General features: G+C 39.8%; 1 protein-coding gene and 1 long non-coding RNA gene across 2 annotated transcripts; one reads left to right on the top strand and one right to left on the bottom strand.

The window, feature by feature from the left end:
• The first annotated feature begins 90873 nt into the window (after positions 1-90873).
• On the top strand, positions 90874-257747 carry LOC127620401 (thrombospondin type-1 domain-containing protein 7A). Its single transcript, XM_052093629.1, has 27 exons — positions 90874-91232; positions 154106-155042; positions 164285-164533; positions 176671-176852; positions 184803-184958; positions 189420-189623; positions 205269-205463; positions 216402-216654; positions 220250-220365; positions 221401-221533; positions 221719-221822; positions 223623-223817; positions 225732-225998; positions 227947-228125; positions 231077-231210; positions 231322-231475; positions 232940-233081; positions 233530-233645; positions 233738-233855; positions 240725-240870; positions 242487-242661; positions 245580-245753; positions 246286-246381; positions 250270-250352; positions 252804-253017; positions 254374-254461; positions 255765-257747. The coding sequence occupies exons 1-27, from the start codon at positions 91082-91084 to the stop codon at positions 255850-255852; spliced, it is 5049 nt and encodes a 1682-aa protein (XP_051949589.1). The 5' UTR covers positions 90874-91081; the 3' UTR covers positions 255853-257747.
• On the bottom strand, positions 208661-211900 carry LOC127620402 (uncharacterized). Its single transcript, XR_007967701.1, has 7 exons — positions 211805-211900; positions 210945-210989; positions 210697-210738; positions 210258-210418; positions 209380-209477; positions 209168-209282; positions 208661-209040 (listed from the first exon to the last, which is right to left on the bottom strand). It is a non-coding gene; the product is annotated as an uncharacterized LOC127620402 (long non-coding RNA).
• Positions 257748-261221: the final 3474 nt, after the last annotated feature.

Raw genomic sequence — 261221 nt, 5'->3', positions numbered from 1 at the left:
TTATGAGATGTTCATGTTATCTAAATACAAGATCACTAGTTAAAAAAACAAAAAAAACTTTTAGATGCTATTCTTCTCACCACAATTGTACAGAGCGGTTATCTGAGTTACCATAGACTTGTCAGTTCAAACCAGTCATCCTTCAATCAGTAAAAATGGTGAACAGGGGATCAGTGGATTTTTATTGCTGGTGCTGAAGAAGTGCTAAATCATTGACAAGGGGAGCTGAGCTTTGGTCAGTAAATATGTGCAAAACCCGGCATGGCCAAGCGATTTGATTAACATCAGTTTGCACGTGGTGACAGCAGAAGTGAAATCTCTACGCTGCAGCATCAATATAACAGGCAACACACTTTCCAGGGTGCTTTCAGCTTATTACAGGACTATCTGAAGCACAGGTATAGCAAAAAGGTATACCCTTATTGGGGGTCTGGGGACATTCTCCCCTGGGTGAAATCTTTTGCAAAAACAGCACTAAAGCATTGAATTCTGGCGACTTTAGGGACAGCATTTTTACCTTTGCACAAATATCTTGTGTAGTAATTAATACAGCTACGGGCTACAAAGTGTTGATAAAACACGCAGCACATCCAACACTAGTTAAAGTTTCTCAAAATCAACTACATTTAAAAAAAAAAAAAAAAAAGACATAACTGCTGTGGCAGGACCATGGTAATGTGATGTATCAGATGGTAATATTGATGTACACCGTGGTGTTTACATAGTACTCCAATGTACATGTAAAATAACATGCAATGATACTTTTTGATACCCGTTTGGTTGGTAAAATGGCTTTACCTTGAATTGTTCAAAAGCTGCACATATAAGTGTTGAGCTTAATAGACTTTGTTCATTGCTGTCAAACAAAGGATGCACTTGCAGGTTTTGATTCAAAATAGCAGCATCACCGTATGAACGGGGAGAGCCTTAAACTGACACCTCTTAAAAAAACAGGCCAAATTTTTCGTAGTATACTCCACACATTGTTCACTCCAACAGGATTGTTGAAGATTAGCGGATAGCAATTCGTCAGCCGTTTTTTGCCGTTTCCTCTCAAAAGCAATTTATTATTCTTGTCTCGTCTCCTCGCCAGTGAACTGCCATAAGAATGTCAATGGGACTGCTGCGTTAAATGCTTTATTTTTGCTAACTTTGCAGGCTGACATGGGTAGAAAGGCTCTGGTTGTTATAAAGCAGGGTCCGGGATTGTGTGGTTATGGGGGCTGCTCCACCATTACTGAGAGAGAGTTATAGTGAGACATGTGTGCTTCATACAATTTGAAAAGTTAAGTTTACCACCTCATTTTCTCTGTGTATCATGACAGTAAATATTACACTTGATTGTTTTCTATTTTGTTTATTTAATTTCTGTTTTTACAGAGTGAGAATTGCTCCAAATGATACAGCGTGTGAGCTGTCTGAATTACTCAGACCATTGCTAAACCTTTTGACTTATTCTTTGAAGCAATCTACTCAAATTATTTTTTCTTTCGTAAATCGGACATTACTAGTTCTGATTCTAAACAGGCAAATGAAATACAGGACACACTGGGTTTTTGCTACAGGGGTGCAATGGACTTTCTTGGGGAGGCTGAAGCACATGCTAGACCCCCTACCCATTGTGCCACCTCTGTACAGAGCGGTTTTCCGAGTGTTACCGTACACTGACCTCTCTCATCAACAAGGCATTTCCATCCCCCAAACTGCCGCTCACTGGATGTTTTGTTTTTGGCACCATTCTGAGTAAATTCTAGACTGTTGCATGTGAAAATTCCTGGGAGATCAGCAGTTACAGAAATTCTCAAACCAGCCCATCTGGCACTAACAATCATCCATGCGATTATCTAATCAGCCAATCATGTGGCAGCAGTGCAGTGCATAAAATAAGGCAGAACAGGTCAGGAGCTTTAGTTAAAGTTCACATCAACCATCAGAATGGGGAAAAATGTGACCTCAATGATTTGGACCATGGCATGATTGTTGGTGCCAGACGGGCTGGTCGGAGTATTTCTGTAACCGCTGATCTCCTGGTATTTTCATGCACAGCAGACTCTAGAATTTACTCATAATGGTGCCAAAAACAAACCAAAATAACATGGCCATGGCAGAATTCAGAGACTACAGTAAAGTGTGCAGCAATGCATCATTTAAATAAAGTTAATTTTTTGTAATGTGCCACGCATAGTTTATAAATGCACTTCTACATAACAGTCGGAGACTTCTTGAAGGAATTAAAGTAGCAGATCATAGCGAATGCAACATGAGTCAGTGACATTGCAGAGGCTGTTATCGCTCAAAGCCTAATCCATGAAGGGCCAGCTCAACAAGTGCAGGCCGCTCTAACCCAGCAGGATGCAATGCGGCTTCTGTTTGAGGCTTTAGAAGAGAGCCACCCTGACTGTGTCTTTCCAAATAATCTTGAGAATGACAGAGCCTGAGCTGATTCAAGAACAAATCTCTCCAATTACATTTTTGGTGAAAAGCAATTTGACATCAAATGGGACCATTAAGCACTCTTCTTGTTACTTTTAATCAACCTAAAACAAACAGTAAAACCGCCCCAAATACGTATTTGGACAATTAAGATTTATATAGAGAGGTATTTTTATTATATAAACACGATGTCAAATAAAGTGGCATCCTTAAAAAATATATATTTTTTTTAAATCATGCAAACATTTTAAATAAAGATGTTTAGGTTAAGATTTTATGTTTAAGGGATAGTTCGCTCAAAAAGTAAAAATTCTCTCATTTACTCATCCTCATGTCATCACAGATGTATATGCATTTCTTCACAAATTAAGATTTTTTTAGAAGAATATCTCAGCTCTATAGGTACTTACAATGCAAGTGAATGGTGAGCAGACATTTTTAGCTCCAAAAAAAAAAATCACATAAAAAGGAAACATAAGTAAGCCATATGACTACAGTGGTTAAATCCAGATCTTCAGAAGCAATATGATAGGAGTCGGTGAGAAACAGATAAAAAAATGTTTACTCTAAAATCTTCCACTTTAAGATGTGAAAGTGAACCTACGTTAACTGGTACCACATGGGACTTTCAGATATAAAAGTGAAAAGTTAAGCTCAAATCAACAGCATAATATCGATTACTACAAATTATTTTGACTTGTCTGGCTCAATGAAGGCAGGCGGAGCTTGGAGAGGCTCAACGAGTGCGGGCAGTGACTGGGGAACGACCTCTGCAGTTGCGAGAAAAGGGCAGCGACTGGGGAGATGGGGTCCTTTTCCGGAGAGCTGGGAGCATAGTTACAGGGATGGACGAGGCCACAGGCAGGGGCTCGTTGGCCGTGGAAGGCTTGGAGCCGTGGATGCAGGTTTTGGCCCAGGGTTCCTCCACAATCCACTGTGAAAGGGGAACTGCAAAGTTCCAGAGCATTCTCAACATATTCACAGAGCGTCCAGTAAGGATCAGCCAGAGGCATCAGTTCCTTCAGAACACTATTCAGACTGGTCCGAAAGAAAACCACCAGAGAGCAGTCTGGATAGTGCACTAAATTCACTAGTTCTAAGAACTCATGGGCATGATCTTCAACTGTATAGTCCCCTTGCTTGAGAAGCAGGATACGGACAGCCACTAGATCCATGTTGGGTCAGTTCTTCTGTAATGAATGGTTACTGAGATGAGACAGGAGATGTATGCTCTATCTGCATGCTTTAATAAAATGATGACAGTCAAACAACAACCACAAACAAGAACTGACAAAGGAATACAAAAACCAAAGGGTATTTATACAAACAAGAGCTAATGAGGGAATGGAAAACAGGTGAGAACAATGAGGAACCAACACATTCTCACACCCCAACTCGTCACATATGGACGCTTGGGCAGGACCCCTTGGCGTCACTTATTGACGCGCTGGGTGTACCTTTGGCGTCATTTTACGACGCGTCCGGGTTTTTAAACATAAAAAAACAGTTGGAGGGCCATTGTAGCCTATTCCTTTTTATTTATTGCGGTCTCGACTCTCGACTCATTCGCGGCGTGAGCTTACCCAAGACGTGAAATTTCAACACTACATGCTCCGGTTCAGAGATATATAGAATGGCGTCATTTTACAACGTGTCCGGGTTTTTAAACATCAAAAAACAGTTGGAGGGCCATTGTAGCCTATTCCTTTTTATTTTTATTTATTGCAGTCTCGACTCTCGACCCATTCACGGCGTGAGCTTACCCAAGACGTGAAATTTCAACGCTACACGCTCCGGTTCAGAGATATATAGAAGTCTATCGGACTACCCTGCGTGTTGAAAAATGACGCCAAAGGTATACCCGGCGCGTCAATATGTGACGAAACTGCCCAAGCGTCCGTATGTGACGAGTTGGGGTGAGAATGTGTTGGAGGAACAGATGATAGTGATGAGGGCAGTGCATACTGGGAAATGTAGTCTGGGAAAACACTTCAAAATAAGAGTCCTAGGAAACATGAGGAAGGATTTCATATACAGAAGATGGTGGATAAGTGTAAGAAAATTCTAAATGTAATGAGATGCTTGTGTGGGGTTGAGTGGGGTGCATCTGGGTCAGCATTGAGAACAATTTACACTGGGCTAATGAGATCAGTGTTTGATTATGGGTGTGTAGCATATGGGTCAGCCTCCAAGTCATTATTATATAAACTTGATGTAATGCAAAACCAAGCCTTGAGAATATGTAGTGGAGCAGTCAAAACCTCTCCAGTGGCAGCCATCCAAGTGGAGGTGGGGAGATGCCATTGTATTTGAGAAGAGATCAGCTTGCTCTAGTGTACTGGGCTAATCTTATGGGACATAATGATGATCACATTGCACAGCCAGTATTAAGAAACTGTCAAGAGCGACTGAATGAGGGAGTTAAAAGCTTTGGGTGGTCTATCAAAAAAAAAGTTGAGAATATGGGGTTAAGTGAACTTAATATCTGTACTACAGTACCATACTCTACAGTTCCCCCTTGGACTTTTGAGGAACTAAAAGTGGATCTAGGGCTACTTGAAGAAAAGCAGGAGAAGGAAGTGTACAAATGGAGAGTTAGTAGATATATAGCAGAACATTACAGGCAGGATATGATCATATTTACAGATGCTTCGAAAAGAACTGATAAGAGGGTGGGAGTGGCGCATGTGGTGCCTGAATTGGGGTTGGCTGTATATATAGGTAAAAGGCTAAATGATGATTTGCTGGTATATACGGCAGAGCTTGTAGCTATATGGTTTGCCCTGTTATGGGTAGAAAGTAATGGGGGTAATAGAAAAGTAGTTATAGCATCTGACTCTAGTCCTGCTCTTTTAAGTTTCCAGAATTCCCACTCAGGGTCTAGGAAAGACATTCTTCTGGATATTTTACAGTTAGAGAGTGGATTGCAAAAGCGGGATTAAAATGTTCCTTCTTATGGGTTCCAGCCCACATAGGGGTGGAGGGGAATGAGCTGGCTGATATATATGCCAAGAAAGCAGCAGGAAAAGACAACATTGATGTGGACATAAAATACAGCAAAGCAGAGGTTAAGAGCATTATTAAAACAAGATCTTATGAAAAATGGCAAATCTATTGGGATAATGAACCCGGTGGGAGACATCTTTTTAGTATACAGCCTAAAGTTAAAAAGTTTGCAGATTCGATTAGAACTAGACATGAGGAAGTGGTATTGTCCAGGCTGAGAATTGGGCATACCAGACTTAATAGTACTTTATTTCTAATGAAAAAGCATGTTGATGGAAACTGTGGGTATTGTATCAGGTGTAGCCCTGAAACAGAAAAGCATGTTTTAATTCATTGTCAAAAATATTATCAAGATAGGCAGAGGCTTATTGCTCAAGTAGAAGCCAGTGAAAGTGTATTTGAATATAGGAATATTTTACAAAGAAAGGCTGGGAAGATTTTGCATTTTTTGTTTTTGTTTTTAAAGAATACAGGCCTTTTGAAAATAATGTAATTTTATAGAAAATATGTAACTCCTGTTATACACTCCAGTCCAGCGGTGGCGGTAATGCAACAAATAGTTGTCAACCGCCATTTAAAAAATTGAAGAAGAAGAAGACATGAGGAAGGCAGGCTGTGCCAAGTGGGCATTCACTAAAGTACAGGGGTTTCAGTACAGCGACGCACAAGGGGCGTGGCCATGACATAAAACAAATGCGCATTATAGTGCCTTCTTTCCGCGGGCGTTTCATATTTTCATCGCGGGCTTTTCATAACAGCGACAGCAAACTGATGGAACAGCCATGGAGAATCTAAGACAAAATAGGGAAATCGGTAAATGTTTTTGTTGATGCAAATTTTGAATTAGGAGAACGCCTACACTACCACGTCACATTTTTACGCTGTACTGAAACCCCTGGAAATAAGTGACTGCCGTGACAAGTGCCATACAGGTTAGGATTAATGAGATAGAGATGAAGATTGAGGAAACAAAGCAGGAAAGGGGTCATATGGAGCAGATGAAAGCTGAAATAGAGGAGAGTATGTTAGAGAGAAAAAAAATTATGACATCAAGAGGCAAAGAGAGCAATTTGAGTAGATTAAACTTGACATATCTGAAAACTAAGTTAATTGAACTGAAATTCTCAAGTTTTGGGAGACCCAATTACTCAAAGGAATCGAGGGAATGAGTTTACTCAATCAAATGAGTGCAATTAACTTATTAGGGTTTTCAGTGTGAAACTACCAATTCTGTTTAGGTTTATGGTTTAGGGTAGGGTTATAGCTTTTGTTGATTTAATACTTGATACAGCATTAACCTTAAAAACCTAATTTGTTTGGGAGAAAAATTATATTGATGTGCAAAAAATGTTGTCACAACATGTTTTATCTCATAAAGGGCTTTATAAATCGATTTTAAATAGAAAAATATGCATTATGTTGAAATTGGATTTCTAGTGTTGGATTGTTTGTATATGAATTGTATTGAGACAAAGAGATGCAAACAGGATAATTTATTTCAGGTTCAACTAACCATCAGTGCAATCAAGAGCCAAGAGGTTGCAAAAACAGACAAACCCAGCTTATCTGATATTCAGATGGAAAGAATGGAATTGGAATATATTATCCAAAAAAGATGGATAATATAGGAGTGGTGGTGGTGTAGTGGGCTAAAGCACATAACTGTTAATCAGAAGGTTGCTGGTTTGATCCCCACAGTCACCAAGCAAGGCACTTAACTCCAGGTTGCTCCGGGGGGATTGTCCCTTTTGTAAGTGCACTGTAATTCGGTTTGGATAAAAGCGTCTGCCAAATGCGTAAATGTAAATAATATAATGCATTTAAAAGGTACATTTTAACTGTAGATCAGATGAGAACAGAGTTGCTAAATGAGAAGCAACTTGCTGAGGACTGAAGAACCACATAGAGGATCTGGAGCAAAAGAAAATCCATTTAGAAAGAGAGACAGATGAGATTAAACTGCAGAGTCAATGTACCAAAGACGAGATTGACAAATTGGAGCAGATTAATGCTGTCCTGCAAAGAGTTGCAGAAGATACTGAGATGATAAAATGAGATACACTGGCTGAAAGAGAAACTTTAAGAGAATGCAGTACAACTTCAAAAAGAGAGGGTTGTCTTGCAGAGGAGACAAAGAGAAAGAGAGATGAACAAGACAAGATGCAAGCTGATATAGAGAAGCAGAAATGAACATTTGACACGCTAAAGGAAATGAAGGCTAACCTGCAAAACGATGCAGGTGACACTGAAAATCTATGAAAAGCTGTTTAAACGGATATAAAGAAAGTAATCCGCATGGAAGCCCAGCTTCAAAGTGAAAGACTGATCATCTCATTGAAGAGATTAAAATGAGGTCAAAAGCTCTGGATGAGATACAAGTGGAGGTTGAAAAAGAAAGGCGAGCAAATGAGTCTGAGAGAGACGTGCTAGAACAGGAAAAATCTGAGCTGGAGAAAAATAAGGCAGAGATGGCCAGACTCAGAGATCTTGAAGACCAACTTACTAAGCAAAAAGCGAGCAACACTATATTGGCAGAGATAAAGAAATAAATATGATCTTGAGCAGATGACAGAAACCATCTCAAAACAAAGATATAGTCTTGAAAGTGAGAAAGAAAAGTTAAGACTCAGAAAATGGTCTAAAACAAAGAGAATCAGAGATTGAAAAACAAAAAGAAATGGATGACTTGAAGAACAGCTTGAGGCAAGAAAAGAATCAAGTTCAGCAGACACATGCTGAAATAGATCAACAGGGGAAAGCTGCATATGAAACAATGGAATACATAAAGATGGAAAGTGACAGAAAAGGTGCAGAATTGGAGGTAGAGAGACAGGAAATGGAGAAGAATTTCAGAGGCAATATTTTGAGAATGAGATGCAGAAGGAGCAAGCTGAGCTCCAAAGAGAAGCAAATAATATAGGCCTAGAGAGAAAAAAAATTGTTGATGAATGAAAAGGACAGTATGAAAGAAAAGGGAAGAAAATTCACAATAAGGAAAATGACAGGAAAAATGCCCTTGAGATGATGTGCTTTGAGCTAGAAAAACAAAAAAGCAATTGAGATGGAAAAACATATGCTAGAACCGCAGAAGTATGAACTGGAAAAAGTAAAACAGAGATAGCAAAACCAAAATAAGATATAGAAAAGGAAATGGCTGAAATAGAGAAGGAAAGAAATGCTCGAGCAAATGAAGATAAATATCGCACAAGAGGATTATGTTAAAATAGAGACGGACAATTAAGACTAAAAGAGAATGAACCGAATATACGTACCTCACAAGTTAATACTAAACAAAAAGAAATATTATGGATATTATCCTGAAAGAGAAGTCAGCTTCATGAGAGACAGAATTAGTGATTAGCATGAGAGACAGAGAGTAAAAGAAAGAGTTAGATGATCTGATAGAAGTGTCAAAGGAGAGAAATAGACTTGAGAAAGAAAGGGCTGATATAATCCAGGAAATATAAATAGTAAATTACATGCATTTGGGACTAAAAAGGTAAAGTGAAATAGTGGAGCTGATAAAACAAGAAGTTTCAAGAGAAAAGGAATCTGTTGAAAGCAACATGAAAAATTTGGACCGAGATCTAGATGACAAGAAACAAAAGAGAAGCATCTTAGCTGAGGAGTTGGAAAGATGAAAGCTGAGCTCTTAAGAGAAGCTGAAAACATTAAGGCAAGAATTGGAGAATGGGAAGTAGAATGTCGAGAAAATGAAAAAAAGTCTGGAAAAAGAAATTCAGAAACAACAAACAGAGATAGATGATAAAAAGAAGACGACTGCCAGGGAGAAAAGTGTGCTTGAAAAAATACAGGCTAAAATTTATCAACAGAAAAAAAGAGGCGAATGACACTGAAGTGAAATTAAAGAAGGAGAGAGATGATATTGAGAAGGAAAGGGCAGAACTAATTAATCAAAGACAACAAATAAAGATCAGTTTGAGGAATGAACTGAAAAAGGAGAGTGAAAGGTTAGTTATACTAAGAAAATAACTGTATGATGAAAATGAAGTAATTAATAATAGCAAGAGGATGAAAACTGAAAACAAGCTTGATGTAATTAAAGTGTATGAGGACATTAAACTTAAATTAAAAAACAAAAGATTGAGGATGAGAAGGTCAAGTTTGAGTAGATGAAAGCCAAGCTACAAAAAGAAGCTGAAGATTATGAGAAGATAAACTAGAGACAGAGAATGACAGAAATGAGCTTGAGGAAACAGCAAACTAACTTAAGAGACAGAGAGACACTGTTGACAGTCTAGCAGAGGGAATTGAAAAGAAAACAAAGTGGCTCTTGAAAACAAGTATCAGAAAATAGAAATAGAAAAGGAAAGCAAATTAGTCTATTAAACATATGCAAGAGAGAGCACTGCTTGAGCTGATGACAGGAATAACAAGAGCTAAGGAGGATCTTGAAAACCAACTTGCTGAAGAAAGGGAAAAGAACAAGGTGACACTGGCTGAAATGCAGAAAGAGAGAACACTTTACCTTCTAAGAGACAGTATATCAGAGTGACATTGCAAAATATTGAACATTAACAGCTCCAATCATTAATTTATATGCAGTAAGAGGAAATGGAAACCAGAAAGAAAGAGTTAACATTTGAGAAGAATAGACTTCTACAAAGGCAAACTGAAATATTTGCATTTATGCATTTTGGCAGACGCTTTTATCCAAAGCGACTTGCAGTGCCCAGTGGGGATCAAACCGACAACCTTCAGCTTACCAGTCCAGTGCTTTAGCCCACTACACCACCACCACTCCAAAATGATATCACAAAAATGTCAAATGGACATTGAAAGGACCCAAATGTTAAACACAGATGAGGGTGATGTGGAAGAAAAAGAGCAGATTTGGAGAAAATATTTTAAATATCTCTATTATCACAAACAAGCAATTCAAAATTAGAAAGAAATTTTAGAGCAGGAGAAAACTGCTAAAAGAAGGTGATGAAACACTGTAACAATTTGCTGTAGTTTCTACAGCAAAATTCTACAGAAACTTACCGTTTTAATATTTTACAAGTTGTTGCTGTAGTTTGCAATGCATTATGGGTAAAACAAAGTATTACAGTTGTTAACAGTATATTTCCATGTCAACTGTAAGTGAATTTGCAGGTAGGTGATGTTGTCAATGTAGCTCATGCATTTCCACATTCATTTATTGTGATGTGGCATTATGGGATTGCGCGGGTTGCATTTAGGTTTGAAATCTGGTGGACTGGAGCAGAAGAGGAATTACTCAAAATTTTCACTTAAATTATATCTATAAATATTAAATTAGACTACTCTATTATACTTATTTCATTTAATGTGGTATAAGCAATTGATATTTAGAAGAGAAACAATTCATACCATTAGCCCATATAATGTCTGATGTAATTAATTTTATCGAATTGTAGTTCACAAAAGCGTGTCATCACGACATTTATTGGGATGCAAAAGTCTTTGATTCCAATGTTTTTCGAAACGTTACGTTTGGTTAGTTAGGAATGTGTCATTAACTTTAAGGTTCTTGTTTCAGGCGCGAGGCAGCTTGTGAGCGACAGGACATAAAGGCAGAACTGCAGGTGGTGAGACGACCCTGAACTAAAAGGTGAAAACATAGACAAAAAACATAGTAGATGTAATTTTAACATGGATGAATTCTGCAATTCGCCTTTGCTGCAGAGAAAGTATTTTAGAGTTGTTTGATGAACACAACATTTCGACTGAAGTGCTTGTGAGACAAAACTACATGGTAAATACGAACGACGTACTATGAAAAAATTTGAAAATAAGATGTTAACATGGTTGGATGCTGCGATTTTCTCGTTTATTTTGCCAGTTTAAATTTCTTACTGAGAGCATGTAAAAGTGGTGTTTAACAGAGGCCTGGGTCATAACTAAGTTGGACAGGAAGCAAATTGATGCGATTGATGAATGTATCTTTCAAAACAACTGGCAAAAGATTTGCTATTTCAGGTTTTTTTACTGCTCAAAGTTCCCATATATTAATTATCGTTCTCTTAGAAATGTATCACTGTAAATTGTGTCAGCATGAGAACAATACCATTCTAGGTTTTACTCAGCATATGAAAGTACACAGTAATGTTCCAAACTGTTCCTTCACCTGTGGTGTACCTGACTGTTCCCGTGCTTTTACAAAATTTTCAGCATTCAAGTCTCATCTATATAGAGACCATAAGGGGTATTATAGGTCTCATAGAGGTGTCAGATTTGACCAAACATTGAGGAAGTCCAAGGAATTCATGATCTGGCCCAGTCATATGTCTTCTTAAAACTCATGGGCAGATTGTCTGAACTTGTTTTGTCTAGTGACACAATAATAAATATAATTGATAAACTCAAAAAGAACGATATACTTAAGGCAGGCAATTCTGTCTTGAGTACAGATCAGTGTTGCAAGACAGTCTTTAAAAACTGCTTTATGTCGAACCAGTGCCAATGTATTTAGGTTCTAATGACTCAGGGAAAGAATCCTTTGCAGAGTACGTGCCTATAAAGGAATCTCTTAATTAGAGGTCGACCGATTAATGGGCCGATTTTTAGCATTTTTTACATAATCGGCATCGGCCAATATCCAAGTATATCAAGCCGATTATTAGGCAGGCGCATCTGTGGGCAGCCTAGTGTTGTTGTGGAACACGTGTTCCACGCACGCTGCCCCTAGAGTCATTTTCCAGCAGAGTGAGCAGACCTCATCCAGTGCCTAAGGAAGGAGCTAAGTTCCTTGGAGAAAACAGTAAGGATTAAATTTGTATAACTTCTTTATATTTAATTAAAAACTTTTGATATTTTACTGCCAACTTCGAGAAAAAACGCGACATGACATTCGGCTACTTTGGATATTGATAGCGAGAATTTTGGAATTACAGTGAATCTGAGACTTTTATTTGTTCTGTTTGTGTGTCTTACATTTGAGAGGGTTGTCACTCAATGCAGAGAAATAAGTAATAAAAAATATACCAACGCACTATAGGCTAGTGAAGGACTGGCTTTGGTAAGCTCGGACGTTATCAGTTCTGCTGTCAGTACTGGAGAAATTAAGAAAATACATTTATTATTGCTATAAAGAGAAAGTTATTTTATCTCGCCAGCCATGTCTATGTATAATAATTCTATGAAACCATTTGTCTGTGATGCAGTTGAGCTATTTGCAGTCAGAGAGAGAGAGATCTCGCGCACAGCGAGCACAACACGAGGCCAGCTAAATGAGTGACAGAACGAAACATTCAAACGTAGCCTGCTTTAGATCTGTGATATTAGTCTGATTTTATTTTATATTTCGCCTTCCAAAGATTATAAAAAGAATATTTATACATAAGCCGCATTCTGTCTAGCACAACTTCCTTCCCTTCACAGCGGTGCACTGACATTTCTCCCTAAAACTCAAACTTAACGTCAGAATCAGCACTATCGGTCATTGTTGTCAAATGCAGTCTAGCTACTGTTGCTAAATTGCGGGACGAGTTTAATAATAAAAAGAGCGCAAGAGATACCGTTCCCAAGGCGGCGCGTGCTCCGAAACACACCGCAACGAGACAAGCAAAGTATAGGCTATTTTGGGTTTCATGTGCGCATCTAAACGATCAACTATACACAAAAATATGTCAAAGCGACCGGCTTGGATAATTCTCTTAAACACAGTTTATGTCTTAAATGGACGTAGTTATGGAAATAGTTGGGAGAAAATATGCTGCATCAGGAGTCTATTAGATCTGAACTCGGTCTTAAAGGGGAAGCTGTCTAATAATAAACATGCTGACGATTGAGCCATTACTGCGAATCAAACAACAAAAGGCAAAGAAAAAATCACTTACAGCTCTTGAATGAATAACTTCTGCATTAATAAGCATTAATCTATCTATGATAAACTATGCAGTGTTATTTTACAATTGTGTGGAGCGGAGGGGGGGCGGGGCCGGTCGGAATATCGCGCGCCCGGTCCCCAATTAGCCTGATGAGGCGCGCGAGGGATAAAGGCGGCCGGTGACGATTGTTCGAGAGGGAGAGAATTACGGACATGTCCGTCATGTGTGTTTGTTTATGTGTTTTTGAGTTTCTCATTAAAATATAATTTATGTTGACAAGCCGGTTCTCGCCTCCTCCTTGCCCATCCTTTAACTGTGTTACAAATTGATTACTAGATTATTAGATTTCTTTTTAGACCACACCTGAACAGTAATGTTAGTAGACCTTCCTGAAATTAAATCACTGTGCCTATGTAACGTTTATCTTTGTTTAATATATATATATTATAACAAAAAGAACCGTTAAGAATACAGTTGAAGTACCGGATCGATAAGCAGTATCGGTAAGATAGTAATACCATTAAAACCTTAACGATAGTTATGCCTGTGCTTCTCTTGGATGCTCTGAATATTGGATTACGTGTCTGGATTGCCCCTTAATTAAAGCTGCATTTGGATCTCAACCTTCGTGTCTCGGAGCAGTTCGTAACACCTGCTTTGTTTATTTAATATATTTGTTATACATTATTTATACAATATGTTTTTACATTATACATTTTTAATTTAAGTGTCAAGTGTTCAATAAATGTATTTGTTGAGAAATTTTGTCTATCTTAAGTAATTATTTGTGTTACATTTTATCTTTCAAATAAAAGGTTCAAATAAGAGGTTAAAAACAAGCACATATTGGCCAAAATAAATCAGCTGCATTAATCGGCCAGCGGCCGACCCGGATTTCAAAAGATCGGCATCGGCCTGAAAAAAAAAACAATATCGGTCAACCTCTACTCTTAATGCCCTTTTTGAATCAGAGGCTTTCAAAAAGCAATATGTGTTTGAGGACATTTGGGATGGACATAATATTGCTAATAGTGCCTTATTTAAAACAGACAATTCATCTATAGCCTTGATTCTCTATCAAGATGCATTTGAGGTTGTAAATCCTTTAGGATCTGGCTGAAAGAAACACAAGATTTTAGCAGTATATTTAACACTTGGTGATATTTTGCCATACAACAGGTCCAATATTGATCAGATGCAGCATGTTCTTCTCTGCAGCGAACAAGATTTTAAGCATTTTGGACCAGATGCAGCATGTTCTTCTCTGCAGCGAACAAAATTTTAAGCATTTTGGACAGGAAATAGTATTTAATCAATTGATTAATGACCTTAAAGACCAAGAGGAGTGTGGCATTGCACTGAAGGATGGTAAAGTTATTAAAGGGGCTCTGTGCACAATAGCAGGAGACGATCTGGGGTCACATTATTGGTGGCTTCCTGGAAAACTTCAGTAGGAGTGCTATTTTTTTGTGATTTTGTGACATTTGAGTCTAGTCCATTGTCAGCTGGATCGAAAAGAACACAGCTGTCATATCAGCAGCATCTTGAAAACCTCAGAGAAAGCAACACAGAATCAGTGTGTGGAATAATATCTGACTCGGTATTCAACCAGTGTTTGCCAATCTGGTCTCCCACCATGTCTAGGTCATGACCTTTTTGAGGGCATTGTTTCCTGTGACTTAACATTATGCATCAACCACTTGGTAAACACAGAGAAACATTTCACTTTTGAAGAACTGAATAAAAGCATAAGTCAGTTTTGAGGGTCCTCACTTTATTGGTTGGAGACAGGATAAAAAACCCAAGCGAAAGTAGTGTATGGAAGTTGATTTTGCTCCTGAGAGAAATAGTTGTGCATGTGTGTTCACCAGCTATTACTGTTGATCAGGTTGCTTATTTGGGTGTCCTCATTGAAGAATACCTCCAGTCTAGAGTGGAGCTATTCCCAGAGTTTTCCCTTATACCAAAACACCACTACCTCTGTCAATATCCAGAGAATATAATCCAATTTTGACCTCTGATCCGTCTTTGGACTCTACGATTTGAAAGTAAGCACACATACTTCAAACAGTGTGTAAGAAAATTGCACAACTTTAAAAACCTGTGTGCTACTTTAGCAGAGAGACATCAGCCCTTACAATCATACTTAAGTGCTGGAACTCTTTTTCCAGCTGTAGTTCAGTGAATTTTATATTGGTGACTACAATGAAAGCATTAAGGTAGCAACTGCAGCATTTAATTTCACTCATAACTCTACTGTAGCTGCAAATGAAGTCATATACAAGATTTGATAAGATTTTCTATTAAGTGGTTAAAATAAACAGTAAAAGTATTGCAATGCTTTCTGTCAGTTTTAATAAATATTTTTCTCACAACAGCTTTGACTATTTTATTTTATTAATTTGTAAATACATTTACATATTTTTCATTGTAATATGTTTAAATTAAGATATTGGTAAATAATAGATTACAGTTTACTGTAGAAATTCTTTACAGCATTTTCGATGTAAAAAAACTGTTACAACAAAATCTTGGCTTTTGGGGTATTTACAGGATTTTATTGGCAACTGTAGTTGCCAGCTAAATACTGTAATTTAGTGGAATTACAAACAATTACTGTAACATATAATAAAAGTTTAATTTTATATTACTGTAAAAAAACAACAAAGCACTGTATTCCACATACGACAGTTAACTGTAAATTGCTTTGCACTGTAATCCATTTTACAGCAATTAATAACATTTTTACCTGACATTATAGGCAACTTTTTTTTTACCAGCTAATTCCTGTAAAATGTACAGTACATTTTTTACAGTGTATCCAAAGGTTTAGTGAAGATACATAGAATGAGAGACTGAATCTGGAAAAGATGGCTGTTGAAACATGGTGTTCAAACCACTCTGGGTGGAGAATCTTTTGCTTTCTTTTCATTGTTTTTTTTGTTTGAATTACAGAAACACTCCCTGTGTCCTCCCTGGACCTTGAAAACAGGAAAGAACAGATTGACATAGAAAAGGAACAACTATCGCAAATGAGGGTTGTACTGGAAGAATGAAAAAGAAATAAATAACTAAAAAAACCTAAATGCCAAAAAATACCTTGAGAAGGCTAACATTAAGATGCAGAGATAAACTGATTCTAACCCATAGGAGAAAGACAATTTTAATACATGAAATCCAATCTCCAAAAAGAGAAAGAAATACAAATTTTCAAGGAAGAGACTGAAAGGAAAATGAGGGACACTGATACTATTATGAAGGAGATGAAGAGACAAAAGCAAGAATATGAGAAAATGGAAATCATGCACAAGAAGGAAAAGAGAAAACGAGATTGAGAGAAAAAGAGGAAGCGCATATTCAAATAATGAAGCAAAGAGAGCCTGATTTAGAAAGACAGAGTGAGATTCATAAATGAGATTATTGCCCTTGAGCAGATGAAAAATGAACTTGTTACAGAAAAGGAAGCAGCAGAGAAAGAAAGAAATAGCTTAATGACAATAAGCAACCAACTAGAACTTTTAAGGGCAGAGATAAAGAAAGAGCGAGATGAAAATGAGAATATAAAGAAAACATCTCGGGTTACTTGACTGTAACCCTTGTTCCCTGATAAAAGCAGAACGAGATGCTGCGCTGAGTTAGAGCTTTGGAAACAACTTTAGGTGTGACCAGCTGTGAATATGTGTGCAACAATCGAGCTGACGACCCTCCCATTTCCCTTGAGCTGGACGACCACTTAAGACCGCTACCCAGCCCGTCAGGGAGGCGTCTGTCTTTAGCAACCTTCGACGGCAAGACACACCTAGAGTGGGACACAAAGTGAGGAACCGGGGTCTGAACCACACAGAAAGGGTACATAGCATGCGGTGTGTAACCCTTATCAGCCTAGGGGATTGACCCTTGGATGAAATCCCCTGGCATTGAGCCACAACTGAAATGCCCCGGAGTCGCAAAGGAGCCAGTGCTGCATCCATGCATTCCGTGAATGTGCGGGGTGATAAGGCTAGACCGAATGGAAGAACCGATATTGGAAAGCTTCGCCTCCGAAAGCGAACCTCAGGAATTTTCTGTGTTGTGGCAGACTTTCTATATGAAAGTAAGCATCCATGAGATCGATCGTGACCAACCAATCGCAATGTTGGATTTGAGACACGACCGTCTTGACGGTTAGCATCTTGAACTTGAACGCACTCTGAGCGATACAAGCCTCGAAGGTCAAAGATTGGACGCAACCCCCCATCCTTCTTGGGAACCAGGAAGTATCTGCTGTAGTAACCTGACTCTCTCTCTGGAAGGGAACATGTTCTATGGCACCTTTAACAAAAAGAGATTTTGCAGTTCTTTCCATAGTAAACATGCTTGCTCCGGTTTCACGGTAGTGGGAACCATGCCGTTGAAACGTGGAGGATGGCGAACAATAAAAATTCTGTAGCCTTTTTCTACTGTTCTTAGGACCCACATAGAACCACCTGGCAGTAGTTTCGACGCTGCCAGGTTCTCTGAGATGGGTATCGATTCTGACACTACCTGTTGAGGGGATGTCAAGTGTCCCATGTCCTGGATTAAGGCAGGAAGCAATGGAAACACCCAACATTTCACTGGAAACCACTAACTCCCGAAACACCAGAGGCGGCAGGAATGGAGCCGTTTTGTGGTGGTATCGGGAGGGTACAGGTGGATGTTTCACGTGACCCATCCCAAGGGGGGGGGCTACCCCCACAAGGCTGGGTGCAAAACCTTGCTTTGGGGGCTGCTGAGGGCGACGAACTGGCCCCCAGTATTTACGAGGGGAGCACGATTTGCCAGGCTTTGTTTTTGAGCCTCTCATCTAGAAGGACCGGGTGGGGCTGGGTGGCCAACGGCCCCTCCCCCTGAGTGTGGCGAGGAAGGAATTGCATGAAGGCTTCCTCGTGACTTTTTGCCTCCTGGAACCTGGTGATAACTATATTCATAGCGTCACCAAATAAGCCAGAAGGCGAAACCGGGGCATCGAGAAGGAAAGTTTTGTACTTGTCTCTAATACCCGATAGGTTAAGCCATAAGTGTCTCTCCGTGCTGACTAAAGCAGACATAGACCGGCCAATAGTGTGGGCCGTCTGCTTGGTCGTGCAGAGAGACAGATCCGTGGCTCGACGAAGCTCAGAGAAAGCCTCTTCGTCGACTGTGGTGCCCGCACTTAGGTCCTTCAACAGATTAGCCTAGTGCGCCGGTAACACTGCCGTAGTGTGCTGGGCAGTACCAGCCTGACCTGCTGCCTGATAAGCCTTCCCCACAAGCGTGGATGTGGTCCTGCACAGCTTTGTGGGGAGAGTTGGTCTCTTTAGCGATGATGCCGAGCCAGGCGAGAGATAACCCGCAAGTGTCTCTTCTACCGGCGGCATCACCAAATACCCCCAGCCTCAGCACCCACGATAGTCAAATATGTCAACGTCGAGGGCACGAAGACACGGGAAGTATAAGGATTCCTCCATGAATGAGAATGCTCGTTATGGAGGTCATAGAAGAAAGGAAGGGACTGATATAGTGTTCCCTTCCCTTTTTAAAATTTATTTATTTCATTTTTTAAATTTATTTATATTTGGCCACCAGACAGAAATCTGTCTTCTAGTTTGGAGCGTTTGGGGTGGGGGTCTCTTGTTCACGTGGCCAGTCTAACTAAAGTCTGGTCACAGCCCGAGTAACCACCTCGAGTAATTCCTCAGCCGCTTTATTATTGTGTGTGGAATGTACAGAGGTTCAGTGTCCCCTTCGTGAACCGAAGAGGCGTGCTTCAGGCTTACAAGAAGGATCAGCTGGATCTGGGGAGAGAGCAAGCAATAGGGACGGACACGTCTCTCGCTCAGCCAGATCTATGCGAGAGCCCTACGACGAAAGAGTGGCCGCTGGCTCTTGGAAGTATACGAGGTGAGTGTTAAGCATGTCAAGGTTAAGGTGAACAGAGGGCACAGAGAGCATGGGGAAGGCTCTGTAAAAAAATGAAAGGGTAGAAAAAATGGTATCCCAACTTTACAAAGAACAAGAAGAGTTTAAAATATGATGAAATGCATGATTACAAGGACTTGCTGAAGAAAGAGAGATAGGGAATAGAAAAGATGACCTCATGAATAAGTAGAAATAAATTGAGAACATGAGGGAACTAATAACAAGAGAGAAGGATGAGCTGAAACAGAAAAAAGCTGATATGTAGCAAATGGCTGAAGAATTAAGGGACACAGACAGTAACACAGAAATGGCCATTCATTTTCAGGATGGAACACTGAAAATCAAAGCAATCTTTCATGAAACCAAGAGAAAGAAGGATGACTTGGAGCAGATGAATACAAATTTAATCAGGCAAAAAACAGTGCTGGAAAGCAAATGGCAATTTCTAGAAAGAGAAAAGACAGAAGTGGCGAATAAATTCCTTGCATTACAGGATGTGGTGAATGAGCTAAATATTAAGTTGAAGGAATCAAAAGATCTTGAATACAGAAAGCAATAAGAAAGAGAGAAGCAGAAGAACACTCTGAATAAAGTCTAGAATGACATATTTAATAAACAGGAGAAAATTAAAAAAGAAAATGAATATATAAAAATCAGAAGAGATGAGCTGCTGCACATGGAACAAGAAATTCAAGGTTCTTAGAAAAAAATATGAACAAAGTGACTATGGTGAGAGCTGAACAAGAACAAGAGAGGGCTGAAATATGCTAACAAAACAGCAACTGCAAGACATTGTTGAAGCCACAGAAATAAAGAGGGATGAAGCACTGATGGGCACTGAAAGGTCAAGAAAAGATGAAGAGGACCATAATAAGCAAATCTTGATAAATGAGAGAGAGAGAGCACATTATAAATCTGGATGATCAGTAACTAAAAATGAAAGAGGGTGTTGAAACCATGAAAGAGAGAATTAATAGAGAGATGGAACATATTAAAAAGATGCAATCCCAGTTAGTTGACTAAAAAGATGAGTTTGAAAAGCAAAAATTAGAAGAACAAAGTAATGACCAACGGAAAGATACTGAGATCCAAGAAAAGACAACTACCCTTAAGATAATAATGGAGGAAATACAAAATGAGAACGAAAACCTAAATGTTGTAACAATTCAAAAACAAAAGGAAAAATAAGAGATTGATATAATAGAAGATTTGGCAAAGAATAAGGATGAGATTGCTCAGATGAAATCAGAGACAGAGTATAAAAGTGAGAAACTAGAAAAACTAATCAGAAAACAGCTAAATGAGTTTAAAATCAAAGAGACAGACTTTCAAAGGGAAATAACAGCTTTGGAGCAGATGCATTTTGAGCTTATGAGGCAAAGCACTGAAATGGAAAATGAAAGAGAAATTATTAGACTCCAGATAGAGAAACTAACACTCTGGGAAGCAGATATACAGAAAGAGAAGGGTGTGACAGAAGAGCTACAGAACATCATAGCAAGACAGAAACGTGAATTTGAAAGCGTGATTTCTGAAATACAACAACAAAACTGGAGATGAAAAAACAAACAGAGTAATGGAGGAAAGAAATGGCAAATATTCAAGAAAGACTGACCACAGAAAAACATGAACATTATCGATTTAAAACTGAATTTCAGTAAGAAAAGCAGAGAGTGGAAGAGGTCAAGCAGATGTTGAAGCAGTCGATGAATTAAATGGAAAATAGAAGATGTCAATTGGATTTAGACATAGAGAAGCTTAACACTGACAAACAAAAGATTAAAGAACAAAATAACTCCCTGGAAGAGATCAAAGCAAAGAGAGGTTGAGATTTTTTGAAGACAAAGAGGACACTCAGAATAGTTTGGAAGACATGAGAATACAGGAAGAAGAGCTCTGTGCCATGCACACTGACAATGAAAAGTGGAAAATGGTTTTGGAATCTGATCAATTGCTACTTCAGATACAAAATAAGGACTTGGAAAAGGGCAAAGCAGAGAATAAGATGCTAAGAGACCATCTTGAAAAACAAAGAGAGAAAAATGACGACACTACAAGAACTGCAGGAGTGGCAGGCTTTGGAACATATGATTCTTGACTTAACGGAGGTGAGCTTCCCTCCCTCCAGGACATCTATAACAGACGGTGTGTGAAAAAAGCTTGGAGACTCCAGCCACCCGAGTCATGGGCTGCTCTCACTGCTTCCATCAGGCAGGTGGTATCGCAGCATCAGGACCCGCACCAGCCGGCTACATGACAGCTTCTTCCCCAAAGCAATCAGACTTTTGAACACTTGATCTCTCACGATCAATAATTAGCACTGCACTTTATTCATCTATAATCTCACACTGGACTGTCAAATATATTCTCCCCAATTCAACTTTTGTATATATATTTTATATACCCTCACCCTTATTTTTTATTTTTATTGTATGTGTATTCTACACTCACCTAAAGGATTATTAGGAACACCTGTTAAATTTCTCATTAATGCAATTATCTAATCAACCAATCACATGGCAGTTACTTCAATGCATTTAAGGGTTTTGTTCCTGGTCAAGACAATCTCCTGAACTCCAAACTGAATGTCAGAATGGGAAAGAAAGGTGATTTAAGCAATTTTGAGCGTGGCATGGTTGTTGGTGCCAGACGGGCCAGTCTAAGTATTTCACAATCTGCTCAGTTACTGGGATTTTCATGCACAACCATTTCTAGGGTTTACAAAGAATGGTGTGAAAAGGGAAAATCATCCAGTATGCGGCAGTCCTGTGGGCAAGCTGATAGAAGAGCAACTTTGCCTGAAATAACCACTCGTTACAACCGAGGTATGCAGCAAAGCATTTGTGGAGCCACAACACGCACAACCTTGAGGCGGATGGGCTACAACAGTAGAAGACCCCACCGGGTACCATTCATCTCCACTACAAATAGGAAAAAGAGGCTACGATTTGCAAGAGCTCACCAAAATTGGACAGTTGAAGACTGGAAAAATGTTGCCTGGTCTGATGAGTCTCGATTTCTGTTGAGACATTCAGATGGTAGAGTCAGAATTTGGCGTAAACAGAATGAGAACATGGATCCATCATGCCTTGTTACCACTGTGCAGGCTGGTGGTGGTGGTGGTGTAATGGTGTGGGGGATGTTTTCTTGGCATACTTTAGGCCCCTTAGTGCCAATTGGGCATCATTTAAATACCACGGCCTACCTGAGCATTGTTTCTGACCATGTCCATTCCTTTATGGCCACCATGTACCCATCCTCTGATGGCTACTTCCAGCAGGATAATGCACCATGTCACAAAGCTCGAATCATTTCAAATTGGTTTCTTGAACATGACAATGAGTTCACTGTACAAAAATGGCCCCCACAGTCACCAGATCTCAACCCAATAGAGCATCTTTGGGATGTGGTGGAACGGGAGCTTCGTGCCCTGGATGTGCATCCCACAAATCTCCATCAACTGCAAGATGCTATCCTATCAATATGGGCCAACATTTCTAAAGAATGCTTTCAGCACCTTGTTGAATCAAAGCCACGTAGAATTAAGGCAGTTCTGAAGGCGAAAGGGGGTCAAACACAGTATTAGTATGGTGTTCCTAATAATCCTTTAGGTTAGTGTATATTGTGTGTATTGTTTACTGTACATAGTATTCTGTGTTGTGTAAGTATGTGTACATTTGTTATGTAAATTGTGTTGTGTAAATATGTTGTTTATTGTAAATGGTACTGCTATGTTATTCGGAACTGCACACAAGACTTTCACCTACTGTTGCACTTGTGTACACAGTAGTGTGACAATAAAGTGATTTTATTTTATTGATTTGATTGATTAACACAGCATAGAGACTATGGAAAAATGTAAAGAAAGAAATAAGACTTAAAGAAAAGAAATTGCACAATACATTGGAATGGAAAAATTATAGCTTGAAGATTTAAATAAAGAAATCCAAAGAAAGAAGGAAGACCTGAATAGTTTAAATGTTTAGATAGAAAGGTTCGAAACTAGAAATGTCTCACAACAAAGATCAATTTGAAAAAGAGATGCAATATCTGAAGCAGAAAAGGACAGATTTACAGACACAGGTTGATGAACTGGAAGTCAAGATCAAAACAAAGTGTAAAGAGAAAGAACGAAGGATGGTGGAGAGCGAAAATCAAGCTACTTTACAAATGGTTAAAGATGGCACTAACTCTGAAAAGAAAGACATTAGCGTTAAGTTGAATTAGAATCACAGGCCAATCTGCAGAAACAGAGGGATGAATTAGAATAACTGAGAAACAAAATCGAGGTGATTCAGAGGTTCAAATATATACAAGAAGCAAAAACAGAAACTGACAACCATTCAAAGAAAGCAGCTGATGCCCTGAGAGAGGATGGACTAGTAAAGAAACAAAAAACAGATTTACCCCAGACATATAAAGACCACTTCAGTAGATGCTGAAACCCTAATATCTTTGGATGACATAAACAAAAGAGCAAGACAAAACAACCCACTGATGTTTCTACTGTGACAAAGTCAGAGGGCTCATCTGAAGTGCAGACAGAAAGGCAAGAAATTGGTATTCTGGTTGGGTATTTAAAGAAAGAAATGGAAGATGTCGAGAAAATTAAGGCAATAATAAGAGTTGAAAAATTAGAGAGATGAACTGGCAGGAGCAAAAACTGACATTCAAAGAAAGTCAGAGGATATTGAGGGGATTATGGAAGAAGCCTTTAAGGAGAGGTCAAGAGAGGAGAAAAGACTGCTCGAACTTACACAAGACAACAGTACCTGGATGAGAAAAATTAAGAAATAGAGAACATCAGGGAAAAATTCCAGAGGCTGAAAATTAATTGCTTCAACACAAGCTCAATGAATTACAACAGGAAAGATTAAAGATCCTTGAAAAGTAGACAAGGGTGCAGAAGATACCAAGGGAATCATATGAAAAACAGCCTTGGATAACAGATATAGACAGATAAAGAAAGCAGTCTGAAACTGACTGGCATACAAATGCCAAAAACAGATGGAGTAACCCAATCAAATGCAGAGACACAAAAATTTGAAACTGCCCAAGAAGACATTCTCCAACAGATGGATTCCATGACACTAGAGCGAGATGAACTACAAAGGAAGGATGAAATAGAGAATAAAATGAAAATCATACAAACAGGCTCGCTTGAGCATGACAAAGCAGACCTACAGAAAGTGAGAAATGAATGTAGAGTTGCTGAAGAAGGAGGAAAAGTCTAGAGAATGTTCATGCTGAGGTCCTGAGCCTGAGAGAGCAGATAAAGCATCTAACTCAAGAATGTAAAAACAAAAAGGCTTTAAAATGCTCATAGGCTTATTATAAATGTGTTCTCCTTTTACACTGAAATAGAAAATTTATCAAATTAAAATTGTGACATGTCCTAGTGTGATTAATTAAACCACTAAGGGCTGCAATCTTAGCGTGGATGAGCTGTGTATTTTGAATGTATAAATCCGACTGGTAAAACATCGGAAAACTCCAAAGACACTGAGAATCATTTGCATTGTATCAGATGACAGAGCAGACCAATACAACATATTTATATAATTAAATCACAGCATTTGTGCTTTAATCTCAACTCAAACTTTATTTATAAAGCATTTGAAACTACAGAGTTGACCAAAGTGCATTACATTAAAATTTAAACCGTAACATATGGTGTCATTTTTATATCACCAGAACTTGAATTTGAAAAAGCCTCCAAATTCATGATCTTGAAAAAAGACTGAGTGTAATTTGATGTTATCAATAAATGTTTATGTTAATTGCAATTGCTAATTAGTTGGCTGTGACATGACCTGGAGCTGACTTTGACTCAGTTTTGTTTATAATGAAAGTGTTTGTGACTTTGGGAGATACAATGGTTGGGAGCCCGTACTTGAAAAGAGGAAAATAAATGTATGTTTGGCCAACAAAATAGCAAGCCCTCTAGACAGAGAGGACTTGCGATGAGAGAGATGTCACATCTAGGTTGTAAAACCTAGAGAATGTGTTTTTGAGAAGACCATCCTGCTAAACATATGTCTTGTAAGGACACACTGTTCATCCATGACCATGAAGAGGCCATGCCTCTGAGGTTGCTTTAACACCAATTGGGCAATTTGCACCCTGCAACTCGTAAGCCAGGGTGATTGCATCAAAGATCCAGTACTAAAGTCTTTGCTTGGAGACGGACATTCCTTTCCTGTGTCCTCCATAGCTCATAAATAGCTGGTCAGACAGTCTAAATTGGTGAGTACACTCAATGTATGTGTGTGGCACTTGCACAGGGCATAACAAATGCAAGGACTATTCCTCATCCGCATATATAGTCACCACATAAACTTTGAGCATTGGCGGAGTGAGCCCTGCATCCAATTGCTTTTGAAGAAGTGTGAGAATTTCAGGTAAGTGGCAGTTCACTAGGTCTTTGCCATGTGAAAAGCATGAATTAGTGAACACATTCCATTTCAGTGCATAGAGGCATCTTGTAGACAACGCTCTAGCCTGTAAAATGGTGTTCAAAACCGACTAAGTCAGTTCTATTACGTTTAGTGCGCCCTGTTCAGGGGCCACACATGCAGGCTCCCCAGATTGTGTCCTGCGCTTGAAAGAGGAGATCCCTCCTCAGTGGTATTTCCCACGAAGGGCCGTCCAAAATCTCTAACATTTCTGGAATCCAGGACTGGTTGGACCACTTCAGCACAACCAATAGAATGGATTCCTTGTACTCACTGACTTTGCATATGACAGAGTGCAGGAGTACAAGGAATCACACAGAGACACACCAGGGGAAACACATATTTGCATTTAGCATGTGGGCGGTCTCCATGGGCAATTCGAAGGTCAGGACTTTGAATTGATACAAAGTTCCCTCGAACGCAAATCTCAAAAACATCCTGTGATTTTAACATGAAAGTATGCATCTTTCAGATCTATCGATGCAAACCAAATGTGTGGGTGAACGTGCGGTAAGAGTAACCCGAGTAATTTTGAATGGGTGCTTCATAAGTGCACAATTAAAATGTGAAAGATCTAAAATTGGCAGAAGCCCACCGTCTTTCTTCGGGACAAGAAAATAGTAAGACTCCTCGTAAAAGTTCTTTGCGAGAAGATTGTGTATTTTGGCTTGTAACACTGGCGCATCTTTGGACAGGACCGTGGAAGACAGAACACCATTGAAATGGTGCAGTCGACATGTAAATTGGTTCGTATAACCATGTTCGATCATTTTTAGCACCGTGTAACGGGACAGAGGGCGATTTCGTTTGTTCATTGTATGATGTAATGCACTGCTCACCACTGCAGTGGCAGCAGACGTGGGGTTTTTAGCCGGGCGCTGACCCGAGACTGTGTGAGCAGGTTGTGATGAAGTATTGCACCGTTTTGCACCTCCAGAATAAACGAGAGACAGCTGGAAACAAAGGCTTCTGCTTCACATTTAACATCCACTCACTAACTCCCTTAAGTACTTACCCTCAGGGGAATCCCTGCCACCATTTCAGAAGCCCAAACCACTTTGTTCAGTGAGCAAGAAGTTTCTACTGACAGATCCTCAACCCCTCAGTTTTGACAGAGGGAGCGAGTCACTCAATTGTGATGTGACAGCAGATTGCACTTCATAAACCCCATCCCCACACAACTCTATGTATGATGGAAGTGAAGTTAGGTCAATTAAGTAGTTTAGAAAAGTTATATTGAGATTTAACAGCATAATACTTGTGGCAACCTTAAACTGTTTAATCTGTTTGTCACACACTTATAGCCTGTGTTCATTGTTATGTTAAAATTCCCATTTGGATAAATCTTGATTAATTCTTTCTAACAATTAATTCTAATGAAAATAAAATTAAACACACAAGATTTATACATAAGCCTCTGAAATCAATCTCGGAAAACATTGTTTTCTCAGGTACAAAAATCACTAAATAATTACACAAATTGACCTCAACCTTCAACATGCTCCAAGTGATCAAGGGTTAAACACATTGCACGTTTTCCGCCAATAGCGGACACTCGTGCAACAGAAGCAGTGACGTACATCCGGGTCCCTGAAATGAATTGAAATTTGCGAGGGAAGGGGAGAGAAATTTGAAATGGAAGCAGCCAATGAGGGATGAGTTCAGGAACACAGACTTGACAAGGAAGACAAAAATACATTTCAAACTAAGAGTCACAGAATATTTCAATATAAGAGTCAATGGACACAGAAAGGCGACAAAATTGGTTCATACAGTCTGGTTTGTCTTAACATTAAACATAAAAAAAAATTAAATGTGTTTCCATTGAAAACATGTACCATGGATAATATACATGGAATACTGGTGAAGGAGGTGGTCGATTATTTAGGAATCAAGATCTGTAAAGACCAAAAGGAGAGGAATAATATGAACTTTGCTCCAATTATAGGAAGAATTAAGTGAAAATGTAATGCATGGTTAATGAGAGATCTAACATTGAAGGGTGGAGTATTGCTGCCCAAAACAGAAGGGTTATCATCATTGGTGTCTACAGCACTTGCATTAGACATTCAGCGATAAAAGTAGATACCCTATTAATTAACTTAATTTGGATATTTTATGCAATCCAATAGAAGAAGGTTGTTTAAACAAATTATTGTAATACTTCGAATTGTGTCTTTAAAAATAAAATTTTCTTTGGAAAGACAAAATATGGAATATCATCCCAATTTGATTTTTGATAAGATGGGTTTTCTTTCATAATTCAAGTAATTTTGATGTAGTTCAAAACTCTTGTTCTTACTTTATTTATACATATATAATAAGAACAAGAATTTTGAACTAAATTTTGTAATCAGTTTATTTTCCATAAATGGAAAATACCTTATTCACAAACAGAAATAGCACATAATTAACCTAACATCAACCAATATACAGTCAAACTTAGTTGTTGCAGCATATTGAGACTCTAAAAAATTTAAAAAAAGAAAAACGATTGTATAGATTATTTGAAGCTTTTTCTCTAAATAATTATTTTTGTATTAAATTTCCCCTGACAATGTTTATTTATATGTATTTTAATAGTATTTTATTTTTATGTTTTACTTTGGTACTGTTGTATCAGTGAGATCACATTGTAATCCTCTTTGTGTTTGTATGTAAATTTTTTTGTTCTGCAATAAAATAATAACTATTTGTAGAAATAGTGACATATTTCTAAGTCAAAAACTTTGTCATACATCTTTTTATGAAGCTTTCTTCATGGGCTCCTCAGTGTATGGAAAAAAAAAATAAAGCATAAGTTGACTTGTAAAAGCACTGAGGTTTTTTATTTTATGTTTTTATGTAGACTTCGATAATTTATCAGACGCTTTTTAAGGTGACTTGAAAACATTCAAACACACGTCAGGAATACCACAGACCACAAGAAGACTTATATTGCATATTACAATAATAACATAAATATAGGGATTATATGTAGGCCTATATCACATTACTAATAATATAAAGTGGCTATCAAATTACCTAATTAGTTGTGCACGTGGAGCTGTGGTTTCAGTCAGGTAAACACTATCATCGGACACGACACATTGGAAGAACAAGAAACAGTAAAGGAAATTGTAAAATGTACTTCCGTATCCAACGGAAACCCACGACGACCGCTAGATAGGTAATTTTCTAACATGGAAAATCTTGTAAAAACATCTCTTCCATGTGAAGTATATCTCTACTGCCAAATCGTGCTCCGAATATAAACTCGTCTAATCCATTTGACAAAAAGTTAAACAGTACAAATCAATATTCTAATATTTAAGCGCGATGTGTATTAATAGCTAACAACGAGGCGGGTCTAAGCTGAACAGAGAAACAAGCAGGAGATGCACAATGTTTTCCTATTTTTTTTCGTGCGTCATTCAGGAAAACCAGCGTCAAGGTTTTTTTTTTTTTTTTAGCATATTGCTTGTCAGTTTATTACTTTTCAACTTTATAACATAACATTCAGCTGAATGTTACGATCCAAACACAAGAGAGCAGCAGAGCATCACTTACTCCCGGAGAGCACATGTTGAAAGCCCTCTGAACTCAGCGGAAAATATTACGTAGGCCTACCACAAATATTAAATACTACAACTTACTGAAATCTTACATATTGTATTAGAAAATAACTGATTTGAATATGTTGTTTCTTAAGGGAACTATCTACATCGGGGAGGGTAATTCATAGGCCAGATTGACTTTAAAATGTTTTTGTGTGTAATGCACAATTAGAATCTGTGACTAGTAAGTAGAATCTGTGAAGGTAAGTAGGCTATAGCTATTGAAGTTATAGTTCACCCAAAAATGAACATTCTTTTATCATTTACTCAGCCTAAAGCCATACAAGACATGATGTTGTTCTCTTCTGCAGAACACAAATGGAGATTTTTAGAAGAATATCTCAGCTCTGTCGGTCCATGCAATGCAAGTGAATGGTGGCCAGAACTTTGAAATAAAGTCAGCACAAAAGTAACCCTTACTACTCCAATGGTTAAATCCATGTCCTCAGAAGTGATATTATAGTTGTGAGTGAGAAACAGGTCAATATTTAAGTCCTTTTTCCATACATTATCCTGCCTGCTCAATAGGTGCACAAAGCAATTCATAAAGAAAAGAAATTGCCAAACACAAAAGATGAAGAAAGTGAATGTATTTATTGTAAAAAAATAAAAATAAAACACTAAAATATTCATCTCTTTCTCACCCACACCTATCATATCACTTCTGAAGACATGGATTTAACCACCAGAGTTTTATGAATAACTTTTATGCTGCCTTTTATAGGCTTTTTGGACCTTCAAAATTCTGGCCACCATTCACTTTCATTGTGTGGACCTACAGAGATGAGATATTTTTCAAACAACAAAATAATACTCAGTGCAGGCTGTGTTATCTTGAAGAACTGGCTAAGATCATTAACAGATGTGTATCACTGCATTCACATAAACCATGACCTCAACTTGCTCTTTAAACATATTTTTCCTGTTTGACAAAATATTAATTGGTAACCTTTTAAAGCAAATCCCTGCTCAAAGGAATGTCTTTCTAATTGGCATTAAAGAATAAATCCCCCTTCCTGTTGTAATGCTGCAAATAATAAATAAATAAATGCATAAATAGTTTATGCATTTGTAATTGACTCCAAGCCAAAGATGTGAGAAGAACACAACCTTTGAAAGTCATACATATCAATGGACAAGAGGTGCTGTGTTAGTTTAATGACCCACACCGATTAAAATCTGAAGCTTAAGTAGTAAACAAGACAGTTCTCTTTTTGGTCTAGAACACTACCCTGTGAAATAAACTGAGAAGAGACCAAGACAAGGGAAGTGAGAGCAAATAATTGTATTATTTTATGTTAGCATCTCTAAAAGTGGAATAAAGCCAGTCATATTATTAGGAGAGGTGGGCACAGAAAGAGACACCGAGTGCAGTGGGAGTGCCAGTTTTGTCTTAATGAATGTACTGAATCAGTAGTGTAGAAGAGGCTCATTAGCAGACTTCAGTCCGGGTCTTGTGCCCCAAGGCATAGTCTTTCATGTACAGAACCACCCCCGTGCAACCAGAGAAGTTATATAGAGGAATATATATTGGCACTAAACCCAAGTGTGTGACTGTTATGGTCTTTTATACAGGTCAGTGAATAATGTAATTAAGTGTAGAAGTTTGTGTGGTGTGCACATGGCTGTTTGCATAAAAAAAAAAAAAACATCACATGCAGCATTTTATATAAATCTGAAATTGTTCCTCGACATTTGTTCCTGGTACATTTGAAACCTGTCATATTTCATACCAGCACATGTGACAAGATGTTTACTGCAAGCAGACCCAACAAAGGTCACATTCTTCTCCTCTGCTGTCGAGGGCTGTCACTGATCACACTCATACATAAACATCCTGCTCGGGAAAATAATGTGAGTTTTCAATTGCTGTCTGTGTAATCAGATAAATACAGACAATCTTTTTACCAATATGTTGCAGTAACCACTGCAATATTCTGAGCAACACCTCATTACATTTTAATCTGTTTTTATTGACTAAGCAACACCCCCCCAAACACCAGTCCTGATATGCAAATAAGTTAGGATGATAGTTGTATCCAATTAATTTTGGTTTAAGTCTACCAATAGTCCTTTATTTGCAGTGTTAGGTTAAAGCTAGTCTCTCACCTTTGACTAGATGACAAAAACTGTGGTCTGTATTGCTGCTTTTTCTGGCCAAGGACTGCCCATTTAGACAGGAAGAGCCTTCTGACTGGCATGTAAAGCGATCAATCAGTTTGTCTTTGCATGCTATTTAGGGGTGGGCACTAGGGGGAGTGTGAAATAAAATCACAATTTATATAGTGCTGTAGCATTCTCCATGTTAGTAAACAGTAGGGCTGCACAGTATATCGAATATATAGAAATATTCCAAATGTACATATATCGATATGCATGTCGCAAGGGCTTGCAATAACAGAATGATTTTAGTACAGTTACGTTCAAGGTGGCACAGATAGCAGAGAAAAGAGTGAACATGTGACTGTCACTTGGTGTATATGTGTGCGTGCAGCGTACATGGGCACTGATCCTGTGAGTGGTGCTCCTGGGCTTGAGATATTCCCTAAGTTGGAGAAAGAGAGCGTTGTGCACCACTCTGTTTGAATGGCCAGCTACCACAATCTGTCACATGCACCATTAAAGAGCATGATTACAACATGTATTGTTTCAATTTATAGATCAAATTGACATCATTGGAAAGCTGAGACTAAAATAGTGTTTCTCCAAATAATTATATCTGACTCAAATGATGGAGCATGTCACAATTTGTGCATATGTAGCTTTAACAGGCGCTGTTCTGTGTTCTGCATAATGTATGTGTGCAGATAATAATAAGAGAGATGCTGGCAAGTGATTCTGGATTTCATTTTTTTTTAAATAAAAATCCCACATTGAATGAACATATTTTGGACACAATTTTACATAAATTATTTTAGGACATCTGCAATATGGTCAAATTAACTTTATAACTGAAGATGAACTTTAAGATCTGCCGCTTAACTAATGGTACAACTGTATATTATATGCAGTCTACTGTATATGCAGTTTGGAAAAAAAGACAACTATGTTTGTAATATCTGGGAAAGATGGTCCTTTTTATTCCAATAAACTTTTATCATAGTTTATTTGGGCGGTGGGGGGTCCAATGTTCCGCATGCTCCGATGACATCATCATAGGTTTATCGTATTACATTTTTCCAACAACTTATTGAATATCAAATTTTTCCTCCATATGGTGCAGCCATAGTATACAGCATGGTTCAGAAAACACTTCTGCTCATGTATATCTAGTTTTCATTCTACTAAGTACCTCAATACAGAATATGTTTCAACGATTTGATGTCACTATCTTAATCTGAAGTGATTATTTCACCCACAAAACAGTGTGTTGAGTCAACTCGATAACTTGCAAATGCAACTTGTTTCCAGGCAGACTGATACTTACTCTTCCCTTAAAAAAAACTGAAGGTTCCAAAATGGGCTTTATAGCCTTGTAAACTTATTTAGGTTCCTATGTTGCCAAAGGAAATCCTTTTTATGTACTTGAAAATGAAAGAGCTATTTGCTGAATGCAAGGCACTGCAAATAACCATTAACAACAAAGAAGCTTTATTTGTAAGAGTGTTTAGCTTTCTTTATATCTCCTCACTGAGTGTTTCTTTGTGTTTGACTATGCAGATATATACAGTATGCTATAGAATGTTGGACAGCAGTATGTTTGAGTGTGTTTTATGACTGTGTCTATTCCGAAGTTCCAAGGTGGTTTTATTGTTTTACGCTTCTTCTCTTTCAGCAAGGTTTCCAGTTGCAGTGCAATTACTAGCTGTGAGAGGTTAATGAGAACCAGACTCTCTCTTTGTCTCTCTCCCTCTTTTTTCATCTCAGTGTCTTGCTCTTCATCCCTCTCAATGTGTTTTTATTGTGGTATTTCAGCATGGAGGGAGGAAATTCCTTGTCTGTTCTTCCCAGATGCACATGGCTGCTTTTTGGGTTTGCCTTGTTGCCGAGGAAACTCATTCAGACTGTGCCCCTGGTCAGGAAGGGCAGTTTGTAAAACATTGTGTACTGCTGTTGGTGTAAGTGAAGGAGTATGTGAAATGCCAATTCAGACCAGAGAACAACGGCTTTATCATTTTCTCCTTCTGTCCAGTGCCTCATGGGTACAGATCCTATTGTTTCTAGGAAGAGATGAGCGGACAAGGATAAATTATATGAGAGCACACACACACACTCACTTTCACCCAACCAGACATGTGGCAACTCTATATCTCTCTCACACACACTGACATTCAGACCCTTGAATCTTACGAAAAGGTGCTTTTTCTGTCAACCCATAAAACACCCGTCGTGAATCCTGTGTTCTGTTTGTGGTCAGTGCCTTTAGTTAGGTCTGCTCATGTGACTGTGCAGATAAGGGAAAGCCAACAAATGCCATGACGGTCTCCTCTTTTGATGTTACAGGCCAGTCCAGCAATTCAGCACCTTGGAGAGCAACAACGTGCATTCATTGAAGCACAGGAGGCGAGAGTGCCAATTCAGCATACTCACCTTCACAAGTGTGTGTCTGCGTTTATTCTCAGATATCCACTGTAGAGTCATCTATTGTTCTAGCCCATCCATGTGTTTTTCTTCAAAATGAACTGGGGTCACCGTGCCTGGGGTAATGTTTATGTCATATTACATTATATTGTATGAGTACAGTGAATATTTACAGCATTGATAAAACCCCAATTAAATATACATATGGAACACGTGGACACAGGAATGTGAAATTCATTTACATATTAAAGAAAAGACATACACAGTAATATCAAATATCTTTGACAACCACATTTTCTGTCACCAAATTCTAAATTTGACACATTTATCTTGTATATACTAACTTTGTCCACTAAAGGAAATAATAGTATATGGCTTTAGGGATTTAAATATGGCATAATTAACACTTTATTCAGCACTTAGGACCACATTTCTATTAACTATTTGTATGAAAGCAATATCACAATGATTTATAATCAGCAGAGTGTAATTCAAACATTGTGTGTTATCAGGCTCTTTCAGGCCCTACTAAATTACATACCTGCCCCATGTGATGAATGCAGAGTATGCTGATCTGATAAAGTCCTTTTTCATTTTCAACTGTGCACTCTCCCACTGAGGCCAAATAAGGGGAGCTAGAACCGTAAGTTTTAATCAGCCTAATTACGGCAATTGTCTTGTGAGAGAAAGAAAGTGGTTATGAGTGATAGCCTTGCTTGCTTGCTTTTTGCTCGCTAAAGGAATTGCACACAGCAATATCCCATGGCATGTAGTTCATATGTGTTTGCTTATTGTAAAGTAAACAAGATGTGGATGTCTGCTTTCTTAGCTATTCATTTTTGCCATGTTTTGACATTTATTCTATTCTATGTTGATTGTGACCTAGTAAGATAATATTTTTGTTGTTGTTATAAAGTCTAGTAAATGCACTGCATAGCTGAAAGTATACGGACACCCCCTAATTAACACATTTGGCTATTTAATATACACCCAGCCATGCAATCTTGCTAGACAAACATTTCATTAGAATGCATAATCCTTTTTCTGTTTCAGCATGGCAATTGCCCTTGGAACAAAGCAAGGTCTATAGAGGAATGGTTTACTGAGTTTGGTGTGGAAGAGCTTGACTGGCCAGCAAAAAGCTCCAACATGCACCCCATTGAACACATGTGGGATAAATTCAAATGGAGACTCTGAGCCAGACCCCATCACCCAATATCCATGCCTGACCTCTGATGTTCTTGTGCCTGAATGGGTGCAACATCTAGTGGAAAGCCTTTCCAGAAGAGTGGAACTGTTATGGCAGCAAAGGTAGGAAAGTAAATGTTCAGCAAGAACATTTGTGGTTGGCTTGGGTGTTCATATTATTTTGGCCTTGTAGTGCACCTGCAAATCACTGTTATTTATTTGTAACTGTTACGTTCCTGTGTTGTCTGCCCCGTGTTTTCTGTTTCACTCATCACTGATCACATTCCATGTCACATTTTCCTTGTTGTCCGCCCCGTGGTTCACTGTCCTTGTCTAAAAAACTACAATTCCCACAATTCCCGGCCCCCCTCACTGCCTGCACTCATCATTGTTCTCACCTGTGTCTCGTTCAGTCTTCATTGTGTCTGTGTATTTAAACCCTGGTTCTTTGTTTAGTGACTGTCGATCGTTGTATGTTGATGGATGTCAACATCCAATGTTGTGGGGCAGTGGTGGCTCAGTGGTTGAGGCTCAGGGTTATTGACCAGAAGGTCGGGGGTTCAAGCCCCAGCACCACCAAGATGCCACTGTTGGGCCCTTGAGCAAGGCCCTTAACTCCAGGTTGCTCCGGGGGGATTGTCCCTGTAATAAGTGCACTGTATGTCGCTTTGGATAAAAGCATCTGCCAAATGCATAAATGTAAAATGTTTTGTGGGCAGTGGTGGCTCAGTGGTTGAGGCTCAGGGTTACTGACCAGAAGGTCGGGGGTTCAAGCCCCAGCACCACCAAGATGCCACTGTTGGGCCCTTGAGCATGGCCCTTAACTCCAGGTTGCTCTGGGGGGATTGTCCCTGTAATAAGTGCACTGTAAGTCGCTTTGGATAAAAGCGTCTGCCAAATGCATAAATGTAAATGTAAATGGATGTTTTCCCAACCTGTGTTGCCCTTCAATGTTCTTCCGTGCTTTGTTTCTTTTCCCATCGTGGACCTTTTCATTTGTTCCTGTGTTTATTATTATTATTATTATTTTATAAATAAAGCTGCATTTGGATCCACACCTCCCGTCTGCCTTCTCCTGACTTCCCTGCCATAACAAAACACGGGGCAGACAACACAGGAACATAACAGTAACTAGTAGCACCGTGTAAACAAATTTCTAGTGCAAATAGTTTGACTAAAAATATATGGCAATGTTCCGGGAGTGTTAGTCATTCATGTTTTTGAGATGTTACAGTAATTACATCAGCAATTAACATAATTAAATATGATTTAAAGTAATTGCCAGCATCATCTAATCACTGCCAACCATATTAAAATAAAATTTTATATTATAAATTCTGAATCTGTGCTCTGATTATCAAAAATAGCATTTTAAGGAGTGAATGCATTTAGCTGCATAGAGAGCTTTATAGGATACTCACTTGCACCCTATTTCAGTGAATGACCACACTTCCAGTGTGCTGTCTGTCTGCACTGGTCTTAGAACAGTTCGAAATACAACTTATTTTCATCCTAACTGCATATAAAGCCTTTGAAAGCCTTTTTTTATGGAATAAATGCGCTATTAGTGTACATTGCGTTTAGCAGCTTGGCGTTTCACAATAAATCACTCAAATTTAAAAAATGGCATATTTGATGAACTCCAATGATGAGACTCTAACCTTTTGAGTCAAACAGATTTTAAAGTAAAACTTTATTAGATTTCCTACCAGATGTAGTTTTGTTGGCATTTGTCCCAAAGACAAACTTTGCTGTGATTCACACCATGTTGTTTTGTCACTTGGCTCTGTACGTTGAAAGTTTAAAACTTTACTGACAGCAAAGGGTCTTTTGAACTGATATCAGTAATTTTAAATGGATTTAAATTATGCATTGCGTATAGCGTAGCCAAAATACAATGTCCAAGCATGTTCTCGCAAGGTCACACGAGGTTAAAGAGGCAAAGCTGCCAGCATCACTCTTTCCATCTCTGTGATTGACGCATTGCAAAGGACATTTCTGAACTTCATAGTGGTTGCAGTAAACCACATTTATTGAAAGGGTTCTGAAGACACCGATGATAGATTGCTATAATTGCTCTGTGTGCAGACAGAGTTGTCTGATCAATTGAAATGCAAAAGCACACCCTTATGGTCATAGAAAACCATGGCATTAATTTGATTTACTTCATATTTGCTGGACTAGAGTGTTTTTTGATAGGCCACATTAATGGCTGCATTAGTGGCTGGAGTGCAGAATCAGGGCTAAAGAGCATTATAATTTCCTTTTTAGCTCTGACCTGTGATGTCACCCGGCACAATTGCCTATAAAGAGCTGTATCTCTCGTCTGACTTCAAAAGAGTTACAGTCTGTTAATGAGTTTTTATGGTTTAGGGATTAGGGTAAGATCTATGATCCAGGTTAGAAAAAGATAAAATACTGTCCTGCTTAAACTAGTGAGTAGCATTCAGATGTTAATGCACTTTCAGTTCTTTGTGCTTGCCGTTTTAGCATGCCAAGTTTGATAAAAGATAAACATTTTAGGCATGGATGGAATGAAACTCATAAATTGCAAACAAGCCCTCTTAACACTAAAGGTGTATTCAATAAATTACATTTATTTTCTTGGTTGATGTTTCTTAAATGGCTTAGATGGAAATGCATATATAGACCTTATTCAACATATATATTATTTTTAAATGGATAAAACCTTTCTCATAGACTGTGATGTGTTTCTGCCTTTAGCAGTGTAAATCTAGCAAATATTTTATATATATTTTTTTTAAATTAAGTGTAAATTCAAAACATTATTTCTTGTGTTATATTACTCTGGCATTAATTAAAATGCTGCAAAGACGTTTAAATAAAAGCTGCTAAAGGAGTGACAGTAAATTTGGCATCTTTCTCTCTTCTTTCTGTCGTGATCCACCGTTCTCTCTCTTTGTTTTTTTTGTTTTTGTTTGTACAGTCGTAAAAACCTAATGGTGGATTTCTTTCTTCTTTTGGAGCAAATGGGAATGCAAAAATAAAATGTTTGATGTGGTCTCCCATTTACCACTATAGAACTTTACTCCACTATAGTTTATAGTTTACAGTTTATAGTGTTTTGCTTCTATCACTCAAAGACTAATTTTCATTCACATCAAATTAAATACGCTGTCTACCCAGACTACAGTCCGTCATGCTTATGGTGATTTTGTCTACATCAACAATGAGAATGAAAGAGACAAAACATGTTTAAATGTTAAAATATGTTCATCATACTGTATGTAGGCTACTCTAATATACCATTCCCCACCATGTTAACAGCATTAGAAGGCATGAAGACGAATGAGCCCTGTGTTAATCCTTGTCTCAACATTCACACGAGCAAAAATTGGTCTTTACAGCCTAGATGTAGAGTCACTTCTTAATGTTTTCCCAAATAATTATCTTTCCATCAGGAAGACTTGCAGACTTGAGTGAGATTTAAGATTACATTTATTTGATGAATATAGAACAGAAAAGTAATGTCTGTCTTTGGTGTAGGCCCCGTCTGGCGGTCCGAAGAAGTTGTACTCTGAACCGTCATATCCTGCCAGAGATAGGAGGCAGGGGCGAGGAGCCTACCCCCGTGCAGGATGGAACTCAACTGGTGGTGGTGGGGTGGTGGAGTTTCCCCTGTTAGCACACTGAAACAGCAATGTGATAGATTGTGAGCAGACTTACAAAGCAACGGCTTACATGTGATTGGCTGGGAATTACCCAGCTAATGGTGCGATGATTTACAGCTGCTAGTCTTCTCGCTAGAACTACGCTGTGCTTACATTACTTAAAATGATCTGGTGATCAGTTGTTTAACAGTGAATTCTTAATAACTCAATTTGAGGCAAACAAGAGACCGCCCATATTAAAGAAGCTCTTTGCATCTGGGGTGAGAATATGCAAGCCAGCAGGTCTGTAGAAACATGATGAGTCATTAATTAATTATGAGCTGGATCATGTAATCTCAAACAACACACATGCAGTTGAGCCATTTGAAAAGATGCAAATTCAACAAGTCAACTGTATCACTAACATCATTCAACTGGCAGTAATGGAAGCAGTGTGACATCTTAAATACCACATGCCAGGTATTAATGCAGGATATTCAATGAATCAGCCAGAGTGCATAGAATTTGTTTCTTCTAAATGGTTAAATCACATTCTAAATGAATTTACATTTGAACCAACCTATCACAATGTTACAGAAATATAGCCTCTTAACTCACAGTATATCAGCGATTCCTCCTGTATCCCTCCTACTACACACCATACCTGTTAACTTTTTACTTGTACTTAAACATATGCATTACATGAATATGTAAACTAAGTTACATTTAGCTAAAACAACCTTGACAAACTATCCAGATAGTATTTCCTCTTATCAAAGCATTCTCAATTTATGTCCTTATAATCTGTATGCATATCCGTGCTTGTGCACGTGTGTGTTAGACAAGATCATTAAAATGGGTGGCTCTCTTTACCCGTAAACCATCTGTCACCATATGGACATAATTACTGTACATGTGTCCAGTATTAGTGACTTCACTACTGTTCCACACTAAAATTATTGAACTCTTGTGCAGGTAGTATATGCACATTCAAGTTATTTTGGATGCTGATAAATGTGTTTTGACCATGTATGTTTTTGTAGTAGGCACACTCCCTCATATTAGCGTAAAGCAGGCTAGTGTGTTTTTGTATGTGAGTTCACATGTGAGTGGATGCTGGTCCCTAACCGCTGTTGCTCATTGGTTGCTATGCAGAACATGGGAAGCTGCATGACCCACATTTTAGGAATGCCTTGCTTTGATGCAGATCATAAATGTTAAATCAACAAGAACCAGTATGCAGAGTATCATTACAGACAAACAATAACTTTTTGTGTGTAACTATAGTTTCTGGAGTTGCACATCATTATAAATTAACAAAGTACAAAGTCTTATGCCCTTTTAAATCCATCACTTGCATTACCAGTCTGTAGCTGTCTCCATTTGCCTCTTTCTCTCTCTCCATCACTCGCTGGTTCAATCCTACTCTGTGTCTGCCATTTAGAGTGCCGTTCTGAGCACATCAGTTACCAGTGTTCACCGTAAGGAGAAACAACTGGCTCCTATTAACCCCGATGGTCTCCAGCCTGCTGCTAGAGCCATTCTATTCGCTTCCTTATTAGAAATTGAGATGTAATTCATTCTCTTAAGCCAAATGCCTTGTCCATTCTGGCCAATCATCAAGAGAGGTCAAAGACTTCTGAGTTGATTTTGCTGTAGAGTGATGTTGGAAGATATTACTGCTTGTATTTGCCCTACTCAAGTCACTTTATGTCTGAATTGGAGGTTACATGTGCAGTTAAGAATGAGCTACATGCTAATCAAGTTTTTTGTGCAGTCAAGTTACAGTCTGTTTTGTCCAACTAGACATGACACAATACAAATATGAATATTTTTAGAAAGCACATCTGCTGGGCAAGTGTTAAAAACATGTCACGTCACCTGACTTTCAATGCATGTGCACAACGGCAAGGCCCGTTGTGGTCTGCTTAACCTGTATACATGCTGAATGAGGCCAAGCTACAAGTTGCATTATCTAGGTCTGCTAGTCCAACTTCACCAAAATCAGGACTAGCATGATTTCCAGTCTCATTAAAAATGTTAAATTGCTGGGCCTTTGTAGCTCAGTGAGTAAAGACTCTGACTACCACCCTGGAGTTCGTGAGGTTGAATCCCAGGGTGTGCTGAGTGACTCCATCCAGGTCTCCTAAGCAACCAAATTGACACGGTTGCCAGGGAGGGTAGAATCACATGGGGTAACCTCCTGGTGGTCGCTATAATGTGGTTCGCTCTCGTTGGGGCGCATGGTGAGCAGAGGGGTTACCAGGATATCATGTTTGGGGGGGCACTTGGCTTGTTTGGGGGGCAACATAAACAATTGAAAAAATTGGCGCAAAATTAAGCTATACTACACACAATCTGTTTTAGTGCATATCTTTGTCTAAGCCAGGAACCCAGAGATGGGCACAGGGCCCCTATTAGACTATAGGGCTTAAACTGGATTTTTGTTGTGTCAGACCTCACTCATCTTCTAGCGATGGAAAAATATGCACAAAACAATCCACTTTTAAATTGTAATTTATCACCAGATGCAGAGGCGTTTCCAGCATTGAAGGACATCCGGGGCTTAGCCCAGACAATTTTATTTTCACACTAGCAACCACTTCCCTGTAGTCCAATGCTGGTGAGAGGGTATTCTTTGAGTTTTGCTCTGGCTGGGCCTGTTTCTACAGTTCCTAAATCTTCCACTCTAGTACTATCCTCAACATCCTCTCTCCTCCCTGAATCATCTGTGATGCAAAAGAACAGATACAGCACATAACTTATTGCAAATCAGCTTCAAACAACTAATTCATCAAGTGCTACATATGTCAAATTGTAGACCAATATCATTGAAGAAAATGTATTGGGAAGAGCAGATCAGTGGGATTGCCCTAATATCTATCATGATTCTTGAATTTTCATGTACATTAACATAAAGTCATCACAAAAGAGTTATATTATAGTGAGTAAAGTGAGGTAAAAAAAATACTGAATATAAATAATTTATATTTTTTGACATAAATCGTCAAAATGATGTTTAAGATCCTAAGTTAAAGCAATACATGAATGACTTTAGTCTAAGTTCATTGACACACTATGGCATCAAACTGTATATAATTCTCATCATCTCTATGAGAATAATTCATCTGTCAAAATCCTTTCATTAGGATCATTGAGATAAACAATGTTTCACTTTTAACTTTCTCTAAATTAAAGTGACTTATTATTTGTTACCAGTTTCCATGCCTGATTCTGGCACAGCTGCTGCTGCTGCTCCTCAGTCTGTTGCTCATCTTTGCTACACTCTACAAAACCATTTAATCAAATCAAAGTGTATATTTCCTACAAACTAATATCACGAAACAAGTCACACATACATTTTATGTTAATGCTTATTGGTTATTCTTAGCGAAAACAACACCTGATAAACAAGAAATGTACGCTCTGAACGGGGCACAAACCACGGTCTCCGGCGTGAGAGGCGACTGCGTTAACTCGGAGCTACCAAGCTGCATCAATTTAAACAAGGATGTTAGAGGCTACAACTCTTGAGGTTTAGCCTACTGTGGGTGAAAGCCAGCTAGATGATGATCTTAAGACTTTATGGACAAAAACAATTGTGAATTCTTTCCCACTGACTTCTTTCAGAAAAATCCCCAAAGCCTCATTTGCTTAATTTTTGCTGCTAATTGCCGTTAACTCGCCACTAAGTAACGTTAGTTGATGTCAACGACTGTGCAAGCTCCTCCTCTACCTGCTGCATATTCAACAGAGAGGAAGAAATGGAGTCGCCCATAGGCTACCGACAGCAAAGGAACTTATTCTATAGGCTAGATTATGCCTATGTCTATTTTTACAGGCTGTATGCAGTATGTGCAAAGCCAAAGCACAATGAAATAAGGCAACTTATGATTTCGGGGTTTACATAGGCTTTTGTCCGGTTTCATATTTGTCAGTCAACTATTCAAAATACTTTCGGGGCTACACTCAAACCAACAGATGGACAGATTATTTCTCAAATTCTCAGGGGAGGCAGAGCTTATCCTAGGGGAGGCACTGCCTCCCCCAGCCTCCCCCTAGACACGCCCCTGATGGTGAGTTGTACGTGGATGCTGCGGTGGATGGCCACCACATGTGCTATGCCTCCTCGGTAATGCACTCAACAAGCCACATGATAAGATGCACGGATTGACAGTCTCAGACATGAAGACAACTGAGATTCATCCTCTGATAACCGGATAGAGGTGAGTCACTATGCCACCACGAGTGCATTGGGAATTGGGCATTCCAAATTGGGTAGACAAATATTTAAATTACCTGACAACATTTATGCAAAAAGACATGTAGTTCATTACACATATCATGGCGGTTCCAAGGTGAAATATCCACTGTGTGGTGATAAAAACGAGTTAAATGTTCTCCAAAACAGATTTGGTTTTTAAGGTTAATGCTCTATTGAATTTTAAATCAACAAAACCTACCTCCCTACCCTAAACATTAAACCTAAACCTTACCAATAGTGTCTTAAAAAGCAAACGGGTTCTACACACCCGGTCCCTTATCAGGCTAATCAAGCCTCCGAGAGGGATAAAGGCAGAATGCGGAGGGTTGTGCGGGAGAGAGACAGTTTACGGACATGTCCGTCAAATGTGTGTGTCTTCTGTTTAAGTTTATTATTAAAATATTATTTATACTGAAAAGTCGGTTCTCGCCGCCTCCTTTACATTGAACTCTGTTATAGTGAGATAAAAAATGCAATTACTGAAACAACCACGTCATTTTGCGATGTCCCTATGGCACATTCTACCTGCGTGGTCTTCGGTTCTCATACTGAAGTCTTTCTGTCAAAATTAACGCATTAATGCAATTCATTTAAAATGTTTAACACATGAATTATTCTTTAACTAATTAAATGCATTTACCAATGTTGACAGTAGATTCTGACATTTTATTGGAATAGGGCAGAACCTTTGCAGTATATGAAGGTACATAACAACAACTTACATTTATATAGCATAGGGGGAATCTCCTCGACCACCAGTGTGCAGCAGCCAGAACACACACACACACACACACACACACACACACACACACACACACACACACACACACACACACACACACACACACACACACACACACACACACACACACACACACGTTGTGTTTCCATGTTTTATGGGGACTTTCCATAGACATAATGGTTTTTATACTGTACAAACTTTATATTCTATCCCCTAAACCTAATCCTACCCCTAAACCTAAACCTCACAGAAAACTTTCTGCATTTTTACATTTTCAAAAAACATAATTTAGTATGATTTATAAGCTGTTTTCCTCATGGGGACCGACAAAATGTCCCCACAAGGTAAAAAATTTCGGGTTTTACTATCCTTATGGGGACATTTGGTCCCCACAAAGTGATAAATACACGCTCACACACACACACACACACACACACACACACACACACACACACACACACACACACACACACACACACACACACACACACTTTTTTTACAGTATAGTGTCCCCGTCACTATACTGGGGCATTAGGACCCACACAGACCGTAGGACTAATACCTCTTCCAGCAGCAACCTTGGTTTTCCCCAGGAGGTCTCCCATCCAGTTTGCCAGCCCTAAAAGAAAAACAATACATTCTCTGCAAGCTCTTTCCATGTGGAGTATAAAGTGGTGTGAATCATGTAAATATGGCTTCATGATTGCTGTAGCAAAGTGGAAAGCCACAATTAATATTGTGGATGATGATGCCTATTGCAACGAATAGGCAACCTATGGGGGGTAGTTCTTTCAAGTAGTCAACCTCCCACTCACACTTTGGGAAATATGTTACTTGAATTGATGCTATTTTAGTGCATTTTGTTATAATGTTTTTTTTATACTGTGGAATGCTTTGGTTGGAAAGTGTTTATAAAATATTATTGTCACATATTGTTTTCTTATCTTTTCAAAATAGGAACAAGATGCATTTTACAGGAAAAGAAGAATACAAAGATTTACATTTCAGCACTATACAAATCTATGATTTATTGCAATTAAATATAAAATATGTGATTAATCGTGATTAAAAAAGTTTTATCGACTTTTAGTGATGTGACCGGAAGGACTTATTTTAAAAAGACAAATTATTGTTTTAGTCTGACTGAAATTGAAGTTTTAGTACATGTAAACATACCGACTGATATAGAATCAAGAGTATCGCTTTTTCTTGAACTGCATGAGGTGGTAGCAGAGTTCAGGATGGATGAAAAGAGCAGCCACTGCAGCAGAACTGCATATTTAGCCTGTGTGCCCCACCTAGAAGTGAACATGTAACTATTAACATCCATATATCTCCGTGAGTAGCTCTCAATTAGATGCTTTTACAGCGTACAAATATTTAATGAGCAATGTTCATTATTTTCATTGCTTTTGAAATGAACCTTATTTATAATTTTAGTATTGTAAAATATTCATACGAATTTTGGTTTTAAGTCACTCATAATCAGTTTTGGGATGAGCTGGATTTTTGTTCTTAGGGAGAGATCACTGGTTGTCAGCGCAGGGGCGATTTTCATAATCCCGATCCATTTATATTCAGAGACGTCTCACACTATTAGTAACATGTGCTCTGTAATATAAGAGGACTTGGAGAGCTGTGCTATTGATTACATTTGTCCTTGAGCTCAGATGGTGACTTTCTGGTAGAAAACAATGCTCCTACCAGGATGTCAATATTAGATCATCATCCTAACACGTAAAGGTAATCAACCTAGGACTATTGTTTCATGATCAGTTTTGCCTGTTTACAGAGCCAGTCCTACTGTAGATCAGATCTCTTTTCAAAGACACATGCATAGAAGCAAAGATCCATACAATTGTGAAATTGTGATTTTTAAAAAATAACTTTGAATGTGTTGCACGTAGAATTTCTGCAATATACTCTCCCTGCAAAATGAAGCCACAAATCAGTTGTCACATAGATCTATCTATATTATAATTTACATCAATGTATGTTGAGTCAAAGCATTCATATCTAGCTAATACAAAGTCTGTTCTCCATGGGCAATAGCAAAGCCCACCACCACCACAACCCACCTAGAACAAATCTGTTTTAATGTGTGCGTGTCAGGGTGTAATCTCCATTGTCTTGAAGTATGCATGCCATCACTTGGCACCCCTCATGCCTGGAGGAAAACAAGCCTGAAAAACCCCATATTGAGCTTTGCAGAATGGGAAAGGATGTGATGCGGAATCATTTCGGCCTGGCGTCTGATTGGTGTTGAACTCTACGACTGAGCAGAGGAGGGGAGCCACCCCAGATATGGAGCACACTGTCTCTAGGAAAAAATGCTGCCAATGTGCTCTCATTGGCAGACTTGAGATAGATTCAGGGGCTTGCGGGGGGTAGCAGGATGGGGGCGAGAAAATGGGGAAGGGGAAGTAGCGTGTTTGCAGTGTGAAGAAGATGGGAACTAGTGCATTACTTGTGACCAAATTTACATCTAATATAGATTTTTTTATTTTGTTTTTCATTACAGAGGAGAAATATGGCAAGGGAGAAATGAAAGAAGGGGGTGTTTAAGTAGCCAGAACCCTTAGATTTTTCCAAAGATTAAATACAATTATTTGTTTTATTTTTTCAAATAGAAACCTGGATAACAAGTTCTTAAAAGGAGTAAAGCAAAATGGCTTAGCAAGAAAAGACTTAAAAGAAGTAAATCATTATTGCTGTATATTACACACATAGAGCACTTTTTTACGAACACTATGGCCCTAATTAAGTGCTCGACGTGGTCTTCTGCTGCTGTAGCCTATCTGCCTCAAGATTTGATGTGTTATGCAATCTGAGCTACTATTCTGCTCACTACAATTGTACAGAGGGGTTATCTGAGTAACCGTAGCCTTTATGTCAGCTCGAACCATTCTGGCTATTCTCTGTTGACCTCTTTCATCATCAAGGCATTTCAGTCCACAGAACTGCGGCTCACTGGATATTTTTTTTGTTTTTGACACCATTCTGAGTAAACTCTAGAGACTGTTGTGCGTGAAAATCACAGGAGATCATCAGTTACAGAAAAACACAAACCAGCTTGTCTGGCAGCAACAATCATGTCACGGACGTAATCTCTGAGATCAAATTCTTTTCCCCATTCTGATGATTGATTTGAACATTAACTGAAGCTCCTCACTCATATCTGCATGATTTTATGCATTGATCTGCTGCCACATGATTGGCTGATTAGATTATCACATGAACAAATAGGTGTACAGGTGTTCCTTATAAAGTAATAATTGAGTGTAAAAGCAGACTACACAAAACTAATACAAATGCATTTGGTTGAATAGGAATAAATGGATTGTGTAGGGAACCTTTTTTAATGTAATATGATTCTGAGCTTAGCTCTACTAATAGGCTACTTATATCCTTGAGCTACGTTTATTTGCATTCCTGTAAGCACCCTTTATGTAGCTGCATTTGATATCTTGAGCACAGACAAAATTTATAATGTGGATTTAATTTTTCTACTGGTTCCCTGCCTTGATATCAATAGACTGACATGCTGTACAGTGATCCACTTAGCCTGTTCCACATTTTTATTTTAACAAATCAGGACTTCATTAATGGCACATGAGGTCTTGCTCATGGCCCCTGTTTGATTTTATAATAGAACGTTCCTTGTAAAAATATAAGAAAGGAGACCAAAAAAAAAAAAAACTTGGAGAACACTCAGAGAGCAGAGTTTACAATGTGAAGTCAGGCCATCTGTCAGAGGCCACACAGTCTTGCAGTTGAGAGAGTCGGGTGAGCCAAGAATCTGTTGCTAGGAAACAGCACTTCAAGAGTTAGAACCCTCACACACTAATAAGTAAAATTTGTGAATTGAAATGCACATAGTGCAGAATATATACGGAAGAAACACTCAAGTATAGCCAAGACTTGAAATACCACAACACATCTTAGGTTCTTTCTTTTTTGAGCCACTATCAACATCCAGGCACACCTTATAGAGGAGTGAATTCAAAGTGCAAAAACCTGTATCTTACTTGCTGAGCACCTGCAATCCAGTTTAACCAGGCACTAAATGCACTTGAAAAGTGCTTCCCACTGTATTTAAATTAATTATTTTTTAATATACTTTAAAAATCTTCCGAGTCCATGTGGGATGGCTTTTGGAAGGATCTGGTCCACATGTAAGTCTTTATGGGCTTGGAAATCTAGCAATGATTTAGCTGGAAATATAAAATAAAGCTATATTGTGATAATCGCAATAATTTTAATACTCTTGTTATTTGACCACATGATATCCTAAAGTGTAAATAATTAAACTAAAGTCATTAAACTAAACCTCTTCAGGGTTGCATAATTAATCAAAATGACACCAAAATCATGATATTGTCATATGTGTTTAAATGACAAAATGCTGTAATTAAATGATATTAATAGCCCACATGATCTATGTGTGATCCGGAGTGAACGATAAAGTGTTCTGTGTGCAAAGTAAATAACTAATAATAATAATAATAAATATAGCTGCAAGCAGCAAATACAGAGCCAAGCCCTGAAATGGCAAGGATTACACCATAGCAAGCACAACACACTGCATGAAAACAACAAACATAGCATCCCTACACAATTTCCCTAGTAATCAAAAACAGAAAAGTTTCACAGATGCTAAAGACACATACCAAGCTGAGAGTCAGCAGGTTCTGAATAATAAAAAGTATTCAAAATGGTGGAGAGCCAATATGGCTGATATCAAACAAAGCAGAAATTAAGAACAGACCGGTGTGATATAGTTTGCAAACACTCAACATTTGTGAAGATTGCCCAAGTTGGACTCAAACCGGTAACATTTCAGTCTCCACAGGCATGGCAAGCTGAACACTGTACAACATATCCACAGGTTTTACGTGTTTGTCAAATGTTTCTCTGCCATTTTCTGAAGACTTAGAATAAGGAAGCAATGATACATAAAAAGTTTTGCACAGTGTCTGATTTTGCATCAACAAGAAACATCTTCACCTCTATACGCAATTCGAAGAGGCGATGTACTACCCAACCTCTAGAGATCCACGCACCTCAGTTTGAAATAGGAGCTGGTCTTGTTTGGCTCCCATATGCTGACACAGCAACGAAAACAGGCATGCAGTTAATGTCTGTGTTTTAATGAAATTTACCATTTGCATTGCCAGCTTTCAACTGACTCCAGAGACTCAGGCATTTTCTTTGATGAGAGAGTGTGATGAGGAGGAGGTCGGGGCCAGGCCATGACTATGCATCAGCCGAGGAGAGGGATAAAGGCAGCCGGATGCGGTAGTTCCCTCTCCTCGGCTGATTATTGCGATTGGGGGCCAGGCGTGCATAGTCACAGCCCGTCCCTACCCTCCTCCTCGCCACAGAGATATTCACAATGAATCATACACTTATCTAAAGGGGCTAACTGCTGTATATGAGTGACCAGATCGCTAATGCTTCCAGTCATTGAACGAACCCCGTCCGTGCATATCCCATCACATCTGTCCCACGACATTCCTGCATCCCATATATATCCATCCAGAACTACAAACAATGCCTTGCTAGTTGTGTGCACTGGAAGACACCAACAGAAAATACTTTCCTCCTCAATGTTACCATCTTTGACATATCTTACATAATTAAGCAACTGTGCTAGCTCTGCAACATAAGTTGTCTCATCAAGCTGTAGGGTGTAGTACTGGCTTTGTAAGATGTTAGCTACCAATTGCTCGTTAATGTCACTTGCCATGTCAGATATGCGGCGACTAACTGTGTCATTAGAAAGGGTGATATCACCAATCTGTTGTGCGAAATTGTCTCCAAACATGAATTGACAGATGTCTTTAGCAGCAGGTAAGATTAGTATCTTGGCTATTGAGTGCAGTTCTCCTAATTTAGCAACTTGTTGCGAGGCATAGAATGATGCTTCTAGACACTTGTTAGACAGCGATGTGTGTTTGCTTATGTTGCGTTTCTGCTGTGCAAGACAAGATAACTTTCAGACCAAATCTAAGGTCTTGTCTATAAGTGTCGGGTGTTTGGTTTCCAAATGGCGCTTTAAATTGCATGCTTCATGCTATCATTTGCCAGCATATCTGCGCATATAACACACTGGGGCAGCAGTTCAGCATCTGTCCCAGCCACCGTAAAACCAAACTGAAGATAGCTACCATCCTACTTTCATGTTTTCAACTTTTTAGGGGTAGAAGACAATGCTGAAAAGGCATCATTGCTACAACTCCTTTTTGCACATGTGATAAACTTATCCATAGCCTACTTACAACCATGCTTTTGTTTGGCTAGTAGTCACTGTCAATCAGACCTATGGTTGCACTGACAGCTAGTTAAAAAGGATGGCAAAAAGTGTAAGCAGAGGGAGAGGGAATGCATTTTTTTTTCCATTTATGAAGAGGTTAACAGCATGGAGACAAAGGCAATTGTGGACAACCTTTATTTATATTTTCTAAAGGAGATGAAGCATATTGAATTTACATGTTCTAATTATGTTTACAGTTCACATTAGGGTCATGTATATTTGCTCTGCACTTTAGCCTATTTGAAATAAATAAAAAAATCAACCTTGAAAAACTTTGTGCCCCCCCTTGTTGAGAACTACTGATGTAGAAGATCATTCCAGTTTTCTTTTAAATCGGACAATCATTTTAAAAGATATATCACTTTTTTAATTAAATATGGCAGAGAGACTGTGTAGTTGATATGGGAAAAGCTGATATTGTTGAAATCCACATGTCCTCAGAAATGTATATACACCAACACCATGATTTTAAGGACATACAGTTCAAAAGTTATGGGCAAAAACAATTTTTTTTCACAATTCTTGACCCATAGGTGGCACTGTTGCAAAATCTGCATGTGCCCTCAGACCATGGTCCTCATGAGGCAATCCAAGTTGCTCAAATCCATTTTCACATTAACCTTGTTAATTTTTTGATGCCATACCTTTCAAACAAAGAAGAAAATCTAATGTCTGTATCATCATTTCTGTGAGGCATGACATGGTGAATATTTCAAGACCTTGTTTGGACAAATGTGAAACTTTTAAACTGTAAACAACATAGTCCAAAATATCTTTTTTATTGATTCCACTGACAGATTAAATAAACATGACAGAAAATACGGAATCAAATTATATTAACTTAAACCCTACACTCTGACCAGCAGAAAGGGGACTTATTAATACATAATTTTGGGTTCATCCATATGCTCAAGGCAACATTAAATAAATGTCAGAGTTAAACACTCTGGACTCTTTTGTCCATACTGCGTGCAAATGCGAGATAACGGGACGTGACTTATCTTCTCTGGTTAGTTTAATAGAAAGGATTTGCAATGGCAAAATAGGGGCAATAACTTCCTGTTCAATAAAAAACCAGGGAGGGGCTCTCAGGTACCTTTTTATTCCATTCTTTAATGCTTTCATATACACTTCTAACAAAAGTTGAGTCAGTTCTGTAGCATAAGATCTAAAACAAAGCGACAAAGCCAACTGGCCCCGGAGACTTGCTTGTAGGCAAGGCCTTAATTACCTCGCCAAGTTTATCTTAGAATCAAGAGAATGTTTTTGCTCAGTCGTCAGTTTAGCGAGATCTAATGGTTCCACAAACTTTCTTGTAACTATAGAGATCAAGATATAATTCTTTAAAAGCATTATTATTATCAATGGCCGATGTAAATATTTCACCACCAGTAGATTTCACTGAGGGAAAGGTAGAAAAAGACTCTCTCTGCTTTTTATATCTATCCAAAAGCTTCCCTACCTTGTCCCCGACTCAAAGTACGACTGTCTTGCCCTGATTAGCCAAAACTCCACCTTCAGTGACTAAATAGTACTATATCTGTATTTCAATCGGGTCAATTCTCTAAAGCCATCTGACGACATTCGGCACTTCAGCTCTGCCTAGGCATCTTTAATATTCCCTTCCTGTTCCATGGGTTCTCGTGCTTTGGATATTTTGGTGAATGAGGCATACTGTATGATCTGACCCCTAAGAACTGACTTATTTGCCTCCCAAGCCATGCCCACAGAGTATACTCAGGACCAATTGGTTCCATATAAAAATTTATTTCAGCCTTTAACATTTGTTGGAATTCAGGATTTTACAAAAGGGATACAGTAAAATGGCAACTATATGATTTTTTATACACATATAAACACTTATAAACTCACCAGGATGTGATCTGAGACTAAGATGTTTCCAGTTAATCACAACAACAGATGAAATGAGGGACTTATATAAAAAATATATATTTTATAATAAATATTATGGACTGATAAAAAAATGTATAGTCTCTAACAGATGGGTTCAAAAGTCTCCAAATATCTGTAAGATCAATATTTTTTACATATCCCATAAAGTGTCAATGCTGCTCTAGGGGACTTTCACACTTTTTTCACTATGATCAAGGAATTAGTCCATCAAAAGATTAAAGTCTCCTCCCGATATAATATCATGAGGGGTGCCAGTGGCTTGCAACATCCCTTTAAGATCTATAAAGAAGCCCTGATCATCAGCATTAGGTGCATAACTATTAGCTAAAATCAACCTTTGCTCCTGAATTTATGTTAAAACAGTAATGGCTCTTCCTATTTTATCATTAATCTGTTTGAGACATTTGAATTGTAGATGCTTACTTATCAATGTAATGACTCCCCTGCTCTTACTTGAGCCAGCACTAAAGAAAACATGTCCACACCATATCTTCTCAATTATGTCAGCTTCCTTCAGGGAAAGATCAGTTTCTTGAAGAATCACAATATCATATTTCTTACATTTAAGAAAATAAATAACCGTCCTTCTTTTTATGGGATGCCCCAACTCATTCCACGTGGAGAGAGAGACAATCCACTTACACTCACCTAAAGGATTATTAGGAACACCATACTAATACTGTGTTTGACCCCCTTTCACCTTCAGAACTGCCTTAATTCTACGTGGCATTGATTCAACAAGGTGCTGAAAGCATTCTTTAGAAATGTTGGCCCATATTGATAGGATAGGATCTTGCAATTGATGGAGATTTGTGGGATGCACATCCAGGGCACGAAGCTCCCGTTCCACCACATCCCAAAGATGCTCTATTGGGTTGAGATCTGGTGACTGTGGGGGCCATTTTAGTACAGTGAACTCATTGTCATGTTCAAGAAACCAATTTGAAATGATTCGAGCTTTGTGACATGGTGCATTATCCTGCTGGAAGTAGCCATCAGAGGATGGGTACATGGTGGCCATAAAGGGATGGACATGGTCAGAAACAATGCTCAGGTAGGCCGTGGCATTTAAACGATGCCCAATTGGCACTAAGGGGCCTAAAGTGTGCCAAGAAAACATCCCCCACACCATTATACCACCACCACCAGCCTGCACAGTGGTAACAAGGCATGATGGATCCATGATCTCATTCTGTTTACGCCAAATTCTGTCTCTACCATCTGAATGTCTCAACAGAAATCGAGACTCATCAGACCAGGCAACATTTTTCCAGTCTTCAACTGTCCAATTTTGGTGAGCTCTTGCAAATTGTAGCCTCTTTTTCCTATTTGTAGTGGAGATGAGTGGTACCCGGTGGGGTCTTCTGCTGTTGTAGCCCATCCGCCTCAAGGTTGTGTGTGTTGTGGCTTCACAAATGCTTTGCTGCATACCTCGGTTGTAACGAGTGGTTATTTCAGGCAAAGTTGCTCTTCTATCAGCTTGAATCAGTTGGCCCATTCTCCTCTGACCTCTAGCATCAACAAGGCATTTTCGCCCACAGGACTGCCGCATACTGAATGTTTTTCCCTTTTCTTTGTAAACCCTAGAAATGGTTGTGTGTGAAAATCCCAGTAACTGAGCAGAATGTGAAATACTCAGACCGGCCCGTCTGGCACCAACAAACATGCCACGCTAAAAATTGCTTAAATCACCGTTCTTTCCCATTCTGACATTCAGTTTGGAGTTCAGGAGATTGTCTTGACCAGGACCACACCCCTAAATGCATTGAAGCATGTGATTGGTTGATTAGATAATTGCATTAATGAGAAATTGAACAGGTGTTCCTAATAAGCCTTTAGGTGAGTGTATATTAACATTTGACAGTTTGACATATTAGAAAAAATAGACTGTGTGCCAAAAATAAAATTATAAAAACAACCTTCCAAAATGAGTGCAACAATCAAACCCTGAACTTCCCCCTGAACCAAACAAACAGAAAAAAAACCTATGCATTAACCCCGCGCACGACAGTTCCAACTGCCGCCCATCCCTATATACTCAAACAGTCCATGTACTGTACACCTACGAGAGCCCCCATGACAACTTTGCTGTCTGCTCAAGAATTCTCAAGTCCGGTGCTTCAATACAAATTTTGAGAGACAGAATTACAAAACAGAAAATAATCTATAAAGCAAACTCCAGCCAATAGGCGGGATAAAGACAAAGACATGTAGATTCCTCCACATAACAGTTCTGAAGGTGTGTTCCCTTACAAAACAAACTCCAGCTGCTGAGGCACAAAAAGAAACAAAAAAGGCACACAGTTTCCTCGGACCGTCAAGTGAATGTTCAGTGAGTTAGGCCCAATCGGCTGCATAGACAGTATCATACTATAACTTACTCATTCCATTGAGTCATTCCATTCATTTCTTGCATTACTTGAATCGATCACGTTTCACTCTTGTTGAATTCGCAAAGTCTGGGAACATGAAAATGTTGTGGTTCTTCCAAGAAAGCCTTCCTTTACTCTTCATCTCGCATAACACAAGATCTTTATCAGATGATCTCAGAAACTTGGCCAGAATTGATTGGAGCTAGTCTCCCTCCGTGGATCTATGCCCTGTTTTGTCGAGCAGATTTGGGAAGAGCCTGCCTTGGAATTTCTTCTTCAAGAAGTCTTCTTCACGAAGTCTTCTTCGTCTTCAAGAATTCCAACAAGTTGGAGGTTATTTCGCTGGTTTCGATTCTCAAGGAATTTCAACTTTTCCCATATGCGCTCCAAGTCCGTCTTCGCCACTAGCGGATTAGAAGCTAATTCCCTCTCTGATGACTCCAGATGATCAATCCGCTTCTCAACATCCGACACTCTTGTAACCATTGCAGTGAATTTCATCTCCATGGCAGTGATCGATCAATGTATTACAGCAAGCTCCTCCAAGTCAGCAACAACCTTTGTCAGCATCAGCATCATGTTCAACAGTTGACACTGAATCTCTTTCACCACACAGTCCAAATTGAGTCCCGGACTTTCGGCCTGTTGTTCAGGGCTTCAGCTTTTAATGTGTCCAGAGTCCAAGGATTTTGAGTTCTTTGACATATTGATTTCCTAGAAAAGTTAAGAGTCAGAGTGTATCGTATTGCATCAGTTGATGACATAAAAAGTATTAAAACTAGCAAAGTGTGCAGAGCTCCCCGTTCACACGTCCGATCCCGAATGGCACCACATTACCTCATGGGCAGTGTTTTAATGTAAGGGATTTTTAAAATGTAAATTTTTTGGTGAATAGAGTGAATTTTTTATGCAAGTACATGTATACTTGCCATAAAATGTATGGACACATTGCAATTAAAAGTTGGGCAAATTCTTTGTTCGTTTTCCAGTGGACTTTTTTAATAACAGGATCAAATGGGCAGATTCAATTCATTCTAAGCTTTGTTGGCCAGATAAACTTAAGTGTACAGTTTATTGAAAATGCATTGTTACACTGATTCTTGAGATAAGAGACAAAATATGTTTTAAAATCAGATTTAGAATTTTTTTTATAATACATTAATTTTAAATGGATATATTTGTAAACAAATGTATCAGCTAACAAACCATGTAAAGGAACAGGTTTTTATAAAAAACGTATTTTTTCCCAGAAAATTGACATTTATTCACTTTATAACTTACATGTTACTGTCAAGTCAAGTCAATTTTATTTGTATAGCACCTTTCACAACACACATCGTTTCAAAGCAGCTTTACAGAATATCAGCATTAACAGATGATAAAACTGTAATGTCTATAAAGTCGATTAATTATCATTGTGTAATTTAGATAAAATATGATTTTTAATAGTGTTTAAAAATAATTAAATGATAATTGTATTAATAACCCCAGTGAGCAAGCTGTAGGCGACTGTGGCAAGGAACACAAAACTCCATAAGATGTTGATTAATGGAGAAAAATAACCTTGGGAGAAACCAGACTCACTGTGGGGGTCAGTTCACCTCTGGCTAACATCATGAATGTAATGTAAATATGAATTATGTATAGGTAAAATCATGGTTTAAAATTATTAAACTAAGTGTTAAGGGTCATTGATTAAACATCGATTGTGTTTGAACTGTAAGATTAATGACCAAAGTCTTTGAAGTCCATCTTGATTAATTGCAGAAGTTCACATAGATGTAATTGTCCTTGTTAATTGGCTGATGAAGGTTTTTGTTGGCAATAGTTAGTCTAAGCATTTCATTTCAAGATCGTAGTCCATAAATAGACCGAGGTGATGCAGGTTGGATTTGGCATCATTTCATCCTCTGAAGTCCGTCATAATAGATTGAAGTGATGTTTGGCTGGCACCGGCTGCATTTAGTCATCATCATTCTGCGACATGTAGCAGTGGAGTCCAACATGAAGCAGGAATGGTGCTGGATCCAGCCGATTCTGGTGACCTCAGGATAGGAGTCCCGAGGTTGAGACAGGGAAACAAATAAAAAGATGTAAGCGTAGATGCCATTGAATTTATTGCAGAGTTAGAGATCATGCTCAATGTTTCTGGTTTCTACTGTCATTTATGTCATCTCCATTAGACACTAAAAACATGCTATTTTAATTTGATCCATTCAACAAGAGTGTAAAGTTTTTAATGATCTAATTATGCTGTTAGAATAGAATTAAGTGAAAAAATACATTATATATAAAAAAAAAAAACAGAGTTGACAAAATGTTATATTTTTCCTTCTTAACCATGTGTTGTATACTGGAGTACAACAGCATACTCCTCTGTATTTTTTCTTAGTTGAAGCTTTCTCTGTAACCTAAACTAAAATGGCAAAATGATTCCACAAGCCTTAACAGAAATTATCACAATGGGATGATGGTATTGACGTGATGAAGCTGTGACCACAGAGGCTTAAACATTGTGTAACATATAGACAGGCAGGACAGGCTGTACACAGGAACGGACGAGGACAATGATGTTGTGATAATCCAAGTGCAGTTTCATTTACAAAGTGCTGGTATCCAAAAACATGAATCCAAAGTAAAAACATACATAAAAACTGACACAACACAATACTTGACAAAAGACAATGGCAAACCTGAGGGCATAAATACTTGTACATGGGTAACCACATGACATAGACAACCAATGATGAGACTAAATTAATGAACATGATAACAAGATACTTAAACATGAACCAATGACACAAGACTAATAACGATTTAACAAGTCAATAAACCAATGAGAACAAGACACATGAACATAGAGGGAAACAGGATATCACATGACAAGGACACATGACCAAAACATGAACATAAACATATATAAACGTGACATATCCCCCCACAAGGGGCGCTCCCGACGCCCAAACATAAAACTAACAATAGAGTTCAATAGGGAGCTAGGGTTGGGGGGGTTCTTGAGTCATGGCTAGGCGAGACAGGGCATGGAGCATGGCCTGGTGAGACAGGATGTGGAGCAGAAGTCCAGGGTAGAGCCAGTGGTGGGTTTGGTGGCGGCTCCAGGAAGGTAGCAGGGTCCAGCAGGGTAGGGACAGTATCAAGAGGCCTGGGACTCGGCCACTGGACAAGGACAGGGTCAGGAGGCCTGGGAGGTTGCCACGGGGCAGAGAGGATATGGAAGGCTTGAAAAAAAGAACTTCCTCTAGGTCTGGAGCTGGCTCTGGGACAGACGAGGCAACATTATCTCGTTGACCGTAGCAGGCATGGCCGCTGGCTCGTGGACCGTAGCTGGCATGGATGTTGGCTCATGGACCATGGCAGGCATGTGCACATGATAACAAGATACTAAAACATGTACCAATGACACAACAACACTGATAACGAGTAACAAGACAATAAACCAATGAGAACAAGACACATTAACATGGAATGAAACAGGATATCACATGACAAGGACACATGACCCGAAAGAGGAACAAGGAACTACATTTTCAAAATAAAAGACATGAAAACAAAACATGAACAAAAACACACAAACGTGACATTTTGTTTGAAATTTATATAAATATAAAAAAAGATAAAATATAAATAAAAAATATTTTGCAATATATAAAATTTATATATTGTTTGATATCTTACAGATCTTTACCTATCATTTGACTTTTAGATATATTCATGTGTCACATTTTTAAACACTTTGTTTGGAAGTATAACATTGTGACCTTTTGCTGAGGAAAGGTTAAGATGCACGTGCTTCCATTATGCATTAAAAAATATATTATATAAATTAATTAAAAATATAAGTAATAAATGCAAATTTCTTTTAGATTTATCTTTTTAAGTATTTTTATTATTATGAATTTCTTGTTTTTTTTTTTTTTTACATAAAGAGGACTATTGTATGTAAGACATAATTTCTTCCCCCTTATCTCAAGAATCGATGATTAGACAATATACATCAGGGATAGAGAGATGGAGCTGGGACCGTTATTACATATTGTATAAAATTGAGTGTTGTGTTTTATGCCTATAAAACGTTTTGGGTAGGCTACCATATTATTGTATGTACATGCTTTATAATGTGTATATTGCAAAGCTTTTGATATAATCATTAAATAATGCACAGCAGGTGTCTGCAACTTTTCTGATATGAAGTGATATTTTTCATGTTCCTTGTTAACCACTGTTCCATACCCCCTCCTTAATAAAAAGAAAAATACAGATAGATAGACAGACAGACAAGACAGATAGAGAGAAAGACAGACACACAAACAGACAGACCCGTATCCATGCAGAATTAAACTATTTTTATAAGGTTACTAAAATGGAGTCTTCATCTCATGTGAGTGATACATTTAACATAAATGTTAAAATTTAATTTAATTAGGACTAAAACTTTGCTATGAGGAAAACACTTTTGATGAACGCACTTTTAATTATGTTGATTTGAGAGTCACCGTCTTGTGTGTGTGTGTGTGTGTGTGTGTGTGTGTGGGCAAGTTTAAGTGGTTTACGAGGACCTTTTTTTAGGTTACAAACTGGTAATTACAAGGGTATTATGCTATAAATGTGGTTTATGAGGACATTTCTAGTGTCCCCATAATTGAAATCATTTAAACAAAAATTATATATATATATATATATATATATATATATATATACAAAATTATGTTTTATTGAAAATTTTAAAATGCTGAAAGTTTTTTGTGAGGGTTAGGGTTAGGGGGATAGAAACTATAGTTTGTACAGTATAAAAATCGTTATGTCTATGGAGAGTCCTCATATGTGTCCTCCTAATGTCTGTGGGTAACGTTAACCTTTTCGCATGTGAGTTTCTCCTGTAATGACTAATCCCCCAGCGTGAGTTCTATAATGTGGGCTGTAATTAATAAAACATTTATAAAAAAATTATCTTACCTTACACTTCACAGCAGATGCACTGCAGGTCATAATATATATTATCAAACATATAATGTGGTTTTTATATGATTATAATGATTGATTATGATAAATAAGATGCAATCTTATTCTGGCTTGTCCTGGCTATGCGCGCCGCCATATTGTTTACATGTAATGCAGTATGGGACTCAGAGTTTGTTATAGAAGGAAAATGTTTGAAATGCTAAAAATCTAGCCCTTCCACTTTACAAACACCGGCAGTGGTTAGAATGGAATGGAACTGACTAGTTTGTATATTCTTTGTTTGACGTCACAAAACATGTCCGCATCACTGCATCAAAACAATGAGCTCCGACGGTAACAGCTTTAAACTTTTATTTAGTGATTGTTTGTATGTTTGTAAAAAAAAGATACGGTGATGTTGAAAAGACAATTTGAGCAGCTGGTTCATTATGACAACTGCCTCAATCCATCTTTTACTGGTAAACAGCAGAATGAATGTAGATCACACTGGTTTGATCGTACGCATCTGAGCCCAACATAGTCTGATCACTCTAGTTTGATCGTACAAGCAAAAGGGTTAAGGACCATGTATGCCAGCTTGATAATCTCAGCGGTAACTATTTATTTACACCAGGCAAGTAGGCTATCTGAAAGCAAAATGCAACAAATAATAAAAGAAACTGTAGGCTGTCATCTGCTCATTGCACAACGCGACCAACAAAAAGCAGACGCATTTACTTAAATGAACCTTTCATCACAATTGTTTAACCTTCCAATCAGTTCATAACTACATACAACAGGATAAGTGAAAATGAGCAAGGATTAAAAAGAAAGAGGAAGTTATGGCATGCTGGTGCAAGGAAATTCAACATGTCGATGGATAAATACATTTATCTCTAGCTATCGCTCAAGTGTGAGTGATTATTACAAGTACTGATGGTGGATCAAACAATAATTTGCGGACCCCCTACGGTACCACCGCGGACCTTCTGAGGGCTGCAGACCCCCTGTTGAAGACATGGACCCCCTGTTGAAGACCCTTGCTATACATACAGATATAAAAAAATGTGATTTAAATTGTTTATCTTAAAGAACAATTTTTTTATATTTAAGTTTTAAATGTAAAAACGATTATTTTCTCTTGCTGGTGTTCAGTCTCTATCGTACGGTTTTGCTCACTCAAATGACAGTGAGTGAGCGTTTTCAGAAATATGGCAACTTGCCCTTATCTCTCCCACACTTGTCTCACCTCTTACGGTTTAATTCTACATTCTCCACAGTAAATCCTCTTCCATGTTTATTATGCCCTGGACATGCATCGTGCATAATGAATAAGCATGCACTGCTCTACACAGTCAGTTTCTGTACTAGAATATGCAGTCAAATTAGAAATAGAAATTAACACATTGAATTTCCCAGCCCTAAACTTAACTAATATATGTATAAGTATAATGAAACACAATGTGGTTAAACACACAATATATCCGAAGATTTGCTGAGATTATGACAGAATCCTCAGAACTAAGGTTAGAATAGAATGATCAGGACGTTTTCATGGCAAAAAGTCACAATGGTGACACCTGCTTCATGAGACTGCCCTGAGTCAAGCGAACTTTGTGCATTTTAAAGAGATGATTCAGGTGCCTGGATCATAGTGGTGGAGAAATGTGTGCTGTCTCAGAAAGGTATGCCAGATTGTGGTAGTCTGCTGCATCCTCCACAGTTTAGCACTCAGAACAGGCTGGGGAATTACGCAGTTATCTGATTGGCATAAATTCTTTTGGGTGCAAAAACTACAAAAAGCATGTGAAAATAAACAATCCTATCTGTGAGCGCAATGCATTATTAGTAAATGTCTTTTAGAGTTTCCTTGTGAGAAAATTATTGTCAGATTTATTAGCTTGCCTCAGCTGCACCACAAATAACATAAACCAAAAACAGAGTTAGTGGTCTTAAGATTAGTCTCTAAAAAGACATCTCTCACTGGTAGCTCAGAGCTCTTCTGTTCTCTTTACTCGATCCATATCAGTAATCAATAAGCTCTCCGTGATTGCTGTTGAAAGGGAAGATTTCATAGCTGTTGATTTGTGCCCCTGGTTCAGAGGGTTCGGTGTAAATCAACGTCCACTGAATTCCACAGGGGGATGATTGACTGTTTACTGACCGTTGTGCTTTGTGCTGAATTCACCTGCTAATCATATTAATTTGGTGGGAGGGAATTTAATTTGTAGAAAGCAGTTGGTGCTGGAGCACTGAGGTGTCCTGTGTGTCATTTATCTTGAGCAGTGAGTTCCACAAGGCCACTTTTTCATTTCACTGCTCATGAAATTAAAAATCAAACATCAGTTTGTGAAGAAATTAGATAAAGTAATTGAAGACCTCTTAGTGCATGTGTTCTAACAGCTGATATTATTGGGTTTTGAATGGTCATTCCTTGCAAGTACACATTTTATTGTTAACTTAGTGGTATTTGCAAATATTGATGTAAAATTCTGATTTTATTTACTGTCATCAAGGCTAAAACAAATCTTGTATAGATTATAGATTAGAGATGGATGTAGAGAGGCCACTGTGTAGATGTATGTATATAAGTAAAGGAGGATGGAAATAAGTAACCACGGACCCTTTAATTGTTGAAAAATTATGCACACCCAAGGTGGTAATGCGGTCATGATGTGCATCGGAGTATACCACAGTTTCCACACCTTAAGATATCATTCAGGGTAATCTCTCAAGACATTTTTAGTTTTTTATCCCTAAAACCCTCACTCTTGTGATTTGAACTACTTTCTTCCTCCACGGATTCAGCGTCCTGCTTTAATACAGTCTGAGTTCCCTGTCAAAAGCTACACTTTGATGCTGCGCTGATTTAGCGCTTTGGGAACAACTTTAGGTGTGACCAGCTGTGAATGTGTGTGCAACATGTCAATGAAATTGACCAGAATTTATAGCCTCTGCTGGTGACATCATTGGATGCACCTGTAGCACCTGTAGGTGACATCAACTGGACACACACCAGTTTTGTTTTGTGTGTTTGGGGGAAGAGCATGCTGCTCTTGCGTTGGGGCAGGGCAGGTGCAGGCATTGCGATCTGTTTACAGTCAAAATGCTTCACACTCGTCTCACTTATTCCAAGAGCCAGTGCCCACTATTTCATCATGGGACTCTCGCATAGATCTGGCTGAGGAGCGAGAGACGGGTCCGTCCCTATCGCTCGCTCTCTCCCCAGATCCAGCTGATCCTTCTCGTAAGCCTGAAGTGCGCTTCGGCACCTCTTCTGTTCACGAGGGGGACGGTGAACCTCTGAACATTCCACGCACAATAATAAAGTGGAATTACTCGAGGTGGTTACTAGGGCTGTGGCCAGACTACAATAAGACTGGCCACACGAACAAGAGACCCCCAAACGCTTCTGGCCAATAAAAAGTGAAGTGAAGTTAACGTTATATCAGTCCCTTCCTTTCTTTGATGACCTCCATGACGATCTCTCTCATTCATGGCGGAAACCTTAAACTTCCCATGTCATGGTGGCCTCGATGTCAACATATTCGACTATCGTGGGTGCCGAGGCATGAGGGTATTCAGTGATGCCGCCGGTTTAAGAGACACTTGTGGGTTATCTCACACCTGGCTCGGCATCATCATTAAAGAAACCCATCCTTGTGGGGAAGGCTTATCAGGCAGCAGGTCAGGCTGGTGCTGCCCTGCACATTATGGCAGTGTTACAGGCGTACCCGGCTGATCTGTTGAGTGCAGCCACCGCGGTCGACGAAGAGGCTTTCTCTGAGCTTTGTCGAGCCACGGATCTGTCTCTCCGCGTGACCAAGCAGACGGCCCGCGCCATTGGCCGGTCTATGTCGGCTTTAGTCAGCATGGAGAGACACTTATGACTCAACCTGTCGGGTATCAGAGACACAAGGACAAAGTTTTCCTTCTTGATGCCCCGATTACACCTTCTGGCTTATATGGTGACGCTATAAATGTAGTTATCACTAGGTTCCAGGAGGCAAAGAGTCACGAGGAAGCCTTTGGGCAATTCCTTCCTCGCTGCACTCAGGGGGAGGGGCCGTTGGCCGCCCAGCCCCGCCCTTCTATATGGGAGGCTCAGAAACAAAGCATGGCGAGTTGTGCTCTCCCTCGTAGAGACTGGGGACCGGCTCGTTGCCCTCAGCAGCCCCCAAAGCAAGACCTCAGAGCAGTCATTTCTAAGAGGAAAAAACCCTGACGGTCTTGCGCCCAGCCTTGTGGGGTTTGCCCCCTCGGGACGGGGCACGTGTATCATCCACGAAACCTCTCCATTCCCGCCGCCTCTGGTGTTTCGGAGTTAGAGGCATCCAGTGAAACGTTGGATTTACTGTTGCTTCCTGCCTTAGTCCAGGACACGGAACCTTCGACATCCCCTCAACAGGCAGTGTCAAAATGAATAAACATCTCAGAGAACCTGGCAGCGTGGCAACATTCTGCCAGGTATTTCTATGTGGGTCCTAAGAACAGTAGAAAAAGGCTACAGAATTAAATTCTTTCGCCGTCCTCCGCGTTTCAACGCCGTGGTTTCCACTACCGTGAAACCGGAGCAAGCATTTCTACTGTGGAAAGAACTGCAAAATATCTTGATCAAAGGGGCCATAGAAAATGTTACCCTTCCAGAGATAGAGTCAGGTTATTACAGCAGATACTATCTGGTTCCCAAGAAGGGTGGTGGGTTGCATCCGATCTTAGATCTTCGAGGCTTAAATCGCTCAGTCAGGGCATTCAAGTTAAAGATGCAAATGTACCAACCTCTGTATCAAGACGGTCGTGTCCCAAATCCAAAATCACAATTGTTTGGTCATGATCGATCTCATGGACGCATACTTTCATATAGAAATTCTGCCACAACAAAGGAAGTTCCTGAGGTTCGCTTTCGGGGGCGAAGCCTTCCAATATCAGGTTCTTCCATTCGGCCTAGCATTATCACACCGCACATTCACGAAATGAATGTATGCAGCACTGGCTCCTTTGCGACTCCAGGGCATCTGCATTCTGAATTACATAGATGACTGGCTGATGCTAGCACAGGGCGTTGTATGGAATTTGATCACGATGCGGGCACAATTGCCTCCTGCTCGAATCGTATCCATTCAGAACACCCTGATCAAAGTCAGGCTAGGCCAAGATTGCACTGTTAGTCAGTATCAACGAATACTAGGTATCATGGCAACTGTATCCTCAGTGATCCCTTTGGGCCTTCTGCACATAAGACCATTTCAGTTGTGGCTCAAAGCCAGGGGATTTCATCCAAGGGCCAGTCCCCTAAGGCTAATAAGGGTTACGTGCCACACACTTCGTACCCTTTCTATGTGGTTCAGACCCCGGTTCCTTACTTTGGGTCCCACTCTAGGTGCGTCTTGCCGTCGCAAGTTGCTAATGACAGACGACTCCCTGACGGGCTGGGGTGCAGTCTTAAGTGGTCGTCCAGCTCAAGTGGAATGGGAGGGTCATCAGCTCGATTGGCACATCAACTGCCTCAAGTTGATGGCTGTATTTCCGACCCTGAAATACTTTCTCCAGCATTTGAGAGGCTGCCATGTCCTGGTGCGGGTGGACAACTTAGCAGCAGTCTCTTACATAAATCATCAAGGAGGTCTACATTTACGCCAGCTGAACACTCTGGCATGTCAGATTCTCCTTTGGGCACAGGGCCAGCTTCTGTCAGTTAGGGCTGTTTATATCCCTGGATGCCTGAATGTGGGAGCAGATTGCTGTCCAGACAGAAATTACCGACGGAGGAGTGGAAACTCCACCCCGAGGTAGTGGAACAAATCTGGATGAGATTTTACAGGGCAGAAGTGGACCTCTTCGCCTCTCAACAGACAGCGCAATGTCCCCTCTACTTCTCTCTGAGTCACCCAGCCCCCCCTGGGGCCGGACGCGATGGCGCATACATGGCCCAGAATGCACCTGTATGCATTTCTCCCGGTTTCTCTGCTCCTGGGAGTCTTGGCCAGAGTTCGTCAACAAGGGTCTTGCCTCTTACTGATAGCGCCGCGCTGGCCGAATAGGGTATGGTTCTCGGAGATAATGTCTCTCCTCGCCTTGGGCTATTCCGGACAGGAGGGATATTCTGTCTCAGGCGCAGGGGACAATATTTAATCCCCGGCCTGAGCTGTGGAACCTTCATGTTTGGCCCCTGAAGGGTACCAACTGAAGGACAATGGGCTTTCACCTGAAGTTCTCGAGACCATTCTAAGTGCTAGGGCTCCCTCTACTAAAAGAAGTTAAGCCAATAAATGGGGTGTCTTTGAAAGATGGTGCAGTGCACATAATGCTGATCCAGTTAACTGCCAGATTGCTTCAGTTCTGTACTTTCTGCAAGAAAAATTGTCAGCAGGCACATGCCCCACCCTCAGGGTTTACGTGGCCGCTCTATCGGCTTGCCACGCCTTGATTGACGGGGTGCCATTGGGGAGACACCCTCTACTCTCTCACTTCGTTCATGGAGCCATGCGACTGAGACCTCCTGCTAGGACCAGGATCCCTTCATGGGACTTAGCAATAGTCCTTGAGGATCTGGTTGAGACCCCATTCGAACCTCTAGAGTCAGCGTCTGATAAACTTCTGACTCTCAAGATGGTTTTTCTAATTTCAATTACTTCTCTAAAATGAATTGGGGATCTACCGGCTCTGTCTGTCTTGCCAGCCTGCTTAGATTTTGCCCCAGGAATGGCTAAAGCAATTTTGCACCCTCATCCTGACTACCTGCTTAAGGTTCCTTTCTCTACTGTACATCCGGTCACTCTCGAAGCCTTCTTCTTTTTTACAACGCCGGAGCAGGAAAGACTTCACGGACCTTGTCCAGTCTGTGCCCTTCAGACTTATGTCCACCGCACTAGCCAGTGGCGTATGTAAGGGCAACTATTCGTTTGCCATGGGTGCCGCAACAGGGGGGCGGCCGCAACCAAGCAAACTTTGTTGCATTGGGTGAGAGACGCTATTGCCCTGGCCTATGAGGCAAGCTTCGCCAGTTGGTATCAGGGCTCACTCTACCAGAGGGGTCACCTCCTCTAAAGCCGTTGCTAGAGGTGTCCCTCTGCAGCATATTTGTGATGCGGCTGGCTGGTCCTCTCTGCACACATTCATAAGATTATATAGTTTGGATGTTCATGCCACTCCGGGCTCTTATGTCCTTGAGTCAACATCACAAGCTCATGTCTGAGACCTCTCGCGCTCTTGTGAGCACAACTACTCAACCTTAAGGGGTCCGGACATCCACAGTGCGGCGGCGTGGGTATTCTCGTTCCCAAAGCGCTAAGTCAGCGCAGCATCAAAGTGTAGCTTTTTGACAGGGAACGTCTCGGGTTACTTAACTGTAACCCCTGTTCCCTGATAAAAGTGGAACAAGATGCTGTGCTTCAGTGCCGCACTGGGATGCCCCAGGACTGCTCTTCAGGCAAAATACCTGACGATGCACCTGTGACGCATCTATTTATAGCCCTGTTACAGGTGGATCCAATGATGTCACCAGCAGAGGCTATAAATTCTGGTCATATTCAAAGCTGGTCACACCTAAAGTTGTTCCCAAAGCACTAAATCAGCGCAGCATCTCATTCCGCTTTTATCAGGGAACAGGGGTTACAGTTAAGTAGCCTGAGATGTTTTCGTTGCTAGTTTAAAAACGTTAAGTTAGAACTAGCAATGGAGGATGCACTGCTTTACTCAAGGACTTATTGGAGTAATAAGTCAGTGCGTTTGTGCATGTGTGTGTGAGTTTGTATTTGAGGGATCGAAAGAGAGAAACTCAGAAAATGAGAGACATTGCTTCTGGGATTACCTTTTTTGTTGCAGCTCTTGTCAGAAATAACGTAGTTTCAAAATCACCAAGATGTGTGTCCCATATTCCTGTTAAAAAACCTTAATAGATTTTTTTATCCCCACTGAGATGCAGGAGTGGGCCGACATGACGACTCTGTTTTTCTGTCACGAATATGTTTTTGCATTAAGTGTGTGCGTTACGTGTATAATGTGTGTCCAGGAGTGTGGGTGTGTGTGTGTGTGTGTGAGAGTGGGAGCATGAGGGGTTTTCCCAGAGAGATTTCAGATAATATAGAAAATGTTGTATTGATCAAGTGTATCTTGCTTTGATTCAGCTCAAGCCTTAATTCGAAAACATCACATTAGAACTAGTAACGAAGGATGTGCTGCTTTTCTCTCTCTCTCTTTCTCTCTGTGTGTGTGTGTGAGAAAGCAAAACGGGGGGAGGGGTAGCGCAGTGCTTTCCACTATACAGTAGCTATCTGAGGCTAATTAGGGTGAAATACATTGAAACATTAAAAGTTATTTCGGATAATAGAAATTGTTGTATTGATCAAGTCATGGGGGTGCCTCTCTATTTGTTGTTGGCGACTCCAGTGTCAGAGTGTGTGTGTGTGTGTGTGTGTGTGTGTGTGTGTATGTGTGTGTTTGTGTTCACGCATTTGTGTGTGCGTGTGTGCAAATGTGGGGGAGACGAGGGATCGCGAGGGCTCTTTTTAACAACAAAACTGTTCCATATCACTTTGCCAAATTATTAGTCCTCGCGCTACCTCGTCTCCCCTGCACTTACACTCCCTCTCTCTCTCTCTGACACATACACATATGCACGCTGATGTCATGGGGACCAAAATCTGGCCAAAAAGGTGGTTTTTTTTAGTTTGTTTTGGTAGTTTGTAACAGCTCGCCTGGACAAACTTTCAGGAAAACTTCTTACCAACTGCTAAACACCTACTTACTGCCATTGGTCTATGTCATCGGTAGGTGTAACCTGGAGCTCCACCTATTTTAAGATGGACAACTAATTCCCGTTCGGTCAGTTAAGTGAGCTAGTGCAAATGTTCCAACCTCTGTTTGATCATTCACCTAGGGACATTTTCAAAGAACATGTAATGGAGGAGGAGGTCATGGCCGGGCCATGAGAACACATACCCGGTGATGAATTGTCGGAATGAGCCGGAGGTGCCAGTTCGAGAGAGACACACGCAACTGCTGTGTGTGTGTGTTGGTGTGTTTATATTTGTTTAAGTTAATTTGCATCATTAAAGTTATGTTGACTGTTCTGCCGGTTCCCACCACCTCTTTGCCCATCCTGAACCCCATTACAGTTTGTTTGTTTAATTAGTCTACAAAAGGAATCAAATCTACTCTATACTCTAAGTGCCTTTTCACTCTATTTTTTATATGCTGCTTCACTCAAGTGCCATCTGCAGCCTAAAACCATTCACACATCTGTGTAAAGGAAGATATGCCAGTCATCATTCTTTTGTCTGTATTCTACCCATTAGCACTCTTTTATACACAGATCGTTGCAGTAGTATCAGTGTCATCATAAATTGCAGAATATGGCAGCGTATAGTGTGTTAGCGCATTAGCGCCATGAATGCAAAGGTAAACATTACAAATGCACATTATCTACTGTATATGTATTACTTTAAATCATCATCAAGTTGTTAATACAGCTCATTTTACAGATCACAAGTGAATTCTACTCATAAAATGAGGCGAAATCATTGATAACACATTTTAATGTCTTGAGCATCCTCATATTTAAATGTTCCTCTAAACAGCTACCCAGCAGTTTGACGGTGTCTGAATGTTTGCAAACAGCACAGTATGTCGTTGTTCAGCTGTTTCAAGCTTCTTTTTGGCTCTGAGCGATAAATTATGAAGCATTTCACCGTGAGTGTGCCTTAAAGTACAGGTATTGGGCTATATGTAGGCTAGGCTTTATTCAAGGTGTCAAACACAAAAGAGAAACGTGTTAATTTAACATTGCCTATAATCTACTTTAGCTTAGGCTAAAGTCAATAATGTATGTACGCCGAACAGCGGTGCCGGTGTGCATAATATATTGATAGAAAACAATGGCTTCAAATTTTATGACACTGTGTCAATTTAAAAGGAACTTTATCTTTTAAAAATGCATCCCGAGACAATTGCGTTCCATTCTATTTGATGTGCTGCATCTAGCTTGTTTAGCACAAGAACGTGTCTGAGGTCTGAACGGCCCTTTACTTCCTGTGTTGTCTAACAGAGGCTAAGCCTTGTGCAGTTTCACCAGCTGCTATGGCAGGGCCAACCCATTTGCCTGGAGCTCTCAAGCTTTCTATAGCCAGCAATCAGCTCTCAGTTACACACATATGCATGTCAGAGATGCCAGAGATTAATATGTGATTCCACCTGAATGACTCCTCTCATTCATTGAACACATACTGCATTATTAAAGCACTTCTTCAGAGCCAGTAAAATGGCCATTGTCACAGATGTCTTTACCTCTTTACGGAACATTTACTCCATGTCTGAATCACTGACCTTCCCAATAGGATGTGCAAAATATTACAAAGACATATTAAAACACAGCAGACATTTATATACACATATTTTTATTCAATCAACGCTTACTGTATAAGGCTTTAGCAATTTGAGGAGGTCGCTGACTTCAGCTGGACTGTCATAACGCACCTTTTTTCACACTCTGGGTTTTGAAATGCAGAAGTAAACGATTGCAACGTAAACTTTTACAGTGGTGAATAGGAGACCACAGCAAATATTATTTTCACTTACCCATTTGCTCCAAGAGCAAAATAAATTACCAAAATTACATTTGAATCCCAAAGAATGAAAAAAAAGAGAGCGGTGGATTAAGAAGATGCCAAATTTACTGTCACTCTCTCAGCAGCTGTAATAAAAACACCTTTGCAGCTGTGGTAATACATTTTTTTTAAAGTAATTCCAGGGTAATATAACACAAAGAATATTATTATAAACTTATAAAACTCAATATTTAAAAATATTATCATATAAAAAAGTTTGTTTGATTTACGCTGCTAAACGCATCATCATAGTCTGTAAAAAAGGTTGCTCCTGAATGAAACCTTAACTGCTTTCTCTGTTGCTGTTTCTCACATTTTAAACCCACAAAATTGTTTGCAATTATGCTCGTCATTATGATGCATTATTCATTATTGTTGGAACTATTGTGGAACATATTGTATTGATTACACCTCTGTAATTGGTTATATTAAGTGATAAATAATGCTCTACATGGGACATTTTGCTGGCATTAAGACACTCCCCTTTTATCGCAAGTCACCTTCATGTGAAATGCTCAGCATGTCTATAGCAGATCAGAGCAGGAAAAGCCACAACACATGTTCAGTCTCTTGTGATGGAACTCTTGTCCCATCCTGACAGTCCAGACCTCATACTTCCACCTTGGGGACGGTACCTGTGAACCCCCCCCCGCCCCACACACACACACTGCAGAGGCCCTCCATCCCAGCCATCAGTCCAGACACATGTCCCCCTCTCTAGTGGATGCAGACAGATAGTCATACTGCTGTACTACATCATGTAGACAAGGTCATTATAGAACAAATCAATTGAACATACACACTGATGCACACACACACAAATGTGGGTTTCAGCCTGGCTTGTTTAAAGGAATAGACAAGCCAAAGCTAAAAATTATTTCCTAATTTTCTCTCCCTCATGACATTCCAAATATGTATGACTTTCTTTCTAATGCAGAACACAATTTCCATTGTTTATTTAAATAAATAAACAATGGGTTTTTGATGAGAAACAACCTAAAAATTAAGTCATTTATCAGTGAAAATCACGTCTGTTGCAAATTAATGAGTGGGTGAGAGAAGCTCGTTTACAGTGGCTTGTCTGTTCATGGAGAAACTTGCGTGGTTTAGTGCTATAAAAACTAAGAAAAAACAAAGTTCTCGCGTGAAATTGTTTCTTTGTGAACAAACTTCTCTCATCACACTCACAATGAACATCAAGAGTTTCATTGAAAAATTATTTAAATGTCAGGTTGTATCTTACCAAAACCTATTTAATGGAATTAGAAAATGGCGCACAAGTCACATGAACTGCTTTTTATAATACTTTTGGTTCCTTTTCAACCTTTAAAGCAAGTGTATATCAACTGCCATTGTATTGAAAAGACAGACCGGAATAAGAAAAAAAAAGAAAAGTGTGGCAGGCGGAGGGCAGGGCCGGGTCATGATCATACAGACCTGGTCCCTTATCAGGCTAATCAAGCCTCCGTCGACTGCGGAGGATTGTGCGGGAGAGAGAGAGATAGTTTACGGACATGTCCGTCGTGTGTGTTTGTGTCTGTTTAAGTTATTCATTAAAATATTTTTTATATTGTAAAGCCGGTTCTCGCCTCCTCCTTTCCATTGACTTCTTTACACTGGTGCCGAAACCCGGGAAGGAGGAGGGATACGCCATAGTAGAGTTCTCACCACTACCGTCCACCCCAACGTCCACCCCAACGGCCATCTGCCGGGGGACGAGGAGCCCGGCCGCGTGGAAGAGGATGATGGCCGCCGACCACGAGGGGAGAAGGGGCTCCTAACCGACCACCTGGAGCAGTTAGGGCCACTGCCAGGGGCGGAGGAGTCGCCTACCAGCCACTGAAATGCGGCGGGGTCTGAGACTGCCGACCCCGAGCAGGGAGGGGCTCGCTGCCGACTGCCTGGAGCAGGAGAACCACTGCCAGGGGCGGGGGAGACCCCTTCTGTTCCCCAAGAAAGCGGCAGGGCGTTCCGTCCACCAGGGGCTGGAGGTCTGCCTCCGATCCGCCCGGAGAGGCGCGGCTGTCGTCCGTTAGAGGGTGGAGGAGTGGCCGAGGAACAAGCTACGGAGTATCGGAGAACTGGCGAGTAAGTGTTTTTTTTTTTATCTCTCTCTCCTCTCTCTCTCTCACTGCTGCTCCGCGTTGGCCTTTTCCCTCTCGTTTAAATTTTACAGTGTTTTTAGGGGGGTACTACACTGTTACAGGAATAACCCCCCTTATTTAATTATATCTGTTTCCCTCCCCTTGTCTCCTCCCTTGTCCAGGTAGACTGGGATGACCTTCCGTCAGACGGGGCAAAAAGGCACGCCCCTCCCCAGGGAAAGGGGGGGGGGGTGTACATCATGTCGGGGGCTCCCCTGTCTGAGAGATCAAGGGAGGAATGTGGCAGGGCGGAGGGCGGGGCCGGGTCGTGATCATACACATCCCTTATCAGGCTAATCAAGCCTCCGAGAGGGATAAAGGTCGACTGCGGAGGATTGTGCGGGAGAGAGAGATCGTTTACGGACATGTCCATCGTGTGTGTTTGTGTCTGTTTAAGTTTTATATTAAAAATATTATTAATATTGACAAGCCGGTTCTCGCGTCCTCCTTTCCATTGACTGCTTTACAAAAAGATTCTGCATAAGAAAGATAGCCATACAGGTTTTGGACAGCAAGTTGTAAGTAAATAATGACAGAAGTTTCATTTTTGGGGGAACTATCCCTTTAAGGATCCAAAGTACAAAACACTGGGTACAAAACATCACATTCACTTTCTCTTCTCTGTTTCTAAACTCCCAGGCTTGTCAATATCTGACCTCAGCTCCTGTCATTTACATATCCATCCAATTTGAGCTGCAAACTCATTTGAAATTAACCTGACTCATGGCAGATAATTATTTTAGTGCCTGACGATTTCCAAAAGCAAAAAAAAAAAAAAAAAATCTCCATGGAGATTGCTTTGTCTGTGGGATGTAAATATTTAATTAGGTGGGTGAGCAGTGGCTGACTGTGTGAAATGCACATCAGTGTTTTCAGGGGTGAACTGCTTAAAGCAGCCTCCCCTTTATTTGTTTTGTTTCACCTCCCTTGAGGACTAGCAGTATGCTCCTGGAAGATGAGCGGGTTGTAAACCCGTTTGACGGCTATGCCCCATCTCCCCCTCATTTCCATTGTGAGCGAAGTAGGACTTTTGTTTTTTTTGGGGGGTGGAGGATTCTAAAAGAAGGGAATAGGGTGGGCTTCCCTGATGCCTTTGTTCCCAGTCTGGTTATATGCTGGGACTCAGTGAGGCAGAAGACAATGGAAGCGTGGTGGGCTCAGCTCGACTCTGGTTCTAAGGTAACCAGGAGTGCGCCTGACTGAACTCATTTCAGGCTTGATATGCCTTGACAGATATGAGCTGCTTGGTTTAGCATCTATGGGTGATTTTTAGGTCTATTATCAGGGAAGTGCTCTGAACAATCTATTTAAAGCTTATGGATTGGGAAGCAATACTTCTGACATGACAGGTCTTGATGTTAACAACGGATGTTCTACTCACATTTGGATTTATGGATCACTGCTATAATAGTGTTAGGGACATAACAAAGGATATGCCCTCTTAATGTACTTGGCGAAATGATCATACACTTAAACCTGCACCAAAATAACATGTAAATGGTTTATGGTAAATAAATAGGTCAAGTTGGAACACACCAAAAGACCACTGCTATGACTTTTGAGCAGGTCAAATCACCTCAGGTACTTTAAGAGACAAATTGTAAAATTAATCAGAGTTTCCCACTTACATGTTGTAGCATGGCCACAGTCATCACACCTACTTTGAACCAAATAATTGCTTCATTAATTGGAGGCTAAACCATGCTAAACGTTTCATTGCATTAGCCATTGTCATTTTTTTGTTCTCACTTCTTGTTCTCTAGTTGTCTTCCCAATTACTCTTCCTACTCAGATTTCATTTACATATTTAAATTAGATCCGCTTAGCTAAGCATGCCCCTCCCACTTCCCTGGTTAGTCCCCCGCCCTCTGCACTCCTCCAGCTGTTGTGGGAGGTTTGAAATATGAGTAAGACATTGAGCTCTTTCTCGAAAACAAAAACACAGGATAAGGTTTGCAGTGTAGTCTACCAAACCTTTCTGCTCCACTTAGAAATGGATACGGCAGACTTGAAGCCAAATTACAGCATGTCTAGTGGCATAAATACATACAGTACACCTATGAATGGGTAGATATATTTACTTAATTGATCAATACACTCTCAGTGTGTCTCTACAAGCAGCATGAATACAAATCTCTTTTGGTGAATGTTTAAAGGTCTGTACTCAGCACATTGTGCTGAATGTTGTTTTGTGATCATGCTATTAACCAATAAACTGGTCCTTACTTGGTGGTTATTCAAATAACCATAAAAACCTTCAACAGCCAATGCATACGTCAGGAATGTGTCTGAATATAGAAGGGCTGAACATTTACTGTTATGTTTATTGCAGCAACCCTCTTCCATACAGTGCTCTCCTCTCTCATTGAGGAATATTGCTGTTGTCAGGCCCATTTATTGGTGATAGTGTAACGTATTACTCAATAGCGCAACCTCCTGACACCACCTTTAATGGTAACCTGCCCCATCTGCTCTGTGGCTAAAGAATTGATGCAGACAAAAGATCACTGTGAAATTACCAAGCAGGTGCGTTTATTGTAGGGATGTGCAAATGTACATGTCAGAATCAGATTTTTCAGTTTTACGCCAACTACCAAGAAACAGTTTTTCTATATGGTTTGTATGTCTATGATTTTGATTGCTCATGAAACTAACATTAGCAAGAGTCTGACTGTCATTCTTAAAGAGTTGATTTATTTAGCAATTCCTTATAGAATAAGTGGACATTAGCAAGCAAGGGGCTGTTCAAACCAAACACGTTCTTGGGCTAAAAAAGCTTGATGCCGAGCAACGACTTGAACAGATCGAGGCAAATTAAAATAGTTATGTTTTTTTTTTTACTTGATGCACTGTCTAAAAACACAGTCCTCATGCTTGAGACGCTGTGAGAAGGGGGCACAGCGGTCAAAAAAGTCCATCTGTTGCATGTTAACATATAAAAACAAGTGAAAAAAGGACAGACGGATGCAAAAGCTCATTTGGTGTGTATGGCCGCTAACAAAGTACGCGATTACTCGCATTTGCCGCTTGCTGAGTGTTGATTTTGGTGCTTGGGCAGGACAATGAAAAAAAAGGATGAGACGTAACACAACTTTTCTGAAATGGTTTAGCGTGCCTATTATCTGAGAGCTTTAGCGCGCACAATCAGCATGCTAATTAAAACACTGCTGCTAAAAACCTCAATACTAAAATATAGGAATAAATCAACCCTTGTTAAGATGACTAGTTGGCCCATCCCTAGTTTATTGTGTACAGTCATGATACACAATATGAAGTTGTCAAGGGTATTGGTTGGTGGGTAAGGTGTTCATCGAAGTGCTGCATTAATGCAGGTATGTGGTGTCTGTGAAGTTTCGGCAAGCGATGCAGTCACATCTGGCAGTCAAGTCTAATCGCTTTTTGAAGAAAAGACATGGCAATTAGAGTCTTATGGGAGACACTTCACACCTGACTAGTACGCCGTCACTCTTTTGTCCTGTCTCTTAATGAGGCTTCAATGCAGACTGGAGTTGTCGATATTCTACCCCACTCGTCCACATGACTTCACACTCACCTCTGCCCAGGGCCATGCTGGCAGGTGCACTGAGAGAGCTATTGCTCCATTGCTCTATTGCTTCAGGGAACTATCAACTGCAAATTGCTATTTAACATTTTTGAGTAGATTTTCAGATAATATGATATCAGCTATGATATGTGAGTTTTTGACCACTTGTATGTAAAGTGATTACAGTTTACAATTGACTGCTTTATTATTGCTTTATTAATTATTTATAGTGATTTTACCATGGGTAGAGGGTAGTATTAATCCGTTTTTTGATTTTGTTAATGATAATGAAGATGAAGATGAAGATGAGACCAAAATATACATCATTACAAGAATTTTTTTTTTTTTAGAATAACATACTGTTGATGAAATTATGACAAGAAATAAACAACACTGCAAGATATTATCAACAATGTTTTTAGAAGAAAACACTTTTTGAATCGCGTTTATTCAAATCATATTCATACTATTGTTGTCATCCTATTTTTCCCCGCTTGAGCTGCTTGAGCAGAAAGAGCTGAACACTAAACTAAAGTGCTTCTTAAATAACTGGTAATCACCTTACTCAAATGCTTTCTAGGCTACTTATGAGATTAGAAAGCTATATCCACAACATAGACATAATATTATAACTTGCATCTGCACACACAATCTAGAGGACACATAGGTAAACTTAAGTTCAGTTCAGTATGGCATACTACCATACTCTTACCATTTCTGCCTTAGATATACAGCAGAAATTGTAAGAGTAGTATGGTAGTGCACCAGTCTGAACTCAGCTGAAGTTATGTGCTAGTCAGAATGCATATTTTGGGTTGTGAACAAGCCATTGTCGTAACAATGCGCCATACACAGCACAAAATCTGAATAGTAACTTTAAAAATAATAAATAAATAATTTTAATAATAATTTTAAAAGTCTCTAAAAGCATGAAAAATACACAACGCACTAAACTTCAAGCAGCTAATAAAGTAGCTACAACTGCTAGTCATTAAATGCTATTATCGCAGGATTATGTGCCTATTTCGAGTAGTCAAAAGGTTTAATAGGCAATATGTAGATACATGATTAAATTAATAAATGTTGGTTTTAAAAATATATAATTTTTTTTATTTATGTTTTGACTATTACAGTTTGACACTTTTTTTTTGCTGCACATTATTAATTATTAGCCTACTATTACATTATATTTGTTGACAAAAATTATATTCCATTGTAGTCAAGAGTAAAAATGACTGTACTAAATATATGACTAAAACTTTGACAAAAACAAAAATCTGTGCAAAATGTATACTGATAAAGGGTGTTATGTGGGAAAGCACCCTTAACCATGATGGCAACAGCAATAAGATAAGTCAACAGTGTTTAAATATATATGTACTTCTATTCTAGGCAAAATCTTTGATGTTGGCTTGACAAAGCCTAGCCTGACACTTTAATAAATTTGGTGTTTGTTTGGTGATTTTTGAGGATTTGTATTTATTTATTTGCATGTTTTATTAATAACAACCAAGAATAAGTAATTCTTCTATTAAATATTATAGTTCAAAAGCTTAACTTGTGGCTAACCACGGTTGGCAAGCATCGTAGTAACTTGCCACATTAATAAAGATTATGCGTTAAAGTAGAACAAAGCTTTAAAAAATATTTCAATCAATCAAAATTGATTTGTAACTATCAATTTTATAATTATGTTTTGCTTTGCTGTTAATCACTTTATGTTCTCTGTTTCTATGTGGTGTGCAATTGCGCTGAGGTTTGCTAAATGGACCATGTAGTTCCCACACACCATACGCACTGTAAGCATGTTGCGTTAGTGAGAGCACAAGCACCTGTTTTATAATAACGTGTTTTGCCTTTGTTTGCTTAATTGCGCAGGGCTGTTATTGTTGCAGTGTGACAGCGCAATGAATGTGTGGTGCTGCCTTCATGTGAATTATCTTCTGCAAGATGCACACGCACCCACGTGTACACGTTCATGTACACATGCAGTAATCAGGTATGATCATAGGGAAGGATTGTGGCAGACTTTATGCCTGCACTGCCATTTATCACGCCCCATACCCCTCACATCTCTCCTCATTATAAAGCCCTGTCTCTACAAAAGCAAAAGCAAAAAAAAAAAAACACTGTCTCTCCTACACACTTGTTTCATTTTCAATTTCCTTCTGTTTTTTTTCCGACCATCTGTCTCCTTCCCTGGACTGTTTCCCTACTATCCCTGTTTCTGCTGCACTCTTTTGCCCTGAAAAGCTTTTGCTTTGTTCCTCTCAATCTGTTCCACCCCACCCCCCTTTTACCCCCACACTCTTTAACTGAGCTCTAGTATTAAGGTACATCAGTGGTGGATATCAGTGCCTCCCATGCTGTGCCTTAGATGCGTGTGTGTGTGAGGGCTTGTTTGCACGTGTATTTGTGTCCATGGTTGAGACTGCACAGCTTTATCGCAGAGCTAAGCACTGTCTGATTTGACTCTTTAAGGAGGGCAGCTGAATCTGTAATCCCACCCAGCTGATCAGGGTTGTCTTTCTCATTCTTTTTTACTCTGCATGTCATATAAAGCTAGCTTGCAATGATGGATGGATTTGACCATTTAGTTTATTGTAAGATAGTGATAGCATTAAGGCCAAAGATCTAGCCTGCAATAACAAAGTTTGCAGGTTAAAATCCAAGCAGAAATGTTTCACTATTAGTAGACTTACTTACTCAACAGTGTTTTCCGTTGTCACCATTGTGCCCTTAAGCAAGCCATTTAACTCCAGCTGATCCAGTGAGACTCTGTTTGCTATTTGAATAATTTAAAATGCTTTAAATGAAAAGTGTCTGCTAAATGAAAAATCTAACCACAGTGGTGTTATGTTGTCCCTACTATTTAACTGGATAAGTTCCAGGTACATCAGCCTTTACTTCTGGCCATCTTAAGACTGATTGCTAACCCTTACTGTCCACCTGAACTTCAGTGCCAAAGCTGACCGGACAAAGCTCATATTTCTATGTGGATCAGTTCTTGTTTTTTAATTTATTTAAATATTTTATTTTAAAGGTGACAAATTTTACATTCTAGGGCCTTAAACATACAGACACTTTCAGTATATACTTCAAGGAATATTCTGGGTTCATTACAAGTGTGACATAATATTGTTAACCACAAAAAAATATGTACTGCATATTCAATGCATTTGGAGGGCATGTGCTCCGGGGTTTAACTCACAGTTAGCGAAACCAGGGAGGGTGGCTCATCTCAGCTCGAATGACATGCAAGAGCCCCCTGGATGTGCAGTTGAACAGGCTGTTTGATGAAAAAATGCGGTCTGGAGGAGCGGTTTCTCCATGCCCTGGATGATGGTGACTGAAGCCGAGGAGGGTGGCTCCCCTCTAGTTGAATGGCATGCCTGAGCCCTCTGGATGTGCAGTTGAACAGGAGGTTTGAGTGAAAATGCAGTCGGGGGAGCGGTTCCTCCAGGCCCTCGGTGATGGTGACTGACAATGAGGAGACTGGCGCCTCTCAGCTTGAGGCAGAGGCTAAAGGCCCTGGGTGAACGGCAAAGCAAAAGCAGTGAAAAAAGTAAAATTCCTTCAGGCCCTCGGTGATGGTGACTGAAGCAGAGGAGGGTGTCTCATCTCAGCTTGAATGGCATGCCTGAGCCCACTGGATGCACAGTTGAACAAGGGGTTTAAATGAGAATGCATTCTGGAGTGTGTTCTCCAAAACCTCAGTTTTTTTGTCAACAGTACGGCATGCACACCATGTGTAAAACGTGTGCAAACACAATCCACGGTTTTCCACTACGAAACTTTGCGACTCGGCATCAGGGATATATACAACCCTTATATCATTGTTTTCATCTTTTCATTATCTACATGACCCATCAGTCAAAAATTATCTAGCTTTTAATTGGCCAGCTTTATTCAGAGACAAACACGGATGATGCAAATCTTTACGAAACACGTGTCGATTGTCCTGTTTGGCTATTTTGAATGACTATCCAATCAACTGCACAGAAAATTTTGAGGGCGGGCTCATTTTGTTCGTAAGTCCCTCCCAAATATCATGTTTGGGTGTTTTTCTACTGAAACACTACACAGAGTGCAAGATTTTGCAGAAAATTAACATGAATGATAACTTGTGTTGAATAAATAAAACCTGAACAAAGACAGATTGATCAATATTTCTTTATATTTGTAAATGTTTTGACTAAAATCTCTAATGGATTTTATTTATTGTACTCTTGAAATGAAAAGCATACCAAAGTTTGGAGGATTGAACTCTTCTGTGTTTGGCTGGAAGAGGTTAGAACTCCCAGTTTCATTTTCCGTGTTTTGATTTTCACTCTTGACACGTTTGATAAAATCTTATTGTTGTAACTTTGCAATCATCAAAATCTATTTAAAATATAAGATCTTGAGACCCAGAGCTTTCAAATGATATACTGAATGATATTTGTTTACAATTTCACAGTTTAAATATGCATTAAACATAAATGAAATGTAAATAAATATGCAAGTGGGTCAGTGGCGGAAAGACAGGAATTGTGATATGACCTAATGTTATAATCAAACTTCAAAAGAATACAAATTAAATTAAATAAATGCCTGCGCTGCATCCTTCAGAGTTAAAATATGTCACTGTTGTATTTTCTTCAAGCATGCCGGTGCTTGTGAGTGTTCCAGCTGTTGCAGAGCAGTCTGCAATCCTTAAGCCATATCTGAAATTATGACAAGCAGTTACCAGTGATCAACTGTTGATGATATAGTGTTGAGGAAATATGACAATATTTTATTGTAATTGTTTATATTGTAATACATTGTAAATTATTGTAGGAGTGCACATTTTATTTTCCTGAGCAGCTAGAAACAGGGAAGTACTTACATTTCAAAATAAGAGTCATCAGTGTATTTTAGCCTTTGAAGTTAAAAGTTCTGCGCTGTGTATCAAATATTTTTTTCCCCCACTGGTTATTTGTATTTTGGTTGCACCATAATCTGCTTTTGGAATTTAATTTAATTTGGACACTTGTAGCCTCTGTCTGGCCCTCCCCATCACAAGATGGAAAGACTAAGAACATTTAATGTAGGTTACCAATTTTAAAAACTATTGGCAGATTAATTGCCTTAATTTCAATGCAGCATATTGTTCAACCTCAAAATTTTATTTATTTATATAATGGTATGTAAACCAACCGATCCCACTGTTGTTTTTTTTGTATAATCAGTTTAGAATATATTTACATTATTGTGTGTAACTAATTGGGTATACTCTTTAATGTGTAATGAAACACAAACCTCTAACTACATATTATTTAAATAAAAATGTATTGCTTATTAAGAAAAACATTATTGTTAACTAGTATACTGGATAATGTAGCAGCCAAATTAACAGTAATTCCAGTATAAGTCATCAGTAGAAAAGAATCCGTTTTTTTTTTTTTTTTTGCAAACATTTTTCAACTTGTATCTGGACTTTAAAAGATTCAGATCACTTTTTGTTCAATTTAGTTGAAAGATATCAGCTCACTTGTTATAAAAACTTAGGACACTAAAGAGAGCTTTCTACTGACTCTGAAAAACACCAAAAGAAAGATAACTCAAGAAACTGCTCATCTGCGTGAACATGCCTTTGGCATGCTGCATGGAGGCATGATGACTGCAGATGTGGCCAGAGCAATAAATTCCAATGTCCATACTATGAGATGATTAAGACAGACAGGATGGACAACTGATTGTCCTCGCAGAGGCAGACAACTTGTAACAACATGATATATACGAATATCACACTTGCTGGACAGGTACAGGATTTCAACAACAACGGCCCAAGTTACACCAGGAATGCACAATGCCTCCATCAGTGCTCAGACTGTCCGTAATAGGCTGAGAGAGGCTGGACTGAGGGGCGGTCACTGAAGAGTCGTGGTTTTGTCTCACCAGGGGTGATGGTCAGACTCACGTTTATCGTTGAAGGAATGAGCGTTACACCGAGGCCTGTACTCTGATCGATTTGGAGGTGGAGGTCCATCATGGTCTGGGGCAGTGTGTCACAGTATCATCGGACTGTTTGTTTTCATTGAAGGCAAACTCAATGCTGTGCGTTACAGGGAAGACTCCCTCATGTGGTACCCTTCCTGCAGGCTCATCCTGACATGACCCTCCAGCCTGACAATGCCACCAGCCATACTGCTCATTCTGTGCATGATTTCCTGCAAGACAGAAATGCCAGTGTTCTGCCATGGCCAGCGAAGAGCCCTGATCTTAAGTTTGATGAAAATAAAAGCAGTTGAAGTGAGAGGACGTTCCTTTTTTTGCTGAGTTTATATAGTAATATTTCTCAATCGTGTACCTTTTGTCACGAATCCACCGGTCAGTTTCTCTTTCTTCCTCACTGCCATCTGCGCTCACTCTCCCCTGAGTTCTGATTACATGCACCTGCATATCATTAGTGGCTAATCAAGAACTGCATATATATATACCCTGCTTTCACACACACTCGCTGTGTCTCGTTTTTAAGGATGCGTCCTCCTGAGGTCGCATTTATCGGCCGCATATGTCATCGAGGCTGTCTCATTTCATTTTTTTTTTGTCTTTCTTTTTCTTATTTTTTATCTATTGTCATGCCTTTTATGTGTATGTTCTCACATTCTATATATTATTAAACAAAGCCTTTTTTGATTCACAGAGCTATCGTATGTCTTAAAGTGGCTTTGAATAAAATGCATGAAACACATACTTTGTGTTTTAATGGTTCTTTTATGTCATTTTGAACAAGACTAACACATAGTATTGGATTTGGATCGGGCTTGTCAGACCGATAACGATCCATTTAAAAACGTCAGTATCGGAACTGATACCGATCCAGGTATCGGATCGGTGCATCCCTACTTGTTCTGTTATAACTTGTGTATTATTTAAGCTAAAAAAAAATTTAATCAACGTTTTTACAATTGTTTTAAGGTTTTAGCATTTACAACGTTGCGTCATTATGGCAACATAGTTGTAAAATGTAATATAACTTTACACAGACAAGGTTAGTAAGTGATATATTTAAACAAAAATCATGTTAACATGCCTATTGTTTACATGTTGTGGCTATACTTTCGAATGGAAATTGTCCCCAAAAGCCAATATAGATTCATATATACTGGATAAAGTACGTAAAGGGCAAGGTATGCAACACTTAGTAAGTCATACATTTTTCTCTTTTGATGCATTGTGATGATGTATAAAGTTCAAGCCCACCTCTTTGAGATAGTTTTCTATTTTGGTCCCATGCCAGGTTATATGGATAGAAATGTACTCTTTGCTTGTGTATGTGTGTGTGTGTGTGTATGTGTGTGTTGGGCAGTGGCCAGAGGGTTTGCTGTCTCTTAATGCTACAGCTTGCCTAATTTGTTCCATGGTTAGCTCTCTGGGTTGTTGGTTAGCAGGGGGTGAGCGTTGTCCTTCATTATCATAATCACTGTGAAATGACTCCTATGGACATTATCCTGGCCTGAGCTCAGCAAATGAAATGGGGGGTGGGGGGATAGTGGAAGGTGTTGGGGTAATTATTTTTGTATGCATTTGTTTCCCTTCATTCATAAATCATAAATATTCATAAATATATCTTATATATAAATATAACATAGGGTCCACATTGAAAATCTGGTATATTGTGACGTAAAAATTGATACAAAACATTTATAATTCTGCACTATTTTTACATTTAGTCATTTAGCAGAGCCTTTTTTCTAAAGGGACTTGCAAATGAGGAGCATAGCAATAAATTTGTCATACAACATTCAACAATATATTCAGTATCACACTGCCAAGTTCTCAATGTGGCTGGAGTATAGGAGCTAGTGTAGAAGAAAGAGACAAAACAAGATTTTTATTTTATTTTAAGTAAGTGCATTTAGTGTGGATTGGTTAAATTCTTTCGGAACAGATGTGCTTTCATCTGATTCTTGAATTTTGAGATGGTTTCAGCAGATCGCGTGAAGGTTGGAAGCCTTGAGATGACCAGAGATTGGACCAGGAGCTGTGCAGCATACTTAGACAGGAAAAGTCTGTCATGATTTTCATGATGTTATAAAGTTGATTAAAGTTGATGAGATGTGGGCAGTGAAGTTAAGCTGGTCATCTACTACTACACTCAGGTTTTAAGTGGTCCTGGTTTGCGTTAGTGTAGTTGAACCAAGGCGGGTTGGCTGGGATCACAAGGAGTTCTGTCTTTGCAAGGTTGAGCTGTGGTGACAATCCTTCATCCAGGCCAAGATCTCAGAGTGGCAGGCAGAGATACGAGCTGAGATGGTTAAGTCGTTAGGGTGAAGCAGTGGTAGGAAAAGACATGTTCCTTAATTATCTGAGATATATATTTATCTCACAAATCAAAATATATACATTTGTGACATTGACTTTTTAAACTTCTTTGTAAAAAAAGGTCAGATTTCCTTGCTTCACTAGATGCTCTTTGGAACATTCTTAAGTCATGCCGGGAGAACATGGATCATCTGGTTTTGCCAAAAATGTGGGCTCTATGCCAGCTTGAGTACATGCTGTCATTAAAGCAAAATGGGCATACCGAAAACGTCTCGGGTTACATGTGTAACCCTTGTTCCCTGAAAAAGGTGGAACGAGATGTTGCGCTGCTAAGCGCTACGGGGAACAGCTTTCGCTGTGAGCCGAGCTGAATAGTGTGTGGAACATGTCAATGGACATTGACCAGAATTTATAGCCTCGGCTGATGTAATCATTAGATGCACCTGAGGCCAGGCTATAAATGGATACGTCACCAGGTGTCGTCAGATACTTCTTTTTGAAGAGCAGTCCTGGGACGTCCCAGTGCGGCAAAGCAGCGCAACATCTCGTTCAGCCTTTTTCAGGGAACAAGGGTTACACATGTAACCCGAGACGTTCCCTTTACAAAAGGCTTCACTACGATGTTGCGCTGCTAAGCGCTACGGGGAACGCAATACCCATGCCGCCGCACTTGGGGCTGTCCGGACCCCTACGGTTGTGCAGTGTACTCACAAAAACGCGAGAGGTCTCAGACATGAGCTTGAGATGTCGACTCAAGGGCATAAGAGCCCGGAGTAGCATAAACATCTAAACCATTAATTTTTTGATGAATGTGTGCGGAGAGGACCAGTCTGCCGCATCACAAACCTGTTCAGGCATGAGCTGAGATGTCGACTCAAGGGCATAAGAGCCCAGAGTAGCAAAGCATCTAACCCACAAAGTTCGATGAATGTGTGCAAAGAGAACCTTATCGCAACACAAACTTGTCATAAAAACTGATGAATGTGAGCGGAGAGGACCAGCCTGCCGCATCACAAACTTGTTCAGGCATGAGCTGAGATGTCGACTCAAGGGCATAAGAGCCCAGAGTAGCAAAGCATCTAACCCATAAAGTTCGATGAATGTGTGCGAAGAGAACCCCATCGCAACACAAACTTGTGATAAAAACTGATGAATGTGAGCGGAGAGGACCAGCCTGCCGCATCACAAACTTGTTCAGGCATGAGCTGAGATGTCGACTCAAGGGCGTAAGAGCCCGAGGTAGCATAAACATCTAAACCATTAAGTTTTTGATGAATGTGCGCGGAGAGGACCAGTCTGCCGCATCACAATCCTGTTCAGGCATGAGCTGAGATGTCGACTCAAGGGCATAAGAGCCCAGAGTAGCAAAGCATCTAACCCACAAAGTTCGATGAATGTGTGCGAAGAGAACCCTATCGCAACAAAAACTTGTCATAAAAACTGATGAATGTGAGCGGAGAGGACCAGCCTGCCGCATCACAAACTTGTTCAGGCATGAGCCGAGATGTCGACTCAAGGGCATAAGCGCCCAGAGTGGCAAAGCATCTAACCCATAAAGTTTGATGAATGTGTGCGAAGAGAACCCTATCGCAACACAAACTTGACATAAAAACTGATGAATGTGAGCGGAGAGGACCAGCCTGCCGCATCACAAACTTGTTTAGGCATGGGCTGAGATGTCGACTCAAGGACATAAGAGTCCGGAGTAGGAAAGCATCTAAACCATAAAATGCGATTAGTGTGTGCGGAGAGTGCCAACCTGCCGCACCACAAACTTGTTCGGTGTCAACTCAAGGGCGTAAGAGCCAAGAGTGGCAAGAACATCCAAACTATAAAAGTTTAATGAATGTGCGCGGAGAGGACCAACCTGCCGCACCACAAACTCGCTGCAGAGGGAGACCTCTAGCCAAGGCTTTAGAAGAGGAGAGCCCTCTGGAAGAGTGCGCCCTAAAACCTACTGGCGAAGCTTGAACGCGCCTCGTAGGCCCGGGCAGTAAGGTCCCTCACCCAAAGTGACAACCCGGTCCACGGCTTCAAAGTGAAGAACTGCTGCCCTGACTTTACGCCACTAGCAAATGCGGTGGACATAATTCTGAAGGGCACAGACTGGACAAAGTCTGAGTAGTCTTTAGCTGCTCCGGCATTACAAACGGCAGGGAGCAGAAGGCTTAGAGAATGACTGGCCAAGGGTCGAGAAAGGCACCTTGGGCAGGTAGTCAGGGTGAGGGTGCAAAGAATGCTCCTGGTCCTACCTGGGGCAACTCAAAACAGGCCGGCAAAAGAGACAGAGCCTGTAGGTACCCAAGTCTCCTTAGAGACGTAATTGCCATATGAAAAACCATTTTGAGAGGCAGAAGTCTACGAAACGCTGACTCTAGAGGTTTTACAAAGGGGGGTCTTACCCTATGAAGAGGTCCTAGCAAGGATGCCTCTTAGAGGGCACCCCGCCCACCAAGGCGTGGCAAGCCGAAGTGGAAGCCACATAGAACCTGGCAGTGGCGAGGCAAGTGCCTGCTGACAGTTCTTTCCACAGAAAATCCAGAACTGAAGCAAACTGGCAGTTAGCTGGTTCTGTAATTTGAACTTATTAGAAGGAAACGCATGCAGGTGCATTTGTGCCATGTATGCGCCACCACGATCAGCACCCCCGAGGGGAGGGGGGCTGGGTGACTCGGGGAGAAGTTTAGGAGACATTGCGCTATCAACAGAGGCGAAGAGGTCCTCTTCTGCCCTGTAAAATCTACCCATATCAGTTCCAAGGGAGGGAGCCCTAGCGCTTGCAATGGTCTCGATAACTTCAGGAGAAAGCCCTGTGAACCTCTGTTGGTACCCTACAGGGGCCAAGCATGAAAGGTTTCACAATTCGGGCCGGGGATGAATATGCCCCCTGAGCCTGAGAAAGAAGGCCCTACCTGTTCGGAATCGCCCAAGGCGAGCCGTCGAGGAGAGATATTAACTCCGAGAACCATATCCTGTTTAGCCAGCGCAGCGCCATTAATAGGAGGCAAGACCCTTGCTGGTGAACATTGCCAAGACTCCCGGGAGCAGAGAAACCGGGGAAAGAAACGCATACAGACGCATTCTGGGTCATGCATGTGTTTTAACGTCCAGACCCAAGGGGCTGGGTGATTTCAGGGAGAAGTAGAGGAGACATTGCGCTATTCATAGAGGCGAAGAGGTCCTCTTCTGCCCTAAGATCTCACCCAAACTTGTTCCAAGTGGAAAAAGCCCGGCATTTAAAAAGGTCTCGATAACCTCAGGAGAGAGCCCTGTGTCCCTCAGTTGGTACCCTTAGGGGCCAAACATGAAAGATTCCACAATTTGGGGCAGGGATGAAATATTGCCCTGTGCCTGAGACAGAAGATCCTTCCTGTTCGGCATCGCTAAAGGCGAGCCGTTGAGGGAAGAGATTAGCTCCGAGAACCAAGCCCTGTTCGGCCAGCGCGGTGCTATCAGTAAGAGGCAAAAACCCTTGCTGGTGAACTCTGGGCAACTACTACCTTAGGGTGGAGTTCTTAACTCCCCCGTTGGTATTTTCTGTCTGGACCGTAAATCTGCTCCCATATACGGGCATCCAGGGATATAACTGACCTGAGTGACAGGAGCTTGCCCTGGGCCCTAAGGAGAACCCAACGTGTCAGAAATACAGCTGACAAGAACGTGGGTCTCCTTGATGATTTATGTAAGAGGCTACCGCTGCATTGTCCACCCTCACTAAGACATGGCAGCCTCAGGAGGAGGTATTTCAGGGCCAGAAATACAGCCATCAACCCGAGACAGAGACTGTGACAACCGAGCTGATGACCCTCCTATCCCCTTAAGCTGGACGACCACTTAAGGCCACTACCCCGCCCATCAGGGAGGCGTCTGTCGTTAGCAGCCTGCGACAACAAGACGCACCTAGAGTGGGACCCAAGGCAGAAAACCGTGGTCTGAACCACATAGAAAGCGAACGAAGCCTGAGGCGCGTAACCCTATTTAGCCTAGGGGTTTTGGCCCTTGGAAGAAATCCCCTGGCTTTTGGCCACAACAAAAACGGTCTCATGAGCAGAAGGTCCAGAGGGATCACTGTGGACGCATTCGCCCTGAGACCTGGAAATCATTGATACTGATAACAGTGCAACCTTGACCTAGCCTGACTTTGCTCAGGGTGATCTAAATGGACTCAATCCTAGCGGGAGACAGTTGTGCCCGCATTGAGATTGAACTCCATATGATGCCCCGATAGACAGTGTTCTGAGTGGGAGAGAGGACGCTTTTCTTGCCGTTGAGCCTCAACCCCAGAAAACAGATGAGCTAAGACGATGTCCCTGTGCTGAACTGCCAGTTCCTGGAACTGCGCTAGGATCAGCCAGTCGTCTACATAATTCAGAATGCAGATGCCCCAGAGTCGCAAGGAGCCAGCGCTACATCATGCATTGTGAATGTGCGGGTAAAAAGGGCTAGGCTGAGTGAAAGAACCTGACCCTGGAAGACTTGGCCCCCGGAAGTGAACCTCAGGAACTTTCCATGTTGTGGCAGAGCTTCTAAATGAAGTATAGAAGTGCATCATAAGATCGATGGTGACCAACCAAACGAGTTGTAGGGCTTGAGACACGACCGTCTTGACAGGCATCATCTTGGACTTGAACACCCACGGGTAGTTCAAGCTTTAAGATCTAAGCCAGACGCCACCCCTCACCCTCCATGGGAAACGGGAAGTATTAAGTGTAATAACCTAACTCTCTCTCTGGAAGGGGAACACATACCATGGCCCCTTTAACCAGGAGATTGAGTTATATATATTTTTTTTTTACATAAAAAGAAATCCGGTTGACGGTAGTGAGAACATGCCGTTGAAACACGGAAAAGCGGCGGGTGAATTAAATCCTGACGCCCTTATAAGACCCACAGAAAATAATATATCCGGCAGAAGTTCCCACGCTGCCAAGATCTCTGAGATGGGTATTATATTTTAACACTTCCTGTTGAGGGGTTGTCGAGTGTTTCGAGTCCTGAATAAAATGCAGGAACAGCGAAAACACCCAACTGGGAGGAACAGCATAGTGTGCAGAGCAGCATAGTGTGCAGAGCAGCACCAGCCTGACCTGCTGCTTGATAAGCCCTTCCCACTAAAGTGGAGGTTGTCCTACAAGGCTTTGAGGGAGAGAGGGCTTCTAAGTGACGATGCCGAGCCCAGCGAGAGATAGCCCGCAAGCCTCTCTTCGACCGGCGGCATCACTGAATACCGCCGTGCCTCAGCACCCACGACAGTCGAATATAATGACGTCGAGGGTATGTGAACACGGGAAGAAAATATATATATATATATTTTTGATTTTGATTTATTTATTTATTTTTTTTATTTTTTTAGGGGTTCTCCATGAGCGAAAAAGCTCTTAATGGAGGTTTATCAAAGGAGGGAAGGAACCCATGAGGCGTTCCCTTTCTTAGACTGGAAGATTAAATCTATCCCCTAATTTGGAGCGTCTCTTTTTCGCGTGGCCAGACCAATCTGGCAACCGCACGAGTAACAACATCGAGCAATTCCTCCGTAGATTTTTTATCGCGGACGGAAAGCTCGGAGGCGGGAAGAGAATAGCGATCCACCTCATGATCCGAGAAGCGTCGAGATCATGTGAAGAAACAGCTGGGTTTGGGGAGAGAGTGAGAGAAAGGGATCAACCCGTCTCTTGCTCCTCAGCCAAAACCATGCAAGAGCCCCACGAACGATCTTCTTTTCGAGAGTGCTAACTCCCGGAGGCAAGCGAGGCGAGCACGACGCACTCTGCCTGTTAAAGCAAATCGCAGTGCTCGCACCCACCCTGCTGCAACGCGAGAGCAGCGTGCTCCCAAACAAACAGCAAAAACTGATGTGTGTCGTCTTCAGCTATAGAGCGTGAAGAGGGGAACACGCACCGTTTGCGGCTTTCAGTCATTCTCTCTTTTCTAAAAATATATATATATAATATTTTCTAAACAGAAGAGAAAAGAGAACAAAGAACAAAGTTCACTGCACACTGTCTAACTGATTCTAACTCCTAACAGAGGAAAGAAAGTTTTGACAGGGTGTGTGAAACACACAGAAACAGAATCGCTCTGAAAAAAGAGTTTCTGACGACACCTGGTGACGTATCCATTTATAGCCTGGCCTCAGGTGCATCTAATGATTACATCAGCCGAGGCTATAAATTCCGGTCAATGTCCATTGACGTGTTCCACACATTATTCAGCTCGGCTCACATCGAAAGCTGTTCCCCGTAGCGCTTAGCAGCGCGACATCGTAGTGAAGCCTTTTGTAAAGGGAACAATGAAATTCTGAAATGTATGTAAATATTTCAATTGCATTTTTCACCCAAATTGTTATGCAGATAATATAATTTGTAAGGGAAAAAAAATGCACCACTGTATAAGCTTATGTCTTATAAGTCTTTATATTTCTTTATCATGATCCTTCAAGAACAGTGATATATATTTTAGTAATTCATAAAATTTTCTTAAAACGTAAAAATTACGTCTGCGGAAAAGTGTGATTCCCCAGGCTGTTTCCATAATAACTGTGGAGACAGTCTCTCATAACACTCATAACACGGCACCCGTCTACGGTTTGAAAATCATACAAGGTCAGAGTAAGCTCAGGTTAATTATTCATAAGGGTTTTCACCACTCTCTTTTGGTTGTTTTTTGCTGTCCCCTCTCTCTTCCACATTAATTTGGATTCTGACCCCCTCACCTCACCTTACCTTTCCCCTCTCTCTCACTTCTCTTTCTCACTCACTGAGATATCTTTCCCCCTCATCTCTTTATAGCTTTTGGTCCCAGCTGGTGCAACTTCATCTCTGAACCAATTCCAAATGCACACACTTTTTGCTATGCCCGTTGACTTCCCCAATTCCCCTATTGCGTGAAGAATTGTACAGCCCTTGATAGCGGGGCATAGTGATAAAATAGAGTGATTGCAGGTGGATGCTAGATCAGTAAAGGAGAGAAGGGCTAAGTGAAAGCGAGTGAGAGAGATAGAGAGAGGAGGGGGGAGAATGGGAGGTGCTGGATCAGCCAAGCTGAGGCAGGACGCAGTAGCCGCGCAAGCCAGCGTACTGAGCTGAGGGGTCTATTGTTCCTCAGGCTTTTTTATTTTTTTCTTTCCGCTCAGACCTCATTCTTCTCCACTGACCCAGAGAACAGAGTGAGGAAGAAAATAAAAGAGAAAGATAAGGAGGAAAATAGTGGAGTGTAGGAGAGAGTAAAGAGACAAGTGGATTACCCTTTCCTGGAGAAACCGTGTGCTTAAGAGTGAGGGACAATAGCATCTTCTCCTGTATACGTCTTCAGCTGAGTGTGTGTGTGTATCGTGCAGTCTGTTTTGCCAGACTTGAGCCAGGTGGATCTCTCTGGCTGTGCTGAAGCCATGGGGCTGGCCAGCTGGGCTGCAGGGAGAGAGGGCAATTCAGCCGGGGCTCTTGCCTCCGTCTTCAGAGTCATTCTGCTCTCATTTGGGCTTTGGGATGTCCAGACGCAAACAGTCGCCAACACCAAACCCACCTACATCTGGCAAACAGGTATGGCTGTTTAATCTAAACAGAAGTGTTTACTGAAATCGCAGAAATTGGCAGTAAGGGATTATTTTTCTTGACTGTACTTTGATGTGTTGACAGTGACAGGTTCATGTTTGATTCAAGTGACAAGAAATGGAGGCTGAATACATAAAGACAAAATTAGATTTTCCAATTAAATGTCCATTTTGACATGTGACTATATTTGTCTGTGTGCTAAAAATTCTATGCAAATTAAAGACAGACTACAGAATAATATATGTGGTGGAACTTACAGACAAAAAGTTGTTGGAATTATTTTTCAGAGCTTTGAGAACATTTAAGCATATTCTGGCTGGTGAAGGGTGCTTGATATTTTCCGAACATGTGTGGGATGGTGCTTGAATGTGCTTCTCTCACTAGTAACCCTACACATTACTTTTACAAGATATTTAGATCCCATTGTACATCCATTATTTCTGTAAAGGAAAAGTTAACTTAAATCATTCTAATTTTAATAAAACATGTGAATAGTATTGGGGATGGATACAGATTTTCTAATTTGATTCACAAGCCTTCAATACAATTACGAAACAATTTGATTAGATTCTGATTCATTTGGGTATGTTTGAGTTATAATGTTCATTTTACTTACATATGAATGAAAATCTCTTTCAGCTAATGCTGTAAATTATACAGGGAACCTGCTTGCTTGGTACATTATTGAACATATTCTTTTTTTTTTTTAAAAAACATTATTTTTAAAAATCAGCAGGACCCAAACTATGCAGTTCAATTGCTATTTATTTAGCCTTAAAGAGAAAAAATCAGTAAACTGAAAGTAAACTTTCAGACCAATCTTGGGATTTTAAGAATCAATATTTGGATTGTTCAAATGAAGATTGCAAAAAAATCAATATTTTTACCTAGCTGCACATGTGAATATCCCAACATTAATAATGAATGAGCCTGCCAAAAGCAACATGGTGAAAACATCTCTGAAATTAGTATTATGCTGCTCCATAAACAGGAATAAAAGGCTTGGTTGCAGTAAATATTGTAAATGTTTGGAAATACGTGCAGTGTCATGCTTTAGTTTTGACAGGCAAGAACGTATATGATGGAATGTAAAGCACATGTCTTTTCCAAAAGTTGAGGAGATCTTGTCTGTTTTCTGTTTTGGATGGCATCTCTGCACCTATCAGGGGTGCAAATTTGTCATGCATGGGACAACACCCAGCAGTGGAAGTGGGGGATGGAGTGGCCTGAAGGGGGTGAGTCGTAATTGTGTGTATGCTGGTGTTGGGAGGGGTATGGTGGACTGGGACAGTGAAATGGTTCCTCTGGACCGGCCACAGATCGATGAGCCATTTGACCAGGGTCTCTGGCGAGAATGGATGGAGAAGATCTAGATCAATGAAATGGGTGCATTGGGGCCAGTGGTGTCCTGCTGGAGTTGATCAATGCACAGCTTCACGGCTGGAGAGGATTGAGATTCTGCAGGATCAATGGATAATTCTGAACTCTCTGGTCTCACTCAGATGGGGCCTGATCAATGCAAGGGATACACTGCAAATCTGCTAAACTAGGCGTTCAGTGGATCCGTGGGATTTGAGACACTATCAAACATTTACTGTTTATTTGACTACTCAAATGATGTGAGGGTTGACATGTTTGCAGCAAACATGTTGTGCTGTGAATATCACGGTACTCTGGGGCAACATGCCCCCTCCCCTGAGGTGAGATAGGATGAGCAGATTGGCTGAAGCAAGTTAACCTACATAAAAAGAAGCCTTGCTTTTGCTTTCCCCATAAATGTGTGCAAACTAAGTCATGCAAACATAGCTAAACAAATCTCAAGCTTACTTGGAAATGCACAAATTCATCACCTGCCATCCATCACATTTTTTGTTTTTTGTTTTTTTTCAGAAACTACAGTTTGCTTCCATGTGTGTTCCTATGACACACTCAGTAGTGTTTAAAGCTTTAAGGACAAGAGGAAAAGCAAAGAAGAACTATTACAAGAGCAGTAGCCTGCCTGCAGGCTCATTTGGGACCGAATCAGTTTTTTTGATGAATGCACAATACATTTTGTGACTTTGACAAATAACCCTGGTTTTGTGCATCAGTACAAAGGCAGTCAGCAGAGAGTTTATTGGAGAAAGAACATTTCCTGTGGTTCCCCTTAGATGGTCCTGGGTGGAGTAGGTGGGAGAAGCCTAAATTGTTCAGGGGCAGCACTTTTGACAGATTTAGCAGGACATAAAACTTAATTTCATACTTAGAGATGTGATTTTTTTTTTTTTAAATATTTTGTGGAACAGAAGATGTTAGGCAGAATGTAAGCCTCAGGGTTCAATGCAAAATTGATAGCATTTGTGGCATAATGTTGATTTCCACAAAATGGATTTAAACTCGTCCCTTGATTATTTATATATATATATATATATAAGAAGCAAAAATCTGGATTACAGTGAGACACTTACAATAGAAATGAATGTGACAGTTTCATAGTGTTAAAATGCACACTGTTTCAAAAGTATAGCCACAAAACATAAACATTGTTAGTGTTAACATGTTTTTAGTGTGACAAAATCAGATATATGCCATTGTTACAATGTTTATCATGAATTTACCAGCATAACATCATAATGGTGACAAAATTGTAATGTTGAATATATCTTTATACACAGATATGGTTAGTGAGCAATTTTATCCCACTTAAATCATTTTAACACATATAATGTTTACGTCTTGTGGGTATACTTTTGAAACAGTGAATATTTCAACAATTATGGACAGACCCCAAGTGCTTCACTGTAACTATTTTTGCAAATATGCTTTGTGGTAATCAACAATAGGCTACAAATGCTGTTACAACCTTAAAAAACTTGCTGTAAATCATATCAAATTTACTCCAATCCTCAAGGAATTGACAGTTTGTTTTCATAGTATGTCCCTGTTTTTAGTGTTGTATGGCTCAAGGGAAGTGATTGGCCTAGTTTATTACATTGTTACTCCCAACCTTACACTGTAAACAGCCCCCCTTCTTTATGTCATTGTATCTGTGAAGGGCATTTCAGGATCATGACTTCATTTTGTTAAGTTTATTGCAAACACTCTTGAGTTTCGAGGCTGTGGTGTACAGTTTTTTTCAAGGGTTTACCTCTGTATGACTGTAACTCTCCAAGGCCACTATGTGGGCCATTTCCAGCCCTTCAGCAGCCTGAAATAACACATAAACACTCCCACACACTGATCTTAATCGACAGGGCTGAACTCTCTGGTCAGCATTGTGCCTAGTAGTTGCGTGCACGTGCGAGGAAGCTATTGAGTCCGGCAAGACCCTACCCCCATTCACCCGCCCATCCAGTCCAGCAAATTAGATGCTCTTTTTTCCCTCTGAATATGTGAATCTGACTTTACTGCCGTATTCACTAATCTCCATCCTTCAAAAAGGACACTTTGATACTACTTTCATCCATTTGTCTCCTTCCTTCAGCACCATTGCATGTTGGTGCTGGAGAAGATGGGGGCATTTATCAGTAGCAGGAGGCCAAGTTTCAAGCTGTTAATTCAATCATTTGCTCTTTGTCAGACTTCAGTACCAGTCTTCAATACCACTTGAGGACTGGACAACAAGATTATATTTAGACACCTGCAAGCCAGGGAATTCATTGCCAGGTGCATCCTAGCTTCCTCTGTACTCTGATATGGATAATCATGGAGAAAAATAGAAGAGGGAAACATATGGAAGTGCACAAACATTCCCGAGGCGATCAAGCTGTAATTATGGTCAGCCATCAGCCTGAATTTTGCAGTGGAGCCAGTGTTTGACGAAGCCATTATGAGGAAGGATGAAATTGAGTTCTCTCTCGGATTCATCAAGTGCCAAATTGATGCTGCTTGTCTGGGTACTTGAGTACAGTCCAGCTGCTCAGAACAACCAGGCTGACAAGTACCGCTCTGCTTCACACAAGTGCCTAATTTTTTCTCTTGTTTTTTGTGCCCTTATTTTTTTTTACATATTTCTTCTTTAATTGACCATATATTAAGCTCCGACCCACTTGGTTACTGTTGCTCGCTCAAGGCTTGGTCAAGTTTGCCTTTGACAGGCGACATTCTGTATAGGCTAAGAAGGCATTGGCGGATGTTAAGAGCATGTGAAATCCACAAAAAACGAATTGCCAAGCAGTGCCTGTTTTTATGTTGCACTTTACCTCTTTGAGTAAAGTTATAAAGATACTTGCTGCTAAAATGATTTGGTTAGTAAAAGTTAACCAACCTTCAACCTGAAAGTTTATTCTCCAAAATTCTCTGCCACTAGAAGTCTTGTATTTTGCAGATTCCCATTGAGGTGACTGAATTTCGAGGTGCAAAGGTAAAAAAAAAAGGTCTCATAGAAATGAGGTGGAGATTTACGTAAATTCCGTAAAGCAGTGTAAATTGGTAAAAAATAAATGGATATTCTTATCTAGGATGAAATTAAGTGTGACATAGTGTACAGTCTCTTTTCATGCTGTTTTTTTCTTTCTTTCATTTTAAGAAACTTAAATTATTCAGGAATGTAATTTAATAACTCAACTCAGTCAACTGAAAAAAGAGGAGCCTTATTTGATAGCATTAACGTAATTGAGCGGGTTGCACACCAGATGACAAACTTTTTTTTTTCTTTTCTTTTTTTCAAATTTCAAATTGTAACATGTTCAGGTTTCAAATGTTAGGCACCCTTAAGGCACCGTGAGCTCTTTAGCTACTATTAACTTTGGTAATTGTTGTAAAATTCCTTTCAAAACCATCCATATTAGAAAAGAGCAAAAGCATGTTTGTTAATATGGAGGACGTCAACAGTTTTGAAGGTCAAATTGGTCCGTAGTGGTTTTAAGGCAGCGCTTAGCGAAGGGTAAATTGTGTGTATCAGTGTTCTCAACCCTCCTTGTTTTCGCTAGGTCACCTCCTCTTGCTGTCATTTGTTTCTCTCATGCTAGCATCTGCTTGCTCCCTCACTCTTTTCTTCCCTTTTTAACCTTAAGAGGGAGAGAGGAATCCTGATGAGTGCTCACCAAAACAGACAAAAAGAAGACAAAAGACAGACTGAGAGCGTGATTTGTTCCACTTGCCCCCTTCTCTCTTTCCCTTTTCTTTAGTGCACGCTTGCACTCGCGCAACTCATTAGTTTGCTAAGAATGGATTGCCGCCTGTGTGTGGGGGAGCCTTGTAATTACCTGGGTGTGTGGTGCAAAACCGTTTTTTCCCTTCCAAAGGCTTTACTCTGTCAGCTTTCTGACAGATGTTGCTGAGAAAGCAGCTTCTGCTCCTGAGAAATTTGTGTTCCTCAGAAATTACATTTATTATAACAGTCTGTGACAACTAGAAAACAGATGATGATTCCAGAAATGATCTCAAAAACTGCCCTTTGATTTCAGACTGCATTTAGAAGCTGGTAATCGATGGCACTACTAAACACATTAGTGGAATAGCACAATATGTGCTTGATCCCTTTCTGCCTCTATCTCGCACTCACTACAGCTCACGTTCCAGCACTAGGCTGCTTAGTTTTGCTGAAACGTGCAAAAGGATTGCACTAATTATGCTAAACCGCTTTAAATCAACACCTAAGTCATACACTTCCTCTCAATGACACCTCCAAGTCAACATTTCCATGAATATCACTTAAAATGAGCCGATTGGTGTCTTCATCCCGCACTACCCTAAACCTCAATTACACAGGCACAGTGAAAAATAATTTCAGGCTGATTGTGGGATTATGGAAGTTTACAGTGCAAATTCACACTACATGACTTGTTATTTCCTCTCTATTATTGTCTCTCTTTGTCTCTCTATATGTTTAAGGCACACACTCGCATGCCAAGCTTGTCTCTGAGTAGCTGAGCAGTGCCATACTTTATCGCTAAGCGATTTGTCTGCAGGAGATATAAATAGCAGGCAGGTTGAGCCACGTAGCAGCTGAGCTACTGTTCCCGAATCACGCTCAGACACTAATAGGAGAGAACCTGGTGGAGGTGAGAGTGAAAGATGGAGAATAAATAAGAACAAAAAGACTGTTTGTCATCTCTAAATTTCCACAGCGCTCTCTGATAAACGCATTAGCATGGCTGATCGCTGTCTCGTACACAATGAAACACCTGCAGCCTATGGTATAGGCGACACACAGTAGCAAAAGTTAAATAACACCTCTTTGATAGGTAACCTCGAGGTTTAGTCAGGATTTAATTTTACTGGCTGACAAAACATATCCTTATGGATGAATGAACATTACTCACACACCAATTAACAATATGAATCAACACATCCACTTCTCATTACCCAAGGACAGATTTGCACTACAAGTCAAAGATACCACCTACTCATTCTTGAAGTTTACTATTTTCAACATAATAGAAAAATAGCCTAATAGTGAAGTCATCAAAACTATGAAATAACCCAAGTTGAAGTGAGAATTACATAGTGACCAAACATTGTTAAAAAAATCATATCTCATATTTTAGCTTCTTCAAAGTAGTCACTCTTTTCAGAAGTTCCCATGTATGCTGGCCACTTGTTGTCTAATTCTTATAAAAAAAAAAAAAAAAATGTTTCATTTGTTTTTGTTTTGTTAGACAAAAATGTACACGGGCACAAATTATATTTCTCTACAAAACTAGTGTCAAGCCTTTAGGCATAAGCCTTTAGATCAAAAGGTTTTTAAGATCATCAGAAGCAAACATGTATCTTAATCTTTTGGCAAATGAGAAAAAAATATCTCCACGTTTGTAATGAGCAGTGGCAGACTTTAATAAGTATGTAATAAGAGTGAGTTAGGATGCGAGTGGGGATTTCCACTCTGACTAATCATCTAACTGTAATCTAACTTGACGTTTTTAAATCCATGATGCATTGCTGATCGAATGCCAAACTGAAAGAATTTCAGTATCTACCTTGCAATTTACATGGAAATTGTGGGTGTGTTAGAGAGCCATATCTGCAGCATCACAACATACTTCTCACTATGTGTGAGTATAAAATCTGAATGTGAACTGGACAAAATCCTACCTCAACTTCTTGATCATCCTGAGATTTTGGGACGTATTGTATTTAAAGGTGATGTATTTATATTTTTAGATGTTAAAATAGTTTATTGTATCCCAGCAAAGTTAGCCATTCCTTACTGGTTGAAGAAAAAAACATGGTTATCTTTCTATCTTTGAGCATCCCGGCCAGCCCAAGACAACAAAATTGAGTGTGTTTACATTCACACCAATACCCTGATAACTACCAAATATGCATGAAAACCACATTTACATGAGACTTGAATTCATCAGGTTATTCTTTGCTGTTGACATCGAAACATAAAGGGGCATGTGCACACTTACACACACCACAAATGTGAATCTTGGGTAATGACCAAAATCTCAAGTAGGTTTAGCTGGCCGGAGATCAACAAATGGGGGTGGAATCTCCAAAAGAGGATGGGGTTACTCCATAAGGGGCGGAGTTACTCCAAAAATGGTTGTGCCAACTACAAAAGGGAGCATCACTTCCACTCATGCTAAGGGTTAGATTAGGGGCTCCCTATATCTTGGCTGGTGGTTTGGAGCTCCCTCTGTCTGTAGCTACATCAATCTCATTGTACTTTTATTCACCAAAGTGGCATTCAACTGATCCCAATGTATAGTCAGGACATTAATAATGTTAAAAAGTACTATTAAAAAAATAAATAATTTCTTAAACTACTTCAAACAGTTCTCATCAAAAATCCTCCACGTGTAGCAATGACAGCTTTGCAGATTCTTGGCATTCTAGTCAGTTTGTCCAGATACTCAGGTGACATTTCACCCCACCCTTCCTGTAACACTTGCAATAGATATGTCTTGTTGGGCACTTCTCACACACCTTACAGTCTAGCTGAACCCACAAAATCTCAATGGGGTTAAGATCCATAACACTCTTTTCCAATTATTTGTTGTCCAATGTCTGTGTTTCTTTGCCCACTCTAACCTTTTCTTTTTGTTTTTTTTTGTTTCAAAAGTGTATTTTTCTTTGCAATTATTCCCATAAGACCTGCAACCCTGAGTCTTCTCTTTACTGTTGTACATGAAACTGGTTTTGAGAGGGTAGAATTAAATGAAGCTGTCAGCTGAGGACATGTGAGGCATCTATTTCTCAAACTAGAGACTCTGATGTACTTATCCTCTAGTTTAGTACATATAGCCTTCCACTTTCTGTCTCTTTCTGTCCTTGTTTGAGCCAGTTGTCATTTGTCTTTGAAGACTGTAGTGTACACCTTTGTCTGAAATCTTCAGTTTTTTTGGCAATTTCAAGCATTGTATGGCCTTTATTCCTCAAAACAATGATTGCTTGATGAGTTTCTAGAGAAAGCTGTTTCTTTTTTGCCAAATTTGAACTAATAGTGACCTTACAACATGCCTGTCTATTGTGTAATGTGGCAACTCAAAAACAAACACAAAGACAATGTTAAGCTTTCAACTTTGTTTGACATAATGGTAAGTGATTTTCTAGTACTAAATTAGCAGTTTAGCATTATTACTCAAGGATAAAGTGTTGGAGTAATGGCTGCTGGAAATGGGGCCTACATAGATTTGATCCAAAATGCCTTATTTTTTTAAATAGTGATGGTGCTGATTTTTATATCAGTAATGTCCTGACTCTACTTTGTGATCAGTTGAATTCCACATAGGTGAATTAAAGGACCAATTTCCTTCCAAAACAGTAAAATCTGAACATTATTCCAAATTTTTGGCCGCTAATGTATCTAGGTGTGTTGATTTGTTTATGACCTTCCCCTGATATAGGAAAGCCATTATTGGCTTATTAAGCATAATTGTTGTAAGATTGTGCACATAAACACACTCATTATCTCAAAAATGACATGATTTTGGGGCGGGATTGCATGTTTGTCAAACAATGGCAAACTGGGGAACGTTTGGGAAACACATTCAAAAACAGTCATTGGCATTTATAGAGATGGCAGAAATAGTAAGAGTAGCATGCAATTCTGAATTTAGCCATTATTTTTGCAAAATTGTTTGGTGATGCTAGTGGTTCAGAAATTACACACTTTTGAAGAAAGTGAAGGAGACAAGGCTAAGCAGAAAGAAATAAGACACATTAAAATGGATGGCTTAGGCAGTAATTAGTATTTTCTATATTATATGGAATGGTTTGAATCTTCCATTGAAATAGCAACTTGTCAAATAGCCACTTATCCTGCCACCATATTCCAAATCATATTCCACTTTTACACCAAACATATCCACACATTTTATTTTAATTTACACCTCCTTTATACTGAAAGAGTATTTTAATTTAGGAAATATTTAGAAGTGAATCTCTGCCTGGACTCTGTGGAATCTACTCAAAGGATTTCCTCTGCCTTCACAAGTTTAAAATATCCTGACAATCAATTCTTCATATAACTTTGAGCTGGGCTAGAGTTCCCTTCTAGGACCATAGATGTGTTAATACCCGATTGAAGGTTCTTCTGTTTGCTCTTCTATTGGGAGCTCCAAAATAGATCATTTTCTGGGAATGAAAGAGAGAAGACAAACATTGGTGGAGAGGGGGAGAACATTTTATCGACACCATTTTTCATGGCCATGTCTGCAGGGCTCACTTTAAGTGAGTTAGCAGGGACCCTGAATTCATCACAGTTATGCCAAGCACTCAGCCGTGGTCCCTGATGGAACTGTCCCCAGACTTCCGTCTTCCCACAATGCACCATTACAGTGTCCGCCTCGCCGGCTTCATCGTTTTTGTTTTTCATTAAGTGGTTAAAAGTCTCTTGAAAGTGAAGCTCTCTCATCGTTGCAAATTATGTAAAATTATGTAAAATGATTCACGTGACCGGTGTGTTATGCTTTAAACAGCACACTTGAGCACAACTTCAGCATCTTGAGCACCTCATCGACCATGTGACACTGAATTGAATGTCAGAATCCTGTTTCTTAGAGAATGATATTGCTTCACATTTATTATGCAAACTCCTTAAAATGATGCAATCAGCATGTGAGTGGTTTGACAAGTACATTTGGTGGAAAATTGAGGGGGAAATTGGCTGTTGTTGTTTTTTAAATGAATAATTTATGCGGATTTCACAGTAATCCAACCAACTCATTTTCTTTAAGCATGGCATGGCAGTGCCATCACACACATATGCAGTGTTCAATATCATGTTCAGACATTATACAAAGATTTCATATTTAAAGGACTAAGAGTGCAGAAAAGGTCTACGTGACAGTGGAGGAGGTTCTGTTTAAGTAATCTAAATGGCAAGGCTTAGACTAAATCCATCATTACTCATATGTGGATGCTAGATGGATTATAGATTATACTTTATTCAAAAAAACATTATTTATAGCATTTTAAGAAGATTTATATTTTATAGGCTATTGAACTACACCCTTAATGTATAATGTGTTTACATTGTGTGGCACTATATGCCTTTAATTATAACGGTCTAAAGCGGTCATGTTAATACAGATTAAACACATTAAAGGTGTATTTTAGTGTTACGTGGAGAGGGTATATTTGCTATAGGCATGCACAGTAGTTCCATAATGTCATTATAATCCAGTTATATAGCATTGTGTATGATGACATTGTGGATTGTTTACAACGTCCACAGCTGTGCCATCATAGAGAATTGTCCCTGGATTGTACCTGATTCACAGTTTTCCTGTTAAATATGCTTTAGTGGAGTGTTTTTTTGCACTCACATTTGTTGATTAGTAGTAGTTGTACATCAGATAATTTTTATAGTGCTTCTAAAGCATCTACCAGCATCCATACAAGCGGTTATGTTTTGGTTTCTACTTTTACAAAATCACACAGTCCAATTCACTCTCATAAGGAAATGTCAATCTGTGTACCAGCAAAAATTTTACTCCTCCCTAACGAAGATCTCAAAATATAATTTTCATTTTCATTCCCTTCTCCAATGGGCAACATATTGTGGTTGAAGCGGCTTCCAGCTCTTGTCATTTAAACACATAATGATATCTAATGAATGCAGAGGCTTGACCGAATCCCCGCAAAATCGGCTCTTCAGACACAAATGGCATTTTTGGTATTATATGTAAAACATTGCTACAGTTTCCCTTATTAGACGTCAAGCAGTCACTCTTTCCTCCTTGTTCTGTCTCATTCATCCGCAGACATCTGCCTTTCCAGCCAACCCCCCCCCACCCCCCCCCCCCCGAAAACTCAATTGTTTTTTATTTTAGTTTTACAAAAGCATTGGTCTTAATAAGTAAATGCTGGGCAAATTTAAAAATGCATGCCAGGCTGACTCAATCCAGCTGTCCATTCCTGGAAACAACCCTGTATTTAAAATGTTTCTGCCCAGTTCACAAGTTATAGCCAGCACTGTTAAATAAAAAGTCACAATGGGCTGTACACTGCCTCTATCCTCAATGTGCTGTCATTTATTCTCTACCTAAATGGCTAATGGTAGGTGAACATGACAGTGGGAATTGTTTTGCATTACTCTTTCTCATGCTTTGAGAAAAAAAGGGCAATCAGGTGTCTCTTCAGGATTGCATTTAGCAGTTGGTTTGCTTTATCATTCTACATTAAGGAAATGTCAAAGATTGTGATTCGCATTTGCTTTTAACTGCACTGGATGAATTTTGTGATCATGTTCTTTTTCGCTGAGAGGAGTGGCATGCTTTTTGTTTACATTATGTGTTTAATCAGTCATGCATGCTGCTAGTTTGCTTAGCTCCATTCAGTAGCTTGATTGCTCAGTGTTTTGGGCTATGGAGCTCTATTCCCTTCAAAATGAAGAGCCTGAAGAGCCACACTGTAGGGAATGCTAATGATCAGAATTAAAAAAGTGCTTGTGTTATTTGGGTGTGTGTGTGTGTGTGTGTGTTTGTGTGTGTGTGTGATAGATTTCTGCCATTGCCACATTTCTTGGTGCATCTTGCCAGCTGTTGCCTTGAAAGTTTGATTGTGAAAATAAACCAGAGAGTGACTTGAATGTTGGATGTAGGTGATTAAGACTTGTGCATTGATGAAGCGTCACAGAGTCTCTGATATAGAGTATTGTGAAACAGTCTGTTTATGGGTGAAGCAAAGACGATCTGCAATAAAATGTGCATTGTGATGAGAGATAATTGTTGTCGTTAAGAGCTATTCAGACAAAGAGCGTACTATTCAACTTTTCATTGAATAAGACTTAAAATAAGGACAAATTAATGACGGATTTAAAAAAATATTTTTTGCTATAGTACTCTTCCATGGTCTTTTAAATGATTAAATAATTTGGCAAAGTGATATAAAATGTATTTTTTCAACAAACTTGGAACTAGGCCTACTTCATAGACGAGCACCTTAGAATGTCTGTCAACCAATCAAAATCAAGAATTTGCCAGAAAAATTTAGCCGCTGAAGCTGGTCGACTAGTATGTTTTTCAGGTTATACTTGGTTTACCAAAGGGGTCTTGCTAGTTAAGCTAATCAAAAAGCCTTTTTAAAACGCACAACATAATTTGCTGACCAGCTAAGCCCTTCTTATGATGAGATTGGCTTCATTATTGATAGCTGTTATTGTTTCCCCATGAAATACACAGCATTTGAATTTGAAGAAACTGAGGAGGACTTCAATATAGAAACAGAACAGAGAGAGAGTGTGAGGCCAGCCAGTCATGCACACACTTATTGGAACATTGTGGCATAATACGGATTGTTGTATTTGCAGTGACCCATCACAACATTGGCAAAATAATGAAGAAGCTTTTTATGAACATTTTGTACATGGAGGGAGCAATCAGTAGAGAAAAGTGGAGCGACCTCACTAAACACCCTTCATCCAGTGCGGCGGACGAGTTTGAGCGTGATAAAGTCTTCATCGCTCTTATTACAGTGAGACACAATAACACAGTCCTTCTTTTCGCCTCGGGTTCTCATAATGCCAGTGACTGCAATTCCAGTCGTCCTTCATATTAATGGAACAGAATTTACAGCTGAAGAGAAATGAAGTCTACATACTCCAACAGATCTCTCATTGTCAGATCAGCTTATGGAGAAGGGTAGAGTCTAAAAGCAAATTGTATTGAAAAACTTGAACTGAAGTAAAATAATTAGACAACCACACCACATTCAGCCATACAGCGGAACTTTTTTCCCTCATTTGAAATACAACCTCATTATAAAAGGAGATAAGCATAAAGAGTAAAAGAAAACTGAATATCATCTGTAGAAGTCTGTGGGCGGAGACAAGGTGATCCCTGCTTATTCTCACCCCCAGTTCACCATGTCATAGTCTGACTGAAACCACAGGTGATCTGTTGAACAGGGACAATATAGATTTATTTTGGGATGTCTTTTAAAGGCGTGAGTGGGATCACACTGGCTCTTTAGATCTTTACCTGAGGAATGGTACAGTCAATTGAGCAAGACTCTAACAAGAGAAAGAGGTTATTCACAGGTTTTTGTGTTGAAATCAAGCTCTTTCTATTTTCTCCTTCTATACTTCACCATTTGTTGTCTTGGAAACAGGGGTCGATTGCAGCAGCTATACGTAAGATACAACTTAGCCTAGTTGTGGCGTACATAAATGGGCATTAAGTAACAATTCACGCAGTACTAAATATTTGAGCATCACATCATTAAACTTAGGTAGAACGTAACCCTACGTATAAACTAAATATTTATGGAACACTCCGACCAGGAGTAACAGTTGGAATAAAAAAGCAGACTGATATTTTATGACATCAGTGAGCTCATGTTTTTGCCTGACAGACGTCAATAGACATATATAATGATGTTGGTATTTACACTCATTTACATTTATGAGAGATGTCAGCATGAAACTGTTTTAATGGTAGCCCGGTGACAAATTTCAACACATACAAAATATAAATAGGATATTAAAATTAATATTTTTTTTTTCTAGCATGTTGAATTGACCGTTATTACTTTTAGATGCAGTTCCTGAATAATGTTAATTACATAGGCTATATTTAATATTAATATTTATTTTTATAAAATTATATTTTTTTTACATATCATATTTCAATGGGAATATAATTCATTACAGCAGACAGTTATGTGAGCAAACAAGGTTTGAGCATTAGCCGGAACAAGATAAAACTGAAATGCACAGCTTTTTAACACTTTAAAATTTGAAGGCTGTTATTGGATCAATACAGGTAAAAGTCATATTATGTGACTATGCATTACTTTACGGAGAGCTTACAACCTACTAGTTAAGTCTTGCCTTAAGAACAGGTGTTGTAACCAAATTAAGCACTGACTTATTTACAAACTAACTAATTGTTACTAAGCCCTTAGTGTGATCTTTATGTCCCAACTTAAGTGAAACCTTGCGCACAGCTGGTGCAACCCTGCCCAGGTCTCTTCAAATCAAAGCAATACAAAGATATTCCCTAATATGCTTACTTCCCTTCTTTATAGTATGCAAAATGCAGTATGTCACTGCATCTTCAAATTTACTATCCCACTACAGGAGCTAAGGAAACAATACATTCAAAACGCTAAAAAATAAAAAAATAAAACACTTCTGATAAGCTAGAGTTGGGTGACTCTTTTCAACTGTACAGTAAGTGCTATATATATATACCAAGAAAGTTGTACCTTGTGGTTGAAATGTATTTGCTTAACAAAATCAGATTTTATGGTTTTCGTAGTTGTTGCTAATACATCATATATTTAGGTTACAGGACAAAGCCCTCATTTCCATATGAAGTATGTCCGGCATTGTATTATACAACCTGCAGCCCTAAAGAAGTTCTTTCTTAATCAAATGCATTACATACTCAAATTCAGATAAAGTTTTGGTTTTTGTTGTGTTTTGTGAAGACATAAATATCAGTTCAAAAGCATTTTACTTTTGTGGGAAATTCCTTTCCTCCCCTTTCTACCTTAAATAACTGTTCATTGTTGTTGTTGCTGTTTGTCAATGTGGATGTGGTTTCATTTGATACACATCTTCCTGTCTTTGTGTTTTGAGTCTGACATACTGTATGTACTACTTTAAAAGATAGTTCAACCAAATGTGGGATTTCAGTCATCACTGATTCACCATCATCTTGTGTATCTCAACATCTAGCTAAGCAGCTGCATGCATGATAAGAAAAGGTATTATTCTGCTTGAGTCATAATTTATAACCTTATGCGGGTGTATTGTGCTGTTATTTGGTGTGCGGTTTCCTTTATTTGTCTCTTGTGCGCTTGTCATCCGCTGTATACCCACGTGGCTTTGCCTTGAGAGGTCAGAGGAAATGTCAGCTGTGGGAGAAAGCTGTGACTCTTTTCATTGTCTTGGAAATGGGCTAACTTGATTGTTAATGTTCATTTTAGGTCAGTAATCTTGTGCATTTGGATTTAGTACTTTTTATTATCCTGGATGCTTTTCGATATTACTCATAAACATAGTCATAAATACACATAAAACATATATATATATATATATATATATATATATATATATATATATATATATATATATATACTGTATATATTAGGGCTGTGAATCAATTAAAACATTTTTATCAAATTAATTACACAGTGTCCGATTAATTAATCACAATTAATGGCATATACAAATATATGCTGAGAAAGCCCTCATATAACAATAATTCAATATAATGATGAAATAATTATACATAGTTATCTTTAAATATTTATATATATATATATATATATATATATATATATATATATATATATATATATATATATATATATATATATATAAATATTTAAAGATAATTAAAATGCATTACATTCTTGTGGCAGAAGAGTTAATCACTGATAAGACAATATAAAAAGCAGCATTAGAATGCAATGTATTGTTTACTACCATATTATTGATTATAAGCCAATCATTGGCATACAGTTCACAGCAATCCATTTCACAAGTGAATTTGTCAATGAGTTCCAGATTTATTATGAGGGCTTGTTTAAGGACACGTCAATGTACACTTGCATCAGACATGCTTGTATAGCGTCTCGGGTGCGTTGCGTCATAAACATATATGTTTTATGTCACTGTGTCAAGTTAAATATAGTTTAATACTCAATCTTTAAACACATCTTGAGATCCCTTAGTTCGGATTTGTGCTCCTTCAAGTGTTTTGAATGCAAGAACGTAACACATGTTTGTGTTGTGCTGCTGCTGGATGGTTGTTTTCTTCACTATATAAACTGCGCATTACCACACAGCTGAAGTTTCAATTACTGCCCTCTGGAGTTAACAGGTGGTACTAAAAGCTTGCATTTCTCAGGAATCTTCCTTATTACGGTCCGGGGCATTGCGATTAATTGCGTTAATTGTTTTAGCATGTAATTTTTTATAAAATGAATCACACTGAATTAACATGTTAAATCGACAGCCCTAATATATATATATATATATATATATATATATATATATATATATATATATATATATATATATATATATATATTATTATATAATCTGATTGGATGAGAGACGTTCCATGAGCACTGATGATCTGACGCCATCAGCACTCCGACACTTCACTGTGTGTGTATCACTAAGCTTGTGATAGTGCCATTCTAAACTAAAGTGTAAGAGCAGTGCAGATGTGTTTAGATGAGCCAGTTAGGTGACATGAAGTGAATCCGTGTCAGCTGTTTACATACAGTAGCTCTTCGTGATTGCTTACTACTAAAGCTCATCACAGCAGAGAGACACAACAGACTGATTAATTACACAATGGGTGCAGTTTAAAATGACGGAGGACATTGCGGTTTTTATAGTGATCTACTCTTGCGCACCGGCTACCACGAAATAAGGAGAAATACCCCTGCTTGGATGCTATTTTTCCAATGAGAAAGCTGACCTTCAGAAAGCTGACAGCATCTCTGCTTGGGTGTGGCAACAGGTGATTGCACATGCTCCATCTATCTCTCTCTCTCTCTCTCTCTCACACACACACACACACACACACACACACACACACACACACACACACACACACACATCCATCATCCAATAACTTGTTAGAAACAGCACAAGCTGTGGTATTATTTCTGAAGTGACATTTTTGAATTACTAACGGAGACTTGGACACATTATTTGGTTTGAACCAGCAATCCGTCGTGTAAGAAAGTAATTTCATGCACAAATGCGTTTTTATGACCATACTCAGTTTTTTCTCATTTTAAAAAATGTACTTGTTCATTGAACTGTTCTATATAAACAATATCACACTTGCAATTGTGCTATATGGCCCTAAATCAGCACTGCAGTTATTCGGCCACGGGCCGAGTGCTGTAGAGAATCACAGCAGTGCTGATGTAGGGCCATATCACACTCTTGCTCATGTGATATTGCTTAAATATATATATATATATTTAATAATTTAGTATATGGAAGTGCAGCGTAGTTCTAGCGGGAAGACGAGCAGCTGTACATCATCACATCATTAGCTTGCTTTATAGGTCTGCTCACAATCTATCACATTGCTGTTTCAGTGTGCTAAACACAGGCAAATAGACACATTTCAACCTCTCCAGGGCACAGGAGAATCAGTGCAAAGAACATCTCTGGAAGCCCGCCTTTCCAACGACGTCGTCACTTCATCTCAACTTCTGCCAACATCAAACCCATGGGAAGTAAACATCCAGCAAACCCGGATATTCACCCATATCTCATTCTTTTAGGAGATCTCCCTCAATCGAACTGCACGACCCGGCGCGGAAGGAGCGCGCTCCATGCGAATTCGGCAAAATCATCGGCTCCGGCAGCAGCCGGCTTCAATCAGAAATAAGCTAAGTCATTATCATATCCATCAAATGCACTCAGATTTAGTCATGGGTCTAGGCCTTCCGTTGCCATGCTACCTATTCATTACAAAGTTGCAATGCTGCCTGTTCATCATAACGCATTCGCATCAATATCAAAAGCCAGTATTTCACGTCAACAGCGCATTAACTCTCATTGTAATGGCAGGCAATCGCGTAATTTAATGAGGGCAACTCGGTCAAGGTTCCTTCACTTGTCATTTACCGTCAGCATGCCCAAGCGTTCCCCATCGGGGAATTAAGATAATTATTCAGGCATATCATCGTGAACAGTCAATGCTTATCGGACGGGCTCTCATTACTTCATTCAGAAAGATCACGTAATGGGTGCTTTTAAATTCATCATCCCCATGCCCTACTCACTAGGAAGACCGAGTCCATGACGTGAGCATTCCGAGGGAGCATGACATCACAGCTTAACCTGTTGTTATGTACAAAAGTGCTACTGGACGTCATAGAATGAACTCTGTCACGGACAATTGACCCAAGCAGGCTGAACTGGATTCATCTGGTGATCGCAAGTTCATAATAAGGTATGAAGTCCCGTTTTGATATTGCATGTTTTCATTCGCACTTCCGGCACAAATAAACAAATTGCTGTTTTTGGAGGATTACTATCATGCAACAGAGATCGGATACCAACTTCGAACACTTAGACCTTCGAAAAGACGTGTAATCCGTTAACATTAATTACATATACATGCATGTATATATCAGAATGCAATTATATTAAACGTAAGCAGAGTGACGTCACTCCCGAGTGCGAACAAATACGTATCAACGGGTTAATATAGCCTTCACCAAAGCCTCGTGAAAGAATTTATTTCGTTCGGTACAACATTTTGAATGAGGTTCTCCAAGTGCGCATTAATGTGATCCGTAAAACGCAGCATTTTTTTACTCCAGACATACTTCCATGTTTTCATCGCTAGCACCACTGTTGCGGCGCGCCTTTGACACCTAGCGGTAGGCTCCGCACCGCTTCCCCTTATTCATCAGATTATCTATCACCAGCGTAAGGCATTTCGCTATGATCAGGTCATACAGCGAATAATTCCCATCTCATGGCATACTTACATTTTATTATCATTCAGGCATCATCAAAGTGCAGAAATTCTGGCATGTCTTCACAAATCATTCACTCATCGTGGTCAGACCACTACAGCAACAACTAATCAGAACCAATATGACTGACAGCATAAATGCCGAAATTCAGCCATACATGGAACATCTCTCATCCAATCAGATTATATAATAATATATATATTAAAAAATAAATAAATAATAAATATATATATATATATATATATATATATATATATATATATATATATATATATATTAGGGCTGTCGATTTAACATGTTAATTCAGTGTGATTAATTTGATAAAAAATTACATGCTAAAACAATTAACGCAATCTGGTCTCCGGAATACTGTCAGAGACAATGGTAACTTAGCACATCAGCAGTCGAATCAGCTATCAAGCACATTCGGAAGGAGATTTGCAAATATTCACAAAATATAAAGTGCGATACTGTATCTTCAGGTCATAAAGGTGGGACACGAACAGTTGGAAGTGATCCATTCTCGAGAATCATATTCTCGAAGATCCCGATTCAAATTAACACACATTCACAAAGCAGTCTTGTGCAAAATGATTTGCACAAACATACACACATGTTTTGGGGCACACTTCAAAAACTAAACTGTCCACTGCATCTTCAGGGCTCTATGCCGGGAGTACATGAAGACTCCTATGTTCCTTTTACAGCCAACAACAAAACTCTCATGAAGTTGAGACATTATTCTTCTCACCGTATTTGCTCCAGCTCGAGGAATAAGATGGAGGATAGAGAGAGAGAAAAAATAAACAAAAAAAAAACACAACGAGCACATCTCTAGAATTTCTAGACATCACACACTATTCTCTAACCATGCAAGCTTCCCCCCTAAAGAAACATGACAGGATCAGGTCTATTTGCATGTCGTTCTCTGGTCAGTTTGGGTCTCCTAACGCAATCTCCAGCCCTATCAGGCCACCTCAATTTTGCCATGCTTACCATTCCTCAAGGTCACTCCTTCGTTTACCGCCTCCTCACACTAGCTCATTCCAGACAGCCTCTCCTACCCACCAATCGACGATGGCTGCAGAGAATCTCCGGACAACACGCCCCTATTCTCGGACATGGCTCCCTCCATAGGATTCAGGGGTTGCCGTCTAGGACCATGGTTCACAGGGGAATGGCCAGAATTATACTTTCTTCAATATAGCTTCCTACGCTCCAGATGCTCTCATCGAAAGTAATCCCATCTTTAGATATTTCATAATTTAATGTATTTAATAAATGTTCTCGATCTACAATCCCCGTCTCAATGCGGCTAAGCGGAGGGAAGAAAGAAATGACACTGAGACCCAAGCTTCAAATCCTTCCACGCCATTCCATTCCAGCACTTCAGCATATGGTCCAGCAAACAACCTTCCCCTCTACACTCCAATGAAATAGTTCTTTACCCTATATGGGGTAAAATATATGTTTGAGTGCAGAAATAGGAAATACATTCCCAGAACCACTGCAGCCTCGTTTCGCGATGACACCGCAAGCTACATCTACAAGAGAAGTTTAAAAGAGGCCTTTCTTATTCCACTCTTATTCCATATGGGTTCCCTCCAGAAACGCAAACGCATCGTAGTCATGCGACAATTCCGCAGCCGTCACTACAATCAATAAAGGCTGGCCCTCCTCGAACCATCATGTTTTCCCTCGCCGGAGGGTTTTCATATCAAATGTCTTCCAACAAAGGGACTGCACGCAACGTCGCCATTATCGTATGGCTCTACACACGTTGTCCCCTTCGGCAAAGATACCTCAAACAACTTTCCCTCGCCGGAGGGTTTTCATATCAAACATCTTTCAATGAAGGGACTTCACACAACGTCGCCATTATCGTATGGCTCTACACACGTTGTCCCCTTCGGCAAAGATGCCTCAAACAACTTTTCTCTCGCCGGACGGTTTTCATATCAAATGTCGTTTATCTTTCAACAAAGACACTGAACAGCAATGCCGGCCTAAAGCAAACATTCTGCTCAACCAGGGGCTCTTGACGGAGTGCCCAAAATCACATTCGAGGACAAAGAGGAAATGCACAGGAACGAAATCAAACTCGAGGAGAAAAAAGGAGAAAAAACTGCTTTCCCATTGCAAAGGCTTCACACAACCATACCAGAGATATCACAAATTTCATGTCAATTTCGATGCTCACATCTCTATTTTTTCCTTCTCCAGAAAGAACGCCTAACACAAGACCTGGTTCGTACCAAACAGGATCATCTGTTTTGGGGGTAGTATACTACTTTCTCTCTTTTTGGGGGTAGGTTCCTCGCCCCTGTCTGCTATCTCCGGCAGGACATGACGGTTCCGGGCACAACTCCCTCGGACCGCCGGATGTGGCCTACGCCAAAGAGAGAGACATTGCTTTCTGTTTTACATTTATCAAATAAATGCATCTTAAACTTCACTCAAGCCTGCATGTCTTCCCGATATAACATGAATGTTTGTTGATGATTTGGAATGTGGTTCATAGGGACGATAAATTATACTAGTAACACATGTATTTGTTTTATGATTATAAATTTTTTCTGGCTTTACTGAGTTGTGAATAGAGATTTGAAAAGCGAGTATTGAATGTAATTTGAAGGTGTAATACTCTACAGTAGATGCGAGTGAGATGTGGGGGTGGGGTGTGTTTGTTGCTGAGGTTTTTTTTAGCCTTCATTCATCTCCTGCTGAAATTAAACCCACCTGCTCCCCCATTGAAATCCCAACCCCCTCTAACCGTGACCATCATCTCTGAGGAGCAGTTAATGTGTTGTGGGTAGTTCTGGTTCAGCAGGATAATTAAGTACTAACCTGAAAATAGCCAAAACAAAAGCATTTTGTGGTTTCAGGCTTAATAAAAAGATATCCTTCCAGTGAATGTACACTGAGATATACTCAGTTTGTTGTAGTTCTCCTCTCAGCATGATTTTGAAGGATTTTTTTTTGAGGGGTGGTTTTGCTAAAGTCACTCTCCATTCATGTTCTTAACGTTTCTGGGCAGCTATCTCTTTATTGGTTACAAATGGGATACAAGTACAGTTCTGATCTACTTGAATATGGAAAGACCAAAATCTCAAAATCAGTTGGTCAAGATTTCGATCACATAGCATAGTTTTACTCGACAATAAAATCTGACCACAATGATGTCATGAATTGTGCTTCTTTGACTCAGATCATGCTAAAATGATTAGCACAATTTTATATATATATATATATATATATATATATATATATATATATATATATATATTTTATTGTATTTTTTTCAGGCTGCCCTACAAAATGTGCTAGCCCGCTCGTGAGCAAACAGACAGCTGATGTCACTATCAAAAAGGTGATTGGCTATTTTCAACCTGTGACCCCTCTCATTCTATACTCTCTCTGGTTCTACCCAAAAAGAATAAATGCAAATGAGCTGGTGCTCCCCGCCCCATATCCAGAATAGGGCAGAGTTTTGACATCTCTGCTTCAGATAACTAGACATCATTAACAATATGACACACAGCGAAAATAGTGGTGTTCATCCCAATATGTTTGAACCAGAGTCAAACACTGATGAGGGAAAGACTCCATCAGAAGTAACAACTTTGAGAATGTACCAGGAATATTCTGAGTGGTTATTGATAAATCTATTTATTTGTTGTAGAGATTTTTTTCAGCAGTTTTGCAATGATGGATGAGCAAGACACACGCACAGATACTGTTAGAATGTTTGCTATGCGTTATAACGAAACAACACACCCAAACAAACATTTTGAACATGTTGCATAATGTTCACTTATTAATTGGTGTACAGTTGCGGCAGTGTCCGTCAACAGTCGTGGGCTGTGGGCCTGTACAAAGTGACGTCACTTTGTACAGAATCTGCAAACAGCTTGTTCTGAGACAGTGCTTATGATTAATGGGGATTAAAAAAGTTGTCACTGCCAACACACTGCCAACACACATTTATGTTCAAACACCATTGTAAAAGTGAATTTTGCATAATAGGTCCCCTTTAAGCTTTAAAAAAGACAATACAAAAAGTGGCTTTAGAATGCAGTATATTGTTTATTTCCATTGTATTGAACATAAGCCGATCATTGGCCTAGAGTTCACAGCAATCCATTTTGCAATTTAAGGATGTGTCAATGTACAACTGCATCAGACAGACGCTTTTGGAGTGTCTCATTTGTGTTGCGTCATAAACATACCATTCTTTAGTCGCTGTGTCAAGTTTAACAAAGTTTAAACTTAGAAAAAGACCTCTTGAGATCCCTGTCTTCAGATTTGCTCTCAATCAAGCTGCATTTGTACGAAAGAACATGTTGTCATCTTGTGATGTCTGCGCTCAGTAAGTACAGTTTGTTCTCTGTCTGTCTGAGCTGCCCGTTGTGTATACTGCGAGTTTCACGTACTGTCCCCTGAAGAAAACTGGTGGTATTTCATGCTTGAATTGCTTAGATGGAAGGAAAACTGTATTCCTTGTTATGGCCCAGGGACATGATTAATGGTGTAAATTTTTACATGTTATTTTTTTACATAATTAATCGCACTGAATTAATGCATTATAATGTGTGTGTGTGTGTGTGTGTGTGTGTATATATATACAGGTGAAACTCGAAAAATTAGAATATCCTGCAAAAGTTCATTAATTTCAGTAATTCAACTTAAAAGGTGAAACTAATATATTATATAGACTCATTACAAGCAACGCAAGATATTTCAAGCCTTTGTTTGATATATTTTTGATGATTATGGCTTACAGCTTATGAAAACTCCAAATTCAGAATCTCAGAAAATTAGAATATTGTGAAAAGGTTCAGTATTGTAGGCTCAAAGTGTCACACTCTAATCAGCTAAACACCTGCAAAGGGTTCCTGAGCCTTTAAATGGTCTCTCAGTTTGGTTCAGTGGAATTCACAATCATGGGGAAGACTGCTGACCTGACAGTTGTGCAGAAAACCATCATTGACACCCTCCACAAGGAGGGAAAGCCTCAAAAGGTAATTGCAAAAGAAGTTGGATGTTCTCAAAGTGCTGTATCAAAGCACATTAATAGAAAGTTAAGTGGAAGGGAAAAGTGTGGAAGAAAAAGGTGCACAAGCAGCAGGGATGACCGTAGCCTGGAGAGGATTGTCAGGAAAAGGCCATTCAAATGTGTGGGGAGCTTCACAAGGAGTGGACTGAGGCTGGAGTTACTGCATCAAGAGCCACCACACACAGACGGGTCCTGGACATGGGCTTCAAATGTCAAACGTCTTACCTGGGCTAAAGAAAAAAGAACTGGTCTGTTGCTCAGTGGTCCAAAGTCCTCTTTTCTGATGAGAGCAAATTTTGCATCTCATTTGGAAACCAAGGTCCCAGAGTCTGGAGGAAGAATGGAGAGGCACACAATCCAAGATGCTTGAAGTCCAGTGTGAAGTTTCCACAGTCTGTGTTGGTTTGGGGAGCCATGTCATTGGCTGGTGTTGGTCCACTGTGCTTTATTAAGTCCAGAGTCAACGCAGCCGTCTACCGGGACATTTTAGAGCACTTCATGCTTCCTTCAGCAGACAAGCTTTATGGAGATGCTGACTTCATTTTCCAGCAGGACTTGGCACCTGCCCACACTGCCAAAAGTACCAAAACCTGGTTCAGTGACCATGGTATTACTGTGCTTGATTGGCCAGCAAACTCACCTGACCTGAACCCCATAGAGAATCTATGGGGCATTGCCAAGAGAAAGATGAGAGACATGAGACCAAACAATGCAGAAGAGCTGAAGGCCGCTATTGAAGCATCTTGGTCTTCCATAACACCTCAGCAGTGCCACAGGCTGATAGCATCCATGCCACGCCGCATTGAGGCAGTAATTAATGCAAAGGGCCCAAACCAAGTACTGAGTACATATGCATGATTATACTTTTCAGAGGGCCGACATTTCTGTATTTAAAATCCTTTTTTTTTATTGATTTCATGTAATATTCTAATTTTCTGAGATTCTGAATTTGGGGTTTTCATAAGCTGTAAGCCATAATCATCAAAATTATATCAAACAAAGGCTTGAAATATCTTACTTTGCTTGTAATGAGTCTATATAATATATTAGTTTCACCTTTTAAGTTGAATTACTGAAATTAATGAACTTTTGCACGATATTCTAATTTTTCGAGTTTCACCTGTATATATATAGCTTATTATTTATTTTATTTAAACTGGAGAAATGTACTGTCCAATGTCATTTGAAACTGGCATATTTGCATTTTGCTCTGCTTGCATTAAGAAGTCCAATTTGAATATTTGGTTGTCCCCTAACAAATGTGCTCTCAGGAATAATCTAAGTGTGGACCTCGCAAGTTCCCACCAGCAATGAAAAATACATTACTAGAATTTAATTATCAGCCAGTTACCATCTTCTGACCACATGCACACAACTCACAACTCAAAGCGATTTTGAATCCTCAAAGGAAATCTGGAATCCAGTAATAAGACCCCCATCTCTCTCTCTCTCTCTCTCTCTCTCTCTCTCACTGTTCCCCTTCCTCTAGTTCTTTGATCTTGGAATACTGTACAGTTCACATCTCACTGAGGCTATTACCATAAACTGCATCCAGTCACAGCACTTCTGGCTTTACATTCATGAAAGTGCACCACCCTCCTCTCCATTTCACCAAATGTAGCTCATCATGACTGAAATATCCCTACGCTTTTTTTTTACACAAATGTCTGGAATTGCCAGATGATAACATTTTCTAAAGGTTAAGCACCTTTTCACTGGCCATCTCAAAAACATTTTTTTTTAAGTTTAAGGCCCTATTTGGTATCTTATTCATGGAAAGTGCCATGTACACTATGCATGCATTAATTTATTTGAGATACTGTATATGTTTCACCAGAGATGGTTCCCGTTAATACTTCAACAAAATCTTGACTTCTCATTTTCATATACTTTGTCTTATTAGCCTGTTTGCCACTTCCATTAGGGTCAGTGAACTGTTGTAACTTGAGGGCACCGAAGCTATTTCCCTCTACAGGACATGAAATGACACTCCAGCATTAAATATTAATATTGGTTATTTTCTGACTGCAGTGGACCCTTTAAGGCCAAGTTGTCAGAGCATGAGTTTGTCATTGAATCCTAATAATGCAAAAAACAAAATGTCTCATACGTTTCTCTCTTCCAGTAATGGAGATAATGTGTTGTGAGCAGAGATATAGTAATCAGAAGGAAATAAACAGTTGACTCATCATTCTTGTCAGTAGGGCTGGGTGATATTTTTTCGAAGAAAACAAAAGATCCTCTGTATCGTTTTTAAACTTTTTAGTAATGTTCGATAATTAGCCTATGTTCTACATCTAGACGATCAGGTACCTGTCGCTTAAAACTTTGCAGTTTGGCAACTGAAATGAGACTTTTAGGAAGTATTAGCTTGTTAGCAGCTAACTAGCCCTGCTGTCATGTAAACCAGTAATGATGATAGGTAGCTGCTATCTAACTAATATGAAATCAATCTGTACTGAACAAGAAAGCACTGACAATGCAATTCAGCTAACGACTAAATGCAACAACAACTCCGACATCAACACCATTGCTATTTATTTATGTAATATTTTGTTAAACATGTTTTCATGATCCATAGAGCTTTCACATCAGCACATTTTTTTTTATTTTTTAATGTATTTCAGTGGACGTAGTGGATTTTAGGCTACAGTAATTGTGTGATGTACAGGTTACTTAGCTGAAACACATCGGGCCAAAACCAGGAAGAAGAACATTGTAGGAAACTTAAAAATTAATGATTGTGAGGAGAGTCAAAAGACCGCTGAAGACGATGAATTTTGGAGATCACACACCTAAAGTAGAATTAAATACTAAACTGAGTGTAAGTTTACCTTGTGGATTTTACTTTAAACAAACACACAGAGACACACACACACACACACACACACGATAAATCGATCAATATCAAACAATATGAAAAAAAATATATATTCTCATAATATAAAATTTTCAATCATACATTTTTGGCCACATCGCCCAGCCCTACTCACCAGTCTTTACATTAATGCTATTTAAAGACTTCTTTAGTAAGATTAGTCTCATTCTGCCAATAGAAGGAGAGCAAATCATCGATTTTCTTGACTGCTGTTAGCAATTTGTTTTTTTTATTGATTGTTGTAATTCTAAATGTATTATACTCATTGGGCCTCGTTGTTGTTGCACATTTCTGTGTGATTAATTTGTAAATCAATGCTTATTGTCACATTTCTGGAATAGGTTTGCAAAATATTTATTGTAATATTTAAAATAATAACACATGAGCGGTAATAAGCATGATATGAAAGATGCAAAAATAAAAGTAAATTGAGGGAACATTTTAGAGATGTCCTCTAATGAATGAGGGTGTAGTCTATTAACTGATGGGATGTATCACATTTTCTTTAGTAAATTATTTGTATTTCCTTGTTGTGTTAGTTACTCTGGCCATAACTAATTTGCTGGACCTTGCCCTAGTACTTGTGTCTAACATAATCCATTTTTAAAAAAACATTGATAACTGGATTATAGTAACATCCATTTGACACCAATGGCTGTGTTTACTTCTTATCTGTGTTGCATCTGGCATAAACACTGTTCTATTTCTCATATTCATGTATTCACACTTGAGAAGCTCCAAACACACATTTTTATCGTCCAGATAAAGTGTGGAAAACAAGGCTGGCACAGTTTGGCTTCAGGCAATCAACATGCAATCAACCATCCACAATCACCACAGACACTAGAGACGCACACGCACACACTCCCCTTTCAACATTACAAATGCCATAACACACATACCCACCCTCATTTTCATCCTTTTTGCCCACTCTTTATTACCTATACAAATATATATATTTCCCCTTCTCACCTAGGTGCTACCATTCTCTCATCTACTATGTTCAGCCCTATTTATATGAATGGGGATAAGGCATGTGGATGCATCAAAAAGTCCCTTGTGACAATAGCTCTGTTTTTTGTTCCCTTACAGCACAGTAACATGTTCGAAATGGAATACTGTTTTACTACTTACTGAATACTGCATAGCAGGTCTGGACTGGCAATCTGGCATACCGGGCATTTTCCCGGTGGGCTGACACACTTTGGGGCTGATCAAGGGCGGACTGGCCATTGGGAGAACCGAGCGGGCCAGTGGGTCGGCCTCGAAACGTGCCGAATGAGCCGCGATAAGCAAAATGAGCCGCTGTTTTATGCAGAAAAGGACAGCGAACCCACCCCTGCTCAATAACTTTTGGTTCCAGTTGCTATGTAAAATCCTGGGCCGATTTCTCTTCCCAGTCCAGCCTTGCGTTATAGTATATACTTTATTAACTTATAAGTGAAAAGTAGGCATTTTTCAACAATAAACATTTCAAACAGTCGTACAGATGCACCTGGAAAGCTTTTATGTCTGATTTGGGCATTCATTATTATGACATGTCCCTGATTCAAGTCAAAGACAAAATACTGAAAAAGCCTAAATGAAATGCATACACAATGAATGATGTTAAAAGCTTTTTTTATTATTATTATAAAAGCTATATTATTTATTAATGTGTGGTATCTAGAAAATGATAAATACATTTGCATAACATAATCCTCAATGGGTGAGTGAATTACCTTGACATTGGTGGACTATATGATCTGCAATTTTAAGTAGTAAAATGTAGTAATGTAATATCCAATACAAGTCCAAAATATGCAAACCAATAACTCATTATACATATTCCAATGTCAATAGTTGAAGCAAACATGGTTCTATATGCACATCATGTACATAAAGCACACCCGGATCTACATTTAGCATTTATTTTGGAGTTGTGCAAGGTGTTCATTACAAGTGGTTGTTTACAGTGTAGAGACTCACAGTCTGTTTTGACACTTGCAAGGACTACTTAATCGTGATTGTCAAGGTGTCATGTGCATCTCTGAGAATGACAGACCTCCCTTCCCACATTTGGTGGTGTAAATGATTCATTGTGGGTTTGCCGAAGAATGGTGGCTGCTTAGGTGTGAAAAAAATGGCACCTTCTCACTGCACTGTTTGATAAATAAATAAAATAATAATAAAAAAAAATCAAAGTTGTAGTTCTTACATAAACAGAAAAATTACATAATACACATATTGCAGACAAAATATACACACATACACTAGAGTTGGGATTCTAGAACCGTTTCTTATTCAGACTTTGTGTGTGTGTGTGTGTGTCTCCCATTCCTACACAGTATGCACAGAAATACATGTACAATTCTCACTTTCCCCACATACTAATCAAAGGAAATGCAGAATATAATAGAAAATAAAAAATAGACAGAAAACGATTGCAGAAGCCCACTTAAAAAAATTTGAGTTTAAATGAATAGCATGTAATGTTTGACCTTGAAATTAACTGTCATTTATTATAGTAGTTCTTAGGTTTACATTATTTTCATGGCTTCTTAGCTCTCTTCATTTGGGAGCAGCATGGCTTGTGTTGAATTATTCAGCAGATGGACTCCCAGCCATTGATTGGAACGTGAGCTGATTACTGTGGGATTGCAGCCCTTTCCCCATCCTTTGTAAATTATACCATGTCATTTTATGACTCTATAGATCAAGGTGCCCTCCATGTGTACAAATCTATGAGGGAGAACATCATCATTGATGCATAATATCACAATCATGCTCACAAATTGTCACTATCCGTCCACCATAACCCTACTAGCTCTTTAAACTTGGGCTAACTTTATGATTTATTATTTAGAGAATAGATAATGGCATTGATGCTTCTTAGCCATCAGTAGATGTGGATAAATGGTTTTCTTGTTGACTAAGCATGCTATCCACTTGTGAAATAATAGGTCATTTCACCAGCATTTGATTAGTATAACCACATTTTTATATAACTCCAGTATTTGGAATGGTGTTTGCACAACTGAAAGACATTCTTGAGACTATTTGTTACCATGTTACTGTGCTAAATAGACAATTTTAATCAGCTGAAGCTTGTTTGCTGGTCTTGGCTGGTTTTAGAGGGGCTTTAGCTTCTCAGCTAAACTAGTTGAGCACCTGCTTGGCCAAGCTGCAGCTAAGACCAGCCTAAACTACCTAAGACAGACAAATCATCTTGTGTTATTTTTGTATTTGTGTTATTTTTTCTCGTGAGTAAAAGTCATTTTCTCTGACTAAGTGGCATGTTTCTGTAACATTCGGGCTTCCTGCAAACCCCTTTTTGTTGTTTCTTTGATGGTGTATTTTGCTCTGACAAATGGCTTATGCTCAAAATGCCCTCATAACCCTCTACATTGTTTGTTGAAAAAGACATAGTAGCATGGTGTATGCCCTTTAGAAAACAGACCTGGAGGCTGCTAAACAGGTAAAGCGTTAACGCTTTTAGCACAGGGCTGGCAGGATTGATTGCTGTAATGTTGTGTGTGCTTTTTCAGCACACCGCCTTGCTGACACACTGGCCCTGATATTGAGCACTGCACTAGCATTGCTGGAGGGCATATTTGAGCATGTGTATATATGTGCATTTGTGTAGAGGTGTGTGTGTGTGTGTTAGCAGGCATTTGCATAAAGGAGAGCTGTTATTGAGTGTGTCACTGTACTACACTGGAAACATTCTAATACCTTTGGGGCGTGAGTACAAGGGTACAAGAGGGAAGCCGGAATCTTGAATTGCTTTACAGTCATTAGTAGATGATTGAAACTTGCTATAAAGTGAGACTATTTAAAGATGCTGCCTACCTCCCCACATGCCTGTGTAGCTCATTTAGTGTTGAATTGTAAGGTGGGTTCTTATGGAAGATCCCTATACATCCTCTCACATTAATAACCAACTATGCCAAGGGGCACCTCTGAGAGACCTTGCATGGGTATTTCTTCAAAATAAGCTTTTAGAGAGAAATAATAAACTGATATTAATTATATTGATTTTAAAATGGCCATTAATTGACCACTGTAAGATTATTGGCTGATAACCATGCCCACTTCACTAATAAACTGTGGTGCAGTGGTGGCTCAGTGGTTGAGGCTCAGGGTTACTGACCAGAAGGTCGTGGGTTCAAGCCCCAGCACCACCAAGATGCCACTGTTGGGCCCTTGAGCAAGGCACTTAACTCCAGGTTGCTCCAGGGGGATTGTCCCTGTAATAAATGCACTGTAAGTTGCGTTGGATAAATGCGTAAATGTATCTAAGTTTAGGAGTGGTGGTGGTGGTGGTAGTGGTCTAAGCACATAACTGGTTATCTGGTAATCAGAAGGTTGCTGGTTCAAGCCCCACAGCCACCACCATTGTGTCCTTGAGTAAGGCACTTAACTCCAGGTTGCTCCAGGGTGATTGTAATATGTGCACTGTAAGTTGCTTTGGATAAAAAAATGTAAATGTATAAACAGAAACATCAATTTGCCTTTTTTGAGTAAATATTGCTTAAGATATGCATATTTTAGTATATGTTTCTCTCAATCTCTCTCAGTTAAATAACTATAATTAAATGAGCCTGATGTCATGAAAAACTGTGGTGACATTTTTGCAAAATGATATTGCATGGCTCGTTCCAGATCCCAGGTGAAATGTGCACTTTGTGGAGCTAATAGTGGGTTAAATGTTCTCCCAAACAGATTAGGTTTTTAAGGTTACTGCTCTATACCCACCTCCTTATCCTAAACCTTAAACCTAACCCGATAGTTTCATAAAAAGAAAATGTGAAATAAAAACCAGATGAGATTTTGGCATTTCGAGATTTAAATCAACAAAATCTACCTTCCTACCCTAAACCGAAACCAATAATGTCATACAAAGCAAATGTGAGATGAATAACAGATGAGGTTTTTAAGGTTAATGCTCTATCAAGTTTTAAATCAACAAATCCTACCCCTACACTAAAGCTTAAACCCAGACCTAACCGATGATGTTATGAAAAGCAAATGTGAGATGAAAAAAACAACGTGATTTTGTGGTTCGTCTCTGACATTATCGACTCACTTGTCGACCCCAGGATTAAAATACCTGTTCTGTGCATAAACTGAGCTACTGTGCAATTTTTTTACACATTAATAAGCTTATAAATGTAATTGGTTACGAAATGCAGACATTAAAATATCTTACCTTTCAAGTCATGTACTATAGTAAAAGTGTTTTGATGTCGTAAGATAGCATTGTGTGAGAAACAGGATGAAAATGCAGTGTGTGTGAACTAATAATCTGTAATAAAATATAAAATAAACATTTACAAATAATTGAGCAAAAATATAGAATAAAATATAGAATAAAGTGTTTCTTTAAGACAAGTAAGAATTAAATTATCAGTTAGTTTCGACCACTGACAAACCATATCGGTTGACCACTAGGAGAAGAGAGCACTATGCTCATATATAACTGTTTTTGTGACTTGTGTCATGTTTTCTGTGGTTCAGTGCACTACTGTTTTTACTAAGGGTGTTCCTGTAGCTCAAGTGGAAGAGCATGGTGCTAGCAATGCCAAGATCATGGGTTAGATTCCCAGGGAACACATAAACTGTTGCAATGTATACCTTGAATTCACTTTTAATACATACATGTAAATGTGAATGCACTCTTAGTTTAACACAAGATGAAAAAAATCTAACATTACATTGTAATCTTAAAATGTGACTCTACTGTTTTATCTCTTGGATCTTTATTGTGTTGACTGTGGTTGAGATCCTAATGGATTAAATGCTGCCAATGGTAATGCAAGAATGGGTCTTACAGCTCTCTAAAGGTCTCTACCTAACATGATTACTTTACGTAGGTGTTTCCAGTGATTAGGGTAAGCCTTTGATGTTTGTTATTCAGGTTAAAGATGGTGTTCTGGAGAAAGGCAGATATGTGTGATGGCCAATGTGCTTAAAGAGAATGGGGAATTGAAATGCATATGACAGTATCAAATATGTATCTACAAAACAAATAGCTCTGACTCTAAATTCTGAGTGGATGAGCCACATTCAAAGCCATTTTGAAATGACATTATAGTTCAATTCTATATTAATGTATCATGATGCTACATTGCTCCAGGTGGGCTGTATATACTGTAACTATACAATTTTAAAAAATAGTTTATTGTGATTCATAATGTTAATACATTGGGTTATTTATTGGATATTGGTGTCTTTTAACATATTGCTGTTGCCGGCTTTGTGCCTATACATTACCATGGTTTAATTACTGTAACACATAGCCTTTTGTGTCTAATTGCTTTATTTTACCATCAAGAACAACCCTTTTTTTGTGTTATGGCATCATACACCATTTAGGTTGATTAAGTTGGCTAATCTTGTAAATTTAGAATGTGCTAAGACCATTATAACAACTATAACGGTCAATTTCTTGACTCTGCCCCATGCCCTGTTTCCAATTAAATGCAATTACAAAATGCTGCACATAAAATCATAAAACACTTCTCTCTAATATGGCTGGTTTTAGGCTGGTTTGAGCCAGAATAGAGTGTTTCTGTGTGGCATAATGTTACCAAGAGAAAATGTGCTAAAGCCATGCCTAATGGTGACATACAGACCTACACTAAATGAATCGTGGTCATTCTGATCACTTCAAACCAAGCACACGGATGGAGCCCACTAGACTCCCACACTGATCTTTAAGAAACTGAGACTCAGCTACATCCCACACATTCTCTTCCCTAATCTTGAGCTTGCCTATATTTGTGAATAATAAAAAAATATATAATAATCTGACACATATCACTCCAATCAGCCTGTTTGTCTTAAAGTTTTAGTCAAATGCAGCTAAGAGCTGCTTTGTCATGGTAAGCCTCCTAGAACATTGCAATCCAGTCAAATCATCTTGAATCTGATTCCTATCTACTGCAGATGCAGCATAATCTTTGTTAAGCTTTCATGACTAAGGCAGTTTTAAAATCACCCACACACAAACAAACAAACATACACAGACTCCATGACTCTATTAGTGCGACCAAGGAAGGGGACGGTAGGTGTTTGCTTAGGCTGTAATAAATGTAGGTGTCATACTATATTAATACTTAGTCATTTTAGGTGCCACTATAGCCAATTTTAGCTGAATATTTTTCTCCACAATTTGGAATGCCCAATTCCAACTACTTAGTATGTCCTCATGGTGAAACGGTTACTCTTCTCAGTCCGGTTGGTGGAGGACAAGTCTCAGTTGCCTGCACTTCTGAGACAGTCAATCCACGCACCTTATCACGTGGCTCGCTGTGCATTTCACCGTGGAGACTCACAGCATGTGGAGACTCATGCTACTCTCCACGATCCACGCACAACTTACCACATGCCTCATTGAGAGTGAGAACCAATAATTGTAACCACGAGGAGGTTACCCCATGTGACTCTACACTCCCTAGCAACCAGGCCAATTTGGTTGTTTAAGAGAACTGGCTGGAGTCACTCAGCATGCCCTGGATTTGAACTTGTGACTCCAGGTGTGGTAGTCAGCATCAATACTCGCTGAGCTACCAAGGTCCCTATTGCCGATTGTGATTTTGTAATAGTAAACAAATGCCATGTACACATTAGTCTCTATGTGTCATCAATATCAAGCTGTTAAAAAGTACCTTGTTAAATTTCGCTGGTGTTTGACTTCCATTCTTGCTCTATTTATGGTCCCTGGTAGTTATAGATCCCTGCTTAACCAGATTCTTAAGAATGTCTTATAGGATCACCACTTGCCTTGTCATCTGTTTCTCACCCACACTGATCATATCACTTCTGAAGATATAGATTTAAACACTGGAGTATTATGTATTACTTTTATGTGGTTTTTATTTGATTTCTGGTTGTTCAAATGTCTGGTCACCATTCATTGCTTTGTTTAGACCAACAGAGCTGAGATATTCTTCTAAAAATCTTAATTTGTGTTCTGCAGAAGAAAGTCATAAACATCTGGGATGGCATGAAGGTGATTGAATGATAAAAAAATATATATTTTTGTGTGAACTATCCCTTCAATACTCCTTGCTGTTATTATTACCATGCTGACATCCTCCATTTTTGTTGGCACTCTGATGCTTCACAGTGGCATCAAGACTGTTTGCTAAACTGCAAGGTTGACTTCCAAGGTTAACATGTGCTGTCCTTTAGCACACTGTTTATCTATACTGCTTCCCTAATTTCACTAAATCCTCTCCAATATGTTCCAGCAATAATACGCTGGCAGCCCACACTCTCCACTCTTCCTAGTTCTTGCCTTCAGTCGACTCACAGTTGTTTCTTTCTCCGCTTGCTTGTCTATCTTGTGCTGAGCTGTTCAACTTTATCTAACCAACACATGCAAAGCGATACAGCTTCATATTTGTCATTTTCAGATTTATTAACATCACGCAACATTGATGTTTTTGTAAAATCAGTGATGGAAAGAAAAAATATTATCAACTTCATCATCATAACCATTTTCAAAGTAATTATCATAACTGCTTTTATTATCATTACCGTCAATGTCATAATTGTAATCAACATCATTACCATAATGAACAAAATCACCAACCTTTTCAATTAATTGTCACTATAATGTGTCATTATAATATGCATATAAATGTATATTTCGACACATTGCAGATCAAAACAGAAAAAAAACCATCTGCTTTTATTTTCTTTAATTTGTCTATAATTAATCATCTTCTAGAATCCTTGTGACAAGAATAGTGTGTCCGTGTATGAGTTTACGCTGAATTTTATTTGAGGTAGCAAACAGGATACAGAATTGCTATTTAAAATTAATTAAAAAAAGTATTAAAAAAAGTAGAACGTGTATTTGTTTTTTTTTTTGTTGTTGTTTTTTTTTATTCCTTGTGATTTAGATATCTTGTAGGCCTGGATAAAAATATTGGATCTTGATATAGATTCTTAAATCCCACGTTCTTTCACTCTATGTGGCAACCCTCTATTATGCAAGCAAACCACTTGCATGTGTGACCAAATCCCATGCAATGCGACTAAAAATGTCTATGATTAGCCACTGGCTAGTAAATGTTCAGATTTCACTCACCAGTGATTGAGTAGTATAGTGGAGAAGAAATTGAGACACTGTGGTCCTTTCACTGTGTGTTGAGAGAAAAAGTTTAGTTTAAATCATTCTGTGTGTCTAAATACAAGATCCACGGATCTATCTGTCATTGAATAATGTCTCTTTTTATTATCCTTTCTGTTTTTACAGTAAGTTGTTGACTAAAAACAACCAAAGAAAAAACTATTAAATCTCAACACATGGATGCGCTAAAGAAATTACTCACGTCCTCTTTCATTATACAGTATGTGTTTGCCAGCTGATGCCGCTAGACTTAAAGAGACAGTACCCATTAAGCATGTGTTCTACATATCAATGTAAATACTTGTAAATAGTACAAATTATGCAAGTAAACAATACAAATTTAACAAAAATACAGTTGAAGTCAGAAGTATACATTCACTTAGGTTGAAGTCATTAAAACAAATTGTTTAATCATTCCACAGATTTCATATTAGCGAACTATAGTTTGTGCACAACACAAGTATTTTTTTTTCCAACAATTGTTTACACACAGATTATTTCACATTTAATTTACTATATCACAATTCCAGTGGGTCAGAAGTTTACATACTGTACACTAAGTTAACTGTGCCTTTAAGGAGCTTGGAAAATTCCAGAAAATGATGTCAAGCATGTAGGCAATTAGCCAATTAGCTTCTGATAGGCTAATTGGAGTCAGTTGGAGGTATAACTGTGGATGTATTTTAAGGCCTACCTTCAAACTCAGTGCCTCTTTGCCATCATGAAAAAATCTAAAGAAATAAGCGGAGTCTGGTTCATCCTTGGGAGCAATTTCCATAAGCCTGAAGGTACCATGTTTATCTGTACAAACAATAGTACACAAGTATAAACACCATGGAACCATGCAGTCATCATAACGCTCAGGAAGTAGATGCATTCTGTATCCCAGAGATGAATGTAGTTTGGTGCAAAAAGTGCAAATCAATCCCAGAACAACAGCAAAGGACCTTGTGAAGATGCTGGAGGAAGTCCTGTATCGACATAACCTGAAAGGCTGCTCCAAAGCTGCCATAAAAAAGCCAGACTACAGTTTGCAAGTGCACATGGGGAAAAAGATCATATTTTTGGAGACATTTCTTCTGGTCTGCTGAAACAAAAATTTAACTTTTTGGTCATAATGACCATTATTATATTTGGAGGAAAAAGGGTGAGACTTGCAAGCAAAAGAACACCATCCCAACTGTAAAGCATGGGGGTGGAAGCATCATGTTGTGGGGGTGCTTTGCTGTAGGAGGGACTGGTGCACTTCACAAAATAGATGGCATCATGAGCAAGAAAATGTATGTGGATATATTGAAGCAACATCTCAAGACATCAGCCATGATGTTAAATCTTGGTTGCAAATGGGCCTTCCAAATGGACAATGACCCCAAGCAAACCTCCAAAGTTGTAGCAAAGGACAACAAGATATCAAGGTATTGGAGTGGCTATCACAAAGCCCTGACCTCAATCCGATAGGAAATATGTGGGCAGAACTGAAAAGCGTTTGTGAAAAAGGAGGCCTACCAACCTGACTCGGTTACAGCAGTTTTGTCTGGAGGAATGGTCCAAAATTCCATACTAATTGTGAGAAACTTGTGGAAGGCTACCCAAAACGTTTTACCCAAGTTAAATAATTTAAAAGCAATGCTACCAAATACCAGAGGTGGGGGACTCAAGTTACATGACTTGACTCGAGTCTGACTTTTACTTGAATTACTTGACTTGACTTTGACATGAGAACCAGTGACTCAAGACTTGACTTGACTTGAACTGCATGACTCGACAATGACAATTGGTTTCTTAGGAAGCCTGACTGGTGTCACTCAGCACGCCCTGGATTTGAACTTGTGACTCCGAGTGTGGTAGTCAGCCTCTTTACTTACTGAGCTACCCAGGCCCTGAAATTCCTTGTCCTGTCTCTCCAACTTCAATTCATTATACAAAAATTAGCCAATTTTAAAAATTACATTTTTGCCCAACCCTGCCTTGCATTTTGATCCATGTTTAAAGGTCTATTTGTAATGTCCTGTGAGACTCATTCAGAGTCAGATTGATAAAGCACTAATAGGTAGCTATTAGGTACACTAGGCACACTTAAGTTTTAGCCCATGCATTAAGCTAAATTTAGTTTAGGTACTGTATGTGCTGATCCCTCAGTGGTGAGATCTAAAGCTGAGACACCATGTATAGTCCCTAAGAGCTTCTCAGAACTGTGTTTGATATTGTCGTCTCTCACACAAGCCAGCTGAGATTTATTGTGGCCTCAGTAGCATTCCTCATACACACACACTTCAATATTACTATTGTAATATTAACATTTGTCTGGTCAAATTATTAACACAAATTCAACAAACAACAAATAATAAACCAACATAATCACACTTGAAGTCGGCATGGTGTTTCCGATAGTTTCGGTACCCTGGACATGCAGCATTTCTATCAGACTTATTTGCAATGGTTTCAATGTATTTACCCTTCCACCTGGCACGATTGGCAGCATGTTGCATCTGCTGCATAGGAGACTAGGGATCAAAGCCAGACAGTAACCATGTTTGAATAATAAATGTCTAGCATGATATGTCTTCACTTTTTTCACTTCACAACATAACTTTTTTACTCCACTAATGCTTAAGTTAAGGTTTGGGGTGGGGGATAGAATCTATAAATAAATGCTTTTATCTTCTCTACTAGCATTTGGCGATCTCTCCTGGACATAAATGGAGCTCACACGTGACCATATGCCCTACAAAACTTTGGCTTTGGCCACAGGAGGCAGTGTTTCGAAATTATGGTCAACGTATACCGATTTTGACGAAAGAGAAGTTGGTCTACTCTTTCCAATTTCTCTGTGAGATCAGGCTGCAATAAACACTAGACTAATGAATTTGCCACTGCCAAGGAAAACAAAGCTGGAAATTTAAAATGTAATCTTGAATTAGTTTATCTTAGAGGACGAATAAATAAACTGATTGCTTAATTTTGCAATTAATTTGATTAAACTAAATTTTCCCCTTTGTTTTCCTCATTCAGAGGATGCAGATGAAAAGGAGAGTTAGACATGGCTGTGGTTTTGCTGGAGTGCTATTTATTGTGGATTACAGCATGTGTTCAAGTGATGTGAGCATGATGTTAATTAAAGCAACAATGTGGTGTTGTACCCCCAGCTCTACCCCCTGTACAGGGCCACATGATGACAATTATGACCCCTGCATTGTGCATCTCTGTCTGTTTTCTCTCTCTACACCTCTCTTGCCAAATCCAATCATGTAAATCCCTCCGCCCCTGCTCCGTGCTCTGAGTAATGACATTAATCTAAAGGGCATATACATCCTGAAAGATTTCCTTCTCACTTCCTTCTCTTTCACTCTGAATCAATCTCTCTCTCTCTCTCTCTCTCTCTCTCTCTCTCTCTCTCTCTCTCTCTCTCTCTCTCTCTCTCTCTCTCTCTCTCTCTCTCTCTCTCTCTCTCTCTCTCTCTCACTTGCTTTTTCCTTCTGGCATCTCCTGTAGTATTTCCCAGTTTGCTCTGATAAGGCACAGTACTTGGACTGCTGTACTGTTCAAAGCTGAAGTATGTAACTTTGTCTGTTAAAATACTTGCTCTTACCCAAGCTTAATATTAGGAGACAACTATTTGTAATCCATTCATATATACTTTTTATAAACAATGTATTTCTGTGGCGCTATGAAAATTGCTCTCTTTTAAACGACTCTCTTAGAATGCCCAAACAGTATTACTCATCATTGTGTCAGTTGGGGGTGAAATTATCTCTTTGTTTTACTAACGGCAGATGGGGGGTATATTCAGAAAGCTTTTTGGAATTCCGTTTGGTGGCGATGGCAGTGCAGAAATGTCATACTTCAGCTTTAAATACCCCATAATATATAAATGTGAGGGTGTGAGGAATCACGTCCCGTCCCAGTCCTCCACACTGCCAGATTCCTCCCTCGTTATCTCAGGCCGGGGAGCCTCCAGCATGACGTACACCCCTCCACCCTTTCCCTGGGGAGGGATATGCCTTCTGCCCAGCCTGCCGGCAGGTCATCCCTGTCTACCCTGATGAGGGAGGGGACAAGGTTAGGGAAACAAAAAAAATGTGGCACCTACATGGATTAACAGTGATCATGCCATATTAAGAAAACATTAAAAAAAGAGAGGGAAAGGCCAACACAGAGTGGCAGTGGAAGAGAGAGAGAGGAGAGAGAGAGAAAAAAAAAACATGCTCACCGGTTCTCCGATACGCCATAGTTTGGTCCTCGGCCACTCCTCCACACTCTAATGGACGACAGCCGCGCCTTCCCGGGAGGATCGGAGGCCGTCCTCCGGCCCTTGGTGAACTGAATGCCCCACCACATTCCGGTGGATGGATGGGTGTGCCGAATCACGACCTGGCCCTGCCCTCCACCCTGCCACAGTATTGTCTTTCTATTCTTGTACTTGGGGACCTATCCAAATTTGTGTCCAATCAAATGCATCATTAGAATGAGAATGCCCCTCCCTCAAATTCCTCCTACCTCCAACTAGCAAAAGCATGTAGCAAATAATTTTTTATGGGTGAGACATAAAATAAAAATGGTTAGCTATTTTAGAAATAGAACAAGCCCTTCGGTATGCCCCAGCTTCCTGTTTAAGTAGGACATTCTAAAGACTGTTGTGTGTGAAAATCCCAGGTGATCAGCAGTTACAGAAATACTCAAACCAGCCCATATGGCACCAACAATCATGCCACGGTCTAAATCACTGAGATCATACTTTTCCCAATTCTGATGAGTTATGAGAATATTAACTGAAGCTCCTGACCCATATTTCCATGATCTTATGCATTGCACAACTGCCACATGATTGGCTATTTAGGTTATCACATGAATAAGTAGGTGTCCAGGTGTTCTTAATAAAGTGCTCAGTGAGTGTGTCAACACAAGAAATAAAACTGCTCGTCAATTCATTTTAAAGTCTTTAATAACTAGCTGTAATTACTGATGTTAGGCATGGAAATACTTTTTTCTATTTTGGATATTAAATGAATATTATTGATTCAAGAAAAAAGCTTAAGTGTGATTTGCAGCAATTCACTGTCACAGAACAGATGAGAACTTCTACACAGAACAGATGAGTGGATGAGTGGAACAGGATAAACGTGATCATCTCAAAATATCCTTGAAGTCAATCAACATTATAAATTTGATAATACATTATCAAAAAGTCTCAATTCTGCATAGAATTGTGTGTTTAATTGTTTTCACCTAATAGCCCCTGCAAGCCTCTGCTTAATTACCCTTCCTGCACAGTATTAAGATTTGATTATACTTATTTTACTATTAGATAACAGCAGCTGTTTATGAACTACACCATGTAGCTTGGAACTTTGTTTTAAATGGAGAGCATATAGCCTCATTTTGAACAGGGTATTAAGGAGAGAATGTCTTACTCCAGGGAGACAAAAAAAAACCCATCTTAAACCAGCTTAAGCTGGCGTAGTTGGTCCCAGCCTGGCCAAGCTTGTCTTCAGCTGGCCCAGCTAGTTTGCCTGCTGGTCTTGCATGACCAGCTGAAAACTCATTTAAAACCATCTAAGGCTGATTTAAGAATGTTTTTCTGCAAGGTTGTGCTTGTCTGTGTGTGTGTGTGTGTGTGTGTGTGTTTGTGAGTGTTTGGGTAGGAAGAGCCAAAAAGAATCATTTGTGTTCTGCAGCATTTCTGTGTGTGGCCAGTTCAAACTCTGACCATAACATCACACCCATCCAGATTTAGGTTCTTCTCTATTGTGCGAGTTCACAGTACAGAATGGCACTGTTCTCTCAGGAACAAAGGGAGGATTTGGCCAGCTCCGCCAGCGGGCACAGACTTCCACCCGGTCCAAACTGATTTAGTGTCAGTCACGAATCTCATCTCCCTCTCTGTGGCTGCATCTGTCTGACTCATGGACTGAAGGGTTGAAGAGTAAAGAGGAGAGCTTTTTTCATTGAATGCAAAGTTCAGTGTGTATGGGGGTGTGCTATTGTGGAATAAAACTAATGAAATCTTTGACATGGTGAATGGGTTTGTGTTAAGAGGTATTGAGAATGTTTCTTTGCATCTGTGCATGAATATGTGTTAGATGGAGGTTATAATTTAGATTTATTCCAAAGTGAGAGCATTGTTCTTTGTTGTCAATGTATGTGTCCTCTTTTTGTTTGTGGTTTCCTTTGTTGGTCATTCATCTGTTTTACTGTCCTCTCTTTTATATGTGTTTTGATACATTAACTGAGTAAGTTTTCTGATATACTCTACAGTGGCCAGTTTGGCAACTAGTTATATTAGTTATTGCATTAGATTATGGGTTTTTAAACTGGGGTCCAGGGAGCAAGGGGCTCACAAAATATCTCTGTATTTTTACTAAATACAGTAAATAAATACTAAACAGTTTTCTAAATTTTATATTATTACTGTTTTATTCTGCTTTCTTGTGACTGGTTGGAAATTATGTGATTAAATGTGTTTTTTTTCGTCTTTAAACAGTTTTTAACAGTAAGAAATAAAATGTATCTTCTTATTTATAATTTATTTCTAAGTGTTCTAAGAGTACATCTTTGGGGAGAAAAAAATATTCCATGTCACTCTTATACAAAATAAATATATTTATTTATTTATTTATTCTTGCAAACCATATATTGTCTTTAAAATGCCACGCTTACAGTTTTTCTTACACAGTAGAAATGGGTCTTCATGCATAAAAATATATTGCTACCTTTGTATTTAGTCAGGGGTCCCTCCTAAGAGGACTATCATATTTCTGAGTCCTTGGCATTAAATCCTTTTTAAAAAACCCTGTATTTGATAAAAAAAAATAAAACTAAGTGGGATTTATGTTAAACAAAGATAAGAAAAAACTAGAGGTTAGTAAAGTATTTGGACACTTTCTGGTCATCAACTTAGTAGAACTTCTAGGGTTACTTAACTGTAACCCCCGTTCCCTGATAAAAGCGGAACGAGATGCTATGCTGACTTAGCGCTTTGGGAACAACTTTAGGTGTGACCAGCTGTGAATATGTGTGCAACATGTCAATGAAATTGACCAGAATTTATAGCCTCTGCTGGTGACATCATTGGATGCACCTGTAGCAGGGCTATAAATAGATGTGTCACAGGTGCATCGTCGGGTATTTTGTCTGAAGAGCAGTCCTGGGGCATCCCAGTGCAGCAATGAAGCGCATCAGGGAACTGGGGTTACAGTTAAGTAACCTGAGACGTTCCCTGTCAAAAAGCTACACTTTGATGCTGCGCTGACTTAGCGCTTTGTGGATGTCCGGACCCTTTACGGTTGTGTAGTGTGCTCAAAAGAGCGTGAAAGGTCTCAGACATGAGCTTGTGATGTTGACTCAAGGACATAAGAGCCTGGAGTGGCATGAACATCCAAACTATAAAATCTTATGAATGTGTGCGGAGAGGACCAGCCTGCTGCATCACAAACATGCTGCAGAGGGACACCTCTAGCCACGGCTTTAGAGGAGGTGACCCCTCTGGTAGAGTGAGCCCTGATACCTACTGGCGAAGCTTGACCGTGCGCTTCATAGGCCAGGGCAATAGCGTCCCTTACCCAATGCGACATAGTCTGCTTGGTGGCGGCAACCCCCCTGTTGCGGCCCCCATGGCAAACGAATAGTTTCCCAGACTTACCCCACTGGCTAGTGTGGTGGACATAAGTCTGAAGGGCACGCGCTGGACAAAGTCTGTGAAGTCTTTCCTGCTCCAGCGTTGTAAATGGCGGAGAGCAGAAGGCTTCGAGAGTGACTGGATTTACAGTCGAGAAAGGAACCTTAGGCATGTAGTCAGGATGAGGGTGCAAAATTGCTTTAGCCATTCCTGGGGCAAAATCTAAGCAGGCTGGCAAGACAGACAGAGCAGTTTTTAGAGAAGTAATCGCCATAATAAAAACCATCTTGAGAGTCAGAAGTTTATCAGACGCTGACTCTAGAGGTTTGAAGGGGGTCTCAACCAGACCCTCAAGGACTATTGCTAAGTCCCATGAAGGGATCTTGGTCCTAGCAGGAGGTCTCAGTCGCATGGCTCCACGAACAAAGCAAGCGAGCAGAGGATGTCTCCCCAACGACACCCCGTCAATCAAGGTGTGGCAATCAAGGCAACCCTCCTGTCTGGAATCGCCCAAGGTGAGCCGTCGAGGAGATACATTATCTCCGAGAAACATACCCTGTTCGGCCAATGTGGCACTATCAGTAAGAGGCAAGACCCTTGGTGGCGAACTCTGGCCAAGACTCCCGGGAGCAGAGAAACCAGTGCAACTGATACAGGTGCATTCTGGACCATGTATGCGCCATCGCTCCCAGTCCCAGGGGGGCTGGGTGACTCAGAGAGAAGTAGAGGGAACATTGCGCTGTCTGTTGAGAGGCAAAGAGGTCCACTTCTGCCCTGTAAAATCTCACCCAGATTTGTTCCACTACCTCGGGGTGGAGTTTCCACTCCGCCGTCGGCATTTTCTGTCTGGACAGTAAATCTGCTCAGGCATCCAGGCATATACACTGCCCTGACTGACAGGAGCTTGCCCTGGGCCCAAAGGAGAAACTGACGTTCCAGAGTGTTCAGTTGGCGTGAACGTAGATCTCCTTGATGATTTATGTAAGAGACTGCTGCTGTATTGTACACCCGCACCAGGACATGGCAGCCTCTCAAATGCTGGAGGAAGTATTTCAGGGCCAGAAATACATCCATCAACTTGAGGCAGCTGATGTGCCAATCGAGCTGATGACCCTCCCATTCCCCTTGAGCTGGACGACCACTTAAGACCGTTCCCCAGCCCATCAGGGAGGCGTCCGTCATTAGCAACCTGCGATGGCAAGACGCACCTAGAGTTGGACCCAAAGTAAGGAACTGGGGTCTGAACCACATAGAAAGGGAACGAAGCATGTGGCACGTAACCCTTATTAGCCTTAGGGGACTGGCCCTTGGATGAAATCCCCTGGCTTTTAGCCACAACTGAAACTGGTCTCATGTGCAGAAGGCCCAAAGTGATCATCGAGGACGCAGATGCCATGAGACCTAGTATTCGTTGATACTGACGAACAGTGCAACCTTGGCCAAGCTTGACTTTGATCAGGGTGTTTTGAATGGACACGATTCGAGCGGGAGACAATTGTGCCTGCATTGTGATCGAATTCCATACAACGCCCAAAAAGGTAATTCCCTGGGTGGGAGAGAGAACACTCTTTTTGATGTTGAGTCTCAGACCCAGAGAAACCAGATGAGCTAAGACAATATCCCTGTGCTGAACTGCCAGTTCTTGAGAATGTGCTAGTCAGTTAGTTGTCTATGTAATTCATAATGCGGATGCCCTGGAGTCGCAAAGGAGCCAGTGCTGCATCCATGCATTTCGTGAATGTGAGGGGTGTTAGGGCTAGGGCGAATAGAAGAACCCGATATTGGAAGGCTTCGGCCCCGAAACCGAACTTCAGGAACTTCCTGTGCTGTGGCAGAATTTCTATATGAAAGTGTGCATCCATGAGATCGATCGTGACCAACCAATCGTGATGTTGGATTTGGGACGCAACCATCATGATTATTAGCATTTTGAACTTGAATGCCCTGACTGAACGATTCAAGCCTCGAAGATCTAAGATCGGACGCAACCCCCCACTCTTCTTGTGAACCAGGAAGTATCTGCTGTAATAACCTGACTCTTTCTCTGGAAGGAGAACATGTTCTATGGCCCCTTTGACCAAGATATTTTGCAGTTCTTTCCACAGTAGACATGCTTGCTCCGGTTTCACGGTAGTGGAAACCACATTGTTGAAACAGGGAGGGAGGCGAACAAATTGAATTCTGTTGCCTTTTTCTTCTGTTCTTAGGACCCACATAGAAATACCACATAGTTTCCACGCTGCCAAGTTCTCTGAGATGGGTATTAATTTTGCCAATTCCTGTTGAGGGTATGTCGAATGTTCAGTGTCCTGGACTAAGGCAGGAAGCAACGGTACACCCAACATTTCGCTGGAAGCCTCTAACTCCCGAAACACCAGAGGCGGTGGGAATGGAGAGGTTTCGTGGGGGTATCGGGAGGGTTGAAGTGAATGATACACACATCTCATCCCGTGGGGGGCTACCCCCACAAGGCTGGGCGCAAGTCCGTCAGGGTTTTTTCCTCTTAGAAATGAATTTCCTGAGGTCTTGCTTTGGGGGCTACTGAGGGCGACGAGGAAGGACTTGCCTGAAGGTTTCCTTGTGAATTTTTGCCTCCTGGAACCTGGTGATAACTACATTCATAGCGTCACCAAATAAGTCAGAAGGCGAAACCGGGGCATCGAGAAGGAAAACTTTGTCCTTGTCTCTGATGCCCGACAGGTTGAGCCATAAGTGTCTCTCCACACTGACTAAAGCAGACATAGACAGGCCAATGACACGGTCTATTTGCTTGGTCGTGCGAAGAGACAGATCCGACGCTTGGTCGAGCTCGGAGAAAGCCTCCTCGACGACCGTGGTGCCCACACTCAGTTCCTTCAGCAGATCAGCCTGGTACACCTGTAACACTGCCATAGTGTGCAGGGCAGCACCAGCCTGACCTGCTGCCTGATAAGCCTTCCCCATAAGCGTGAAGGTGGTCGTGCATGGCTTTGTGGGGAGAGTGGGTCTTTTTAACGATGATGCTGAGCCAGGCGAGAGATAACCCGCAAGTGTCTCTTCAACCGGCGGCATCACTGAATACCCCCGTGCCTCAGCACCAAGGATAGTCGAATATATTGACGTCGAGGGCACGAAGACACGGGAAGTATAAGGTTTCCTCCATGAACGAGAGAGCTCATTATGGATTTCATTAAATAAAGTAAGGGACTGATGAGGCGTTCCCTTCCCTTGGCCACCAGACAGAAATCTGTCCTCCAACTTGGTGCGTTTGGGGGTCTCATGTTCGCGTGGCCAGTCTAATTGAAGCCTGCCCACCGCACGAGTAATCACCTCGAGTAATTCCTCCGATGATTTATTATCATGCCCGGAATGCTTGGAGGTGTGTAACTCGAAGTGTGCAGACTCAAGAGATTCATGGTCCCCCTCATTAACCGAAGAGGTGCCGGAGCACGCTTCAGAATCACAGGAAGGACCAGCTGGATCTGTGGAGAGAGCGAGCGATATGGACGGACCTGTCTCTCGCTCCTCAGCCAGATCCATACGAGAGCCCCACGATGGAAGTGTGGGCGCTGACTCTCGGAAGTAAGCAAGACGAGTTCAAAGCATTTTGACTGAGAACAGATTGCAATGCTCGCACCCGCCATGCCCCAACGCAAGAGCAGCATGCTCTTCCCCCAAACATAAAAAACAAAAGGGATGGGTGTCCCTCTCAGCCATAGAGTGTAAACAAGATACACACACCACTTGCTCTGTCTTTCAGTCATTTTCTTTTTTTTTTAAGAGAGAAAGAGAAAGGTTTCTGCGCACTGCCTAACAAAATCTAACTCCTAACAGAGGAAAGTAGAAAGTTTCTGACAGGCTCATGAAGCACACACACACACAGAGTGATCTGAAGACAAAAGATCTTGAGAAGAATCACCTATTTATAGCCCTTCTACAGCTGCATACAATGATGTCACCAGCAGAGGCTATAAATTCTGATCAATTTCATTGAAGTGTTGCACACATATTCACAGCTGGTCACACCTAAAGTTGTTCCCAAAGCGCTAAGTCAGTGCAGCATCAAAGTGTGTCTTTTTGACAGGGAACATGTGAAATTACGTTGAGAAAAGATTGAGCATCATTTATTTGCATATGCCACTTGTTTTTGTATCTAATGCAATGCAGTTATACTCTGTAGTTTTTATACATGTATACTCTGACTTTTCTGTTGATTAGATTTCATGCTCAACAATTAGTCTTTCAGCTCATGTTAGATGAATTATTTTAGCAGATTTCCATTCAGGATTTACAATGCCTAAGAATTATAAAGGCCTCTGTCATCTGTATTGCTGAATGACAAAAGGCCACAGAACTCTTTTTTTACACACTTCCATTCTTCCTAAAACATGTCATTTGTAAAAAGTGGCAATTCGCTGACAGCTCAAGCAGGTGGCTGCACCCCCTCTCTGCATGAGGTAATAAGGACAGAATCCCTCCATGTCACATGCATACAAGTGCATGCACACACTCACACATATTCAGTGGCGTATGATAAATGTGTGGAGGCCCATGTATTTGATGTTTTTTTCAACAGGCGGTAGGAATCACATCATGCATCTTATTATCTAAGTAAAGTAAGCATATTTTTTCTCAGACAAACACAATTCAACTATTTTGCTTTAGGGGTAACCTTTTGTTTTGCTCTACCAATGATTAAACAAGATAACATTAATTTGCTGAAGAGTATTCAGCTGTTATATGAACAGAAATGTATAACTATTCTTAGTTGAGCAATGACAGAATATTGTCCTTCTGATGTTCTAGATCTGACATCTTCACTCTATAACCACCAATGGATAATGCATTTAGGATTTGTTATTTTGTTATTTGTTATATGGATGTGTATTTCATCCAGTCTCTAAAACCAAAACTTAAAGCTTAATCCCTAAAAAGCAATGACCTAAAAGTGATTGAACTTATGAGCTGCTTTTAAGTCATTTTCACTCTTCCCCATAGTGTGGTTGATGGTGCTGAAAAGAATGCCTTCAAAATCGTGCTGCATGATCTCTGGTGGATTTCACAGGCTATATGCAATGTAGCACGACATCCTAAATGAAGCGTACAATGTCTCATCTTAATAGCAAAGCACCTGCTGCTCAATGCGCTTTTTATACAACAAATATGAGTCATTTTATGTTCCTATTATTGCCTTTCCTGCTCTTAAACTGAACATATTGTGTCACAACTGTTTTGCAAGTCATTGTGACTCAAAAGCCAATATGTGTAAATCTCATGTTTTCTCACACTTTTTTCATGGAGAAAACAAGCTTTTTAATTCAGCATGTACTGCAGATTCATCCCCAGCTCATCTTTGTACCTTTATAATATTTTTCCTTTTGAAAAGAACGTGTTCACCAAACGTATTCTATATATGATGTTCACCAACATCATATATTGGCCACATATTTCATTTCATGGTTGAGCTTTTTGGAGTTGGTTGTTGAGCATTTTGTATTGCAGTAGGGGGACAAACTCTCTCTTCCTGTGCTGTCTAGCAGGAAGTCTACCAAGGATGACCTTCACCTAGCTTTGTTTGATTAATACCACCCTGTGCTTTTTGATCTTCCCAATTGCTGAAGAAAGTGTCTATGAAGGATTAGTGATAACCACATATGAGGGTGAAAAAAATCACAAATTAGATTGTGTTAATAACTTGTTTCTCGTAGACAACAATGATATTAAATGGGGAGCAAAAGGGGACTTTTGCTAAGCGGTGTTCTGAAACGTCATGTAAACAAAAACGCTGATTTCCTTATGCTGTTTAAGGGATAAAGAGAAAGCGGTTTAACACATCAAGGTTTCTCCCAAAAAACATAGCTTATGTGGTCATTGTAAAGGGGGTTAAGGGAAAGGAGGAGGCGAGAACCGGCTTGACAATATAAATAATATTTTAATAAAGAACTTAAACAAAAAGACAAACACACAAAGGTGTCGAAAATCTCTCTCTCTGTCCCACAGCAGTCTCCAGTCTACCTTTATTCCTCTCTGAGGCTTGATTAGCCTGATTAGGGGCCTGGTGTGTAGCATCACCAACTGGTCCCGCCCTCCAACCTATCACAGTCGTGTAAACACATAAGCTGCATTCAAACAGGTTTTTGAGGAGTGCGCATATGTGTGAACAGACTGTATATATATATACACTACCACCCCTACAACCCCTGGAGCCACGAATTAGAATGCAGGGCGTGCTGAGTGACTCCAGCCAGGTCTCCTAAGCAACCACATTGGCCCGGTTGCTAAGGAAGGTAGAGTCACATGGGGTAACCTCCTCATGGTCATGGTCTCGCTCTCAATGGGGTGCATGTTAAGTTGTGTGTGGATCTTGGAGAGTAGCATGAGACTCCCATGCTGCGAGTCTCCGCGGTGTACACATGCACAGCGAGCCACATCCCAGAGTTTTATGTAAGAGGGAAACACAAATATTGCAGTTCTGCTGCATGTTGCTATATAAAGTTAAGGAAACAAACAAAACAACAACAACTCTGGAATATCTAGAAATAAAGTGAAGCAACAGGGAATCAAATAGTGAAGTCTTCCTTGGATACCATGTTTGTTATTTACACTAGTGTTTTGGGGAAATTAGGTTGTTGTGAAGAAAGCTGCTCACTGACCGTGCCGCATGTATATGGGAGTAAAGTGTATGCAGCTTATATAGTGCATATAAACTGGGATGCTACTTTCTTGCAATACACCACTTTCTCGAAATAAACCGCTTTCTGGTGTCCATGTAAATGTAGTGACTTCCTCTATTATTGCGTACAGTAGTATATTTGATGTCACAAACTTTGGCAAATCCAGTGATAATTTCATCCTCAAAAGTGCTGGTTGTATTAACCTGGACTCTTGTGAACACGACTCGGTTTCCAGGCGGACTGATACAAAGTCATGTGTGCTTTTACTCACAGATGTTCCATTAGACCAGCCAATCGGATTAGGATTTACTAATTTGAGAGGGCGTTTTACCATTTGTGTGCAATATGCATCAGACAGTTAGTGCACGCACTGTGGGCTGTCCAGGGGCTGAGAAAACAATGTCTTACATAGTGCTCACATTTGCTCAGAATTCAAAATAGCCTAAACGTTTCACATCAAATTCTTCCAAGACCAAATTATCTGACCTTTGCTACCCATTCTATGCTTATGTATGCTATACACAGCCAAGTGTATACATTTGAGGTTATTGCCACTCAGATGTCTTTTTCTGGCATTATTTGTCTGTTAGCAACATTGCACAACCAGTAACTGTCATTGTAACTCAAAAAACCATTGAAAATGCTCTATAACCAACCATTACTTAACCTAGACAAGCAAAAAAGGTGTAGCATTTGTGTAAAGGATTTGGGACAAATAGACAATGCAGAAAGCTCTGAAAAGGGCTTAGTGTATCATCTGTGATCAAAGCAGAGATCAGACATGAATCAGAAAAAGGGATAAAAGATTCTACGACCACAATATGGTTTTCCCGGATAAAGCGGGTGTCTTGTTATTGGATGTGTAGTTTAGAGTCTGAGCTGTTCATGATATTATTAGTTATCAGTACAACTTCAATATTTCTCTGTTGGCAGTAGATACAACCAGCATGTCCTCATTTCAAGGCTGATATTGTGCCTGTTAAAAGACTACAGATAATTATGGTTTGTTTTTATTTTTCCTCTCTGACAGCAAATATTGTGCAATTTAATGGAATAACATTTTGGCTTTATAATCATGTAGATCTAAACAATAGTCAGTAACTGAAACGTGTGACCTTTTCCGGGCTTTTCCTGGTTTTGGGTGTGGGTGTCTGGAGCGTATGAAAGCAGAGCATCTGCCCAGCATGCTCCTGTTTTCCAAAGCCTCTGCATCCAGACAAGCTGGTGTGGAGCAGCATTTCATGCTGTTTTACATTTTCTCTGGTTAATGCCAGCTTAAGCTGGCCCACCTGGCACCACGTGAACTGCAAAATAGGAGATGGGCAAAATAGAAGAGAATGCACAGGATATTTTATTATTAAAGGAATATTCTAGGTTCAATACAAGTTAAGCTCAATCGACAGCATTTGTGGCATAATGTTGATTACCACAAAAAATGAATAAATAAATAAAATAAATAAAAAATTATAATTTCGACTTCCTTTTCTTAAAATACAGTAAAAAGCAATTACAGTGAGGCATTTACAATGGAAGTGAATGGAACCAATTTATTAGGGTTTAAAGGCAGAAATGTGAACTTATAACTTCATAAAAGCACTTAGATTAATTCTTCTGTTAAAACTCATGCAGTATTTGAGCTGTAAAGTTGTTAAAATCATTCTTGTTACAGTAATTTTAAGGTTTTAGAATTTGTGTCACTACTTCGTCTTTGCAGCAAAGCTGTAAATTTGGCAATAACTTTAGACAGAAAAGATTAGTCAGCGTTTTTATCACACTAAACGACTCGGTTACTAACGTAACCTCGGTTCCCTGAGAGGAGGGAACGAGTATTGCGTAAGTAGCTTACGCTATGGGAAAACTCAGTTTCTCAAGAAATATTGAAGTCTTTATGTAAAACACATTGCAGCTGCACAGCAGACAGCAATGAGCGAGGCAGCTCGGTCATTGGCTGTGCTGCGGCAACTTGCTCGAACCAATGACGGGGCGACTCTGAACGCGCGACCAATGAGCGCGCTTCACGCCCGCGCGCTCAGAGCCCACCAAGATTGGCGTGGCTAAGGCTATATATTAGGCGCCCCGTCATGAGAGTTCTTTAGGTTCAATCGACTGAAGCGACTGACCAAGCACAAGCACGGCAGCTTACGCAATACTCGCTCCCTCCTCTCAGGGAACCGAGGTTACGTTAGTAACCGAGTCGTTCCCTCTCGAGAGGTCTCTCCTATTGCGTAAGTAGCTTACGCTATGGGAACACCATGCAAAACGCCGTGCATGCTGACTTCGCTCTATAAAGCCAGAGGCAGATGCCTGAGCCTTAAAGCAAAGTGATTATTCAACGAGCCGGCCAACGGCGAGCTATATAATGGGATAATACAGAGCGCCTTTGCCCCAAGGTGGCCCATGGTGGGGGCGCTCATTGTAAAAACACACGCACATATCTTATGTACTGATTTTCTTTTTACTGATATGCATAAAAAACTCCCTAAGTCAGTCAGAGACGGACCTTATAAGGGAAGAGATAATGCTCAGCATATATGTACTCCAGTCCATACTACAGTCAGGCTGATAGAATGTTGGAATGCAATGAGGGGACCTGTAGGTTATAAAACCTGATAAATGTCGAAGGCGAGGCCCAGCCTGCCGCCGCACAAATATCCTCAATGGGTATCCCACTCGACCACGCCCACGAGGAGGCCATACTCCTCGTAGAGTGAGCTCTGACGCCTAAGGGGCATTGAAGGCCCTTGGCTTCATAAGCCAGCGCTATAGCATCTACTATCCAGCGCGATATTCTTTGCTTTGAAACTGCGAGACCTTTAGTACGGCCGCCAAAGCATACGAATAATTGTTCTGTCTGTCTGAACGGGGCAGAACGTTCCAAGTATACTCTGAGCACCCTGACCGGGCAGGATAAATTAGCGTTGCTTTCGTCTGCTGAAGACGATAGCGCTGTCAGAGATATCACCTGTACTCTGAAGGGTGTGGAGAGCACTTTAGGAATATACTCGTGCTTTGGCAGCACAAGTAAGCAGCGCTTGATGACAGCGCGTGCAAGTCGCCCACTCTCTTAACTGAGGCGAGTGCCAGCAAGAGCGCAGTTTTGAGCGAGAGCTGTTTAAGGTGCACGGTTCGGAGAGGTTCGAACGGGGCACTCTTGAGTGCATCCAGGACCATGGCCAGGTCCCAGATCGGTACCGAGGGGGGGCGAGGAGGGTGATTAGGTCGTTTTTCCCTAATGAGCGTCCTTTATCAGGATTGTGTGACGCCGCTATGGCAGCCACATAGACTTTGAGCGTGGAGGGTGTGCGGCCCGCCTCCAGCAGCTCTTGCAAAAAGGCGAGTACACTTGGTATCTCGCACGATTTGGGGTTCAAGCTCTTGGTATCACACCAGTCACTGAACACTTTCCACTTTTGGGCATATAAGCGCCTCGTAGAGGGCGCTCGCGCCTCAGTGATGGTTCTCAACACTCCGCTGGGGAGGTACTCTGGAACCCGTTGAGGGGCCATGCATGAAGGGCCCACAGATCGGGGCGGGGATGAAGAATCATCCCGTTGGCCTGCCTGAGGAGGTCCAGCCTCAACGGAATCGGCCATGTGGCAGATTGCATCATCTGCATCAGTTCTGGAAAACACGTCTGGTCCTTCCAGAGTGGGGCTACCAGGAGCACTGCACATTTCACCTCCCTGATCCGACTGATGACCTGAGGTAGCATCGCGATCGGGGGAAAAGCATACAAGGGGCGGCTCGGCCAGACTTGGGAGAGCGCGTCCGTGCTCTTTGAGAAGAAAAGAGGGCAGTGCGCATTTTCCCTGGAGGCGAAGAGGTCGACCTCTGCTTCGCCCAAGGTTTGCCATAACCACTGGACCGTCAGGGGGTGGAGAGACCATTCTCCTGGGAGAACCTTGTCTCTGGACAGCATGTCCGCTCCCTGGTTCAGGATGCCTGGCACATGCGCTGCTCTCAGCGAGCGCAGGTTGTGCTTTGACCATAAGATGAGCTCCCTGGCCATAGAGTGCAGGGAGCTCGACCTGAGTCCACCCTGACGATTTATATACGACACTACCGTCATGTTGTCCGTTCGGACCAGGACGTGTTCGTTTTTCAGGTACGGAAGCAGGGCTCTGAGAGCCAAGGCGACCGCTTTCATTTCCAGACAGTTTATATGTAGGCGCTTTTCCGGGTTTGACCAAAAACTGGAGACAGGCCTGCCCTCGTAAAGGGCCCCCCATCCTATTTTGGAGGCATCTGTCGTGATCATTTTTCTCCGCGTGTTCATGCCCAGACTCACGCTGGTTTGATACCAGTCGACGGCCTTCCAGGGCATCAGGGCTTTTATACAGCCGTGATTCGCTCTGATTAAAAAGTGGCCCGAGCGCCACGCGTGAGTGGGGACACGACTCTTGAGCCAGCGTTGGAGAGGACGCATGTGCAACAATCCTAGCTGGAGTACAGCTGATGCCGAGGCCATGAGACCGAGCATCCTTTGAAATCGTTTGACGGGGGTGTGCGCGCCCGCTCTGAATGATGTTGCAAGGCGCCGAATAGCGAGCGCGCGCTCTGATGAGAGGCGCCCGTCATCTGCACTGAGACTAGCACTATTCCCAGAAAAGAGATATTCTGGCTGGGGGATAGCACACTCTTTGCAAAATTGATTCTCAGACCCAGACATTCTAGATGACTGATAATCCAAGATCTGTGCGTCGTTAACTGACTCTCTGATTGTGCTAGGATTAGCCAATCGTCGAAGTAATTCAGTATTCGCACTCCCGATGTCTCAGGGGAAAGTGCTGCGTCCATACATTTCGTGAATGTACGGGGGCCAATGATAGGCCGAATGGTAGTACTGTGTACTGGTATGACTGTCCCTCGAAAGCGATTCTCAGAGATGGCCTGTGATGAGGCGCTATCGGAATGTGAAAGTAAGCGTCTTTCAAATCCACTGATAGATACCAATCCCCGGGGCGAACTTGCGCGAAGATATGTTTGGTCGTTAACATTCTGAATGAGCGAATCATTAAAGCTTTGTTCAGATGTCTGAGATCTAGGATGAGACCGTCCTTTTTCGGTACGAGAAAGTAGCGGCTGTAAAAACCCGCCTCGCTCATAGAGGGAGGAACAGTTTCTATAGCGCTCTTCTCTATCAGTTTGAGCACCTCGGTGCGTAGAACATGTGAAACATCTTTCCTCACTTTCGTCTCGACCACCGCTGAAAAATGGGGTGGTCTGCGAGCGAATTGAAGCGAGTAACCGTGTCTTATTATGTTCAAAACCCATTTCGGCATTTCGGGGATTTTTTCCCCGGCTTTTGCTCGCACAGATATGGGCTGAATGCTGGCTGGGGGCGTGTCGCAGTGACGTATGGACCCTGCCGGCGAATTGCCTTGTGCTAACACTGAGCTTACAGCTTTCAGAGGTGCGGGAGCGCGCTGAGCAGCTTTGTTGAGTGCCGAGTGCAGGGATGCGTGTGAGATTACAGGCACGCACGCTATGTCCGTAATGCTCGCAGCATGAGCTGGAGAAATGTTTGAAACTGTATAGACAGTGTTTACGGGTGGGGGTGCATACATTGTGATAGGCACGCGCGCCACTTTCATAAAGCTTCCCGTTCTTAGCGGGGAGTTTCTTAGCTCACGCGCCGCATCTGTGATGCTCGCGGCATGGGCCAGAGAACTGTTTGAAACTGTATGGGCAGTGCTTATGGGTGGGGGTGCATATACCGTTGTAGGCACGCGTGCCATTTTCATAAAGCCTCCCGCTTGCGGTGGGGGGTTTTTGGGCATGCATACAGTGTTTGTATGTAGGGGTGCATGCATGACAGCAGGCACGCGCATTACCTTTGTAGTATTTCCCGCTTTTACTGGGGAAGTGTTTATAACTGTGGGAACATTGCTTGTGTGTAGTGGTGCATACATGACAATAGGCACACGATCTACATTTATGGGGCGTCCAACTTGAGCTGGGGAAGTATTCGGCACTGTTTGGACAGTATTGATATGTGGGAATGCGCACTTTAGTGTGGACACGTGACCCCTTAGTGACACAGGCAGAAAATGACTCTTTTGTGATTTGTGCGTGTTGCCGTTAAAACGGCGTTTGATTGCAGGTGAGCGAAGTTCTGTGACTGGCCCATTGACTGCTGTACAGACATTTCCAGCCGCTTGTAAGGGGACTGGGTAATGTTTTACACGTTTTGGAGAGAGTGGTCTGGATTTTGCGAGACACGCACTCTCTCTCTTTCTTCCTATGGCTAGGAAGGCTTACGAGGCTCCGGGTTCAGCACGATCTTGGGCCGAGGTCCCCGTCGCTCAGGCGGCTGCTTTCGGTTAGCGGAACGCGAGCGGCGTCGAGCGTCCGTTTCAGGTCTGGGCTGGGAGACGGGAGGTGCCGCCCTGGCTCGCTGCTGCAGCTGAGGCGGTCTCTGGCGGCTCTGTGACGAGCTGGAGCGCTTAGGCAGGAAGCGACGCATAGCCTGCGAATTCTTCTGGGCTTCAGTGAAGCGTTCAGCGAACTCTTTTACCGCCGGTCCGAACAGGCCGCTTGGGGCGATAGGCGCGTCGAGGAATGGCGCCTTATCCGCGTCCTTCATTTCTGTTAGCGTCAGCCACAGATGGCGCTCAAGGACAGTCAGGTTAGCCATGGCCCGGCTGATGGATTGGGTGGTGGCCTTTGTGGCTCGCAGGGCTACATCAGTGGCGCTGCGCAGGTCCTTGAAAGCCTCAGGTTCAGGTCCAGATCCTTCCATGGTGTGGAGAAGTTTGGCCTGATAGACCTGCAGAACAGCCATGGAATGAAGCGCTGACGCAGCTTGGCCGGCGGCGGCATATGCACGACTGGCGAGAGCTGAGGTAGATCTGCAGGGCTTCGAGGGATGAGAGCTTTGGCTTTCCATCCAGCGGTGGAGGGTGGGCACAGATGGTTGGCCATAGCCTCCTCGAGGGGCGGGGTTCCCTCGTAGCCTCTTTCTCTCGCGCCGTCCACCGAGGAGAGCGAGGAAGAGAAAGTAGGGTGCGGGGCTTTCCACGACTTTGTGAGTTCATCGTGAACTTTGGGAAGAAAGGGGAGGGTCTCTGTCGAGGGGCCTGCCGGCGCCCTTGCAGGAACCACTCGTCCAGCCGGCTGCGGGCGGGTTCTTCCGGAGAAGACCAGTCGAGCCCGAGGTCTTCCACGGCTTTGGACAGTATGCGGACGATTTCTGAGTCCATGCTGGTGCCCCTGCTTGTGTCCGCTAGTGTCGACGGCGCGGGGTCAAAGGCCGAGCCCAGCCAGTCGTCGGATGCAGCGTCAATGGAAAGGCTGTCATCCTTTTCACCGTCATCCCCTGACGCGCCGAACGAGACGAGACCCAGCGCTCCGGAGGGGTGCTGGTCTGCCTGCGTGAATAGAACTGGCGGCAGGGAGTCCTCGGGTGGTGGTGAAGCACGCTGAGACTGGCCCGGCGTGACCTGGCGGCCTCCGTGAGCGGCGCTTTTTCTTGCGCGGTTCGCGTGCTCTGGCGGCCTCCGTGAGCTGCGCTTTTTCTTGCGCGGTTCGAACAGAGGGGATGGCAGCACGGTGGTAGCAGGCTCGTTCGCGGCGAAAGCGGCAAAGTGAGCGCGCAGCTCGGTGAGGCCCAGGGAGTCACATTTGGGGCATCTGCCTCGAGTGAGAGCAGCTTCTGCGTGGTCAGGTCCCAGGCAGCGAGCGCAGATAATGTGACGGTCCCCGTCAGGAAGAGGGCCTCTGCACGAGGCGCAGGTCGAAGGCATTTTAAACAACGCCTCGAATTTGCTCTTTACTAAGGACAAAAAAGCGTCGCAGAGGCGAACACTTGAAAAGTTATTGCTTAGTAAAGGATATAAGGTGATGCGCGCCGGATGGCGTAGCAGAAGGCTTTGAAGGCGGCTGAAGGTGCCGGCGTCCTCGTAGCAGTCCTGCTTTAGGCTTGTCGACGGCGGTGAAAAGACTCCAATAATCCAGAGGATCCAGCGAAGAGAAGGTCTTTGCTGAAGGAGATTAAATCTAAAGAACTCTCATGACGGGCGCCTAATATATAGCCTTAGCCACGCCAATCTTGGCGGGCTCTGAGCGCTCGGGCGTGATCCGCGCTCATTGGTCGCGCGTTCAGAGTCGCCCCGTCATTGGTTCGAGCAAGTTGCCGCAGCACAGCCAATGACCGAGCTGCCTCGCTCATTGCTGTCTGCTGTGCAGCTGCAATGCGTTTTACATAAAGATTTCAATATTTCTCGAGAAACAGAGTTTTTCCATAGCGTAAGCTACTTACGCAATAGGAGAGACCTCTCGAGAGGGAAATCGTGTTAACACATGTTGTTTACACCTTGTTGCTATACTTTTGAAACAGTGAGCATTTTAACATTTATGGATTGGCCCCATTTACTTCCATAGTAAGTGCCTCACTGGAACCCAGAGTTTTACATTTTTTAATAGGAGGAACAAGTCAAATTATTATTATAATTATTATGATTACGATTTTTTTTGGTAATCAACATTATACCACAATGTTCTCGATTGTGCTTAATTGTATTATAAGTGGAATATTCCTTTAATTGTGAAAATATTTTAAACACGATTATTCCCCCTCTCCTACCCCCACAGTCTCTTTCTATCTTCTCATCTTCTGACAGTTAAAGTTGACCACATAATCTTGTCTGTGAATAAGATGCCTTATCACCTTTAACAATCACTTGCTTGTCTCCAGTTAACATACGCAGACCTTGGAGAATTTGTGTTTGATTAAAAATGAAAACCTAATTTAATTGTATAATGGAATTATTTCTCATTTCGGACTGTATCTGTGCTTTCAAATTGCTTTCAAAAAGCCTCCTTTGATTTGTTATACCTATAAAACACTTGTTGCTTCCTTGCAATTGAAGTTTTGAAATATAGTTATATAGTTGAAATAAGACCTAGGCTTTGTCTGTATATGTTTGAATAACCTAAAGATAGAAGGATGGAATGTATTAAATTCTTTCTGGCATGTTATTGCCACTGAACTGTCCTTGAATAGATTTGAATGTAACTGATTTATTCTGCACTTGAACTGCAACTACAGTAACTGAAAAAGCATTTTTAGATCATAGATAGCAATTGTGCCATGGCGTATATATTTGACTACATGTGTTTTTAGCAGATAATAAATGACAGTGAGTGACAGGTGGATGAATGGACTGAGAAAAATCGATGAGCCCTTTTACTGATGCCCTAAAGCTGTAGATCTAACTGCTGGATCAGCAGCCTACAAACAAAGAAGTCTTATCAACCATAAACCTCTCTCCTTCTCCTCCCCCTTTTTATAAATGTACCTTTTTTCACATCCTTCTTTTCTAGTTCTTATTCCTTCCTTTTACCATCTCTCTTCATTTAATATACCTTTCCACAGCAGTGTCTCCCACAAAATTCTGTTTTACAGCGGAGAACCCATTTTTGTCAGTGTGTATTTATTACACATTGTCGAATGAACATGCGTGTTTATTCAGATACTGGTCTGACGGATTCAGCAAATAAGTGAACTGATTCAAAGCAATAACTTTTGAGTCTTTTTGACCGATTCATTAAAATAAACAGCTCATAAGATTAATTCATTGAATCATAACAGCCATTTGTTCATGAATCAGACTACACTGGTCGAGCTGTTTGTTTATTGTTGCATGCAGCCAGCGAAGACCATGCAATAGAAAGATGTGCTGTCTGTTGTCTTTGTATTAATCAGCACTAGTCAGACTTTTTATCTCATGGCATTCAATTCAGACTGCAAACTCACAGTTAGTAATTTGCATGAAACACATCCATACAATCTCCATTTAAGGACTTTCTGTGCATTCATTCCTGTACCCCGTCACTCTTTTGCAAATGTATCGTCAAAGATAAGCTTACACATTCCATGTTTTTAATGCTTTGGGCGAGTGTGTTTTTTGCTTTTGTGTGGTTTGAGTTGTTCTAAATGGAATCATTAATTAAGAATACATTTAAATGTGATCTTAATAATATATCACAATTTCTGTCTGAAAACATTCACAAACAGGTTTTCCGCACAGTTAGTGAATGAGGCCCACTCTGTTTTACCATGGTGCTGTAGATGTGCAGGTGCAAATGAATATGCCAACTTCCATTCTTTCAAAAATGTTTGGGCATGACTGTGCTTATTTGATGTAGCGACCCAGCTGAGCATTCTATTCTACTGTGCATCTCCCTGGTGTCCCCTGGCCTGTGGATGACCACATCACCCTGTGACATGCTCGTAAATTATTCTGAGCACCTGCAGCTGCAGGCATAGTGAATGAAGAAGCGCTTGCCCGCTGTCCCTTGGGAGGTCCATTATGCTACCTCTATAAACACATGTAGTTGTCTGTGTGACAGTGCTCTGGTTGAGGTTGTTACACACATGATTGTTACACACAAAAGTGTTTACTTGAGTATTTCTCTCAAAAATAAAAATAAAATTGCTCTTGATTTCTTGATTTACAGTAGCTAATCATGTGGCAAACTGCTTGTGGAATAAGTCAGAAATTACTAGCAACTATTTTTTATTAAATCAAAAGCATGTACTTGGTTAGGCTGTCAGAAAAATTACACATTGAATAAACCAGCTTAACTGGTCTCCAAACCTGGTCAGGCTGGTCTGTTTGCTGATTTTATATGGGTTTTGGGCAATTTTCCAGCAAGGCCATGCAGGGAGACCAGCTACACCTGCTTAAACCAGCATGGCTAGGCTGGGAGACCAGACAGACAATCTTAGACCACCTTAGACAGCAAACTAGTTTAGGCTGATTTAAGCAGTTGTTTTCAGTGTGGACATACAGCATTATGAACATATTTTTTCTAATGTTTGAGGACATTCAGTTTGTGCTGGTTTAGTCTGTTGTTCTGAAGCAGTTTCTTGTGGTTGTTATCAATTTGTATTGACTGGCCCTCACGGTTGCAGCTTTAGGCTAATTTCAGCCTGCTGCTTCTTCCGTTGACATTTACATCACACTGTCTTGTCTTTATTGAGTGAAGTCATAAAGCAGGCCTTCAAATGGCCTTTGTTTCTCTGGGGTAAATCACCCATTGGCCCAGGCACTTTATAAGGCTGAGACCCCTACCCAGAATGAACCATCATAGTCAGAGAGAATGCTTTTAAAGAAAATGCTTTGCGAGAAGAGCTCAGCCCTGCTTCACAATTAAATGAAATGACCTTAGGTGATAGTTACCACAGTTATGGAATAAAATAGAAATGGAAAAATAAGAAACAAATTGAGACACAAATCCATAAGACTTCATCACTTGCTATTCTGTTTTTTACCTCCTCAGCTATGCCTTCAGAAAGTTCAGTCGAACAGATCTTAGTTGTCTTTCAGGTTGCTTTAATTTACAACTTCAGAGTATGTGTTCATGTTTCCAGTGCTCTATAGAGACTGAAGAACTGTATATATGGAGATAGAAAAAATACATTAAAAGAAAGGTGATGTGTAAGACTATGTTTTAGCTGAAAATTCCCGATCCCTTTGAGTCAAGACTCTCCTTATCAAGCCTATATTCTCTGTACCACACTAACCCACAATGATGTTTCTAGCAAGTTGTGATATCCATCAGTAAAAGCAGCTTGTCTTCACTATTTCACCTCCCTTGAGTGTTTTGAATTTTAGAGTCTCTGGAAATACAGGAATATTGATTCAGGCAATGAGCATTTGACTCTATCTGTGTGTGTCCTGTTCTTACTCCATTTAATGTCTTAAGTGCATGTAGGCTACTGACATTAATTATGACCTGCAGTGATAAAAGAAGTGCAATCAGGATATTGAACATCAGTGCAAATCACGATAGACATCTATTTATCACTGCTGACTCTATGTCTATGTCAAGCTGAAGTAGACATAATGGATCTCTTTCATTTATAAATATGTACGTAAAATAGTTGTGTATTGATGTGTATTTATTTATGAATCCATAACTTTTTTTTAAATAAAGGAGCACATTCCAGAAGTTAGTCATTTGTATAAAACACGGCCATACAATCTGCATATTAGGGGTTTCGGCAGAACCACAATCGGTATAGTGATTCGTCAGTCTCTGCAAACATATCCTTAAAGATTGGTAAGATCTTTGAGTAAAGCCGAGTCATTCTCAAAACCTGTTGAAACACATTGAACACCACTAATATAGGCCTAGATTACATGTGATCGGCTGCAGCAGTTAAGAGTTGGTCAGATTGTGATGTACAGATTCCAAGCTTTTAAATGACAAACTTTTAAACTATTTTGTTGTTAAGTGATTGGTTAAAATTAATTAGCTAGCAGCTCTAGATTAAAAGGGTTAAAAGGCAAAAGTAAAAGTATCTGTTATCGGTTGCTGTATCAGCCAGAGTGAGCTGTGACTTATCTGTATCAGCCCAGAAATTTCATATCAGTGCATCCAAAATGATAACCATTTCAACTTAACACATTCCATGGTTTGAATGCTTCAGTAGTCTATGGTTTTTGCGTAAGTGTAGTTTCTGTTGGTTCTATATTTTATTGTAAAATTAGAATACATTTAAGTGCAACCTTGTTAATTATTCATGATATCTGCATGAAAACATTTGCACACGGGTTTCATGCAGAAATACAGTATGTATGCATGAACTGTTAGTGATTGAGGCTTAATTTGTTCACAATTACCTGTTATTAAGTTCCCTTGCTAAAACCTAATGTTTACTCTTGTGCGCAATTCTCTTTTAGGGCCGTGGGGAAGGTGCATGGGCAGCGAGTGTGGTCCGGGAGGTAGTCAAAGCCGGGCAGTATGGTGTGCCCACTCCGAGGGCTGGACCACATTACACACCAAATGCCTGCAGTCAGATCAGCCCAGCAACCAGCAGAGCTGCTTCCGTGTGTGCGATTGGCACAAAGAGCTGTATGACTGGCAGCTAGGGGCATGGAACCAGTGCATGCCAGTGTCCATGCGAAACGTGGGTGTGCCAAAGCCAGTGGTGTGTGTGCGTGGCGAGGAAGGCATCCAGACGCGAGAGGTGGGCTGCGTGCACAAGTCAGATGTTGTGCCTGCAGAAGATGCCATCTGCGAGTACTTTGAGCCCAAGCCACGTTTAGAGCAGGCCTGCCTTATCCCCTGCCCACGCGACTGTGTGGTTTCCAAATTTTCTCCATGGACATCTTGCTCCAAGAGTTGTGGGATGGGTCTGCAGAACCGCATACGGTCGGTTCTGGCCCCACCCCTTTTTGGTGGTTCAGCTTGCCCAAACCTCACAGAGTTCCACACCTGTCAGCCGGGACCCTGCGAGAGCCAGGAGAGCTTGTACAGTTTGAGGGTGGGCCCTTGGGGCACCTGTACCACTTCACCTGTTCGCCAGGCCCGAGAAGCCAGAGATCCGAAAGCAGAACGGAAAGCAAAACGGGAGAGGAAGGCAAGGCAGGACCGCCAGGGCAAACGTCGCAAGAACAAAGAGAAAAAAGAGTTGAAGGAAAATAAAGGAGAACGTGTGAGGGAAAGGGTAAAAGTGAAAGGGAAGTTGAGGGACCCAGAGACTCGGGAGCTCATCAAAAAGAAGAGGACAAGGAATCGTCAGAACCGGCAAGGATTAAAGTTCTGGGACCTGCAGGTGGGCTACCAGACCCGGGAAGTGACATGTGTTCACCGAAGTGGAAGCCCGGCAGCGCTCAGGTCAGCCTCATAATTTTCACCTCATGTGAACATTCATGACATGTTTATTAAATTGTTGTTCTTTTAGAGAATTGATTCTAAGCATGGAACGCTAATCTACCATTTCAACATGCTTTTGCAACTGTCAATTATTAACAGTAACAGTATTCGAGAAGTTGTTGAAAACAATAATGAATGTTTTTTGGGGGGATTTTAGTCCATTTGTGTTAGATTTGAAACATCTGTATGCTAGTGCAATCCTAAATGTTGACAAAAGTAACTTTTAACAGATTTACGCATTTACTTTAAAAGTTAAAGCTCTCTTTTGTGGAACTTTTATTGAAAATCTCTTTTGTGCAAAAATATTGATGACTCATCTTGCACTCAATGATATGCTTTCTAGAAATGTTTTTCCAATATATTCCCATTTATTATATATTTATGTATGTTCTTAAGGTGTGGATTACACTACAGAATGTACAGGGACTTCATGTTAATTAGTTTCATTAATATCTGTATTTTCAATGCAGTGGCGAGTAGAATGTGCCTCACATTAAAGCTTAAAAAAGGACCCATTAGTATCAATAAAGTAGTGTTGTGAATGCTTGAGAAAAGAAAAACTTTCTTTGTTTTTAGCTCTAAACAACACAATTTCTCAGTTAGTCTCATGAACATTACGTGATTGTGGCAACATTTTTGCAAAACGAAATTACACTTTTAGCTGCAGTTTCCTAGTGAAATGTCTATCGGGGGCGCCAAAAGTGAGTGAAATGGTGGTGTAATCAGACGAGGTTTTTCAGGTGAATATTAGTCAGGGTTTTTATTTTAACGTACAGTAGCAGTGTGTGAGTAATAGAGCAAAACATAAGTGTTTTTAAAGTCATAATCAGCCATTGTAGTCGTGATTTGTGTGAAAGTAAATAAAACGCACAGTGGTTATAGTGCGCTGGTATTCATTTCACCATGAACTGCAGTGAAACTTAGAATTTGGCATGTAAAAGTCCATTTGCAAAAAATTTTTTACAATAGTTTTCATTCTATGAGACTTTCATAGAGGTTGCAATTTTGTGTGTGAACACCTGGGATGGGTATTTTCAAGTTCTTTTTTAGTCGAGTACTCTAACCCACAAAAAATTTGTTTTCGATTACTTATAAATTGAAATGTAATAAAAAAATAATTATGAAATGTACATGGAATTTATATTTAGCTTTATTTACAAACGTTACCAAGAACGGTTAACGTCAACAATCTACAATTTTCTTTAAAAAAAATTAATAAATGAACAATATACATAAAAAAAGATAAAGAAAAAAAATAGTTAAAAGTAAAAATAAATTGCACTCACAATTAGGGTAATGCGCATACTGTATAAAGTCTGAGTCTACAAAAAGGCCATCACATTTTATTTTTCAGAAAAACAAGCTTGGTAAAAATCTTGAGTTTCTCATACCGCTTTGCAGTTTCTTTCCACCATAAAAGCAGATCCTCGTCCATTGGTTTGCATGAATTCAACAAGAACAGAATATCATTAGAGTAGCAATATATTACAAGGATTTATAGTGTTACACTAGGCTTTGCTTTCAAAAGTACAGATGCCATCATAAACTAGCTTCTTCTCTCATCCAACACCTTGATGACAAATCCTAAGCGCACTCTACAGTATTCAGCACTGTTCACAGCTGGCAAATGTTTAAAGAAAAAACAATTGCGATATTCGAGTAGTGTTTTTAATAGTCGACTAGCTGGTGCAGAATGAGTACTCGATTAGTCAATTATGTGGGTGCATTTATAAGCTTTAATTTGAGGCACTATCCATTGCATCGCAGTATTTAGTAAACAATATTGTTTTGTGTCCCTTATAAGGTTGGGTTTGGTACATGAGGGTGAACAAAATTATTACAAAATTTAATATTTGGGTAAATTATTCTTTTAATGTTTCTTGCAGTGAAGTTATTGGTTTGTGGAGTTTGTCTGTAGTAGACCAAACAGAGAGAGATCTGATTTATAGAGCAAAGCGCTCATGTGATGACCCAAGCCTCTGCTTACCCATCATTCCATTACCCTATTATTAACTGCCATGTCCTTCCCCTAATGTAATTGCATTGTTCAAAACCAATGGCTTTCAAAAAAGATTTTCTTTTAGAAATGTCTCCCATTATTTTCAGCTGTACCAGTAACCAGTTTCTTACAGTCTATGAATATGGCCTGGAATTATTCGAGGCTCTTCTTCACAAGTTGATTTCCATCACATGTTTGCTCACCCTGATGTCAAAAGCATGTTTTATTAAAGTCTCTGAAAAGCATGTTATGTGCACATACACAGTGTTAGGGAGTAGCTAACTACATGTAGTGATGCTACTAACTTAACTACATTTTTCAGTAGCTGGACATTAGCTTTTGAAAACAGAGTAGCTTTCCAGTAGCAAACTACTTTTTCCAGCAAGTAGCGGTGTAGGATGACCAAACACTACATCATGTTGGTCAGATTATAACTAATAGACTTCCTTATTGCGTAGAAGCCAAACTTTTTCCGGCAAAACATCTGACGATCTGGCAGCATATTTCTGTCTGCTGATCAGAATCTGTGACTTCTTTTTCATTTGTAATGGCAGATCACAAACAAAAATAGGGAATTACCCTCATCTACTGAGAGCTTATTACAGCTCACTTGGAGAAGAAGAGATTGTCTGATGGTTATGTAAAGCGAGCAACCACAGTTTGTTTAAATTTACAAGATGTACAGGGGCAGGTACATTTGAAAATTATAAAAGAATACCATTTTATTCTTTTATGTAACAAAGAATTTTCAGACACTTTGTTCTTAATAGATAATAGCCCCCGGACATACGGGTATAAAGGGAGGGAAATGCATCTGTTTCATTCAGGATTTTTCTGAGGAGCCGACAATGAGGTTCGGCCGCAACAGTGGCTCGGTTCAGCGACGTGGCCAGGAGGACACAACGTCTCGTTCCCTCCATCAGGGAACAGAGGTTACATCCGTAACTTGGACGTTGTGTCTGTCGCTCACTTCGACGTTGTGTCGAAGAAGCGACACTAGGGGTCCAATATAAATCATGCCATGCGCTGAGCCGTGTACGTGTACTGCTGACACAGGAGCGGGCAGGTATTTTACGTGCCAAAGCGACCGGCTGTGTCAGACTGCACATACCCTTCCCCAACGCCCCATAATGTCATCAAAGCCTTCTGGTTCTATACCCCCAACAGGGGAGAACAAGGCGACATGCCAAGCATGGGAGCAGGCCACTCCAGCCGCACCTGTATGTTTCTCGCATTGAGTTAAAGCGGCTGGGGCCATCTTAACGCTATCATACGCATTGGGGAAGGTGATCTTTCCCAGTTCCTGTTCTTTCAGGGGGAAAAGACCTTGCGGAGACCACACCTGCCCAGACTGGGGAGGTAAAGCATGGTGAATGCATCACATGGGTTTTTAAGTCACATGTGGAAAGTGGCACAGTGGTAGATCCTGCCTCATTGGGAGGGAGGAGTTCTCTCTGTTCGGTCGTACCAGAGCGGGCAGTGGGAGGTCTCTCGGGAGGCGAACACGTCTACCTGGGCCTTGCCGAACCATTCCCAAATCAGCTGGACCGACTGGTGGTGAAGCCTCCACTCTCCACTGGGCAAGCATTGTTGTGTTAGTGCGTCCGCGCCTTGGCGATTTATGTACGCTACCGTGGTGTTGCTGTCTGATCAGATCAAGACGTGTTTGCTCTGAATTAGCAGGAGAAACCTCTGCAGGGCAAAAAGTACAGCCAACAACTCTAGGCAGTTGATGTGCCAGCGCAGCGGGGCCCCTTTCCAATGGCCCGCGGCTGCGTGCCTGTTGCCCCAACCCAATTTGGAGGCATCTGTGGTGACCAGGACGTGTCGGGACACCTGCTGCTCTGTCCATAGAAAGCAGAGGTCTGTCCAGGCTTTTGAACGTTTGGACTCGAGTCTGGAGCCAGGGCTGAAGCGGTCTCATATGCATCAACCTGAGTGGCGTAACCACCGTGGAGGACACCATATGCCCCAGGAGCCTCTGGAAAAGTTTTTAAAGGGACCGCTGTGCCTGGCCTGAACGCGACGTGGCATTTCAGCACTGACTGCGTGCGCTCGTTGGTGAGGCGTGCTGACATTGAGTCAGAGTCTAACTCCATGCCGAGAAAAGAGATATTCTGAACCAGGATGAGCTTGCTCTTTTCCCAGTTGACCTGAAGCCCTAAACGGCTGAGGTTCCTGAGCACCTGGTCCCAGTGGGCACATAGTAACTTTCGGGAGTGGGCCAGGATGAGCCAGTCATCGAGGTAGTTGAGTATGTGGACGCCTGGTTCCCGGAGCAGGGTAAGGGCTGCATCTGCGACCTTCGTAAAGATGCGAGGGGACAGGGAAATGCCAAAGGTGACGACCTTGTACTGATATGCCTGGCTGTCGAACACAAACCGTAGAAAGGGACGATGTCTGCAATATTAGACGTGGAATTACGCGTCGTTCAGGTCTACCGCTGTGAACCAATCTAGATGCCGGACGCAAGTTAAAATGTGTTTTTGCTTGAGCATTTAGAACGGGAGTTTGTGCAAGGTTGAAAACTCGCAAGTCCAAGTTCGGTCGTAAGCCGCCGCCTTTCTTGGGTATGATGAAGTAAGGGCTGTAGAAACCATTTTTCTTCATGTCAGTTGGAGGCACAGGCTCTATCGCGTCTTTGTGTAAGAGAGTCAGTATTTCCTCATGCAGGGATTTGACATCTTCGCCGTATACTGTGGTAAAGCAGACACCCCCGAAGGGGGGAGTGGGGTGGGGGTGGGGGTGGGAACATGGGTTCACCCTCCAATGCAGTGGCGAGGTCATCCAGCTTGGGGGGGCTCAAGAGGATAGGCAGGCTGGCTGTGAGGCGAGCCGCTGTTGCCTCGAGTCCGGACGGAAGTCAATGAGTGTGCCGGGGGTGGGTGGTTCGCGGGGGCGTACCCGGCAAAACCGAGCCCGCTGCCATCTCCAAATCACCTCCAATGCCTGCCGGGTCGTCATTTCCGTTGGAAGAAGGAGCGACACTGGGGGGTGGCTGGAGTGGCGTTACTTCTGAGAATGGAAAGCTTCGACCGCAACGTTGCCATGGTCATGTTCTCGCAGTGTGAACATGAGCCATCCACAAACGCTGCCTGGATGTGATCGTTGCCCAGACACACGAGACAGCGCCTGTGGCCGTCAGGAGCGGAGAGTACTCAGGAGCGGAAGGGCATCTTTCTAAAGACGTGTCCTGAAAAGGACGTTTATACCAAATATATGCAAATTTATGCAAATTCTGTCTGCCAATTTCTCATTGGCCTTTTCTCATAGATCAGAGATGTGAAAGGCTCTCAAGAGAGACCCCTAGTGTCACTACTTCGACACAACGTCAAAGTGAGCGACAGACGGGGAACTTAAAATACATTTCTAAATTCAAATTGCACTTTAAACGAAACAAAAAAAGCAATTAAAATAAAGAAGTGATAAAAAATCTTATATATATCCATCTCCCCAAATAAAAACATTTACGGTTTCCATTTGCCATCACACAAGTATCACAACAGGTGCAAATTAAGAACTAAAGCAATTATAAATGTAAAGAAAATGATAAATATCATCATAATAAATAAGCCTAATAAATTCCTTCATGTTCTTAAAAAATGCTGCCAAATGTGTGTTCTTATCGAATGTGTTTGTATTGCGTTTTGGTAATACAGTTAATGCTGTCTAAAGAAAAGAAAACAGAACTCAATTTTAGCTTCAAGGTGAACATGTCTTGTATTACTTTATGATTTAATCACTTTCGTCTTTGTTTATTTAATACAAAGATACCTGTATTATATATTACCAAACCTGCAGAATTGCATTCACAATAGCTGTGTCTCGTTTGGAACGATCCGTCCTCCGGAGTTCTCTATTTTGTCGGCCGCATACGTCAGTCTCGTTTAATAATTTTTTTGTCTTCTTTTTTTATTTTTTATCTGTTGTCAATGCCTTTTATGTATATGCACTTACATTTATATAAATGTTAACCTTTTTTGCATTCCCAATAAAAAAATGTAATTAAAAAAATTAAACGAGACAGCCTCGATGACGTATGTGGCCGACAAATGTGACCTCCGGAGGACACATTCTTCCAAAGGAGACACAGCCAATGTGTATGAGTGAACTGCTCCGTGGAAATAAAGCAAAACTCACGAGATGATCGGAGATCATTTGCAGCATTCTCATAGATTACATTATTCTTCCAAACAGATTTCAAATTGAATAAAATAGAGAAAAAGGAGTGATAACTCTTTATATGCCCTTGCTCCACGAGCCAGCGCCCCGTTGCATGCCAAAACAGAAAATCAGACAAGAGCACTGACGGCTTTTCTTTTGACTGTTCTTAAAAATATAATAAAGTGTGTTTCTTCAAGCGCACGCATTTTTGACTAACAGCATTTCTTGTCATGTGTCACTTTGTGGGTGGCTGGTGCTAGTTTCAGAACTTGAGTGCACATAAAAAATAACGAACGTTTATAAAATCGCTTGTTGAAAATGCTCTTAACAGCTAAGATCAATAGTTCTTGGCAAACGAATCCCAAAACTCTATGCATGTGTGTGTCTTAGAGAAGCACTTTCATTACACTCAGAGCTCACTGCGCACATATATCAAATCAGACGCACATCGGCAGCTTTTCTTTCATCTGTTCTTCAAAATATAATCACGTTTCATCAAATGCACGTCTTTGTGTCTAATTTCTTGTAATATATCACTCACAATATATCACATATTACACGTTGCATTCCACAGTGGCTGGTATATCAGCAAAATACTCCACATGAAAAATCTGCATTTGGCAGGTGTTCATTTCAAACCTTGTTCACCAGGAGTTGGCCGTACGACAAATTTGTGAGAAAGGAAATCAAAACAGTGTCATTGACTTCAAGCTTTGCAATCACACCCACACTTTCTGCAGGAAAATGATCTGTAGAGAGTTTTAAACAATTATGTGTTGGTGAATGGTGAGACACCCAGCGAGACACTTGATTTTTACTAAAGGCCCATAGGTTCCTGACCCCTGATCTAGGATGACCATCCGTCCACTTTTTTTGGACCTGAACAAAGCGAATAAATATTTGTAGAGCAACCTCGGTATGTGACCTATAAAGCTGGCACTTACATGTCGATGGCAAAAAAGTCAGAAAATACAATGAGCATGAACCCAGGTGAGGGGAGAAACAAGGAGAGTTTTTTATAAAAATTGGATCTTTAGGGAAGTAGGCTACACCTGGCCACAGCAGGACTGAAAAGTGTGACTTAAAAATGTGACTTGTTTTTATTTTAGACTGTTGTGTTGCATTTTATTTTATGACCATTATTAGCTGTATTAATGTTACTGTTCATTAAAGTATTAAATACATTTAATATATTTAATTAAACATTAATTAATAAATGTCATTAGTGTACATTTTGTTATTAATATTATTGGCTTGATAGTAACATTAAAAAAAATATTGCCTCATTAATTAGCTTCAATGTAGCTAGCTACTTTTTGATTGTAACTTGTAGTGTAGCTAACTACTTTTTCAAAAGAGTAGCTTACCCAACACTGCACATAAAGTATATCTAATACATGTTTGTCCTCATTCTGTCTCACATGATGAACGGCTACCACAGAAACTTTGTTAGTAAAAGATATATTGTCAAGCAGTATGGAAATTTTACCATTCACCTTTAGATTTGAAGTGAATTTCAGCATTTCCTCTAGCAATATACCTGTCAACATCCACTTTGATCCAGTCAGTGTGACTATAAAACAGGCCATGTGTTCCCCTTCTAGAGTTAGAATGGGGACATGTCATATCTGGCTGTATGTGTTGTTATTTGGATTTTAGTGAAGGAAGTTGGGAGGGAGATGTGCACTGTCCTAGGCAGATCAGTACATTAGAGTTACTCATTGACTTCACAGATGGCTGAAATCCCCAAAGAGGCTTAGCTGATGCTGATGACCGCATTAATGCTGCGTCCTGCCATGGATCAAATGTGTGAAATGGCAAGGTCAGGGACAAGAAAACGAAGATACAAAATCAGACCTTGCATTGCATAAATGTCAACATGGCCATATTATTAATGTACTTAATTTATGCATGTGTATCAAAGTGTTGCAATGACAGTATTATGTAACTTCTGATCTATAATAGATGCTAAAAGTGTAAGTTTACTCAAAAATGTAAATTCTGGTCATCATTTACTCACCCTCATGTTATTCCAAAATCTATATGTCTTTCTCTCGTATACGGAACTGAAAAGTACAAGATATATTCACGGTCCGTCTTCTCAATACAATGACAGTTAATAGTGACTCACTTTAAAGCATAACAAGTGTCCAAAAGTATCATAAAAATAGAACACAGGACTTGTGCATCATATTCCTAGTCTTCTGAAAGCATACAATATAGGCTTTGGTTTTGGTGAGAAACAACTCATATTGTAAGTAGTTTTTATTGAAAATCTTGAAGTCCATTTCATGTTCATGAGCATTGCATATGCATGTTTCTTTATAAGAAACAAGAAACAAGTCATAAGGGGTTGGAACAACATGAGGATGATTAAATTATGACACAATTTAAATTTTTGGATAAAGAATTTCTTTAAGACAAATGCAGATATTCCTTACAAGTTTAGGAGCTCTGGTGAGGGCCAGGCTCAATCATGCCCACCCCCCCACACGAAGCATTCGCAGAAATCAGCCTATTGATGCATTTTAATTAAAATTCATGGACATCAAAGTTAGATACATATCTAAATTGAATTGCAATCTGTACTGACTGCAGTGAGAATGAAAAACAACAGCAGGGCTGTGAAAAACTCCTGATGATATACTGGGTCAGAGTCTAAGCAACATTAATATTCTGATCTTTTTATTTTATTTTGTTTTACTGTAAGTAAGCCATTCATATTTTGAATACCCCCAAAAGTGTAAACATTGTGGTTTTATGGCACTTTCAACATTCCTCTGTTTGTATGAGTGATGTGGCCTGCCCAACAGAGTAACACTGGCTCAACTAGTGTTGTGAATTTGGGGTAGGACCGTCTGATTCTTTGGCCAATGGCAGACATGGGGTGTATTCAGAAAGCTGTTTGAAACAATGTTTATTTTTGCGGTTTAATTTGTTGATGCAAGTGGCATAGAAATTACACACTTTGTCTTTAAATAATTTGAGTTATATTAAAACATTCATGTATCAGTAACAGACTTATCTTTTCTCTCTTTAGCCTTTGTTACCAGCAGATTCTCCCAGTGACCTACCAAGCCTGTGTCATCCCCAAGGACTGTGAATTGTCAGAGTGGTCGGACTGGTCTACCTGCTCAAAGGAATGCTATGATCTGAATGGACGCAAGGGACAGCGCACACGCACACGCCAGGTGCAGCTGTTCCCCGTGGGTGGAGGAATAGAGTGCCCTGAGTTGGACGAGAGCGAGCCATGTTCACCACAGGGAGAAGGAATTCCTCCATGTGTAGTGTATGTACTACATAAGTTCTATTTCACAACCTAGATCATGAAATTAATGTTAGAGCTAATATTAAGACTAGATCTAATTCTGGCCTACAACTTGACTAAGCAACCATTATAAACATTTATGTTAAAGATTGCATTTTAAGATTACATTTCACAAATACACTGCAGCGTCAGTACAACTGTTGATGAACACTTCAACTGCAGTGATGTGGCATAGTGGTTAATGATTAAGACTGGTAACCAATATGTTGTAGGTTTGAATCCTGCAGGGGGTAATCCATACATTTCTGAGCTGTTCTGAAAGTGGATAGTGATTTATACAGCCAGATTGAAAAAGGATAAAAAGCATTACATATGATTTATGTGCTTCTCAAGCCATCTGATAGCTTTGTGGGAGTAGCACACCAAACATTAAAGGGATAGTTCACCCTAAAATGAAATTCTGTGGGGGCCTGGTTAACTCAGCGAGTTTGGACGCCGACTACCACGTCTGGAGTCACAAGTTCGAATCCAGGGTGTGCTGAATGACTCCAGCCAGGTCTCATAAGCAACCAAATTGGCCTGTTGCTAGGGAGGGTAGTCACATGGGGTAACCTCTTCGCGGTCGTGATTAGCGGTTTACGCTCTCAATGGTGAAATGGATAATTTGTGCGTGAATTGTGGAGAGTAGCATGAGCCTCCACATGCGTTGTCATGCACAACGAGCCACATGATAAGGGCATGGACTGACGGTCTCAGAAGTGGAGGCAACTGAGACTTGTCCTCCGCCACCCGGATTGAGGTAACCATGCCACCACAAGTAGTGTCTAAAATTAACTACACACAAGGATGTCAGCAGTTGAATTGACCTGATGTTAACAGAAGTGACAATAACCGTTCATCTCTCTGTATGGACGTCATCTGTTAGTGGCTTTTGAATAGCTTGAACATGTTAAAACACAGATGGAGAAGTCAACTGGTTCGGGGTGGGGGGAGGGGGGTGTTTATCCTGCTGTGGGAGATAGAGAGATAGCAGCGGGTTTGTGGTTTGGCACGGCGCCAATCTAGAGGGGGTGAGCTGATGAATAGGGAATGTCTGAGAGGACAGGCGACACGCTGTCCAATCTGATCTCCTCCACAGATGGGCTGGTCCGGTCCCCATCACTCATCACCTTGCTACACACATGAGAGCAGAGTCTGTGTTCCCTTGTATTAGATGGAGATGAATGCCTCTCCCATGGAGCCGACCCAGTGTGTGCCAGGCAATGCTCCCTCATCAAACCCCATGTGTACTTTTACTGCTGTCACTAAGAATCCTTTACAGCAGGAGTTTATGACCAAATGTCCCTCCAGAGTGAGATTCAGGTGGTCGGCAATGGCTTGTAACAATTAAAGTTTAATACTCACCCACTGTTTAATCTCTTAATGGGATAGTTCACCCAAAAATGAAAATGATTTCATTATTTATTCACTCTCCAAAACTCGTTCCAAGCTGGTGTGATTTTTTGCTTTCTTTCTTAGAACATAAAAGGAGTTGCATTATAATGTTTTGACATACGATGGCTTTTTGTAAGGAACCGGACAAAATTTTTATAATTATTAACTGAAAATATTCCACTCTGCCATATCTCTCAACTCTCAGTTGTGTTTTGCATGTGAGGAAGCATCATGCCAGATTTTTAACATCCACAATCTCTATATTTAAAATAGCTTGCTTTAATTGACACAAGAAACAATAAAATTAGGGAAAATGGCATCACATTTATACACGTGTATATTTATGGTAAGACTTTACAATAAGGTCGCATTTGTTAACAGTAGTTAACATGAATTAACAACGAACAATACTTTTGCAGCACTTTAAAAATTAAACGTTTTATATTTTAACATTAGTAAATGGATTATGAAGTATCCTGAACTAACAATTAACAATTGTATTTTCATAAATTAACATTAAACTAGATTAATAAATGTGTATGATACCTAACGTATTTACTAATGTTATCAAATAGAACCTTATTGTTAAGTGTTATCATATTTTTATTAGTAATTTGTAAGAAAAACAAACATAATTTTTAACCTTGTGCGACCCCGCGTACACATCCGCGGAAATTGTTTTTTGGCATCGCTATATGCAGCGGATTATTTAAATGTATTTAAACTGACTGATCTCTGTTCAGGAGACTCTGCTGTCCATAAAGGGTTAAAATTCCAATGCACGGAGTCATGTGACAAAACAATATGGCCCTGACCACAGTGGAGCTCGTCTTTGGGAGAAATGCCAACTACATCTAGTGAGAAACCTAATTAAGATTTTACATTGAAACTTGTTTGAGTCAAAAGATTAGGATCTCTAGTTTCATCCGATATGCCATTTAAAAGGTTTGAGCTGTTTATTGTGAAATGCCATGCTGCTAAACACACTAATGTGTGTTTTCCTAAGAATTCATATATTTACTGTGCATTACCAAACTGAATGGAACAAATCAATGGATGCATCCACAATCTGAAAAATATTGCTTTCAGAGGCTTTATATGGAGTTAGGTTGAAAGTAAGGTGCATTTTGAACCTTTCTGAGACCAGTGCAGACAGACAGCACACTGGAGGTCAAGTAATTCACTAAATAGGGATCAAAGGAGGAAGGGAGCAAGGGAGCATCCTATGGCCATAAAGCATCTATGTGTTTTCAATCCAAACTCCCTATCAAAAGTTCAATGGAAAGCAGAACATAAATGGCCAGACTGGTTCAAACTGACAAAGTCTACAGTAACTCAGATAACTGCTCTGTACAATTTTGGTGAGAAGAATAGCATCTCAGAGTACATTTCTGAGATGCGGGTTGGCGCTGTTTTGGTGGCACATAGACATGCACACATATAAAGAACACACACTAACTGTCCCATTTATGTGTGTTTTGTTCATATTTTGAATTTTTTTTTTGATTTCATGTCTTTTATTTTGAAATTAGTTTACCTCCTGTTTCTGGTCATATGTGTTAGTCATGTGGTTTCCTGTTTCCTTCATGTTTTATGTGTCTTGTTCTTATTGGGTCATGGTTAATTAGTCTTGTCTTTTCATGTTATTAGTTCAGTCTTGTCATTGGTATTTTTGTTCCCTTTACAAAAGGCTTCACTACGATGTTGCGCTGCTAAGCGCTACGGGGAACAATCTTGCATTGTGAGCAGCTGTGAATTTGTGTGAAACACGTCAATGAACATTGACCTGAATTTATAGCCTCGGCTGGTGAAGATCATTAGATGCACCTGTGGCCAGACTATAAAATAGAGGCGTCACCAGCATGTCGACAGATATTTTTCATTCAGAGCATACTATGCTGTGTGTCTCACAATCTACTAGAAAACTTTCTTCCCTCTTTGTTAGGAGTTAGAAATTGTTAGGCAGTGCGCAGAACTTTCTTTCTTTCTCTCTCTGCTCTGAAAGTGTATATATATTTACATATAAAAAAAAAAGAAAAAAGAGAGAATGACGGAGAAACAGAGCAAACGATTCGTGTTTCCTTGTCAACGTCTCATGACGAACAAGGACACGCATGAGTTTTGCTTTGTTGTTTGGGGAAGAGCACGCTGCTCTGCGTTGGGGCGGGCGGTGCGCGCGATTGTGACCTTCTTTCGGTCGGGATGCTTCACGCTCGCCTCGCTTACCTCCGAGAGCCAGCACCCGCACTTCATTCGTGGGACTCTCGTATGGATCTGGCTGAGGAGCGAGAGACGGGTGCGTCCCTTTCGCTCGCCCTCTCCCCAGATCCGGCTGGTCCTTCTCGTGTTCTTGAAGCACGCTCCGGCACCTCTTCAGTTCAGGAGGGGGACCTCGATTCCCTTGGGTCTATAGATTTCGAGTTACCCACATCAGAGCACTCAAAACATGATGCAAAATCCTCTGAGGAGTTACTCGATGTGGTGACTCTTGCTGTGGCCAGACTTCAATTAGACTGGCCACGTGACCAAGAAACCCCCAAACACTCCAAATTAGAGGATAGATTTCTGTCTGATGGCCAAGGGAAGGGAACACCTCATCAGTCCCTTCCCTTCTTTGATGACCTCCACGATGAGCTTGCTCGTTCGTGGAGGAACCCTTATACCTCGGCGTTCACGTGCCCTCGACGTCGTTATATTTCGACTATCGTGGGTGCTGAGGCGCGAGGGTAGTCGAGGATGCCGCCGGTCGAAGAGACACTTGCGGGTTATCTCTGCCGGGTTCGGCATCGCCCTTGAAAAACCTGCTCTCCCTATAAGCCATGCAGGACTACCTCCATGCTAGTGGGGAGGGCTTATCAGCGGCAGGTCAGGCTGGTGCTGCGCTGCACACCATGGCTGTGTTACAGGCATACCAGGCTGACCTGCTAAAAGATCTGAGTGCGGGTGAAACTCTCGACGAAGAGGCCTTTTCAGAGCGTCGTTGAGCTACGGATTTGTCTCTCCAGCGACCAAGCAGTCAGCCCGTGCCATTGGCCGGTCTATGTCCGCTTTAGTCAGTACGGAGAGGCATTTATGGCTTAACCTGTCAGGCATCCGAGATAGGGACAGAGTTTTCTTAATCGATGCCCGGTTTCGCCTTCTGGTCTCTTCGGAGACACCATGAATACGGTTATCTCCAGATTCCAGGAGGCGAAAAGCCATGAGGAAGCCTTTGGGCAGTTTCTTCCTCGCCGCACTCAGGGGGCGGCCCGTCGGCCACCCAGTCTCGCCCCTCCTCTGCTAGGGGAGAGGCTCAAAAACAGAGCGTGGCGAGTCGTGTCCCCCTCGTAGGGACTGGGGACAGGCTCGTCGCCCTCAGCAGCCGCCCAAGGAGGACCTCAGGGCTGTGATCTCTAAAAGAAAGAAGCCCTGACGTTCTTGTACCCAACTTTGTGAGGGTAGTTCCCTTCGGGACGGGCGCGTGTATCATCCACTTCGGCCCTCCCGATACCCTCACGAAACCTCTTCACTCCCGCCGCCTTTGGTGTTTCGGGTGATAGAGGCTTCCAACAAAGAGTTGGGTGTACCGTTGCTTCCTGCCTTAGTCCAGGACACGGAACACTCAACACCCCCTCAACAGGAAGTGTTGAAATTAGTACCCATCTCAGAGAACCTGGCAGCGTGGAAACTTCTGCCAGGTATTTCTATGTGGGTTCTAAAGACAGTAGAAAGAGGCTACAGAATTCAATTCGCTCGCCGCCCTCCGCGTTTCAACGGCATGGTTCCCACTACAGTAAGACCGGAGCAGGCATGTCTACTGTGGAAAGAACTGCAAAATCTCTTGGCAAAAGGGGCCATAGAACATGTTCCCCTTCCAGAGAAAGAGTCAGGCTATTACAGCAGATACTTCCTGGTTCCCAAGAAGGGTGGGGGGTTGCATCCGATTCTAGATCTTCGAGGCTTGAACCGCTCGGTCAGGGTGTTCAAGTTCAAGATGCTAACTGTCAAGTCGGTCGTGTCTCAGATCCAACATCTCGATTGGCTGGTCACGATCGATCTCTTGGACGCATATTTCCATATTGGAATTCTGCCACAGCACAGGAAGTTCCTGAGGTTCGCTTCGGGACTGAAGCCTTCCAGTATCGGGTTCTTCCATTCGGCCTAGCCCTATCACCCCGCACATTCACGAAATGCATGGATGCAGCACTGGCTCCTTTGCGACTCCAGGGCATCCGCATTCTGAATTATTTAGACGACTGGCTGATACTAGCACAATCTCAAGAACTGGCAGTTCAGCACAGGGATATCATCTTGGCTCATCTAGATTCTCTGGGTCTGAGACTCAACGTCCAGAAGAGCGTTCTTGCTCCAACCCAGGAAATTACCTATGGATTATATGGAACTCGTTCACGATGTGGGCACAGTTGTCTCCATCCAGAACTCCCTGAGCAATCTCAGGCTAGGTCAAAGTTGCACTGTTCATCAGTATCAACGAATACTAGGTCTCATGGCATCTGCATCCACGGTGATTCCATTGGGCCTTCTCCATATGAGACTGTTTCAGCTGTGGCTAAAAGCCAGGGGATTTCATCCAAGGGCCAGTCCCCTAAGGCAAATAAGGGTTATGCGCTGAGCGCTTCGTTCCCTTTCTATGTGGCTCAGACCCCGGTTCCTTACCTTGGGTCCCACTCTCGGTGTGTCATGTCGTCGCAGGATGCTAACAACAGACGCCTCCCTGACGGTGCGATCTTAAGTGGTCGTCAAGCCCAAGGGGAATGGGAGGGTCATCAGCTCGATTGGCACATCAACTGCCTCGAGCTGATGGCGGTATTTCTGGCCCTAAAATAATTCCTCCGACATCTGAGAGGCTGCCATGTCCTTGTGTGGGTGGACAACACAGCAGCAGTCTCCTACATAAACCGTCAAGGAGGTCTGCAATTTACATCCCTGGACGCCTAAATGTGGGAGCAGATTTGCTGTCCAGACAAAACATACTGAGGGGCGAGTGAAAACTCCACCCCGAGGTAGTACAACAAATTTGGGAGAGATTTTACAGAGCAGAAGTGGACCTCTTCGCCTCTCAAGAGACTGCGCAATGTCCCCTCTACTTCTCTCTGAGTCACCCAGCCCCCCTGGGTCTGGACGCGTTGGCGCATACATGGCCCAGAATGTGTCTGTATGCTTTTCCCCCGGTTTCTCTGCTCCCGGAAGTCTTAGCCAGAGTTCGCCAGCAAGGGTCTTGCCTCTTACTGATAGCGCCTCACTGGCCGAACAGGATTTGGTTCTCAGAAATTATATCTCTCCTCGACGGCTCAGCCTTGGGCGATTCCGGACAGGAGGGACCTTCTGTCTCAGGCACAGGGGACGATATTTCATCCCCGGCCCGAATTGTGGAAACTTCATGTTTGGCCCCTGAAGGGTACCAACTGAGGAACACAGGGCTGTCGCCTGAAGTTATCGAGACCATTCTTAGTGCTAGGGCTCCCTCCACCAGAAGAATCTACACCAATAAATGGGGTGTCTTCGAAAGGTGGTGCAGTTTAAATGGTGCAGATCCAGTTAACTGCCAAATTGTTTCAGTTCTGGACTTTCTGCAGGAAAAACTGTCAGCAGGCATATGCCCCGCTACTCTCAGGGTTTATGTGGCTGCCATTTCGGCTTGCCATGCCTTGATGGACGGGGCGCCTTTGGGGAGGCACCCTCTACTCGCTCGCTTCATTCGTGGAGCCAGGCGAATGAGGCCTCCTGTTAGGACCAGAACTCCCTCATGGGACTTCGCAATAGTCCTGGAGGGTCTGGCCGAAACCCCCTTTGAACCTCTAGAGTCAGCGTCTGATAGACTTCTGACTCTCAAGCTGGTTTTTCTTGTGGCGATTACCTCTCTTAAGAAAATCGGGGATCTACAGGCTCTGTCTGTTTTGCCGGCCTGTTTAGAGTTTGCCCCAGGTATGGCCAAAGCTATCCTGCATCCTCATCCTGACTACCTTCCTAAGGTGCCTTTTTCGACACTACACCCTGTCACTCTGGAAGCCTTCTGCTCCCCGCTGTTTTTAACGCCGGAGCAGGAAAGTCTTCACGGACTCTGCCCAGTCCGTGCCCTTCAAACTTATGTCCACCGCACTAGCCAGTGGCGTAAGTCTGGGCAATTGCTTGTCTGCTTTGTGGGCCGCAACAGGGGGAAGCCGCTACCAAGCAGACTATGTCACATTGGGTGAGGGATGCTATTGCCCTGGCCTATGAGGCGCGCGGTCAAGCTTCGCCAGTAGGTCTCAGGGCTCACTCCACCAGAGGGGTCGCCGCCTCTAAAGCCTTGGCTAGAGGGGTCCCTCTGCAGCAGGTTTGTGATGCGGCAGGCTGGTCCTCTCCGCACACATTCATCAGATTTTATAGTTTGGATGTTCATGCTACTCCGGGCTCTTACGTCCTTGAGTCAACATCCCAAGCTCATGCCTGAATGGGTTTGTGACGTGGCAGGCTGGTCCTCTCCGCGCACATTCTTCAGTTTTTTATGGCAGGCTCGTGCCTGAACACATTCGTGATGCGGCAGGCTGGTCCTTTCCACACATGTTCATCAATCTTCATGGGTTAGATGTTTCTGCTACTCCGGATTCTTACGTCCTTGAGTCCACATCCCAAACTCGTGCCTGAATAAGTTTGTGACATGGCAGGCTGGTCCTCTCCATGCACATTCCTCAGTTTTTATGGCAGGCTCGTGCCTGAACACATTCGTGATGCGGCAGGCTGGTCCTTTCCACACATGTTCATCAATCTTCATGGGTTAGATGTTTCTGCTACTCCGGATTCTTACGTCCTTGAGTCCACATCCCAAACTCGTGCCTGAATAAGTTTGTGACATGGCAGGCTGGTCCTCTCCATGCACATTCCTCAGTTTTTATGACAGGCTCATGCATGAACAAGTTTGTGATGCGGCAGGCTGGTCCTCTCCGCACACATTCATCAGATTTTATAGTTTGGATGTTCATGCTACTCTGGGCTCCTATGCCCTTGAGTCGACATCTCAGCTCATGCCTGAACAAGTTTGTGATGCGGCAGGCTGGTCCTCTCCGCTCACATTCATCAGTTTTTATGACAAGTTTGTGTTGCGATAGGGTTCTCTTCGCACACATTCATCGAACTTTATGGGTTAGATGCTTTGCTACTCCGGACTCTTATGTCCTTGAGTCGACATCTCAGCTCATGCCTGAACAAGTTTGTGATGCGGCAGGCTGGTCCTCTCCGCACACATTCATCAAAATTTAATGGTTTAGATGTTTATGCTACTCCGGGCTCTTATGCCCTTGAGTCGACATCTCAAGCTCATGTCTGAGACCTCTCGCATTTTTGTGAGTACACTGCACAACCGTAGGGGTCCGGACAGCCCCAAGTGCGGCGGCGTGGGTATTGCGTTCCCCATAGCGCTTAGCAGCGCAACATCGTAGTGAAGCCTTTTGTAAAGGGAACGTCTCGGGTTACATGTGTAACCCTTGTTCCCTGAAAAAGGCAGAACGAGATGTTGCACTGCTTTGCCACACTGGGACGTCCCAGGACTGCTCTTCAGAAAAAGGTATCTGTCGACATGCTGGTGACGCCTATATTTTATAGCCTGGCCACAGGTGCATCTAATGATCTTCACCAGCCGAGGCTATAAATTCAGGTCAATGTTCATTGACGTGTTTCACACAAATTCACAGCTGCTCACAATGCAAGATTGTTCCCCGTAGCACTTAGCAGCGCAACATCTCGTTCCGCCTTTTTCAGGGAACAAGGGTTACACATGTAACCCGAGACATTTTCTTGTTAACCCTAGTTTATGTTTTTAAGCCCTCATGTTTGCCTTTGTCTTTTGTTGAGTATTGTGATTGTACTTTCCTATAACGTTGTGTCATAGTCTTTGTTTTAATTTGTCAAATCAAGTCATATTCTATTCCTGTTTGGTTCATGTTTTGTTTCTTTCACGTTTTTTTGGATACACTTAGTCAATAAACACAATGGATCCTGTGGTCTCTGAGCACCCTTCAAAGGATACCACTTTCTCTCCAGCCTCGGTGGTCCTGGAGACTTCCTTCATCGATCCTCCCACATCTCTGTCCCTCAAGCCTCCCACGGCACTGCTTTCCAATTCGCCCACAGCTGTGCTTACAGCCATCCGGAAGCAGAAGAGGAGAAGAAGGGCTCCTGCTACCCAGTCATTGCCCGTGCTCACGACCACAGAGCTTGTTCCCCTGTCACTGCTAGAGCTCACTGCCATGGAGGCCGTTCCCCTATCACTGCCTGTGCTCACGACCATGGTGGCCATTCCCCTAACACTGCCCATATTCACGGACACGAAGGCCGTTCCCTCATCACTGCCTGTGCTCACGACCATGAAGGCTGTTCCCTATCACTGCTTGTGCTCACGACCATGGAGGTCATTCCCCTGTCACTGCCAGTGTTCCCTACCATGGAGGTCGTTCACCTGTCACTGCCAGTGTTCACAACCATGGAGGTTGTTCCCCTATCACTGCCTGTACTCAAGACCATGGAGGTCGTTCCCCTGTCACTGCCAGTGTTCACGGCCATGGAGGCCGTTCCACTATCACTACCTATGCTCACAGCCACAAAGGCTGTTCCCCATCAATGCCAGTGCCCATGACCACAGAGGTCATTCCCTCATCACTGTCTGTGAACACGGCCATGGAGACTGTTACCCTGCCACTGCCTATGCTTACAGCCACTAAGAATGTTCCCTATTTTGGCCAGTGCCTGAGCCTTCCACGGCTTTGCTCCCTGAGTCTTCCATGGCTCTGCCCTCTGAGCCGCTCCCTCCTGAACCCTGTCCAGCAGCCACAGCCCAGAACTATGTGCTTTCTGCCCTGCGGCTGCCTCCCAGTCCTCTTGACCCTGTTCCTGCCCTGTAGCCGCCTCCCAGGCCTCCTGACCCTGTGCTGTGGTCACCCCCATGCCGCTGGACCCCACTCCCTACCTGGAGCCACTTCTATTGCCACAGACTCCACACTCTGTCTCGCTAGGCCATGCCTCACCAAGCCCACTGCCGGCTCATCCTTCGTCTCCTGATTTGTCCTGGTCCTTTGCCAGCTCTGCCCTCTGCTCCACCATAGTTTCCAGCACCCTCTGGCCCCATGTGGTCTCCAGCCCCATCTGGTCCCCCGTGGTCTGCAGCCTTATCTGATTCCCAGATTTCCTGATTGGATACACTTAGTCAATAAAATGCTCTTGGGTTCTCACTACATCATCATCTTCGCATGCTCCTGTTCTGCTCTGCCTGCCTGAACATTACATTAACTCAAAGCTCATGAATATGTAAGCTCTAAATGTGTGAGGTCAAATGGACTTCATTTGTGATTCAGTAAGAGGTTTAGAGCATCACAGTAGGAAGCCAGCAGGAATTTTCACTTTGTTAAGAAACCAGCTAATTGCATTCTAAATTATTGTATTCTAAATGCTTGTATTTTTTCCTTCCTAGTTTAGAGTGCATGTTCATGGTCAAGACATATTTTACAAAAATGCTCTCTTGATGTTTTGAGCTCTTTTAAAGGCTGGAAGAACTATTTATTAAACTTGAAGGTCACTGGACATTTAAACACACAGACACACAAAATGCACACACACACTTCCCTTGAAGCCTGCCCTCAGGCTTTGATCATTGAGGCACATATGGAAAAGAAAAGGTGATTAAAGGCTAACCACAGAGAGGAATTTCTGTCCTGTTCAGCCAGTGCTCATTCACAACACTAGACAATACTTGGTAATATTTTGTTTTCCTCCAGCTCTGCTCTACAAAGTCAAAATGCAGTAACTGCACCAAAACCAATACTGAAAATGAAAATGTATTAAATGTTTTTTTTCTTTGTATTGTCCAGTTATGGGCTGTACATACACACATTAATGGAATGATTAGATATACATTTATTAAAGCATAGTTGAGCCAAACCCATCTGTCTAAGGACAGATCATATAGTCAAAAAATACCAGATTTTGTTCATAACTAATAAAAAAAAAATTTATTCTACATTTTGCCTTGGCACATGGAGCTTCATTAAAGACATTAGAAAAAGTCAAACTCATTATGAAAATATATGATTTATTAAATCCTATGACTGATTAATTAGTTAATCTTTATTGAGTTCTTCTTTATTAAATTCTTTCAAAATAAATTAGAAGGTGCATTCAATATCACAGTTAAAAGTTGTAATGTATCTTTCTATTTTGCTCTCTGATAATCTACTGTCAGTATCTAAACACTATAGTAATGATAATGAATGATGAATGATTATATTTATAAAAAAGTATGACTTTTATCCAGAAAGGCAACAAATCAAAGTGTGCATTTGCCATTTGGAAATATGTGAAGTTATTTTTAATGGTTGTCCTGAAATGCTTAATTTTTTATGCAGTTTAGCTTGTTTTTTTTTTTGTTACCATGATGAATTAAAATGCAGCAATCCAGCTATCAAACCTTAGAATGCTCAATAAAACTATGGCCTTGGTGCACATCCTGACTGCAATTATCTCTGATTATTTAAAAATTAACTATATTTATTAATCAAAAGACATTTATTTTTGTAAAAAAAACTAAAAATAGAAAGAAAAAAAATCACTGTCTCACAGTTTTGAGCTAAAAGAGGATAAATTAAGAGAACAATGGTGGGTTAAGAGGTCTTTGAATGCTTATCATCACAGTTTTGTTTATACTTTACTGAATTACCCTCCCTCCCTCTCTTTTGCCACCCTCTCTCTCTCTGCAGGTATAATTGGAGAAACACAGAGTGGAGCGATTGCAGGATAGACGTGCTCCTGAGCCAACAGGACCGTCGCCGGAGCAACCAGACTGGGCTCTGTGGAGGTGGGGTTCAAACTAGGGAGGTCTACTGCGTTCAAGCCCCAACAGAAACCTCATCTAACCTCAGCTCCCTCAAGAACAAAGACGGTACCATAACTTGACTGTAGAACATATTGATTTAGCATTTTCATAATGATCGATATCATTGTCTTAATCCTCTGCTTGTTTGTACCTGTGGTATAGTGGTTAACTCATGTGTTTCAGACACAGATACTTGGTGCTCATGTGGGTAATGTTGGATCGAATCTGGTCAGGGACATTTCCCGAACATATTTACCTCTCTATTACCAATCATTTAAATGTCAGTCTCAACTTAAACAGTTGAATAAAAAAAATATATATAATAATTAGGGATGCACCGATACAAAATATTTGTGCCTATACCAAGATCCCATTATTTAGCACATCATCTGCTGATACCGATAGTTTAATGGTTCAGATGTTTTAATGCCAAATTGTTTCAAATCACTGATATTATATTTACTTGCATGCAGACAAATAAATTGTAAAACAAAATGTGCTGGTGACGCCTCACTCACGCCCCACGCATGGAGTATGTGTGAACCATGAGTAACATTCTTGATGCCAAGTTAATGGTAAGATCACCTTTCTATTTTTGATAAGGCAACCTCTGCCCATGCACAGACTTACAAAGTCACAGAAAGGTAAGCTGGAGACAAAGCTCGGTTTACAGTATACAGTATCTGCACTGTAGCACAACTCAAGCCAACATATAATTGGATTGTCTTTAAGGGCTGAAATAAGTCGACTAGGGGGGAGTTAAGGAATAAAGAAGGCAGTGCAGTTGAAATTAATGAGGCAGCTTCTTTGGAATGTAAGTGCTAATGCCGTCACATATACACAGGTGCAGATACACCCAAACACATATTCCCTCTAGAGCAATATGACAGAAACAGGGAGATGCCAATGCCTCATTCGGTGCTCAGAGGCTGATGCCATGCCCGCACTCACTCTCAGACTGACACAGAAACTCCCCTTCCATCTGCTCAGAGAGATGAATCGCCAACCGCCAGGGATCTTATTCAAATGTCCACAGCTGTCCTCATTGGCCGGTCTGGCCTGGCCACACCATAGAAAATAAGACAAAGCAAGCAGCTTTCCTTTAGAAATAAGCCACTTTAACAGGTTAAAACCACACGTGGAGAATACTTACAATTAACCAATGCTTTTGGCTTGCTCACATGCATTAAAGGGGTAGTTCACCCAAAAATGGGAATTATCTCATCATTTACTCACCTTCATGCCATCCCAAATGTGAATGACTTTCTTCTGCAGAGCACAAACAAAGGTTTTTAGAAGAATATCTTTTGGTCCTTTTGATGGAAGTAAAATGTGGCCAGATATCTGAAGGTCCAAAATGCACACAAAGGGAGCATTAAAGCAATCAGTATGACTCCAGTGTTAAAATCCATATCAACAGAAGTGATATTATAGGTCTGTGTGAGAAGCAGATCAATATTTAAGTCTTTTTTTTACTGTAAATATCCACTTTCACTTCCAGATGTGACATGAAACTTAACAGGTGCCACATGTTACTTTCAGATGTGATAGTGAAAGTGGAAATTTATAACAAAAACAAAGGCTAAAAAAATATTGATTTGGTTTGTCATCCACACCTATCATATAACTTTTTAAGTTATGGATTTAACCACAGTGTCTTCAATGTCTCATGCTGGAGCATTGCATTTTTCTAGATGCCATATCAGGTTTTAAATAACTTTTTTAAACGAGCCTCGAGAAACCTGCATTCTGTTCTTGTCATAGTTCTAGTCATAGTATGAATGGCCCCTTACTCTAAGAAAAACAAAAACACTGACAATTTATGTCCTCCAACTGTATTTCAGTATTTTCAACAATGCTTCCGATCAATCCTTGTGTGGCTATTCGCTCAAATATTCTTAGTAAATTAATCACAATGACGTTCACACACAATTACTTAGATCGCACAAGCAATTATTTGGGATCTTAGAAAATCAGGGCATGAGTGTCCATCCCTCCCACCTATGAGGAAGTCTTGCCAGCTAGTGCCGGAATCCCATCCATAATGTGGCGTTAAGGGAGGCACATGGCACTGACAGAAGCCTCCTGCTGGGAAGGTGACAGTCTTGGTGCACTGAAGAGACACACATTGACAGATGGAAGAACTGTGTGAGATGAAGAAAAGGAACACATACACTTTCTATCTATTTCACACTCATGAACACATACATACACCTCAAGCTTTTCCACACCTTGTCTAGTTCTGTCTCATATGATGAATACAGTAATTATACTCTTTTTACATATTTCATTGTTTTATTTGTATCTCCCTCATTACCTGCTACATGCTGCCTATCACCTTATCAAAACCTGTTTAGATATTTTCTACTCTATTGTCTTTCTCTGATTAAAGCTAAAGTGTAATTTTTTCAATGTTAAACTATTTCTCCTATCCCAGCCTAATGTGCAGAGACAAAAAAGTGTAAGTGTAACACTGAGGCTTTGTAGTGCTTTCAGAACATTACTCTGTATGTTTGAGTGTCACAACCAGCCCGACAGAGTAACATTGACTCAACCGTTGCCAAGGCCGGTCTATCTGTTCATCCAACCAATGGAAGATGGGTGGAGCTTCAGGAAACCTGCTTGAAAACAATAATTAATTTTGCACTTCTGTTTGGATATTCAAGTGGTATAGAAATTACAAACTGCAGCTTTTAACTTATTTCTCATTTGCCTGGTTCAGTTTTAATCAATGAAGAATCAATCAGGCACTTTTCCCCACAGGGAATTTCAGACAGATTTGAGAGGATTAGAAAGCTCATGAATGGACATATACAAGTGATTTGCCACTGGCTCTCTGGAATTATTCACAGGTATTTATTTACATTAATGCCAGACAGTGAGAGCTGTGGTTGACTCAAGGACAGACACCGTGAGCTTTAAGCAGATCTAATCTGGTCATTCAGTTTCAGGGATCATAGCTAAATCCTGTGTAAAATTTGTTTGGTGGACATCCAAGTTTTCCTCCACCCTGGCTACTCTTGACAATGTGGAAGACAGACCACTTCGTAATACTTAATGTGGCAGCAGGAGAAATGGAGGACCCCCTTTTCAGTCACAGGAGTAGTTTACCCAAGAATGTTAATTTGACTCATTTACTCACATTCATGTTGTTCCAAACCCGTTTGACTTGCTTTCTCATTTGAAACACAGAAGGAGTTGTTTTATAAACATCTCAGTATGTCTTTTCAATACAATGGCACTTTAAGGCTTAAAAAGGGTCCCAAAGTATAATAAATGTAGTCCATGCAGCTTGTGCATCATATTCCAAGCCTTCAGAAGACATAAGGTTTAGGTGAGAAATGTAAGTCATCTTCTGTAAATATTATTTAAAACATTGCCTATGTTCCACATATGAAATAAAGTCATACAAGTTTGGAGCATCATGAGAGTGAGTTATCCATCCATCCATCCATCCATCCATCGTCAACCGCTTATCCTGTGTACAGGGTCGCGGGGGGCTGGAGCCTATCCCAGCTAACATTGGGCGAAAGGCGGGGGACACCCCGGACAGGTCGCCAGTCCATCGCAGGGCCACACATAGACAGACATACACTCACACCCACAGAGAGTGAGTTAATTATGACATAATTTCATTTTGGGTGAACTATTCCTTTAAAGGCTAACTCATTATGGCAGTGTGAAAATGAAAGTTTAGTTTCCTATCATTACAAATACAATATTGTATTTTGTTTTTTTTAAATGTTGGTGTTTGTTGAGGCAATGTGAATTGTTTTTAAAGAGCCAGTCTGAAAATACAGTTTTTAGCATGAGTAAATGTATGGTACAATTGTTGTTGGGTTTTATTGATGATTTTAAATATATTATGACTTACAGTGTTGGTGTTTTCAGTCTTTCCACTTTGAAGTAGATGGGAGCTGTCAATGTATCCATGGCCTTTCACTTTATAGGGATATTCAATAGAAGACAAGCTTAATCAACAGCATTGTGGCTAGTATATATTACCACAGAAAAAAAGCTAAAATCTGGGTTGTGATGAACGTTAATGGGGCCAAGCCGTAAACCAAAATTATAACCACAAGACGTTTGGTGATTTTAGTGTGAAAAATGAATGCAGAGACATTGATTGACATTCAGGTGAATATACGCTAAAATGACGGTAAAAACAATTGAAACAAATTTACATCTCAAATAATACAAAAGTTTTAACAGAAGACTTCAGCTTCACATTTCTGCCTGTAAAATCCTCCAAAAATGTATCCATTTATAAGTTTATTTATTTATTTTTTGTAATCAACATTGTGCCACATATGCTGTCGATTGAGATATACTTGGATATTAATTTAATAGAAACTAGCTGCCATTGGGTTTTACCAAGATACATTGCTTTTGCAATATCACATGCTATATACAGTATTCACAGCGCTTCACTTTTAAACATTTTGTTATGTTACAGCCTTATTCCAAAATGTATTAAATTAATTATTTTCCTCAAAATTCTACAAACAATACCCCATAATGGTAACGTGAAAGAAGTTTGTTTGAAATCTTTGCAAATTTATTAAAAATAAAAAACAATAATCACATGTACATAAGTATTCACAGCCTTTGCATGACACTCAAATTTGAGCTCAGGTGTATTCTGTTTCCACTGATCATTCTTGAGAAGTTTCTACAACTTGATTGGTGTACATCTGTGGTAAATTCAGTTGATTGGACATGATTTGGAAAGGCACACACCTGTCTATATAAGGTCCCACAGTGCATGTCAGAGAACTAACCAAGCAATGAAGTCCAACGAATTGTCTGTAGACCTCCGAGACCGGATTGTATCGAGGCACAGATCTGGGGAAGGGTACAGAAAAATTTCTGCAGCATTGAAGGTCCCAATGAGCACAGTGGCCTCCATCATCCGTAAATGGAAGAAGTTTGGAACCACCAGGACTCTTCCTAGAGCTGGCTGCCCGGCCAAACTGAGCGATCGGGGGAGAAGGGCCTTAGCCAGGGAGGTGACCAAGAACCCGATGGTCACTTGGACAGAGCTCCAGTGTTTCTCTGTGGAGAGAGGAGAACCTTCAAAAGAACAACCTTCTCTGCAGCACTCCACCAATCAGGCCTGTATGGTAGAGTGACCAGACGGAAGCCACTCCTCAGTAAAAGGCACATGACAGCCTGCCTGTAGTTTGCCAAAAGGCACCTGAAGGACTCTCAGACCATGAGAAACAAAATTCTCTGGTCTGATGAAACAAAGATTGAACTCTTTGGCCTTAATGGTAAGCGTCATGTCTGGAGGAAACCTCATCACCTGGCCAATACCATCCCTAGAGTGAAGCATGGTGGTGGCAGCATCATGCTGTGTGGATGTTTTTCAGCGGCAGGAACTGGGAGACTAGTCAGGATCAAGGGAAAGATAAATGCAGCAATGTACAGAGACATCATTGATGAAAACCTGCTCCAGAGCAGTCTGGACCTCAGACTGGGGCGAATGTTCATCTTCCAACAAGACAACAACCCTAAGCACACAGCCAAGATAACAAAGGAGTGGCTACGGGACAACTCTGTGAATGTTCTTAAGTGGCCCAGCCAGAGCCCAGACTTGAACCAGATTGAACATCTCTGGAGAGATCTGAAAATGGCTGTGCACCGACGCTCTGCATCCAACCTGATGGAGATTGAGTGGTCCTGCAAAGAAGAATGGGAGAAACTGCCCAAAAATAGGTGTGCCAAGCTTGTAGCATCATACACAAAAAGACTTGAGGCTGTAATTGGTGCCAAAGGTTTTTCAACAAAGTATTGAGCAAAGGCTGTGAATACTTATGTACATATGATTTGTTAAATGTTTTATTTTTAAAACATTTGCAAAGATTTCAAACAAACTACTTTCACGTTGTCATTATGGGGTATTGTTTGTAGAATTTTGAGGAAAATTGGGTGGGGGGTGCTGGCCTTTTGTGCATATTGCTGCACCATTTTGTGGTCCGTTCTGCATAATTTTCTGCTTATTGCGGCACATTTGGCCCGTTTTGCACCCAACCTACCGGCCAGCTCAGTTCTCCCGATGGCCAGTCCACCCCTGATCGGCCCAGTGGGAACATGCCCGGTGTGCCAGATTACCAGTCCAGCCCTGTCCATATAGATTTATTATTTCCATAGGAATATGAATGTGCTTCAATAATTTCAGGGATTGTGGCTCCATAAACCTGTGTTATGAATGCCAGAGTGGTAGTGAACTCAAAGTGTGCATTTTTCATATCAAAAGCATCTTTTCTTCGTCTCTGCCTATGCCACATCCCATCCGGCTTCCTTCTCTGTTGTTTGAGCCTGGGGAAGCTGTGCTTGATTTTCTTTCCCTACGGGGGGCTTCAGACATTTAGACAACAGGGGGAAGCAGCTGCTGTCTCAATCTTTATCCATTAACACATCTCAGTCACAAGGAGACAAAACAGACAAAAGTGCTTGCAAATGTTCCTTCGGTTCAGCTCGGTCTTGTAGCTTTCCAGAATATAACCAATGTAGCACCCTGTTGTGGAGCTTTATGAGATGTTCAACGGTAAGGCTTTGTTACAGAGCATCCATGCAACACCCCCCTGTTGGCAGGCAAAGTTATTGATGATGATTATGGTGTTGCGAGCAGGTGAATGTGTTGGCGGCTATCATATGGACAGAGGGACTGATGGGTTTTTGGTTCTATAATTAGGCCGGGGAAACCCTGGGTGGGCAAACTGCGGACCATCTGGCCTCCAAGCGTGCATTGTGCCACCTGAACAAGGTCAACCTGCAAGGAGAGAGTCATTAATCAGAGTGGGTTAACAGGGTGGTAAAAAGAGGTGCCACTCAGACTGGCTTTTGTCCATCTCGATGCCTCAAAACAACAATCATGTCTTAAAGGCATAGTTCACCCCAAAAATTTATTATGTCATTGTTTTCTCATACAATTAAATTGAATGATGAGTGAGGCTAAAATTCCACATAACATCTCATTTTGTGAACAACATGAGTTGAGTAATTGATGACAGAATTTTTTGGGTGAGCTATCCATTTAATAACAAATATGGAGTGAATAAAAGAAGTCTGTGGGAATAAGGGAGTTGAATAAGGGATCTGTATTTGTAAGTCAATTTGAATTTTTTTTTTGCAAATCAACTTCATTAGTTTGACAATTTGACAGCTATTTTTTACATGTCACTTTTAGAATGGAGGGTGAGTAATTTTAGCTCACTAAATTGACCGTTGCGGTTGATGTTAGTCCCAGTGGAGCACTTCAAAAATACCTTTTTAATTTCCATTTAAAAAATCTCATACAAATCATTAATTTGACATAACTGTTCTGGCATGGAACCATGAAATCAATCACTCAGATCACTCTGTAAATCAACACATGTATTACACAATTTGTATAATTTTTTTTTTAGAAACGGCTCAATCAAAGCACATGCATTTTGGACACGGAGCAATTTGCATGTGAATTAAGTGAAGATCCGTCACAGGACGTCAGTGGCAGATCCATTCATTCACTGACCTTGCCAAAGTCACATCTGGCTTGAAGCTACACACACACACACACACACACACACACACACACACACACACACACACACACACACACACACACACACACACACACACACACACACACACACACACACACACACACACACACACACACACACACACACAAACACACAAACACATATTGAGTGCTAATTACAGATAAAAGAAAAAGACAAAAAGGGGGTCTTGGGAGATATCTGGTTAAACTTATGTGAGCATTTGTCCATAAGAGAAGGATTTAATTCTTTTCATTCCAGATTTTATCGTTACTGAGATACAACCTTGTGACATCTTCCACATGTGACAACTAGCCCCAGTTTTCATATATATATATATATATATATATATATATATATATATATATATATATATATATATATATTGCATTGTATATTGTTATTCCACATGATGACTATCTATTTGCATAGAAACTCTGTAACATTATGATTGTATATATCTCCTCAGCCTCTCGTCCAGTGAACAGTGACCTATGTTTGGGTGCTCCTCCTAACACCACTCAGCTCTGCCATATTCCCTGCCCTATGGAATGTGAGGTGTCTTCCTGGACCGCGTGGGGGCCCTGCACCTTTGAAAACTGCCAAGACCAGTCCACGAAGAAAGGTGAGAGCAATCTTGAACTATAGGACTTCTTCATCTTTTACAGTTTTGTTTGGAGAGATATAGTTTCACCCATCTTGCTCATTTAAAACAGAGTGGATCAATAAACTGTCATTTTTCATTGTAAATCTTATAAACTGTGTACAGAAACCCTTTCAACACATAAATCACACCACCCCACCTCTCACCTCATCTGCACCATCAGCATTCGTGCCATAAAGTTATCACTGCCTACTGGAGCAGAAGATTCATTTTCTCAAATGTTTATGGGCCTGGTGTGTTGTAGAGGGAGGAAAAAAAAATAAACCCCCAAACAAGAAAATCATGTTGCATAGAAATAGACAAAGGGACAAATGATGAGTTAGGGGCCATTTAGTCAGATCACATTCTTGCTATGTAAAAGTTAGACACAACACAATGCATTTAACAGAACACAAGCATCTTGAAACTTTCTTTCTTTTTTACTTGACACGGTGTCTAAAATATGAAGCACTTCTGCATGGAATGCCCATAAAACAGCGAAACATGACACAACAATCAACGATGCCCATGTAGGCACATGCCAATGAAAAACAATGGAAAAACAGACAGACACAAAAAGACCTTTGATGTGAACTAACCCTTGTAGATAGGCTTGGAAAGACCTGTAGCCTAACTGGTAGAGTATGACACCAGCAATCCCAAGGTCATGGGTTTGATTCCCAAGAATAACACATACTGATAAAATGTTTAACTTGAATTCTCTGAAAGTCACTTTGGATAAAAGTGTTTTCCAAATGCATTAATGTAAATGTCAATACACAAACGTACAAAGAAGTTACATAGAACCTGTTAGCATGGAAGTTAGTACAGGTTGACTACTCCCTGTAAACGCTGACAGATGCAACTAGTGTATCAAAGGTGCTGGCATGCTGGGTGCTTTTCTCATTAATTATGTCTGGGACAGCGACCCGTGTCATGTCTAATGCATACTGACTCTTCTCTAATGAAGTGATTCAAAAGAATGGGTTGGGAGGAACTTCTCTAGCATGCATTTTAATGATGAATTTGAATATGTCTTCCACACTCTTTCTTTTCCAACACCCATGTTTCATACTTCATGTCATATAGCTCTATATGCACTTGTGTATATATACTGTCTAAATGAGAGTGTTGCTCATTATTCAGGGTGATGTGAAGTCTTGGGGAGTGAAACAAAACATTGTTAACCAGATTCTTGTTAACATTAATGATTGTTAGCTTTATGATCAGTAAATGCAAAGTCTGTGTGATAATGCACAACTCATCCACGAAAACACTTTTCTAGTTATGAATGTTAGATAAACACTACCAATTAAATGTTGGCACACATTAGAATAAATTTGTTTCTCATGATCTTAAAAACCGTTCAAACTAAAGCCTCATGCTTAATTTTTTTAATTAAGTTTTGTAGCAAATATTAATTGGAACCACTTTATATTAAGTGTCTTTACCTACTGTGGACTTACGCATTTGATACAATGTACTTATTATGTACGTGTTGTTGCATTGTACTTACTGTACATTTAAAGGACTTGCATTTAATAACATGTGTAGTTACACTGTTTACATTACCCTTAACCCACCCTTCTCTTACCTTTACCCTACCCCTACTCCTAAACCTACCAGTACCTCATCCTCAGTAGCAGAAAATGTGAATCTTGTGAGAATTTTCAAAACAACATGTAGTTACACAATAAATATATTGGATTATATTTATTTTAATCATAGTACATAGTAGTTAAAGACACCTTCATTGAAGTGAGACAATAACTTATATAAATAAATTGTTCATATCTGTGGATTTTTTTACAAAATAAAGTTTTGAAAAACAAAAAAATGTTTGAAACGAAGGAGTCTGCTCATTTGTTTAATATGTTTGTTCACTTAATAATTTTCATACTTCCATTTAATAGTTTTATAGTTTTGTTAACTTTACTACTATTCTAAAATGTGGAAAACAGTAATAAGTAAATGAGTAGGTGTGTCCAAACTTTGAAACAGCAGTTTTAAGGGGCCACTCAGACCAAAAAAGCCTAGACACAGCGCAATAAGTGAAACAGAAAGCAAGTCCCTCAAGATTTTAAAAGTTGTCATTCTTTTTAACTTGACACGAAGTCTTAAAAATGTGGCACTCCAGAGCGAGAAGCTGAAAAATCAGTGAGATGTGTCACAGCGGTCAAAAATGTCCATCTAGCATGTTTACATAGAAAAACAATATAGACGCAAAAAAAATGCATTTTCTTGAATGACTCCAAAACTATGTAACTATGACAGCAAGGCTGTTCTTCTGTATTATATGGTATCATAACACATAACAGAATGCAGGTTTCTCGATAAATGTTTGTTAAAAGTTGCCGTTCTTTATAAGCTTACACGGCACCTAGAAAAACATGGCGCTCTTGTGAAAAGCAGAAAAATACGCAAGATGTGACAGCACTCAAAGATGAAAACGCATTCAGTGTGAATAGCTCCTAAACTATGTTACTATGACAGCATGGCTGTTTTTCTGTAATATATTTATCTTTATAGCCTAAACAAGGTGTCAAATTAATCTTGATTGTGTGATAAGGTACAAATTACCAGCAACATCTTGACTTAATGCACCTCAAATTTTTCAGCGTGCGCTTTGGATGTGATAACCCATGAAATTTGGATGAGATTTTCTAAGGCTGTGGCTTTTTCTTTCATTTATTTTTTATTAACAGGGGTTAATATGAAATCAAGTATCCTGCTTTGTCTAATAAAGACACACACACACACACACACACACACCCCTTCAGACACCCTAGAGCTGACTGACTTTAGGTGATACAATCCCCCTTATTCCCCCCTTCCCAACTCACCCAACCACAATGAGCTCTATGCTGACCTTCTTATTAAATAAAGTCAGGGGAGACAGAGGGACAGAAGTAATCAGAGAAAGGGACAACGCTGCCATTTCTAACTAACTCCTAAAGGCACCCCTGTCCCATATTACCTTATCGAGTCCAGACAGCAATGTGGTGGCCAGAGACCAGCAACATAGAGGGGAGGGTGATGGCCGGGAACATGTAGGTGACCTTGTTGCAGTCCTGAGTCCAGATCCCCCCCCCCCCCCACACACACACACATTTTTATTTTATTTATTTAATTATTTTTACCCTCTGGAGCCTTTTTATTCCTTTGAATGGGAATATCCCTGGAGCCAAAGCCTCTTCTGAATTAATGGATTTCTGATTGCATTAGTCCCTTCAATGAAAAGCAAGCGTAATGAGGGAAGAATAATAATATTCATTATGATGAGCTGCTCCAGTAATTTAATGGACTGAAATGTTAAATGTAATATTACGGTTATTGCGCAATGACACACTGTGTCAGTTGATAGGGCTTAACACTAGGGGTTGCTCCAAATAGTTGACTAGTCGATAAGTGGTGTATTATATAAATTCAGGAGCCTACAACTGTGTCCCAGTATAGCTGCCAGAGTCAGACATTAAAGGTCATGAGGAAAAAATGCCATCATAAATCACAAAAATATCCTGAAATTCAAAATGTGGAGCCATAAAATGCCCTTGTAATAAAATGTAATATAATAACATGACCTTGTATAATTAATTATTGATTTATTATTTTAACATCCGATATAGGTTTTAATATTCTATTTTAGTCATAGTTATACATATTATGGCATATTATATTTTATTATAGTCAATATTAATTTGAAGTTCCCTAAATTGGCTACATCACTCTACCATCTCCTCTCCACCAATAGCTGGTGTGTGGTGGGCGTTCTGGCGCACTATGGCTGCCGTCGTATCATCCAGGTGGATGCTGCACACTGGTGGTGGTTGAGGAGATTCCCCCTATACTATGTAAAGCGCTTTGAGTGCCTAGAAAAGCACTATATAAATGTAAATTGTTGTTGTTGTTGTTACTTGCATCATTTCAGCTGCAAGCACGTTTCCTCCACACAGTTTTTGGAGTTGATAGAAACTAGCAAAGACTTCTGAATGTGTCATTTAGACTGCAAAAAAATCATATTAATAACAAGTATCTTTGTATTTTTAGTACAAATTAGTATTTTGTTCCTATAATTTTTTTTTAAACGTGAAAAAAATACTTGAATCAAAATTGCATAAGATAATAAGAATATATCTTGAATTAAGTTTATTTTTTTCTTAAAGGGGTAAAGTAAGATATATTTATTGAAAACAAGTCTTACTACCAACAACTTTACTTCTAATATAGATGTACTATATCTTGCTTGCTGTTAGATATGTTTTACAAGAAAACAACACAAACATTCTGATTAAGATTTTTTTGTTTTTGTTTGTTTTGCAGTGCAGAAGAGTAGTTAAATTAATCATGCAATCCCCACTTAACAAACTTTACTTCCAATGGTCAAGTCAACTGACTAAATCAATGACAAGACTGACTTTGACTCTGATTTTCACAAATCTACAGGTTTCAAACTGAGGAAAAGAAAAATCATGAATGAGCCCACAGGTGGGACAGGAAATTGCCCTCATCTGACTGAAGCAATTCCCTGTGAGGAGCCCAGTTGCTATGAATGGCTGCTACTGAAGCTGGAAGAGTGTGTGCCTGACAATGACAAAGTATGCGGACCAGGAACCCAAAATCCACAAGTGCAATGTGTCAACAGTGACGGTAAGTGGTACATACACCAACCATTTGCATTATGTTAGACAACACACTAATTCTTTCTTTTTTTATATAATTCAGGCTAATTAAAAATCTTTGCTTGAATAAATGCTTTGTTTCAGGGTCATGTCCAGGCGTGCTGTGTCTAATGTAGCAAAAAACCCAGATTGTTTTGTTCTTGTACAGCTGGGTCCACTCTTAAACTTAATCCATAGGGTTTATGTTCTGGACTCATGCCCAATGCAGTAATTGTGTTTTTTTCACAGGCGGCTGGTTGTAGTTCTCTATTGTTAGAGTAGTCAGAGGGGGAACTCAGAGAAAAAATAAGAGGCACTTCTGCCTTTTATTCTTCCAAACACAAAGCCACATGTTTTGAGATGGTCTACTGTCTTACTAGCCAAAAGGCCTGCAACTATCCAATAGCATTTGAATGTGATTGGGATGACTGAGTATACGGTAGCTAGGGAAACCAACATAAGTTCCATCTTCACCATCTATGAGATCAAAGATAAATACAGTTTACCTTGGGACAAGCACATGCCTGGAACTACAACCAATATTTTAGACTATTGCTGGAGTTGAAAATACTTGGGCAGTGATTCTGGTTTTGCTTCAGTATCCAGATTTTTCATCGGAGAGCAAGTGGCGACCCAACAGTATAGTTGTATAGTTTTGCTCATGGTTTTTGAGAATGAGGGCATTCCACTCAACCTGTCCATTTTGACATCTGCCTTATTTGGTTTGCTTCTACCAATGGACAGATGCATTCACACCAATATACCATAGAGTTTGATTGGATGCTCTGCCTTTGACATCAACAACATATGGAAAATGTTTTCCCCCCTTTCTGCCCATTCATCTACGGTTGTATGGCTAGTAACATTATTTGCATTTAGAAATAGCTTTTTCCTTGCTTACTGACTCTATCAGACCCATGTTGAAGTTGTAACCCACCACTTGAGATTTTCTGGAATAGACTACACTGATATACAAATATATACAGACCTACATACACAAACAAATGTGTACTGGAGTGTAAAGTTTAACATGAAGCTCCAATTACTTAATATTGCGTAAAAACTTAGTGATTTGGGTTGATGACTTGATTTTTAGATTGTTTTTGTTGATTTGCTTGCTGAATGGAAAGCTTTTTTCAACAGCAGCATGGGGATAGAAAATCTCTTGGAAGCTTTGGCATTGATGTATATTCTTTATTCAGCTTAGAACTTCACAGATATTAGCCCAGAATAGCCCAGCTATGTTGCACTCACAATATTGTAATGACATTTTGGGGAAGAACATTTAGGTGTGGTTGATGATGGAGCAAAATACATTGCGGCAAAACTGCTGTACTAATTCATTCAGTCTAATTAATTTAATGTAGTAGAGACTTGACTAGAGCATAGCTGAGTGAATATTTTAACAAAGAATACAATTAATTCTTAGTGAAAGGAAAATGTGCCAGTAACGTGGAAATGAAATTGATTATTTCAGTGCTGCTCATCAAACATAATTAACCTTAAATCATTGTGGATATGAAGGACAAGTAGAACATGCAGTGTTTAAAATAGAATCGCCAACTCTGCGACTTCTTTCTCTTTGCTTTCCTTATTGTTAATTTCTTGTCTAGAGGTGCGGCACAACTCGGTTTGCATTAATGAATCAATTATGAGTGCACACCGTGATTGTATTTTACATCCTCACATTTCGCTCCTTGTTCCAGTAAATTTTAGTATGTAGACATGGCAATTACTGCAACATTCCAGAACCTCAGCATTCATATCCGCTAATAAGGACTCAGGGGAGAGAAAAAGAGAGAGACGAAGAGAAAGACACTGGTCTGTGTGCATCTCAATCAGATTTGCAAGGCTCATAATTAAGCATCCCATTCTTACTAGCTGAAGGTGTCATACTGCCAGTGCCTCAGCTGTCACCAAGGAGACAACTACCACCTCCCCCCACAGCCCTCAAATAAAGCTTTCTTAACATGCCATGTACAGTAACTCATACAGTTACAGTACTATATCGGGGATCCTGTAACCTGCAGTGGCCTGTAGAATATGTACTGACCATTTCAAAGATCAGTGATTTTCACTTGCACAGCTTTCCTAACAAACATAAAATCCTTTTACTAACTATTCTCGCAAGCTTTATGTAAATGCAGAAATAATATTTTGATACACTATAACAGGGGTTGCCAACCATTCACAACCCAGGAAACCCCCTACCCAGAGTTTTGGCAAATCCATAGACCTATTACTATAAAAAGCATTTCTCAGTAGCACTGTATACTAACATTCATTATAACATTTAAAATAGTGCTGTCAGTCGGATCAAATATTTAATCACGATTAAATATATTTATTTTTTTCCTCTCTAGGAAAGAAAACAAAACAATATGTAACAATTGAATGCTTTATTAACATATTCCTATTAAAGCTTTCCACAGTATAAAGAAAGAAATGCTCTAAAATAGCACCAATTCAAATAATATTAAGCATTTCCCAAGGTCTAATTAGACGGTTGACTAATTGAAAGAAGTAGTCCCCACACAGTTTGCATTTTCCTTGCAATGGGCAATAAATCTCTTAAACTCTTATTCTCCACAATATTAGACTGTGCTTTTCCTACATCATGAATCATGAAGCTGCTTAAGGGCATCAACACCAGCATCAAGCACCACTTTGAACTCCATATAAAAAGCCCTTGCAGACCAAAAATGTCTGATTCTACGTTTTGGTGCTAGGTAACACTTGGCATGCTTCTGTAGTAATTAGCCTGCCTCTTATAGGCTGAAACATACTCGATTTCTGTCACAAGTCCCATCTGAGCTTATTTTGTACATCAAATAGCATTAAGAGGTCCTTTCTCCATCATTTTATCACTGACATGGAAGCGTTGTTGTGTGTGTTGTTGTGTGTGCTCAATATAATGACTCCACATTGCAAAGGTTCTGCCCTTCCAACAAGTGTTTTTGCTGTGTTATGCTGTATTAGCGGTAATTACGTAAATCTTGATTAAGAAAAATTAACATGTTAAACTTTTTAAATAAATCATATGAGTTAGCGTGTTAATTCTGACCACGCTAATTAAAAAATATTATTATTAGGGGTGTGAATCTATGAAAATTTTTAAATGAATAAATTACTCAGTTTTCTGTGATTTATCACGAATAATCATGGTACATTAAAACACTGTCACTGCTGTTCAATTTCTATCGCACATACGCTGTCTCTCTCTTGCATAGTTTTGCTTTTGACACTGGTTCAGATGACAATGAGAGGTATGGCAGTTTGCCCGTATCACTCCCACACCTGGCTCACCGCTTAGGGGTGACAGTAATTATCCTCCCGTGTTTTATAATGCCCGGGATATGCATCTTGCGTAATTAATAAGTGTGCGCTGCTCCACACAATCAGTTTCTGTGCTAGGATGTGCAGTCGAGTCGAGTGTGTACCTCCTGGAAATGTATACAGTATTTTCCAATTTTAGCCACAGGATGTGGGGAAAACTTTAATGAAGTTTCAGAAAGTGGAAAAAATCGGATAATGCAATATTTGCAATTTTATTTATTTTCTAGACCTAATTATTATTATTATTTCTAGTAGTAGTATTATGCTAAACTAGTGTTGAATTAGTTTATCAATTAGCTACCTTTACTTCCTTTGCCATGACCTAATACTACTGTATTGTTCAACACAGAGATTTTATGTGTTTAATGATGGTTAACATAGTTTTAAGATGAACTAGCAATGAACAATACTTTTACAGCATTAATTAATCTTGATAAAGTATTTTTTTTTTAATATATAGATTTTTGCAAATTTACGACAGCTACATGCTCTATTTTTTATCTAATTGTTCTCCAATGGTCTTCATCATTCTGAAACATAGCACAACAAAGTTGGAAGATGATACATTTTCACTCCTGCCAACTAAAAAGAGTGAACATTTTTCTGATGTAATTATTTTAAAGTCACATAAGGTAGGGTAGGAATTTGGTGTAAAAAGCATTACTAATCTCGAAACCTATTTTTGTTCAACTATGCTGGAGTAGAGTTCATAGAATGAATGTTTTGCTGACAAATGTGCTACATCTGAATTCATGTTATAATAATCTGGGCTGCTCTAATCGCAAATCAAAGTTCCTAAACAATGACAATTAAATGTGGGCTTCAATACTCTGAATTTAATAATATTAGGCCAACAGGAGAACATTTACTCTAATTATATTAGATCTAAAAATATGATTACCTTACAGTACTTTATTTGATCTACTCCTGGTCACTCGGTTCTCCTTTCCTCCTCTTCTAATTTTCTCTCACTCTCTCAGCTCATTTATATCTGGAAATGTCCTCAACTGAAAGAAGAAAATATAAAACAAAAAAGTATTAAGATTTCTTATAAACTTAAGATGCAAAAAAGATAAAATGCATATTTTATTCTCTTATATCTGCTCCTGGTATCTCTGCTCTCCTTTCCTCCTCTGTTCTTCACTCCTTTCTTCTCTACATATTTTCATCTCTTGTCCTTCTTCCTCTTCACCTGCTTTCTCCAGAGTTTGCACATCTGATTTCCTATTCTCTCCTTCATTCTTTTCCTCACTTTCTCTTTCACTCCTCCCTTTCTTCTCTCTTCCCCACATCTCAAATCCAGACTTCCACTTCTGTCCTCTTCTCATCAATTCTCCACTCCTCCCTCCTGGCTCCTCAGCACAAATTTTTCTCCTCTCTCCTTCTCTTAGCTTCTGCTTTTCACTCCTTTCTTACTCCCCTCATCATCTCTCCTTCACTTGTCCTGCTTACTCTCCTGCTCCACAGTTTTCTCCTTTCCTTGTCTCTCCTTCATGTATGTTCTCCTCCCTCCTTTATTTTCTTCACTTTCTCTTTAATTCCTTTCTTCTGCACATCCTTCCATCATTGGGAACTGCCATCCCTCCATTCCTTGTCTCCCATCCCCTCTCAATCTTTGATTGTCTAAACCTATTGCTGTCTTGGACAGGGAGTTTTTCTCCTTTTCTATTTTTGTGGCGGCAACATAAGGCTGTACCGACATGGTTTCAATTGAGCGAATCTGTCAATAACATTGTCAGGGATTATGGCATACAGATTGTCCTTTTCAATTGACATGATGGCCAGGTCGTTGAGCCTGTCTTGGCTCACGGTGCTCCTTAACTATGTGTGAAGACGGCACAAGGCACTGTAGGAGCATTCACAGCTGCTTCTGCTGACTGGAATCGTCAGGGCCACTTGGAAGACAGCCTTCAGGGTGGGAAACATATCTTCATCAAACATTTGGAACACAGTGGCTGTGTCAGGGTCTCTTTCTACATCTTTCTCTTGATGAAATGCTTAGCAAACAGGAGTTATTCTGGCTTGAACTGAATCCTATAATGGGTAGCAAGACTTTTGAGGGCTTTTTCAGTGAGAAAGGTCTCTGTGGTTGGGTTGCAGGCTTGAATACCTGACATAAGCTCTTCTCCCACACCTGAAAATTAATATTTGAGCACCTCTACCATCCTGTCCAGGCACGGATATAAAAGATAATGTCTGAAATCATCTTAGGTGGTCAGATTGGAGGTTGACCCACAGGCTAACACCATGAGACCATCAAATCTTTTTTGTTTCTGCCTGGAACCAACAGGGAGCTGGATGTAGTTTGCCTCACATGAGTCCATGGCCCTCTTGAACACATGCTTCACCACCAGAGTCTGTGCGGAGCTCTGTCAAAGTTTGAAGGGCTGCCATCTTGTACTGAACTGCTTTGCCCAAGTCCAAACTTTACCCCTGCAGGTACCGGTGTAGCCCTTCTGTTATGCCAAGGAGTTTGGAAAACATCACCAGCATGTAGAGTGTCTTCGGCTTGCAGAGCTTTGACTGGATCCCTAGGGCCATGGATAGGTTCATGGTGCTGAGACATGTTAAAATGGTAGGAAGGTTGTTCAGGACAACATTTACAGACCGAATCTGGCACACACATCATGCTGTGGAGAGCTTCACAAATTCAGATTGACTTAATCCAAATTGTTTCTGGATTTCTACGAACTTGATGTGGTTCACAAGGGAACTGCTGAAAAATGTGTACACATTCTCCAGTAGATCAAAGAATCCGGTAGCTTCAGTTATAGCTTTGCATGTGTGGCATAGGATATCTCTGAGCTTTTGTTGAGCTTGTGTTTATAGCAGTGCACATACACTGCTTCAGGGTTTCACTCTCTGAATTGGGCTTGGACTCCACTCATGGTAGATGCACCATCATAGGCTGTGCAACACATAAGATCACCCAAGTTGTACAACTGTAGCATTTCCTCTCTCACTGCGCCCTCTTGCTTAACAAAATGCACACAGACCGCACGCTGCTCTGTGCATTTGTCTCTAGCTTCGTCTGCCATCACAGAGTTCATCTTTGAGATCTTCATTTGCTTGATGATGCTTTCTGTGATTTCTTGTGAAATGTAATCTATCATTTCGTTTTGGGAGAAATTAGAGAGTTAGGTTGTATGAGAAGGGGAAGTATAGTTTTGTAAAAATGGGTCAAATTGTTGGAGGAGCTTCATACATTCAGTGCATGCCTTGATTCTGGCTAGACTCCTGCTCATCATGCCCCCCAAATGAGATGCCTTGCTTTCCTAAAAATGTTATTACTGCCACAATGCGGTGAAGGTATTGGCACCTCTCTGATATCTCTGCTGCTCTAGCAGTTTTCAGCTGCTCAATTACATCCCCTTGAGTTTTTGATTTTTTAAAGCTCTGCCAGCATGTCATGGTGGACATGTGGTGGGCACTCTTCTCATTCCCCCGGAAGGATTCAAAAGGCCTTTTCCAATTTGAAAACCCGAGCCACTGAGGGCATCTTTATTGGTGCGGATGTTCTGCCTTCCATACGGATGACATGAAAAGCATAATGCTGAGTTTCTGGCTACAGAGTATTCCAGCCATTTAAACTGCTCAAACCAATTCTTGTTAAATGCTCTTTGCTGAGCTCTAAACTGTCTGAGGCGGTATTGTGAGAGATGCAACTGCTTTGGGCCACTTTCTGGAGTCCCTAGATCACCAATTGCAGATATACCTGCTGCCCCTTGCTGTGATGCCTGTTCTTCCTCTTCCGTAGCTGACTCACCTGTGTGACAAAATAGACCTTCAATTAATCAATCACCATAGATATTTACATGTAGATTCTAGGGTCAGACCTTTAGGGGCCTCTGCCCCTAATGACAATGTGACATGCAAAAGTGTTCAAACCCCCTGCTATATCATTAATTTCACTGATAACAATTAATACATTAATATTTTAATTTACAGCAATATTATTGTGGCAGGGCGGAGGGCAGGGCCGGGTCGTGATCCTACACACCCGGTCCCGTATTAGGCTAATTATGCCTCCGTGAGGTTTAAAGGCTGACTGCAGAGGGCCGTGCGGGAGAGAGAGATTGTTAGCGGACATGTCCGTCATGTGTGTTTTTGTTGTCTTTTAAGTTTACCATTAAACTATGATTTATGTTGACAAGCCGGTTCTCGCCTCCTCCTTGCCCATCCGTTAACTGTTTTACATTGGTGCCGAAGCCGGGAAGGAGGAGGGATATGCCTAAAGGTGCGTACACTGCCAGCGACATCGACAGCGACTCAATACCATTCATTTTCAATGCGAGCACAGCGACTTCCGGTGACACGAGCTGTCGCGACCGTTGGCGCTAGATGTGGGCGTGTCCAGCGACGCAACAAAGTTGAGAAAAGTTCAACTTTGGAGCGACTAACGGAAGCGACAGCCAATAGGAGAGACGACGGGAGAGCTCACGTGATCCTTCTCTCTCTCTCTCTCTCTCAGCTCCTGCAGTAACGGAAAGATGGATGAAAGGCTAATTCTTGCTGTTAGAAATTTTCCAGTGCTCTATGATATGTCTCTTCCCACGTACAAGGACATTTTTAAGAAAAATACTGCGTGGAAAGGTGTATCTGAGATCGCGGGGATTTTATGGACCCAGACAGAACGGCACTTGCATTTTCGCCGCAGATAAACAGCCGCTCTGGCAAACAGCACGCCTGGTTTCTCATTCATCTTTGATATAAAGCATTTTATGTACTGATTCCATTTATATTTAGTCTTTTCCCTCCAAAATGTTTGTTTTTAGTGGCAAGAAAAGAGATTCGCTGTCAACAGCAATGGAATGACATCCGTGAATGTCATTTATAAACGTTACTAGGCAACCAGTAGTGGGAACACCCACTAGCGACTTCACCGCCAGCCACTGGCGACCTGCAGCGATAAAGTCGCTGGCAGTGTGTACGCACCTTTAGTAGAGTTCTCGCCACTACCATCCACCCCAACGGATGCAGCCGCGAGGGGAGGAGGGGCTCCAAGCCGACCGCCTGGAGCGGTCAGGACCTCTGCCAGGGGCGGAGGAGTCGCCTACCGGCCGCTGAAAGACGGCGGGGTTTAAGACTGCCGACCACGAGCGGGGAGGGGCTCACTGCCGACCACCTGGAGCGAGAGAACCGCTGCCAGGGGCGGGGGAGACCCCTTCTAGTCCCCTAGAACGCGGCGGGGTGTTCCGTCCGCCAGGGGCTGGAGCACTGCCTCAGATCCGCCCGGAGAGGCGCGGCTGTCGTCCGATAAAGTGTGAAGGAGTGGCCGAGGAACAAGCTGCGGCGTATCGGAGAACTGGCGAGTAAGTTTTTTTTTTTTTTTTTTCATCTCTCTCTCCTCTCTCTCTCTCACTGTCGCTCTGCGTTGGCCTTTATCCTCTTTTACATTTTACAGTTTTTTGGGGGGTACTACACTGTTACAGGGGGGGATGTACCTCAGGCCGGGGGCTCCCCAGCCAGAGAGAACGAGGGAGGAATGTGGCAGGGCGGAGGGCGGGGCCGGGTCGTGATCCTACACACCCTGTCCCGTATTAGGCTAATTATGCCTCCGTGAGGTTTAAAGGATGAATGCAGAGGGCCGTGCGGGAGAGAGAGATCGATAGCGGACATGTCCGTCATGTGTGTTTTTGTTGTCTTTTAAGTTTACCATTAAACTACAATTTATGTTGACAAGCCGGTTCTCGCCTCCTCCTTGCCCATCCGTTAACTGTTTTACAATTACTTTTAATGAATTACTAGTAAGTAACTTTACACCACAACATATTTTCTAAGAAAATTAAAAATGGAATAAGCTGTTTGCAAAAGTATTCAACCCCTTTCACTTTGGCAAACCTTAATTCAATTAGGTACACAATGTTACATTCAGAAGCAACATAATTAGTTGGGTGGTCTATTGTAGAGTATAATAATAATGGTTCAGAATGAACAATCACAGATTTCAATAAAATACAACTGTTTTAGAGAGGACCCTCAGTTAGTTAATGAAACCTGAGGCAAAGACTGAATCATAATGTCCAGAACATTCAAAACTAGATGTCCTGTTTAGTGTACTTCTGGAAAGCATTTAATGTGGGGGAAAACCACATAGCATCCATGAAATATATGTAACAGTCTTGACTTCACTATCTTTCCACTTTCTCACCTGGTTCTTGCTTTTGCTCTCTCTCTCTCTCTCTCTCTCTCTCTCTGTCATCTCTCTCTCTCTCCCTCTTTGCACTGACAATTATCACACATAAGCATACTGTTTTCAACTACAAAATTACATTGAATCTGATAATATATAAAGCAACCAGTGTATTTGTGATGTAAATAAATGTAAGAGGAGGTTGGGGAGAATCCACATTTCATAACAGTATATCAATAAATTGTTTAGTTATGTGAAATCATCGAGGATTCCACTGCAATGAATGTGGGGAACATAGAAGCTGTCTTGGCATTATAACTATGTGGTCATGACTACCTGTACATTTTCTCGCCTTGTTCTTCTCTCTCTCTCTCTCTCTCTCTCTCTCTCTCTCCTGACTCCATCCTGCTCTCTCTCCTTCTTTACCTCTTTATCATCCTATCTCCCTCTTGTGCTGTGAACCAAAAGGCAATCATTACAAACAAAAAGAGAAATTATAATCTAATAAGAGGTATAAATTAATAATTGATGTGATGACTTGACAGTTAGGTAACAACAGGTAATGTTATTTAACTCTCTCACCTGAACCTAGCTGTCTCGTTTAAAAACATTTTTTATATCCATCTATGGAAAAACTGACATTTCCAATGAGTTTGTTCCAATTCACTGTCCATCAATGTACTGTAAATATACCATGGCCATATTACAATATGCATATTAGCCGTCAGCGATGATCTCTGAGCTAGCTAGCAAACTATGTCAGCTAACGTTCTTTGACAGTATTCATTCACACAATAGAACTATAACCTTTCTAAGTCACAGTAATAATGACCAAATTGAACCAACGTTCTCTTTCAGAACATTCGGCAATTTTATTTGCAAATGTTTCAACTTGTGTTTTAATATGCAGTGCACCAGGAAAATGTTACCTGCTTCTTCTCCTTTGGTTTTACTGTCGTGGCGGACTACCAACGTTAAAGGTGCATGCCACCACCTAATGTACCGGAGTGTGTAGCAAGCTTGCTCATTTAGATGACATGACTGAATGAAACAACTTCCCATGACAATGTTGAGGCGCAGCGGAAGGATAGATGGAGATATTTCCCCATCCCCTGTAATATAACTTTTGCTCCATTGCCGGACCAGTCAGAGAGACTGAGGAGAAATTACACAAAGTTGAAGTTATTTTAGAAACCTAAAAGATTCTGGGCCTTTGAGAAAACATTTGTGGCATTCAAGCCCCAGGTGTGAAAGGGGCTTATATGTAACAGTCCACAGACCCCTGGCAGTACCTTTGTTGGACCCCACTGGGATATGTGGACCCCCAGTTAAAATACCAGGAATTATAGAACCAAAAGGCTCCAAAAACAAAATTGCCCATTACTTCTTACCTCCCTACCCGTAGGTTTGCCGCAAAATGATGACCTATTTATGGTCATATACCTTGCTGTAGTGAGGAAGCAATCTGATTTGTTCAAGGTCACCTCTTTCTTTGTCCTCCCTCACAGTCTAGATGGTGAACTGTTGTTCTGAAACTGGTATAGAGCCAGCCATATAAATGAAATGAACTCTGCGTGTCCCTCTGAGTCAGTCTGCATTTAGCTGAACACCCTCTCTCCCTCATTAACTTTGAGAAGAGTGTGCAGCCTCATCAGAATGTGACAGCACTCGATAGAAGAAATGTCAGGTGTTGTCTGGTACATTTCCATCAGGGGACAGTCAGATGCAGGTGAGATTTAACACATCTGAGATGCATAAAGTGAAGAAGTACAGCTTATATTACATTTATCACAGCATTTACTCATTGAGTGATTCTAGAAGACATTTGAAATTTGATGTTCATTTTCCTCAGCAAAGGTTTGTAAAGTACTTGTCTTCTCTGCAAGAGGGCTGTCATTTTAAAGCAATTATTTATTAATATATATATATATATATATATATATATATATATATATATATATATATATATATAGTATATATAAAACATGATAAAAAATGCAATTTAAACTACTTTTACCTTGCCATATTGTCTTAAAATATGGCAATTATGGTGCAAAGTTGCTGAGTTGCAAAATGTGATTTGACCTTCAGAATGCGGTAGACTCTAAGCCAGTGAAATATTACAATCAATTGATATAAAGCAAATAATATATAAAGTACATTTTTGTAACATCCATTTAATGCTTTATTCATGTGCTTTAATAATGTGTTTAAATAATCATTTGGGGGATTGTTTTATTTTTTTCAGCAAATATTGATATGTGATTGTATACAATTAATTGTTCTTTAAATTAATACCACATAGCAATTGATGCCATATACTTGTTGTGAAGGTATTTTATTGGACACATGCTTTATTGGTCTATTTTGTACGATCTGTTTTGTCTTGTTTTATCAATCAAACCCGTAACAAGGTGCTTGAATGTCTGTAATGGACTATAATGATTTTATGTATTTTTTTCCTGACATGGAATGCTTCCTCTTGAATCTGTATCCACACCAGTGGTGTGTGAAACTCTTTTCCAACCCCAGTCTAAACCACTCCTCATTGTTCCCCAGTGCCTCTCCTCTTCTCTCCATTATTGATCTCTGTTGTCTGGTGCTGATGAGAATGGATCTGTTGTGTCCCGTGGGGTCTCGCGGTGTCATCTGACTCAGTGGGTTTTCTGTCACATTGGGCTTTTTTTCAGGGGTGGGGTTTACCGATCGATACAAGGGCTGGTGCACAGTCCACAGAGGGGTTGGTGTCCAAAAGTAGGTCTTTCAGATGACCTCTATGAGCAAAAACTGCTGTTTTGTTCAGGTTTTATTTACATTTACATTTATGCATTTGGCAGACGCTTTTATCCAAAGCAACTTACAGTGCACTTATTACAGTGACAATACCCCCAGAGCAACCTGGAGTTAAGTGTCTTGCTCAAGGACACAGTGGTGGTGGCTGTGGGGCTCAAACCAGCTATCTTCTGATTTCCAGTACAGTGCTTTAGCCCACTACGCCACTGCCACTCCATGTTTAGAAACCAGGTTTTATGGTTTCATGTATTAAAACCAAAACATTCTCCATAGTTTAACGCAGATGTCCCAAATTTGTTTTTATCAGATGATCGCATAATGCCAGATCTTCACACAATAACACTTAAATAGCTAAACATCTCAACTACACTATACAGAGGGGAAAGGTTAATTGGTTACTTTACCAGTTGTCCCACTTTACTGTATTTCCCCAAGAAGTTCATAACATAGTAATATGTACTATATGTAAAACCTAGAGCACAGATGTCACTACCTATTTGACTTTGAAGAGTTGATGTATAATCTCGAGTTTATGTGCACTAGAAGCACATTATCATATACAGAACTCTGCCTCACACTATTAAACTGTTGAAGAAAATGCAAGTTATAACCATGCAAACGAGTTATATGTGTGCAATGCACCCTTATACTTAATATTTCAAAAATATTCATAAATATTAATATTTTCAGTAAGAGTGATATATGTGCATGCATATATGGAGTAGTGTGGAAATTTATTTATTTAAGGGAAATCCTTAATAGAGTGTGGGTGGTTGGCACTGACTGCTTGTGCTATTGCTGTGCACAGTCGGACATGACTAGAGATGAAAGTACTTGGCAATGGATCATGTGAATGTATGAATTCTCATTGTGGGTAGATTTATTCATGCACAGAGTGAATAATCTATTAATGTTCACACAGTTTAACACAGCATTAAATGAGTGATGTTTGAATTTGCTTTTCTTTTCCTGTTTTGACCTTCTGAAATCGGTATTTTCCCATGCTGCAGCATGGGAATGGATTTTAGTTTTTAATGTGTTAGCAGTTTTACCATTATACTCAGTTCTATCATTATTATTATTTTTATTTTATTTTTTTTTTCACCAAGTTGGCCTATAAGAATAGATGATACAAGCATTTTCTTTTCGATCCATAACCAAGTAGGGTACAACGGGGCGAAAGTCCTCTAAAGATAAACAGCTCTTTTGATTTTAATTTCTCCTAAACACTAATAAGCAACAAACACTAAAAAAGCACTTTCCTAAAGTGACTATACACTGCAAAATTGTCCTCATCCACAAGGTCACTGCATGCAATGTCTAAAGTGTGATTTTGAGGTTATGTGATCTAACATTTAATAACTTTTGCAATGTTGCAAATATACATTCACTGAGAACTTTATTAAGAACATTACTGTCTCTAGGTTCGACTTGTTCTGAGCTACTATTCTACTCATTGTACAGAGTGGTTCCATAGCCTTTCTGTCAGCTCAAACCAGTCTGGCCATTCTCCTCTGACCTATCTTAACATAAATGCTTTTCCAACCGCTGAACTGACGCTCACTGGATGTTTTTTTTTTTTTTTGGCACAATTTTGAGTAAACTCTAGAGACTGTTGTGTGTGAAAATCACAGGAAATCAGCAGTTACAGAAACACTCAAACCAGCCCGTCTGGCACCAACAATCATGCCATGGTCAAAATCCCTGAGATCACATTTTTGCCCCATTCTAATGGTTGATGTGAACATTAACTGAGGCTTCTGATACTTATCTACATGATTTTATGCATTGAACTGCTACCACATGATTGGCTGATTAGATTATTGCGTGACTAAGTAGGTGAACAGGTGTACCTAATGAAGTGCTCAGTGAGTGTATGCTGACAAATTGTGCTTTATTGTCTCTTTATTGCTCTATTGTCCCTTTATTTACACTATATCACTATCAGCACCCCTGGGGCTTGGGGAAAAAGGTGCCTTGACACTTTTTGGGGGTATTGTTTTTTAAACTTGTAATTTTAGCCATTTACCAGTATATTTGAAAGCCACTATTTGTACAAATGTAATAACTTCTTTAATGATTTAATTACATTTAATATTTAACTGAAAAAGATTTTTCTGATTTTATAATTTATTGGCACCAATTATAGTTTTAAAACAAAATAAACATATTTCCTGTTAAATAACTCCAGAATGTGTTCAGATGAGTGAAAGTATAAATTTACTATTAACCCTTCAAGCTCTTATGTTTTTTTTTTTAAAGTATTCCTGTTTCAGTGGCATGCCAAAAATTAAAGGCTTATAACAGTACAAAAAAAAGAAAAAAAAACTAAAGAAGGTCAATTGTTTGATAACATTTTAAAGAAAAGATTAATCATTAAAACGAAAATGAAATAGATTTTGATAAATTGTTTCTTTTTCTGATTTGAATAGCTCTGAAACACTGTTTTATTCCCAATCAAGTTAACTGTAAAATTGTATTTATACGACAAAGCAATCAAAAGTTGTAGCATTACAAAATAATTTATCCTACAGTACAAGAATGTCTTCAAGTGTGCAACAGCCTCTCCAAACAAATAAAACATAATAACTAACTACTTTACATAAGAGCTACTTACACATGCAAATACAACAATGGCTAAAGGTACGCTCCCTCTCTAAAGTATGCAGGCATGAGTAACAAGATCGCATTCAGTTCCAGTCTGTTTCATGTATTTGGCGGCATGGCCTGGTGGTCATATTTAATTAGAGTGAACGATCCTCTCTGCCCATATTTGGAAAACACAGATTATAAGCAACAGCTGTTTACAAGTAACTTGTATGTCAAAGACATGCACTTGACTATTACTCACTATATTTTTGCCTGTGAGTAAAACAATTTCGCTGGTTGTATTCTACTCTTTGAGAGCTTTTCAATGACATATAACAAATGGCTATTTGATCAGTTTGATGTTTTATCGATTACAATAAAATGTACAATGCAAAATGATTCGTAAATTATAAAAACTAAACACTTCTGATTTGGTGCCTACATACATTGTAAATTACATCTTCTAAATGTAAATATTTTTGTTGGTCAAGACTGTAATTATTAATATTTTGATTTAATTGTATTTTTTTCTCTGCGGGCAGATCTGAGCTTAAAGGGTTAAGCAACTATTTATTAACTTTAATGTTGATGATCCACATACATTTTCATTCTAAATAGATAATAAAATCACTATTTAAAAAGTATGGATTGGTATTTTTATGTCAAACATCAGTATCAAAAGTATCAATAGTTCAAGATTGACCGATCTATCACTGCTAGTCTTCCCAAGGTCCACTTTTTGGATTCGAGAATTTAACTTTCCCTATGTTTTGCTGTTCTCAGGTGAATATGTGGACAGACAGCTGTGTCGAGACGCCATCCTCCCCATGCCTGTGCTGTGTGAGGTGCCCTGCCCAAAGGATTGTGTGCTCAGTCCCTGGACTAGCTGGTCTCTGTGCTCCAACACCTGCTCAGGGAAAAACACAGAGGGCAAGCAGACCAGAGCACGCTCCATTCTGGCCTATAACGCTGGAGAAGGTGTGAATCTATTCATTTACCAAACCACTTTCTCTCTCTTTCTCTCACATTAATCACATTTCCTGTCCTCTTCCATTTTGTCCTCCACCATGATGACTTCAATTTATTTTGTATTTTATGTACTCTGCATGTTTCAGCTACTGCAAAGATAGTTGCTTGGGTGACAATAATGCATGGTAAGGACTAGTAGAAAGATGTTATACTGTGGGCACAATACCATGCTTTTATTGATGCATTGTAGCTTGAATTGTGTGCTTTCAATATCTCAAAACAGTCTACTGCTATTTACATTATAGAGTAGCTCTCTCTGTGATTTACTTTTGAATTCTATATTGAATACAAAGCTAGACTATAAACAGCTTTTTTTAATATTATTTTGTCTTTTCCAAGGTCCGTCTATGGTTCCAAAGGTTCCTGCCCTCTTTGGTATAATAACTACCTTTTTTCCCTAAATAACCTGTAGTTATTTTTGTTATAGATATAGCTTTGTAGCCATGCAGATGTTTAAGTAGTAGATGTGAGCATATTATGAATAGCTAGATGCATTTACCTCCCTAGTGCTAGTTTAGCAATATTCCATGAGAGCAGACTCATAAAAGAAAAAGCCGCCGATCAGAATGCACTGTAATGAGGATCTCTGAGCGTTAAGTGATTCAAACCTCAGGATGATCTCAAGCTGTAAGAGTGTGTGTCTGATGTAAAATAGACTGATGGTTAAGTGAGTGCTCCTGGGCTAAAACCTCATCTTTCTCTCTACCACTTACCGGCCAGAAGTTCATTTCCACATATATGAGGCTTGAGGGAACAGGCACTTGCACTGCAGATGGGACTAAATCAGCTTGGTTTTCTTGAACGCCACATCAAACATGATTGCACTAGTATAGGCTCAATTTCACATCCGAAAGTTTACACTGATGCTTGTTTCATGCATCACATTAAATTAGTGTAATTTTGTACTTCTATCATCCAAACTAAAATTATAATATTATATTTTTGCTTTAATTGTTGGGTAAACAAATGAACACAATAACACAGAACTGGCATACATTTAGGCAACTGCAAACTATACATTACAGAAGGTAAATAACAAAGGTTTTACAGAAATGTTAATTTGTATTCTCTCGAATCAGGGTCCTTTTGTGCAAGTTTTCATATTTTGTATTGGGGCAAGTTGTCGTTTGTTTTATATGTTATAATTTTGTATAATTTATTAATTACTTTTTTTGTTGGTCAAAACATTGGCATTGTGACAAATTATTACTACAACTACTGTGTGACAACATGCCCCAATATACAGAAAAACAACATGTTAAATATGGCTGTCCTCAATAAAATTTAGAATGAAATTAATTAAATGTTATTCCGATTAATTAATAAAATTATTCACAATTAATCACATGTATCAATATTTGCTTAAATTGGCCACCAAATAAAGATAGTTAAATATAAAATTATCTAAATAATTATAAAAATAATATTTTTATGTTACACAATTCAAATACATTACATTATTATGGCAGAAGTGTAAAACATTGATTGGACAATGCAAAAAGTTGCTTTAAAAGTCAATATATTGTTTAGTTTCTTTTAACACATTACATATATATATATATATATATATATATATATATATATATATATTTGCAGTGAATTAAAACCCTTTTAAAACACAATATGCAATGCATTAAATCAGCCTTGATGTTAAATTATCTGCAATTTATTTCTTAAGCAATAACAATATACTTTTAATAGCTTTTTGTTGCCAACACTTTAAAGGTATTTGCCTGTACAGAAGTTGACTTTAAAAAATAAACCTACCCTGGAGTAAGTGTGACAACTAGCCCCAGTCTCCCCTAGTAGACTCAGCAAGAGTCTACTAGGGGAGTCTAATCAAAGGTAGTGTGTACTCTATTGCATAATGTTGCTTTCTATCTAATTTGTTTTAGCATGAATGTGTGGCCACATATGACCAATGATGAGTTACGCCCTGTGGCGAATTGTGTTACGTTCTGCGGTTCTCGGATTATTAACCATCAAAAGATTGCGGAGACGTTGCAGCAAATTGATGACAAGTGTCTGAGAAAGCAGGTGTGTACTGATGGTAGCATGAAGTTCAGTAGATACAGCTCTGCTTGCCATCTGCAAGGAGATGGAGAGAGTGCCATTAGAATGGAGCATTGGTCATTGTGCTTGTCTATGTTGTGCATGAAATATGAATTGGAAGAGCTAACCCCTTCATCTGCTCAGAGTGGGACCTAGCTGCCTCATTAAAACCAGAAATTTGCATTCCCACTCCAGTTGCCTGATTTTAGTTTGCTAAATTTTCTATGGTCAGTACCGCCAAGAGCAGGCTCCCTGATTTAACACACCACATTCAACTGATTGGCTTATTAGTATAGGGTCAAAAACCTCAACTAGGTGTAAAATTAAGTGGAGATGTGATCATTTCAAATCGAAATTGAAGTTGTGTGGTTTTAATCCCTGTTTGTTGAAGTCTTAGGTAACACACACACTTTTTAAGTGGAGAAATTTACAATTCCGGAACCTACATTTTCTTGAGGATTTCATGCAGACAACACGTGTCCTACACCAAGAGAAGATTAGTGCAAAACGAACTGTGGATGGTTGGAGCCGTAATACACTGCATGAAAAGTGGGATTTTCGTCCCCGTAAACGGCCGGAAATCTCCATAATTTTCGTCAGTTAACGACAATTTACAGCATGTGAACGTCGCGTTCGTCTGTGCCACATATTGACGGAAACGAACCATGACGTATGTGGAGAGCTCGCGGGAGGTGCGAATGGCTCTAATTAGCATATGAATAGCAGCGCCGCGCGCCTTGCCAGAGAATGGCTTGAAATTCCTCACTCAGTATTGGTTGAACCACTACATTTAAACAAGAAATCACTCGTGATTGGTTAGTAGCTCTGTTACTATTGGTCACCCTGCCTCATAAATTTAAACCCCAAAATTATAATAATTATATATGTAAATTATTTATATACAAATATATATATTATAAATTTATATTTAATTATAATTATTTATATATAAATAAATTCATATCATATGCTATTATGTTGTATATTCATATTGTTATACTATGGACAACATTATTACCATCAAGGACATGAATGAATTTGAGGAAAATAAATTGCCAGGGACATGCTGTTTATTCAAAGAATAAAGAGCTTTATTTGCACAAACACACAAACTATACAAACATATGAGATCTGCACACACAACAAATTGGAAGCTCACGAGAAGCCCAAAATCCTACAGCACCATGAAGTGTCTGTTTTCAGCTTCGGAGCTGTAGGTAATTCTGTCCGAATTTGGTCCATTTTGCAGACGTCTGTGGTGCGTTGCCCTGTTTTTTGGCATCGCCTCTAATCTAGACTGCAGTGTGGCACAGAGTTCTGTGAGCTCCTGGCTGCGAAAAGACGGAGGTCGCACAATCCATCCAGACACCCCGCCAACGATGCAGTCTTCCTCATCCGACATTAGGTCTATGGTAGCGCACTTCCAAAGGCCCACCTCATCCTCAGCCAGCACACTCTGTCTCGCTTCTAGCAGCTGTGAAAACAACCAATAAAGACAATCAGTACTGCGCGATGCACTGCGTATGGCCACAACACATCTATTAATGCACTTGCAAAATAGTCACATTGACCAAAAACATATCTAATCAAATAAATCTTACCCTCTTCTCGCTCGACTCCGAGCTGAACTCTTCACAGCTTCCGCCTGCGATGCAAGATCTGGTTGTTTGTACCTGAAGCTCCTGCGCACGGTCTCATAATATGTTTTACAGGCAGCTGGAAAACGATTAAATGAGAGTGAAATGAATAAAAAAAAAACAATGCAAGTCACAGTAAAATTAAACAATAAAGGAGACAATATTAAGTTACTTACACACAATGTCGTCATTATCAGCATCATGTAAATCTGGACTTGCAGACATAGCTCCGAGCAAATATGAGGTCACGGCCTCGTTATGAGGCGAGGTTAGTCTGAGAAAAAATGTACGGTTAAGATCGGTATTAACGGATCTATTTCCTTTGTGACGTCAGAGTGACGTCTTTTCCATGTCATTTTTGGACGTCCAAATTCAGTCCATTGATGGGGTTGTTTTGTAACGGCAGGCGACGTCTTTTTTCGACGTCTACCGGACGTCTAATGTTGACGTCGGTGGGACCTCCGTGTAAGGGCTATTTATAGTCCAAAAGTGGTCGTTTGTGGACATCTTTTCAACGTCAAATTTAGACTTATTTTACATGTAATTTCTATACAACTTCTATAACTATAGTCCTATGTTTCAAGAGGGTGGAGGACATGTTTTCTGTACCATGTATTAATTTTCCTGCAGCTTGGTTTGGCTAAAACGCTAGTTTCAACAGGAAATGCATTACACCTTATCACCTGCTGCTAAGACAATCAAAAGGAGTTTTTGGAAAATGATCTAGAACTGTATGCCACCTTCTGAAATGGGACTAGATCATATTGCAAAAACTCCATTTGATTGTATCAGCAGCAGGTGATAACTGGAGACATGCAAAGGTGTAATGCATTTCCAGTTCAAAATTAGCTGCTGAGCTAAACAAAGCTACAGGAAAATTAACTGGCACAGAAAACATGTCCTCCACCCTCTAGACACATGAGACTACATACATACACTAGTTATACACATACAAATAAAATAAAAAAATCACAAAGAGGAATCTAACAGTGTGCGAGTGCACTGTATTAATTTATTCTAGTCTATCCATTACTTCCAGACTTGTAAAACCTACCAGGGTATCAAAGGCCTGTGCATCAGAGAGGTGTTGCTCCTGCAACTCAAAGTCCTCCATGGTGTCAATCCTCTCTATATGGACAGCTGAAGAGGCAGGCTGTGTTTCCTTCAGGCGATGGCGGATGTCGACCAGTAGGCTTAGGACCTTTTTCTGGAACACTGAACACACATTTGTTGATGATTACAATGCTCCAATTAGAATACCAAGGTTAGCTTTCTCACAATTGTTTTTGTAATCAGCTTCAGTGTTTGTTATAAGTACAGATCTGTTGGAGAAAGAAACAAAAGTCCAAAGAAATGTAATCATCTGACATGATAGAAACCAAGCCACGCCTATAATTGAAAAGCAGTTTCTGTGGACAGAGAGAACAGTGCAGGAAGAGAGAAGGTGGTACTATTAAAAGTGTCTTCTCCACTGCCAATAGATAAATACTTACCACCCCAAGGCAATGGGAAGGTCCATCTCCCAATCACTGCATCTGCACCAGAAAAAAAATCTGTTTTAGAAGTTATCAAATGATGAAACTTAACAGTTTATTAGAAGAGAAATAATACATCTGAAATCTATAAAACTTGCTGAACTGTAAATTAAATTACTTGATTTCTTGTTCAAAGCAATGTGTGCCCAGTAACAGGCAGCCAGGGTGATAGGATCACCACCTGAATAGAATAATAATCCATGTACCTTGTTTAGGTGGTTTATCTCCTAACAGGGAAGGACACCTCACTCCTTAGAGACAAAAAAACTGGGTTAAACACCTTAAAGTTTTCAATCTCCATCACACAACAGTTAAATGATTAATTCACTTTCAAAAAAAAAAAAAATCATGATAATTTACAATTTAAAATGACAGATCGTTTTGTTGGATAACACCCTTATTTCTCGACTTGGATCGTGTAGACTTTGAATCTGCATTGAGACTGACATTTGAACCTTCTTTGAACATTTGAATAGTTGGTTGCCATATGGAGAAAAATCCTGGAATATTTTCCTCAAAAATCTCGAGGCCTACTTTCTTTTCGACTGAAGAAAGAAAGACATGGGCATCTTGGATGACATGGGGGTGAGTAAATAACCAGGACATTTTTTATTTGAAAGTGAACTAACGTTAATCCTTTAAGAGTTGCAGTGTTACAAACTAATATATCCTAGAGCATACAAGCACATTACTCGCTTTGAGTTTGTAGGACCCTGATTTACATTTTTACATGTTTTATATGTCTCCGTATACGGACGCTAGCTAGTTAGCAACGATCTAGTCAGTCAGAACTCCATGCCATGCTGCTAGCTGTATACGTGCAGTTTAGAGTCCCAAACTGTTCAAATCGACATGTTCTGTCGTGGACAGCAAAAATAACAGAAACTGAACATGAACCAAGAGCAGCAAGCAAAACAAAGAATACTGCCGTTAAGGCTAACGCCCTTGACCTTTCGCGGCTGTAACCTAACCATAGCAGGTTTGTGAAATTTAAGACAATAACGCTAAACTACCTAACACTATACGTACACATGGACATAGAATTCACTAGGCTGACCGAACTTACCTTCAATTTAGAATGAGGAAACGATGGGTTCACCAGCGGTGCAGGCTGAAAAGCTGTGCGGCCATTTTTCAATGCTTTGTAAAAAGACGTGCCAAATGCCTGGCGTGTCGCCTCGGCCAATCAGATTTGCATTTACTGGTTGGGTTATGATGATGTGCTGCCTCGGCCAATCGGAGTGACGTTGACTGGTTTTTGACAAATCCAAAGCCCTTGATAGAGCTTTTTTTTTTTTTTTATAATTTTTTTATTATTGAACACCAAGAACAGAACAGAATATATCTACAATGGCATTGGTAAATACAGGTAAATGAGTATTAAGCAAGACACGTATCAGTTAAATTAAATAAAAAAAACTTAAAAAAAAAAAAAAACTACAAAGGGGGTCTCTTTATTCCTCTTTTAAGATATCAAGGTCTCTTATTCCAGCCAATTTCTGGGCCTTTTTACTTTTCATACATTCCAACGCTGGAAAGAAATTAATAAATAAAAAAACATGAACTACTACACATAATAAATCGTGTTTGTTTTTAAATAATATCTGAAGTGTTTATATCTGTATTCATATGTATTAATCATGTTGATAACAATGTTGATATTTGTAAAAAAAAATAAATAAATAAATAAATAAATATATATATATATATATATATATATATATATATATATATATATATATATATATATATATATATATATATATATATTACATATTAATCATGTAAATTTACTGCACCTGTCATAGACGTCCAAATGACGTCCAAAAACACTTACCCACTTCAGGTCAAATGTTGAACGTCAAGATGACGTCCAAGTTGGGTCATGGTTGGACGTCCAAATAGTGGACCTAGTTTTGACGTCGAATAGAGGTCTTTGCGTGGCAGTGATTTAATGACCAGTAACAAATGGAAAGTGAAAAGTCATAATTTACTCACCCTCAAGTTGTTCCAAACCTGTATACATTTTTTGTTCTGCTGTACACAAAGGAAGATATTTAATATATGTTTGGACAGATATTTTTATGGAAAGCCAATAGAAGTTTGGAGCTTGCAGGGAACAGACACGTCATACCCAGCATCATTTCTGCCCGTTGAGCGCATTGCTGGGAGATGTGTGGTTAACACATCCACTCTGCATTTAAGCAAGACCAAAGAAAAGGTCACTGTAGTCATGCCATTATGCACAGTGGTTGAGCTGTAGGAGACTGTGATGTTGTTTGCATGGAATGCACATTTTACCTTTGTGGCAAAGCCTGAATAAAATTAATTGTTGAAATAAATTGTTTTGTGTATCTTTTTTACACAATATTGGCCATTGCTAATGACATGCAGTAATTAATCTAGCATACTTTCATTAAATATATACATTTAAAATGTAGGCAAGGCAAGTTAATTTATATAGCACATTTCATACACAATGGTAATTCAAAGTGCTTTACATAGAAGAAATTAAAATAATCAAAAAAATCAGAATAATTAAAACAATTTAGAATAATAAAATAAAATACAGTAAATAATTAAAACAGTTTAGAATAAAATAAAATAAAATACAGTAACAGTCGGACGAACAGTGGCACAGTGCTCATTCAGTAAATGCATAGCTAAACAGATGTGTTTTGAGTCTGGATTTGAATGTGACTGTAGGAGCACATCTGATCTCTTCTGGAAGCTGGTTCCAGCTGCGGCTGGCATAGTAGCTAAAAGCAGACTCTCCTTGCTTAGAGTGAACCCTTGGTATTTCTAGCTGATGTGATCCAAATGATCTAAGTGATCTGTTTGGTTTATATTCAGTGAGAATATCTGCAATATATTGAGGTCCTATAGCCCATTGAATGATTTATATACCAGTAATAATACTTTAAAATCAATCCTAAATGTAATAGTCTATAATTACGCTATACTGAGCCTGATCTATTTCTACCAGAGATTTTCTTAGAATTAAGTTATACCTTTTAGAAAAATGTCACCTGGGGTAAAACTCCTCCTGCTACCCTCATTTGCATTTGTATAGCTCACAGCATTTTCATTTACATGTTGAAGCCTCCCCTAGAATTAGGAGGAGGGGGGTCATGGGGGGACAACTGCCAAGCAAGGCCCACGTCAATTTCCGACATTCACGGCAGTTTTGGGTGTTGCCTGCAAATTGCCGTGTGCAGTCGTAAACCTGAACTTCCACGACAATCTACAGTGACGCTTACTGACGAAAATCCCACTTTTCATGCAGTGATATGACCTGCAGCTCTTAATGGGGCAGAGTTGGGCCAAGAACATGCAATTAATCTGAGCTGTGTGCAGACTCACTTTTGTAATTGTACAAAGGATTAGTCTTCATCTGAGCCACAGGTCAATAAATAACCAGGGGGAGTGTTAATCCCCATTTGAAACAACGTTATTCTGGTGCAGCTTTTTGAAGCTGTGCTAATGCACTGCTCTGCAAGCCCTGAAATAGTATGAAAAGCTTTGAAAGTTAAATAACCTCCCTTTTGTAACTGTGAAGTGTTTTTTTTTATTCTCTTTCGTGGCCATTATGGTTGCCCTGCCTAACAGCTTGCAGCAAGTGTTTTCTAATGATTTTCACATGTCTAATGAAGTGTGTAATAATAGTCGATAACCTTTTTAATAAATGAGGTACTGAATGACTTTGTGCTGCATTGCTACAAAGCATTAGTCAAATATTCATTATTTTAGGTGCTCTTGAACAAGGAGCACTGCTTAATACATCATTTTTACTCATTCACTGGTGTACCATTTTTTCATTGATTGGTGTCCTGTTGTCAATGCACACTACTGAGATAATGGCTGGACGGTCTGTAGAGATTTTGTTGCTTTGCCTCACTGTGGTTTCTAATGAAAACCAAGTGATAAATGTGGTTGCCTGTAGCATCACAGCCCTCATTTTATCATTCATGGTCACAGTAACCTCATACATTTGACACTACTTATATTTCAACATGAGGACATCTCAGGGGGGTTAATGGTTTAAATGGAATATATGAACAAGTAAATAAATAGCCACAATATCACAGTCTTTCTGTACTTAAGTAAAAAATATATTAATAATAATATTAATAATAACATTCTCAATGAGAGCATATATGTGTATATATCTATCTATATATGAAAAAGCAATATGTACATTCCACAAAAGCAAGAGGTAACAATAACAGGTCTTGGTAAAGAATGATATCTACATATGTGGAGGAATGTTCCTGATTATGACCCTGATGTTGATATTATTACCCAAACTTTTCTGAGCAAAGTTGGGAAAATAGCATTCCTCCAAACTGCAGGACCTATAAGATCATATGCTGTCTCAGTAGAATGAGTCATACAGTATGTATCAAGTCATACATCTCAAATTATGTTTGTGTTCTAGAAAGCAACTTCAAACTAGCTTTGCTTTGCATTGCATGAATAGGGCCAATTTGTACCATTTTCTGTCATATCTGGGTAGGGTTTATATTGGGATTAAAACTAGGCAAAATACCGGGACAGGTTCTGATGCATTACAGACTGGACTATTTTTTATTTCGGGAAATGAAGGTTTCGGAGCGCTGTGGAGAGGTGCCATTCTGGACTGGTCTGCCCAAATTTAACCCCTATATCTGAGTTGTCTTGAAAGTTTTCATTCGCTATTTGTTTTTGTACAATTCCACAAGTAGATTAAGGTAGGAATTTGAAATTAACACTAGAGTTTAGTTTAGTTTAGTTTAGTTTATGATAGGATAGTTTAGGATAGTTTTGTTTGGGATAGTTCATGATAGGATAGGAAATGATAGGATAGTGTTTAGTTTAGTTTGGAGTATGATAGTTTATGATAGTTTTGTTTGGGATAGTTCATGATAGGATAGGATAGTGTTTAGTTTAGATTATGATAGTTTAGGATAGTTTAGTTTGGGATAGTTCTTGATAGGATAGGATAGGATAGGATAGGATAGGATAGGATAGGATAGGATAGGATAGGATAGGATAGGATAGTGTTTAGTTTAGTTTAGTTTAGAATAGTTTAGGTTAGGATAGTTTAGTTTGGGATAGTTCTTGATAGAATAGGATAGGATAGGATAGGAAAAGGTAGGATAGGAAAGAGTAGGATAGTGTTTAGTTTAGTTTATGATAGTTTAGGATAGTTTAGGATAGTTCATGATAGGATAGGATAGTTCTTGATAGGATTGTGTTTAGTTTAGTTTATGATAGTTTAGTTTAGGATAGTTCGTGATAGGATAGGGTAGGATAGGAAAGGGTAGGACAGTGTTTAGTTTAGTTTATGATAGTTTAGTTTAGGATAGTTCATGATAGGATAGGGTAGGATAGAAAAGGGTAGGATAGTGTTTAGTTTAGTTTTTGATAGTTTAGGATAGTATAGTTTGGGATAGGTCTTGATAGGATATGATAGGATGTTTAGTTTAGTTTCGTTTAGTACAAACTCTGACTCGCATATAATATATACTATATTTGTGTTTGGGATTTGCTGTAGTATAGACCATAAATGATTTAGAGGATGGTCAAATACCAGGTCAACAGCTGATGTTTCACAATGGTTTAAGTTTGGGTTTATAAATTACCCATTATTCTAACACCTTCATGATCCTTTTTTCTCCTAGGTGGGGGTCAGTGCCCAAACAGCAGTGCCTTGCAGGAGGTGCGTAACTGTAATGATCATCCCTGCACTGTGTACCACTGGCAGACGGGATCCTGGGGTCAGTGCATAGAGGACACCTCCATTCCTTCTGCCAACAGCTCGCTCAGCCGCAGCGGAGCAGGAGTCAGCACTAATGAGGCATTCTGCTCGGTGGGGATGCAGACACGCAAAGTCATCTGTGTCCGGGTCAATGTGGGCCAGGTTCCACCTAAAAAGTAAGTTTCTATAAATGTGTTTCTTTCTTTGAATCTCTGGGGCGAATTCACTTAACAGTTGCACAACATTTTTGTGAGGTAATTCAACACAAGAATGTAAATAAAATAAATGTTATTTAAAACAATGTTATATTTATTTGCATGTGTGTGTGTTGTGTGTCAACATACTACAGGTGAAACGCGAAAAATTAGAATATCGTGCAAAAGTTCATTAATTTCAGTAATTCAACTTAAAAGGTGAAACTAATATATTATATAGACTCATTACAAGCAAAGTAAGATATTTCAAGCCTTTATTTGATATAATTTTGATGATTATGGCTTACAGCTTATGAAAACCCCAAATTCAGAATCTCAGAAAATTAGAATATTGTGAAAAGGTTCAGTATTGTAGGCTCAAAGTGTCACACTCTAATCAGCTAAACACCTGCAAAGGGTTCCTGAGCCTTTAAATGGTCTCTCAGTCTGGTTCAGTTGAATTCACAATCATGGGGAAGACTGCTGACCTGACAGTTGTGCAGAAAACCATCATTGACACCCTCCACAAGGAGGGAAAGCCTCAAAAGGTAATTGCAAAAGAAGTTGGATGTTCTCAAAGTGCCGTATCAAAGCACATTAATAGAAAGTTAAGTGGAAGGGAAAAGTGTGGAAGAAAAAGGTGCACAAGCAGCAGGGATGACCGTAGCCTGGAGAGGATTGTCAGGAAAAGGCCATTCAAATGTGTGGGGAGCTTCACAAGGAGTGGACTGAGGCTGGAGTTACTGCATCAAGAGCCACCACACACAGACGGGTCCTGAACATGGGCTTCAAATGTCAAACGTCTTACCTGGGCTAAAGAAAAAAAGAACTGGTCTGTTGCTCAGTGGTCCAAAGTCCTCTTTTCTGATGAGAGCAAATTTTGCATCTCATTTGGAAACCAAGGTCCCAGAGTCTGGAGGAAGAATGGAGAGGCACACAATCCAAGATGCTTGAAGTCCAGTGTGAAGTTTCCACAGTCTGTGTTGGTTTGGGGAGCCATGTCATCAGCTGGTGTTGGTCCTCTGTGCTTTATTAAGTCCAGAGTCAACGCAGCCGTCTATCGGGACATTTTAGAGCACTTCATGCTTCCTTCAGCAGACAAGCTTTATGGAGATGCTGACTTCATTTTCCAGCAGGACTTGGCACCTGCCCACACTGCCAAAAGTCCCAGGTGAAAAAGACGTACAATTAAGTGTATTAAAAATGCATTACATTATATTTGTATTGTACTAAAAACATATTTAAGTACATTTTTAATACACTTAATTGTACGTCTTTTTCACCTGGGGTACCAAAACCTGGTTCAATGACCATGGAATTACTGTGCTTGATTGGCCAGCAAACTCGCCTGACCTGAACCCCATAGAGAATCTATGGAGCATTGCCAAGAGAAAGATGAGAGACATGAGACCAAACAATGCAGAAGAGCTGAAGGCCGCTATTGAAGCATCTTGGTCTTCCATAACACCTCAGCAGTGCCACAGGCTGATAGCATCCATGCCACGCCGCATTGAGGCAGTAATTAATGCAAAAGGGGCCCAAACCAAGTACTGAGTACATATGCATGATTATACTTTTCAGAGGGCCGACATTTCTGTATTTAAAATCCTTTTTTTTATTATTGATTTCATGTAATATTCAAATTTTCTGAGATTCTGAATTTGGGGTTTTCATAAGCTGTAAGCCATAATCATCAAAATTATATCAAATAAAGGCTTGAAATATCTTTGCTTGTAATGAGTCTATATAATATATTAGTTTCACCTTTTAAGTTGAATTACTGAAATTAATGAACTTTTGCACGATATTCTAATTTTTCGAGTTTCACCTGTATACTGAGCTGCTTCCTAAAAGAAGATATTTTATTACTGTCTAACAGTATTATTTATTTCAATATGTTTTCATCTTCACATGATGCTATAAAGAGCTCACTAACTGGTTTTTATTTTTCCTAACCATTAAGCGTGGTTTAAGGTATAATTAGATCCTCATGCATATTTTACTAATTACCGCTGTTCATTGTCTGATCTAACAATGCATCTACGTGTCCTTGCATTGTCCTTAAGCAGGTCACAGACAGGACAGAAACTTTTATCACCCTTTTTTGGAATGGATATTGAAGCAAATTATGTATTCTGTTTATAAAGCTCCATCCCTCTGTCCGCTGCTTGATCTTTATTGACAGATTGAGACTATAAGTAGATGAGCTCTCTGCTGGTAGTTTTAAGTATCTAGGTCTGGTCTCCCCCTCAAGGCGTCTACTGGGAAAATAAATTATCTGTTTATTTATTCAGCTTAATAGCTGTATTATTCTGTCAGTGGCTGTGGAAACAGGGTGTCTAGCTCAGGGACCCCATGCTGGTAATGTAAATGAGCCACTGCTTTCTTCCCAGGGTTATTCATGGGCTTTGCCCGCTGATCAGCACATTCACATACTGACACAGATTCACACATGCAAGCTGCATGCTGATAATTATATGGGGCTAGGATTGTGTGTGAAAGGAACAGGAAAATTGAAATGACACAGGGATAAGAACAGAAAGGAAAAGGAAGTGTCACATATTCAAAGGCATAATTATAACAAAAACACAATCTCACATATTTGCATTATGCTGATTTCATATAGGTACAGTACACATCTTAAAAAATTAAAAAGTCAGTGCTTTATTGTCAAAGGTACAGTGTACAAAGTACAATAGAATTGTTACCTGGATGATTCTTCGCAATACCTATGGGCCATTTGGAATTGATTCATTCTAGCTCTAAAAAAAAAAAACTATGCATATAGCAGAATGACTTGTGATGTGTTTTTTAAAAGTTAACTTCATTTTTATCTGACATGGCATCGAAAACTCGAAAGACTCTTGTGCACAATGGTCAAAAACATTTTCTGGTGCATGTTTACATTAAAAAACTATGTGTAAATTGCTTTGCACAATGCTAGACATGTCTATTTCACAAAAGTATTCCATGCAAACTACTCATGCACCTGGACATGTACTCACTGAGCACTTTATTAGGAACACCATGGTCCTCATAAAGTGCCCGAGGTGGTCTTCTGCTGTTGTAGCCCATCTGGCGCAAGGTTCGAATTGTTGTGCATTCTGAAATGCTATTCTGCTCACTACCCACACAAAGTGTTTATCTGTGTTACTGTAGCCTTTCTGTCGGCTCGAACCAGCCTGGATGTTTTTTGTTTTTCGCACCATTCGGAGTAAACTCTAGAGACTGTTGTGTATGAAAATCCCAGGAGATCAACAGTTACAGAAATACTTAGACCAGCATGTCTAGCACCAACTATCATGCCACGGTCTAAATCACTGAGATCAAATTTTTTCCCCCATTCTGATGGTTGATTTGAACATTCACTGAAGCTCCTGACCCTATCTGCATTATTTTATGCATTACACTGCAGCCACACAATTGGATGATTAGATAATCACATGAATATGTAGGTGTACAGATGTTTCTAATAACGTGCTCAGTGAGTGTGTATTCACAAAGATGGCATGCCATGGTCATTGATTTCATTGTCCTAGGTAGCGTGAATCTATCCTGTTTTAATGTGTTTATATAGGTGTCCAGAGAGCCTGCGTCCAGAGACAGTGAGACCATGTCTTCTGCCCTGTAAGAGAGACTGTATCGTCACTCCGTACAGTGATTGGACACCTTGCCTCTCCTCATGCCAGACAGGTGCTGTTCTGCAGTTTTAACACACAAAAATAGGGCCAGACAAATTACCATCTATTTAAGGTATTTTATTTAGCTTTCGCTTGAACTGAAGATGAATGGGGAAAAATATTATTCAAAGGAATGTTTATAGCTCTGTGTGCTGAATTTATCTTTTATCTACATCAATAAATGATTTTTGGTTAAAAAAAGTCCATAAATAAATAATTGTGTGTCACTTTCTCAGCATTCTATTAGAAGTGTTAAAAAACAGAATCTTTGTTCCCATAATGGTTTTCTAACAACACTAAAAAGAGGTATTGTTGCCTGGCAACCCTGTCTATAGGAACCAAAAATTATAATACGCAGCCAATATCTGAGCATTTTGCTATATAATGTGTACTTGTGCTGCATTGCAATTTCTTGTTAAAATGAAAAACAATCTGTGCACACTTGAGTCTGTTTTGTAAGACATATTGGCTCAATGCCTGTCAATAAACATCTGCTGGAGAGGTCCTTCAGCATGCAGATGTTTTATTTATTTATTTATTTATTTTTATCCTACACTCTCAGTTGTTTATTGATTTTTTCTTCTTTTAAGTTGACATTGATTTCATTTAAATATTGTATGTGTGGGATTGGACTAACCTTTCATTTTGTAAAAAGTAAACTACCATCTCAATTTGTACTGCTACCTTGAACTTCTATGAAATAATCAACAACGAGGTGCACATATTTGTAAATGATTTAGTTAAATAAAGTTAAATAAAAAAATAAATAAAGTTTTTAAAAAGCTGAGAATTATGGCCTCATTAGCATAATTTCATTTTTAAATAACACCTAATATTATAGTCATTAAACCACAAAGCATGTGGTAGCTTGAATGTACTGCTGTTTTTGGAGATATTAAGGCTGAGTGTGACAGAAATCTTTGTTAAATTCAACATAGAGTAATCAGTGCAGAGAATAATGTTCCTATTAGGTTTGTGAGTAATAATGTTTTCTTTATAAGCTTTTCTCCATTTATATGTGACATCTTGTCCTCCTGTGTAAATTAAGGTGGTGCCATCAAAAAGAAGCAATACAGGAAACGCATCATCATTCAACTTCCAGCCAATGGGGGCCAGGACTGTCCAGAAGTGCTCTCCCAGGAAAAGGAATGCGATGCCTCATCTGTTTGTCCAGGTTACAGGTAAACATAACATCTTCCTCAAAGTCTAATTATTACTTAATTTTGAATTTCAGTGCTTAATTTCATAAAATACAGCCAGAAAGTACTGTGGGATCCATATTGGAAGTATTTAAACCAGTGGCATTGGCCATGTTGCAAAAGAGATGTAAAAGAAGCATTTTCACTAGTGGTCTCTTGTGCCATAGGTGGAAAACCCACAAGTGGCGTAGATGTCAGTTGGTGCCCTGGAACATTCGGCAGGACAGTCCTGGAGCTCAAGAGACCTGTGGACCCGGACTACAGGCTCGAGGTACAGAAACCTCTCATCATCAACCTGTCAATAGGATAGATGCAACATCTTACAATAATAGCCCATTTATGTCAAAATAGCTTTGTATATACTTGTAGATATGGTTCACATTGAAGTAATTGAGATGTTTAAACGTGTAGTAAATGCATGAGATTGGTGGTAATTTGATCTGTGACAGAGAGTTAGCATCAAAGCACTACTTTTGGCTCTTTATAAACAACATTAATATCTGTGTAAATGCTTCTAGATCCAAAATAAATGTTGTTCAAAAGATTCAGGGCCTTCTCTGAAGCAGTGAAAAGCTAAACTCTTTGCTCTTACGCTCACCAATAAACTCTTATAGGGTTCAAAAGCAAGCCCAATACAATGGCGTGATTGAAAAATATATTAGAAAATTAAAGATAAGAGTATTGGCTTTTAAGCCTCGAGACTGTTTTTGCGGCTATCCAAGCATGCAATATCTCTGATAGAGACACATTTACCAAAACATTTTATGGAAGGTTCTACAAAATTCACAACTGACCTAAAAACACATTTATATGGGAACTATTGTTTGGAAAATGTTAAACAATATTAAAAGAGAAATGCTATGTCTTGCTTTTAAGAATTTAGGGGTGTACCCCATGAAGAGTTTGATCTTTTGTCAAAGAAAAAATAAGAGAGTGTCTGCAGATGATTCCCAGACTCGCATTAGAACCATACCGTAAAGATCTTCTAAAGTATCTTAGATATTAAGATACACAGCACTTCTCAGCACAGCTCACATTAGCAGCCATTACCCAGAATCCTGCAATACAAAGACATGGCTGAAGAAGCAATCCAATTCAATGACTTTCACTCTCATTCAGTGATATATGTCTGGATCCATTCGGCTACTTGAGTCGATAAGCATTTAACCTCCTTCTCGTATAATCCATTACAAGATGCGTATCTTTTTGCAATATATGTGGCTTTATGGTGAAAGTGGGCTGATCTATAGCAGTGTTGACCCAGAGAAGAGCATAGTTTTGTTTACAGATGGTTTTTTTTTCTATTTTGTGTTGTGTTTTTTGTTTTGTTTTGTATTTAGGCATCTAATGTTCTAGAATGTCATTGTATGCCGTACCATTAAAATGTGTCTTTACTGGAATTAAAGGAATATTTCAGGTTCAATACAAGTTAACCTCATTCGAAAGCATTTGTGGCAAAATATTGAATACCACAACATTTTATTTTGACTTGCCCCTCCTTTTCTTAAAAAAAAATCCAAAGATCTGGGTTACAGTGTGGCAGTGGGGGCCAATTTTTAAATGTTAAAATACTAACTTTTTCAAAAGTATAGCCACAAGACTTGAACAATATGCTTGTTAACATGATTTTAGTGTAATAAAATCATGAATGAACCATTTCTGTATAAAGTTATAGATATGATTTAAACAACTTTACAGCTCAAATAACACATGAGTTTTAAAAAGACAAATTAATGTAAGTGCTTTATAAAATGATGAGCTTCAAATTTCTGCCTTTAAACCCTCCAAAATGTGGCCCCATTCACTTCCATTGTAAGTGCCTCACTGTAACCTTCATTTTTGCATTTGTTAAAGAAAAAATATATATTTTTGTAGTAATTAACATTATGCCACAAATGCTGTTGATTGACCTTAATCCGGAATATTCCTTTAAGGGGGCAAGCCAAAGCTGTTAATTAGAAAGGGGTGTCCACATACTTTTGGCCACGTCGAGTACCATAGATGTCTCTTGTAATCTTGAAATATGCCTGTCTGTCAATTTTTGATCTCTCATCTTCTCTTTCTCTCACAGCTGTCTCTTGTAAGAAGTTGGATGGTGGACCAACAGATGTTTCAGCCTGTCTTAAGTTTGCTGGTCCTATGCCTCCACTCACTCAATCCTGTCAGCTTCCATGTCAGGATGACTGCCAGCTGACTAACTGGTCCAAATTCTCCTCATGTACTGCTGATTGTGTAGGCGTTAGAACCAGGAAAAGGATGCTTGTTGGTAAGTGCTTCTTCTTTATGAATCAGCAAGTCTAAATAAAGTGTAAAGTTGATGATGCAAATTTGTCTCTGCCTAAGTAACTAAATAAATACACAAATAGGTTGTTCTAACACCGTTCTCTTTTAATAAAACATAGTTATAGTGTAATGCATAACATTTGGGGCTTGCTAATAGCATTGTTTATTTGCACACATTGTCTGCACTGATAAAGTACACAAGTCTCCAAAGGAAGTATGTATATCAGGTAATGCTGAAAACAAGATTTAGTGCTAAACGTAATTTGCGTGGTGCAGTCTTGCAGGCCGGATCTGAGTGCTTGATTGTGAAAGATACAACAGACTAACATTGCCTGGCATACTTTTCATTTACACCATTCGTCTGGATAAATTTGTTCTGACTCTTGTAAATAAGGCGTAATCTATAATAGACCTGTTTACACACAAAGTGTTTTTTTATTTTATTTAGTTTTTACACTGAAAAGAATGACAATGACTTTTTTTTTTAACGGAGAAGCACGTAACAAGTGCAGATAATACCTGGTTAAACTTGATTGAATAAGACACAGCTGAGGTTATCAATTCACTTGATTGGAAAACCCTCCATGACACAAGTAGTTTTGCTAAATGCTGTCAATTATGTGCATCTGCCTGAATCTCACCTGAGCCTGAAATAGAGTTTAGCATAATGTGTCATGAGGAGCTTAGTCACTGATTTAAAAGGGTTACCAAACCACAGTGTGTGTGCCAAATACCTTATTGCCCTTTAAAAAGACCTGCTTCAAGTTATTTAACTGTCTAAAAGGATTCAATGTGATTAGAAGTGTTGTTGTTTTTAAATTTTGGATAAGTCTGCTTACTCATGATTACCAGATCAGAAGTTTTGTTTTGACCAAACGAGAGATTTACCATTGCAGGACTACTTCTTTCTAAGTTTTCCTGACGATTGAAGCATAATTTACTGTCATCCTTCAACCCTCATGTTGTTCTAAAACCATTTGACTTTTTTTTCTTCCATGTAATACAAAAGGTGATGTTGAGCAGAATGGTATCCTTAGTCACCATTCACTCTCATTGTAAGGACAAAAATGCAATGAAAGTAAATGGTGACTGAGCCTAACATCTCTTTTTGTGTTCCATGAAAGAAAGTCATATAGGTTTGAAACAAAATGATGACAGGACTTTAATTATTGGGTTAAGTGTTCTATTATAGTGATACCGCACCCAAAAATAAAAGAAAATATCTAATTTATGTCATCACCATCATGCCATCCAACATTTCTTCTGATGAACACAAACAAAGATTTTTAGAAGAATGTCTCAGCTCTGTAGGTCCATAAAAAAGCAAGTGAATGGTGACTAGAACTTTGAAGGTTGAAAAAGCACATAAAGGCAGCATAAAAGTAATCCAAAATCTCTATCAATATTTAAGTCCTTTTTTTACTATAAATTCTCCTCCCTGCCCATAGATGACTATATGCAAAAAGAATGCAAATTGCCCAAAACAAAAAAGAATGTAAAAATGAAAATGGAGATTTATAGTAAATAAAAGGACTTAAATATGTATTCGTTTCTCACGCACACCTATAGTCTGAAGGCATGGATTTATTAATACTAGAATCATATGGATTTATTTTAAGCTGCCTTTATATGATTTTTGACCTTCAAAGTTCTGGTCACCATTCACTCATTGTATGGACCCACAGAGCTGAGATATTTTTCAAAAAACATTTGTTTGTGTTCAACAAAAGAAAGACAATCATACACATCTGGGATGGAATGAGGGTGAGTAAATTATAAGAGGATTTTAATATTTGGGTATCCCTTTAATGGGAAACATGCAACCCTGATGCATATTGGATGTATTCTAACATTTGTTGATCTCAAAACGAATTGTTGTGTGATTTTGCATGCTTAGGTAAAAGCAAAAAGAGAGAGCAATGTAAGAATACTCAGATGTACCCTCTGAGTGAGACCCAGTACTGCCCCTGCAACAAATACAACGCCCTGCCGGTTGGGAATTGGTCCGACTGCATCCTGCCCGAGGGTGGCCGTTTAGAAGGTCTTTTGGGTATGAAAGTGCAAGGTGATATCAAGGAGTGTGGCCAGGGCTACCGGTATCAAGCCATGGTGTGTTATGACCAGGATAACCGCCTTGTGGAGACATCACGCTGCAACAGTCACGGTGGGTTAGTGATTAGATTACAGTGCACAGTGGGATGACATTATATATACAGTATATACAGTATATATATATATATATATATATATATATATATATATATATATATATACACATTACAATTTAAAGGATCGCAATTTGAGTGAAAAGTATGATTTGTGGATGTTCCAAAAAGCATCATGTCTACATCAATGGAAGCAAAGAATTCTGACCTTTTGTACAATGCAGTTGACATGGCACAATGTCACAAAGTTGTGTACAATCGATCAGACCTACAATTAGTCCAGAATCATTACTACAGAACATTTTACATCATAACCTTTTTTTTTTTTTTTCTCAAAATCCTAAAACTTGTTATTTCCAGGTTTGAATGAAAAAAAAAGCAAAATTTTCAATGTTGTCTCAGGCTTTTGGACCCTAATGTATTTAGCAATACAATAAGAGATACAATTAACTGCATGCATCGAACTGAAAATACAAAATAATCAACTCCAAGCAAAACTTTTTTACAGTTTCATCCTATTTGAAATGTATATGAGCTTGAGCATTTTACTAAACAATCATTTTAGTTGGTCTGTCTTCTTTAAAGAGAGAGTAAAGAGATTGTATCACTAAGTATGTTTTACACCCAGTGATGGTCAATACAAAAAATCATGTGCGATCTGAGAGCTCCACAACAGTGCTTAGACAAATTCTGTTTGGGCACCTTTCACCACTTTGTACTGCATGGGATACAGACAAGAGCATTTGGCAGTTCGTTCCTCGGAGCCCCAGATTAGACTGCGGAAAATGCGGGAGCGTGTGACGTTAAGACTTCTCTCTTTATGAGTCACAATCTTCTCATATGGATCGTACACTCGCAGCTTGAGCCCTGTGAGTGGCTCAAAGAATCAGCATCCCTAGAGTGCATATTTGCAGACAGATGCAAGGTGTTATTCCTTCTTAAAAAAGACACAGTTCAATGAATAGAACAGATGTCTCAAGAAGCGTTTTTTTTTTTAATGTATTTACCTTTTAACTTGACACGGTGTCCTAAAAACGCAGCACTCATGTGCAAGACTGAAAAAACAGTGAAATGCAGTGCAACGGACAAAGACGTCTTTCTATTTCATGTTTATACAGAAAAACAATTAAAAAAATGCACAAACACGTTCTGTCTGAACACCTCTACTAGCTCTTGTGCTGAAGACTTTTAAAGTGATCTACTCCTGTAATAGTTAAATATACATTGTACAATGACCATTGAAATCAGTCTCTGTATTCAAAAATGCCTTAATCCTTATTAACAAAAGGTCTGTTATACCTAGCAGGAAGGATTTGTTCTTGAGTTTTTATTGGTCCACAGGTTGTCAAGGCAAATGTCATGATCAGCCTGAAGGAAAATTAGATCTCTCACTGTGCTTTAAAATCTGTATTCAACCAGTAACTTGAAATATGTCTATTTGTGTCTTTCTGCATTTCACATTAAGGCTGCTGTTATGCAATTTGTTCTTCATCAGCGATCTTCCAGTGGCATTTTAGATCAAGTATCATTGTGATTGTATGTTTGAAGGAAAGATGCATTATGGCCAATTTGTAATACTTGCAGACACCAGCAGCTGACTGAGTAATCCTCTGAAATATTCCTTGATATTTACTTATGCCAATTTGTCATACTTTCTATTTGGCATTCCTAACAAGAATGTCCAGAATGAGACTATGACATTTGCCAGTCGTAATGTAAAATGAATCTCCTACAGAAAAAAAAAAAAAAACAAGAAGACTGCATCAGTACAGATGCCACAAGCTTGACCTTAATGCAATGTTAACCCAGACACTATGCTTCAGCCGTATTTCACTTATCAAAATGTATTAGACGAACTCTGGTAAACAACTGCATCATGTGGACCTCATGTTGGTTTGACTGGCACTGTTATAGAAACTCTCATTTGTCTCTCATCATACCTTGCAGGTTATATTGAAGAAGCTTGTATCATCCCCTGCCCATCTGACTGCAAACTCAGTGAATGGTCAAACTGGTCTCGATGCAGTAAGTCTTGTGGCAGTGGAGTCAAAGTACGATCTAAGTGGCTTCGAGAAAAACCTTATAATGGTGGAAGACCCTGCCCCAAACTAGACCATGTGAATCAGGTATGAAGAAACTCTGAATTCAGTCATATGTATTTAATGCTATTGGATAAGCACTTGTCTTAATGATTAATTACCACGGTGTCTCGAATTATCAATTAAATACCAAAAAGAATAGCATGAAAAAAATTAAATAATTAAAACTCACCCACCGTAAGAGGTTTACTAATATGTTCAAACAGTTGGGGATCTTTTATGCTTTATCATTGCAGTAGATTATTAAAGATTGCAGGTCTGAAATGGTGTCAATAAACACAGCATGACAAGATTGATCTCTGAGGTTTTCTAAGTGACTGATGCATGGCATGTAACAACTTCTCTGCTCTCCATGTTTTCTCTTTCATCTCTTATCATGGTGGGAATCCTGCCACAGGCTCAGGTAAAAATCTTACGTTTTAAACCACACAGAAACACACCAATGAATGAATTTTGCACTCTCTTTATTAATCATTTGGTTTTGATGAATTATGTATATTTTTGATTCATTATTAATTCAAGATCTTGATAAATGTACGACTCGACATGCTGAAACCTAGGAATGATCTGAAAAGTAGGACTGCACATTGTTAACCTTGTCGGCTTGGCTCATTGATATTAAAGTTGCTGTAAATTATTTTTTTCATCGAAAGGTATTAAAAAATAATGTCCTACTCTCTGAAAGATATTAATGAAATAAGTGTCATGAGATACCTCATCTGTCCCTGTGACAGCTCTAGACTTTGTAAACAACAAACAGAAATGTGTCAGTGGGCCGCCAGTCGGTCTCTGATGCTTTCTCCCTGTCAGTCATTTAGCGTGTTCTCATTGTATTGTAGTTGCAGCAAATTATTGAGGCTTAATGCCATTTTTATGCTGTGTTGTTCATAACAGTTGTCAGTTGAGGGTGCTATTTTGCTGGTGTTGTTTTTAACAACCGTTTGTGCATGATTTTGGTCTGAAAGCTCATTTGGTATCTTTGGTGGGCAGGGTTTTGGAAAGATGGGGCATGGCTAATCCAACGGCTCAGTCTCATGGAAGTAGAATGGCTAAAGTAGGTTTTAAGTAGGTTACATAACGTTCGCTTGCATGTTCCTTCAACTGGTTTAGACTAAGTTTTTGTTTTATGCAGTTGGCTATTTTTTTTTTTTTTAGTTATTGCAAATTTTAATTAAGATTAATCAGTTCACTCGATGGCCATATTTGTAATGCCTATGCCAAGCTATTTTCTATTGAGACATGTACATCAGCAATATAATCAGACAAAACATTTGTATAGTAAATTGTGCTTCATTAGCTCAAATCATGCATAAAAATGCTGGTCCAGCTAATGGAGTTTCGAGTAAATAGACTGATGATATAAATGGTGATGGGCTGTTTTAAATGTCAGGCGGGACTTCCATTATTAGAGGTGCAATATTCAAATTTTCAGTATCTCTCATTTCTTAAAATAGCAATACTCATCTCATCCTATATTGTCTCTGGTTTAGAGGTCGACCGATAGTGGATTTTACCGATACCGATAACTAAGTTGGTTAGTACCTGCTGATAACCAATTAATCAACCGATAGTTTTTAATATTGATACTGAATGAAAAATAACACACATTGTAAAATAGTGCTGAACTTTATTGCAGAAATTGACAGTACTGACTGAACCATTGAAATGTATTGTACTTTTTTAAATGAAATAAATATATAAATATTAATATATATGAACTGCTATTCTAATTTTAAAGTCAGCTGATTTTTAAATTGATGTTGTTTCCTTTTTCCACAAGAGAGGGCAATAAATACATAAACCATTCAGCACCCTTATATTATTGCATAGAACATTCCTACACTGTCTGATAAAGAGCATTTCATTTTCAACTAAAGTGCATAAATTAAATAAATAAAAAGTTTTAGTCAGTCCATATTCTCAAACGTTAAGTCAAAAGTAAAATGAGGGGGAAAAACGCTTCAATAAACAGTTCACATGGTGTTACACTTGCACTGATTCCTACTACTCCAGACTCAAGCTTTGTAAAAACAGTGAAATACCACATTGTTTTTTATTCAGTACAGTTGTATTTACAGTAGCAATATTCATAGATAACAGTGGTATTCAGCTGAACTCAGTGGTGAGAGGCTCAGACTATGACTGAAAGCATATTGAGACACCTGCTTTCTGTTAAACTATTTGTTGCACTGTGTCTATCCTTTTTTAGCACAAGAATGTGATAGACCTGAAGTCATAGTATTTCAGTGAGGATAATTTTTTTTTATTGAAATTAGATGCGTTTCTGATTAGTTTATACGTTTCTCTCAGCTGCATGAAGATATTAATTTGCTTTCAGATGTCACTAGCTTTAAATATGCAACTTAGCTGGCTAACGAATGCATAAACATGACCAGCTGGATATAAACTAATGTAAATAGGTTATAGATGGTAAAAATCATCACATTTAAACATTTGGGTAGGACTTGCGTGTATTTTTGTCACATTGTTCAAACCGCTTGAGGTTAGCTTTAATGTTAGCATCCTCTCAGACTCGTCGGCAAACATACTGCTGTTCTCTACTAATGCAGCATCTAGTTAACAAATGAATTACTTTATAATAAGATGACAACGTTTACTTTAGTGTACTGCATACATACTTTTTTGTTGTTGACATTTTAAATCCGTATCTGAAGTTTCCTCTTCATGCAGGGTGTAGTCTCACATGTCAAAACAAGCACCACAAGGCATCAGTGAAGTAATAGTAATTATTTAGCCTCTAGAGGCCGCTCTCATACTGTATAATGACAGCGGACCTTTCCCAGCCGCTTCAGCGCTGGACGCAACGGGGAAAAACTATCTGTGTGTATTTTTGCCGATGACCGATAGTTCCAGAAATCTGTTATCGGATGCCGATTAATCTACTCTGGTTATAATCTGTTATAATCTGTTATAATTGTTGTTACGCCCCTGCTGAAATCGCTGTGGTATATCTTCAGGTGTATGAAGTTGTCCCGTGTCTGAGTGACTGCAGTCAGTATGTCTGGGTGGCTGAGTCATGGAGCGTCTGGAAAGTCAGTAATGTCGATCTGAAGGAGAACTGCGGTGAAGGTGTACAGACGAGGAAAGTAAGGTAGGCATATGGCAAAAAACAACAACAATACTATTTCTACTATTATAAATTTATCGTAGTAAGTTCATGATAATTGGATGAACACCTCCTGTGTTGTTTCTTTTTGTAAAGATGCATGCAGAACACTGTTGATGGGCCTTCAGACCCTGTTGAGGACTATCTCTGTGATCCAGAGGAGATGCCTCTTGGGGCCAGAGAAAGCAAACTACCCTGTCCAGAGGACTGCGTTCTGACCGACTGGGGATCTTGGAGTAGATGTCCATTGGTAAGAAAATACATTGATCAGGAGCCTGTGTTTGAACACAGTAAAACCTTACAAAGAGGTTCTATATGTTAGCAATTGTTAATGCATTATTTATCATTTATTAATCTCATTTTATGTTAATTTGTAAATGTATTACTACATTACTATTATACTAAATATAATAATATTTATAAATATAATTTATGAATATACTACAGTATAATTCATGTAACTTCATATCTATATTCTGTAAACCTAAATAACTTTTATGTTAAAAATGTATTAGTGTATAGTGTATGTTGAAATAACTCTAACCAGTATACATGATTTAAATGAATTGTTTATTATTAGTTCATGTTAACTATTGAATTAACAATTGTTAATGTATTAATAGCCTTATTGATAAGTTTTACCATGAACTCTAATGTTGAATATAGCATACATCCCCCAAGGCATCTTGATGGGTAGTTTGACCCTAGCCTTAACATTCCACACAACATGTTGTGTAAATGAAGCTGAGTTCATCAATATTTTTATTTTATTTTTTTAACGCCCCAACCTTTGTCTGAGAACTTCAATGCATACTGATTTGCCAGTGGGAGGCTAGAACTCTTCCACCTATTTTTACATTTCCTTAGAGGAGGATTTGACACACAGCATGTTTTTTTAGAGCAGCACAGGAGCTCGGCCAGCACCAATTGAACGTTGTATCATTCTTGGCCGGCAGTGCACCAGCAGTCAGTAAATACAGAAATAATAGGAAGTCAGTGGTGTGGATAGTTTTTTTGTAAGGTGGGGGTGGATGCTAGGAGCTTAAATTCAGCTTCTCGGTTGGGTTGTGAGTTTATGGTTTAAATATTTTGCAGTAGCATAAGTCTGTGTATTGGCATTATTGAGGATTTTCTCAGGGGGAGGGTTACTCATGTCTTTCTCAGTGTGATTCCCAGCCCTGCTGCCACCAAACTGCAAGGGAAGCTAATTGCCATGGATACAGAGAGCATCCCTGCAGTGAAAATGCACAAAAGCTAAAACCGTCTTACCCATGAATGTTCTGACATCAGAGAGGAATTTATTTCCCTCAGAAAAAAATCTGCCAACATCTGAAATAGCAAGGACATTTGAAAGCAAAATTCTTAGTTGCACATATGCTGAGCATTTGAAGATGTCCTTTCTTTTTTCACATAGATTGGCTATTTTGTTCATTTCCCTGCTGGAAAAAAATATATAAATAATCTTAAATCAAGTTTAGCTGGTTTGATTGTTGTAGTTGTTCTACCAGTCGGATTAGGTTAGTCTATTGGCTGGTTTTAATATGGTTTTGAACACTTTTTTGCTGGGCAGGCTGAGACCAGCTAGACAAGCTTAAAAGAGCAAGGACCAGCAAACAACATTAGGCTTGTTTAAGTTAAGTTATGTTGTTTTAGTTTTTTTTTCCAGCAAGGAAACATTAATTTGTTCATTCAAAGCTCTCTGTGTGTGTTTAAGCCATGCAATGCAAACAGCACAAGGCAGAGGACAGCCAGTCCTATCCGTCAGCCTGGTGAAGGAAAACAGTGTCCTCCTACAACCGCGAAGGAACCATGCGCCATTAACACCAACTGCTTCCATTACTCTTATAATATTACAGGTAATTATAGATCACATCTTAGCTACAGAATCTGGTAGCTGCCAGATCCACGTAGAGATCAAGAAATCACGTAGAGATCATGAAGAGATTAAGAGATCTGATATGCTGATTATGAACAATCATCTGTCAATTTAAATGGTTTATGATTTTCAGACACTTAGAACCAGAAAGGGAAATTTGAGTCTGAGACTGGCACTTCAGTTGCAAATAAATTGACTTGAGACTTGACTTAGACTTGTAAACAATTGACTTGAAACTTGATTTAGACCTCAGATTAGTGACTTGTGAACAGAACAATACATGAAAATGATTGCTCTTCGACAAGATTTACCAAAAGATTTTTGAGACTTGACTGGGGCTCAAATACTAAAATCTCAAAGTCTGCTTAGAACGGTTCTGATTGGATGATATGGATGAATTTACCAATTTTCTGATATTTTACATCCAGACTGGAGCACGTGTCAGCTGAGTGAACGAGCAGTGTGTGGGGTTGGATTCAAGACACGCATGTTGGACTGTGTTCGCAGTGATGGTAAATCTGTGGACCTCAAGTTTTGTGACGAGGTATGGTAATATTGGTACAAAATACATACATATGAACATGTGAGTATTGCTGGTTTGTTTCTGTTATTGTAAATTCATCTTTGTTATTTCAGCTTGGTCTTGAGAAAAAATGGCAGATGAATGCTTCCTGTGTGGTTGAGTGCCCCGTCAACTGCCAGCTGTCTGATTGGTCATCTTGGTCTGAGTGCTCTCAAACCTGTGGACTTGCAGGTAGGCCACCTTGAGAACTGAATTCACTCTTAAGCACTGGTAGTTGGATATGAAAATGTACAGTTTTTTTTATTATTTAATTTCACTTGATCGGTTGGTTAATTCACACTTTCAGCAGCTCCTAATTTATATTAGTTTCACAGTCTACGTCAGACAATATCAAAAGTTTCAGGAGGGTTTTTTGGTCTTGCGGTCCAAAATGTTGTTCTTTTACGTTAGCTAGTATGACTGGTTCCTTAAATGGCAAGTTTTAGAGAATATCACTAAGCTCTTAGTTGTCTTTTAGAGTGTTGACTAAAACTACAAAAACTTTATGGTGTGAGAACAATTGTGTTATATACCAAAACAAGCATTTGAGGGGCAAATAACGATGTCCTTGAGTGTAATTTAATCTGCTCTGACGATTGATTAGGGGCCCATTATGCTTGTATGCTTGGGGTCTTAGAGACCACTCCACCACACGAGGCCTTTGAGAGCCAGTGGCCAACCACAGCCAGAGCAAACCCTGCTGCTTAATGAAACCTGTACTGGCTTAGTTTATAGTGGCATCCCTAATCTGTCCCCAGGCAAGAGGATTCTCGCAAAGATACAGAATCAGCAGGAGATTGGTAGCTCTCGACAGAAAGAGAGCAGTCCTCAAGCTTGTGCACTGACACAGATGCCAAATACACTACATGGCAAAGGTTTGTGGACACCCTGTTCTAGTTAACAGGTTTGTTTTTTTTTCAGCTACACCTATTACTAACAGATGCATAAAATCAAGCATATAGCCATGCACTTAAAGACAAACTTTTTTGAATAGAATGGGCCCACAAATCAATAAAGAAATGAGTGCAAAAGAACTTGACTGGCCAGCACAAAGCCCTGACCTGAACTCCATTGATCAGCCCAACATGCACTGGCCTGACCACACTGATGCCCTTATTTCTGAATGGGAGCAAATCCCTGCAGCCTTGTTTCAACATCTAACCTTCTAAGAAGAGTGGAAGCTGTTATAGCAGCAAAAAGAGGACCAACTCCTTATTAATGGTCATGGTTTTGAAATTAATCATGCAACAATCACATATGGGTGCTTTTGGGTGTCAACATAATTTTGGCCATGTAGTGTAAAAATATTTTTATACAAGAACTTTAAATTACAATAAATTGCACCCAGGAATGTGCAAGATAGGTATTGGGCATGTATTGGGCAATTATTATTTTCTTTTCTTTTTTTTTTTTTTTTTAAGGCAACTGGTGGTCTGACACCACAACTCTATTTTAAGTGAAGCAAAGAGCAGCATGCAACACCGGTTATACGCTTACCGGCTCACCGGTTATACGCTTTTTGCCATAAACCTTACACCCTTGCCGCCAGTAGAGAGATGGCAAATAGTCAGGAACAGATAAAAAGGAAGATAGATAGGACAGGGAGAGAGCCGAGATATGAGAGATCCCTACAGCTTGGAACTCACACAAAGGCTCAAAAGCACTTGCAGTTTTCACAACTGAAGTCAGAATATAAAAAGAGTAGGCCAGGCACTGGGAGTTGATTTGGTTTGTGGTTGTAGGAAAGTAGAGAGCTTCAGAGAGGATTGTCTGCAGGGAAAGTCCATCACTGCAGGTTGCGGTGAAGATGAATTGCACCTGGTACAACTCGCCTCAGGGCAGTGTGTCAGCCAGGGACTAGGCTATGATCATGTTTAACATTACGAAGTGCCTAGCCATACTCTACGAGGTTGTGTACATCTAGCCTTTTCAAAATAAAACAAATCAAGGTAGTATTAGTTACACTCTTTGCAAGCCAATATAGAGGGAATTGTGTTCTGTGGATCTGTCATTTAAACTGTATCTAACACACAACAGAAGTCATTGATTTCCAGTGGAGGGCTGCATACGGTTCCAACCATTTATGGATGTGGAATTTTCTGATCCGTTTTGAGCTTCAGATGCGTTGAAATTAGGACTGTCAATCTATTCAAATTTGTAATCAAATTAATGATATGGTATGCCGATTAATTAATCGAATGAATAGCAGATACAAATGTAAGCTGAGAAATCCCCTCAAATAACTATCATTGAATAATTATTAAAATTAAAAACAATTTATTCTGAATATATATTCTGAAAAATAATAATTCAGATAATTTAAATGCATTACATTATTGTGGCAGACAAGTAAAGCATTGATAAGACAATACAAACATTGGCTTTAGAATCCACCATATAGTTTTTTTTCCATATTACTGAACTTAAGCCATTCTTCGGCCTACAGTTCACAGCAATACATTTTTCAGCTGAATTCATCAATCAATCCGAGATTTATAATGAGGGCTTGTCTAAAGACGCGTCAATGTACACATTCATCAGACGGACGCATTTGGAGCATCTTACTTTGGTTGTGTCACGTCATAAACATATGTTTTTAGGTCCCTATGTCAAGTTAAATGTAGTTTAAAACATGTCTTGATATCCCTGCTTTTGGATTTGCACTCCATCAATTGTTTAAACGCAAGAACACATTGTTATCTAGTGATTTCTGCTGTCACTGAGTGTAGTTTGTTCTCTGAACAGCTGTGCATTGGCTATACAAGTTTCGTTTACTGCCCCCTGGAGAAAATAAGTTGAACTTCAAGCCTGAATTATGGTAGGAATATTCTTTATTACGGTCCAGGGACATGATTAATTGTGTTCATTTTTTTAACGCAGAATTTTTTAATCATACTGAATTACATGTTAAATCGACAGCCCTAGTTGAAATATTTCAACTTGTGCGACTAGATTGTATGCGTCTGCCTGACTGGATGTGATGTTTTCTATTCAAAACTATAACCACAAAGTGAGAAATATGAAAGGTTTTTGACCTAAACTTTATTCTAAATGCCTGCTACTTCTATATATTGGATGGTAATGAATGTCAGAAATGATCTTGCAAATATATCACAAAAGACTTTTGTAATTTAATATGTGATTAAATGTGTAGATTTGTCATTTATTTCTTCATAAATCATATCTATGGATTTGTACTCCCTATTTACAACATTATTATTATTATTATTATTAATAGTAGTAATATCATCATCATCATATCTGTAATAACAGTAATAATATTAAAAACAACAATAATAAAAACATTTTTTTTTTTAGTTTGTTAGTTTTTTCACCAGTCTTTGATTATGATGTAATTTATCTCAGTTAAGTCTGGCCCTAAACATCGTGTAGGACAAACTATGATGTATAACTTTACATTCCTCTTTTTAAGTGGGCGGTCCACTTACAGATTAAGCTGCAGTGTGGGCCAGACCTGTTGCCTTTTTTCATAGCTGTAACTATGTGAGATGAAGATGGAAGTTTATAGCAGAATTGCTAATTATAGGCTTGCTGAAGTTTGGTAGTGAACACTAAGGGAAGGTTTTACGTGTATGAGTCTCTACAGAGGCACACAGAGAGAAAGAGAGACCTAGAGCTTTGTGTTAACTTGTGCTACTTTGGTGTTGAATGGTCAATGGCCTATATTTCAAGCTTATTACTGCATGGAAACTGTGGCCTATTACTGATTCCCGAACCCTTCAAAATAATATCCATCTAGGCAGAAAGAAAAACACATGAATACCTTTTAATGCTTCTTAAGATCATGAAGTAATTAAAGTAATGCACCTTTTCAAGTTTTATAAATTTTCTGTTATTTGGTTCTTTGTTGTACTTCCTGCCATGTGAAATAATCGTACTAGTTAGAAAATAGCTTGGCAGACTCATGCTTGTGCATTTCCCATTGAGACTATGACTAATTGACAGAGTTTTATTGCAAGAGTCCCCTGGGTGCCACTCTCAGACAGCAGGATGTATTCTGCCTGAAAGAGTCTGCACTCCATTTCTCTCTATAGCCCTCTGGAATTGATTTAAGAAAATCAAGAGAGAGAAAGAGAAAGAGAGTTGAATATTCAGAGTGGTTTTAGGGCCTGGAATTAGGCTCGAAAAATATAGTAGATTAAGTTATTCACAGAGGGAAGAAGAAAAAACATTTTTGGCTCTCCTTTGGGGAGGGATTGAGTTACCTGAGATAGTGTGTGTAACGTGAGATGATTCACTTACAGTAAAAGCCTTTATTTCATTCGAGGAGTCTTGAGTCAGTGTGCTTGAGGTTAGTGTGCAAGATGAACATCAAATACTGTGTGCATCATGAAAAATTTTGTCCGTTCAAATGTACTTCATGTGGTAACATCTAAATTAACAGTGTTTCAAATACTGAATACAAATAAATTTAAGAAATACCAAGGTTTTACAAAGGCATAACTTTCAGAAGATGCAACTTGATTTGCCCTGTAAGGTCAAATCACATTTTAACTTTGATCTATAACCTGATATGTCTTCGAAGCTCAAATCATATTTTCACTTGAATGTAAGTTCATTTATTTCTTCAGGTCAAATCACATTTTCACTTTAAGTGTAAGTTCAGTTCTTTATGGCAGTCATATAAACCAAAAATCCTTTATTAGGGAGAAAATAAAACATAAAAACTGGGCATCTAACACAAAAGGCCCAGTCAAAACACGGCAGAGAAATTACCCTTAAGAGGGAAAAACTGAGAAAAGAAACCAGAATAGTACCACAAACCAGACCAACCAGGAAACAAGACAAGAGGAATGAAACAGTACAGGGCAGAGCACAAAAAGGGGGAAAACATAGGGAAGCAAATAAGGAGGGTAACAAGGGAAGGCAGGTGTAACTGATAACAAGACAATCAAGGGGGTGGGGTTTAACTCAAGACTGAATTGATACGAGTGCACATGGTAATGAAAAACTAACAAAGTCATGTGCACTCATACAACAAGGGAGACGCATATGAGTGTGAGGATCCAGCCACAAAAACTATAAACAAAGTCAACAGAAGTGGCAGAATCCCGCAATGTCAGGGAAAATGCAAGGGTTTTCGATAGTGAAGCTCCATCATGTGACCAAAAGTTCAGAACATTTCAACTTTTGCTGCAACGCACTCAAGTTTAGGCGTCTGTTGACCAATATTCAGAGAGGCGAGGCAGGACTAGCTGTGCTGTGAAATCGAAAAGCATGGCAGACAAGCTCAAACATATGGTGTATTCATTCACTGTCCTCTATTATCTTTCTCTATCAGGCTAAAAATATAGTAACAGTGGAGAGAGAGTCTGGAGAAGAGTTTCAGTATTTACTGGTATAAATGGTATTTCAAAAAGATATATTTTAAATAGCCATGGCTATCCATAACTATCTCTACCCTCTATTGCGCATGCCTTCCAAGCAGACCTTTCACAGTCCCATGTGTCCAACACTCTTTTGGAGCTTTCCCTATTGTGTAAGTGCCCTTACTGTTGTGTAGTGATGGGTGCTTTCAAAACACACTTCATGAAGCTTCGAAACACTATGAATAATTAGTTTCAAATAAATGCTTCAGAGTGTGTATCAAACTGGCGAAGTCGCGTCATTTCAGCAAACAAGGCTTTGTTACGTCATACTGTTTCGAAACAGTTCCGAAATGTTTCGAACTGTTTCGCGGTTACGCTAGGGGGCATTGATCCCACAGTGAATCCTTGAATTAGTATTAAATGCAGTCTGTAACTGATCTGGAGTCAGTGCAGAAATAAATTAGATCCATAAAATCAGACTAGTTGCTGATTTGAATTTGTCATTTTAATTTCCCTGTCGATCACCTTGAGTTGTGTTACCAAAGAAAGATATTTAAAGATATTTATGTTTTACAAAAGGTGAATCTGGAATTTTGACAATTGTACATGGTAATGTGCCTTCACTTTATTATTGTTTTATTTAGCACTCCCAAAATTGGCAGATCTAAAACTGCTGCATAAAGTAGTGGTTCACACACTCGTCATGAAGTCTAAGGCACTCAATGTGTGAGTTAGAGTCCCATGTTGTCTTAGTGTAATTTATTACTGTACCATTTAGTTTTTAAATGTTTATTGCATAATCTGACAAAGCATACATATGTGTAAATATTTCTTGTACAACAATTTGTTTTATAATATAAAATAAAATAAATAGTTTGGTATTTAAAATAATTATAAAACAATAGTCATAAAAGGTCAACTTATACTATATTCTCAAAATATTCTGATCTGTTTATTCCAGGATATTGTAAAAAATTTGAAAAATATTTTGAAAAGGCAGTAAATAATATCCAATACATTGTGTCAATTTATCTGCTTTTGACTCTTCTCATTGCATTTACACTCCTATGACCAGCAGATGTCCTCAGCATGCGGTGCTTCAAAACAACAAATCATTTTCCGAAGCAATCGGTTCAATTGGCTCGATGTTTCAGAAAGCTTCATTTCTGCCATCACTACTATTGTGACATGCTAGTTGACCGTTCAACTGACTCCTATAGTTAAAATGCAAAGTTGTTATCTAAGTACGCCTTCCATTGCAAATGTTTTTCTTTGAATGTACTTCAGAGCAGATCTCCTATAGATGACATGTTCGACGAGTATGACAATACAGTCGTCGAATGCATCTACACCAAGCTCTATTGAGCTGTATTGGATATGGTATGTTGGTTCAAAGAAACTCAATAAAAGTTAATGCAACAATTCCTTGTTTTATGTTACATAAACCTGACTACATTTGGTTACACCAACAAAATTCGTTTTTATAATTTATATCAGGTAGAAATAGCTCTTTCAAGCTACAACTTCATATGTTCACTTTTTGCACTGTAGGGGTTGTGCTTCCATTGTTTGAGTGAATTTAAAATAACATTTGTCATTTCTAAATAAACATTTTATATTAGAACTACAATGTCTGAACAAATATCAAACACCTATGGTTTTAAAACTTTAACACACAGTTACAGAACAATATCTCAAAGAAATCTGTCTTTTCCGCAATCTTTCTTATAGGGAAGCTCTGGAGGAGGAGAACTGTGATCCAGGCCTCTCAGGGAGATGGAAGACCATGTTCCTCACAATTGGAACAGTGGAAACCGTGTCCTGTTAAACCTTGCTACAGCTGGAGATATAGCGCTTGGTCTCCTTGCAAGTCTGAGGTACATTTTTGAACAAGTTGGGGACAATAAGCTGAGATAAAGACCACTTGAAATCAACACATTTTCTATTAAAATACAAAGTTTGGGCTGGACAAATTAAAGGGCTCATCCATTTTAAAATAGTCAATAGGGTTTAAATACATCCCAGCCATGCGCCCTATTGTTATTCTGTTGTGGATGGTATTAGGGGAGGGACATTCTTGTTCTAGAGAGTGTTTGATTGGACACTCTTATGTAGTGCTGGATGAGTCATCAATATACACCCCCTCCCCATAATCAAAACAAGCAAGTACAATCCCCCCATTATTTATATCATGATCAATGGAAATATGTAAATGCTTTCAGAAATGTTCAAGCCAAATCTACGACCTTGAATGAGCATATAATTCACAATGCAGCAAGCCGATATCTTATCAGTGTATTTACTGAAGGCTCATTGGTTTATACCAAACCATGGACACTCCATTTTAACTGAAGTAATGTTTAGGTTTATTTGGAATATCCCTTAACCTTTTTCAGCTTCGCCTTTTCCAGAGAATTTCTGCTAGTCTTCCTCCTGTCATCTGTCTGACTTTCAGGGCCCAACAGGGGGGTTAATTAAAGACAACAGACTCGCCCTTTCTCCCTCTCTCCCTGTCTCTTCTTTTCTTCTTCTCCCCCATCCACCTGATGGCCCCGTCACAGTGCAGACTGTGAAAGAATATTGACTCTGCCCTTTGTTCTATGCTGCCTGTCTCGAAGTAGAGTTTTCTGACAACTCTCAGTGTTCTCATGCAGCATTGCTTCACCTGTGCCTTATGTTTTAAGGCATTTTCAGCAGGCATGACAAAATAATGTTGGTAGTTGAAAGTCCAAAACATAAGGCAGACACTGCACTGAGAAACAATGCTGAGATTTTTTTTGTGTGTAAAACTCTAGTATTTGTGCCCTATTTTGTGTCAAAATGCAAAATTATACAAAATACTCTGCAAAGATTTTTGCCTGTTTCCAGGTCTAAAACTCCAAGAAAAACCCTGCTGAAAAAAAAAAACTTTAAAAAACAGCCTAAGCTGTGTGTGCTGGTCTTTAATGTTCTTCCAATCTGGTCAAGCTGGTCTGGTTTGCTAGTGTCAGAAGGGCAAAACCAGCAAAACCAGCTGAACACCAACTTGGACAAGCTGGAGACCAACTCGACTATCTGAAGACCATCTTGGCCTGGCTGGTAGACCAGCAAGATCAGCTTAAACCAGCTAAGATCAGCAAAGCAGTCTGGTTTGCTCATTTTAGAGGGGTTTGAAGCACCACTTAGTTAAGATCAGGAAGGTAAACCAGCTTGCTGACAAGCTAAATCAGCCGAACACCAGCTTGACCGGGCAAAGAGACCAGCTAGAACAATTGAATACCAGCATAGGCTGCCTTTTGGTACTTTAGGTACTTTTTCAGTAGGGGATGTGATCTTGTGTAAAGACCATAATTATTCTAATACTATATATATATATATATATATATATATATATATATATATATATATACAATTAATTAAATACAATTATTAATATTAATTTATTTTTATTATTTTGTGCCAAAGCTGGTGTCTAAATTCAGACATTAATGTAAAAATACTCTGTTCGCATTAGGGTGCACGTTGTGGAGAGGGTCTTCGATTCAGGAATGTGTCCTGCTTTGTGACTGATGGCTCTGGGAAGGATCAGGGCAGTATGGTGGATGAGGAGCTGTGTGGAGACCTGGAGCAGACAGTAGATGGAGACAAACAGATTATCCTGCAAGAGTCCTGCACAGTGCCCTGCCCAGGTAACATTTTATGCCACAACCATGTCCATCTGAAGACCATGCATGCCTGCTCATGCAAGCATTGAAATTGTGCCACAATGATTTGCTGAAATGACCAACTTAGATCAGCAAGAGTTTCCAGTCTGGTTTGAGGATGGTTACCTTGCAGAAAAAAAAATTTAAATTTAAAAAACATTATGGTTTGTCTTGCCCAGCCTAGCCAAGCTGGTCTTGCTGGTCTCCCAGTCTGGCAAGCTATAAAGTTCCCAAAACCTCTGAAATAAGCCAACTGACCAGGGAGACCATGTTAGACCATCCAACCATATAATTGTTTTTTCAGCATGGTTGTGGCGATTTGGTGCTTTTTTTTGGTCAGTACCTGAGTTTCCGTCCAACTATTTCCACTATGCCATTTTGAAATTGCGCATAAGAAATTCTGAATGGAAACACTTGATATGTGAATAAACTCAAAATTAGCTTGAAACGTAATGCGCTTAGAGGTGGATTTGCTAGAGTTTTGCATTAGTTCAAATTAGCAGGAAGGTGATGGAAACAATTAATTCGCAAAACGATGACATGTTTTGACCATTCGTGCACAGCTTGATGTGACTGGTTCAATGAAAGGACAGATTTTGGCACACAATTCTTCAAACATAGCTCTTGACATTCAGAAATGTTTAACCAACAGTTGGTCATTAAAGTGGGTCCTCATAATCTGCCAGAACAGTTTTGAGAAGAGGTGCTTACAAGTATGTGAAGGCTGGTGGCGTGTGGGCATTGCATCCATTTTAGCCCTCATTATATCAAATATTACACTTATTCTCTTGTTTTAAAATTTTTGTTGAAATTTTAGAAATGCACTTAAAAATGCTTAACAATTCTATGGAAACCCAGCAAGTTTTTGACATTTTTCACCCGCAAAAAAATGGTGGTCAACCAGCAAGATTGTTCTGGTGAAGCTGGTTTACCAAGGAATTCCTGCTGGTGGGGACACTTCCCATCCAAAACACAACAAATTCTGGTGAGCAGCCTTGAAGGGTGATAGCTTTCAGATTTGTTTTTTGTATTGGTGTTGAAAGTCAAAGTTTACCTCAGTTTACCAAGCTAAATCATCTAAAAACTTCCTCTGACTGAGCTGAGGGAGTGCTCTAAAGAAAGTTTACAAGCTTGTGTTGCTCTGTCTAGCAGCTTGCTTCTAAATCAGTCAGACTTTGGCACTTTTAGAAGTCGACATAGTTTTATGAGACTCTGAAAAAAGATTGCCTGGAATGTCTTACAGCTACAATTTTACCATCTCAAATGCCCTACTGAATTACTTCATACAACCTTCTGTGTTTCCTCATACAGACTGGAAAATTACCTCATACTAGAGTATGTCAATCTTTGTGAGTTTTTATGCAATAATTTCACATAAAAGATTGTAAACAGAAGGATTTCTGTACAAGCAATCATCTGAAAGCACTTCTGGTTCAGCAAGCAAGTTTGAGTGACAGATAAGACAACATTTTGACATGTTCTGGTTGGCAGAAGTAAAGGGTTGTGACAGAGGTTTGTCCAAAGGGACAGTGTCAGTAATGATGTACCAGCATTTGTGTGGGTCTCTAAGGTTTGTGTTGTGTTAGGGTTAGTATCAATTAGATGATGTGTTGCTCTCAGTGTAGTTGTGATTTTGTGGATTGCCGGATCTATCACCTCACCTGATCTGACCTTTGACCCCATCATTCTTCATCCTTAAAGCCTAGAAATCTGACATATAACTAATTTCACCCCAATCTATTAAACTCTAGCTGTGACCTACTACTGTGCTTTCTCTATGTTTTTTTCTAATTTTTCCTATCCCGATCTCCGATTGCTTTTTTGTTGTTGTCGTAAAGCAGTGTCGGTAATTTTATTAAGGATCAATATTTGCCCCCTGAAATTAATTTTTAGGGGTATTGTTTTATCGTTATAATTCTTTTTTTCTAATTACATTAAAACACACAACATGTCGTCCATTTACAGTATGTGAAATACTCCAAACAAATAAGACAAATAAAATGTTATTAAATATTCAGTATCAAAGGTTGGATAACAGATAGAGAATAATGAGGAATTGTCTTTAGGATAATTTTTGACCTGCATTTTGAATATTTGGAAACTTTACATGGCATTTTAGCCAAATACTCTGGTTAATGTCAGCCCCTGCTCTGTGTATAGTGCTAAATAAAGCATTCATAAATTATAAGCATCACAAATATTGGAATTAATTTGACCTTGTGCACTAATTCACATCTGAATATTCATTCTCCTGCAATGTGTTCTTTAATAACATGTATCTTGGGTGACTTTAGCCATTATCAGCTATTCACACACCCACAAACAGGATTAGGATTAAGGCTTGGTGGAAGGATAACTTTATGAATAATTAATTTTATGGGAAATATTCACAAATCAGCACTGCTGTTAAAATAAGACAGACTAACCTACTTCTGCCAAAGCTATCCTGAGACCACATGCAAATTGATAAAAAAGTGGATTTGACTTTTGGCATTCTTAAAGGGATAGTTCATCCAAAAAATACAGTACTGTCAAAATGTACTCACAGTCATGTTGTTCCAAACTCGTATCACTTACTTTTTTCCTGTCCAACAGAAAAGGAGATGTTAGGCAGAATGATAGCCTCAATCACCATTAACTTTCATTGGATCTTTTTTCAATGCATTGAAAGTGAATGGTGACTGAGGCTGTCAGTCCCTAACATTCCTCCTAACATCACCTTCATATGGGTTTGGATCGGAGTAAATTATGACAGATTAATCATTTTTGGGTTAGTTATCCCTTTAATATTCTTGACAAAACTACTAATGTTTAGACCCAGTAAGTTTTATTAATTTATCTCTTAACCTCTTTTAATGAATCACCCATTAATATTCTAACAGAGGTGTTTGCGTGCTCTGCAGGTGAGTGTTACTTGACGGACTGGACCGCATGGAGCCCGTGTCAGCTGAGCTGTATCAGCGGGGATGATTTGGGCTTTGGTTCCGTACAGGTGCGTTCTCGTGCTGTTGTAGCTCAGGAACCCGAGAATCTTCTGCAGTGCCCAGAACAGGAATGGGAAGCACGGCCGTGTACAGGTGGGTCTGCAACAACCAAGATCAGTTAGGACTGACAATTTAACAGTTAGATACAGTACTGTACAAAATACTTGTTTCATGAAAAATATGAAAATATGAAAAATTCATGAAAATATTCATCTTAAGATTGTTATTTTATATCCTCTGTTTCAGTTGTGTAAATTGGAAATATATAAATTAAACTGAATAGAAGTAGAACAAGGAGTCAGGAACAGATGGTATGACCACCACAGAGCCAGAATGTCAACATCATCAGTCTGGGATTGCATAAAGATACAGAAGCAATTGAGACATAGAACTGTTTACTGCAATTTGTATGATGTTAAGTGATGAATAACAATTATTCACAGCATTTATTTTGAAAAAATCATCACTATACAACATTTTTCGCAACTACAAAGACTTTTGCACATTACTGTACTTCTTACAAGACAATCACCTAAAAGGGAAAAAGTTTCTAAAAATGATAAGTTCCATTATTTTTCTAAATTATTTTTAAATCTAAATGATTCTTTTTTTTTTATGTTTTAAGAGGGCCAGTGTTATGAGTACAAATGGATGACTGGTGCATGGAAAGGCTCATCTCGACAAGTCTGGTGCCAGCGCTCAGATGGATTAAATGTCACAGGTGTGTACTGTACAGTATGTGTGTGCTCATTCTGATCTCTCAAATTTTCTAAGGCCTTGTCTAAATGAATATATATCTATATTTTTTTATAAACCTAAAACAATTTGACAATAGGCCAAGAAAATATCAATATCAATCTTATGCAATTTTGCTTCTCAAGTAAATTTATCTTATTTTAAGGATATTTTTACTGGAAAACAAGACAGAAATACTGATTGAGAAAATTATTTTGAGAAGTGTTGATAATATAAAGGATTCCAGTTCAGTCCCAGATGCACTAGTTGTTGCAGTTTATCAGCTGTTGATGTTCAGAGATTCCAAGAAAAAATGGAAACCATCACTGACAGAACTGTCAATATTCTCTCCACTGAGAGTGTTTGATGACAGACTGTCGTTTGAGGTAAAGTTGACGTAATGTCAGAGCCAGGGAGGTTGACGTGTATGATGACTCCTCTTATACATCTGTTATACTTAATAGAAATAAGCTTTTAATCCATGACATGACAAACCCTCATTTTAATCCCATTCACCATTATGCCAGCTTGTCCTCCCATGTATGTTAATGTGTGTATTTATTCTGTATGTTTGTATGTATCCATGTTTTGGCGCAAGCATGGAAACGTGTTGGGATAGCAGCATTCTTATTTCCCTCACACATTTAGCAACATCAATAAGAAACAAAAAGACAATTTAATATTAGATTTAATTTTGCTTTTGAGCTTTGTATTGCCATACTTCACCAAATGACAGCTTGGAATCATGCCCTCTGTACAATTTTCATATGTTTATTTGTCCTCTATACTAAGCTATCCAAACTGACCTCATTTCAGATGGAATGCATGAGTCTGGCCACTTTTGATTGGCAGATCAGTGTGGCAGAACTTCTAGGGCTGTAACCAATCCCTTTAAAGCAACCCACTCCCTATGTATGCATATGCATGAGTTACATAAAGGTGTGCAGCAGTATGAATATTCATAAAAGCTGCTAATTAGTTAACATGTTTCTGCAGATGTTCACAGTTTTTCGTGCACCTTTAAAAAGGGGACCTTGCAAGACAACAGTAGCTTAAGCTTATTTCTATAAAGGTGAAAATGTTATAGAATGAATCTTAAAGGAATATCCTGAGTTTAATACAAGTTAAGCTCAATCAATAGTATTTGTGGCACAATGTTGATTACCACAAAAAAAAAAATATGTTTGACCATACATTCTATTTTTTTTTTTTTTTTTTTAAAGCAAAAATCTGGGTTACAATGAGGCATTTACAGTAAGTTAATTTTAATATAATAATATTTATTATATACAATACTGTGTATATACATAGATTTAATGTATATACATAGTATATACATTAAAGTATATACAGTATATACAGTATTTAATGTATATATACAGTATATATATATATTACGTTTAGAATATCCCTTTGAAAAATCTATTGACATATGCTTAAAGGGATAGTTCACCTAAACTATCCTTTAAAATGGCAATTTTCCAAGTTACACTCTGTAACTAGGTTTCTGATTTACACCAGCTACGAATGACAACATTGTAACAATTTTCATTGTAGCTGGCATAAGCAGTGGAGGGTGATTCCGCTGTTAGGGAGCCGCTCTATATCACTGCTCTCATTGTTGATTGGATATATTGATTAATCCAGGTTTAGAGAAAATAAACCCCCTGCTTTGGCCACTGGCTGCTAATTTTAGTGCTTTTATAGATCCAGTGGATTCCCACAGGCTACGGTTAGTAGAGAGGGTGATAGAAAGCGAAAGAGAGGGACAGACTTTAAGATCATAGACTTGGGCATCCCAAGAAGTGGATAATTTTTTATTGTGTTCTGCATTTCCTGTATATTGATATGGGACTAGGAGATAAGCCCATGTCTGCTCATATAGTCAGACAGTCATGTGATGAAATAATGGTAATTTATTGATGTACCCTAAGGTTTGCTTTTTATTTTATAATTAATGCCTTGCATGTATCAGTAATTCAGAACTTATATCATAACACTGCTGTCAGCTGAGTTTGAAGGGAACACATAGAGTGAAGCGTGCCTGTCACTGCTTTATATTTCCAGAGAAAATGAATGAGAGAGGAGGGGAGGAGAAAATGCAGTAAGAATGAGCGATAGAAACAGAATGGAGAATCTTTGATGCCTTTTGCCTCCAGGATAATACACTGTGTGTGTTCTGTCAGCAAATTCCATTTGAAAGTGAGCATCGTGCCCTTAAAAACATTTTAAGAGCAGGGTACTTCAAGTGAGTACTGTGAAGGGTGCAGGGCATTGCTGTCTCATATGTGTGTGTTTGGACTACCCTACCCTTTAACAATGGTATTCGTAACAAGACCATAGTACGCACATGGATCTTCTTCACTACCATGGTTAGATGTAACATGATTTCTATAAACAACAAATGATGTAATTTTTGTAATTGCAAATAGTAGGTCTACTCTAAACACATGTAAAAGCAATAAATACAAAATATAAACATTTAAAAGTTGTAAAAAATGTATTATATTCCCTCAATCCCCTAATGTAGCAATGACAAATTTAATTGAGCTTAAGTAATGATATGATAAAATGTATTATGAATATATTTTTGCCTAAAGTACAGTTAGTGTTACTATAGTATATTCAAGAGTGGTCAAGTTGAATTCTGTGCCAAATTCAAGTAGTTTCCGTGTCTTGCACTGTGCTTCTCACTGGTTCTCGCAGTGCTGCAATCATCAGAAGTGCGTGTTTAAGAGCTTGAGACTAGTCTGTGAGTACAAACACACCTGATTTGCGCTCGCACTGCTCTATCCATTGAGCCGTATCCACCTACAGAGCCATACAGGTGCATTAGTGGAGGTTGTGACTTCACCTGTGACATTGCTAAACCAGAAACTTCAGATGTATCACTAGGCTTCAGAATTAGATGAACTGTGTATTAGCTGTCATGTATTCCATGTTTAACAGTAACTGGTTTCAGCTATAAATCAATCACTGAATCAAAAAGCACATTATTAACTCACATTATGTGAATTTTAAATAGCCTTTCGTAAGGCTCACATTGGTAAGATATTTTCTATTTTATTTATTAATTTGTTTAATATCCTTAAGTAAATGTGAATTTAATATTAATTCACATTTACTTAATTATGAATTATAAATCTTTTTAACTTGAACAAAATCATCATATTCATTGCTGTGTCAAATTTTTAGGTGAGTAATCAGATTAGTTGTGTTAAATGTTTTTTGCTGTTATTGTCACCAAGTTCAAAGTAATTCCAAGCAAGAGACATTTTCTTTCACTCATAGCACATGTTGTTAATTAATTGTCCTACGACTGTTTTTAAACGATCGCAGTATAGTTCCTTTAATCGGCCGATACCAGAGATTGGATGATACATCAGTGTATAGCTAGTAAATATATAAGAAATAGTTCTGTTTATAGTCATTTGGAGTGTACGAGAGCAATTGAGTGGTTTAAATTCTTGTAATTATTTTATACTTCAAATTTTATATGATCATGTACTGTAAAATTGGGCTCAACCCACTCCTGAGACTCAATTCCCTGAGACAACCGCTCCTCCTCCAGCGGCTCCGCCCACCCCCACTCCCTTCCTAGAGTCACCTCCCTGGCCTTTGGACCCTGCCCCCTTTCTGGAGCCGCCACCAAACCTGCCAGATCTCATTCCTTTCCTGGAGCCACATCCCAAGTCTCCAGACCCCACTCCCTTCCTAGTACCACCTTTCTGGCCTCCGAACCCCACTCCCTTCCTGGAGTCACCTCCCTGGCCTCCAAACCCCACCCCCTTTCTGGAGCCACAACCCAAACTGCCAGACCCATTCTGATATTCTTCCTGTAATTGAAGCCCAACTTTTATCTCTCGCCCTGTAGGTGGATGCCCATTGACAAGTGAGCCTGTGGCAGACAGATCATGTGACCCGGCCTGCGACAAGCCTCGCTCATTCTGCACTGAGGTTGGTATTTGTACATGTTTATGTGTGGCTGCCAACTGATGTGTGTACTGCGATGCAGGCAGACTGCAAATAGGGGTTGGGTTGATATTTAGTGCAGCAGGATTAGACTTTCTTCAGGAGAGATAGTACAGGGATGCTTAACAGTAAGTGCTGAAATATGAGAAACAAGAAGCACAGCCTTTAATACACAGGTTAAAATAGGAGGATCTGATATCTGCTCATCAGCTTTTAAGGGGGGGTATCTGTAAATTTGCCATCAAATTTGATGGGAAAAAAATACAGGTTTAAGTGCAGCTCGTAATCACTTTAGTGGTCAGTTTTTTTTGTTTTTTTTTGCTGACATACATAACAGTGTTTGTGCTATGTATGGTCTTAGGGAATCAATGTTATTAAGCAGACTGTGACCAATGTCAGATTATATTATAACCAGTCGTAATGCAGGCCCATAGAAACACCTAAGGGAAGACAAGTCACTATCAGTTGAGTGCTTTATATTATTAAGTGTGGCAGTGCTCTTTTGTTGTTTGGTTGGTGGGTTATGCTTTGTGTACAAAATTGTCCCCAGAAATAAGTTAACTGACAAACGTTCACACCACAACCGACTGTGTCAAATAAAATACAATTATAGGCTTTAAGAGTTGAGTTCAGTGACACGATTATATTATACCGAAATTGTAAAATATCCAAATGAAAAAATACAGAGGAAGATTTATGTAACATTGCACTACACGTGTCACTCACACAGAAAACTGTATCAAAACGGCAATGCAAGCAAGTCAGTGCAGATCTGGCATAATTATAAATAACTTTTCTGGCCCCACTTTATTTTAGGTGTCTTTAATTACTACAGTATGTGCTTACATTAAAATATATACAATACAATGTATTTATTGTGCAACTACATATTGTTCATTAAAATTCTCAAATTCACATTTGCTGCTACTGAGGTTGAGGTACGGGTAGGTTTAGGAGTAGGGGTAGGGTAAGGGTAGGGGTAGGGTTAGGTTTAGGGGTAATGTTAGAGTTTTTTCCTGCTGCCCTTTGATTGTATGGGTTTCCCTTGTAAATAGAATTACATTCTTGAGCTTCCAATGTAATGAAATTCCACCATCCACCTGCCTGTGGCTTATAAAAACTACATACAAAATAATGACTAGTTATAATTGTAATAATTTTTTAATTACAGTAACTATACATATTGTAATGATGAACATGCCTCGGTTTGTTATACACATGCATGTCAGTGTAGGAGAATTTGTTTCTCAGAAGAGTATCTGATATGGGTTGTGGTATGCTTTCATTTAAATATATTGTGTGTTTGTGCGGGTTTGTTTCTGTTTTCACACGAATGTCTTTGGATTAACTCTTTGGTAAATTATCAATATGTTTATGGATTTATACATACTTAACATCGTTTTCCTTTGAAGAACTTCCTACATAAGAAGCAAACATCTATTCTGAGCTACCGTATTTGTCCTCCAGTGTGCGTGCCCTCATGGCATATAAACTACATGTTGTGTATGAGATGATCCGGCCTCCCTCTGTTTAGTGAATCCCTTTACTGTGGCTCTAAACTGCCTGCATTCAAATCAGATCTTTTTGCTGTATCTTGCCCCGCTCTCTTGTACCTACCATTTGAGATGCAAATGCTCCAGTCAACTCCAAGTTTCCCGTGAGTGTGCCGATCTGCGGAGGGTTGTGTTTGCATGTGGAGCGATTATCCACCCAAGATTGATGTGGAAATAAGAGACTCCCTGCAGACTACAGGCATACCACAGGGAAACACACATCACAAACCTCCACACACAAACATTCACACAAGCATTCAGGCCCACAAAAATCTCAATGCTCATGCAGACCCAAATGTCTTGTCACTGAAAGAACACATGTTGTGATATATCTTGTCAACACCCCTGCAAGAACATGGACTCATATTGCTATGGAGAATCTTCAGTATCCACACAATACAAGAACAAGAAAAAACACTGTAATAGCACAGAAAAAAAAAAAGAGAAGGTATCTTTGATATCATTGCTTGATGCAACACAAATATTTATAGCATCCAACGGAACTATTTGAGAGAGAAAATAACAAAGTGACACTGGTAGCGAGAAACCGAACAGCGATGGTCACATGAGATTAAAACTGAATTCAATTAGCAGCTGTTTAGAGGAAAAGGGATTAGCGTAAATAGAAAACTGCCTATACTTTGAAGAACTGGTTTAAGAAGCATCATGCCTATTCAATCTTAGTGGGTACATGCCTCCTTCGATGTTTGAGACAAGTGGATTTTAATCTGACACTACAATACAAGTTGCATGATTATTGTTACAAAAAGTGTTGAAAATGATTTACAATCACACAAGCTGGACAAGCACACACTGTTTGCCTGATATACAGTATAAACAGTTTAATGGTAATTTGTAATTGGTGCAATGGTTCCCTCTGCAGGCTGGCATATGCGGCTGTGAAGAGGGTTATACCGAGATCATGACATCAGATGGAGTGTTGGATCAGTGTACAGTAATACCAGTGCTTGAGATCCCCACTGTGGGAGACAGCAAGACTGATGTGAAGACGATCAGAGCCCTCAGCCCTACCCTGCCCACCGCCAACCTGCCAGGACGCTCCGGTCGCACCTGGTTCCTGCAACCCTTCGGGCCTGGTAAGATTATGGACAGCTCTGAAAGGCCACGTTTGAAATTATTTGCACAGACCCTTTACAAGCATACAATATATATTATAATAGACACTAATATTTGTTCTCTAACAACAACTGCTAACTATTTTTACTCGAAACAATGGCTTTTTACTTTGCTCATTGTATTCAAATTACACCACCGGTCAAAAGTTTGGACACATTGACAAAATGTTTGTTTCTCAGGGTCTTAACAACCTTTTGATTTTGAGGCTGATGCTTAAATGAAGTCAATTAGTTTTCTAGACTATGGATGAATTTCTTTACAAAGCAAAAATTTTAAGAAGCAAAAATAAAAAGCATCCCAGATGGCACCTCATGATATTGGTTAAGAGAATGACCAGAGTGTGCAAAGGGTGCTCTCTTTGAAGAATCTAAAATATAAGATAGATTTGAATTTTTTACATTTTACATTTTTACATTTGTTTGGTCACAGCAGTACTGTATATCCAGAATTATTCCATAGTTTTTCTGACTTAATAATGGTAATAATATAATATAATATTCTATTTTGACTGGTAGTATACAGAATGTTTTGGTAGTACAAACCATGTAAAGGTGTTTCCAACAGGTAGCAGAGAACAAGCCTGGTTAAAGGGATAGTTCACCCAAAAATTTAAATTCTCTCATTATTTACTCACACTCATGCATCCCAGATGTGTGACTTTCTTTATTCTGCTGAGCACACATTTTTTTTAAGAATATTTCAGTTATATACATCCACACAATGCAAGTGAATTGTGATAAAAAAAAATGTAAGCTCCAAAAAGCAAATAAAGGCAGAATAAAAGTAATCCATAAGACTCCAGTGGTTAAACATACATCTTCAGAAGCGATGTGATAGGTGTTGGTCAGACACAGATTAATAACTACTTTTTTGCTATAAATTCTCCTCCCTGCCCAGTAGGTGGCGATATGCACAAAGAATGTGAATCGCCAAAAACAAAAGAAGAATGTGGGTAATAAAGGATTTAAACATTGATCTGTTTCTCACGCACACCTCTCATATTGGTTCAGAAGATATGGATTTATCCACTGGAGTCTTATGGATTACTTTTAGGCTGCCTTTATGTGCTTTTAGAGCTTAAAAGTTCAGGCCACCATTCACTTGCAGACCAACAGAGCTGAGAAATTCTTCTAAAAATATTTTTGTTCAGCAGAAAGTCATACACATATGGGATAGTGTGAGGGTGAGTAAATTATGACAGAATTTTCATTTTTGGGTGAACTATTTCTTGAAGTCATGCTGGTTTGCTTGGGTGTGATAAGTTAGAAATGCAGCTGTGTGTGCACTTGTGTTGATGTGTGTGTGTATCTACACAGATGGCAAACTGAAGACCTGGGTGTATGGTGTGGCAGCTGGAGCTTTTGTACTCCTTGTGTTCATTGTATCTATGACTTACTTAGCCTGGTAAGAATAATTTTATATTAACAAATAAGACATTCTTTTCATTCCATTAATCCTCTGCTTGATTTTTTTTAATCTTATTCATCATTTATTTTGTTACTTTCCATTGCATGTGTTACTCTGTTTCCATTTTACTTATTATTTCATTTGTTTCCTTAACCCTTTCATATCTGTCAGTTTTTGTATTATGGCCCGGCGCTCCCGTCCGAGCCCGGACCCTTCCATGTCCTCTGTGGTTTGGGTCGGTCCCAACGACCAAGAGCTGATATATACCTGCCCTGACTGTCAGCACATTGAGAGTCAGATCAACTAGAGCTCTCAGCTCAGTACCCTCCCCCATGGCCTTGCCCTGTGGCCAGTCATGTCCTTCACACTTGCCTTATAACTTTCACATGTTCCTCTCTGACCATGTGAAGCTGTTTGGAAAAGGTGAGTTGGCAGTTCGCCCATTAGAAATGGACGTGTGGTTCAGTAGTCTAGCTCAGTGCAAGTAAACTGTAGTTCCTTAATAAATTCAGATGACGTTTTACATTTTTAGTTGCCCAATATTTAACCAATTTCTATATCGACACTGCCACCTGATGGTCAAATAGAGCATAGCCATTATCATCCTCATTGATTGCTTTAGTTTTTGTCATGCATATCATACAACATAGTTACATTCATATTAAATCACTCATTTTTATATCATAAGTTCAACCCATTAATTTGCAAGAGTTGTAGTAATATTTTATAACTCACTAGATTTGAAATCATGACACTGGGGTTTAAAAATGTTGTTTTCACATGTGTTCCTAACTCTGTGCACTGTAACTCTGTCTCTGTGTCATAGTACTTACTATGGTAAGTCTGAGATGTAGAGTTCTTAGTGGGCTGTACAATGCTGCTGGCTACTTCCTTGTTGCCTCCATTGCTATAGTAAATGCTATGCTTCCTGTTAAAGTCAGCATGGTAGCTATTGACTAATAAGCTAACCCATTTATCATCTGTTTTATACGATATTTCACTAGTTGAATAAATCATATTGTACTTTTACACCATTACATAATGCAGTTTTAACCAGCATAAGGTGGTTTTGGTGGTCTTAGCTGATCTCCCAGACTGGTCAGGTCGGTCTGTTTTGCTGGTTTTAGAGGGGTGTGACATGTATTATATACAGCCAGAAAGTTTCATTCAAATGTTGTTTAAAGGAAAAACTACAGATTTTAAGTAAATGTATGTAGTGACACACCTTGCAAACTTATTGTATCTGCAACAAAAGTACATTGTAATTTGTTTACATTTATTTATGTATTTATGTTCACAGCAAAAAGCCAAAGAAGCCCCAAAGAAGACAGATGAATAACAGACTCAAGCCTCTGACTCTGGCTTACGATGGCGACGCTGACATGTAGCCTAAACGCATCTGCTTGATACCCGCCTCCCTCCACAGTTGGCTATCGGTTAAAAGCCTCAAACAAAGAGACTCACGCAAACTTACGGACTGCTTTTTATAAGACGCTCTTGGAACCTCAGAAAGACTCTGGCCATGTTTATATGATACTTCTCGCTCCTTTTTTACGTTCAAGTTTTTACTTTGTTTCACGAGAGCCTTCACAAATTCTGATGTACTTCAGGAAGTCTGCCTTCACCTCTCTGCCATTGACATCTTTCTATATATAGATTTGTCAGGAGGAAAGTTGCGGGACCCTTTTAAATAAAGAGGTTTTGCTGAGATAGCACAAAATATACCCTTCTCTTTAATAACACACTTCTTGTCAGTTCCTACAGCGTGTTGACTGCTGATGCTGAGGCACACTGTAGGTGACTGTTAGGACGTGTCTTGTTTAAACAACTTAAATACACAATTCAGCATTTTCAGTCCTAAAACATAATCAAATTTTTGTTGGATTCTTCTCTGCATCCATAAGAAGGAAATAAATCTCTAGCACCCCCTATAAACACTCTGGCCTGCCTTTCCCCTTCTCTGTATTCAGGCTCCATTTTGCACTATATTAGTGCAGCATGAACATTTACTTATATAGCATTGCCATAGAAAACTGCCTCTCTCAAAACAAGATGATATACATTCTTGTGCAAGACACGTTTGTTATTTGAAAACAATAGAGCGTGATAGAGAGAGCGAGAGAACAAACGTAGCCCTTTTACATCTGACGGAACTCACCAATGTTTGTTTATACATGTTTACTGGTTACCTCTTGTTTGTGATAATGGGGCACAGTTGAAAAGATTTTTGTGGACTCCACAAACACTCTGTTATATGTACAGTTGCAATCAGAGATGTGTTCCCTGATTGACTTAATTGCATATTATTCAGCGGTTCTTTTCACCTTAGAGATCTGGGTTGGTAAAGTTTTCCATGTCTTTCTTCTTGGACTCAAAGGGCTCTGTGTTCACAACCCGAGCGCTTTCAACAGTATGATGTTTGTTTTCAAGAATTGATCATCCTGCTGTGTCTATGTAAACCTGTTCTGTTTGCAATCTATCTACCATGGCTACTTAACACAATAACAGCATGCAATTTCATAGCAGCTACTTTCCAAAAACCAAAGCTGTGATATTGAAAGATTCAGTTTGGCAGAATTATCTCTGATTTAAAGAAAAAAAAAAACATCTCATTAACTCATACAATTCAGTTTTATCTAACTCTGGTTTGTGCGGGCACATTACACGTTTTTTAACGTTACATTTTAAAAGGAAAAAGAAAAGGAAATAGAAAAGTTATAATTATCACACCAGGGAAGCCATGAACGTGCATGTTGTAGGTAATCGTGCATCAGCAGAATTTACGAGGATGATATGTGGATTCAGATGTGATTGAAACGGTCATCAGTGTCAGCAGCCAACTAAAAAGGTATTAAAAAAGCACAAATAAGTAGATTAAGTCCAGTATTCCCAGAAACCATACAGAGAACGAACAATGGGCACTACTGATCTCTAAAGGCATATCATGAAATTTACTTTCAGTTATCTACAACATGTGAAAGGAATGTTTACGTACTTACGTGTTTATACTTGTTTTGTTAATTTGTAAATACATGAATGATCTTTTATTTAATTATTTCTTTATTATATTTGTTCATTTCTTTTTTACTGCACAAAATGTTTAGTATAAACCTCTCAAAGTGCGTCTTAGTGTGTGTGTGTTTGTGTGTGTGTGTGTGTGTGTGTGTGTGTTTGAGAGAGTGAGAGAGAAAGAGAGAGAGAGTCTACTGTTACTGATCTTCACCGGGGCGAACCAGGTTACTGTGTGAAAATTTTGCTTCTTTTCCTACAGGTTGTTTATATGTGTCTGATGAATTGCTGATAATAAACAACTACAAAAAAACATTGTTGTATATATTGCTTATTTCATTCATTTCATTCCAACTTGCCTGTTGCATAGTCAGAATCAGGAAAAATACCTTCACCTAGGCTTGAAACTGACACAGAGGATGATATGTCTAAAATATATTTTTTATTCAGATAAATGTGATATTAAATCAATCTCCAAATGTAAAAATGAAGTAATTTTTAATAAAGTGTTTGTAGCTTTATTAATAACAATTATGCAATAATGTAATTAATCATGAATGTATAGTTTTTATTTATTTTTATTTTTTATGCATTGTGTAACATAAATCTATGTAGAATGAAGTTTGTGTTTTATACTCAAATTCTTATTCCGCTAAAATAATAAAATATGAAATAGTTATGTTGATGTCAAAAAATATTTACATTTATTTTAGAAGTTAAAACTGGTATATCATAGTTTCTCAAAGTTTGTGCCTAGGGCCCACAGAGCCCCTAGAATCTCCTCTGTATACACGCATATGGAATACTGAAAATTCACTATTGTCACACAGAAAATCAATGTGACATAGTAGTCATTTGTATGAATATAGTACTCATTTGTCTTGTAATAAACAAATAGATGTATATCCTGTGATAGTAAACTTATACACTATAAAAAATTTACCAAAATGTAAAACCAGTTATGTAATTTTAACAGTAAAATACTGTAAAAATGCTACAGAAATAAAATGTTAATTGATTAATGAATATTAACAGTAAAATATACAGTACATTTTGTATATATATTTTAAAAGAAAATACAGTAGTTTTTACAATAAAATGTTGTACAATTAAAAAAAAAGATTTGATGTAAAAGATATTTTACAGATTTTCCTGCATAACTAATGGTACAAATTTACATTGTTTAACAAGAGAGTACATGTACTTTTTACAGTAAATTATTGTTAAAATTACAGTAAAAAAATGTAATCGGCCGTTCCCAGAATTCCCTGCATGACCCATTACATTTATATTTTATGTGAATAGTTATGTTTCATCTTAATTTTAATATCAGTTACATACACTGGGGTGTTCTGTGTTGTATTTGATGTAATTTAGTTGATGTAATGTTTACTGCATTATTTAAATCTCATATGTGTTCCCCTGATGGTGTTTAGTGTTTGTGTGAGTCACATTGAGCACTGTCTCTACATGTTTATTGGTCAATAGTGGCTCTTATTGGAAGAGCCACTACTGATGGACTTCATGTCATCATTTGCCCTTCTGTAGTTACTGCAGTGATTAACAAATACCTTTTTTACAAATACAGATTTTTACAGTTTCAGAAGGCTAATATCAAGTTCATGATTTTTTTTTTTTTTTTACTGTAAATATAACATAATATTTTATTATTTTTTACAGTGCCAGTGTTGTCATGGAAATTACAACCATTTTAAACTGTAAAATGTACAGGTTGTTCTGTAAAGTTGTTTACATTTTTACTGTATTTTTACATAATTATTCTGGCAACCACAGCTGCCATTTTTTTTTTTTTTAAACAACAGGATTTTTTTTACAGTGTAGGTATGAAATTCTAATAGAAATATGAAAGAAAAAAGAAGAAAAAGACACTATTGCATATTTTGGGTCTTTAATGGCCATATACCCTTTTGGTAAGTAAGCAGTTATATATATATAGATACTGTTATGGTGCAGATGAGGGCAGACAAGGAGTGGGATCTAAATGTGGGTTTTATTAAGCACAGAGTGAAAACAAACAAACAGGAACAAAAGAAACATCCACAATGGGAAAACTGAAATTAAAACAAGAAAACATCGGAAGAACACGGAACTAGGGAAACACGGTGGGATGAACACAGCTGGAAGGGTAACGGCGAAGACATGAACAGCGAAACATTAACCATGAGAGAAACATACGTAACATTCATCAACATTCATAAACGGGGTGGAGAACAAACAGGGTTTATATACACAGACACAGGAGGATCACAAACGACAATCAGGTGAAAACAATGAGTGAATGCTGGCAGTGGTGAGGGCAGGGAACTATGGGAAATGTAGTGCATGACAGTGACATGAGAAACGCGGGGCAGACAACAGGGAATCGTAACAGAATCCCCCCTCTAAGGATCGGATTCCAGACGATCTTAAACAAAAAAAAACAAATGACAAAAAACCCACAAAACAAAAAACAAAATCGTCCAGGGAGTGGAGGGGGCTAGCAGACCAAAAGAGGGCACCAGGGGCAAACAGACTGTCCAAGGGAGCACAAGGGGCAGAAAGACAGTCCAAGGGGGCACAAGGGGCAAGAAGGCAGTCCAAAGGGGCACAGAGGGCAGGCAGGAAGTCCAAAGGGGCACAAGGGGCAAGAGGGCAGTCCAAGGGGGCACAGAGGGCAGGCAGGAAGTCCAAGGGGGCACAGGGGGCAAGAAGGCAGTCCAAAGGGGCACAGGGGGCAAGAAGGCAGTCCAAGGGGGCACAGAGGGCAAGAAGGCAGTCCAAGGGGCAGGGACAGGTTCAGGAGGCCTGGGAGGTGGCGCTGTAGGAGGCTCTAGAGGCGGAGACCTGGAAGGCTCTGAAGGCGGAGCCGAGGGAGGTGGATCCATAGGAGGCTCTAGAGGCGGAGACCTGGAAGGCTCTGGAGGCGGAGCCGAGGGAGGTGGCACCGTAGGAGGCTCGGGAGGCGGAGCCCCGGAAGGCTCTGGAGTTGGAGCCATAGGAGGCTCGGGAGGCGGAGCAGTAGGAGGCTCGGAAGGCGAAGCCGTAGGAGGCTCGGTAGCCGGAGCCGTTTGAGGCTCGGGAGGCGGAGCCCAGGGAGGCTCGGGAGGCGGTGCCGCAGGAGGCTCGGGAGGCGGAGCCCTGGGAGGCTCGGGTGGCTCGAGAGGCGGGGCCCTGGGAGGCTCGAGATGCACTGGCTCTTGGACGGGCGAGGCTACTGGCGCTGGCTCTGGGACGGGCGAGGCTACTGGTGCTGGCTCTGGGATGGTCGAGGCTACTGGCGCTGGCTCTGGGACGGTCGAGGCTACAGGCGCTGGCTCACTGACGTTTCGAGGCTGCAGGCGCTGGCTCACTGACGTACGAGACTACAGGCACTGGCTCACTGATGTACGAGGCTACAGGCACTGGCTCGCTGACCGTGGCAGGCGTAGGCGCTGGCTCGCTGACCGTGGCTGGCGTAGGAGCTGGCTCGCTGACCTAGGCTGGCGTAGGCGCTGGCTCGTTGACCGTGGCAGGCGTAGGCGCTGGCTCGCTGACCGTGGCTGGCGTAGGCGCTAGCTCGCTGACCGTGGCTGGCGTAGGCTGGGGAGCGGAAGCCTTTCTTCTCCTCCTCCTCCTCCGGGTGGACGAAGTTGGCAGCGCTGGCTCGTTGATCAAGGCAGGCGTGGGGGTTGGCTTGCTGGCAGGTGGGGCAGGCGAAACAGGACGAGCCATGGACGACTGGAGGGTCACCAATGTGGGAGGAGAAGCA

The sequence above is a fragment of the Xyrauchen texanus genome, chromosome 26 (assembly GCF_025860055.1).
Source record: "Xyrauchen texanus isolate HMW12.3.18 chromosome 26, RBS_HiC_50CHRs, whole genome shotgun sequence".
Classification (NCBI taxonomy): Eukaryota; Metazoa; Chordata; class Actinopteri; order Cypriniformes; family Catostomidae; genus Xyrauchen; species Xyrauchen texanus.
Note: the sequence above shows the minus strand (reverse complement) of the source record. Positions and strands in the feature narration are given on the sequence as shown.

Excerpts from the sequence above, each read along its gene's own strand:
- LOC127620401 (XM_052093629.1), top strand. The coding sequence starts at position 91,082 with ATGGGGCTGGCCAGCTGGGCTGCAGGGAGAGAGGGCAATTCAGCCGGG. Across the intron at positions 221,823-223,622 it reads ACCCGGACTACAGGCTCGAG|CTGTCTCTTGTAAGAAGTTG; the intron begins GTACAGAAACCT and ends TTTCTCTCACAG. Across the intron at positions 254,462-255,764 it reads TCTATGACTTACTTAGCCTG|CAAAAAGCCAAAGAAGCCCC; the intron begins GTAAGAATAATT and ends TTATGTTCACAG.